Source organism: Lampetra fluviatilis, chromosome 1 (genome assembly GCF_964198595.1).
Source record: "Lampetra fluviatilis chromosome 1, kcLamFluv1.1, whole genome shotgun sequence".
NCBI classification, from domain to species: Eukaryota; Metazoa; Chordata; class Hyperoartia; order Petromyzontiformes; family Petromyzontidae; genus Lampetra; species Lampetra fluviatilis.
Genome location: NC_136275.1, coordinates 7,970,352 through 8,216,045, shown reverse-complemented (window position 1 = coordinate 8,216,045; position 245,694 = coordinate 7,970,352). Strand labels below are relative to the sequence as shown.

The 245,694-nt window shown below is 45.4% G+C and overlaps 2 protein-coding genes across 3 annotated transcripts; one reads left to right on the top strand and one right to left on the bottom strand.

Annotated features, from left to right (window-relative positions):
- The first annotated feature begins 10,449 nt into the window (after window positions 1-10,449).
- MRC2 (mannose receptor C-type 2) lies at window positions 10,450-79,296 on the top strand. 2 transcript variants are annotated; one of them, XM_078855099.1, is made up of 32 exons: window positions 10,450-10,477; window positions 13,488-13,586; window positions 19,633-19,892; window positions 20,223-20,439; window positions 20,560-20,733; window positions 22,215-22,379; window positions 24,446-24,559; window positions 25,000-25,143; window positions 27,059-27,247; window positions 28,305-28,453; window positions 30,348-30,470; window positions 33,237-33,352; window positions 34,656-34,804; window positions 36,314-36,534; window positions 37,812-37,954; window positions 45,588-45,684; window positions 46,077-46,218; window positions 47,329-47,358; window positions 55,921-56,087; window positions 57,319-57,386; window positions 63,723-63,823; window positions 64,760-64,908; window positions 65,113-65,224; window positions 65,813-65,994; window positions 67,249-67,357; window positions 68,378-68,616; window positions 69,643-69,814; window positions 70,930-71,079; window positions 71,570-71,692; window positions 72,370-72,546; window positions 73,626-73,658; window positions 75,119-79,296. In XM_078855099.1, exons 2-32 carry the CDS (start codon window positions 13,517-13,519, stop codon window positions 75,418-75,420), a joined length of 4,587 nt encoding a protein of 1,528 aa, XP_078711225.1. In that variant the 5' UTR covers window positions 10,450-10,477; window positions 13,488-13,516; the 3' UTR covers window positions 75,421-79,296. The 2 variants fall into 2 exon arrangements, with proteins under 2 accessions (XP_078711225.1, XP_078711233.1); XM_078855107.1 differs by lacking the exon at window positions 10,450-10,477 and having other exon boundaries at window positions 13,339-13,586; window positions 20,226-20,439.
- Window positions 79,297-82,197: 2,901 nt separating this feature from the next.
- On the bottom strand, window positions 82,198-237,408 carry LOC144936435 (supervillin-like). Its single transcript, XM_078863489.1, has 42 exons — window positions 237,399-237,408; window positions 234,818-235,167; window positions 196,060-196,148; window positions 178,484-178,548; window positions 176,940-176,991; window positions 176,272-176,426; window positions 174,329-175,145; window positions 170,040-170,159; window positions 168,654-168,688; window positions 167,632-167,696; window positions 164,212-164,351; window positions 157,925-158,129; window positions 155,284-155,479; window positions 151,718-151,907; window positions 133,455-133,674; window positions 131,027-131,795; window positions 129,214-129,466; window positions 125,863-125,962; window positions 123,978-124,034; window positions 112,146-112,223; window positions 111,027-111,098; window positions 108,741-108,888; window positions 107,418-107,495; window positions 106,789-106,875; window positions 105,916-106,084; window positions 103,007-103,179; window positions 101,835-101,990; window positions 97,917-98,053; window positions 95,807-95,954; window positions 95,095-95,240; window positions 94,163-94,323; window positions 93,171-93,306; window positions 91,860-92,202; window positions 90,404-90,558; window positions 89,629-89,731; window positions 88,602-88,809; window positions 88,227-88,360; window positions 87,565-87,720; window positions 86,144-86,287; window positions 85,599-85,726; window positions 84,284-84,439; window positions 82,198-83,937 (listed from the first exon to the last, which is right to left on the bottom strand). The coding sequence occupies exons 1-42, from the start codon at window positions 237,406-237,408 to the stop codon at window positions 83,851-83,853; spliced, it is 7,191 nt and encodes a 2,396-aa protein (XP_078719615.1). The 3' UTR covers window positions 82,198-83,850.
- Between the last annotated feature and the right edge of the window lie 8,286 nt (window positions 237,409-245,694).

Sequence of the window (245,694 nt, the reverse complement as noted above, 5' to 3'; positions counted from 1 at the left end):
GCAGACGCATTGTCCCGAATGGCGCCCCAGGGCCCTTGTGCATGCACCACAGGCGAGGCACGCTGCAAGGAGGCGAGGCCGGAAGGGACGGTCATCGCTCCCGTACGCACGGCGGAGGGCGCACAGGGTGAGGTCCAGCTGACCGACCACGACCTGGGGCTGACCTTGGACGATTGGAGACGGCTACAGCTGGAGGAAGCCCCACTGCAAACGCTACGCGCCTCAGCAGAGGCAGGGGGGGAGGAGTACATCGTATGGGAGGACCTCCTCATGCGATGGGACCCGACAGGGCGCCGGCGATGCCTGGTAGTTCCGGAGTCGCTGCGTCAACAATTGGTTATGGACGTACACGGCCGCCAGCTGCTGCACCTGGCGGGGCGGAAGACACTGTACACATTACAGGGTCGGTATTTTGGCCAGGTATGACCGCTGACGTGCATCGATGGGTCGCTACCTGCGTCGAATGTGCGCGGCGAAAGCCGCCACCCCGGGTAAGCCGGGCGCCCCTACAGCCCATCACGGTGACCAGGGTCAACGAATTGGTTGCGTTGGACATCCTGGGACCACTGCCTGTCACGCCACGGGGAAATAAATACCTGTTGGTCGGAGTCGAGTACTGCACGAGGTGGCCGATGGCGTGGGCCCTCCCGGACCAAACGGCACAGACCATCGCCGATGCCTTCGTGGGAGGCTATGTCCTTGATAAGGGGGCACCGGAGCGGTTGCTCACGGATCAGGGCAGGAATTTCTCCTCACAGCTATTGAAGGACGTCTGCTCTATCCTGGGCACTAAAAAGGTCCGAACATCTCCGTATCATCCCCAGACCGATGGGATGGTAGAGCGGCTTAACCGCACATAGCGGCCATGCTGTCCCAAGTGGTGGACGAAAACCATTCCGACTGGGACCTCCACATTCCATCAGTCTTAGCGACGTACAGGGTGGCCCCGCACGCGGCGACGGGGTTCTCGCCGTTTTTCCTGATGTACGGACGGGATCCCGTTCCGCCTATTGAGGTGCAGCTGACGGACATTCCCGCAAGAGCTAACGCATGGCCGAAGGCACTAAAGACCTCCCTCATTTATTTGAGAGAGGCCCGCCAAGCAGCCGAGGCCGCATCGGCCACGAGCCAAGAGAGTAATGTACGGATACGGGAAAGGACAGTGACAGCAAAGCCCTTTAAAGTCAGGGACCAGGCATGGCTACACTGTCCTCAGGTGCCGGTCGGCCTCTCACCAAAGCTGCACCGACCCTGGAAAGGGCCGGTCGAGGTCATTAAAGCACTCCGACCGCAGTGCGTCCAGGTCCAACTGGGTAAGCGACGATGGTTTGTACACCCCACCCGCCTTAAGCCATACATCTCTCCACCGTCATCTTCACCAACATCACCACCAACATCACTGCCAACATCATCATCATCCCTACCCAGGCCAAGGTCGCCGACCACCACGCGCCGACCGGCAGGGGGTTCGGTGCCCTGTGTTCCCTTGTCACCTACAGCACCCCATGTGAGGCCTGACGGAGCGGCGGCACGAGCGGGGCCCGGAGAGACAGCGGCGCCAGGCAAGGTGAAGTACCGTTGATGACTCTTGGACACCGTTGGTGAGGCACACGTATTTATTCCGTACAAGTAGTCACAACTGTGGACATACAATACTAGAGGGGGTATCGGCCCCCTCACCCGGATAGCTGGGGATACTCTGCTAGCTACCCCTGACCTACCTCCTAGTCCTCCACTAACGGGCTAGGGGAGGCTTCCTGGCCCGACACTGGTCAGTCGGGCTACGGTACCCGGAGTCCCAGAGTACTATCTCTGGTTCACGGGACCACGCCGCTGGCTCCTGCGCGGCCCTGACAAGGGCGGCGTCCCAGGGGAGTCCAGGGCTCTAGCTAGACGATCTTCGGTCTTCCCTCCTTAGCTAATACTGAGCCCCGAGCTCTCCGGCTCATCCCCATTTATACCCCCCGGAGGATCACAACTCCAGGCAACCCCCCAGGCTGCCCGGTGCGGACGTCGTTGCGGGCACCTCCCCGTGCACTCACGGAGCCCCGCCCACTGTGCTTGTTTCCCGTGTGATCCTATGCATACAGCCCTACACATACAGCCCCTCCGTAACAGCCCTACATCACCCACCCCTGCACAGCTCGCAGCCGTCCCGGCTGCAACAATTGCAATAAAGGTTTATTTACCCCTTGAGCCCCGCGTGTGCCTCAATTTTTTCAACCATAACGCGAAGAGAACAACAACAAGAACCAGAAAACCCCGAAGGGAAAATAACCCGACGCACCCCCCCCGAATAAATACGAATTCCGTAAAAGCAACGTATATACAAATCGCAAGGAACCCCCAACACACACACAACACAACACAATGTGCCAGGAGCACACCACCGACGCAGCGCACAGTAAACATACACGTGAAAATAAAAAAAAAATTCTTCTTTTTGTGCATCACAAGAGTCTGCGCATTCTTGCGCGCATCCTTGCCGCAGGCCCGTCACACGGGGCAACTCCGGATGGCGGACCATCCGGTGGCAGCTGTCCATTTCGAAGTGAGTCTGCGCTTGATGTCGCGAGACCCTCGGCATCCCCCGTAGGGGTTGTTGGGCGGGAGCCCGTCATTCCTGGTGCACCTGGGGGCGGGACAGCCGGCAACACATCAGGCGAGAGCAGCAGAGACGGACCCTTTGAGTCGGCCGACCCCCCACATGTTTGGCCACGCGTGTGTGGAGTGGGGCCTCGCACCGCAACGAAGGGTTTCAGTCTAGAGGGGTGCACAAACCACCGGCGCTTCCCCCATTTGATGCGAACGCACTGAGGCCGCAAAACCTCGACCACCTCGACGGGGCCCCGCCACGGCCGCACCAGTTTTGAGGAGGTCGCGAGTGGTACCTGGGGGACAGTGCAGCCATGCCCTGTCCCCCGGCTTCCACTGTAGCACGTGCGCGCGACCCAGTCTGAGGCGCTCATTCGCTTTCTGACGCCTGTCGGAATTTAGCATGGCAGCATCCCGTGCCTCAGTCAATTTCGCAAGGTTAAATTTAACATGGTCGGCCAATTTAGTTTTTCCCAGCGGCGCGGGGATCTGCAGCTGTGCCCGAACAGGTGGGTCAGGTTCGCGGCCATACATGAGGAAGAAGGGTGAAAATCCAGTCGCAGCATGGGGGGCCAATCTGTATGCTGCCAGGACCCCTTGAATTTGCAAGTCCCAATCGGTCTGTGAGTCCGAAACCTGCTGCGACAACATAGACGTGATGGTTCGATGCAGACGCTCGACCATCCCGTCAGTTTGCGGGTGATAGGGAGAGGTACGAATTTTTTTCGTTCCCAGGAGCTCACAGACCTGTTGGAGGAGTTTGCCGGAAAAAATTTTTCCCTGGTCGGTCAGCAGCCGCTCCGGAGCACCTTTGTCCATGACGTAACCTTGGACAAAGGCCTCCACGATGGCTGCTGCCGACTGGTTGGCCAGGGGCCAGGCCATAGGCCAGCGCGTAAAGTATTCCACCCCGGTCAACATATCTATTGCCCCTAGGGGTGGCGGGAAATGGGCCCAGAATATCCAGCGCGACAAGTTCATTCACTCTGGAGACTCTGATAGACTGCAAAGGCGGGTTTGACTCCCGTGCTGGTGGTTTTCGCAGCGCACACCGAGGGCATGATGCCAACAGATCTGCGACATCCCTCGTCATGCCTGGCCAAAAAAAATCAAGCTGGAGCAAGGTGAGGGTCTTTTGGGTACCCAGGTGGAGGAGGCGCTCATGAGCAGCCCACACCACCCTACCCCGTAACCCAGAAGGGACCACCAGCCGGTGTCGATGGGATTTCCCGTCCCAATGCATCAGCAACCCCGCGTGCATTTCCCATGCGTCGGCATCACCCGTCCCCCGCCCCGCCTCCCCGGCGCGACGACGCGACGCGAGGAGGGAGGTATCCTCCATCTGGAGGCGCCCCCATTCATTAACGGGCAAACCCAGCAGGGAATCTTTTCCCTGTTGTGCGATAGAATTTGGAAGCAATGTTTCGTCGTCGGCGGCAGCCGCCAGGACCGGAACCGGCATGTCCCCTGCTGGCTTGCAACGTCCCGACCCCAGGAGGCATGCACATTCGGAGGTGGTTGGCATGCGCGACAGAGCGTCCGCGTTGGTGTGGCGAACGCCCTTACAGTAGGTGGTTTCGAAATCAAAATCCTGGAGGATCTCCAACCATCGGGACAATTGTCCCGATGGCTGTTGAACTCGCAGGGCGTACTGCAGTGCCGCATGATCTGTGCGGACGGTGAAATGCCGACCGTACAGATATGGGCGATACTGTTGGATGAAATAGACAATTGCCAACAGTTCCCTACGGGTGACACAATATCTTTGCTCCGCTGGAGACAACACCCGACTGCCGTACGCAACCACCCGTTCCACGCCGTCAACCACCTGGGAAAGCACGCCCCCAATACCCGTGTTGCTCGCATCGGTGTCGAGCAAAAATGGTTCCGAAAAATCGGGGTAAATCAAGGGAGGAGCTTTTACCAGGGCGTCCCGAAGGGAGCAGAAAGCAGCCTCCTCCTCCTGACCCCAGAGGAACCGAACCCCTTTTGATGTTAAAGCGTGTAGGGGTTTGGCAATCGTCGCAAAATCAGCGACGAACCGTCGGTAATACGACGCGAAGCCAATGAAACTCCTGACCTCTCCCACCGAGGTGGGAGTCGGCCAGGAGCTGACACACTGCGTTTTGGCGGGATCGGTAGCAATACCTGAGCGCCCCACGATGTGCCCCAAATAACGCACCGAATCGCGTAACAAATGACATTTTTGGGGTTTGAATTTCAAATTAGCAGCCCGCATCTTTAGGAAAACCGCCCGCAACCTCTGGAGATGTTCGTCAAAAGTTTTACTAAAGACGATAACGTCATCCAAATAAATCAGGCACGACTCCCATTGCAATCCAGCCAAAACCAATTCCATCAAACGCTGGAAAGTTGCCGGCGCTGAGTGTAAGCCCATCGGCAACCGGTTGAATTGGAACAGGCCGTGCGGTGTACGGAAAGCAGTTTTAGGCTTTGAATCATCGTCCAGAGGAAGCTGCCAGAATCCTGAAAGTAAATCCAGTGTGGAGAAGAATCGCGCTACCGCCAAGGCGTCCAGCGATTCGTCCATCCGTGGAAGCGGGTATGCGTCGGCAACCGAAATTTTGTTAAGGCGCCGAAAATCAACGCAAAACCGCAACGAGCCGTCCTGCTTTTTAACCAGGACGATCGGCGCTCCCCAAGGGCTGGTGGAAGGAGAAATGATGTCGGCGGCTAACATGTCATCAATAGCCGATTTGACATGGTCCTTTTCGGCGGGACTTAACCGAAACGGATTCTGGCGTATTGGCGCGCTGTCACCCGTGTCAATATGGTGACGCAGCAGATGAGTGCAACCCAAATCGTATTTGTCCCGACTGAAAACGTCGGAAAATTCCCGCAGTAGCGTTCTAAGCTGTTGGCGCTCTGAATTTGACAGGTCTGTCGATCCCGCACAAAGCGCATCGAGCCACCCTCCATCGCTGTCCGAATGTGGGTGCGGCCGGGGAGCAGTGCCGACGTGATTTGCAACAGGTTCCTCGCAAGGCACCGGCGTCGTGTGAGCAAGCACCGTCCCTTGAGGAACTACCACTGTCTGCGACCCCACATTGAGGACCGCGATGAAAGGGTCCCCGTCCCCTCTTACGACGGTCTGGGCCGGAATCAAATGAGGTCCACTAACCCCACTTGCGTCCGGCCCCGGCTGCACGATGTCTTGTTGAGCCGTCTCGGGCTCGACAACTTCAGCGGTGTCCTCCACCTGCGGTACTCCGGCTCGAGCTGTCCGGCGCGTGTCCATGTTCGTAGTTGTTCTGACACCAGATGAAGTACCGTTGATGACTCTTGGACACCGTTGGTGAGGCACACGTATTTATTCCGTACAAGTAGTCACAACTGTGGACATACAATACTAGAGGGGGTATCGGCCCCCTCACCCGGATAGCTGGGGATACTCTGCTAGCTACCCCTGACCTACCTCCTAGTCCTCCACTAACGGGCTAGGGGAGGCTTCCTGGCCCGACACTGGTCAGTCGGGCTACGGTACCCGGAGTCCCAGAGTACTATCTCTGGTTCACGGGACCACGCCGCTGGCTCGGTCCTGCGCGGCCCTGACAAGGGCGGCGTCCCAGGGGAGTCCAGGGCTCTAGCTAGACGATCTTCGGTCTTCCCTCCTTAGCTAATACTGAGTCCCGAGCTCTCCGGCTCATCCCCATTTATACCCCCCGGAGGATCACAACTCCGGGCAACCCCTCAGGCTGCTCGGTGCGGACGTCGTTGCGGGCACCTCCCCGTGCACTCACGGAGCCCCGCCCACTGTGCTTGTTTCCCGTGTGATCCTATGCATACAGCCCTACACATACAGCCCCTCCGTAATAGCCCTACAAAGGCGACACCGGCACCACCGAACCAGGGACCGCGACGAGAGGGCCTTCGAAGGAGGGGGCCGCCACGGTCATCTGCTGCCTGTGGATGTCCGGGCTGTTACGGGACGCTGGCTGGAAACCTGGGCAGGCCGCGCCATTGATTTTGTTGTGTTATATTGCATTGTATGGTTGTGGGGGGGTAAAGGGCTGTCGTCACTGTCAGTGGTGGGAGGCATGGGGAGACTTAAATGGTCCATGGGGGAGGCAGAACCGAGGACGGTTATTTTTTCTCCGGGGGGGGGGGGGGGGGTGATGTAGCGGTGTCAGGGGAAGGATTCCCACCAATAGGAGGGTTAGTGGGAGGGGTGATCGAGGAGATATAAGGGGAGAACGGGCGGGAAGAGGGGGCCTTTGGCGGGAACGAGATTGGGACGGCTGGGGACAGGTGTGGATGGGAGACAAGGATTAAAAGACAAAACCCCTGCAATCTTGTGTCGGCTCTCCTTTACACTTCAAATCGCTTTAAACTATTGTCATTGTAGTGTGTATTTAATGTGCCGCTGCACTCCGATGTTGTAGGAGAAAACATTTATTAAAAAGTCTATTTAATTAAGTGGAACGTGTTGCTTATATTTATTTAAAGTTGCGCATTTTGATGTGACGTCACATTTCTCCCCCCCCCCCTCGTCACACATGTCTGACCCCCTCCCCCCTATGTGCGTGACGTCATTTATGGACGGCCCCCTAGGTTCATAGGTTGTTCATAAGTCATTTTCAAAACCACAGGTGTCTGTATTCATTCCAGTCAGACAGCATGGCGAAACTTACTAAAACTCTTTGACTGACTATACGACGGCCGTCGTTCACTCTCTACCCATCATGTTCCTCTCCCTGAACACGTTGGTCTCCCCGTGCCGTTCCCACCCCTCCCTGCTATGTGATGCCCACGTGCGATCTCACTCCTGCACATGCACTGCTCTCTCTCGCATCCTTCCGTCTCCACGGTGGTCGTCTTGTGCGAGTTGTATCTGCCAGGCTCGTTCACCCACAGCGCGAATAACTGTGCCAGTCCGGAGGCTGCACGACGGTATAAGCTATTGAGCATAATCACTTCATCATTCACAAAACCATCATCATTTATTCACCCATCGTCAATCCACGACGGGGGGTCACCGTCGCACTCGTCGGACACCGCCCAGGAACAGCAGCATCAACGAAGATAATCATCGGCAGCGACATCATCAAAACCATGATCAAAAACATCATCACCTCCATCATCATCATCGCTCCATGGTGAAGATAGCGGGAGATGGGGGTGAACGCAGATCGCTCGAGTTTTGTGGATCGATTCTTGCCGCGGACAACAGAATATGCGCGGAGAGAAGGAAACGTAAACAATGCACACAAATACAGAGATGCCCGTGTAGCCTTCACCAGTGTCGGGGCAAGTGCTGTTAGCGAGCACCTATGAATGGCCAAAAGCACCATGCCCAGGACTGATTCAGTTTTGTTACCATCGATGTTGGCTGTGAGTGGGAATCCAACTGGAATCCGCCGGTTTCGTGGCGCAGTACGCTGACCACTACACTACAGCTCCCCACAACGTATACACAGGCACACACGCACAGGTATATGTATACACACACACAACACATACATCACGAATTGCGCTTTCAGAAGCCCTCGCCATCCCTCGCACAGTCTCCCGATTCAACGACCCATTTGAAAACTGCACGTGAACGAATTCCATCGCTCGATACTAGCAATGCGATGGATCGCTTCCTTTGGCTGCCATTCAGCCGGTCGTCTTGATCGCTGGCCATAATACCTCTTCTAAGCGACGTGTCCTGCCATAGTTCAAGTTTCTTTCGTAAATGGTATGTACTTATAAATTTCACTTTGTTTCCCCATTGTTTCCCACGATTTGTTGCCTGTATCTCGGCCTCGCTGTGCGCTGCGTTGCACCGCTAGTCGAGTAGATAACCTTGCGTTCAATAAACCCTCGGAGCCAGGATGAACGTCCGACTCCAATCATCATTTATTGATTTTAACAAGGTAAAACTGGTGAGAAAACACAGATACAGCATCTGTTATAACCCGGAAACACCAACACAATGAACACCACAGCATCAGAACATTGTCTTAGATAACAATAGATCCTGGACGGACCAGGCCCCTACATTACCACTGAACAACTACACAAGAGCACAAGCCGGTGCGTTGCATAAAGGCACATCGTGTATTCATCCCACTGCACCCCAAATGTACAGCATTACACATAACACTAAACTGTGGATGAGATACTTCGTCATCTTTGCTCTCAGGATCGCAACATAGCCACCTGGGCACAAGTCTGACTCGACCTACTAAATCACAAGTAACATCCACAATAAGGAAAGTTGCAGGCTTCGTTGCTAACTAGGCCTCGTATTTACCACAACAACTTAACGGTACCATAAAGGCATTTACATCACTATAACGGTCATTCCAACATTACAACAGCATTGCCAATATTATAGGAATATAAACAAACTTACAGACAATGCTTCTCAAAGTCCCACGATGGACAACTGCGTCTGGCCTCACTGAGACGCGATGGGTGCCGCCATCTTGACTTATCTGTGTAATGGCCGACGCCCGCGTGGTTCAGTGGAAATCTAAAATCGCAACTTCCTGGTCACGTGACTAAAATTAGCATCAAAAACAGGAAATTCCTGTGTACATACGCTCCACATCTGCCGTGAGACAAGACAGCCTGCATTGGTCCTTCTCTCCACCCCTTCCCTTCCCCCACCTCTACAGCCTATATAAGTCCCTGTGCGTTATTCCTCCGAGCGTCTTTCTGTGTGTGCCTCTCCATGTGTGTATGTCCCTTGGTGTAGTGTTGTTCTGGTTGTCCCTATGTGCTGCCCAAAACACCATTCCCTGTGTTCTTCTCTGTGTATGTATCTCTGCTACCTTGTACCTCGTGTCTATTCACGAGTCCTTTTCCTCTGTTTACGTTGGTATGTTCAGCCCAGAAGATGAACACAACATTTAGCAGTCTTTTGAAATACGTGGTCAACCAGGTTATTGTCTAACTGTGTTGTTGGCCGACGGGTTTGCATTACGTTTCTAAGGTTTGTTGAGTTCGCGTCTCCCATCTTCTTGCTGTATTTGCCTCCGTGCAGTTTGCCGTTCTCTGTGTGCTCTGTGTGATGTCCCTCTGTGTGTTCCCTCGCTACGTGGTTTGCCCCATTTTCAGCTGATGATGAGCGCTTGTGTTGCGTTCGAAACGTCGTGATTTAATTTTATTTGTGATTTATTTAAATTGTATTTTATTTGTACATACGCGACTTTACCGAAATAACCAATGAGGACGGTTTAGAATTGCTCTTCTTTACGCACATATGTGTGAAATTCACGCTGATGATATGGCTTTTCATTAAGTTAATCTTTTCAAAAGCTTGTGTCCGACTCTTTATTCCACCATTTTGGGCCTTAAATGTATGCCCGAGTAAAGCATACTCTGCGATGCCTTTCCAAATGTTACTATAGTTCATGACATTAAAATGAAAACACATTAAGGCTGAACAGTGGGGCTCAATATAAATTCGCCAAAGAAAGTCGCGTATGGCTCGCTCGCTCAACCATTGCAGATATCTTTGGGACGCCATCATGAAATAGAGCCCTTCCTCTTGAAATCTAAAGGACACCACTGAAAAACACATCGTAAACACGTGCGCAAAAAAACACAGTCACAGCCATTAAATCGCAGCACGCGGAGAAAAATAAACAAGGAGCAGCCTCCTCCAGCACCCCCCCCCCCCCCGGTGCCCCACGCGACTCCACAAACCCTGCCAGACCCAATTCCTCCCTCCCACGCGGCTCACATCAACTCATCGACGACAACAGCCCTGGGGTTTCCCGCTTTCTCACTCCACTGCGCACAATCACATCGATCTCCGTGTATTGAACAACCCACGGAGTTCTTGAACGAACGTTGTTCCTGCCCGCAGTGGAGCGACGCAGTTGGAACGCTCTGGCAATAGCAGTGCGCGTTTTGGAGTAAAGTTGCAGTGAGTGGCTGCGAGGCGCGTGTGTGTGATGCTGGGCAGGAGGGGGATGAGTGTGTGTGTGTGATGCTGGGCAGGAGGGGGTGAGAGTGTGTGTGTGATGCTGTGCAGGAGGGGGTGAGAGTGTGTGTGTGATGCTGTGCAGGAGGGGGTGAGAGTGTGTGTGTGATGCTGTGCAGGAGGGGGTGAGAGTGTGTGTGTGATGCTGTGCAGGAGGGGGTGAGAGTGTGTGTGTGTGATGCTGATGAGGAGGGGGTGTGAGTGTGTGTGTGTGATGCTGGTGAGGAGGGGGTGAGTGTGTGTGTGATGCTGGTGAGGAGGGGGTGGGAGTGTGTGTGTGTGTGATGCTGTGCAGGAGGGGGTGAGAGTGTGTGTGTGTGATGCTGGTGAGGAGGGGGTGAGTGTGTGTGTGTGTGATGCTGGGCAGGAGGGGGTGAGAGTGTGTGTGTGATGCTGGGCAGGAGGGGGTGAGAGTGTGTGTGTGTGTGATGCTGGTGAGGAGGGGGTGAGTGTGTGTGTGATGCTGGTGAGGAGGGGGTGAGTGTGTATGTGATGCTGGTGAGGAGGGGGTGAGAGTGTGTGTGTGTGATGCTGGTGAGGAGGGGGTGAGTGTGTGTGTGATGCTGGTGAGGAGGGGGTGAGAGTGTGTGTGTGTGATGCTGGGGAGGAGGGAGTGAGAGTGTGTGTGTGTGATGCTGGTGAGGAGGGGGTGAGTGTGTGTGTGATGCTGGTGAGGAGGGGGTGAGAGTGTGTGTGTGTGATGCTGGGGAGGAGGGGGTGAGAGTGTGTGTGTGATGCTGGGCAGGAGGGGGTGAGAGTGTGTGTGTGTGATGCTGTGCAGGAGGGGGTGAGAGTGTGTGTGTGTGATGCTGGGCAGGAGGGGGTGAGTCTGTGTGTGTGTGATGCTGGTGAGGAGGGGGTGAGAGTGTGTGTGTATGATGCTGGGCAGGAGGGGGTGAGAGTGTGTGTGTGTGATGCTGGTGAGGAGGGGGTGAGTGTGTGTGTGTGATGCTGGGCAGGAGGGGGTGAGTGTGTGTGTGTGTGATGCTGGTGAGGAGGGGGTGAGAGTGTGTGTGTGTGATGCTGGGGAGGAGGGGGTGAGAGTGTGTGTGTGTGATGCTGGGGAGGAGGGGGTGAGAGTGTGTGTGTGTGTGATGCTGGGGAGGAGGGGGTGAGAGTGTGTGTGTGTGATGCTGGAGAGGAGGGGGTGAGAGTGTGTGTGTGTGATGCTGGGGAGGAGGGGATGAGAGTGTGTGTGTGTGATGCTGGGGAGGAGGGGGTGAGAGTGTGTGTGTGTGTGATGCTGGGCAGGAGGGGATGAGTGTGTGTGTGTGATGCTGGGCAGGAGGGGGTGAGAGTGTGTGTGTGATGCTGGGCAGGAGGGGGTGAGAGTGTGTGTGTGTGATGCTGGTGAGGAGGGGGTGAGTGTGTGTGTGTGTGATGCTGGGCAGGAGGGGGTGAGAGTGTGTGTGTGATGCTGGGCAGGAGGGGGTGAGAGTGTGTGTGTGTGTGATGCTGGGCAGGAGGGGGTGAGTGTGTGTGTGTGATGCTGGTGAGGAGGGGGTGAGAGTGTGTGTGTGTGATGCTGGTGAGGAGGGGGTGAGTGTGTGTGTGTGTGATGCTGGGCAGGAGGGGGTGAGAGTGTGTGTGTGATGCTGGACAGGAGGGGGTGAGTGTGTGTGTGACGCTGGGCAGGAGGGGGTGAGTGTGTGTGTGTGTGATGCTGGGCAGGAGGGGGTGAGTGTGTGTGTGTGTGATGCTGGGCAGGAGGGGGTGAGTGTGTGTGTGTGATGCTGGGCAGGAGGGGGTGAGAGTGTGTGTGTGATGCTGGTGAGGAGGGGGTGTGAGTGTGTGTGTGTGTGATGCTGGGCAGGAGGGGGTTCGATCACACGTGTGGGTCTCACACCGAGCTGCGAGACAGACATCGCGATGTTGGTTCGGCTCCAAGAGGCGTTGCAGCGCGCCAGCTGCGTATACGGTCCAATTCTTAGCACCCGATTTTAGATCATTCACTCTCTGTATACTTCTCAGCAAGTGAATGAGCACGATTGTATTGTTCAAAAGGGGCCTGGTTTTTTTTTAAACATGCTCATTAACACGCGTCATTGTTGTTGTTTATAGGAGGGGGAAACACGCAAATCAAGTTGTCACCGAGCCCCCCCTTCCCACCGATGGGGCTTTGGCATAACAACAGCTGCGTCCAACAAACTTGTTCCAGTCTCGACAGGATGATGAGCAAATGACTGCCGAGCGGGTCTTGGCCTCTCCGCCTTGTCGCCTGCCCCTCTCTCTCTCTCCTCTGGCGGACAGCCACTGGCCCCGTGCAGCCGCTGGCTCTGCGTTGTTGCGAGCGAGAGAGAGAGCGAGAGCCAGAGGGGGCAGGGGGGTGGGTGGCAGTGACTGAGCTGCAACTCTCCGACCGAGAGTTGAGCAGCAGCAGCAGGAGCGGCAACAGGGGCAGCAGCAGCAGGAGCAGCAGCAGCAGGAGCAACAGCAGGGGCAGCAGCAGGAGCAGCAGGGGCAACAGCAACAGGGGCAGCAGCAGCAGGAGCAGCAGCAGCAGGGGCAACAGCAACAGGGGCAGCAGCAGCAGCAGGAGCAGCAGGAGCAGCAGCAGCAGGGGCAACAGGGGCAGCAGCAGGGGCAGCAGCAGGAGCAGCAGCAGGGGCAGCAGCAGCAGGGGCAGCAGTAGCAGCAGCAGGAGCAGGGGCAGCAGCAGCAGTAGCAGCAGCAGCGGCTGCTGATGCCGGGAGTCGTGACGCGCCACGTAGCCCGTGCGCATCCAATGGTCAGCGACTGAGCAAATAACTAAAAAAACCAACCTCCCACGGGAACGCAAAGCACTCGCAGTCACACTCACGACCACCACCGCCAGGCAGGCAGGCAGACGGTAACGCGTGATGAGAAGTGCATGTAGGAGTGAACAATCAAGGAGGGCCCAGTGCTAAGTGCGCAGACGAACGAGGCGGCGTTGGAGTGAAAGAGTTTTGTGTTGTGTGTGGGGGGGGGTTAGAGGAGAGCTCTGGCTTCTGGGCTGGGGAGATGGACGCTGCCTGTGCCCTGCTTCTCGTCTTGCTACTCACGCCGCTCGCCTGCTGCTCCACGGCTCCAGGTGAGTGGCAGCAGCAGCAGCAGGTCACGACCGGAGACGCGACAGACAATGAACTCGGTGGGTGTTGGGGGGGGGCCCTGGGGGGGCCCTCCGGTCAGCACCGGGGGTCCCATGTGGGGAAGGGATCCGGGACCCCCCCCCCCCAGCCCAGCCCCCCAATTCGTTTCCTCCCGAGTGTGAGCTTCACGTGTAACCTCACCAATAAACTCACAAACACTTACTCTCACACTCACTCTCTCTCTAGCTAACGTCCTCACCAATAAACTCACTCACTCTCTAGCTAACGTCCTCACCAATAAACTCACTCACTCACACTCTCACTCTTTCTAGCTAACGTCATCAATAAACTCACTCTCACTCACTCTCTTTAGCTAACATCCTCACCAATAAACTCACTCACACTGTCTCTAGCTAACGTCCTCATCAATAAACTCACTCACACTCTCTAGCTAACGTCCTCACTAATAAACTCACTCTCTCACTCTCTCTCTAGCTAACGTCCTCACCAATACACTCACTCACTCTATCTCTAGCTAACATGCTCACCAATAAACTCACTCACTCACACTCTCTCTAGCTAACGTCCTCACCAATAAACTCACTCACACTCACTCTCTCCAGCTAACGTCCTCACCAATAAACTCACTCACACTCACTCTCTCCAGCTAACGTCCTCACCAATAAACTCACTCTTTCTCTAGCTAACGTCCTCACCAATAAACTCACTCACACTCTCTCTAGCTAACGTCCTCACCAATAAACTCACTCACTCACACTCTCACTCATTCTCTCTAGCTAACGTCCTCATCAATAAACTCACTCACTCACACTCTCACTCACACTCTCTAGCTAACGCCCTCACCAATAAACTCACTCACTTACACTCTCACTCACACTCTCTAGCTAACGTCCTCACCAATAAACTCACTCACTCACACTCTCACTCACACTCTCTAGCTAACGTCCTCATCAATAAACTCACTCACTCACACTCTCACTCACACTCTCTAGCTAACGTCCTCATCAATAAACTCACTCACTCACACTCTCTAGCTAACGCCCTCACCAATAAACTCACTCACTCACGCTCTCACTCACACTCTCTAGCTAACGTCCTCATCAATAAACTCACTCACTCACACTCTCACTCACACTCTCTAGCTAACGTCCTCATCAATAAACTCACTCACTCACACTCACACTCTCTAGCTAACGCCCTCACCAATAAACTCACTCACTCACACTCTCACACTCTCTAGCTAACGTCCTCATCAATAAACTCACTCACACTCTCTAGCTAACGCCCTCACCAATAAACTCACTCACACTCTCACTCACACTCTCTAGCTAACGCCCTCACCAATAAACTCACTCACTCACACTCTCACTCTCTAGCTAACATCCTCACCAATAAACTCACACTCACTCTCACTCTAGCTAACGTCCTCATCAATACACTCACTCACTCTCTAGCTAACGTCCTCATCAATAAACTCACTCACACTCTCTCTAGCTAACGTCCTCACCAATAAACTCACTCACACTCTCACACTCTCTAGCTAACGTCCTCATCAATAAACTCACTCACTCACACTCTCACTCACACTCTCTAGCTAACGTCCTCATCAATAAACTCACTCACTCACACTCTCTAGCTAACGCCCTCACCAATAAACTCACTCACTCACGCTCTCACTCACACTCTCTAGCTAACGTCCTCATCAATAAACTCACTCACTCACACTCTCACTCACACTCTCTAGCTAACGTCCTCATCAATAAACTCACTCACTCACACTCACACTCTCTAGCTAACGCCCTCACCAATAAACTCACTCACTCACACTCTCACACTCTCTAGCTAACGTCCTCATCAATAAACTCACTCACACTCACACTCTCTAGCTAACGCCCTCACCAATAAACTCACTCACACTCTCACTCACACTCTCTAGCTAACGCCCTCACCAATAAACTCACTCACTCACACTCTCACTCTCTAGCTAACATCCTCACCAATAAACTCACACTCACTCTCACTCTAGCTAACGTCCTCATCAATACACTCACTCACTCTCTAGCTAACGTCCTCATCAATAAACTCACTCACACTCTCTCTAGCTAACGTCCTCACCAATAAACTCACTCACACTCTCACTCTCTCTAGCTAACGTCCTCATCAATAAACTCACTCACACTCTCACTCACACTCTCTAGCTAACATCCTCACCAATAAACTCACACTCACTCACTCTCTAGCTAACATTCTCACCAATAAACTCACACTCACTCTCTCTCTAGCTAACGTCCTCACCAATAAACTCACTCACATTATCACTCTCTCTAGCTAACGTCCTCATCAATAAACTCACTCACACTCACACTCTCTAGCTAACATCCTCACCAATAAACTCACTCACACTCTCTAGCTAACGTCCTCACCAATAAACTCACTCACACTCTCACTCACTCTCTCTAGCTAACGTCCTCATCAATAAACTCACTCACACTCTCACTCACACTCTCTAGCTAACATCCTCACCAATAAACTCACACTCACTCTCTAGCTAACGTCACTCACTAACACTCTCACTCACTCTCACTCACACTCTCTCTAGCTAACGTCCTCACCAATAAACTCACTCACACTCACTAGCTAACGTCCTCATCAATAAACTCACTCACACTCTCTCTAGCTAACGTCCTCATCAATAAACTCACTCACTAACACTCTCACTCACTCACACTCTCTCTAGCTAACGTCCTCACCAATAAACACTCTCACTCTCTCTCTCTCTAACTAACGTCCTCATCAATTAGCGTTGCTGTCATTGTTAGCACCGCCGTTTTTGATACGAAACATAACGCGTCGTGCAGATGGGCCACCCTAGGTAAAGTCACGTAAATAGAACAATATTACAAAATAATAATACTCTAGCCTGGTTCTTAAGACTGTAGCCTGGTTATTAAGTTTGGTGAGTGTACTGGCAGTCTGTAATGTAGACTGTAGCCTGGTTATTAAGTTGGGTGAGTGTACTGGCAGTCTATAATGTAGACTGTAGCATGGTTATTAAGCTGGGTGAGTGTACTGGCAGTCTATAATGTAGACTGTATCCTGGTTATTAAGTTTGGTGAGTGTACTGGCAGTCTGTAATGTAGACTGTAGCCTGGATATTAAGCTGGGTGAGTGTACTGGCAGTCTATAATGTAGACTGTAGCCTGGTTATTAAGCTGGGTGAGTGTACTGGCAGTCTATAATGTAGACTGTAGCCTGGTTATTAAGCTGGGTGAGTGTACTGGCAGTCTATAATGTAGACTGTAGCCTGGTTATTAAGCTGAGTGAGTGTACTGGCAGTCTATAATGTAGACTGTAGCCTGGTTATTAAGCTGAGTGAGTGTACTGGCAGTCTATAATGTAGACTGTAGCCTGGTTATTAAGCTGGGTGAGTGTACTGGCAGTCTATAATGTAGACTGTAGCCTGGTTATTAAGCTGGGTGAGTGTAATGGCAGTCTATAATGTAGACTGTAGCCTGGTTATTAAGCTGGGTGAGTGTACTGGCAGTCTATAATGTAGACTGTAGCCTGGTTATTAAGCTGAGTGAGTGTACTGGCAGTCTATAATGTAGACTGTAGCCTGGTTATTAAGCTGGGTGAGTGTACTGGCAGTCTATAATGTAGACTGTAGCCTGGTTATTAAGCTAGGTGAGTGTGCTGGCAGTCTATAATGTAGACTGTAGCCTAAAAAATACGACGATTGTTGATGGCCAATGTGGAGGAATCTCTTTTGAAGTGCATCGCCCGAACCGCCGCTACCACCACCACCACAAAGACAAAGATCCCCGTGTAGCCTTCACAGCCTGTTGGGGCAAGTGCTATTAGCGAGCCCCTATGAAGGCCGGCACGGCGGGTGGGGTGGCCAGCACCACGCCCGGCCGCCTTTGTCTCCCCAGTGGCGATGTTTACACACCGCACCAGGTACTCATTTGAGGCTGAGTCGACCTAGGGGAGGCCCAGGACCGGTTCAAATAATCGTCACTGGTGTTGGCCGTGAGCAGGAATCGAACCCGGGTCGCCGGGTTCATAGCGCAGCGCGCTAACCGCTGCACCACCGCTCCCTACCACCACCACACCACCACACACACCACCACCGCTCCCCACCACCACCACCACACATACTGACCCGGCTTCACGAAAGTGGGGGGCTGCACCCCCCCCCCACTCCTAACCCTCCACACACGGCTTCACACACACGCACTTCAACAAGGGCGGCCAGGTTAACACAGGTCTCGGCAGATAACTTTCATCTGAGCGTGAGAATAAAACGCGTTGCGAGGAAGAATTCGGACATTTACATTTCATGCATGGGGATCGTGAAATAAGCCCCCTCCCTCCCCCATTTATTATAACATTGGAGAAGATACCCCCCCCCCGCCCCTAATACTTGGAACTCGGGTACTCCCTCCCCATCACACACTAAAGGGAAGATATAATGAATGGCAGCCGAGAGAAATGTGGGTTACACATGGGGGCAGTGTGGCTGAGTATCCGTGGGGGGAGGTGCTCTGATGTGCACATGGCCGGGCTGCTGCTGCAGCACCTTCTCAAGTGTCCGCTCCATAGGCGGAACGCGGGGCCCTATCGCCCCCATCCTCCTCCTCCCCATGCGTCTCTCTTCTCCAACAAATAACGTGAGCGTGGGGCAGAGCGCATCGCCAATAGGGGCGATGGTGAACACGGTCGATGCGCTGCAAGAGCGTGGCCCCCGGAGTTTTGAACGTAAATGCAGTCCACATGCGTAGACGTTTTGGCTGTCCAGTATTAATGACGAAAGATGCCAGTGGTCGGGCTGCCATGGGTATGGCTGTGCAAGGATGATGAGGACAATGAGGTGGTTGCAAGGCCGTAGCCATGGAGTCAACATTGGGGGGGGGGGGGGGGCAAATCTTCCAGGGGGTCTGGGGGTCCCCCCCCCCCCAGAAAAAAAAATTCTAAATTTGAAAACGAATTTCCTGTCTAAAATATGAAAAAATTAACTAACACATGGGATTGACTTTTTCTTCATTTTTAACAATGTCTAATAGTGTATTGTATTACATTGCTCTGTTTTTTCTGTTTTACCTTTTCTTGTTGCATTGTATGTAATGGCAGAGATTAGGAATTAATAAAGTACAACCATAACCACAATCATATAAACAGAAATCTATTTTATAGCAATATATTGGGGGGGGACATTTTGCGCATATTTGAATATTGGGGGGGGGGGGGTGTGGCCCCAATATATATTAGAATTACGGCCTTGGGTGGTTGCACAGTCGCGTTGCAAGAGAAATGCAAATCCGCTGACTGCAGAGACTTAACCAAGCACAGATGGTGGCCGCTAATGGCTCGCTGCGATACAGCAGCAGCGTCATCCAGCAAGACACGCTGCAGGCAGAAGGGCCTTTACCAGTGTGAGCTTCAGAGAAGCCCCTCTTAAGGGAATTTGGCCTACTCTTCCATGCTGGACAGACGTCTTGGAAGTCGTGCGAGTACCCATGCTTTACCCCACCACACGCGATCTGCCGATCGACAAACTGGTGTACCCATTTACTTCTGCTTTGTGAACAGATGGCAGGAAATTTAAGAAACTTGCGCCCATTGTTTCAGTTACGACGTCCCTCGGGAGATCGAACTGGCTGGCGACTTCTGGATTACCAGTCCGGGTTGCGAACCATTACACCACGGCACCATTAATCGACTCACATAAACTACTTTCATCGCGGTCTTTTGAAGACGGTGATGTCACCAAGCCCCATCGCCTCCCATTCAGTGGCGCACGTGGGAATACATGTGACTGATTTCCCCCAAATATTTTGAACCGATATTAGATAGATATTAATGAAATATCGGTAGTGGTGATTATACTATAGGAATACTGGATGTAAAAAATGGTATTGCCAGACTGGTTTTACAAAAAAATATACATTAATGTACAAAACAGCAAGTATGTACCGTAATTGTCTTAAGTGCTTTATTTTTTAAATATATATAATTTTTCATCCACAGGAGAGGAATATTCAGATATATTTGCTATCCAAGTTCCGGACGTGGGTGGATGCCTCGTGGGAGAGTCCTCAGGGCTGGGCTTGGTAGGGAGCTGTAACTCATCAGAGCCTGCTCAGCAGTGGAAATGGGTGTCTCGCCAGCGACTTTTCAACTTGGGGATGTCTCGCTGTCTCGGGGTGGCTCCGGTGCAACCGAGTAGCAGTATTGCAAGTAAATCACCCAGCTTGAACGCATCAGAAACGGACGCTGAAGATGATCAGGTGACAAGAATATTTAGGACACATAATTGCTTCTTTGGGTTTAACGGGGCCCGTCTTTAAAGATGGAGCGCTGTCACCAACAATATTTGACAATGCCATGGCATTTGCTTAATACACTAAAGAAGGCCCCATAATGAGACTCGTTTTTTGTCACTAATGAATAAGAGGGGGCCTCATGTGTAATTTTACTCCAGGCCTCCAACCCTATGCCTTCAGGAATATGGGCAGCTTTGCTTATGAGAGATAGACATGTTCATGTGTACATGTATGTGTCGACTCTTATATTATGTATAATATAGTTTGTTTTGGGTTGTATGTGACGTGTGCTAGAAGATTGAGCAGCCTGCCTTATATGAATGCGATGTGGAGGAGATGCAGCTGCGTTGGGCATGTGGAGATGATGAACAGCTGATCATTCCACACAGAGGGAAGCTCAGTCTGCGTGGAGCCATTGGTGCCCAGGCTCCATTTGAGCTGCACCCTAAGAATGGAACGCGACTGCTGATCTATGGCACTCAGGATCACCTGTGCTTACGATCGTACCATGGTGAGAACGGCTGAGAATACACATCTCAGTCTTCATACTGTATCCCTTCCTTTCATCTCTTCTTTGGCAATTGTACACACTGTTATTTTGATTTCTGATCCCACGCTTCCTCCCATGCAGAAATATATACTATCCAAGGGAATTCCCATGGTCGGCCATGCGCTATCCCGTACAAGTATGACCACCGGTGGTATCACTCCTGCACAGGGGATGGGCGTGATGATTGGCATCTGTGGTGCGCCACATCAGCCGACTATGGCACCGATGAACTTTGGGGCTTCTGTCCTGTCAAGCGTGAGTAAACACCCTTTCTGTCCACTAATTACACTCAAATTACAAATACAGGGCCATCAGGCAACTTATTTACCATTGGGCACTACAATGTGTTTTATGTTGACATTCCATCCATTTTGGCTGTTCACTTCTCAGATAGTATAGGTGACAACAAGTCACTTACAGGCAAAATAGTTTTGACTCCCTTGTGACCTCATCATGGCCATTATGAGCTCTTTGCTAATGTTATTTTATGTTTAAAAACCGTGATATAAAAATGGTGTCATTCACATTGAAGTGTTTTAATAAAAGTGATGTGTTCTAACTTGACATTTAAACATATATTGCATTTAAATCCCCCAAAATGCCAATTTATGTGCTACAAACATTTGTTTTAAGTCATGACTGGTATTCCACATCTTCTGCGCCATACACAGGTTTTCTTTCAGATAGTTTTTACACAAATATTCAACTGAACTATGTGGTTGGTTGGCTTATTAAAATGGCTCGTTCCAAATAACAACAACAAGGTGATATTGCCAGTCGTAGAAAATAGAAAGAGCGGATTTTTGCGTGTGAAAAGTTCGATTTAAAAAAAATCAACATTCGTCAAGATGAGTTTCTGAACCTAATTGCAGAAAATAATATTTGAAATCACAGAAACCTGACCGATAGGCACATTTTCGAAATTCTATATGTAAACAAGAACTTGGTTACACATGATTGGGATTTACATTTAAACACACAGAGTAATCACCTGAACGTGTTTGTGCTTAATACAGAGGAACAAAATAAATGAAAATGTACTAATATTTAAATTATTTAAACATAAATTTAGCCTGTGATGAACTCTTGGGTAGCTATGATTGCAGTGATGCCACTGCGTCAGAGGTCGCAAACGGGTTTTGATTCCTTACCCGTACCCGTACCCGGCCACACCAGGGTCGCAAACGGGTATCCGTACCCAGCCGGGTACGGGTAGGGTACGGGTATCGGGTACCCGGTTGCGACCTCTGCACTGCGTTGTTTTTCTACTGCATTGTGGACATTTGAACGTGTGGGAGTATTCCCGAAATTTAGTTTGTGGCGGTTGTCGTCGTTTTAATCTAATAACCATACAGCAAGGTGTCTCACAACTTGCGGTTACTTCCTCTCTGTTGCCTCAGGATTTTATGCAGCAGTGTCTCACCAGCACGGTTACTGTAATATTCTGAATATTATCCCCTTTCATATGATGGGGTACAAATAGCTGCTGTGTTCATTGTTTTGTGTGGCTCTCCAGTATTTTCTAATCAAAGCAATGTGCCGCTTTTATTTCATTTCTGTATAAAAAAATTTATAAATCAAGTTCCCGATTGTTTTTACACTGCATCTTGCCATTTTCAATTATTGGTAGATGATTTTATGATATTCTATCGTTAACAGATTCGGGATTTTCAAATTTGGCTGTTAATTAGATGCATATAGTCATGCCTGTCACTGTAATTCAATGGCTTTTGCAGTTCCGGACTGCAGTGTGTTCTGGGACACAGATCCTGTGACTCGAAACTGCTACCAGTTTAATGTACATGCTGTGCTTTCATGGCACGAGGCGCGCACCAGCTGCCTCCAGCAAGGCTCCGACCTCCTTAGCATCACGGAGATGCACGAGCAGACCTACATTGCTGGTAAGGGGCATTCACACCAGCAAGCATTCAACTTCTGGTGCTCTGCTTTGTTTACACGTTCGTTATTAATGTTGTGGTGAGTTCAACTGAGTCGCAGACATACTCTTGGAGGCAACACATTTATTTAACACCAACACACGGGGTAGCTGCCCCTCAACAGAATAACAACCTATGGTGGTGACCACCAGGCTAACTACACTAATTACAACATAACTAGCTACAATGGACCGGAACACAGATCAGGTCCAGGTTAACGTGTTGGAGACTCGGTAGAACGTAGGACGTAGACGAAGGCTTCTTCAAGATGAACAACAGCAGACGGTCCCTCTGGGGGACCCGGTGGCTTATATCCTCTGTGGTGTGGCTGGCTCCGCCCTTGGCCACGCCCACCTTCGAGAATCCTCGAGCAGGATCTCGACCCGGACCACGTGACCACCCCTAGCCCCCACTTGGGGTTGCTTTGTAGACTTAACCGGTCACGTGTCACTCTGGGGTCAACCAGAGTGCCATGGCCTTTAGTAACCCCGGCACACCCACACCCTGTCCTGTAGGGCTGGCACTGCACGCCAAGCGTGGTGCCACCTAGCGCTATCAACCAGCGCTCACCGAGCCCCTCTAGGGCTGGTACTACACCCACACCATCGTGGTGTCCGCGATGTCGTTACATCGCACGCCGTGCCTCTCTAGGGCCGGCACAGCACAGTGACATCCCGAGATCTCACTACAATGCCACTGCTGTTCATTAATACATTTTGAACGTTTGTTGTCGCGCACTCTTTGGGAGTCCAGTCAATCACGATTGCTCGCTGAACACGCATGGTAAACTCTTTCGAATAACACTGTTGTAAGTCTGTTGGAAAACTGGCTCACACTGAAGGATGGATATCCGTAAATACACTTTGTATACACACCTTTCCATAAAGGGTTCACTTTAAACAGAACTAAAACAACATCTCATTTGCTTTTTTGCTGTTGTCAGTGCCAATACATTCCATTGCAACGTCACTTAAAATTCACATCGTCATAATTTTTCATGCACATTTCATAACCCAGGTCTCAAAGCGCAACCTTCAAACACACGTTTCCAGAACGTAATGAACCAGCTTATTATCTACAAGAGAAAACACACGTATTTAATGTCTAACTTTTGACCATAATCCTTAATAAATCAATGAATAAATGCCTTAATATTTATTTAAATGGCTGGAATGGAATGAGCTCTTCGTAGGGCCCAAGGTAAGGGCATTCCACGTATGTGCAGCTACAAAATAGAAGCATTATCTCCTGATATGATAAGTATGCCTCTACAATGATTATAAATTACTGCCATTATCAGTAACCTTAATTCGCTATTATTTCTAGCGTGGTACCCACACTCTGTAGAACATGGGAATGCATTTCATGTAGTCATTCAGTCTATTTTATGAATTACAAAATGCAAATACTAACACCCTATAGAAAGCCACACACCATAACGCTGAACTGTACTCAGCCAATGTTCTAGTGCATCTGATAGGGGGGCGTCCATAAATTATGTCACGCGATTTTGGACGATTTTTGACCCCCACCCCCCTTCGTCACACGGCGTCACAAAAAGTCAGACCCCCCCTCAAATATGACGTCACAAAGCTCTGCCCCGCCCCCAAATAAAACATGCTTCAAATCTCTTTAAACTATTGTCATTGTAGTGCGTATTTCATGTGACACTACACTCTGATGTTGTAGGAGAAAACATTTATTAAAAGTATATTTAATTAAGTAGAACGCGTTGTCTATATTTATTTAAAGTTGCGCATTTTGATGTGATGTCACATTTCTCAAACCCCCCCCCCCCTCATCATACATCGTCACAAATGTCTGACCCCCCTCCCCCCCCCAGGTGCGTGACGTCATTTATGGACGGCCCCTAGTAACTGCTAATTTGCATCGTGCAAATGTACTGCTTGGTGTATCGTGTCAGTAGATAATTTTGCCACGCATTACGACATTTTCAGGTGCAAATGTGTCTTACTTATTTTCTTCCATCAACTGTCATTTTCCCTCAATCACTTCACTGTTGTGTGCAGGCTTTCTGAGTGGTTTTGGAGCCATTATGTGGATTGGACTCAATGACTTGGACTCGGATGGTGGCTGGCAGTGGTCTGATGGCTCACCGTTAAAGCTCCTTAACTGGGACCAAGGTGCAAGCAGTTGTATTTGTTTCAGATTTCCGCTTCCTCACCACGTCAGTTCCCTTTGACAGTATACTCGCACGATAAATTTGAAATTCCGTAGCATAGTGTTTGAATGTGTGTATGTGGGGAGCGGTGGCGTAATGGTTGGCATGCTGCGCTGTGAACCCTGCATCTGTTCACGGTTGACACCAGTGACGATTATCTGGACTGGTCCTGGACCTCCACCAGATCTACTCAGCCTCAAATGAGTATCTGGTGTGGTATGTAAACATCGCCACTGGGGAGACAAAGGTGGTTGGCCATGGTATTGAGCACCCACCCCCTCGTGTGCCGTGCCAACCTTCATAGGTGCTCGCTAACATCACTTGCTCCTACAGTCTGTTAAAGGCTATATGGGAGATCTTTGTCGGTGTCTCATTGTGTGTATAAATGTTGTGCTCCTGCAGGACACCCTTCAGAAACGGATGGACAGAACTGTGCCCTTCTCCGTGCCGAGTTTTTCAGCAAGTGGCAAACCAAGGAGTGTGCGGCTGCACTGCCCTATGTTTGCAAGAAACGCCTCAATATCACCTCCGTACAGATACCCAACGGTGTGTGCCTTTTATCACAATTATCTCAATGTTCTATCATTTAATTGAGGCATTTCACTCTGTGGACATTTACGCAGCCATTTAATCTGTCATAAACCGAGGCTGAATTTTTAACAAATTAAATAATTGTTTACAAATCGCAACACAAGCGGTCTTTATCCGCCTGATGAAGACCGCCACTGCGGGGGGGGGGGGGGGGGGGTGGCATGTGCCCCCCCAATGATCCGATCAAAATCCCTAATTTCGATCGGATCATTGGGGTTTATTAGTAATAAATCGGCATTTTGCGACCCCCACTACCACTCTGGAACACATTATTACGTGCCAGGGACTCTATGAGATGATAGGACAATAGTCTGAGTCCATACTTGCCAATAAGTAACGGCAAAGCGGTTATAAGTGACTCACAGAGTTGTGCGCAGTTGCGTATACAGTACACGACTTCCCTGAAGGCATTCACCTTCAGCGAGCGCAATGCTGATCACACACGGTTCGAATTCGACCCTCGATCGATGGCTGCTCCATCGCCGCACACGCGTCGAATAAAAAGCAAGGGACAAGTCCTTACTTACTAACAACTCTTATGATTTTTCATTGCTGGAGGGGTTGCCCCCCCTACCTGAAAATCCTGGCTCCGCCATTGAAGATCGCTTGTGTTGCGATCGAACCGTCGTGGTTTTTTGCTTTTATTTTTGTTATTTATTTTTAATTTTTATTTAATTTTCTTTTTTCTTTTCTATCTATGTGACTTTACCAAAATAACCAAGAATATAACTTTATAATGTGCCTAAATAAGATATGTAATTTGTGAATATTACCTTTGTGATATATCAATCAGAAGCATGGAAGTGAATGTCCTGACTACTTGGGTTTTGACCTGAAGATGGTTGGTGCATTCTTATTGTTGAAGTTAGTTGTGAGAATGAATGTGTAACTGACCGGTTGAAATTAAACAATCATTGGCTTTTTAAATGGTTGTACAGCACACGACATATTTTTTGTTTGGCCATATCAGGTGTTGGAGGGCTTCACTACATACATTTTTCCCAAATTATTACGTGGCCTAACCCAAAAATCGAATATGAAGCTTGGACAGTATCAAACAAATTCTAGTAGAACAAAAACTGAGCAGTACACAAAGAGCGATGGAGAATGTGCATACTTGGAATTACATTGAGGACCACACATTAATGGGATAGTAAATGCAAGGTGGAGACATCAAATTGACTGTGAAGTGGACTTGGGCAGCACACCACGTCCTCAGAGGGGGTGATGGCCGGGGGTTATAGATACAAAACTCGTAGAGGATGTTTACCATTATTGGGTGCTACATATTTCTTAATTCAATTGACTAACCATCACGTATTTACGCGATCTAGCCTAAAAAAACTGTATTATGGATGATATTGGTCGCGAAAGCCTACGTGCTTCACAAAAATTCTCATGAAGATATATTGCATTAAATTCCTTAACAGATTTTTGGAAAATTGTGCATGTTAAATCACTTGACATTGGCCAATGCTTATTTATATTTGCAAAATAACCTGTAGCTTGATTCACACTCATTGCATTGCATAAGATGGACAGATGTGTTATTTCGATTTAAAGCTTTCGTGACTGCAGGGATTCATCTTCTTGGTTCTTTCGGTAAAGCAGGACGGCTGCTTGCGTTGTAGCCGAAACGTCGTGAGAATTATTTTATTATGTTTTATTTTTATTATTTTATTATTTCCCTTCTACGTGACTTTACCGAAAGAACCAAGAAGATGTGTTATTGTTAAGTAGTTAGGCAATTCGATCTACATTTTACGTCATAGTGATTGAAGTCAGAATTTCTAAAAATATCAGAGGAAACAGCTTTTACACTTCTGATGGGAGTGAATTCGAAAGGTAACTGATTGTGGTGTCGTTACAGAGAGCTGGGAGAATCGACCGACCGTGTGCCCTCGCGGCTGGGTACCATTCAACGGGAGCTGCTTTTGGCGCGATGCAGAGAAACGAACGTGGCAGGATGCATTGGCACGATGCCGGTTAGGAGGTGGCGACCTTCTGAGCCTACACGGCTTGGCAGATGTCGACTTCCTAGTTCAGCATGTGCTTAGTGGTTGGTAAAACGCATTAACATGCCCTTACTTGCAAACTGAACAGTCCCCATTACAAAAACCAGCTCATCATCATTGGAAAGGTGTTCCACCTTCCAAGCAGTGCTAACATATTTCCCGCTAATGTTGTTCGCCTTTTGAGGTGCTTAACATCTTACCGGTCAAATATGTTAAGGTCCATAAGATGGATAATGAGTATACAGGATAATTAACTTGGCAGCAGAGGAATGGGAAGTTACAAGGGAGCAGCAAGTGGTCTTGTTTGCTGTGGGTCCATGTGGGTCTATTGCTCGGTGGCAATAAAATATCAATTTGGTTAGGCATATTGGGATCTATGGATGTAATGCGCCTTACAAATGCAAATTATTATTGCACCGTACTTCTCTTTTGAGAAAAATTCAATGATAAATCATCCACGTCTATTCAATGCACGAATGTTTTCTCATGCCTACTTGTGTATATTATGAGAAAATGGTTGGTGAAGTGGTGACACTTGTGCCTCACAACAAGAATTGCCTGGTTAGACTCGCGACTCGGATGCATTTCTGCGTGGGGTTTGTATGATCTCCCCACTGTTCTGCATTGGTTTAATTCGAGTTCTCCAGTTTCCTCCCATAGCTAAAACATACACTGTCACTAGCATTGGCCAAATATTCCAATGCTGACAAATGACCTGTAAAAAACTCCATTGCGGGTACACGTAGCATCATCGCCTACGACAACAAGATATTGGGAGGACCTTCCTGAAACAGAGTTCAAAATCAGGCTTTTCTGGCTAAACTTGCATCATAATATTATTATCGTCATTTGTACTCTTACCACCGACATGGATGAAACCCATAATTACAGTACACTTAAAATGTTCCTCCAATATATTAGCATTTGCAACTTTTGAATAAAAAAAAGAAATCCTCTCTTCTCAGAATTCAATGCAAATAATTGACGCAATCTAGAATCACGTAGAGCATGTGCATACATTGTTACCGCAACTTTATGAAAGATTAAATGTGCAATTGATGGGCGAGTGAGTAACCTTTTCTGTTGCTGCTGCTGCTGCAGATGGTGAAGAAGTGTGGTTGGGTCTTAATGACCTCAAGACGAAGATGGTGTTTGAATGGTCTGACTTCACGCCGGTCACCTTCACGTTCTGGCATCCTCGCCATCCACACAGCCGCCCAGGAGAGGGCTGCGTCTCTCTCTGGGGCAAGGTAACTCAAATGTTTGTAAACGTCCTTGTGTAATATACTTACTCGACATTTACCTCTTGGTTATCTGTGTGCGGAGCATAGTGTGGTAAAGTATTAGTAAAACAACCCCTCATCAGCATGGCTTGAGGAGGTTTTCATCCAGCAGTGGATTGACATATTGATGTAGATAGTTTTTATTATCAAAAGTAAAGGAGCCTCAGGCTCCTTTTACAGTAAAACCTTGGATTGCGAGTAACTTGGTCTGCGAGTGTTTTGCAAGACGAGCAAAAATTGTAAATAAATATTAATTTGATAAACGAGCGAGGTCTTGCAATACGAGTAGTACGTATACGCTTTGTCTGCCGAGCGTCACGTGATTACAACTGATATTATGAGTGCTTTGGATTACAAACACGTTTCCGGAACGAATTATGGTCGCAATCCAAGGTTTTACTGTACTCGGCATTGCTGTTAGGCAAGTTTGCTGTCTTTACAGCCTTTATCACTGTCTTTACAGCCTTTATCACTGTCTTTGATCTTTGACAACACACGTTGTGTGTAAGTTGCAGTCGAAACGTCGTGAGAATTGTATCTCATTTGTCTTCACGGTCATCATCTTCATCATTATAACCACTGTATTTGTAGTCATCATCCTTATCAACCATATCTTCACATACATCATTGTCATCTCCCTTATATTCATCATCATTGTCATAATGTTTTAAATGTTTTAAAGTTGCCATCTTTGGCTTTATGCTAGGTGGAGAGCAGTGCAAGCCTCGGCACACATTTCGTTTGTGTGTACATGTGTGAGTCAGACAGTGCCTGATTGGTTGGCTCGATGCATGAGGAGGGAGAGCCTGTTGATAATACACACACAGCTCCAATCCCCTAAGCCGAAGACCTTCCCCACAGCTGCTGCTTGTTTTGCAGGATGTTTTTGCAGAATGGGGCCAAAAAATTCTGCATGAATCAGGCAGAAACGCTTTTGCGGAATTTCCAAAAGAGTGTGTAAAACGTTACATGAATTTGGCCTCTTGTATTTGGTACGATGTCTCAGCAAAGGTGTGCTGTAGCATTGTTAGTGATTATTCAACAGCCAAGTAAGAACCTGTGGAATTATACATCGCTTCTGCACAGGGACCTGTTTGAAAATAAATAAATAAATATTTCTGCTGCAAAGCATCAGAAATAGAATTGAAAACAACTGTTACATATATTTACAATATCTTACAGTACATAATAGAAACTCCCAAAGTGAACATTCATCTTTATCATTGTTCCATTCAACAAAAATATAAAGTCATGACTGAAATATTTTGAGCCCTATTTTAGTGTTGAAAGAGATGTCCATATATCGTGGATATTTTCAAACAAAACAGCTTTATTCTAACCCCCACTCTACCTAAAATTAAACTTGCAGGAGACAGAGGGGCTTCTTTATTGACAGATGAATTTGGTTATCACATCATTTGATCAGCTGCATTGTTAGACATCAGAAAGTAAATAATGTATTCTCACTAGGACTTCATATTAATTTGACCATATATTATATGGTTTGATTCAGCATTTATTTTAGAATCATGACTGAACATACAAATGTATAGGAATACTACAATGGGATGAGGCATACGATTTTAAAGACTCAATCTCCCGTATGAAAGCATAAAGGAACCTGTAAAAATGACAATTTAACACTTTAAAGTAATGATATCTTCTCCATCGGTATCAATTCCATAACCATCAGGCAAACACACAGGTGCTTGCTGTGATGAAAGTTTGAATTGCACAATCTGCATGATTATACCACAACATGTTATGATTTTTTCTCTGCATTTCAGCCACTCAGCCAGTGAAGTATTTTGTGTCTGGTGAGCGAGCATTTGCTTTTATTTCTCAAAAATGTGCTTGGCAGGAAGGTCGTTGGAAAGATGGACCATGCGATGCCAAGAAGGCGGCTGTGTGCCGGGCACCGGGAAGTTTGTCAGACGCCCAGCCGGACTCGCAGGAGGGCGGTGCCACAACGGAATGCCCCAAGGTGAGAGATAACGAGAGGGATAACGAGAGAGATGACAAAAGGGATAACGAGAGGGTTTTTTCCTGTAATGGTCGGCTTTTCTCGTCATTTACAGATTTGAAAATGAGAGCAACCTTCACAAGGCAGGCTCTTTTAACCTACAAATGAAAAGTTCTGTATACACAAGTGGTAACTTTTCATCGCGTTGCTCCTATATGCATTTCAATACCTTTCTTAGCGTTAGTCTAAAATTGACTCACCTATATTTTTTTATTTTAATTATCTTGATTTGAAGCTTTCGTGACTGCAGGAATCCATACTCTTTGGTTCTTTCGGTAAAGTCACGTAGGTAGAAAAAATAATAGATCATGGCGTTTCGATCGCAACACAAGCGTCCGTCATCAGGTGAGACAACTACAGCAAGAAAACTGCTGAAACTTCAGCATTATTTTTTCTGCCTACGTGACTTTACCGAAAGAACCAAAGAGTATGCTAATTATCTTGTGTTTTTGCCTGTAATAAGTTTTGGCCTCTCTTTGGCTGTGCCGAAGTGAAACTTCCATCGCACCAGTTTGTGATCGCTTGCTGTGATGAATTTGTCGCGGGCAGAGACATCTCTGATGACCTGGGGTTTGACCAATCGAATTTAGTCAATGTTCAAGTGTAAGTTATTTGTCTTGGAGCTGTAAGGCAGTTTGATGTGATTCCCAGGATACCTGTTATGAGTCGACTGGACTTGCCCTTATGCTGAGCTGTGGCAGTAGACAAAATTATTTGCTGCAAGCCATGAGACCTTGAGTAGTTGACACAAAGGGATTCCTTGACCTACTCAATGTTGACATTAAGGGCACTGCAGTTCACTCAGGGGTCCTTGCTGAATTTTGTATTGGCACAGCTGGTCTGAGCGCCCCTGTAGTGCGCAGAACAGCATTCTCATCTGCCAGTGCTCGCCAGGCTGCTTTTACAATCAAGAGAGGGACACAAAGCAAATAGCAAGAGTCTGCCAAGGAGATACACACTTTGCCAAGGCTATTTACATCGGCAGTAGAACATATTTGCTTAGAATTTGAGAAATAAACGATTTACGAGGCAGTTTGGACTTGTGTTTGCTTTTAATTGAATCAAGTCAACCGTATCTCAAGAGGCTGTACAGAATAATAGGATTACGGTAAGTCAGGGGGAAAGGAGGCATTCTCTTTGGTTCTTTCGGTGAAGTCACGTAGCTATAAAATAAAATAGATCACGACGTTTCGGGCGCATCAAAAGCGTCCGTCATCAGGTGGGAAAGCCATGAAGTTATGAATTGTGAATTGTTTAAAAGTTGGGTTATGATTGGTCGTTTCCTAACATAAGTGGCAATGTTCATGACAAGTTGTGAAAGTTTTACACATCTCACACATTCGTAGACTATTTAAGATATATTCAACAATGGTGAACTGTTGAACCTCAGCTTTTGAGCCAAATGATTAGTCGTGCTGAATCATTGCAATTTGTACAGAATCCCTACGTATTTCCTTTTTATGGCTATAAAACTAACATTGTTGGATTCCCTCAATGAAATTTGCACTCTGGACAACAGAGTATATCTCTTACACCACACATATAATGTCCTTTACATAAAAAATTACAATGATAGTGGGAAATGCTCTTTTTTCTGATTATGATACAAAAACAACTTGATACTAATAGGGTTTTCCCCCTTTTTCTGGAAACAAAACTGACACCTTTTGCAAGGAATCATGTTTACATTAACCACAATACTTTCAGTTTTTTGGCGTCATCTGGTCGAACATCATGTGAGACTAGGCTATAAGAAAAGCTGTCTCTGGTGTGGACCAATCAGTTTAAAGGACAATGCATAAATTATCAGAGTATTGTTTTTTGTTTGCATTTGACTGCAAATATTGTGGTTAATGTGTTAAAGGTGTCAGTTTTGTTGCCAGAATAAAGGGGAAAACCCCTATTAGTATATTTTTGTACTGGCAAAGGAGGCCTCATGATACAAAAACAACATTTTTAAATGTCACTCACTGCAGAAACCTCATTTATGGTGCAGTGATTTAACAGTGAGTTTGTGCTTGTTCTCAGGGAATATGCACGTAAATACGCGCAAATTATTAACAAAGTATTCATAAGCTGTAGGTAACATGCATATCACAGCAATTGCTTTGAATAATACTTGGTGCAGATGAAAACTCTAGAGATGGGAAAGGACACGTAACCTCGACCTACAAGCAGGATGGTTACGAATATAAAAACATAACAGCGCATTCACATGGGTCGTAGAAGAGAAAATGTGCTCATAAACACACGTGTGTGTTCATCCTCACGGTTGCTCTGAACTTAACACAATCCAGATGTGGAAGCATGCCTACAAGTGCCCCCACTCCGAGAGTTGGTCAGAATAGCTTTCCTAGCTCTAAATCCACTCAGGTTGTTCATGGGTTCGGTCTGATGCCATGTTGCGCGTAAATGTGCGTGGTGATGCATCTTTACGCCCCCCACCCCCACCGCATGCACGACCTGAGTGGATTTAGAGCTGGGAAAATTCAATTTCCGTTTTGGATAATGTGCACAGAATATAGGAATGTGGAATTTCCACCACTGGCTCAAGGCTGTAAGTGGAGATAAGCACTGGCCAATGCTCATTTGAGCGATGAAACACTGATGTTTTTAGATGTCAGGTTTCCACATGTTTGTTTTTGATGTTTATTGACTCATGATGGGTTCTTATGTGGCTTTTATGTTTCGATGCGCTTGTAACATAGTTGTGTTTATCACATGTAGGGCTGGGATTTCCACAACGGATTCTGCTACCTCATTGGCGAAGAGCTGACCGACTTCCAGAATGCGTGGACACGCTGTTCCCAGCAGCAGGCCACCTTGGTGTCCGTCATGAGCAGGTTACTTACACCCTCCTGCAGCCTCACTTGGTGTGTGTGCTCACGCATGTGTGTGTTCTCGTCTGCTCATGGCCAGCACCAATGACAATTACATGAACTGGTCCTGGGCCTACCCTAGGTCGACTCAGCCTCAGATGAGAACCTGGTATGTTGTGTAAACATTGCCACTAGGGAGACATAGGCGGCCGGACATGGTCCCGCCACCCAACCCCTCATGTGATGTGCTGACCTTCATAGGTGCTCAAGAACAGCACTTGCCCAATAGTCTGTTTATGCTATACGAGGGATATTTGTCTTTGTCTTTGACCCCTGATCCACACAGCCACCCTATGGTTTGTCTTGTCTGTGCCACCCTATGGTTTATGTAATTTCGGCCCACCTCTATTGAAAGCGAACCCTCTTAAATACCCTGCATTAATGTACGTGTTATTGATGTGTTATTTTAAATAGTAAATAAGTTTGTCTCCTATTATTTCATTAAAGATAACCTGGCACTAATCCACAGAATTACGATTTAATGATTACTAGCCCACTTGGCAGTGGTGATGCTGATGTGGCCTGTGTGCTCGCCATGCAGACTCTGCGCACACAGGAGCAGAAGAATGTGTCTTTTTCCCTCCAGATACAAATTTAATACGTTGGAATGTTGAGGCCTGATAGCGAGTTAATGTTCACCAACGTGGTAATCATTTGTATGAGGATGTTTTGTTTTCCACGGATTAACGTAGTGTGATTGATATGTTTCTAAGCACAATATCAATGTGTTTTGGTGCTGTTCACAAAAGTACAAACTAGTGTTTACTTCAATGTCTTTGGGTTTCGGTGAGGGTACTAATCTCTGGGCTGTCATCTGTGGAGCATTAAGCAGCTCGGTTACCAATGTCTGTCCCTCTGCTCCTGTCTCTCCTGTCTCTGTAACATCCATGTGACTCGCCGTATCACTTTACTGGAAACATGCATTAATTTATTTTATTTAGCGTCTGCGTTTTGAGACTGGAATTCGTAGAGTTCTAGCTCGCAGAAATATACCCGCTAGATGGATCATTAGCTTCCCCAGGGAGGGGTGGGGGAGACGGGGTACTGGTTAGAGCCCAGACATGAACATGAACTCTGATCCCCCCCCCCCCCTCAAATTATTTACTTAATCGGAGGGCACAGGTCTCCCTCCGAGCAGAACAAAAATGGGAGAAGCTCTGGTTTGTCGTGGCAAACCAATCTAAAACAATCAAACAAAGCAAGATGAATCAATAACTGCAGGCCTGACAGTGAAGTTTATGATCTTTGTTTTGTTTTGTTTTTCCAGGTTTGAGCAGGCGTTTGTGAGCAGTCTGGTTGGGCCACGCGTAGGTGACTCATTTTGGACGTCTCTGCGAAACACGGGTGGCTTGGACAGTTTCCGCTGGCTGGGTGGGGAGCACGTGACCTTCACCAACTGGAACCGAAATGAGCCAGGTGTGTGCACACACCTGCTCTGCTGCCACTGCGCGGTCACGATTTATACCATCACCGTCCTCCACATGGGCCTGTGAAGAGCATTTATTAGGGATTCACTTGTGAGTGATTGTAGCCATTATATTGCTTTGCCTGAGAGTTGGTGAATTGCAGATGCACTGCCTTCATTTGGAAAATTGGGGCAGCGTGAAGCTATACAGGCCATGGTTTTGAATTCGTAGCCAACGTCGCGCACAGGAGAGCCTTGATTTTCCACTTGGTTCCGTCGTTTGTGCGAAGACAGTTAAGTGCTGCCCATTGTTTCCGTGGAAGGTGGAAGCCAGGCAGTCTGGTGGTGGGGTCGCTCATCAGGTGTTTGTCGGGCACGTTGCTCGAAGCCCATAATTTTGTTCCATGCCGTTTTGATGCTGATGTTTGCATCACGCAGTAAACGACCTTGAAATGATAACAAATGTCAAGTCCTCGCTATCACTTTGCAGTTCCAGTGCAAAGAATTGTCGTTTCCGTTGTGAATAGAATAGTTTGGTGCACACAATTAATTCGTGCAATGTAGTGGACAAGAAAAAACTGCGTCATGAATTGTGATGTAAATTTTTTTATTCAAATTTTTATTGGACTTTGACCGTTCTTTTTAATTGTTTTTCAGTATATAAACACATCTTCATTATCTGTAAAGCCCGTGGATATTAATATGCAAGTCTATTCAAAAAAAGTTTTTAAATATACACATATTCTTGTGTAGATATCTAAATACTCACAAATAATCCATAGTTTCCCTTTCAATGCAAAATAAAGGCCTTGCCTTGCTATTGCCAAATTTCTATTCAAATGCACTTTTAACATTAACCATTGTCTGATTATGCCACCTCTTATTTGGTTACATGTTCCTGCTTTCGGTTTTATTGTCTTATATCACCGATATCTTATGCACACGTTTCTTTTTCATTCCACATTTTTGAACGGCAATAGGCGTGGACATTGATTTATGGGCATTTCTATATTCATTTAGTTATGTCCAGCCGATTTACAGCTCACATTGACTAGTGTGGTGAAGTCACGAAACCCCGACAGCCGACACAAAGGGAAGGCATTATTGTATGTATTGACAAAGGGAAGGCATTAAAAAAGAATCATGACAAGATAACTGAAATATTCTTGCAAAATGCTGATGGACATTATCATTATTATTTAAAACTCGTTGAAAAAACTCTCTTTTTCATGGCTCCTATCTTGGATCCTTCAACTTATTTTAAGCAAGAAGCTTTAATTTTCAAGTTGCTCATTGTGTGTTGACATTTTGTTCTCAATGACAATGTTCCATTCCCTATGTTGTTGCTAACAGTACCCATTGATCCAGTAATTCAGATTCCTTAGCATATTCCTCATGAAAATACTATTTTCCAAAAGTAGCCCATCCTACTTAACTTCTTCCTTTCGTATTAGCCACGATGATTATGATGATGTCTTTGTGATGCCAAAGAGTGCATGTGCACGCATGCTTGTGTGCAGCTCACAGGGGAGAGTGCGTGGTCATGGTGACTGGGGTAGCAGCTGGCCTGTGGGAAGTGCACGACTGCGTCTCGTTCCGTGCCAAGCGCGTGTGCAAGAAAGCGAGCAAGATATCTGGGACAGAGCAAGGGGGCTCCCTCGCGCCGGACCCCACTCCCAGCCTCACTGGGCAGTGCCCCCTTCGATGGGATTCCATAGCCACCCTTCCGTACTGCTACAGGGTCGGTAGGCCACTGCACTCACCTACTACCGTTTAACCACACCCGTGTTTAATCTATAATATGATCCAACTAACGTGATGGCTGTGGTTATTTTTAGGGAGGAAACTGCTATTATTATAAATTTCTATGGAAAATCATCGATATCCACTTGCAATTTTTTTTTTCTCCCGTCAAATGTGAGTAAAAACCGTCCTTCGGTCAACGTGATTCGGCCCGATATCTTTGATTTGCATGCTTACTGATACATTAACATTAAATTAAATTCCACCATAATATATGTGATATCCATTGCAATAGGAGGTAATATACACTGTTTAAAGTGTTCTTTTTTCAGCACATTGCCAAATATTTTTTCTTTTCTGAAATTGATGTAAAGAGCACAGAAAGGGGAATGTCTGGATCAGAGAACATGTGCAAGTTCAGGGGCCTTTTTTGGCTGGAAGGGATGATGGCTGTGGTCGAGAAAAATACACAATGGGCAATGTTTCAAGCTATGGCCCTTCTTCATCGATTGAAACATATGTTTTGCTTTAAAAACAGTGTTAGTGATGAACATATTGAGTTATTTGTGCTTATGTAGCACTGCCACTGCAGTATCACAAGTACATTTTGCTTAAGTCATCCAGTTACCTTATTGTAGTTGAAACACTGTTAACCAGGGTGAATCTCAATACTCTTCAGAAATATATCCTTTGATGCTTCGATGCAGTGCTTGCATTCTAAAATGGATGGGTGGCTGCTTGCCCAGGAGTGTGATGGAGGTCGCAAGTCTGAGGCGCGCTGTTTGCCTTGGTGCGGTTTTGCGCGATGCTGCTCTCAGGGCACGTCTGAGCATGGATCAGAAAAGGGCTTCCAGAGTTGGATACGCATACTGCCACACACCGGCTGGATTAAAGCCCTGCTTAAGATCTTAATTTGAGGGTTCTCCTAAAATAGGTGCTCGCTCACAGCACGTGAAGCTCCAGCAGTCTTATTCTTGGTTCTTTTGGTAAAGTCGCGTAGAAGGGAAATAATAAAATAATACAAATTAAAAGAATAAAATAATCACGACGTTTCAGCCACAACACAAGCAGCCGTCCTCAGGTGAAGGACGGCTGCTTACGTCGTGAGAATTTAATTATGTTTTATATTCATTATTTTATTATTTCCCTTCTACGTGACTTTACCGAAAGAACCAAGAATATGAATCACTGCAGTCACGAAAGCTTTAAATCGAAAGATCTCCAGCAGTCTGTTAAGGTTATACGTGGGTCCTTTGTCTTCATTTTTGTCTGCAGTTGCTGCACTTTGCAGATGCGGGGAACATGAAGTCATGGGAGGAAGCGGAGGGGTATTGCCGAGAGCTGGGGGCCACACTGCTGAGCCTGAGGGACCCAGCTGAGGGTCGTGCCGTCTCCACACTCATCCGTGGCCTCCTGGGGTACGCGGTGCACCGCAGGGTGACATTGTCGGAAGCACGGCAGCGCACGGACATTCACTAACACGTAGGAGTTCTACGACTGAAGATACCAGTGCATTGAAATACGAGATAAATTACGTGTGAAATGTAAAGAATACGCAGCTCTGTATGTATGTTGAACTTCTTTTGCACCATATGTAGCCAACCATGCTAATTTTAGTGCAGGTGTAGGGGTTATTACGGGAGAAATGGCGGACGAGAAACACAGGGGTGTGTGCACTCACACACATGGGTGGTCGCACCGACGTCCGCATCCGTGATCCCCCACGCCCCCAGCCCTCTGAGGGGATCCCTATAAAAGGCGGGGAGCCAGAGAGCTCGAGGCAGTACGACACGAAGCTGACCAGTGAAGATTGAAGACTCGGAGATTAGGCCCTGGGACTCCCCTGTCTCGCTGCCCTTGTCAGGGCCGAGCTGGGTAAGCCAGCGGCGCGGCCCAAGAGCTCCCGGACCTCTGCCCTTGTCAGGGCAAGGCCGGCTTAGCTGGTGCCGAGATCTGTGCTTGCCAGGGCCAGATCAGTCAGCCTCCCGTAGCCCAGTAGAGGAGGACTGGGGAACAGGACAGAGGGCATAGTACTAGGGTGGGTTTCCCATAGTACGGGTGAAGGGGCCGTTACCCCTTCAACTATTGTGCCTGTCACTGAGTTAATAAACAGAGTGTGCCTCAACTCCGACCTCGTCTCCTCGAACTTACTACATCTGGCGTCAGAAGTGGTCCAAGCATGGATACGAGACGGACGACTCGTGCCCAAGACCCAGGAGAGGATGACGACGAGGGAGAGGCGGTGCAAGACGTCGCCGCCGGCGTACCTGCACAACCGCTGCCGGCTCCAACACCTGCGGGGTCGTCGGAGAGGCTCGGGACGTCGGCTGACGAGTTGGCGTTGGCCCACTCGCAACTGGCGGAGCTCATGTATGCAGCGGCCGCCATGCTGGAGCGGATAACTCGCCTGGGGCCGGGAGGAGCGACGCGGCGGGAAGATGGACAACGCCCGCCAGAAACCCCCGCCTCTGCGATGGGCGGGAGGCTTGAAATTCCCGCCACGGGGACAGTAGGGGCCGAGGGAGGGGCCCCAGCTCGTCACGCGGGTGGCGGGGCCCAACCAGCGGGCGCCACGTCATCGGCGGGGGCGGGTCGCAGTGGCTGCCTATCAGGGGTTGCCACGTCACCACCAGCGGACGCCGGCACCGACCAAGCTGGAACCAGCGCGTCACGGACGGCGCGACCTCCAGTAGGGGCCGCCATTGCTCATACTGTCCATGGGGACGGTACGAGTGCTGCGAGAGGATCGGGGACGGAGCCGACATTTCAACAACGCCTGCCCGCCCTGCAGGTGTTCGTAGCAAGCGGCGGCGATTGGGGTGGGTTCCAGCGCCGGTTCCTCGCCCACCAAGAAATGGCTGCGTGGACAGACAACGAGGCGCTGTGTGCTCTCCCGGCGATGCTGGATGGCGACGCCCTGGGCATCCTCACTGCTGCACCCAGGTCGGCACGCTCCACGCTTCAGTCGGCGCTGCAGCTGCTGGCCACGGTGTATGGGCTGCCTTCTGATTGTCGCCAGCTCTTCTACGAGCGACAGAAGGGCGACAAGGAATCACCACTTGCTTATCGCACGGCCCTGCTGTCATTGGCGAAGGAGGCCTTCCCGCATATGGACGAAGAAGGGATCGATGCGATGGTGGCCGAGAAAATTTTGCTGCTGGCCGACGACTTGGACTTCGTCATCCTAGCACAAGATGATGCGGACATGTCGTCATTGCGGGCTGCAAGGCACATTCATGCCAATCTCATTTCCCAGCGGAGGAAGGCTAACAAAGCAGCTGCAAGACACACCGTGGCGGCGACCACTTCCGACTCTGAGGGAGCCTTCGCCGCGGACCGTTCTGCGGGATGGCGATCTGCCGAGTGACCGGCTCGGGACGTACCGAGCCACCGAGAGCAGCCCAAGTCTTCGGGAGCGCTCGTCACGTGCTACAATTGTGGCCTCCGGGGCCACGTGGCGTCGGGATGCCGGGCTCCTCGACAGCGTGGCGCGAGACCTGGGGCTGCGGACGGTCCTCTTCACAAGCTTTCGCAACATCCTCGGGCAAGTCATGGCACCCCACACGTTCGGCCTGCATGCACACCCACTTCCCTCTCACATGGTCCGACACACGAGTCTCGGGGTTTGGGTGCTGGTGCGTCGGGTCGCGGCTTGTCGGGGAGGGCGCTCCAACCGGGCCAATGGTCCGAGTTGGCTCACCGGGTTGTAGCTGTATCGGTGGGGTCGTCCGTTGTCACGGGGCATATTGACGGGGTGGAGGTACGGGTACTGGTCGATACGGGAGCTTCGGCGACTATCATTTCGGATTTGATTTATAATATCCTGCCCGTTCAGAGTCGCCCATTGCTCCCTGTCGACATACCGTTTTACGCTGCGAACGGGGGCTCGTTAGGTATTATCGGCCAAATTCGAGCGCAAATTTCTATCGGGGACATTAAACTATCTGGCCCGGTATTCGTCTCCTCCTCGCTGGCAATTCCGTGCCTATTGGGGACAGACTTTTTGGCCAAATTGCCCATCAAAATTTTGATTGACCAGCAATGCATCGAGCTTCCATCGGGCCGACGTATAACGTTCCTGCCTTCCACCCCTGCCTTGCATACTGCCTGTGCAACGGTACAGGCGCTCGTGGCTCAAACGGTGCGCGTACCCCCGGGGGCACAGATGCTGGTGCCCCTGCGGTTGCGTCGACCATTCGCTAAAGGGGTCTCAGACCAGGGCATTATGCTGGGCCCGTCTAGGGCCGGGGTGAATGGCCCAGATTTGGTGACGGCCCAGACTATTGTTAAAGGGGATGCGGACCCGTTTATCGCGGTTCTAAATGTCGGAACACGGACGGCGGTGGTTTAGCAGGGAACCGTGTTCGCACATGCAGTCCCGGTACCTGCGGAGATGCCGATCATTGGCCAGGTGGCCACCGATTCTCAGTCGCGGCTGCCCTCAGACATTGACGAGGGTTGGCTCGAGGCGCTGTGTGCTCAGTCACCTGACCTGTCCGACTCACAACGTGCTAAATTGCGCACCCTTTTGCGGGAATTTTCCGACGTCTTTAGGAAACATAAATACGATATCGGATGTACCAATTTGCTGCGCCACCATATTGACACCGGTGACAACGCTCCTATCCGACAAAATCCTTTTCGGTTAAGTCCCGCCGAAAAGGATCATGTCAAATCGGCTGTAGATGACATGTTGACTTCTGACATCATTTCTCCCTCGACCAGCCCTTGGGGTGCACCCATAGTGTTGGTTAAAAAGCACGATGGATCCCTAAGGTTCTGCGTTGATTTCCGGCGGTTAAATAAGATCTCGGTAGCCGATGCTTACCCGCTTCCTCGAATGGACGAATCGCTGGATGCCCTCGCGGGATCGCGATTCTTCTCCACTTTGGATTTACTCTCAGGATTTTGGCAACTTCCCTTGGACGACGAGTCTAAGCCCAAAACAGCTTTCAGAACGCCGCACGGCCTCTTCCAATTCAATCGGTTACCCATGGGGCTCCACTCTGCTCCCGCGACGTTCCAGCGCCTGATGGAATTGGTTCTCGCTGGCTTGCAATGGGAGGTGTGTTTGATTCACCTAGACGACGTTATCGTATTCAGTAAGACGTTCGAGGAACATCGTGATAGGCTTCGGGCCGTCTTTCTCAAAATGCGCGCAGCTAATTTGAAATTCAAGCCACAAAAGTGCCATTTGCTGCGCGAATCTGTAAAATATTTGGGTCACATCGTCGGCCGGTCAGGCATCTCAACCGATCCCGCCAAAACGCGTTGTGTCAGCTCCTGGCCAACTCCCACCTCGGTGGGGGAGGTTAGAAGCTTCATCGGATTTGCTTCATATTACCGCCGGTTTGTCGCGGAGTTCGCTTCCATCGCTAAGCCATTACATGCCTTAACGTCCAAAGGGGTCAAATTTTATTGGGGGCCGGAGGAGGAGGCCGCTTTTAACTCTCTTCGGGACGCCCTGGTGGGAGCCCCGCCGTTAAGCTACCCCGATTTTTCTATGCCCTTCGTGCTCGACACGGACGCAAGCAATACCGGGATTGGAGGCGTGCTGTCACAAATTGTGGGTGGCGTGGAGCGCGTTGTGGCTTATGGTAGTAGAGTATTGTCTCCGGCCGAGCAGCGATACTGCGTCACCCGCCGCGAACTGTTGGCTATTGTTTTCTTTATCCAACAGTACCGGCCATATCTGTACGGCCGGCATTTCACCGTCCGTACAGATCATGCGGCGTTGCAGTATGCCCTGCGTATTCACCAGCCATCGGGGCAGTTGTCCCGATGGCTGGAGATCATTCAGGATTTCGATTTCGAAACAACTTACGGTAAGGGGATTCGCCACACCAATGCCGATGCCCTGTCATGCCTGCCGGTCGCTTCTGATTGCACCTGTTTCTTGGGCTCGGGGCGTTGCAAATCGGCAAACGACGGCCACAATCCGGTCCTAGCGGCCGCCGTTGAGGCCCCTTCGGACGTTGACCCTATTGCGGTGGGAGGGAAGGATTCCCTGTTGGGCTTGTCATGTGCGGAGTGGGGGCGCCTCCAAATGGAGGATGCTTCCCTCCTGGCGCTACGGCGTCGCGCGGAAGGATCCGCTCAGGGAAAGTCGGGCGTTGACTCATGGGGGTTGTGCCAGGGCCTCCTCATGCATTGGGACGGTACGATCCGCCGCCACAGGCTGGTGGTGCCTTCCGCGTTGAGGGGTAGGGCTGTATGGGCCGCTCACGAGCGGCTCCTGCACCTGGGCACCCTCAAAACCCTTGCCATGCTCCAGCTTAATTTCTTTTGGCCGGGCATGGCAAGGGATGTGGACGATCTCTTGCAATCTTGTACCCAGTGTGCTCAACGCAAACCGCCGGCGAGGGGAGCCTGCCCACCGCTCCAGTCTATTTCGGTCACCCGGGTTAATGAGCTTGTCGCCCTCGATATTTTGGGGCCATTTCCCTCCACGCCAAGGGGTAATAAGTACCTGCTGGTTGGCGTCGAGTATTTCACGCGATGGCCTATGGCTTGGCCCCTCGCCAACCAGTCAGCAGCGGCCGTTGTGGAGGCTTTTGTTCACGGATATGTCCTTGACAAGGGCGCTCCGGAACGGTTGTTAACCGATCAGGGAAAGAATTTCACTAGTGCCCTTTTACACGAGGTGTGTGAGCTTCTGGGTACGAAGAAAATTCGTACTTCGCCTTACCACCCACAAATGGATGGGATGGTAGAACGCCTGCATAGGACTCTTACGTCCATGCTATCCCACCAGGTATCTGAGTCCCAAACCGACTGGGACCTTCAGATCCCTGGAGTCCTAGCAGCATACAGAATGGCTCCTCACGCGGCGACCGGATTCTCGCCGTTTTTTTTAATGGATGGCCGCGAAGTTGACCCGCCTGTCGCGACTCAGCTGACATGTACCGCGCCGCACGCTAAATCTAAGTTGGCGGACCATGTTAAGTTTAACGTCCTCCGGTTGGCTGAGGCACGGGAGGCGGCCATGCAAAACTCTGCCTCGCGCCAGAAGCAAAACGAAAAGTTGCGATCGCGCCGGTCACACACGCACGAATGGCACCCGGGTGACAGAGCGTGGCTGCACTGCCCCCAGGTGCCATTCGCCACCTCGTCGAAGTTGTTGAGGCCGTGGAGGGGCCCCGTGGAAATTGTGCAGGTTATGCGGCCGCAATGTGTTCGCATTAAATGGGGGAAACGTCGGTGGTTTGTCCACCCTTCACGGTTGAAGCCGTTCTTTGCTCCACATGCTTCCTCTCATGACTATGGCCGAACATGTGGGGGGTCCACTGACTCCGGGAGGGCGGGGTCGCCGTCTGCCTCTGATCCGCTGCTAACTGTTCCGTCTTCAGGGGTCCGAGGACTGATGCCCTCTCTGCCGCCAGCCTCCTCAAAGGAGGTCGACGCTGGCTCGTCCAGGATGCCGGTGCGCCGCGCACCTGTACATTCACCACCTGCCGCCGACCCTACCAGGTCGGGCCCTTGTGACGGGCCCGCTGCACGGACACGCGCCAAGACGCGCCGGTTATTGTAAAGTGCTTTCCGCGCGCGTTCCGCCGCTGGTGGGCTCACTCACCTGGGTTTTTTTTTTCCTGTTGTGTGCATGGGGATGGGGAACCACGTTCGGTATATATGTTGCATTTTGGGGAAGTGGGTACGTATAGGGGACCGTCGGTTGTTGTTGTTGTTGTTGTTACACTTGTTCTTGTTATTGTTACGGTTACGAGGCACACGTGTGTTGACGGGGGTTAATCCTTATTCTTGGGAGTTGAGGAATTGTTGCAGCCGGGACGGCTGCGAGCTGTACAGGGGGGGGTGATGTAGGGGTTATTACGGGAGAAACGGCGGACGAGAAACACAGGGGTGTGTGCACTCACACACACGGGTGGTCGCACCGACGTCCGCATCCGTGATCCCCCACGCCCCCAGCCCTCTGAGGGGATCCCTATAAAAGGCGGGGAGCCAGAGAGCTCGAGGCAGTACGACACGAAGCTGACCAGTGAAGATCGAAGACTCGGAGATTAGGCCCTGGGACTCCCCTGTCTCGCTGCCCTTGTCAGGGCCGAGCTGGGTAAGCCAGCAGCGCGGCCCAAGAGCTCCCGGACCTCTGCCCTTGTCAGGGCAAGGCCGGCTTAGCTGGTGCCGAGATCTGTGCTTGCCAGGGCCAGATCAGTCAGCCTCCCGTAGCCCAGTAGAGGAGGACTGGGGAACAGGACAGATAGTACTAGGGTGGGTTTCCCATAGTACGGGTGAAGGGGCCGTTACCCCTTCAACTATTGTGCCTGTCACTGAGTTAATAAACAGAGTGTGCCTCAACTCCGACCTCGTCTCCTCGAACTTACTACACAGGGGAAGGACAACAAACTAAACACGAAAAGCAGTTCTAAAGAAACGAGCTTTCAATCTCGACTTAAAAGTGCATAGCTCCAGTGGCTTCCTATTATCCGATGGAAAGCGTTCCAGACGGCCGCAGAAGTGCATCTAAAAGAATGCAATTTGTGAAGACAGTCATCATCATCTTCATAGTCATCATGACCTTCAGGTGGGGCGAGGACAAGTGGAGGACAAGGTGGTTGGGCATGTCCGTGGCTGCTGTGAAATTCCATGGTTTGTGAAATTCTGTGACTGTCGGCCCCATGGAGGACACACAGATATGCTCCCACTCCAGTAAGAAGTTGGAGTTGCTCGCATTGAAATCCGAACCTTGCCTCTTCAGTCTTGCCTTTCTTGTCTCGCAAGATTTGTGGGATTTGCCCGCACTTGCTTTTCCAATGGCTGTCGAGCCCACGCTGGCCCGTGACCTATTTGCTTGATCCACTGTGGCAACAGGCACACTCTGCTTGGAATGTGTGGGAGCATTTATAAACTGTGCTGCTGACATAGACTAGCTTTCATCACCATTTACGCATATCTTCACGATGTCAATAGAGCTGAACAAACACACCCTACCATGCCAAGCTAAGTTGTGCAGACTTTTTTTTTAAGTTGTCGTTTATCTCCATATGGCATCTCCCCTTCTCCATTATCAACCTATTCCCACACTGTATTCCTCAGAGAATCTGGAGAACAAGACGAGCGGTGGCTCTGGATTGGACTGAATAGCCGCAATCCGGGACTTATCAAATCGTGGAAATGGAGTGATGGCACTGCAGTAAGTGGCAGTCACGTCACCCTACCTCGCACACGTAGAGACATATATTTTATCTCAGGATGGTATACAACAGCGGTAGGAGAAGGAAAATGGCAAGTGTGCATCGGTGTAATTACATGTTCACATGAATTATATTACTATTTTGGTTTTTGATGAAACACCAAACACGTATATATCTATTTTAAACTTCTTTCGCACCATATTCTTGGTTCTTTATTTTTTCCCTTCTACGTTACTTTACCGAAAGAACCAAGAATATGAATCCGTGCAGTCACGAAAGCTTTAAATCATAATTTATTTCGCACCGTACGTAGCCAACCACCACTAATCGGAGGTGCAGAAAGGACAACAAACTAAACACAAAAAAAAGCAGTTGCTCTCTCTGGCTTTAGCTGTCGTTCTCGGATTTTGAAGAGGGCCATGCGGAGGACGACGAGGCTGTGCGGGATTGCGCCGCGTTGGGCTCGCGGGGAAAGCAGTGGCGCAAGCTGCGGTGCGACACGCGCCTCGAGTGGATTTGCAAGATTCCCAGAGGTCGGGTCTCTTGAAGCGCCGACAACGCGACACTGGCATGCACACCGCACCCTTCCACATATCCACGCTCCGCCACTTACCTGAAACCCTTTGGTTTTTAAAGAGAAAAAAAATCGGGTAAAAAAAACATTAAAAATGTTAAGTATAAAAAAAGTAATACCAGTAGCGAGGTTTTTGGGTTAGATCGCGTAAATATAAATGTGTCGTTAAACCCGCCACCACCCGACATAGTCAATTAGTAAGGTGTGTCAGGTAAACAAAATATGTCAATTCGTTACGAGTTGAGCACACCAGTGTGTTGGAGATTAAACCCACAACATTTACCATTCGAGTACGACGTTTCGCCGGTAAATACAAATAAAAGTGTGGGTACAGGATATACTGCAACGTATAAATGGCTATATATGACATGCCCCAATGCAATAATGTTGCTGCAAATTTACCTTGATCTAGACGACAACAAACATGCTTTATCTAGACGACAACAAACATGCTTAAACACTTTGTCAGACAAAGAATTACACATTGAGGCAGGAAATGTATTATGCTAAAATGAAGTGAATATCCACGTTATGGATCTGCACTTTTAATGGAGAATGTAATGTTTAGAATATAGGAAATTACCGTAATCGCCATACGGTAATATACATTAGCATTAAAAGTACAGGTTGCACTAAGCATTGTTCAGAATTATATTTTATGAGTCCATTGTCAATGGACAAGAGTTACAGAAAAACAGTCCTATGTGTGTTTAAATTATAGCATAATAGGTGGAGTATCAATCAGGAATAGTGACGTAAGTTAATGTTTTTTAGATTCCATCTATCGACAGTCCCAGACCTCATTAGAGTTTGAAAAAACATAAAACACACCATCCTCTATGCAGTTAAGGTAATTGATTACTTAACCTTCTTTGAAAACTCCTATATCCCTACTACTTTTGCAGGCAGGTTATACAAAACGAAATATATAAAACTACACAAATTCAACGCTGGGCACCGATTCCCAAGCACGACAAGTTTGGAATTGCATGAGCTAATAATCGGTTTAGGTAACACGTTTTATCACTCACACATAATTGATATGTATTTTGAAATCTCTGCTTTGCAGGTTCCAAAGGAGACAAGGATGAAATCTCACGTGAGTGCATATTTGTCTTTTTGTGACCAACATCCTCAACTGATTATCACAATAACATATTCACGGACATTACTTAACTGAATCCGGCTCTGTTACTCCAAGCCAACCCCAACTGTCCCTGCCCATGTAACCGCATTCTGGCTGCTTATCCTTTTCCCACTATTCACTCTCCTCCCACTGTGAGCCAATGTTTTACTTATGCAGTTGTACAAATATAACATGTGTGGAATTCTTACATTTTGGCTGGCTCTATGCAAGTGGAGACTTAGTAGTCATCCAGGTTTTGACCGGACTGTTTTTTGATCTAGCTGTACAGTGTCTATTCGATGTCTTCAACCAGACATCAATGTCCAGTATTTTGGCACACTGGCATTGTGAAAAGCGTGTCCTACAACCTGTCATGCAGCGTGCTTGACGGAATGTGGAGCGGAGCATTGTACCCCATGCAAAGCGAGACCACACTGTGGCATAAATGGTTTATACTGACCCAGAGTTTTCCTGCTTAAATATAACTATGCTGATAAACATTGGTCCAGAGAGCTGATAGACTGTAAACAATATTTATTTTCTGGTGGGCAACAGGAATGTTCTCTGTGTGTATGTTACCCATGATCCACCGCGATGTACCATCATGAGTATATACAAATCCTATCACAGTGTTCCATCAGGGGTCCAGCCCCTCCTCTCGCTCCCCTGCTCTGCTTTGCTTACAATGCACTTTTTTAATGTTTCAGCCATGACCAATTATGTGGCCCTTAGTTTCCTGTTTTCCTGATTATATTAAAACGTTCAAAATATAATACATTAGTGCAACCTAAAACTGGCTGCAGTTCCATAGATACTCGGTAGGTAAAATAAGATATGTCCATTCAATCTGTGCCTATCACTCGCCAGAGTATGAACACAAATATTTGTTCTTTTTCAAACACCATACTTATGGATTCCAGTTAAATTGGGTGTAAATATAATGCATGTGATGAGATGTAAGAACATCCCCATCCAAAAAACAAGATGCAAGCACGCGGTGCCAACCATGCGCAAGGCAGGTGTGCCTCTTGGCCAAGGTAGATATTCTTGAAGGAGAGGTGAGGGTTAACTGAGACAACACAGCTGATTCGTGAAGGAAGTGTGGTTTGATTTTACTTGAGGTCCTGCTGATGGTAACTTTATACAACACCCCCCTCATGAACAATTTTAGGTGCCACTTTGCCAGGAAAATGGGTAGTGTTCCTGTCCACTCTGAAGGCAGCGTCCAATTCAGATTTAGGAGCGAGGACCCCGGCTCATAGAAAAATCTGGTCAAGCATGCTCTGATCCATCCAATATCCACACACGTGTGTGTATGTGTGTGTGTTTGGTGAGTGGTAGAGTAGCGGTGAGCGCTACGCTGCGCTGTGAACCCGGCGACCCGAGTTCGATTCTTGCTCACAGCCAACACCAGTGACGATTATCTGAACCGGCTCTGGGCCTCATATAAGTCGACTCAGCCTTAAATGAGTACCTGGTGCGGTGTGTAAACATCGCCACTAGCGAGTGGTGCTGGCCACCCACTCCGTCGTGTGCCGTGCCGGCTTTCATAGGTGTTCGCTAACAGCACTTGCCCCAACAGTCTATTATCTTTATAAGGGGCATCTTTGTATTTGTGTGTACAATAGCAGAGCTGTTGTGCAAAGCCCTAGATAGTGAGGAACATTGGTGGGGGTTGAGAAAGCAGCAGTACACACGCTGGGACCTGTGTGTATACATTTTCATGTTTAAAGGCCAACAGGCCAACGCAAGCAATGCCCCCTCACCTTGCCACTGCCTTCTTCCCTCTGCCTGTTTCTGCAACTGCAGCAGTTACCACACAACCTCCAATGACAACTTTTACAGTCATCATTAGACCTCCTTTGCCAGTACTGGCCTCCCATAAGTCGACTCAGCAAAGGAGGTCTAATTATGTAGATGCTCACCCGAGCCCTCATTACTTTGATAGTGCATTGTCTTTGAGCTGTACGCCTTTTGGTGTCCTCTGCTCGAGCGCCAATTGGGTCGAGGCTCAAAAGAAAGCCGTCTCTGGTGTGGACCAATCTTTTTCAAGGACAATGCATATATTATCATAGTGTGTTTTTTTTTGTATTTTGACTGCAAGTATTGTGGTTAATGCAGACACGAATCCTTGTATAAAGGTTTCAGTTTTGTTGCCAGAAATAAGGGGGGGAAACACTATTATTAACTTTAACAGTGTCGTTCCCATCTCAATTGCTGACCTCTGTGTGCCCATTTTCTCTCACCAACCCTGCATGTGCTCTCCACCCATCTCAGCCCCCTCTGCTCTCGAGCAACCTCTGTTCACTTTCCCCGTAGTGGCTACCTTTGTCTTCGACTGTGGCGTGACGATGGTTCAACAATAACGACAATAGGATTGAGGCGAACCCCGACGAGAATTTTAAACTAAAACCTTCCTACTCTTTGGTTCTTTCGGTAAAGTCACGGAGGTTATAATATAAAATAAATCACGACGTTTCGGGCGCTTGTGTTGCGCCCGAAACGTCGTGATTTATTTTATTTTCTACCTACGTGACTTTACCGAAAGAACCAAAAAGTATGGATTCCTGCAGTCACGAAAGCTTCAAATCAAGATAAAAAAACTTCCTGTTTAGTTGAAGCTACACTGCTCTAGTATACAATGTCTTTCTCTGGTGAATCCCGAACATTGGCGACGAACATTCCACCAGTGGTGGATAGTCCATGTTCCCATGGCAGGGCCTGCTTATCCCTGAAACAACCACTGCAGAATGTCTACAAAGTAGTACCTTCTAGATTTGAAGTTTTCGTGACTGCAAATATCCATACTCTTTGGTTCTTTCGGTAAAGTCACGTAGGTGAAAATAAAAAAAAATAAAAGAAAAGAGAATTTTTTTATTTTTATCTTTTATTTTTTTAATTTTCACCTACGTGACTTTACCGAAAGAACAAAAGAGTAAAGTAGTACCTGTTGTATTGACTCCAGTTGACCCTCGTCCAGACTATGAACTGATATCCCTTTGATAGGAAATTAACTCGTTAAATCCTTTGAAATGTATGCAGTCATCCAACCTCCGCATCAAAACATTTATAACTTAATAAAGCCCATTCATAAAACTGGAACAGCTACTTTGAGGTTGCAGAAAGAAAGTAATAATGCACGTATTAGAAGGGGATTCACACAAATGAAATAAATCAGCAGCGTTACAAGACTGCTTTTTTCTGAACTTTGGATATGGAGGAAAAATGCATACACATAAATGGGGAAAATATTAACCATCTCTGATTTACTGATGACAGTCATTATACTAACCAGTGGGAATTAACTACAGGAAATTATTGAAGAACTTGATCAAGAAGGCTGCAAATGTTGCCAAAACAAAAGTCATGTACACTAAATGGTGTGGGTTTTATTGACGACGAAAACTATCTTTTTACTGACCCTTGATTGAATTAGGAGGCAGTTAGACATACAGGAGTGACGTTCTCATCCTTTAATTTGTAGCTGAGATGTCTGGTGGTGGCATTCTCTCTCTCTGATGGAGTTTTGAAGCAAGGATTTCAGGGAGGCCGTAGAGAAGAGAGTTGGAATAATCCAAACAAGATGTGATGAAGGCATGACAACGAACGGGGTAAGAAAATGGCTGATGCCGGATATATTAAGACAGATGGAGGCGGGAGGCCTGCCTGAAAGCAGATATGCGCAGAGTGCCATAAACATAACGATAGTTAAGATGTTAGGAATTAATCAATTGTATTATTTCAAATGGTGCTGTGAGTGTTGTACCCATTCACTCATATGTACCAGTATAACCACTGTGAGCTGGGAAGGAGGAAAGGATTGGCCTGTCATTTTTTATATGAACGTATACGACCCAAGTATATGTGGTTGATGCAGACATGATTCCTTGCAAAAGTAGATTCGAAGCTTTCGTGACTGCAGGAATTACTCTTTGGTTCTCTCTGGAAAGTCACGTAGAAAGAAATTAAATTAAATAATAGAATAGAATACAACGTACGTTTCAATTGCAACACAAGCAACCATCATCAGACTCGATGTTGCATTGCATTACACTTCCTAATTTTACTAAATTTGCTTTCTACTGTGCTTGTTTATGGGTCCATTCTCTCCTCCGGGCGGTATGGGCAGTAATTCCACACAATGCTCCATGCTTGTTTGTTTAGAAGTCCAGTGTCCAGCTCCTCCGTCCCCCTATGGGCAGGAATTTCACACAACTCCCCCTCTGCCCCCCCCCCCCCTCTTTCTCTATTTTAGGCCTCGACACAGAGACGTTGTCTTTCTGTGTGCCTATGTGTGTGTCTATCTCTGTTTGTCTCTGTGTGAGTCACTCTCTCTGCTTGTGTGTCTGTCTGTGTGTCTCCGTGTCTATGTTTTGTCTCTCTCTCAAATTTAGCAATCTTTGGAAGAATGTAATCAACCAGCTGTGGTGTTGACTGTTGTGTTGGCCGACTCTCTGTGTTGAATTGCATTGTATTTCCAAGTTTACTAGGTTTGTTTTCTCATTCATGTGTACCTGATGACGATTGCTTGTGTTGCAATTGAAACGTCGTATTCTATTATTATTTAATGTCTTTCTACGTGACTTTACCGAAAGAACCAAAGAGTAATCGTTGCAAAAGGTTTCAGTTTGGTGTTTTAATATCCTAACACCTGTTTTATTGCCAGAAAGGGTAAAACCTAATTCTTATTATTTGATACTGATGTAAAGGAGAGCCGACACAAGATTGCAGGGGTTTCGTCTTTTAATCCTTTTCTCCCATCCACACCTGTCCCCAGCCGTCCCAATCTCGTTCCCGCCAAAAGGCCCCCTCTTCCCGCCCGTTCTCCCCTTATATCTACTCGATCACCCCTCCCACTAACCCTCCTATTGGTGGGAATCCTTCCCCTGACACCCCTACATTGGCAAGAGAGGTCCCATGATACGACCCATAGTGTGCGTTGCCTCATTCTTTGATCCTGTCATTTATCAGTAAATGAATGCACGTCTATTTCAGTGTGTACCATATCACTTGAGTTCACTACTCTTACACACTGCTTGGTGTCACTTTTTTGTAACTTATTTTACACGTTCTTCCTAGACTAAGATTTTTGGATCCGACTTTTGTTGCCCTTTTGACCATAATTTTGCTACATTTTGACGAAATGACGGCCGTGCTGGTGAAACATCGTTCACTCTCCAAAATTTTGAATTCACGGGGGACCGATTGTACACTCACAAGAACTGATTCCACTGCTACTAATCTTTGCACCCGTGGAGTGAGGGTGGTGCCAAACAATGGCTGGAAGTTTTCACCATTGGTGGGAGGCTGTGTAGGCGTGACGCTCCAGTTCGCCTTGTCATGGTGCGTCTTCGGCTCGTCCATTCTGCAGTTTTTTTCATGGCATTTCCAAAAATAAATTCAAGTAGGTTTTAGCTGTTAAAACAGCGTGAAAAGGAACAGAATTGTGCCAGTCACGCACACGAAGAAGTTTAAGGTAATGATGTTATTTTGCCCGTGCGGATGCTGTTGAACTGATGATGATGCGTAGGGCCTTTGTGAAACCAGTGACCTGAACTCGATTTTTGTCCATGGCTTACATCAATGGCATCTGTTCAATGGCATCTCTATGTCAACTCAGCTTTAAATGGCTATTTGGTATTCACGTTGGCACGACTGCACACCTGCAGTCCAGAATTTTGGAGACAAATGATAGGTGGATTGCCAAGAGAAAGGGGCCGATCGTAGTTGGTGGATCATGAACAAATGGGGGGAGGTGGAATATCATAAGCTGGAGCAGCTGCACCGTCATGATGTTCATCACTATCATCGTGATCATCTTCATCATTACCAAAGTTATCATCATACAGCATCATCATTTCCATGATACTCATAATCGTCATCCACTTATCATTATCAACATCGTTTTATAGCATAATCAATGTCATCATATTGAATCTTTGCAAAGACACCTTTGGCTTGTGCTACAATTCTGGGCAGAACAACAACAACCGCCATTCGCCACTAAGTGGTGGTGACATAACCACGGCGCTTGTGCCAGGCTATGTGCACTTTAATGCCACGTGAAGTGTCTAACGTCCGCTGGCAGGAGGACACGGGACAGACCCAGGTGCCATGGGTCGACTGACTTGAGATGATTGCCCCCTATTATGCCTTACTGTCCCAAACTATGTGGGCAGAGACAAAGACAAAGACCCCCCATATAGCCTTAACAGACTGTTGGGGCAAGTGCTGTTAGCGAGCACCTATGAAGGCCAGAACAGCATAGGGGGGGCATGGGTGGCCAGCAACCACGCCCGGCCGCCTTTGTCTCCCTAGTGTTAATGTTTACACATGGCACTAGGGTACTCATTTTCTGGCTAACAGCACTTGCCTCCTACAGTCTGTTGGGGCTATACAGGATAATCTTTGGCTATGTTAAAGAACTCAGTTGGTTGGCTTCGGTGGGGTTTGCTGGGTGAACGTGCTGATTGTCAGCACACGTGGCCCTAATTTGTTTCGGCACAATTGGGCCCCACCCATTCCGCAGAGCAAATTGGGGGCAGAAATATGTGCATTCCATTCGGCAGAATCTTTTTTTGTGCATAATTTGCACCTATCGGCGGAATTTCGCAAAAGCACGCAGCCAAACAAGAGCACATGAATCGGGATACTTTGTCCCAATGGGCTCTCTTCCTGGTACTGTGGTGTAGGAATAACTTTTTAAAAAGAACTTTAAAAATGTAACACGGATGGCACTGATTTTATTTTATGTAACGTTCGCAAATTATGTTGTATGACTTTACAGCGCAGTGTTGCAAATGTCAAAACACCTCAAAGTAGTAAGATCTCTGTTAGCCGAACTAATATGAGGAAGTCCTGGTCCGGTCAGCTGCTATTGTATAGCTAGCTACAAACGTAGTGAAAATCTTGTCACAAATAACAGTCACCCCGTGTATATGAGTGCCTGTATGGAATCTATCATCGTTAGCAGTGTGCGTATGTTTTACTGTCTCTGTCGGGTTGTTTTCCGCCTAGTTTTAATGTGGTAAAGCGCTGTGAGGCATTGTGTGAATGGTGCTTGATAAAACGGAGTTTTACTTATCCCAGTAAACAAATTACTACTGCAATGTGGTGTAGTTATATTACTCGGTTGGTTCGACGGTTGGTCCCAAGGGTCTATTGCTACATTACTTATTTTATTGCAAATGTAGTAAATCAATCTTTATTAATTGGCTAACCCGGTTCCATTAAGCACATGTCATGCTTTACGCAGGGAAAGTGCTAGGCTCCACATTCCGTCAAGCACGCCACTCCGTACCGGGTTGTTCGTACACGTTTTTCACGATGCCGTTATATTTCAAACAGTGGAAATTTGATGTCCAGATGAAGGTGTCAACCAGACATGTTGGTTGCATACGGTGCTAAAGAAGTTCACCATATATAGATACAGACATTGTGGAGCTCGATCAAAAGCCTGACTGTCCAGGCAAAAACTGGATGGTTAGTGAACCAACTATCATGGATTAGCTTATTCATACACTTGCTGTTGTTTTTACTGGTAGGAACCTCCTGGTTACACCAGCCCACAGGGGATTATTGTGTCCGTCCATCGTGCATCCAAAAATGGGAGAGGTGGGGCTGGGTGGAGAGGGGAGGGTGGGGAGGGGAGGGTGGGGTGGGGCTGGGTGGGGCTGGGTGGGGAGTGGGAGGGGTGGGGCTGGGTGGGGAGGGGCTGGTCACCCCGTGGTGCCCTTATAAAACTCAACTTTTAACCTACTCACGCCGGCTTGTGCCCGCCCTCACAGTCGGGCATATTTGCGGAATACACCACGCCGCCATTGACCCTGGCCATTGACCGAGCAACCCAACGTTCCTACCAGCTCCCTACGCAGGAATGTTTTTGTGATTGGCTGCAATCACTGTGTTCCCATCTACATGTTAATCAGCTTCGCACTGCTTGTAAGCCGAGTATCGAATTGGCAGCTGCATTTCTAATCAGTTAAGAATTATGCATTGGTTGTTGGGGGGCAGTGGCTCAATGGTTCTCGCACTGCAATGTGAGGCCGGAGAGCTGAGTTTGATATCTGGCCATGGCTGACATCAGTGGCCAGTTTTAACTGACCCGGTGTGAGTCCAACCCCTTAAACCAACCCATACTGAGCAGTGAGGTGAAGTATGGTCAAATAACCTTCATGACTGACAGCATGGGTAGACATCCAGCAGTCGATTTAAAAAGGGCTGTAAATTGTTATTAATTCTTAACAATAAATGACACATTATCATGCAGTTATTGCTTGTTATTTCACGTGTGGAGTGTACGTGGTTAGCGGAAGCCACATCTATTTTTTGCGTTGTGTGCGGACAAGCTGAGTATTACGCATGCAGTGCTGCCCGATTTACGTTGAGTAACGCATCTGTTGCAGGCATAGTGCTTCTCGACCGTCGCTGAACACGTGACTGTGTTCCACTGACCCCCGTCGTCCACGAGGTTCGTCCGCACGTACGGCGTGCTGGGTACTGAGAGCTCTGCTGTGCTTCCCGCTTGCGTTGCAGTGAGCGGCGACACACAGTGGCTGCATCACCAGGGCGCTGAGTACCTGTTTGTGCAGCAACCCTTGAGCTGGATCCATGCCCGCCTGTCCTGCACGCTGATGGGCGGCGAGCTGGCCTCCGTGCGTGACAGGGCCGAGTTTCTATACCTGTTGCACACCATGCAGAAGGTAACCAAGAAGAATTTACAGAAATGTTATCTCTACGCCGAACTTAACTTTTCACATCTGTTAGTTTCGAAACACATATATACACAGCAGACTTGTTACTTTCAATTTCACATTGAATGTTTGTACTTGGTGTGCCCATCCGAGAGCTGTAAAAGTCAATCTTGTTAAATCCATGAATGAGACGCAACTTGGCACTGCTGAAACTTCCACCAGCAGACACTTGACAGAAACGTATGTATATAGAAGTTTTTTCGCACCATACATAGCCAACCGTGCTAATCAGAGGTTTGGGGAACGACAACAAACTAAAGACAAAAGCAAGTGGTAAAGAAATTAGTTTTCATTCTCGATTTAAAAGTCCATAGCTCCAGTGGTTTCCTAATATCGAAAGGAAGAGCATTCCAGATGTCCAAAGAAGTGCATTTGAAAGCACGCGATGTGATGACCGTTTTTGTCTGATGGCCAACCAAAAGCCACTGTTATGAGGATGACCGGAGTTTGCATGATGGTTTCTACTCCTTGACGAGAAAATGGTGTTTTGAAGACGATGGTTTGTTAAATGTATGGTGCCTTTGGACGCCTAGGCCATCCCCGTGCTGCAGCGCTCGCATTTTTTCACAATTCATTTACATATAAACAAAAAATTTTTTACAAGCCCTTAAGAAAATTTCTCAAGTCTTCCACATCCACCGAACCTCAGCCTTCCACCTCTGCTTCATGGCGATGGTAAGGGACTCGGATGAAACTGTAAAGTGTTATTAAAATGTAAAATATCAAATTGTAACTATTTTTGAATTTGTTCATATGTTTTAAATTATTGAATAAATATCGTACGTGGTATAAACATGTACAAAATTAAATGGTGGTACGCGGACAGTTGATCGGTCTGGTAGGGGGTACACGACAATCTTTCGGTTGGGAACCAATGCTTATAAAGCCACACAGAGATCACTGTGCTACGGTGCGAAAGAAGTTCAACATACATACTGCCTGTGTATGTGGGAATGTCTTTGTGTATGTAGCTGTGCATGTGTGTGCATTAAATACATTTGAGTAAAAAATATAGGAGTTTGTGACATGTCAGTGTCATTTAACATTTGGAATTATATGTTATTTAGTTATTTGCAGCATGCCAGACGACTCCCATACTCAGAAGAGCTCTGCCTCCATTATGATTCTGACTTGGAGAGCTGTTGCTGCTGTACATGTGCACGTGTGTATACATCTACAGCTGTCAAAGGCCTCGCTGCAGCAGTGGTGGATTGGACTCAGCATGCTGGATGGTGACAGTGAACTTCAGTGAGTCCCACATCCACCCACAATCAGGTTGGCTTTTGGCAGGTTAGGCTAAAATGTATTTTAATTTGGTTTTGTGTGTTTTTACATCTTTATCCCAGCCCCTGCAGTGAGATCAAGATATTTCTATTGTCTTAGCTGCCTACGCAGTGTTGCCACAAAGCATGCCACTTAAAATAATGTAAAGGTCGCCTGGTGAAATCCTGACCGGAGGTCAAATAAACCCATCATCCCTCTGGGTTAATAAGGTTAGTATCAATTTTCTTGGTTTTTTTTCGGTAAAGTCACGTAGAAGGGAAGTAATAAAATAATAAAAATAAAACATAATAAAATGAAACAAATCTCACGACGTTTCGGCCACAACGCAAGCAGCCGTCCTCAGGTGAAGAATGAGACACTTCAAGCTAGGAACTTACATATAAGCTGGGTTGGGGGTGGTAGAAGAGCGCCTTAACAAAAAGAATGTGCATATCAAGATGAGTTTAGCATATACATGGGAAATGCGCAGGGGGCGGGGGGGCTTCAAAGTCATACCATGCCCACGCACTATGCAGGATCAAGAGCACCAAGGGGGGTGCAGGGATTAGCATTAACAAAGGAAAGGAATGCCAATGATATGTAGCTGCAGTAACTAAACAACACCGTAGAAAACTAAGGTATAAACTACATACAAAGACTAAAATATAAACTGCATAGCACCATCAGTATACTTACTATACTCTACAATAAGCTGAGTTACTAACAGCAAGTAATACATTACAATACTACGTCGTAAAAGTTATATAATATGCTTCCATCTAAACTTTATTCTCTTACATCAACCGAGCATATACCGTACTATATACTGCCATAGATAAACCCAACATTAAATTATATACTGTATTGCAATAAACCACATTTCAACATAACACTATGTATTATTCTACCTACCCTAATGTGTATCAAAATGGTTTATTACGTCCTTCCAATGATTGCTAAGCCAGAATCCATCTTCTCGATTAAAATTGTCTCTGTGTTTGTATATGTGGATCGCCTCATGAACGAATCTCTCATGATAGCCAGGTGGCTTGCAGAGAACCTCTGTCTTGGAGAAGTCAATGTCATGTGAGCCCACTGAGTTGTAGCAGTGATCTGCCACGGCTGAGGTGTTTGTCCTACCGTGTTTCAGGTCAGCTTTATGTTCACGGATGTGGTCCGAGACATGTCGTTTGGTTTGTCCAATGTAACTGCTACCACAGAGGCAACTTAGTTTGTAGACACCAGGGTGCTGTATGTCTGGAACCACATCTTTTACAGACGGTACCAGATCACGGATTTTATGTACTGTGTTGAATCGGACCTGGATCTTGTGTTTAATCAGGATTTTGGAGATCTTTTTTGTGACCCCAGCAATGTAAGGTAAGGTGATGGTCTTGAAAGGCTCCTCAACAGGATCCTTCTTGATGGTTGGAGAGATGGCTTTGCGGATTGTGTAGTCGGAGTAACCATTAGCCTTAAGAGCTTGGCGTATGTGTTTGAGTTCACTGGAAATGTGTTCATGGTCGGATATGCATTGGGCTCTATGATATAGAGTCTTGATGAGGGAATTCTTCTGGGATGGATGGTGGTGGGAATCCGGTTTTAGATAAGCGTCCGTATGGGTGGATTTCCTGTAGACAGAGTGGCTCATTGAACCATCAGGTCTCCTTTTGATTAGGACATCCAAAAAGGGTAGCTTGCCATTTTTTTCGACTTCCATGGTGAATCTGATGGCTAGGTGTATGGAATTGATGTGGTCAAGAAATTGGTCTAGAGCAGGCCGGCCATGTGGCCAGATGACAAAAGTGTCGTCTACGTATCTCTTCCATAAGGTCGGGCGTAGAGTGGCAGTCTGGATGGCGTCCATGTCAAATTTCTCCATGAAGATGTTAGCTACAACCGGAGATAGGGGGGAGCCCATTGGGGTGCCTTCAATTTGCTTGTAGAAAGTTTTATTCCAGGTGAAGTATGTATTGGTTAAGCAGTGTCTCACCAGGGGGGGTACCCCAGCATTCAGTCCCTGATGAACCAAGTCTTCAATGATTGCGATGGTGTCAGGTACAGGAACCTTGGTGAATAAGGAAACCACATCAAAACTGACAAGCAGGTCGTCTGGGGACAGGGCAATCCCCTTGATTGTCGATACCAGGTCAGTAGAGTTTAGTACCGCAGAGGTGGTTTTTCCAGTGAAAGGCCGTAGGATTTCAGACAAAAAACGAGCCAATTTATAGGTGGGGGAGTTGATAGTAGAGACAATGGGACGAAGAGGTGTATCTTCTTTATGTATCTTTGGTAAGCCGTATAATCTTGGTGGCCTGGTTGCAGAAGGTTTCAACGAGAACTGTTTGGTCTGATCAAATAAAGCGGTTGAATCAGAAATGATATTGTTGGTTTTAGTGACAAGGCTGTTGGTGGGGTCTCTTTTTATTTTTGTATAGCTACCATCGTTGAGTAGTTCTTGAATTTTGTTGTTGTATTCTATTTTGTCCATGATGACAGTGGCATTGCCTTTGTCGGCTGAGAGGATGACAATGTCATCCCTCTTTTTTAATTGAGCTAATTCAAAACGCTCATCTTTGCTGATGTTGCTAGCTGGCATCTTGGCGTTTTTGAGGGTTGCAGAGATTTCGGATCTAGCTACGTCTGCAGCGATGTGACTCAAGCCCTTGAGAGCTACATCTACTCGAGCAAGTTGCCTCTGTGGTAGCAGTTACATTGGACAAACCAAACGACATGTCTCGGACCGCATCCGTGAACATAAAGCTGACCTGAAACACGGTAGGACAAACACCTCAGCCGTGGCAGATCACTGCTACAACTCAGTGGGCTCACATGACATTGACTTCTCCAAGACAGAGGTTCTCTGCAAGCCACCTGGCTATCATGAGAGATTCGTTCATGAGGCGATCCACATATACAAACACAGAGACAATTTTAATCGAGAAGATGGATTCTGGCTTAGCAATCATTGGAAGGACGTAATAAACCATTTTGATACACATTAGGGTAGGTAGAATAATACATAGTGTTATGTTGAAATGTGGTTTATTGCAATACAGTATATAATTTAATGTTGGGTTTATCTATGGCAGTATATAGTACGGTATATGCTCGGTTGATGTAAGAGAATAAAGTTTAGATGGAAGCATATTATATAACTTTTACGACGTAGTATTGTAATGTATTACTTGCTGTTAGTAACTCAGCTTATTGTAGAGTATAGTAAGTATACTGATGGTGCTATGCAGTTTATATTTTAGTCTTTGTATGTAGTTTATACCTTAGTTTTCTACGGTGTTGTTTAGTTACTGCAGCTACATATCATTGGCATTCCTTTCCTTTGTTAATGCTAATCCCTGCACCCCCTTTGGTGCTCTTGATCCTGCATAGTGCGTGGGCATGGTATGACTTTGAAGCCCCCCCGCCCCCTGCGCATTTCCCATGTATATGCTAAACTCATCTTGATATGCACATTCTTTTTGTTAAGGCGCTCTTCTACCACCCCCAACCCAGCTTATATGTAAGTTCCTAGCTTGAAGTGTCTCATTCTTCACCTGAGGACGGCTGCTTGCGTTGTGGCCGAAACGTCGTGAGAATTGTTTCATTTTATTATGTTTTATTTTTATTATTTTATTACTTCCCTTCTACGTGACTTTACCGAAAAAAACCAAGAAGATGAATCCCTGCAGTCACGAAAGCTTTAAATCGAAAAATATTATCAATTTGTAGACAATAAATAGAGACTATGGGAACCTCATTTGCCAGTAAAAATATGATAATTGGTTCTTTACCCTTCTATCTGGCAAACTGACACCTTTTTACAAGGAGTCATGTTTGCATAGACCGCAATACCTGCAGTCATAATACAAACAAAAGAACATAACTCTGATAATGTGCACTGTCCTTGAAGTTGATTGGTCCACACCCGAGACAGCTTTCCACACCCGAGACAGCTTTCCTTAAGGAAAGCTGTCTCGGGTGTGGATCAATCAACTTTAAGGACAGTGCACATTATCAGAGTTATGTTCTTTTGTTTGTATTATGACTGCAGGTATTGCGGTCTATGCAAACATGACTCCTTGTAAAAAGGTGTCAGTTTTGTTGCCAGATAGAAGGGTAAAGAACCAATTGTCATATTTTTACTGGCAAATGAGGTTCCCATAGTGTAGATGCTTGCCCCGAGCTCTCATACTCTGATGGTGCATTGTCTTTGAGTTGTGCGCCTTTTGGCGTCATCTGGTCCAACCCATATGAGACTAGGCTCTAAGGAAAGCTGTCTCGGGTGTGGATCAATCAACTTTAAGGACAGTGCACATTATCAGAGTTATGTTCTTTTGTTTGTATTATGACTGCAGGTATTGCGGTCTATGCAAACATGACTCCTTGTAAAAAGGTGTCAGTTTTGTTGCCAGATAGAAGGGTAAAGAACCAATTATCATATTTTTACTGGCAAATGAGGTTCCCATAGTGTAGATGCTTGCCCCGAGCTCTCATACTCTGATGGTGCATTGTCTTTGAGTTGTGCGCCTTTTGGCGTCATCTGGTCCAACCCATATGAGACTAGGCTCAAGGAAAGCTGTCTCGGGTGTGGATCAATCAACTTTAAGGACAGTGCACATTATCAGAGTTATGTTCTTTTGTTTGTATTATGACTGCAGGTATTGCGGTCTATGCAAACATGACTCCTTGTAAAAAGGTGTCAGTTTTGTTGCCAGATAGAAGGGTAAAGAACCAATTATAATAAATAGAGAGTATCTTTTGGAAATAATTACTTCTGCAAAACATTGTCAGAGTGTGCCAAGATAGTATGGAATTGTATTACTAAGTGCAGAACCATTCCTGTCAATATGTGTAAAAGTTTTATCCCCTAACCACCGCTAATTAAAACTCACCTTAAAGCCATAGTGTGCAGCTTTCAGTACAGATTTTCTGAACAATTTTGCAATTGTGCAGCCCTATCCTGGCTCCGACCCTAGCCCTGCACAATTTGGTTATTTTCACTGTACATAATGTAGGCTTGGAGTGAAGCATTGTAGACGTGGCAGAACACATTGGGATGCATAATGGGGAATAATTTCACAATTTTTGTCCAGAAAAGGGGCCATAATTCAAATAAAACGGGTGGAAATACAGACTTTTACACTTCAGGAACTGGGCCTTTTATTTTACTTGTTTTGTATAATATGCCCATCAATGTAAGAAGCACATTGAAGGATTTCTATCATTAAAAATATAATTTAAAAACATGTAAACTGCAGAGAGTTCATACTGCACATGGTATAAGAGTGTGAGCAATGCACATTCAAATCCTTATACTGTATTCCAAACACTGATCATGATACTTTACAGCAAACATTTCCACTGTTTAGGCATTAAGTATACATTGTTTCACAACCAATGCTCATATGATCATGAATCCATAATAAAAATGTTTTTGAGTTAGTTCGCATAAATATAAATGTGTCATTAAACCTGCCACCACCCGACACAGCCAATTAATAAGGTTTGTCAGTAAACAAAACGTGCCAATTAGTTACTACTTCAGCACACCGGTGTGTTGGAGAGTAAACCCACAACATTTACATTTCGAGTACGACATTTCACTGTAAACTACAACCAGCTTCATCAGGCGATTAGCCAGAATTGTGATATGGAAAAGTACATAAACACCAATTTGCACGTTCTTGCAAAGTGCAAATGATGAGCACGGTTTTATCTACGTACTTGGTTTTACACGAAGCTGCTGAAGGGTGTGAGTTTAGCTTTGGAGTGCTGTGCTCGTCCCGTAGCCTTCACGCGACGTTCAGGTTCCACCACTGGCTGGGTGAGCATTGCCCCACGCTTGTCCGACCAGGGATACAGAGGGGCACCCCCACATTCACAAGCTGCGTCTGTCACCAGAAAGTCAACAGCATACGTGAACGTTACAGCTTAATTTATGGTACTGCTTCATAGTTAGATTCCGTTCATGAATGAGCGTGCGAGAATTTGAGCGGTCACTCTCTGTGCGATATTGACACAATAGTAATGTAATGTTCGTTCGTCATGGGCCCTCCTTTGCCAGTACCAAAGGCACTTTTAAGACTTCGGGTGAAATGTGAATCCCTGAAAATCATAAAGCCAGTATCAAGAGTGACATAGCCAAGGGGAGTCACCCACTTATCATGAATATCATTTATCATCATGAAACAACATGACAATCTAACATGGAGTGAGTGCATATATAGGTTTGGTTCCTCTACAAATCTCTGAAATTATTTCCATAAGTCACTGTGCATACAAGGCAGTAGACAGTAATGTCCCTTTTTTATGTGTGGGTAGGTGGTCGGATGGTTCATTGTTGACGTTCATGGCATGGGCAGACAGCAGACCGAATGCAGCCCGCAAATTCCAGACCTGCGTCTACATGTCTGCCAACAAGGGTGAGGCCGGTTCTTTTAATATGATGATGTGTATTCAGTCAATAACGGCTTTTGCACATAGAACTGTTTACAAAACAAAATTAGGCATCACGTTTGATAGTGCTGCCATTAGGTTGTCGATTTACACCATTGGAACCTCCTTTGCCAGTAGCAAAATATGATAATTGGTTTTTTACCCTTTTATCTGGCAACAAAACTGACACCTTTTTTTTACACCACGTGCGCCTTTTGGCGTCATCTGGTCCAACACCATGTGAGACTAGGCTCTAAGAAAAGCTGTCTCGGGTGTGGATCAATCAATTTCAAGGACAGTGCATACATTATCAGAGTTGTGTTTTTTGTTTGCATTCCGACCGCAGGTATTGTGGTCAATGCAAACATGACTCCTTGTAAAAAAGGTGTCAGTTTTGTTACCAGATAAAGGGTAAAAAAACAATTATCATGATGTCCAATGTTTGGTAAAAATTATTCCCACTTTATGCTCATAATTGTCTTACAGAGAGTCTAGGTTCCACCTCATGAACGTGGAATTTACATCACTGGATAGGGGCTGCCAATGGAAATAACCACGGGCCGAGATGTTGAATAGATAACGCTGCATCTTTAAACACAGTGATACCATTGTTAAGGACATAGTTAGATAGGAAATATAAAAAAAACTCAACACATTTGTCAACAACAGTGGCTAAAAATGAAAATAAATATACAATAGGCAATGTTTCAGGGAACGACTTCTTCATAGGACATTGCCTGATTATATCCATATTGTTTTTGAAATCGTATTTAGGCAATGTCAATAACAAATGTGTTAACTTTTTGTGTTGTTATTAGTGGCCTGTGCACCACTGCAAATGCAACATTACCAAATCCTAACTGTGTTTTAATTAGATAGCAAGAGTGTTGTCGTTGACGGGGATGTGTTCTGATGGTTCTCAGGTACTTGGGGGGACATGCGCTGTGGGATGAAGCTCCCAGCAGTGTGCAAGCGCTGGAATGTCACAATGTCATTTCCAATGACTCCTCTACACCCTGCCACGTCGGCCTGGGGGAACTGTCCTGATGGCTGGCATGTGTTTGGAGATAAGGTGGCCAAGTAGTGCTGCATGCAGCTGCGCACTCTTCACTGCAACTTGATCCATTGTTGGAAATGGTTTTAAGTATTTCTAAAAATGCGTTTATTTAGGCATTGGTTTGTAACAGATTAAAATATTTTAATAAAAAAATGTCCATTAGGTTGACTGGAGAGACGACAATGTGTGTGTGTGCTTGGCGTGTGCTGTGTGGTGCAGTGCTTGGGATTTGTGGATGGGCCTGGGCAGGCCAGGACGTGGATGGGTGCTAAGGAGTACTGCGAGAGCCAGGATGCAACCCTGGCCACCATTGCAAACCATCTCGAGCAAGGTGCCTGTCTGTCCTAGTGAACCAACCTCTGCACACTTGCTGACTCTATTGCAGGTCTTGCATAATGCACACAATAACATGCATATGAGAAAATAAAGTGGAATTTTATCGTTAGGACTATGTAAAATGGTAGTCAAATACAATCGGTGTTTATATTCTTTTTTTTACTCTATATGTTGTGATGGGCTTGAGTGACAGATTTGCATACAAACATGTGGGCTTTGCAGACATGTTTGTGAATTTGTTATTTTTATACACTATTTTCTCCAGAAAAGCCTTGCTGAATTCCGACTCTTTTTCAGGAGGGTCCTGCCAAGCTTTAGCATTATGGGGCGATATTTATATGTGTAATCCCAATTGAGTAATGTCTAGGTAATTCTTCAGATATTTGTCCAAAACCGGTTACATTGTATATTTTTTAGCTATGGGAAAAACTCATATAATATGGAGGAAACCCATTCCGAACTGGGGGAGAACATACAAATTCCAACGATAAAGGTGCCAAAGTCTGGAATCGAACCGAGGCCCTTCTTGCTGCAAAGGCGCAAGTGTTCCTACTGTGCCACATCTGTGAATGTGTGTTTACAGCATTTATCATCTTGAAATTGGCACCGGGACAAGACAGCTACTGGGTGGGACTGCATGTGCGTGCGAGCGTGGGAGCATTCACATGGCTGGAAGAACGCAATGTCACATTCACCAACTGGATGCACCCTGCTTGGGTCAAGACAGACAAAGCAGACCAAGGGAGCAATGACAAGATTGACTTTGTACGTATCATTCGTGCATTTTGTGTTTGACATAAAGGTTTAAGTATATGCAGTGTTGCAACAAGTTTTGGAAATTGTGAGAATCGAAATCCTGTAACATTTGCAAGCTTCTTTGTAAAACATATAATTTTTGGAGGGACAGCTTTGACGATACAGATTGAATTTGAGATGGGAACAATTGGACAATTATGTATGTGAAAGGAAGGCTGTCATTCCACTGAAAACGGATGGATTAATCACTACTTCGGCTACATAAATCAGTCTCCACGTAAATCATACATACATGTGTGACAGGGAGCAAGATGGGTAATTATTTTGGATTGGCACCCAGAGGTCAGAGACCAAGGTGAAGACAAAAAGCCAGATGGTAGGTAGCTGGAAAAGCAGGCCTTTGAGGCCTGGTGTTGACTCTGCTACAGGATATAGCGGAAGGAAGTGGTGACGAGGGTGTTATCCCATCACCGACATTGGCCATAATGACCTCTTGACCTGAAATTGAGAATTTTAAGATGACAACATTGAAAGTGCATTTCTAATATGATGGAAACCATCAGGCCTGCTTGAGATTTTTTGCAATTTCTAATTGTAATGTCAGCGATAAGTGTTACTGTTTATAGTTTCCTTAAAGTTGGGCTACATCTACATTGAGTCATCGTTGTGTCCTGTTACGTTTAATGAGTCGAGGTGAATGATCGTTAATTATTGAACTTTTAATATTTTCGTTTTGCCACTTAACTGGAGAGCATTGAGCAGTTGGTATACAGTGGTGGAGCATTAGTATAATGGTGTTTTTGACAATGGTGCAAATTATGTTTACACACATCCTAAGATTATCTAACCCACCGGCAGCAGTTGACAATTCCCAACTCAGAATTGTAACTGTGATGACCTATGCTATTACATTGCTCTTCTTGGTTCTTTCGGTAAAGTCACGTAGAAGGGAAGTAATAAAATAATAAAAATAAAACATAATAAAATAATTATCACGACGTTTCGGCCACAACGCAAGCAGCGTCCATTCAGACGCTGTCTCCCCGACAGACCTGGTCTTCACCTGAGGACGGCTGCTTGCGTTGTGGCCGAAACGTCGTGAGAATTATTTTATTATGTTTTATTTTTATTATTTTATTACTTCCCTTCTACGTGACTTTACCGAAAGAACGAAGAAGATGAATCCCTGCAGTCACGAAAGCTTTAAATCGAAAAATATTACATTGCTGTTGTTCTCTATTTTGGTTGTGGCTGGTGATGCAGGTGAGTTGCGTGCTGGTGTGGAATGGCCCTCCACTCCATTTTACCGGCAAGTGGGACAGCCGGAACTGCGTGCAGGAGGAGCACAACTTTATCTGCCAAAAATACAAAGGTAGAATCAATGTTTTTTGTTTTATTCACGTACGATTATTTATTTTTTCAGTGTGATTTTTTTAAATAACCTTTCTCACCAAGGGTGTGCGAGAGGGGTGCCTATTTGCATTCTGGGTGGGAATTGGGCTGTATGTCGTCTCCATGCTACAGCACGGCGTGGAATTTTAGTTATGGCCTGATGGCCTGCCAGGCACACCCTGATCACATCTAGGACCCATTGTGCATGTTACTTTAATTTGGGTCCCAAGCCACTTGCACCCATGGCTGCCACAGCAGGCTCTTGACATCTGCTGCATACTTGCAGGCGGCCCTGTCAAATAAATTCCTCAATAACTCCAATGTGTAAGAGCTGTTGATCGAAAACTATTCTACCATTCTTGATTTGAAGCTTTCGTGACTGCAGGAATCCATACTCTTTGGTTCTTTCGGTAAAATCACGTAGGTATAAAATCAAATCAAATACATCACGACGTTTCAGGCGCAACACTGATGATGGACGCTTGTGTTGCGCCCGAAACGTCGTGATTTATTCTATTCTGCCATGTCTGAATGCCTGTCAACAGAGACGGCAGAGTATGCACTTGAGCTCAGGTAGCTACCCTCCATACTTTTGTTTAGAATCATGACACTGTTCCCCACTCAAATAACTGCCTGCTTTAAAAGGGTTTCCAGTCAATGAATCGCTGTAGATTTTACAGCCTATTAGCAATCAACAAATATTGATGGAGTCCTGCAGTCTGGAGTGTAATACTAGTCCTTAGCCACATGCCATTTAAGCACCTCATATGCCGGTCTTCCTCCTCAGTATTTCGCCTTATGCTGTTGCCTACCATTGTGCATATTAGTGCTGGAACATTTATCTGAGTAAATAATTTTTTACCCTTATTTTCACATATCGGTTCCCCTGACGAGTCAAACATAACTCTTATCCTGACTATTATAGACTCTGTTGTCAATCCCCCCTCCCTCCGTTCCACGATGACCGAGGGTTTTCTGCGCGGGTGTGTGCACATCTTAGACCCGGCACTTCCATCACCGTCGCCGATCCCAGACCCGCTCGCTGTGGACACACTGCGGATGGATAATGTAACGTACACGATGGTGCTGTACAGCCTGTCGTGGCCTGAGGCGGCGTGGCTGTGCGAGCGCCGTGACACGGTGCTGGCCAGCATCATGGACCCACGACACCAGGCGTTCCTCACACTCGTGCTCGACCGCGTGGCATCGCCGCTGTGGATCGGCCTCTCCAGCTTTGATGTACGGAGTTTTTTGACTTGCACCTCCGTTATAAAAAATACATCCCGTATTGTGCACATGCAGGGTGTCTCTCCCCAAACGTTATCGTCCATCAACGAAGAGTTATTGACGGCAGTTTGAACCAGGTTGATAAAACTTTACACACACGTCTTCTTACTCTTTTAGCGTATGAAAAGAATGTGTAAATTTACACGTCCACGTTTTTGTTTGTGAGCCATGTGAAAGCACACACTTGGTAGTATGAAGATGTTATCGCATGCGTTTTGTCTCTATAAATCTCCGTTGGTCAGTCATGGGGTTGGCTGAAGTATATAAATATTTGAAAAAAATAATGAAAAATCAAGATTCATGTTGTTACACTTTTTTATCTTACGGCTTGATTTTTATTCAATGCTTTCATATGTGCATCTAATTTCACTTGATTCAGAATGTTAATTTTGTTCTACATTCCATGGCTTCTGTAGCCGTAATTTTATGTAGTAAGCAGGAATGAATTATACACAACTCTTTCTTCCCACTGCAGAACACGCCTTGAGACCATGTGGTTGATGTAAAAAAACAAATCTCATAGAATGGGGATTGTTCCATAAACTCTTGACTTGACCTCGTATAAAAAATATATATTCGGCAATACTTTCCAATGTCGTGTGCCATACTCTGGCTCACCAGGAGAAGGAAGTACAGCAAGTGTGGAATAATATAATTCGTCCCATCTGTATGGAATAGAATGTTGCCCTCTCGCACCCGTAGCTTTTCTGCTGGTGCTCCATTTTCCTCCTACATGCCTAGATGTGTATTGGCTGTAAACATCTTAATATAACACATAGAATGCAGACCCCTTATAAATTTTGTTTTATTGGATTCAGCGTGCATTTCTAGATAAATAAGTAATTGTATATGTTACAATGATTCCAGTCCCGAAATTTTACTTCCATGACCATTAAGACTTTTGTTTGTTGATAAACGTGTGCGTGCTTCTACTGGCATGTGCGCGACCATGCACGTGCTTTTTGTATGTATGCGCAGTCAGGTGGCGTAGGCTACGAATGGATTTCTGATGATCACGTTCCCTACACACACTGGATGCGAGGCGAGCCCCAGACGATCGAGGGCTGCGTCTATATCGATCGTGACAGCTATTGGAAGGTGACAGGCTGCAAGACGCTCCTCAAGGGTGCCATCTGCATGAGTCGACAAGGTAAGGCCTCTGGTTACCTTGCCACTGTGTGATTCACATACGGGTGTGATTCATACTTCTGCCACTGACTTTGAAGTGCAGATTATATGGGGAATGTGCCATACAATGTAGTGTATTTAAAGTAATGATTTTAAGCTTTCATGACTGCAGCAATCCATACTATATGGTTCTTTCGGTAAAGTCACGTAGGTAGAAATAAAGTAAAACAAATCACGACGTTTCGATCGCAACACAAGCAATCTTCATCAGATGGAACAACCGCAGCGAGTACACAAAATCCGTGATCTAATCACATCTGTGAAGGAGGTTATTCCTGACATGCAATACCCTGGAGTCTACAAACTGAGTTGTGTCTGCGGTAGCAGTTACATTGGGGAATCGAAACGTCAGATCTCGGACCGTGTCCGCGAACACAAGGCAGATCTGAAACAGGGCAGAACCAATACCTCTGCCGTAGCTGACCATTGCTATTACGCTGTGGGCTCGCATGATATTGTTTTTTCCGAGACCAAGGTACTCTGAAAACCTTCGGACAACTATCAAAGGTTTGTTCATGAAACCATCCAGATATATAAACACAGACATAACTTCAACCGAGAAGATGGATACAAATTGAACAATCATTGGAAGGATGTTATTAACCAGGTAATGCCTTAACTGGTTGTGGTTGTTTCCATCCTACATGCCGTTTACCAGTAGATTTTTTATTCCCCCCCCCCAGCTTCTAGCCCCGCCCACTTCCCCCCCCAGCCTCACGTCCTCTTCCCCTAGCGCTCACGCAGCGCCCCCCTTCCCCTACTTCACACCCCCACCCCTCTCTCTCTCCCCCCTTGCCTCCCCCCTTTCTTACCTATATAACCTCTTGCCACGGCAGCTCTCTCGCCTACTTCAGCATTTTTTTGCTGTGGTTGTTCCACCTGATGAACATTGCTTGTGTTGCGATCGAAACGTCGTGATTTGTTTTATTTTATTTGATTTCTACCTACTTGACTTTACCGAAATCACCAAAGAGTATGTATTTTATGTAGTTGTAACGTTGCAATACAATGTATCAGTGATTATTATGTTTTGGATGTTGACAGTTATGGCTGTATTCCGTTGTGTCACGTACCTAGAAGCGGTTCCCGTTAAGAGTGCCATCCAGGGGCAGTGCCCGCACTCCATCAACAGCTCGTCCTGGTTGCCTTTTCGTGGAAACTGCTACGCCTTCTATCCGGAGCGCACCACATACCAGGATGGTGCATCACAAGCCTGTGCCTCCATCCGTAAGCACACCTCTAGGAAACGTATACATTTATGGATATATTCGAATTATTTTCAAGTTAAAACACAAATATTTTTTTTACCAGTATCATGAAACAGATTTTATTTCTGGTGGATATTAGGGTGAATATAAAGTCAAAGAGAAAACAGCAATATTTATTTTGGGCACATTGTGGATTAGCTGAAATAATGATAATTGGAGCGCTAAATGCTTGTACACTACGTGGCAATTATATTTGTTTGGCTTTGTCAGGTGTGGAGGATATTAACGACACAAATTTGGCCATATTATTACATGGCCCAACCAAAAATTTAAACATAAATTCTAAGATAAAAACTTTTTGGCAGAGAAATATTGTGTCTGCCAACACTTTTTAGCTCATTATTATTAGTTGAATTTTGTGTGGGTTATTTTTACCACTTTATGTTTGTACCTTTCCCGTGTTCATTCAAAGACATGTATTCTGACACAAGCACACACATGTCTTTCAGATTCCCAGGCCAAACCACTGTCCATTCAGGATGAGCAGGAGAATACCTTCGTGTGGGAAAACCTGCAGCCCTACCAACAGCACATATCAAGCATCTGGCTCAGCCTCAGCTATGACACTGATGGTACATGTACACTTGATGGTCTAAATATAAATGATTCAAGGTATTCATGTAAGCAGATTTACGTGTAAGAGGATGCAATACCAATCAGGAGAAACAAATGCATTGCCCGCTTCAGTGAAGTGTGATACAAATTCAATTGGATTGAATTATTGTTCGTGGTAAAGTTGTGATTATCAACAGCCATTTAGCCATCTCTTTCACTTATACTCAAGAAAAAAAAAATCATTTACAGCGCATTGTCAATTCAAATCTTCATGAATGTCATATGATGTAAGTCATGGGAGGTTTTAATCATACTCTTTGGTTTCTTCGGTAAAGTCACGTAGGTAAAAAATAAAATAAATTAAATCACAACGTTTTGGGTGCAACACAAGCACCCGCTTGTGTTGCACCCAAAACGTCGTGATTTAATTTAGTTGTTTTCATTTATTTTTATTTTTTACCTACGTGACTTTACCGAAAAAACCAAAGAATATGAATCCTTGCAATCACGAAAGCTTCAAATCTAGGTTTTAATCATACTTCACTATGTTGGTCAGTGTGGTTTAGTGAAGCGGAGACCTAGGAGAAGTATAATTTGCTGCTGTGTGGGAACCACAGATTGAGACTACAGGTTTGTGTGCCTGTTGGCATAGATAGGTGATCATATAATGAATGTTATCCTCCCTTCAATGAAGTTGGTGACCTGCGCTGGGAGGATGGCTCACAGCTCCGCTACACCAACTGGGCGCACGGCGATCCACAGGGCCTCATGGATGCCGATCTGTGTGCGTGGATGGTGACAAATACTGGGAAGTGGGAGCTGGTTACATGCACCACCCCCGGCCTTGGCCTCATATGCAAGATGCCTCGAGGTACCGTTTGTGTGTCTACATTTTTCGGTGACCCCTTGTATAAATGTATGTTGAACGTCTTTCACACCGTACATAGTCAACCGTGCTAATCAGATGTCCTGGGGAAGGACAACAAACTAAACTTTATTCAGGTTCCGATTGGAACCTTCTGAAAAGGGGCCATTATCTTCACTTTCCTCACAGTGATGCTGTTTTAAAATGATACAATAGTAGAAGGTGCATTATTTATGTCGTGCTCACCTATTTTTAGTCACCCAAGTATAGGGTTGTTTCTCCTAGACTGTCCCCTGTCATATACTATTTATAGGGGTGTGATCGGCTTCACCTTGGGAAAGAGCAAACAAATAATAACCTTGAGGAGGGAGCAATCGCTAAATATCGGCAGTAAATTGAAGTGTGATGGGGAGAGGTGGACCAGTATGTGAACGATGCGTGTCCATTTGCATGTTTGCTGAAGTTGGGGTGGGTGTGGTCACACAGATGTCACCTACCAGAAATGTGTGACATATGTTCGTACATGCGCACCTCCGATTAGCACTGTTGGCTATGTATGGTGGGAAATAAGTTGGACATACATACAATGTGTTTCTACAGCTATTTTCAAAATGGCATGCACTTTGTTCAAATTCAATATTTCTATGACAGCCATGACCTCTGTAACAAAATCATACATAGCCTTAGACATAACAGGTCACAGGCATCAGCATATATAGTTTTGTTAACTCCGTTAAACTCTGTAAATGTAAATGCCTGTAGCATTCACAGAATTAAATTACATCTAATGCTCACATGGGAGGTTTTGAATTTGGAGAGTATAGCATCTTGGTTGCTGCCCTGTACACGTAGTGTTTAAATGTCAAACATATGCAATTGTGTTTGGTGCACGATTGTATAATATACAATAAAAAATTACTCATCATTTGAAATATTGCAGAAATGATATTTTAGCCAACTTGCAGCAATGGAGGTCTCGCATAAAATATATCAGAAGTGGACAAGGGTTAAAGTATGCTGGCTATACATGCAAAAAAGAACATTTCACTGCGGCGATGCTTAATGAATTGATTTTATTTTGGCAGTGAAAGATTCAGATCACAGCACCCATATGAAAAGTAAGTTATTTTCACTCGTTGCAAGTTATCGTTAGTCTAGATATATCCACTGCTGGATGCAGGCTCCTCTACATTGTTGCAATCCGTCATGTCACAATCCGTGATCTGATATCATTGTGCCATCACGTGGGTGGTCTTCCTCTCCAAGTGTGTTCCCTCCTCTGGCTGTCATTCCATCACAAGCCTTGTCCAACGACCATTCCTTCGCGTGATGTGTTCTGTCCAAGGAAACTTACTCTTTTCAACAGTTAATATGATATCTGTCACTCAGTATTATTTCAAGCATGAACCTCTACACACTCTCTACACACTTTTTAATGCTAATTAACGGTATTTTATGGTTAAGAGCGCAGACTGGAGCGCTTTTGGAAAGGTAAATGTCTGGAGAGGAAAAGATTTAACTATTGTGTATTGCCTGCCCTGACATATGGTTCGGAAACATAGTCCCTGACCAACAAAAGCTTAAAAGTGTATGTATGTTGAACTTCTTTCGCACTGTACATAGCCAGCCGTGCTAATCGGAGGTGCAAGAGTGCACAACGAAGTATGGAGAGATTCATGCTTGGAATACACCGAGACACAGAAAGAGCAACAATGGATTGTGAACATATGCAGATTCAATACATCTGCAGATTTGACCGTTAAGAAAAATACGTGGGCTTGGGCAGGACATGTCACAAAGTGATGGCTAATGGGCAAGAATAATTACTGAGCAGGAGGCAAAGGAGGGAAGACACCCAAGAACACGTCCACGACGGAGATGGGGCGATGACATTCTGGGTGCATTGTTGCATTGTGGGACTGTGAGGGTAAGCAGCTACTTGGGTAGCCTTTCATCCAGCAGTAGATTGATAAGTCATCAAAAAAAACCTAATTTTAATCATGTATGTAAATGTGTCACACTTTAGAAAGCATGACTTCTGTACCGTGAAAGCACTTGTCCAGCAGCTGTATACAACAACAATATTGGATCATTGCTTTGAAAATATTATTTTTTCGTTGTCTACTACAATACAAATTCACTGTTGTGCATGAATTAGAGTTATGCTATTGTCTTGAAAGGATTCTGTTTCATACCTTTTTGGATGAATTCATGTTTTGTGGTTGTATGCATGTAATGCCTCAAATAAAAAAAATGTCTATATACATCTTAATTTCCAGAATGCAATCTGGTGGTCCTGAGCATTACCAAATGGGCATGTAGTAAGCCTTTGGTACAGTTGATGGAAAGTGCACAAACTGTGGCGTATGCCCTTTATTCTCTCAGGCATCATGCTCATTGCCAGGCTATTTTATTTTGGATATTAGAGCAGCATTAATATACTATATACTGTAGTATTAGTTCAAACATGCGAATGTATACACATATATGAAGGTACATGGGAAGATATGTACGTACATTGAAACGGAAATGCAAAGCAAACCATGTGCGTTTGTGTGTGCGTGTTTCTCCAAAACAGTCAAGACGTACGGCTTTCTTCTGGATGTCTTGGGCCTTGTCCTCATGTTGCTGGGCGTGGTTGGGGCTTTCTTGCTCATCTGCTGGATATACCGCAGTCGGCGGCACCGCCGCAACGAAGCCCGCAGGCTCCGTGGAGACTGTGCCAGTGACAGTCCTGGCACGAGGGGACCACAGGGCTGTTCCACTTTCCAGAATGCACTATATACACGTGGAGGTGGCGGTAGCCGGGCTCTAGAGGGAAGCGGTAGTGATAGAAATCTCCTGGTGAGTGAAATCGAAGTCAACGAAGCTATGGATTAGCTCAGTGAATGATTGTCTTTGTTGTCGTTTCCTTTATTACTTGTGCTCTGCTTGTTAACAGCGACAGCTGTAATAGGACTGGAAGTATATATTTTTTATCACCGAATAGGACAGCGTACATTTTAAAAGGCAGAATCATGTCTTATGCTATCGAAAAGAATTGTTAAAGATCAAGTAAATGGTACATTTTTACATTTCACCATCGTAAAGTTACGATGTGTTATCTTCTAGACTCTAGAGGTATGAAAATATACAGGTTAAAGAAGTGCATTTTAGCGTCCATAATTTATACTCTTAGGTTTTTTCAGTAAAGTCACGTAGGCACAAATAAATAATAAAAATAAAAAGAATAGAAATAATAATAGAAATAAAATTACTATAATAGAAATAAAATTATTATTTGTATTATTTATTTTTACCTACGTGACTTTTCCGAAAAAACCTAAGAGTATGAATCCTTGCAGTCACGAAAGCTTCAAATCTAGAATGTCCATAATTTAACACAACTAATTAATTTCCCATTGTTTACTCATCCACTTTTCACCTATAATGTGCCCTGCCTATTGTGATTACATTTGGTAAGAGCCAAGCTTTTCATAGGTTTTTAACTTCGTAGTTTTTTTATGCGATTGATTAAAAGAAATGGAACATGAGATAAACCTTAAATACTAGGTGATCATTAATTACGTTAAATGATCAATTAAACAGTGTTTAAACAATTCTGTCTGTAGAAATGCAATGTCATAATTTCAGTTACATTTTATTGCGTGTTCTAGCTTGATCATTACTTTACTAGGGAAGATTATTTTTATTCTATTTTGTAGTATAGGGTTATTCTCAAATGTAACCTTTCAATCACGACAAAGGGCCTTCGTGGTTTCTTTTTAGAAATTTGTCCCATGCTGTCCCAATTCCTGTACGATTTGGATATTGCACCAAATTCATGTGTAAGGTTTTGGCTCAATTCACCGGGCAGAATGGATGGAACTCCATTCCCCCATAAAATCCACCGCCAATCGGTAGCTGGAGGGAGTGCTGAAGGAGAATCAAGGCCGTGCTTGCTGCCATCTGCACACTATCCAGCCGGTGGCCCGAGTCAACCAATCAAGGCTTCATCTCTCCTCCACCAAGGAGCAGAATAGCAGCGCAAATCCAATGGCAGCCTAACGTTAGTTAAAAAAAACTGAAGGCAATGTTGAATATGATGATAATAATGATGAACAAAAATAATTTGATAGCAATAATTGTGATGATCAACATGATAACAGACAATTATAATTTATATGACTTTTATAACTTCCGTTTCTGAATGTCCATGGCATTTCCCGTACAATTCGAGAGGAACGAAAAGGTGCTCAAATTATCCCGGTACTTCTGAAAATATTTTTGCAGAATCCACAGCATGCTGTCATGTTTATGCTCAGTCTTCAAGCCACACAGACCAGCATTTAAGTATGGCAAAAATAACCTCCTGATCCGTATGACCTCGGGAGGCCCTTATCCAGCAGTGGATTGACAAGTACACAAGTTTTCACGTCCACGAGCTTAATCCCCCCCAGGGTGCAATTGTCGGGATTCTGTGCGATGGAAAAACGTTTCCGCCAACGTTGGCTCATTCTGCCATTGTGGTTTGTGCAGTAGCGTAATGGCCTCTTTAAAATGGGGAATTTGCCCCGAATGAATTGCAAAATTTGGAATGTGGCTACTTTCCACAAAAACAACTATTCTGCCAATAATAGCTCCATGAACTGGCTCCATCGTGTTTTAATCAATACAGCATTAGGAAGGCATCCTTAGGTGAGGTTATAGAAATAGAAATTAACCGTTGACTCCCTGCACTGATCCAGTGATTGTCACAATAATCTCAAGGCTAAACAGCGTTCCTACATCACTTAAATAATAAGATACTTACAGGGTATATCGTAAAAAAAATGGGACCAAATCCTGTTTTATCATTAAAACAGGAAAACCTTGTTGAAAACTCACCATCATAATATGAAGCTTTTTTGCAATGCCACCGTTAACAAAAAGGTTCAAGATGCAGTTTTTATCCGGTGTCTGAATGCAAGGGATATATTTTCTAATTGCAATTGTTTTAATTTACAAGCACATCGTGTCAAAAATGAGGAGAAAGCCAATTAGAAAATGTATAGGTCTGTTTCTTTTTGTAACATTTTCTATATTTTTACAATTTCCAAAGACATCTAAGAATGTGCGAGCGATCACTATATGATATTTCTAGGAATACGATTGATCTTTTTCAGTAAATGTTTTGTAACAGCTGCTTCATATGCATGTGATATATTTGATATTTGACTTTAAAGATACAATTTTACATACAGCATTCAAGGGATGTTGATCCATCTCTGACTTTGTAAACTGGGTTAATTTTTTTAAATGACCAAAGGTAAATTTTAAACATGAAATATGAACATTTTGGCTCATTACCCACTTCATAAATGTTCTGACAATCTGGCTGGCTTCAAAGCAAGAAAGAAAACATGTTTTACAATTAAACATGAATAAGTTGCACTTTACAACTATCGGTCTGCCAGTACTGTATATATTAGGAGGAAAGACAAGTTTGCAAAAATTAGCCGATTTCAAGTTAAGCAAGTCATGGAACCATACTTCTCACACGCTGATGAAGTAAATGCGCAGTTTAATGTTCTTTTTACATTGTACAAGAATAAAGTGTGGTCGAATGACAGTCATGTGACTGTTGTTGTGAGGGAGCATGCACAACTATCGTGGAAGTTGTTGAACACTAGTGGGGAAAAATACGTTTTCTGTTATCATTGCATAGATTTACTTACAGAATTTGAAGACAAACTTGATCAATTTAATTTTGCATCAGAGATGATTGTAAAATACCAGAAGTAAAGCTAAACTGGATTGGTTTTGCTACACGGTCAGTTCCACATGCATCCCATGTTTTTTTTTTAAGAAATGAAGCATACATTTCAATGTGTTTACCCGTCTGTGCTGGTTTCTGGGTTGCGTAAAGTGAGTTTTGAATGGACAGCGACTTGGTCGTAACACGTGCCAACAAGGACACTCAATTGATTTTGATGTTGAAGTTCTGTGCAAAACTAGCTACTACTGGCCAAGACTTGGGAATCTATCGAAATTGAAAGAAATAAAAATAATTTTAACCGCTCCGATAGCCACCGACTTATTGCTGCGTGAACGCGAATCATCAAATAATACATTGTTTAAATGCATGCTTATACAGGGCACCAACCATACTTCAATAGGGATTACCGTTGGTACGGCTATTTTAATACACACAATGGACAGGAAGGACAAGATCAAAGGGCTCGCATAATGTACGTTGGCTCATTAATCCCCCCCCCCACTTTGCGCACGAGCGCAGAAGCGTGGTCACCACATCTACGCCTCTATATAAGGAACGAAACAGGTGGACATCTCCACAAATCTGGCTGTCGCCTGATGAAGCTAGTTGTAATTACTGGCGAAACGTCGTACTCGGATTGTAGATGTTGTGGCTTGGCTCTCCAACACACCGGTGTGCTGTACTAGTGACGAATTTGCACGTTCTGTTTACGTGACAACCCTTACTAGTTGGCTGTGTCGGGTGGTGGCAGGTTGTAACGACACATTTATATCTTTACGCGATCTAACCCAAACAAACCTCTATTATGAACGTTAGTATTAGTGCCTTTGTCCCCACACACAATGTACAATGCAATGTCTGTATGCCACACTACTGTGCTCATAGCTCACCGTCAGGGCTCATAGGTCTCAACTGCATTGTTCTGTAAAGCCCCTGGTATCTGCCATCATTATAATTCTGTGACTTGTCTATGCAATGTATTGTGCTATAATGATACAAGTTGTAACATAACTTAAACATTAATGTTAAATTTGTATGCCGATTCAATAAAAGTGATTTTCAAGCATATTTAGTCCGAGAACAAATAATTACATGGTTACTCTACATGAGATAGTTTGATGGTTGTGGTTATTGTGTGGAAGTTTCCAATGTTTTTCTTCAAATACTGTGTTAAAATATAAAATGTTTACAAAGTGTGAATTTATATTGTTTAGATAATGGGTGAAAATATTTGGAATATACCATTTTAAAACGGTTTTCCAATATAATATTTTTTTCAATTACAGAAATGTGATCACTCCAACACAGAACATTTGGGTCTGACAAGAGCAGTATAAGGTATAAATTATTTGATTGTTTGAAATATGCCAGAAAAGCCTCGTCACCAGAAAGCCTCTACCCCCCCAATTAGTCCAGTCAGGTGGCCTGTCTGCAACGATTCTCTAAGGATACCTGGTGTAGATGTGCAATGTTAACTCTGATTGGTCATCAGATTCAAAGTTGGACCCCACATTTTCTATGCCCAGGGGCGGTTGGAGGTGTGGTGCGCGAGGCAACTGGAAACACCTCCCAATGTGCGTTCCTAGGCCAGTTATTGAAGCTGGACTGAGGTCAACTGTGATGAAATAAGGTGGACAACAGTGGGTTCGGGTGCTTTTGGAAAGCAGAACTTGACAGGTGAAAGGCAACGTTTTTAATCAATATAGATTACCCATTGTTACGTAGATTAAAAAAAAACATGGACACTCATGAAGATGGAACAAACTGAAGAGTGTACAAAGAAGCATGGGATAGATGCATGTTTGGAATTACACCCAGAGGCAAAAAGAGGAACAGATGGATTGAAGAATACACAAAAGTTAATACTGGTAGGAACCACCTGGTTCCACCAGCCCACAGGGGATTATTGTGTCCGTCCGTCGTGAATCCAAAAATGGGAGGGGTGGGGCTGGGTGGAGAGGGGCTGGGTGGGGAGGGGCTGGTCACCCCGTTATCTTTTTCTTTCTTCTTTTTTTTTATATATAAAAGTCTCCGTGCGCTCGCGCTTGCGAAGGATTTGGCTCTCGGACGGTGGGGTTTAAGACCGAAATAATTTGCCAGGCGGCACGCCCTAAACCTCGTGGTAGGAATAGGCTATTCCGTTTTCGCATCCGTAAACTTTAAAGTAGTTTAATTAACACATTTGTGCGGTTTCTATTATTACGTATTGCTCGCCGTCGACGCCAATTACGTGGGGGGGCGGACCCTACCAACTGATGCGCCTTCGCTCGAGCTCACGGGACATTTTATTTTACGCGTTTTACAGCCAACACATACACACATCACGCTGCGGATATTTTTTTCACAGTGTCATGTACTCTTCGCCCTCCCCCCCCAACACGATGCGTCCAATTTATAATACAGACTCCGTAGATAATATTTTACTGCTTACATAGCATTATTCTTGCACGGCCAGGGGATGCTGGGGAGGGGGGGTAGCGGCCCAGCCCCTAGCCTGGCAATGTGCCAACTCCGCCGCCTCGCCAATGTAGGCCAGGACGGGGACTACACATGGCACAAGGCCTCAACATGGCTATGGTAACTACAACAACTCAAGTCCATTGTTTACTATTGTTAAACACATAAGTTGACAAACATTACAATAATAATGTTTGTGTGCAGATAAAAACTCAGCTTCATTGTTCAACATTATGAAACAAGTTCACAGATGTTATTATTTGTTTCTTTCGGTTAAGTCACGTCTAAAGATAAAATATTCAATTAAATAATAGAATACGACGTTTCGATTGCAACACAAGCAATCATCATCAGGTATAATGAAATAGCGACATAAAATCTAACCAGAAAACTATAGACAGACATATTAGCAGACAGATATCACCAAGATACATAGAGAGAGCAACACAGGTAACAGAGATAGGTGGTCGTCTCTGTGGGGTGGCCTTAAATAGACAGAGGAGGGCGGACGCAGAGAGAGGGAGGGGGGTTAGAGAAAAAAATAGCATATCAATGAGTGGACAACAAAACGTGGTGTATAGCAGAGGTGGGACAAAGTCATTGTTATGCAAGTCCAAGTCGAGTCGCAAGTCATCAAATTCATGACTCGAGTCTGACTCGAGTCCAAGTCACATGACTCGAGTCCACACCTCTGGTGTATAGTAATACAGTATATAATTTAATGTTGGGTTTGTCTATGGCAGCACATAGTACGAGGTAGACCCGTGTGATGTAAGGGAAAAAAAGTTTAGCTGGAAGCATATTATACTTTTTGCGACATAGAATTGTAATGTATTACTTACTGTTAGTAGCTCAGCTTATTGGAGAGTATATTTAGTATACTGATGATACTATGTAGTTTATACTGTGGTTGTTTAGTTACTGCAGCTACATACTATTAATATTCCTTCCCTTTATTAATGCTACTCCTATCCCCTCCCTTTGATGCTGCTAATCCTGCATAATGCACGGGCATAGTATGACTTTGAAACCCCCCACCCACCTCCTACGCATTTCACAAGTAGTACTAATCACATACCTGCATTTCCCATAAATATGCTAAATTCCTCTTGATATGCAAATTATTTCGTCAAGGCGCCCTTCCCCCCTTTCAACCCAGCTTAAATACACGCTCCAAGCATGGTGGTGTTTCATTCAGACGCTGTCTCCCCGACAGACCTGGTCTTCACCTGAGGACAGCTGCTTGTGTTGTGGCCGAAACGTCGTGAGAATTATTTTATTATGTTTTATTTTTATTATTTTATTACTTCCCTTCTACGTGACTTTACCGAAAGAACCCAGAAGTTGTTTAATCCTGTAAATATGGTTATAGTTATTCTATACCTTTTGAGGATCCATTATTTGCATTGGTAATGTTCAGTCATGCCAAAATCATGATTAAAAAGAGAAATGAATTACACCACGAAAGACGAGAACAATTTATTAAACTTTGTTGTATCGATGAAACAAAAACCAATGTTGCAATTCCACTTGTGATATTCACACTGGAAGTAATTAAACAAAAAGACATCGTTACTCAGTCGTGCCAAAAGCTTTAGCCTTAATTCTAAAATACATACCTAAAGAGTAAAACACATTACATTTATATGGACAGATTAAAATCATTACAGATTTGTATATAACAATAAAACAGTAAATATAACATTAGTCGAAAGGATGTGAAGTCTACTAAATTTGCGCCAATTGAAGAAAGGCACTACATAATAGTAAAGTCAGAAGCCTTAGTTCAGTCCAATAAAAACAGCATTGCATAGGTTCTACTTGGTAGGCTTTCGTTTAAGATCTTCTGAAGGCATCTTAAAGTGCCACGTATTGTTATGTTAATACTTTATTATAAAAACAAAAGCTTAATAAAAATCCAAAATTATTCCAATTTGAAATATTTTCCAGTACACTTGAACATTTTACCATGACTGTAATTAGTAATGTAAAACACTGCCGTTATTTTTTTTAGAAAATTCTAAAGACCATTTCATTTGGCTGTAAAAACTGTGTACAACAGACAACACAAATGACTGGTATTTAAAGATTTTAGAGATGGGCACACTTTACTCAGCCTCTTTTATCCATAGATGTCTCAAATTTCAGGCAAACATTTATTATATGGTTTATAATAGGTTAACTGATTATAAACCTAAAATAATGACATGAAAAGAATAAAATGGTTACACGGATACATCTTAAAGCAGTAACCAGTGGCCAAACATCATTAGTTAAACTGAATGAGTCCTTTATACACCATTTAAAGTGGACATTTCCTCTGATTTTAAACATTGAGTCAGTAAACAAGGACATATGAGGATTAACAAAAGTGCTTATAATAGACAAGTCAGTGGCAGTGGCTGTTATTCCAAGTAGCATTTAGTGTTGAAAAATGTAATTATGTAAAACAATGCATTTTCAAAATGTTGACAAATAACATGTACAATTGCTTGTAATATCAAAACAGCGGTAGGCCCTTTCCAGGTCATGGTTTTCCCAACAGTAATGGGCACGATAAAACGAGCTGTGCATTCTATGTGCTCTAGGAAAAATAACATCTCAAATTGTCACATTGTGATAAAAAAATAATAATTGCACAGAAAATGGACTGCCTCAGGAAAATGGTCTCGTGTCCAAACTCAGCATATAGCATGCCCAGAGGAGTATCGCTCTGCAAAGTAATTGGCATTTTCTAAATCCAAAAAGTCAATTCTCACCTGTTAAGTTCAACACTGAACCTCAGTATGACATGATCTGAACATTTTCACTTTAAGTGAACTACAATTTAGAAAAAAATATATGAAAAATTATTTTCAACAGTCTATAGTACTTAATAATAAAAACTGGGTTTTAGTAATCCCTTTTACATTGCCCATTTTGTGTTCTTTGAGCAGCATAATAAAAACTTCTAGCCAAATTACATCTTGTAAATGGGCCAATTTCCCAAGTCAAAGCAGAGCTGGGATGTCCATTACACGGATGCTTCTATCTCTGAGCTCTTAATGCAAGAACATTTAAATATGATTATCATATCAGACAATATCACAGTTGTACCGCTCATCCCTGACATTAGTTTAAAACAACCCAACCTCCTTCTTCAGAGTGGCTTGCTTCCACAGTGGTATTGAGCGATACTCTTCCCTTGACATGTTGAGCACCGACTGAAAATACATTATCAGCAAACAACATATTCACACCATGTATATAAATGTAACAATAAAATATAAAATTGACATTTTAATTTTATTCCAGTATGACTGTACGTGTAAATTCATCACTAGTAGTTGCATAATTCGCCCACTTTCCACCTGGTGTCTATTGTGTGCCTTTGAGATCTACAGATTTACCGGTAGAACGAGGACGACTTAAGAAATTACTGGCGATGAAGTCACAAGCGTCATCATCATAACCGATTAAAGGGTGAAATATTAACTTTATTCAACGCTGCGGAAACCTCAAATCTAAAACATCACGTAGAAGTGTAATGTAAATTGTGCAGACACGGACCTGGAAATCTACATCAGTCAGATATCTCTCCAGCTTGAGGGGGTCGACGCCCGGCGGCAGCGGACGCGTTGTGAGCTGTGCCAACGAGTAGGTGGTTTGGCTCAGCTGGGCCAAAGCATCCTCCAGCAAGGTGCACTTCTCTCTAACCTCTGTGTTCTGCAAATCGAATAATAACAATTTATTAAACGTTTTAAAAGAATGCACTCTTGCATCCAAACAACTCCAATATGCTACATAGCTACCAGGTAACACGTGAGTTATTGAGGCACGTTTGCTTCTGCAGCAAGTTAGTTCAATGGGTCCAGCAACTGAGAAGGCACGTGGCCCTGTATGAGGTCAAATCCATCCACAAAACTTAACTGTAACATCGGACACGGTTTGGAACTCTGTCATTAATCGCCCAACTGGTTACCTTGAGGTAAAATATTTTAATTCACTGTATTACATTAAGAGACCTGGACAATTTCAATCATAAAATAGCACACAAAATGTCATAAATTCTAAGTTATGTATAATAAAAATATGCAGAACTGAATGCATAGGGCGATTAATAACATGTTGCACTCAGCATAACAAATAAATGGAACACTTGAGAGCAGAGACTGCAGCAGAAAAACAAGAAGTAGACATTACAGATCTCAGGTACAATATATGCCTTAGGAGGAATATACGTTTGATTTGCACGGTTTGCTAAGTACGGTGCGAATGAAGTTTAACATACATTTTACAGTGGGAATTGACAGCAGAAATGTTCCACAAAACATATATAGGTCTCATTAAGTTGGATGAAGTGGGCCGAACCCGTGGTCATTTCACCAGAACATCCTGATACCCAGGCATAATGGCAGCACAGGGCCAACCATTAGGTCTTGAGATCCATCTGACACTCGCACGCGTATTTGTGAATCCGACACAATTCCACACTTTGTGGAGTCATTCCACATATGGCGGAGACTAGTTTTAGAGAGCGTGGAGCGGCTCCACATGCATTATGTAAGGGTGGCCCCCACACTCGCTCATGTGGTTATTAAGTAACATTTTAAATGTATTTTTAAAAATATAATTAAGTGCCATATTGTCGGAAGCCAAAATCATCCTATGGAGAGACCGTCACCCACACTGGGAATATTAAATTGTACCATTGGCTCAGGACAAAACGATAGGAAGGAGTGCAGCAGCTCCATTGTTTGATCAAATCCTGGATTCGGTTTGACTAGCGATTAATTCTTAACTCCTGTCAATTCGAACTGTCTAGGAGATTTGTTTTCAGTGCCCCAACTACACCAACTCGAGATGTTGGTGTGTGTGTGTGCACCTCCTGGCTGGATGCAGCTACGTCAGGGTGTGACTCCCAGCATGGGAAGAGGTTGGTGAAAGATGGTGGCTCCAGTCCAGCATAAACCAGGTAGGCCGCCGTCCCTTTCACCTTTCCGCTGGATTCTGCTGCCCACCATCATCAACAGGAAAATGATCAATGAATTGTAATTTAGTATCACAAGGAATTATTAATCGTTGTAGAATACAGTCATTTATTAATACATTTAGCCATGTAAAATAACAATTACAGAAACTCTCCTGCTACCTAATGCACTGCAAAAAGATGTTATAAAAAGACACATTTCTAGATACGATCGGTAGCAGGATGGCGCTGAGGTAACACATGTGCCTCAGCATGAAATCCCCGAGTTCAATTCCCGACTCGGGTGCCTTTCTGTGTGGAGTTGGTATGTTCTCCCCCTGTTCTGCATGGGTTTCTTCTGGATTATCCCGTTTTCTTCCATTGCTAAAAAAAATGAATTGGTCATTGGCAACCAGTCTGTACTGGTCTTCAACTGTGGTGCACTGGCAAGGTGCTGAGACCTTTGTGGAGGAGGAGGGCTGCCTCCATTGCAGCCCGCCGGTCGGTGTCCCAGCGCATCTTGCTCGAGCCCGTGCTCTCTCGGTCAACTGGCCACCAGCCCTGCCACACGTAAGCCTCGCGAGAGGTCTGCAGCACAAACAATGCTTCTCACGCGCACACACACAGACGGACGCAAATGGCAGTATGGTTACACAGGCGCTGGGGTCCACGTGTCAAATCTAATCTGTGTAATGTGTGACGGCTGGTGAACGTACAATTTTATATGTTACTGCTACATGTAAGTTGTGTCTTAGATCTGTGGATGTTAAAAGTGTTATCTGTTTATAATCACCATGACTAATAAACACAGCTTGCAGTACATGGAGTACAGTACATGCTCTTGATTTTTTTTGTAACAGGGCATGCATTAGTTAATGTGTATTTATCACAACCACATTATATATGACTATTAAAATAAAGAAAATAAAACAAATCCTTTCAAATTCCTTTGAAAGTAATGATTCTCACTGTTTAACAATGTTCAACAGTTATTTAAAAAATGTACGACTATATGTATCTATGAGAATAGGTTTTCCCCTTTTGTCTGGCAACAAAACAGGTGTTAAGATGTTAAAACACCAAATTGAAACCTTTTACAAGGAATCATGTCTGCATTAACCACAATACTTGTGGTCAGAATGCAAGCAAATAACCTATTCTGAAAATATATGCATTGTCTTTGAAACTGATTGGTCCACACCAGAGAGCCTTTTGGCATCCTCTGGTCTAACAGAAGACGCCAAAAAAAGGCCTTTTGGCGTCCTCTGGTTTAACACCGTTTTGAGACGAGGCTCAAAAGAAAGATGTCTCTGGTGTGGACCAATAAGTTTCAAAGACAATGCATATATTATCAGACTACGTTTTTTGTTTGCATTCTGACCACAAGTATTGTGGTTAATGCAGACATGATTCCTTGTAAAAGGTTTCAGTTTGGTGTTTTAACATCTTACCACCTGTTTTGTTGCCAGAAAAAAGGGGAACACTTATTCTTATATTTTGGTACTGGCAAAGGAGATCCCATGATAAAGTTATCTAATTTAAAAAGTCAGGCAAATCAATGCAGGATTATATATTTCACATAAATGTAAATGATTCTTATTTTATAAAGGACAGGATTTACAATTCTCATTATACTTTTACCATTCCTTATGAATGAGCACTACAAGGTGACAGTAACTGCAGGGTGGAATTCATGGACACTTGAACAATGTCTACCAAGCTTAAAAATTATTAAATATGTGCAAGTAGAAAGGTATATAGCACAATCTGCTTACATTTGGAATCGACTAACCACAGATCCTGCAAGTGCAACGGACGTTGTCAAAACAGAGCCATGGAATGACCCACCTCTTATTTCATCGTGCTATGTCCTGAGCCTCACCTGGTTGCTCCACTCCATAGAGGTCGTCCTGCAGGAAGGGCATGGCTGATAGTGCCCCAGGCACGCTCACATTGGAGGTGCACTCCACAAGCACCAGCTCGCCCGACGCGCTTGATGTGCGGTAGAGTTTCAGCGAGTCTCCCTCCCGCCCCTTGTCTGCACCAACCGTGAATACATTGTCAAAGAAAATTGTCGTGGATATTACACACTGCCAGTAACAACTGACCACCAACTACATGTTACCAATAGTATTTATGCTTAAAATATTTCCAATTTTTAAACCTCTACATTCCATGATGGTAGTGCCCTGACTGTGACCCAGGGGGAATGGGCCTTGTTGCCCCTGAGACTGCCCCCTCCCAGCCCCGATCTTGACCGTATCCAACTGAGCGTGAGCGCACACGAGCACTGACTATTAAGTTTAAAAAATCTCTGTTTTAGCACATTCATTTAAATAACACCTTTTCTTCCCATGTACTGTTTGGAATATGTGAACAGTGTGAAGGACAGATACTTACGAATTACATATAAATATCGACTCCCTGCCACTACACGTGCCCCCGGTTCCTTCCGGAATGTTGTCGGATTGAAATTTTAACTCCCACCACAGCATTCTGGGTCATTCTGGCCCACAATCCACCCTGTTTGTAATGCATGTGCACCTTGTAGCAGGCTTTGGTAAGCCATCCGGTCATGACCACCGAGGGCATTCCAGAAGGCGGAAGGCTCAGCACCTTCCTCGCACTCCTCTAGGCTCAAGGTTGTGGTTCCAGGAATGTTCATCTCTGGGGGGCACCTGCAGCCACCACACAGTAGAAGTGTGGCACACTGAGCTGACAGCATCTCAACATGCGGGGAAGCACACACCAAATGCAACAGCATCTGTGGTCTACTTTGTAAAAAAAAACTCATCAGCATTAAAATACATTGAATTTGTCCATCTTTAAAGTTAGTCTGGCAGTCACAACACATACTTGGTTAAATTCATGAAGTAGTGAAAAACAATATATATATGTAGGCGTGGGTGTGCAGCTCACACATCGCGTAGACGCTTGGCAGTGTGTCGTGCAACACGGCGACTGGAGGGCGGACAGCAGCACCCATGCCACACGGTGAGAACATGGCGGCGAGGTTCCAACAGGAGCAAGGAGGCCCGGGAGCGGAGGGCGGCTGGCCCACACACCACCTCGAGAAGCAAAGCCTCCTCCACCAACTCGCCCCTCACACAGAACAGCCGCGTCATGCCTGCAGAGACAGCAGCAAACTTACGCTGTTGACATCAAATGTAATTTTATATACAAGCACCTTCATTTGTCCATTTGTCTGTCAGCTAGACTGTGCATACATTGTTTCACATGGCCTAGTAATGCTTCTGAGTACAGGAATCCCAGAACCTATGAGATTTACTTTTATCCATGAATGACATTTGATCCCAGTTAAACACAGTGACTGTCTTCTGATCACAATTAGTGGTACGCTTAATCTCGACTAATGGGCACCATCCATACCTTCACGTGACGATTTCTCCCGAAGCCAACTTACTTTTTCTTACATGCGGAAGCATCTCTCCTTGCCTCTTTTATGCATACTCTTTGGTTCTTTCGGTAAAGTCACGTAGATAGAAAAAAAATACTAATAAATGAACTTTTATGGTTTTGTTCCATTTTCTTTGTTAATGTCCATATTTTTGATTCATATATCGTATCAGTTTATTAACACGTTCAGATTTCCAAAAGCACTCCAACCCTGCTCTCATCTACTTCTTTAATGTATCACTTTGATCCCAGTCCACCTTTAATAGCACCCCAGGTAGACATATTGTAATTATTTATTGGATATGTTGCACATTACCTTTGTTTTGCTCATATTTATCCTGTATATACAATATTTCTCATTTATCCTCATTTATCCTGTATTAATATGAATATATGGGTTGCTTAAACTTCAACCCTTTCGGGCAGGTGACCCAATACATTTGGAATCACATCGCACTGGCCATGTGGCAAAAGGGTTTTGGTAATGGATCGTGAGTGCGCTTGGTGCATGCCAGTTGGTAAAGTATACCTTGGCTGTTGTCGAGTTCCTCCCGCCGTCCTCGGTGGACAATCATTCCGCCTTGAAAGAGCTGCACGAAGCAGGGTGGCTCCTTTCCCTGTTGAACTGGCACCTGGCAATGACGGCGCACATGGCCACGCACAAAAAACAAACATACGGGCAAATGTGTGTGTACGTCTACATGTGCGCTCACAAATGTTTGGGGAAAAAAAACGAATGTTTCATTCACCGAGGAGGCCGTGATGGCGTGGAGGAGGCCGTGATGGCGGGGAGGAGGCCGTGATACACTCACTCATCTTACACTGATTCACTCACACATCATACACTGGGAGTGTGATGCTGCAAGCTATGGCTGCAAGTTTGGTCGTACATGTTATGTATATCGTTAATTGTTAAATTTGAATCACAGTTCCTACGATTACTGTTGTTACATTGTTTCTTGCGGAAGTGTGGAGTTGGCCTGATAACTTTAATCTAAATTGTCTTATGGTTGTTATTGTTTGACTTGCATCACACTGGGATTTTTGCACACAGCATTGTAATACGGTGGGTTTTTTTCTGGAAGATTTGCTGGTTTATCCAGGATGTTTCTGTTGCGCGTCGTCGCTTTAAGATGATCTTTGTTCATATTTTGTTTGTTGCGGTTGCACCTGGCTCAAGAGCCGCATGGCTCACAGAGCTATACCTAGTAAATGAAACTTGAACTCTCTTTTTCCTTACAATACATTTGTGTCATTTGCACGTACCACACCCCTCCCGACAAAGTCCTCCCTGCATGGCTCACCTGTGGCCCCTTCTCTGTGTCCAGCTCGATGGTCATGAGTGCCGAAGCCCCCTTGTCACTCACGCCCGCGTTGCAACCCTGCCAGAAGAAGTACGCGCAGCGCTCGCGGCCCGCCGTTACACTCCGCACCGCCTCGCTCTTCTTCCTTTTGCTCACTGCATCACCGCACGGGGCAAGGCATCAGGTCACACACGGACTTACATAATAATTAAATTACATTACTGGAATAGAACTACCAGCTTTTGAGAAGCACAATGCTGTGATTTGCAGATACAAATAGAAATGTCACTTCTCATCCTTGTCATCATTAACCGCTTGCAGTAATTCCAGTGAGCAAAAAAAGACCATGGGTCCCCAATTCATAATATAGGCAGAAGCTTCCATGGTTGGAATTTATACTTTGGTGGAAATGTTGTATGAAATAAACTGTCATTAAATTCATGACCAACCTCAGTAACCATTGGACTCATTGGGCAGAACCCATGGCAGTGTGGCTGCCGATTCTGAGATGATAGACAGAGCACGAGGATTCTGCCGAGGTGACCATAAGACCGGCTTGTAATTATTGTATTGTACGTTAATTGTGATTAACATGCAAGGGAATGTGGTTGTAAAATAAGAGAACAAGAAATGTGTGGCAGCATTATGATGATGCCAATTGTTGGGTGGTGGAGACAACAAGGGATTTTTTCAATGTATCATTAATGTTTTTTAAACCATCTCAATAATGCCTCATATCTATCAAGACAAGTTGCAAAACAGACAATTTTCTGTTGTTATTTAACAACTGTAAATTAATCACAATTGACATTGTGGTTGCAAATGTATGTCGAGTGCATTGCTCCAGGCATAGGAGTGATATTAACAAATGCATGGTGGAGGGGGGAGGGGAACTTAATTAAAAATTATACAGAATAAATGTCAATCAATGGAATGAAATTGCACTGTGGCAGCTGAACCATAATACATAGCAGATTAATAATGCACCAAATATCACCACACTTCCACACTTACATGATCTCCATTTTTAGTCTAGAGTCAGTGGTGAATATTACACATTGCTAGAGAGGAAATCAGTTGATCCATGAGACAGCCACTGCCGATTCCCCACAAAGCTGATGGACCCCAATGCGATTGACTCCATCTCTGAACAGAATCTGATCTCATAAGCTAGACTATGAACTTGCAAAACTTTGGCATAATGCTGCCTGGCCAGGTGAAGTTAATTAACATACGACTCTATATATGGCTGTTACTATGATGGCCATAGTTGAACTGCTGAATATTTATTTAGTTTACCGTCAATGAGGACCATCTCTGATGATCATGGTCAACAACCATGCAGGAGAATCGATCTCATTAGAACAAGTGAACACCTCGAACACCCCGTCAAGAGTTCACAGCAAGCTACAATGGCTCATGGCACAAGGATGCATATGGCGTGCACATCCCTTACCCGCGGGGCACAGCATGTACTTCCACTTGACGATGTAGGCATCTCCCATGTGAAGCTGCCCTCGGCTGGTGGCCGCCACAGAGCTGTACCCATGCTCAGCCACGTGCCAGGCCTCCACGGCCACGGTGCTCAGCTCGAAGGCTCGCGCGTCCTCCCCTTTCACCGTGCCGTGGCCACGCCCTACGTCAACCCCCTCAAGCACCGTGCCCCCCGCCTGCGGCTGCACCACAGCCACGCCGCCACCTTCAGGCGAGGTATGAACCATATTTTCTATCGTTGCCATCGGGGAGGTAGGGCTGGTCGTCGTGATGCTGCTAATGTGCGGGCTCTGGGAATCACCCTCCTGTGTGGTGGGGGTGGGGGGTAAAAGCATGGGGGAAGGGTGGCAGGGTCACACGAGGCCAAACACGCGTGGCGTGGCACAAGCAAATTCACTCCTTGCAGTGAAATGCATTTATATTTACGTGATCTAACCCAAAAAACATATTCTGGATAATATTGGTTGCGAAAGCCTATGTTTTAAAATGCAATGCAATTCTATGTAGAGGCATGATTTGTTCTCATGGTTAAAATCATTGAAGAAAAGAGACAAATTATAAGAGCATAATTTCCACAGTCTGATAGCAGGCAAGCTGATAAAATAGAGGTATGGAAAGGTAAGGAGGTAAAGAAAGGGAGTAAAGCAAGAGACTCTGAGAAGAACAGAGTGCATTTTCAAACACAAAAGCTTCTTTTTCATGACTTTCCCCTCACACTTCTAAGCTAAAAAAAACTTCACATGTCGCAATATTTTACATAAACTTGAAAACTACAGCTATTCAACATATACAACCAATAATTTGACAACGAGCGTATTTCTGGGAGGCTTTAAATGAGAACGACAGCACAATAACTATTTATTTATTTCACCTTTATTTAACCAGGTAAAAAAAAACATTGAGGTTAAAAAGCATTAAAATGAAGGGGGGCAAAACAAGAAAAGGGTTATACAAGGGAAGTAAGAGATATAGGAAGAAGTGAAAGCAAGGGCATCCGGTTGAGAGATGGACTGTTAGAGGGGTTGGATAAAATGGTGGCAGAGAAAAATAAAACTGTCAGGTCAGAGAGGACTGAAGCCGTAACCAGGAGAGGTATGTGGGAACAGAAGAGAAGGTGAAGGGGAGTTGAGGAGATATAGAAGGGAAGATAGAAGTTGAGGAGAGAGGGGCAAGCGAAGAGAGAGAGAAATATGCGAGGCAATGACAAAAACAAAGAGAGACACGGAGAGGAGGGATTAATACACTTAGCAAATACGCAGGCAGCATATTCCACCTTCAGTTCATCGCCATTTTTCTTGGGTGGCTTCATTGCATCTGCCCAGTCCAAGAACTTCTCCTTGAAAAGAACCGTCTCATTGTGCTGTGTCAGGCGTCCAAAAATGGACCACTCAGGGCGCCCCTCCCCCATCCTGCCCGAAAAAACACAAAGCATGCGCATCATTGCTCACAGGTGAAAGCTACATTTTGGGCATTCCAAAATAGGTGCTAAGAAAACTGTAAAATCCATAGGAAAGATGTTTCTATACTCTTTGGTTCTTTCTGTAAAGTCACGGAGGCAGAAAAATAAAATAAAATACATCACAACGTTTCGACCGCAACACAAGCGGTCGTCCTCTGGCAGAAAAAAATTATCCAGCAGTGGAACTACTGAACCAGCGAGAGAGCTGTTACAACAAGAGGTTATTTATGTGGCGATGGGCAAGCAAGTGGGGTCTGAGCTGGAAAGGAATTCCATCCCCGGACGCAAGCACGTCAGTTGTGTTAATGGGGGACTTTACCGAAAGAACTAAGAGTATTAATGGGGGACATTAGGGAGAGAGAGATTAGGGAGAGAGATGAGCATGAAATGAGCTTCCGTCACTGCATACGAATATCGTCCCCGCATATGCGCACAACAGCAGTGTTAATGGGAGATTAGCACTATGTTGATGGGAGAGATTAGGCAGAGAGATTAGGGGGATTAGCAGGTTAATGTCATGTCTATGTGTAACACAAGCTGCGGCGCTACCTACGTGCCTTTACCGAAAGAACCAAAGAGTATGGATTCCTGCCGTCACGAAAGCTTCAAATCAAGAAAAGATGTTTCTGTTACAGTAGTCTGCTTAGCTGCTAGGCAGTGTTTAATTTACCACATAATCCTAATGCCTAGCCGTGATGAAATACATTGACATCTAAAAACACTATACAGAACAGATGGACGTAGGCCCCCGTAAATCCTTTGCTCCTCCCACGGCCCCCAGGGACCGTAAAAAGTGCATGACGTACCGTGGAATGTCACTGCCAAGTGGATTGATACGGCAGGTGTTGTAATCATAGGGGCCAAGCCAAAGCTGCTTTGCGAGTTGGAAGGCCACCTTGCGCTGAGCCAGCGTCACCTCCTTGCCGTGCCATACGTACACCTCACTCCCAAAGTCAAACACCACCACCTGGCGGTACAAGCCCAGGGGGTGAGATAAGATGCTCATGTTACACGAGGGTGGCTGAGGCATTGGTAAATATATGTGTATACTGAAGAATGCCCAGACACCATCAAAGGCTGTAGAGAAGGGTTAGTCACATGTAACGTCTCTTCAAGTTGCGCCTTTTAGTGTACGTTCACATTCTTGATTCATTTCAATTCCTCTGTCATAATGGATAAATGTCATGAATTGTAAGGATTCAGAATATTTAGAAATTATAGCATTCAGTAGCATATACAAAGAGGTATATGGTAGGGCAATTTTTTTTGGAAAATCAGTGGTATTAATTTTAAATGGTCTAGAAGTATGATGGGCTGAGATGACACCAGGCCAGAATTTGAACTTGTATCAGTCCATATTGTAAAAAAATACATACATTTCCTAGAATGCTATAAAGCTCTTCATTATATTTAGTTTTTTCCACATTACCTTTCCTCTGTTACCTGTTTCTCAGAAATTCTGCTTCTCCCTGTTCAAAAGCTGCCCATACCATAATCCAACAAAACTTTCACAACGTATTTTTTTTGTAAAGTTATGCACAACTGCTGTCCTTAAGTGGTTATACAGATATATATCCTGAGAACTCCTCTTCCCACTAAGTTTATTAACTACATACAACCAACTTGTCCTCAATTTTTCACTGTGACATAGCACCGATGCCAACCGCACGCAGTTGATATATGGTACTTCCAGTAGGAGCTACACATAGACGAAGCGGCAAAGTTTGGGGGTACTCACGTCGCAGGGATTGAGCATGGTGCAGCGCGGCACCTTGCCCCAGCACTCGTCATCCGGCACCAGCCGCTCCCCCTGCAGCCGGAATGCACAGTTGGTGGCCACCACGTCATTCTCGTACTGCTCGTCCTCCTCAGGGGGGCCCGTACCTGCATGCCGCACACGCACAAGATGCTCTACCAAAGGCCATGCGACATCTGCTCTACCACTCATTGTCTGCACTTAACATCATTATTATTAAGAAGCGTGTTTACCCAAGAAAGGCCCATCGAGTCCCAAGACTGTTTTGCAGGAAGGTCCTGCAAAGCTTTTTTTGCAAAAAGGGGGCAATGTTGAAATGTGCAATCCCAATTGAGTAATTTGCATCTCATTTTTTGGCGGAGATATTTGACCAAAACTAGATACGTAATTTTGTTTTTCTTTGGGAAGAAACTGGGAGAACCTGGAGGAAACCAATGAGAAACAGGGGGAGAACATTGAAACTCGGCACAGAAAGGTGCTCGAGTCTGAAATCGAACCCAGATGCTTCTGGCTGTGAGGCCCAAGTGGTGCCACTTCGCCACCCTGCCACCCACAACATGCAGTATGTTTGGTGTGTAGTGTACATGCAGTGCGCTTGTGTTTGCTGTGCAGTGTCGAGTGCCTGCTGGAAGTGTACTGTTTGCACACGCCGTGCGGTGTGTGCGCCCAGTTTTGTCTATGCCAGGCCAGGTACCTTTATAAGAAACGCGGCCGCCGAGCAGGTCCCAGAAGCTGCGGGCACGGTTGCTGCCACAGTTAATACCCTCCTCGATGATGGTGATGCTGCTTGCTCGGCAGCCCAAGTCTCGCTTGGTTTGGATGTACGTCGCCAAGTCACTCGCCTGCACCAGCAGAGGAATATGCAAAACATGTTCTGTCGGCAAAACTATTTTGAAAATATATGCCATTTTCACCTGTTAATTTTCTACTTTCAATAAAGATCTAACCAGGGCTAAATATTTCTCACTTGATACTCTTTGGTTCTTTCGGTGAAGTCGCGCAGGTAGAAAAAATAATAGATCACGACGTTTCGATCGCAACACAAGTGACCGTCTTCAGGTGATGGGCATATTGGCTTAGCTATCTCTTTTCTTTAGGTATCGATTATATCATTATGGTCACGCTGAATTTTATGGTAGATTTCATATTATACATCACCAACTTTGCAACTTAAAAAATTGTTCAAATCTAGTTTGGATCATCATTATTATCATTATGCGCTGTTTACCCAGTAAAGCCTCAACGAGTCTCAGGAGGGGGCAATGTTGCTGTGTGTAATCCCAATTGAGTACTTTGATAGTAAATTTTCAACATGGCAATATTATTCCAGTACTAGTCACATTGTGTTTTTAAAGCTATGAAAGGAATACAAGGAACCTGGAGGAAACCCATGCAGAACAAGGGTAGAACATATTTTTTGGTTCTTTCGGTAAAGTCACGTATATGGAATTTTTTTTTTTTATAAAAAACAAAAAACTCACGACGTTTCGATCGCAACACAAGTGGTCGTGTTTGTGTATACCACTTATGGCTCACAGCAAGAAGGGCCTTTGTTTGATTCATGCCTCGAGCGTTTTGCTGTTTGGAGTTTGTATGTTCTACCCTTAAATTTTGACTTCAAACTTTCATGACAAGATTCCTGACATGCAATATCCCGGTGTCTACAAAATGAGCTGCATCTGCGGCAGCAGTTACATTGGGGAAACTAAGCGACATGTCTCGGACCGTGTTCGTGAACATAAGGCAGATTTGAAACATGGTAGGACCAGTACTTCTGCCGTAGCTGATCATTATTTTAATGCGGCTGGCTCACACGAAATTGATTTCTCTAAAACGATGGTACTTTGCAAGCCTACTGGCTATCAACAAAGATTCGTTCATGAAGCCATCCACATATAGAGACACGGACACAATTTCAACCGAGAAGTCGGTTATAAACTTAGCAATCATTATAAAGATGTCATCAACCACTTTTGATCATGACTTGATTTGTAATTTCTTGTCAACCTCCACCGTCAGCGGTGTGGATATGTGGAGCGAGGTGCAATGCCCCCCATGTCTACCCTCTTTCTCTCCCCCCTCTCTCCCCCCATTTCTCCCCCCTCTCTCCCCCCTCTCTCCCGATCTCTACCCCTTCTCTCTCCCATCTCTACCCCCCCTCTCTCTCCCCCTGTCTCTGCCCCCTCTCTCTCCCTGTCTCTGCCCCCTCTCTCTTCTACTATCTCTGCCCCCTCTCTCTTCTACAATCTCTGCCCCCTCTCTCTTCCCCTAGCTCTTCCCCCTCTCTATCCCCCTTTGTCTTTTCCTGCATTAGCATTGGCTGCCCCGCCCATGCTTCTGACACACTTGGACTGCGCCCTCTCGCCAGTGCCCCGTCCACTCACAGCTTTGGCTCGTCTGCGCCCATTTCAAACCTTTATAAACAGTTGCAGTTGGAGGCTTGCCCCCCCCCCCCTTTTCTCTCCGCCTGATGACGACCGCTTGTGTTGCGATAGAAACATCGTGAGTTTTTGGTTTTGATGAATTTTTTATTTATTACTTTTATTGTATTATTTTCCATCTACGTGACTTTACCGAAAGAACCAAAGAATATGAATTCCTGCAGTCACAAAAGTTTTAAGTCAAGATTTAAGGGTAGAACATACAAACTCCAAACAGAAAGACGCTGGAGTCATGAATCAAACAAAGGCCCTCCTTGCTGTGAGCCATATAAGTGGCATACATAATAACTGTTAGTCTAAATCTGAATAAGTGACAGCACACTGCCAAACACTGACAGCGAGCCATGACAACATACCACATACCTTCGCTTTTTCAATGACATTGGCAAACTCCCCGATCCAGAGGTAGCAATGCTGGTGCGTGAGCAGGAGGAAGCAGTCTCCACTGTTGAGGGAAATAGCTCGAGGCTCCACAAGCCTGGTCTGGACATGTCTCCGGCCTTCACATGCAGTAGCAATAACAACAGCAGCAAAGTGATTCACCGGTAAGTGATGGGACGACACCACGGCTTACTTGCCGGTCTGTGTGCAAAGTGAGGCAATGTGGAGTAGTGAAGATACACTAGCACTAAGTCGAGAGACGTACCCTGATGTTACAGATACATACATTACAGGATAACAGATCAGTCTACCACACTCCGCACTATACTACTACCTTGCTTTGTTTTAGTTGTCCAAAAAAGGACTTCACCTCTTGGTCATTATTAGGAGTTGTTCCCACTTTTGACAACAGCCTCCTTCAAAGGGACCTCGACACTGACTCCCACAGGTACAAAATCACCCTGAATGTGCACCACCTCATTGGGTCTCAGGAATTAAGCTGGGTTGAGTCTGTGTGGTACTTGGTTGGTAAAATGCCTTCGAATTGGCTAGGGTTGCAAGATAACCAGGAGATGGCAGTTTAACAAAATAATGAATCTATCTGTATGGACCTTTGAGTGTTATGCCCCATCACGTGCTATTTTTTTTCTCAGTTACTCGAGTTTCCTCCCACAAGCCAAACATCCCAATGCACGACTCTCTTGATAGGCAGTTCAAGACTCAAGTGAGGCTTTCCTGGACACATAAAAGGAATTACCAGTGTCAATGCCAAGCCCAGACCTGATATACCCAAGAATCATCAGCAGATCTTTACATTATCATAACACACTTTGATGAATATGCATCTATAACATGACCAATAAAGTGCAATGTCTAGATTACACACTGTCATTGATCTGTATCAGATGCATCTGTACTTGATAGGAGTCCCAATGGTACAGCAATGGAAACAGTGATCTACATTTTTTTTTAATGTTGGAACCAAAGGATATCCATCACACACCATTAGCTTCTGGGGGAATATCTCTGACTCGTGATCAAAGATTTGCCTTGGCTTATCCGCAAATATAAAAGTCAAGGATTTCAAGTGGAGTCCCTTAAACTTTAACATTTCCAAATACAGTTTAAACAGAAGACAATTAAGATAAAAATCTAGTTCAGCAGGTTGGAAACTTAGACTGGTTTTAAACGACATTTAAATGTGTTTAGAGAAACTAAATGATGCAGAGGTTGTCAGAACTATAAATAATGAAATAACTAACATTGCAATGGTTGGTGCATTGGAAGTTGTGGTAATGTAATTGTTATTAGTGATTGATAGTAATTGTTATTCAACTGTGCATGAAGTCAATTGGAAAAACATCTGCAGTGTTTTAGTTTAATCTGCCGTAGCAATGCATGCACATTGAGGGTGACTGCATACTCATTTCCTTGAGTAATGCATCATCATTTATATGGTTATGGGACAGATTAACGACTTACACTGTTAAGTGCCATGAGTAATGAGTGAACTAGAATTATATGTATACAGTATATAAACACACTATTCACAAAAAAGTACACACAACAGTGCTTATACATATATATAAACCATTATGTAGGTTTGTTGGGTTAGATCACAAAAATATGTGTCATTAAACTCGTCACCACCCGACACAGCCAATTAGTAAAGTGTTACTAGTACAGCACACTGGTGTGTTGGAGAAAAAAATCCACAATATTTACAATCTGAGTACGACGTTTCGTTTGTAATTACAACTAGAATCATCAGGACAGCCAGATGTATGGAGAAATCCTCGTGATGACGTCACTTGTGAGCCCTTCACGTGTGAAGGGGTGGGATTAATGAATGCATATAAATGACAATGGGCATCCATTACCGGTTGGGTTATTCATATGGTAATCGACGTACATTATGCATGGACATTATGTATGCACATTGTTATTGTACCTCCTCTCATTTGTGTGCACTAAAATAGCAGTACCTATTGTATGGTTCTTTCAGTATAGTCACGTAGATAGAAAAAATTATTACAATAAAATAATACAAATAAAGTGAATAAAAATATCACAACGTTTCGATCGCATCGGTCGTCATCAGGAACAGGGAGGTTAGCCTCTGAGGGCAAGCTGTTTATAAAGGTTTAGAGATGGGCGGGGCAGCTAATGTTAATGTAGGAGAGGGCTCCGACACCGGCGGTAGGTCTACACCAATCAAAGAGCTGTTTATAAAGGTTTAGAGATGGGTGGGGGAGCTAATGTTAAAGTAGGAGAAAGCTCTGACACTACCAGTAGGTCTACACCAATCAAAGCATTGCACCTCGCTCCACACACCCACACTGCTGATGGTGGAGGCTGACAAGAAAACACAAATCAAGTCATGACCCAAAGTGGTTGATGACATCTTTCCAATGATTTCTCAGTCTATAACCTTCCTCTCGGTTGAAATTGTCTCTGTGTCTGTATATATGGATTTATTCATGAACGAATCTTTGTTGATAGCCAGTAGGCTTACAAAGTACCATTGTCTTAGAGAAATCAATTTCGTGTAAGCCAGCCGCATTAAAGTAAATCTGCCTTATATTCACAGACACGGTCCGAGACATGTCGCTTAGTTTCCCCAATGTAACTGCTGCTGCAGGTACAGCTTAGTTTGTAGACACCGGGATACTGCATGTCAGGAATCTTGTCCCTCACATATGGGATCAGACCACGAATGTTATGCACTGTGTTAAATCGGACCTGGATCTTGTGTGTGTTCATGATTTTGGAAATATTTTTGGTTACCCCGGCTATGTATGGCAGGGTGATGTTTTGATTGGATCCTCAGTTGGCTCCTTCCTCACGGTTGGGATGATATCTTTGCGGATTGTGTAGTCAGACTATCCATTCGTGTGCAATTTGTAAGGCCGCAGTGACACAGACCTATTTCTTTTTAAGATTATAATCCCTTGTTCATCATGACGTCCTTTTTACTTCTATGTCTCAACAGCATTATGGAGATCACATGACGTGAGGGTTCTGCCTTTGTAGTGAGGGTTATAAGTTTAAGCTGAGGAGGGGGGAGGAGGCGCCTCGCCCCCTCATATGGAGCGACATCACCCGCTATAATGGGTGTCCATTTGGAGGACGTCACCTGTTCATGATTATTAATGAGGGGGGCTGGTCGACGTGGATTGACGTCACACGCGGGACACACAGACATTCTTGGCTCATTATAGTAGTACATTTCAGCCACGCCCGAGCAGAATATCCATAAATGGGAGAGATCTGTCAACTTCCACTTCCATGGTGAACTGGATGTACACGTGTTTATACATATAAACATATGTGCAAATATATATTTTTAGTGTCAATGAGCACTGTAATTATCAACTTAATCACATTAATGTTGTATATGTTTAGCAGTTAAGGGACTGAATGTTATTTAAAGTAAAAAATGTACGGTTAAATTTAGTTGGCTGTGGTATCATGCCCATACAGTCAAAGATGAAATATCTCTGCTGTGTGTGTTTTAGTTTTGTATTTTTAACTTTTTCCCAACGTATGTAGCCAAACCATGCTAATTGGAGGTGCGGGGGAAGGACAACAAACTGAACACAAAAAGCAGTTCTAAAGAAAGTAGTTTTCAATCTAGATTTAAAAGTGAATAGCTCCAGTGGCCTCCTAATATCGGAAGACCGTTCCAGACGGCCGCAGAAGCGCATCTGAAAGCGTGCGATGCAGTGACCGTCTTTGTTTGATGGTTAGCCAAAAGCTGCTGCGAGGATGACCGGAGTTTGCGTGATGGTTTATGTATCGTCAGTTCATGAAAACACCTATTAACCAAATCCCCACGTTAAATCACCGTTCTTCTTGCTACCAGGCATTCACGCTGCTGGCGTGAGCTCGTGCTCTTACCCTTGACTTGCAGTAGCATGACTGGCTTGTAGGGCAGGGCACTGTTGTTGGAAGAGGGAGAGGCGGTGGCCACACTGCGCAGGTTCACGCTGCTGAAGTCTTCCTTGCTGGCCAGGCCGGCCAGCGCGGCGTCCGCTAGCCTCGAGTGCTTTGCCACTGAGCACACGCCGAGAGCAGGGGGGGTATTCAGCAGTGTTAATCACATGCAGATTAGAGACCTCTTCACCGCGCGGCCAAGGAACAAACACTGACCACCAAAACTCGGTGTGTTTTTCTGAAGCATATGTTAAGTATGCATTATTAGTCTTAAGAAACAGAGCAGAGACCATTTATATTCAGGAATGTACGAGTAAATCAGAACCCTCTTAAAAGCATTTAGAAGACAGGGTAGTCATTCCCATATGACACTTCTATTTAACATTAAAGTTTGTACATTAAATATCGAATGAATGTTTTACAGCAAAGGGAAATTGTATTATCATTAGATCCAGTGGCGGTGACACAGGAAATAGCTATGTGTGCTGTGCTGGTGTCACGGCCAACATTTTATAGATTACATTCAAATTACCTAAATGTTCCATACAGACCAGTGCCAGGTTCACCTTGTTCTGCACAGGGGCTCCCCTTAGCTCAACAATAGCTGTGCAATGGAATGGCTGAGATGAGATATGGTGCAAGGTGCATTGAGATGCTGGGGAATTTTAAGTGCTCTAGAAATTCCAAATCCTTTTCCCACTGGGCTGAAAATGGAAATCCATTCAGTTGGTGTGAAAACATCCCCTCCCCACCAAGACAGCTCATTCACATTCCCTCCCTGAGCTGAAGGTTCCTAGCTCCCTTACCACCCTCCCCCCCTTCGAAACACATGCAAAACTCAACACTGAGTAAAATCAGACTCATCTTTGCTGCATTCCTTCAGTCTTTATGGCATCCTTCCTTTCTTGTATTGATACAATATCTATGCCATGTCACCATGTAAAATCAGGACAGTTTAAACCCGCTCAACAAATAATTTGATGAACAACCACTCAGTAGACAATGAAGCTAAGTGGAATGACTATGAGTTACTCAAAAGCTGTGAAATAGAAAAATGTGTGCAACCAAAATATTTTCTAAATTGCCTATTGCTCACAAGGTGCTAATTAAACTTGTAAAAAGTTCCGCATCCGTACGTTTCTGTGCGCGGAGGCGGTTGGCCTCGATCGTGGCCACATTGAGCCGCTGCTCTGTGTACTCGGTCTTGATGTCGTTTCTCTGGGCCAGAGCCTTGATGGGATTACGCGAGGCGGTCGTCCTGCGTGCAGGCCGCACCGATCGCCGGTGCTCTGACATGGCTGACAGCAGCCTGAGGCACACGCACATATGCACGCCACAAATCAGTTTCATCGTTCCATGACAATTCCCCACAAGTTACTCTCTGCTGTTATTTTTGTCTTGTGTCTGATTTGTGAACTTATCAATGCAATTCAGGTCAAAATCAATACGGTGGAACTCTGCTCTTCCAATTTGGTGTGGGGGGCATTGGACATGGGTCCTACTATCCGTGTTTATCTGAAAACTCGACTCCTCTAATCTGACGGCAAAGCGTGAATACACACGGATGATGGGATAAATGTCTCGCCACATCCACGTCACTCCTAATATCCGAGTAACGGCTCGTATAAAAGATGGACATCCAGGAGGTAACTTAAAAGGTAATCGGGTCAGGTGAAGCACACAAAACCCTAGACGAATAGGATGTATATTCCACCAACTTCTACATCACTCCTTTTATCTTCGTGACTACGAGGCACTATACCTGCCATGGCAACGACTTTCAAGAGACTCCTATCTACCGTGCAACAACACATCATCATGATTACCATTATTATCATCATGAGCATGATCATCCTGACAAAGTAAAACAGTGGAAATCATCCCAACATGAGAGTAGCCTCCATATAGAAGTTGCTGTTGGGTGTGTATAATGGGGTCTTAGCTAACAGAAGTGTCAATGTTTTAAGGACACCTACCTAAAAGCTAGATAATCTAAGGCATCACACATCCCATTCAAAGGGTGAACAATCCAATAAGTAAATAAGAAAATAGTTTGCATTCAGAGTTTCCCTTAAATAGCTGTTGGATCAAGATAAAGGTACCACCTTGAAAGTGCAATATCGGTTCTTGTATAAACATTTTATTTACACTGGAAAACTCAATGTGTTAATGAGCTCCTTTTCACAGGTGTCAAGACTAAGCTGGGTAAGCAATGTTGGAAAATTAGAGGAAGTTACATAGGTAGATACATTTTTTAAAAATAACAAAAAATAAAAAAAGAAATTGAAAAAAAGAAGTGTAGTTTAAAAAGAATACAAAGAAGACATAAATTACACTTGCAAATTAACAGTTGTCAAATCACAGTTGAAAGTCACGGTTGCAAATGTCAGAAATGCAAATTGCCCCAAGGGAAAATGCACCAGGATTTTACTGAAATGCCAGAGCATATAAACAGTTTTAATTTTTGGTCACTTCCCTATTTTCATGCATAAGAAGGTGAGAGTGAAAGATGAAGCATAGCATAGATTCATGTGCACACTAACACAACAAAACATTCCCTTTATCCATCACACTCTTATTCTGAAACTACATCGCGTAGGGGAAAAAGCATTAGCAATTTTTTTTTTACGTTATGCACGGATTACCACAGTAGCATAAGACACAAATAATATATCTAGGCTGCGAATAAAGTCTCCATGCAGTGCCAGGGCTCCCTATACTGTAAAGGTTTCTAACACTGATATTGCTGCATATATATTTTATATAACATGATATCGACCTCTGATTTTCACAAGGACACAGCTCATTGTCCCTAAAGAAAAATATGAGGTGGAATGGTAACGGTTTCATGGCATCGTGGAGCAGAGAAATTTACTGCGATGCCTTGAGTGTCATGTTCACCAAGCTTGCCATGTGAGAAACATAAAACAGGACATGGGCTGAGGATTCAAAGGGGAGAGGGGCCAGGATAATGTAAAAACAGCAGCTGAATGGTGATCAATGCACAACACGTGATGGAAATGCAAAAGATCATTCTTATCCTCAAAGCTAATGAATTACCAAAACATTTGATTGACTTACAAAGTAAATGCCTTCGTTTCCTTTCATTGTTATGAAGCACAATAAGCTACACGCGTGTTCAATGCCTATAATCGTAACTGCTGTCCAGCTTGAGCATGCTGTGTTGGCTGTGTTTTCGAGCAAGACACAGAAGACATTGTATATAGGCTGGAATAACCCAATGAGCTATGGAGCTCTTTTTCACAGGTGTGTAAGTCCAAGCTGGTCAGAAATGGTGGAAAATTTCCAGAGGAAGTCAACAAGAGAAGGGTAGTGGGTCACATAATGAAAACACACGGACAAAGAGAGCCGACAGAGCGGGTGCACAGACATTTTGAAATGTTTAATTTACTGATCCTGCCAAACAAAAGCAAAGATCCCCCGACTAGCTTTAACAGACTGTTGGGGCAAGGGCTGTGAGCAAGCACCTATGAAGGCCGGGACGGCACACGAAGGGGGTAGGTGGCCAGCAGAGGTGGGACAAAGTCATTGTTATGCAAGTCCAAGTCGAGTCGCAAGTCATCAAATTCATGACTCGAGTCTGACTCGAGTCCAAGTCACATGACTCGAGTCCACATCTCATAGGTGGGACAAAGTCATTGTTATGCAAGTCCAAGTCGAGTCGCAAGTCATCAAATTCATGACTCGAGTCTGACTCGAGTCCAAGTCACATGACTCGAGTCCACACCTCTGGTGGCCAGCACCACACCCGGCCGCCTTTGTCTCCCGAGTGAAGATGTTTGCACACCGTACCAGGCACTCATTGCGGCTGAGTCGACCTAGGGGAGGCCCAGGATCGTTTGAATATTCGCCACTGTTATTGCTTGCGAGTGGGAATCGGAACTCGGGTCACCGAGTCGCACAGAACTAACCGCGACACAACCCCTCCCCACTCCTGCCAACCAAACACACAAAACACATATGCTACGCATGGTATAAAAATGGCATGACTTGAGCCTAAATGCTCAATCAAGGGCCTGATTACCTGGGAGCTTCCGAGTCGTACAGAACATCCAAGTCCTCCTCGCGAATCTCCACGGCCACAGAGGATGTGGAGCTGCTGTAAAAGCGGCGAAAAGTCTCATCGTCGTCGGGCTGCAGCACCTCCTTCACAACCTCCTCGGTGACGCTCACCACTGCAGTCCGTGACTCCACTGAGCAAACATTGGCAGCAGCAAGGAACCTCGTGTCAATTCACGAATCGACGTAGGTTGTTCACATTCATTTAAACTTGGCACTGTCGTAAATATAGACGTAAATGCCACAGCGTTTCTTGGCAATTCGCAAAGTCCCAGGCAAATAAAATTGGTGGCTAAATCACTTATAACTGAATCTGTAATAGTTGCATTTCATGACATATCAAAGAAGAGGGATAATTAAAAAGAGAAAATCTTCCATTATAATATGTTAAAGCCCTAATATTGTGACATAATTTGTGTAATCATACTAAATAATAACTGTATCCTCATTGTCAATAACACCCAATTAATATAGTTTGATAATGGTATATCACGATCTACAGGGCTAATCAGTCCCTACTACAGTAATGCAGGCCTGAGACACTGGCACATCATCACAGGAAATTTGGTATTTATTCAGTTACATTATTTCAGGTTTACAGAGATCCTTGGAGGTGTTTTGTGAGTTTATTTGAATCACTACATACAACATGACAATGCTAAGCACATGACTTCTGCCAGCCATGGGAAGTTTGCATCCGTACACTGTTAGCTCAAATTCTTTACATGTAATGCACAACAGCAGCATTCAATGCCCAGATCACACATCACAACATAATTGCATATAACATGCTGTATAGAAAGTCGTGGATAACAGGTTAGTCATATAATTCACCCACATGTACACTTGGTATTGATTCTATCCAGGAATGACTCCAGCTTGTCCAGTTTCTTATCGGATTCCATTGAATCCGAAGGAATAATTTCTAGAAAAACACACACGGACGAATATCAATGCCAGGCAAATATCAGCACAGTGAATTAAAAGTAAAGAGTTAACTAAAAATACATTTTCTAGTTCAAGATAAAATAGCGTTACCTACAAGGTGGTCTAGTGGGCAGAGCTGTGAACCAAAAGAGTATACTCTTTGGTTCTTTCGGTTAAGTCACGTAGGTATAAAATAAAATAAATCACGACATTTCGGGCGCAACAGAAGCGTGTGTCACCAGGTGGGACAACCACAGCAAGAAACAACTGAATCTGCATGTCATTGTTTCTTGCTGTGGTTGTCCCACCTGGTGACGGACGCTTGTGTTGCGCCCGGAACGTCGTGATTTAATCTATTTTATTTTGTACGTGACTTTACCGAAAGAACCAACAAGTATGGATACCTGCAGTCACGAAAACTTAAAATCTAGATTGAACCAGAAGAGTATTTTGCCAGCGGTGGGGATGTATCACATTATTTATTATCCCAAAACAACCTTCTGACTTGGTACACGTGAATGTGGAGGTGTGGTGTCTCACCCGTCTCGGGCTTGCTGATGGCTGACTCGGCCGCCTTAGATCGTGGGGTCAAGGGGTCAGGCAAGGATGACACCAGACCTGCATGGACCGCCACCAACAGGATGCATGAAGCACTTGGTTGGAAAAAGTCACATTTTTGTTTGAATACTTTGAGAACATAAAGATAAAATGTTGCGGCTTGTGCCACAACATGTGTACATGGGGAGAGACAAAACCATGCCCATCTTTGTCACAAACCGAGTTTGTTTTATGTAATTCTCAGTGGGTGTGGTGTCCTTCAAGCATATAAAATATCCTTGTTAATAGGAATTATTTATAAGAAGACAACGTAAATTTATATATTTCTTCAGCCAGGAATGAACAAGTACTGGCAAGTTGCTTGAAACATAGTCTGTTGGTCTCCTGGAAGCAAGTTAAGGCATTGATACTAAAACATTGATTTATTTTCTTAGAGAAACATAAGGCACACTTTATAATATTTGTACATTTGTTTTGTATCCCAACGGAAACTTTATTATTACTTGCATGTGTATAAATTTGCACTGGGTATTTCAGTTAACAATGTCGGGGGAAAGAGTCAAAAGCCACGCAGTTAAGACAATGATCTCCTTGGTATGCTGGCTTCAGCATAATTCTGTCAGCACGAAAAAAAAATCTGAAAGCAAAGGTCAAGAGGTCATCAAGACAACTGCCAGTGACGCCACCACACCTAGCCATTACTTCCTTCTTTACGATATATCCTGCAGTTGCATTGCCAATATAAATCCTCCTGATTTTGCTATTACAGTATTATTGCCTTGGTATATATGTGGTTGTAAGGGGTTAAAAAAAATAGTGTGTGCACAGCCATGTGGAGACAGGGTTCTTCAATAAAGCATTCCTACAGGGAAGTCCCCGTTAAAAGTATTTCACGGGATCTGCATTTTGAGGCAGGGTTTATGAATCATGAAATTGAAAAGTCTTGAGATTTATGCCCTCCTTTATAAATTACAAAATATATACTGAAGACTATGGGCGATGACACTGGTATGCAATGCCCTCATGCACCAAATTGTATTAGTAGCAACAGGGTATTATGATTACATTGAGGCACGGTTCTGCAGTGGCAGTGTCCGATGCACAATTTGAAAGTCATATGTTGGTCAACTACAATGTCAGCCCACCACGCCTCTGGGTGAGAAGTTACCAATGACTGTCCTATGAATAGACTGCACTTTCCATGAGAATGTAGACTTGCTACCCCTGGCTCGAAACTTTAAACACGTGTGAACCGTTGGTCCTGGGTACGGCATGGCATCCTCACTTAAACGAATTGGCACTTGCCTTTCTTAACCATGCGGCCAGCAACCGTGAACTGCACGGAGTCGTTGGCAGCACCTGCACCCCGCACTTGCCACGCCATTTCACTTTCGCTTATCAGGGCTTTCCGCTCCGAGATGGACATCTTTGAATCAGCCTCCAGCCCCAGTTTCTGAACAAGCAGAAAAAAATAGAAACGATTCGTTACAAATGTAATGTATGTATGCATGTTGATCTTCTTTCACAATGTACATAGCCAACTGTGCTAATCAGAGTTGTGGATCACAACAGTTCTGCTCAAAATTGTGACCATGGTGGGCCTCAATGGGTTTTAATCTAGAATACACATCACATGCATGGTAAGTGAAATTAACGAATGGAAGGGCCTACTTAGAAGCTAATTAGAGGCAGGCTGGACCTTGACTGGTCATTGCATAGAAGAGGCTGGTCACTGGATAGGAGAATGACTGTACCACCACCGGCATAACAGCTCTTACATGTGGAGCCAATATATCTTGTTTTAATATTTATCGTTACATATTTCTAATCATTTCTAAGTTTATTTTTTGAACAAAAACATTCTTCCCAGCCAAATTCAAGAATCTAGCCAAACCATGAAGATCAGTGTATTTGTCCATGACAAAAGAGCCCAGACTTACTCTTATTAAAACATGAGCTCTAAAATGTCTGGAAAAAACTGTGCACCAAATAGATCATCTTCGGCCATGATCTACCCACTGCTGGATGAGGGCCTCCCCAAGCCATTGCCATGTCTCACAGTCTCGTGATTCAAAAATCGATCTGCTCCCTGCATACAAGCCGATTTCATCACTCTATCTGCACGGCAAATACTCTCTCAGGCGTATTCCCTCTTTTTTCTGCCTCTGCATCATTAGTCTGAACCACAGGCAATCATTGCTTCCAGCAAAGTGTTCTTCCTTATCAAATTTACATTTCTTTGCAGTTAATGTGGCATCTAAGTGAGATAATTTTAGTTTTTCACATGTTCTTCTCGTCTCAAGCAATTCCAAAGCACGAACCTATCCATGCTTCTTTGTACACTTTTCAGTTTTATTCCCTTTGTCTGTCAATGTCCATGTTGGACGTTGGAACAGCTGATCTCAAGGAGGTGAGAAAAGGGAACTCCATACTTCTGAAAGGTGGCAACCTTTTCTATCACAGAGGGCAAGTATGTAATAGTGGGATTCGTATTGTCTCTGGTAATCAAGCAGAAATTTTGGCTTCTAGAGTACCATGACGAAAGATGCTCGGCTAACATGGCGGGTCTCGAACTATTACAAGTTGAAGATAATTGAAATGTATATTCTACTAAAAAAACATATGAATAGAAAAATGCGACCAAATATATGAGGAAATAAAACAAACTACTAAATAAAGGTAAAGTGCCAGAGATGAACATCACAAAACATGTTTGAATAAAATAAGAATACATATACAGGGCATAACTGGACCTCTAGAAGTAAAGCACTTTCAAAAAGTGTGCTAAAGCAGAACCTTCCACAATTAACCCTCATAATCAACAAAACCACAGCTATTCACGTAATGATAAAAAAAATAACAGAATGTACATATCCAGCTCTTTGTCAATCCACTGCTCGATGATGGCTTCCCTATGCCGACCGAGTCAGTCATGGGGCCCTGCTGGTCAGTGTGCATTAGTGAAGAATAAACCAGCTGGGGTTCTGGGACCACTTTCCACTGATGTTAGTTATGGCTGAGAATCAAACACGGGTCGCCGGGTTCACAGCACATTGCACAAAGCTTCGAGCAAGAGCTCCGCCTGATTCAGACTGCATTTTTATCATTACTCCGATGTGCGTCAGGCAAGCTCAACAATAGGGGAGAACACTCTATCCGTGCCCCTACGTCGTTTATAGTTTTCGTATTTAACATTGTGCACTCTGACATGTTTTCGATTCACCTTCTAACAGGATTCACTAGCCGAACAACCGTGGAGAAAACCACGCAGTACTCAACATGCAAAGAAAGGCTCCCTTTATCATGCACCCTATGGAAACCTGTGGCTTAGAATATAAATTAACAATGTTAGCCATGAAACTGCCAATTAAGTGATGTCATTGTTGCATCCCTATGTTACAGTATTCAAACTGTAATGCTATCGTTAACGTTTGACAAATAAAAAGTTTGACAGAGGTTCACTCAAGCGCCTGGATGCTCTCATGCAGGATGAGAAAACTGCTACAAATGTGAGCATGGGGAGGAAAAATCTGAGCATCACACCGTGAGGAGGGAAACGCGGGAGACTGCAGCCAGTGGTGTGCAAGTCACCTGCCGCCGCCAGGGCCGATGAGCCTTGTGAGCTTGAGGTTCAACTTCCAACACGACATAGGAGGCACGTGCCTGGGAGCCGCCACAAGACGCAGCGACGCAGCCAAAGGAGGCAGAGGAAGTCACGAGCAGGAAAGCAGCAAAGAGAGAAACAAGCCATTATCGTAGCACTACTAAAGCAAGATGCAACAAGGGCAGTTAGGATTGTGATCACGAGCGGTGCTCGTAGCTGATGCCTCTGAAGGGATACATTTGATTTTGATGGGTCCTAAATTGTCGGTGCAATTTTTATTTTATGAATGGAGTAATAAAGGAACCTTCTTGATCTGGAAGATATGTTAGTGTGGCTCAGAGATATATAACTCAACACCAAACCAAAATCTATTATACATTAAGGTTGATCATGTATGTATATTAACATTTGGATTGGTGGCACTGTGATAGGAATTCATTGCTCACAAATTGATGGCTGGGAGTTCAAATCCTGGGCAGGGATTTACTTAGCCCTTTATCCTTCTGGGGAAAAAAAAATTGGTGCCACTTTGTGGAAAGTTTAAAGTGGTTGTCCTATTAGAAAAACAACCTCCCCTCCCCCACCCCATTACATTTTTTTGTAAGAATGGTTGGTGAGGGTCGGAAGGAAATTTATTTGACTTAGAATGTTTTATTCATATTATCAGTTCAATGGATAGCACTTCAAAGCAATTATCCTTAAAATATGTTTATGCAAGTTCAATTATTTGTCATGAAATTGTCTTTTCAATTTACAATCTGCAGTGTCCGTACAGTATAATATACACACTGGAAGGGGAGAGAGGCATCCTGGTAGAGAAGATTTTTTGATTTCGAACATATTCATGGAATTTCCCAGAAGCATGCACGACCTCTTCAGTGAATCAAATTTCCTGTTAGTTTCAAGTTTCAATGTTAATCGCTTTTGCTCTGATGAAGACTATGGTCTTGAAAATCAGGGCATCAAGTATTCATCCCAAAAGAAATAATGATGCTCTGTCAAATCAAAACCGTTGCCAGTTAAGTGTACTGGCCAATATATCACACAAGAACAAGAGATTAAGTGGAAAAGGCTGCTGATATAAAATGGCCTAAACTAGACCTCACCTTGTCGTAGTGGATAGCGTACTTGTTTTGATGGATCGCAAAGAGAGCAGGGTTAAAAACGGAAGCAAATACAGGTCCCTTGGAGAGGTCAACATAGTGCAGAGAAGGGAGAATAGCAAAGACAGCATGGAAACGAATATCAGAAGCAATAATTTAAGAGATAAAGAGCAAAGCTTAGGTTTGAAAGATAAAACCAGGGAGCTACCTGAATGTAATTTACAAGCACAATATAGCATCCATTAAAGAAACCTGTGAATATATCTGTAATTGTGAATCATCAGTTGGATATTCCAACGATAAGGCATTAATATAATGCATACACTGGAAATACAACTCGGGCCAGTAATATTCTATATAAATGCTGCACAAGGAATACATTAAGAATACATTAAAATATATATGAATGTTAAGAGGAACTGACATGAAACACGATTATTAACACAAAATATGCTAATATATGATAACTGCTCAGTTTATTAAAGAATGATACATTTTTAGACACCTTCGCATGGTGGATCTAAACAACTTGATTTATAAACATGTATAAGTAGATTTTTTTTTCATTCATTTACAAAAAGGGTTGTAAACAGAATTGAAAAGCATTCATTTTATTGGCATATCTTCATGGCGAGCGTCATTGGCGGCAGTGGCACAATCAGCTGGTTAAGAGTTTGAATCCTTGTTGGAAATCGACTCAGCCCATCATCTCTCTCGGGTCAATAAAACTGATACCCCCTTTGAGTTCGTTAAGAGGGTTTTTTTCTATGGAGAGAACAAGCCTCTAGAGGAACATGGAATTTTCCACCACCATGCTCACAAGGAGTATCGTGGCAATACGAAAGTGATGTAAGCACCCGGAGATTGTTTTCAGTACAATTAGATATGATTTATATAAACAACAATACATTACTTGAACATTGTTGTATATGCCATATAGTGCTTTGTAATATGTCATGATACTAAAAACCATGAGCTTTCTTGATGCCAAATTTATTATAATTGCTACCAGAACCAAAATATACGTTAATGCTTTCCTTTATAGCAGGATAAATATTTTTCATTCATAATGGAATACTCAACAACGGCATAAACTCAACAACATATTACTTTGAACTAACTATGAATACTTTTACAGAAAAGAAAATGCAGCTATAATTTCCATGTACCATAATAATCCACATTGATCCTTTCAGGTAAAAACCAGTGATTTAAAATTTTCGATTTAAAGCTTTCGTGACTGCAGGGATTCATCTTCTTGGTTCTTTCGGTAAAGTCACGTAGAAGGGAAATAAAATATATATATAAATTAATGCCTGTGATTGTCTACAACGTAAATAGTGACCGAACTACACCGTGGCATTGGCTGTAGCACAAAACACCATGCTAACAATCCAGGGAACGCACGAAAGACGATATCACCTGCATCTGTGTGCAACGATAGCAGTGCGTGCACTGGTATACCAGCATGAGAACACTGGAGGCTTGGTGTGCTTTCGCCTGGACGTAAACAGAGTGAGGTACACCATGAAGCATTAATCATTAGCAGCAGGATGCTGCTCCAGGTTCTGGCCCTCAAGGGCCCTTGGAGAGCATCTTGGGTGCCTGTGGCCTCCCTGTGTCAGTTTGAGCCTCACCATCAACTTCCCATGAATTGTGTTCACATTGCGCTCATGACTTGAGATAGAAAATATACTTTTAGGGCAATTAAAAAAGTTAATTCGACCTGTCCATACCTGAATAGTCACAGCTCACCAAAAAAAAAACAGCCCCTATTCTGTAAGTTCTTTGGGTTGTTCGTTTTTTGTATGTTATCTAGATTGGTAAAGTTTGTAACATGAAGGATAAAGCAGGATAAATAGATGATAATGATCATGTGGTTTTCTTCAAAGTCTAACTTCCCATAAAAGTTTTAGTTTATGCTGCTTGAACATCCACAAACATTGCATATCTCATTAGACAGTGTCCCATGATCGATGGATCAACATAGTTAGCAGTGGCCAATGAAGGTGTATTATTCTATTTTAATATCAGAATGTATAAGAGATAAATGCGGTAAAATAACATTTACCCAATCATGTGGTACCCGTTTTTCCAAATAGCTTTGATTAATGTATAAGTGGTTCTTCCACCACCCTAGCAGTCTTACCAGGTTTCAGTTTCGATTTAAAGATTTCGTGACTGCAGGGATTCATATTATTGGTTCTTTCGGTAAAGTCACGTGGAAGGGAAATAATAAAATAATAAAAAATAAACCAATTAAATTCTCACGTTTCAATTGCAATACAAGAAATCGTCATCAGGTGTGAAAACCACAGCAAGAAAATTTGAAAAAAGTGGCGGTGTATTGTTTAATTATTATTATTTTATTATTATTTCCCTTCTACGTGACTTTACCAGGTTTCAGCTGTTTTGAAATATATATGGTTACTTATTTCCATCAACTCTTCAATATGTTTTGACTTGTTCAAGTTAAGTTTATCTCTCCGTAATGCCACTGAGTTCTCTGTGGTTCCTCTCTGTTCAGAAGCTACCTAAAGGAGCTCCACCAAACCACCAGGATGCAATCCTTCTCTCAACGCTGTTCCTCACATATTCATAGCTGGGTTTAAACCTTCAGTATACGCCTAAAGCGTCTTGCCAATAAGCATGGTAATTCTAGAGAACAATATCGTACTGTGCATATTTTTGTTTTGAGGGGATTTTTTTAATATATGTAGTGTAGTAACTCGGCGGGAGACGACTTCACGGGTAACACACTCTTTATTTTATCAAACTTGGTTACAGGTGACTAACACCTACTTTGTATCTCGGGTGACAAACACCCACTTAGCTACTTGGCGACTAACGCCCACTGAGCTACTCGGATGACCCACATCCACTTAGTACCCGGGTGACAAACACCCACTTAGCTACTTGGCGACTAACGCCCACTGAGCTACTCGGATGACCCACATCCACTTAGTACCCGGGTGACAAACACCCACTTAGCTACTCGGCGACTAACGCCACTGGGCTACTCGGATGACCAACATCCACTTAGTACTCGGGTGACAAACACCCACTTAGCTACTTGGCGACTAACGCCACTGAGCTACTCGGATGACCAACATCCACTTAGCTACTCGGCGACTAACGCCACTGGCTAAGTCTTCAGCTCCGTCTTCGGGTCTTCAACTGGGTAACTCTCCCCGAGTGCTCTCGCGCGTCCCCCTTTATACCCCACCTGCGGACGTCGCTGCGAGCACCCACTTATTCGACCAATCGCCGGGCGCTGGCTACGATCCTCTTTTCCCACATCTCATCGTGCCTCACCACTCACGCCGCGCCGCCCCGTCATCTGTCACTCCCGGCGCGCGCGTCCACACCACGCCCACAACGCGTGCCCAACCCCGCACCCCGCGCCGCCCCGTGATCCATCACTGTCACAGTCGGCGCACGTCAATACCACCACTACATCACCCCCTACCACATAGCTCGCAGCCGCCCCGGCTGCTACACAAATATACAAACCCTCCCTGTGTGCCCCGTAACACAACACAACAACAAGAACAACAACTAAGCTAACAACACAACACGACGCGAACACCACCATCCGCAACCCTCAACCAATGCCCCCGCGACAATAGCACAATATATACAAACCGGCGAGTGACAATAGCAATGTGTATACAAAAAAAATAAATGGAAAATTTTTTTTTTTTCTTTCGACTCGTGCAGTGTCCCCTTTACTTCCGAGCGTCCCTACAACGGGACATTACCCCGGCAGAGGGGAACACCGGGCGAGCTCGGTGTAGAGCACAAAAAAAACCGTCCTCATGAAAATTGTTGAGACCTAGCCCGAGTCCGCCTTGCCGGTCCGTCGTACGGCACCAGACGCGGTCGAACGTCCGGTGGTGCCGGCGGTTCAGGAAGACATCGGCCAGGCATCGAGGACTCGTGCGTGCCCCGGGGTTCAGGCTCTCGACGGTCAGCAGCCGTCAAGCCCGAGGCACCTGGGGGTGGGTCAGGTGGAGACACGTGAGGATCAGCCTGCGACACCTCCCTCCCCGAGTCGACGGTCACATCACACGCCCGGTCGTCACGGCACAGAACGGGGTCACACGGTGCCGCATAGGGCTTCAGTCGGGAGGGGTGCACATACCAACGGCGTTTCCCCCATTTAATCTGTATACTCTGGGGCCGTGCAACCCGCACAATTTCCACCGGTCCCCTCCAAGGTCTCAACAACTTGGGGGACGTAGCCAACGGTGCATGTGGACAATGCAGCCAGGCCTTATCGCCTGGTTTCCAATCATGCGTATGCACCCTCCGCTCATGCAATTTCTCGTTTGCCATTTGCCGCGACCGCGAATTCAACCTTGCCCCCTCCCGCGCTTCAGTCAATTTGGCGATATTAAATTTGATGTGGTCTGCCAATTTAGATTTTGCACGTGGCTGGGAAATCCCCAGTTGGACGTCCATGGCCGGATCGGCCTCCCGCCCATACATAAGAAAAAATGGAGAAAACCCTGTCGCCGCATGAGGGGCCATTCGATAGGCCGCGAGTACCCCCGGCACCTGTAAGTCCCAATCAACCTGATCGTCGCAGACCTGTTGGCACAACATAGACGTAATCGTTCTGTTCAGACGCTCAACCATCCCGTCAGTCTGCGGGTGGTAGGGGGAAGTACGCACTTTCTTTGTACCCAACAGGTCGCACACCTCGCGCAACAAAACGCTCGAAAAATTCTTCCCTTGATCCGTCAGCAAGCGTTCGGGGGCGCCCTTGTCCAACACATAACCCTGGACAAAGGCGTCCGCCACCGCCGCAGCCGACTGGTTGGCGAGCGGCCATGCCATAGGCCATCGGGTGAAGTATTCCACGCCAACCAGCAGGAACCTATTTCCCCTTGGTGTAACCGGAAAGGGCCCCAAGATGTCCAACGCTACCAATTCGTTTATACGCGAAACCTGAATGGATTGCAGCGGTGGATTAGCTGCCAATGGTGGCGGTTTCCTTTTGGCGCACCCTACGCATCCCTTAAGAATATTCGCCACGTCGTTACCCATCCCCGGCCAATAATAGTCTCGCTGGATTAGGGCGAGCGTTTTGTGAAAACCCAGATGCATGAGCCGTTCATGAGCTGCCAGAACAACCCTACCCCGCATAGCAACAGGCACAACGAGCACGTGACGCCGGGACATGTTGTCCCACCTCATCAACAGGCCCTGTCTGCACACCCAGGAACCGACCCGCGCCTCCCCTTGTTCGGGAGCGCCAACTTTCCGACGCAGCGTAAGTAGGGAGCTGTCGGACATCTGGAGGCGGCCCCACTCAATGAGGGGCAACGACAACAGCGAATCCCTCCCCGTGGGGGCGTCCTCTCCCGGGGTGTCAGTGGCGGCGAGCGCAACTCCCGGGGTGCCGGCGACCGGGGGTTTGCACCGCGCTGATCCCAACAAACATGTGCAGTCCGTGCACGGCGGCAACCGCGACAAGGCGTCCGCGTTTGAGTGCCGCAACCCCTTGCGGTAAATCGTCGTGAATTGGTAGTCTTGAAGGACCTCCAACCATCGGGACAATTGGCCCGATGGCTGCGCCACGCGCATAGCGTATTGTAGAGCCGCATGGTCCGTCCGGACCGTAAAATGACGGCCGTAAAGATACGGCCTGAATTGCTGTGTAAAAAACACAATGGCTAACAATTCACGACGAGTTACGCAATAGCGTTGTTCTGCGGGGGAAAGAACCCTACTACCGTAGGCGACCACCCGTTCAACCCCCCCAACCAACTGTGAGAGCACCCCCCCGATACCCGTATTGCTGGCGTCCGTGTCAAGCAAAAACGGTTGTGTAAAATCGGGGTAACACAAGGGGGGAGCCTGCACCAAAGCGTCACGGAGGGAGCAGAACGCATCCTCCTCCTCTGCCCCCCAGTGAAACCTCACACCCTTAGCCGTCAAAGCGTGCAGGGGCTTGGCTATGGTGGCAAATTGCTTGACAAAACGACGGTAATAGGAGGCAAAACCAATGAAACTACGAACCTCCGTGACCGAGGTTGGCGTTGGCCATGAGCTGACGCAATGCGTCTTAGCAGGGTCCGTCGAGATCCCTGAACGACTCACGATATGGCCCAAATACCTGACCGATTCCCGAAGCAGAAAACATTTAGCCGGTTTAAATTTAAGCTTAGCGGAACGCATCCTGAGGAACACCGCTCTCAGTCGCTGGAGGTGCTCCTCGAAAGTCCGACTAAAGACGATAATATCGTCAAGATAAATCAAACAGGTATCCCATTGGAGGCCCGACAAAACCAATTCCATGAGTCTCTGGAACGTGGCGGGAGCGGAATGTAAGCCCATGGGCAAACGGTTGAATTCAAAAAGGCCCCCAGGTGTCCGGAAAGCAGTTTTAGGTTTAGACTCGTTATCGAGTGGCAATTGCCAAAATCCAGAAAGCAGATCGAGTGTGGAAAAAAACTGCGCTCCCGCCAAGGCATCCAGCGACTCATCCATCCTGGGGAGCGGATACGCATCCGCCATCGAGATTTTGTTTAAGCGGCGGAAATCGACACAAAACCGCAAGGACCCGTCCTGTTTCTTTACTAGGACAATAGGAGCACCCCACGGACTAGAAGAGGGCGAAATGATATCGGCCGCCAACATATCATTAACCGCCGATTGCACATGTTCCTTCTCGGCCGGGCTGAGCCGGAAGGGATTCTGACGAATAGGGGCCGCGTCCCCTGTAGCTATGTGGTGGCGCAACAGGTCAGTGCAGCCGATATCGTACTTATGTTTGCTGAACACGTCAGCAAACTCGATGAGCAAACCCCTCAATGCTCCCAATTGCACCCCGGACAAGTTAGCAGAACCCGCACACAGCGAGTCCAACCACTCAGTCCCCTCATCACTTTGAGGATGCGACTCGACAGTAAAATCTGCTTGAGCCACGAGCCGTTCCTCAACGGGCAGCGGCGCGGCGTGAGCCAGCACCGTTCCCTGCGCAATTACGGCCGGCCGCGACCCCGTATTCAGGACCATTACGAACGGCTCACTGTCCCCTCTCACCACGGTTTGAGCAACCGCTAAGTCGAGGCCCTTACTGGCTCTGTTTGACGGCCCCAACAGCACCCCCTGTGCCTCCGCACCCACCTCGAGTGGCTTCCTGAACCGAAGGGGTACTAACATTTGCGATCCCGGGGGTACCCGTACAGTGTGAGTCGCCAGCGCCTGCACCGTCGCACAAACCGTGCGCACTTTGATAGGGCTCGACAAGAAGGCAACCCGCCGACCTGACGGAAGCTCTATGCAGGCCTGATCAATAAGAATTTTAATGGGCATTTTTGACAAAAAGTCCGTACCTAGCAAACAGGGAACGGCCAGCGATGATGATACAAAAATAGGGCCCGCTAATTTAATGTCCCCAATGCAAATAGTCGCCCGAATCTGGCCGATGATCCCCAGGGATCCCCCATTCGCCGCATAAAATGGCACGTCTACTGGCAGAAGGGGTCTACTTTGGACGGGAAGAATGTTATAAATAAGGTCCGAGATGATGGTGGCCGACGCACCCGTGTCAACAAGCACCCGGACCTCAACCCCGTCAATGAACCCCGTTACCACGGACGACCCGGCTGACGCAGCCACGATCCTGTGGGCCAATTCGGACCACTCGACTGCTTGCGGGCCGCGTACGGACCCCCCTCGCCGAATTGAACCCCCGGCACCCAGCCGCGAACCCCCCACCGCGAAGCGGCGACCCGAATGTGCCGTGTTTGTGGACCGAACGTGTGAGGTGCCGCGACTTGCCGGGTTTTGTTGGGATGACTTGTGGCCCTGGTCGTCGTCCCGACGTGGTCCTGCGGCGCGCGGACGCGGGGCCCGGCACCCGGCTGCGACGTGACCCCGAAGGCCGCAGTTGTAGCAGACGACGGACGTCGTAGGTTTCGGTTGCTCCAGCTTGCGGGGCGAACGTGTGGGCGAACGACCTCCCGTTCTCCACTCCCCCGGACACGATGCAGCGAAGCCCCGCTCCTGCACCGCAGCTGGCTGAGGTTCGGCGATCGTGGCGGCCAGTGCCGCATTCCCCGGCCATTTGCAGACGACCCCCGGCTTGCGTTTGAGGACCTCGTACGCGTGAATGCTCGTGGCGATCGCCAGGGAGCAGATCTCCATCTCGTCTGCCACGTTGATGGGGACCCCCAACTCGTGGGCCAACACCAGCAGCTGCTCCGTCACCATGGCGTCCTTCCCCTCCTTATCCATGCGGGGAAAAGCCGCGTCCGCCAAGGCGAGCAGTGCCGTGCGGTAGGCTAGCGTCGTTTCCCCAGCCACCTTCCGCCGATCGTAGAACTGGTGGCGGCACGTGGAGGGCGGCCCGAACACCTTCGCCATCAGGTGTAGTGCGGCCTGGAGCGTAGAGCGGGACGACCTTGCAGCAGATGTGAAGGCTGCAAGCGCGTCGTCGTCCAGCATCGCTGGCAACGCACGCAGGGCAGTGGTGTCGGACCACCCCGACATCTCCTGATGAGCGAGGAACCTTCGTTGGAAGGCTCCCCAGTCGCCCCCATCCGCCTTGAACGCCGACAGCGCGGGCAATCTTTGCTGGAGGACCCGATCGTCGTCGACGTCGGAGAGATTTTCCCGCGCTCCGCTGGAGTTGTGTAAAATGTCGGCTCGGTTGTCAGGCGCAAAATGGAGGGCTCCGGCGCGCGCCGATGACGTGGGCTGCGCTGCGCGGAGGTGTCCGGCCACGTGGCGTCCGTCTTTCCCGCCAATCGGTGGCGGCCCCCCAAAAACGGCGGCAACTTCCAGACTTTTGGCGCGAAGCGCCCTTTGGCGGGAATCCTCCACCGTCGCTTCCTCCACGACCCCCGCAGCCGTTTTCCCGCTCGCCGGAACGGAGATGTCGGCCAAGACAGCGGCGGCGGCGAGTAGCAACTCCGCCAACCGGGCGTGCGCGTCCTGGAGGCCGGTGTCGGAGGCAAGCGGAGCGTCGGCCATCACCGCGAAGTGCTGCATCGGCGGCAACTCCTCGTCCTCTACTCCCGAGGTCGGTGTCCCCGGTACGCCGTCGTCATCCCGACCTCGCTCGTGGGTACGGGTAGTCTTCCTTGTGTCCATACTTCTTGAAGACAGGTTTACTTCTGACGCCAGTTGTAGTGTAGTAACTCGGCGGGAGACGACTTCACGGGTAACACACTCTTTATTTTATCAAACTTGGTTACAGGTGACTAACACCTACTTTGTATCTCAGGTGACAAACACCCACTTAGCTACTTGGCGACTAACGCCCACTGAGCTACTCGGATGACCCACATCCACTTAGTACCCGGGTGACAAACACCCACTTAGCTACTTGGCGACTAACGCCCACTGAGCTACTCGGATGACCCACATCCACTTAGTACCCGGGTGACAAACACCCACTTAGCTACTCGGCGACTAACGCCACTGGGCTACTCGGATGACCAACATCCACTTAGTACTCGGGTGACAAACACCCACTTAGCTACTTGGCGACTAACGCCACTGAGCTACTCGGATGACCAACATCCACTTAGCTACTCGGCGACTAACGCCACTGGCTAAGTCTTCAGCTCCGTCTTCGGGTCTTCAACTGGGTAACTCTCCCCGAGTGCTCTCGCGCGTCCCCCTTTATACCCCACCTGCGGACGTCGCTGCGAGCACCCACTTATTCGACCAATCGCCGGGCGCTGGCTACGATCCTCTTTTCCCACATCTCATCGTGCCTCACCACTCACGCCGCGCCGCCCCGTCATCTGTCACTCCCGGCGCGCGCGTCCACACCACGCCCACAACGCGTGCCCAACCCCGCACCCCGCGCCGCCCCGTGATCCATCACTGTCACAGTCGGCGCACGTCAATACCACCACTACATATATATCAGGTAGAGGACTGACTGCCCTATATACTGTCTAATGTTAGCTACTGTGTCCAGTGTTGTGCATTATTTTGTGTACACTGACGCCATGTAATATGGCAGAGATAGGAGACAATCCAGGAATCTCAAGGATTTTTATGAACCTCTGGAAATTACTTGGATTAAGTTTTAGGTTGCACTGACACCTCAATGTGCAGTTGTTCACTGCATTAAGAATACACATCAACAAGCTTGTGAACGCTTCAGGGGTTTGGTGATTTTCCTAAGACGCACATGCTCACAACGTCCCCATATACAAATAACAATGTAACAATGTAACACTGTCATAAAAGTGACGTTAATAGGAAGTACTAAGGTGGTATACTAGAACATCACCATTGCATCCAAGATGTTATTTTCTTGTCAATGAAAGAGCATAAACTGTATTGGTCAGTACACTTTGGTTCTTTCGGTAAAGTCACGTAGAAAGAAAATATATTAAATAATAATAGAATACGACGTTTCGATTGCAACACAAGCAACCATCATCAGGTAAGAATGAATGAGAAAACAAACATAGTAAACTTAGAAATATAATGCAATACAACACAGAGAGTCGGCTAACACAACAGTCAACACCCTACCTGGTTGATTACGTTCTTCCAAAGATTACTCAATTTAAAAGATAGACAAAGCACAGACATGGAGACACATAGACAGACACACAAGCAGATAGAGACACACACAGAGACACAAAGAGAGATCACATCCTTCACAGATGGGATCAAATCACGAATTTTATGTAGTGTTGAGTCGAACCTGGATCTTGTCTTTACTCATGATTTTGAAAATCTTTTTGGTAACCCCTGCTATGTATGTAAAGGTGATGGTTTTGATTGGGTCCTCAGATGGTTCTCTCCCAACGGTTGGGTGATAGCTTTACGGATTGTGTAGTCTGAATATCCATTCATGTTGAGGGCTTGGTGTACATGCTCCAGTTCACTGGCTAGGTGGTGATGGTCAGAAATGCAACGAGCTCTATGGTGTAGAGTTTTGATGAGGAAATTCTTCTGGGCTGGATGGTGGTGGGAGTCAGGTTTTAGATAGGCATGCGTGTGGGTGGCTTTCCTGTAGACAGAGTGTCCCAATGAGCCATCTGGTCTCTTTTCGATTAAAACATCCAAGAATGGTAACTTGCCATCCTTTTCCACCTCCATGGTGAATTTGATGCCTGGGTGTATGGAATTGATGTGGTTGAAGAATTGGCTTAGAGCTGGCAGGCCATGTGGCCAGATGACAAACGTGTCATCTACGTACCTCTTCCACAAGGAAGGACGTAGAATGGATGCCTGAATGGCATCTGTCTCAATTTTTTCCATGAAAACATTGGCTATCACTGGAGATAAGGGAGAACTCATTGGGGTTCCTTCAACTTGTTTGTAGAATGTACCATTCCAGGTGAAGTGTCGGTGAGGCAGTTTGTCACCAGGGCCGGTACATCAGCATTCAGTCCTTGTTGAACCAAATCTTCAATGATTGCAATGATGTCAGGCACAAGAATTATGGTAAACAAAGAACTACATCGAAGCTGACAAGCAAATCACCTGGAGACAGTGAGATGTCTTTAATTAGAGATACCAAGTGAGCTGAATTAAGTACAGCTGAGGTGGTCTTGCCAGTGAATGGAAGCAAGGTCTCAGATAGAAATCCACGTGACTTTACCGAAAGACCAAAAGGTATGAATTCCTGCAGTCACGAAAGCTTTAAGTCAAGTCTTACTTGCTTGGGATCCATTGACACACGATCCTGTAAATTATGTCAATCAGCTGGCAAGGCATCCCAAGTTTCCATGCTTCAGTAAACAAGTAAACACGTTTACTAAAGCGGTTGTTTTTGAACAGTTGTCGTATAGAGCACACGGAACAGCCGCAGAAAGTGGTGGGTGGATGAAAAGTTCATCATCTTACCAAGAGCTGAGAGGTGCCAGCTCCTGCATCTGACTCAGGAGCACTGGGATACCCTGCCTGCATGCCCAGAGGGTTATAGACATTGAGAAGATGCAGATTATGGGAAAGGAAAAACTGCAAAGATTTGAGCCTAAAGCAATACAGCAAGCTTGTTTTGAAACAATTGTTTTTTGCGGTTGTCCCACCTGATGACGGACGCTTGTGTTGTGCCTGAAACGTCGTGATTTTATTCATTTTATTTTATACCTACGTGACTTTACCGAAATAACCAAAGAGTATGGATCATCATACCATGAAGGGATGGGATGGGTGGTGGAGCTTGTAAGTATTAATTTTCAAAAGAAACTCAACCAAGTGTACCATTCCCAATGTACTTAATGACGAAGGATAGTCTACAGTCTGGTAACCAGAATACTCTATGCCGAGCAACTGTTGTCAAAGATAATGCAGTAGAATGAATGACACTTTTGTTTAGCTCTCAGTAATTATCCTGTGCACACACTTGTTTAATGACTGTTGAATATAAATATAATGTATTATTTATCCCTCAATTAGGCTCACTTATCCAGCAAAAGATGGGGCTTGTGCTCTAGGCAATTAACATTTCATCTCAAATATCATAGCTGACAGCACCACAGCCCTGCCCCCCCCTCTTTGTGGTATCAAATGACCCAAGCAAAAATCACTTTCCACATGGAAAACATCAATTGCGTAAAAGGCATGTTCCCTTTGCCAACTCTATCTGATTTGGTCATTTTCAGTCAAATGTTTTGGATAACAAACAAATGCTGTCCATCTTCTACACAGGCTGAGCTCCACTCCAGTGCTGGTTGAATATTACACCGTAAATATTTCCCTAATTTAAAACGTGCTCAAGGTGAAATGTTTCTGACCTATTGGAATGCCTAAAGGGAACTAAAAAAATTATTAAGTGTCTGCCTTATGAAAGGAAAGGCATCCATTGGTTGCCATGGAATTACATCGGCTACATCATCTATTATTGAACTCCAAAAAAGCCTCAGAATTTCTTTTTTAAATATAAAAAACAACCTTGATATTAAATAAATTCTAAATTGGCAATTGCAATGGTTAACTTATTAAATAATAAACAATAATACAAATAAAGCAACATCACTGAATAAAATAACAGTACAAAGCAGTAATAAACATTTTTGCATTAAATTACAATCACGAGAAATTTTTCTCATAGTACAGTTACACTAAGTTGTAAACTGTAATTCCAGTATGACTGTCACAGTTAACCACTAGAGAAACTATTATTGTGAATGATGCGTCATTATTACTCCAGTAGGTAAATGCATCTGTTGTTGTAGTTCTCTCTGCAGTCAACTAACTGCAACTCTGCGCTGCTGCCTCGCAGTGTGCTCCTCTGGCAAGCAGCTATCTTAACCAACGTGCACTGACCAGGATGGTACATCTCCCCTCATGGACAAAGCCGAAACTATGGCCCTCACTCCCTGGAAGCTTTGGTTTTGCAAACCATGGCATCAGCTAGACAGGGGCTATAAGACAGAATGCCTTTTGGATCTGACTATTCAAATGTTGTGGGAATGGGAAAAAAAATGGGATAAATGAATTGGAATCTAATTTGCTCAGATAGGAGAGGAAAACATGAGAACAATGATTTACTTAAATAGTTTCAGCTTTTTCTATCACGGAAGAACGGTTGACAGTAATCACAGAAGAGTGGGCAGTCTGGGAATTAAATATCAAGTTTAGGACTCAATAGTATGTCAGTTTCCCAGCTGACATGAAAGCTCTGGAAACACTACAAGTTAAACAGACTTAGACTTTAAATATATGCTCCAGCAACAATCTAAGATGATACAGATGTAGGCACTACAACACCCTTATGGTGAAATACCTTTTTGAAGAGCTCAGTCCTTGTGATCTTCATGTCACCCGAACGCTTGTTCGAGCGGTTTTTCCAGTCTTCGTTACCACTCTTCTGCAATGAGCTCAGCCTGCAGAGAGGCCCCAAAGCAATTACATTATTGCCATACACGGCATGGCTCAAGAAACACATAATCTGTTTAAAAACACCACGTATGTCCACACAGTGAAATCTTGCTCTTGTTGAAGTATAAATAAGCTCAAGCCTTAACAGTACTAAAACACCAGAGTCCATGACACAAAGGATGTACTTGGAGCAATACGTATACAAATTGCTAAAGTAGACTCTCAGAGACACGACGGGAGAAACATGGGACACACAGGGAGACCTCCACGCACTTATGGGGGGGGGGGGACAAAAGGAAAGTTGAAATATAGAGGGTATTGCTCTAGATGTAAATTATGGAAATCCATGGGGAGACATACAGAAAAGCCTGAGAGACATAAGAGCATGAATGGACTTGCAGTTTGTCCAACACAAGGAGGTAAACGCCACTGACATTTAACAGTATGCACTGAGGATAGAAAAATAATTTGTACACTAAACACACCTATTAATGAGAAGTATAAAAAGCCAAGATGACTCATTTAATGTACTTAAGACACATTGTTTGCAGCTCAATAATACCGACGCAGAAAATTTGCTAACATTTAAAAACAGTGTTTCATCCAGAGCAGAAAACAGAAAAAACTGAAGATTTATGTATAGTTTATTTGTATTCATTTGTGGGGGTCAAAAAGCATAAATTTGAAAAACTATGCACGTTAATAATTGTATATTTGTACTACAGGTAAATCAATGACATAAATAAAATGTACCAATTGTGGGTGTGATGGCAGTTCAGCAATAAAAAGTTAAGGAGTGTTTTAAAAAAGAACATAAAAACACTGTTTACAAATGTAAAAAATCGATAGTTGTAGCAAAATACTTGTGGTTATTTTGTCTGGTAAGCTGAAGTGAGTGATCCTGTAAACAAATGGGACCTCACTCTACCAGTCTAACCAGATTAGTTACATTGACAAAGTCAGGAAAGCACTTGTTTAAAGTCGAGCAAGAATTGTGCAGTAAAAAAAACCAGGTGCTATTTTTTTGTTTGAATGTAACTTTTCGAATAATGTAATCCCAAGATTAAAATAACGCATTTAAAATGTAAACGTAAATTATACTCAGTTGTCCAATTTTTTATTGTACAGGTTGGTCGAGCTAAAGTAAGGTTTATTTAAAAACAGAAATGAACATGCAAATGGCAAAAAACACATGTTAGGGGTCAAACAATTGGGGGGGTCACAAGACATTTGGATCACCCTATACAGTAGCTATAAAATAAACTGAAAAACATACGGTACTTGGTTTTTACTACGAAACTCTGTAAAATGTGGTTCATCTCTCTTTACAAAAAGGCCGCTTACTCGCTGCGGCTGAAACCCACAGATGAGCCCGTGAATACTTTGGTGAAGCTTTTAAAACCAAGGTTCCCAGCATCCCTGCAGTATTTGACACAGGCCCTACGCAAATGATCAAAAAAAAACTTCTAATCTTTGGTGGGCTTTTGTGGCATGTTCAAGGCCACACCCTAGGTTGCATAGGGCATGTGGAGGCATGACATGCTCCAGTCTAAGAAAAGATAGAATGTTAGTTCAAAAAATGTATAATCCCATTGGTAACCAAACATTCCCAATTCCTTCCAGAAACTGATTCTAGGTTGTAGGATCTTTGCACTCAGTAGCTTAATTGTAAACAATGACGACTCAAAGATGTGCACCACAAGTCACAGAAGTTGTCGATGAACTTCACAAAGACTGCTGTTTTTAAAATGGTTTGTTGTTGCATAGATAGTGTAGATTGTATGTCGATACAAATGTAGCCCCGTCCTTTCCCACAATTAGCCGGTTGCACTGTTGTTAAACGTGCTAAAAAGGTACGCAGTACACGATCAATTCAGTCTCATCGGATTGACAGTGCAAGCACCAAAATGGCAACCGTTTAAGATCGCAGTCAGAATGTCAGTGCTCATCACTGTGTTCCATCGAAATGGAATTGTTTGCACTTTTTGTACGCAGCATGGACGGTTTGTGCTTTTTCTGTAGAATTTTATTGTTTACGTGATGTGATGTTTAGATTTGTGTACAATGAATTTTAGGTGTATCTTGTAATTTTATTGTTTGTTGCGGTTGAACCCAAATGAAGAGCAGAATGGCTCACAGGGTAAATCCTAATAAATGAAACTGAAATAAAACTTAATTAACCTTTTTTTACCTACGGGACTTTACCGAAAAAACCAAAGAGTATGGACCCTTGTAGTCACGAAAACTTCAAATATAGAATGAATTAACCTATCAGTCAGGGTCAATTAACTGTGTTTAAAAATAGGTGTACATTGTTAATTTCAAAATACAAAAATGTATAGTACTTGAAAACGTTTAATGCACTGTGGCAATGAATAACGTTTTATTATTGCATTGTTTAAGCATGTAAAAAAAACAGCGTTTCTTAAGTGAGTGATGCCATCAGTGAAAAGGAGTCAATATTGCTTTTTTAACAGTTAAAATAAAGCTTCATAGGGTATTTGCGTGTGGAAACACTAACATCACTGGCACCAAGTTCAACATTGACTGTGACGTAACTCTGTACTTTCGAATACAATGTCACTGACATTGACATATGGCAATGTGCCTGAAAGTCAGTTTAAAGTATTATTTTCTCCTGAACGATTCTTAAAATTGTTGCCAGACAGCCTGGAACAAGGGCCAGATATGCATCTCCAAGACATGAACTATTTATATATTTGTATTCTTACTCTTACTTTAACAATGTCTTTAGTTAGTTAGTGCCTCATGGTCAATCGCTTACACAAGCTCTACGTTTATGCACAGCCTCTGTTCAATCCTTCATCCACCCTCCGAACTCCGCCTTTGCTCCACCACTGGTGCAGATTAATGCGGTCAACACAAATTGGCTGCATGAAGGAATCCAGTATGGTTTGTTTTAGATACACTCGGTACCATCCGGTGGTTCCAGAAATAAACCCTTTGGACAAAAAACCCACTGCTTCCTCTCTGTAAATAGACTACAATCAGCATAGAGAACAAAATGTTACATCATCATATTTCATCGGCAATCAATGCATGCAATGAGCATCAAATATAACGGAACAGAGCAATGGCAGAAACACACACTTAGGTGATGCTTAAAGACGTAAAAATGGCATGCATTGACTGAAAAGTTATATGGCTTCCTCATCCATTTATTTCAAATTAAGTTTTAAAAAAGCGAATAATTTCAGTGGCCAATGTTTGCAGATGTGCATCCCAGTAGTAGTACCTGTCTTTGATGGACATTGTGGTGGTAATCAGGCTCGGTGTTGTCGGTAGCTCACTCTTTTTCCCGATGGCATTGCTGCCTCCAGATGGTGTATTTGTTTTGCTCCCTGAAATCAATTCCGATTGGCTGGAAAGTTGTTGCTTGTCATTGGTAACTTGCTGTAGACGGGTCTGTCGCCATGGTGCAGTAGCCATGCCACTGGGAGAGGTGTCTCCAACAGTCTCCCTCGTCGGAGAAGTTTGATCAGAAAAATCTGTGTACATTATTGAAGCAACAATTCAGTTTATATAATTTATCAACATGAAAAAACACGCGAAATATTTGTTCCTGTGCAGCCATTAATGCACGTAAATTACAGCGAAATATGATTTTGGGTTGTTGCGTTGGCAGTGGTACACAAGTGAAATTTACAATGAATATACTCCTGCATAGAATACACCAGAATGTGCGAGTAAAAAAAATTGAAACCTCCACTGACTAAAAGTAAACAGCCTCTTGGAAAATTAGTCGAGATGTGACACCAGACCATGAGCATTCATTGCACCCTGGCACAGACAAGTGCCTCATGGAAGCCAGGTAACATTACCAGATGGGTTACAGTAATTCTCTGAGACCGCACATTAACAAATACACGTATTTTTGTTCAAGTGTCATCTTTGTACAACGTCACAGTAGGTCTGCCTCTCTTGCAATCGACTCTCTTTAATGTTTACAATCAGGGAACATTCGCTTGCTGCTGAAGATAGTCAAGATGCTCGTGAGAGGCGAACGGTACAAAGCTAAAACTGTAAGCCACCGAGCTGGGCACGAGAGTGGTCAGAATGTGCCGCGCCCAGCTGTGGTTGGGAGAAATGGCTCATGGACCTGCCCACTGTGGTTCGACTCAAGCACCATTTGTTGAGGGGCCTTGAACACCACCTTATAAACAGGAAGTGTAATGATTTAATCTAGAAAAAGGGGTCCCTTTTCAAACAACTCGCATCTGCCCACTTCAGTGTTATAGATTTGTATGCTTTTCAAAAGGATTTATAATTTACATTCATAGTTTATTAATTGTGTAAAAAAATAACAATCAATCTGCCCTTTGTCAATCCAATCTACAATGTGAGTCTTGGGGGTTGTTTGAGCATAATTCACCTCGCCGGTCAGTACGAATGTGTATGTCTCGCCACTGAACTTGGCCAAGACTGGGAATCATACTTATGTCGCCGGGTTCACGGTATAGCGTGAAAATCAGTGCGCCACCGCTTCACTCCCTCTATCAATTACACCAAAAACATCCTCTTCATGTGCGACGAGTAGCAACCTATGGGCAGATCAACTGTAACCATACTCTCAGGAAGAGTGGTTTTAATCTTACAGACTAAAAACAAAACAGTGTAATTATGAAGTGGAAATTAACACTCATTCCTCTGCAGTAAACTTGTAGCACACGTGCGTTGGCAAGTTATTCACCAAGCAGAGGCACTGTTTATACAAAGTGGAAGGATACATTGCACGCACTTATGAAGCAGGCTGCAGAAGGCCCAGCGCGTGAATAATAACTCATTTATAAACCCTCTTATTACACGTGTTCTTTACAGAGGGTTAAACATTTGAGTAATGTATAAACACATCACACTTATTGAATGTCAAATAAAAAAAGAGAGAAGTTCTATAAAAAAAGAAGACCAAAAAGCTTGTACCAGTATATTGAAAGCACAGTTTAACTTCAAGTATGCCTTTCTAACAAATGAAACTGTTCAGCGATAAGTAATGTATTTGCTTTGTTGCTGCACATTAACAAACATCACAATCAATGAACGGCACTCACCATGTCCTGGAAGAGCTCTGCCCTGTGTTGGGCTGTCCGCGTCCGTGGCCCGATTCCCCAGCCTCCTCCCATCCTCACTCCTTCCATCCCCACCCCTCCACTCTCCACCCCCTTGGCTCCTGTCCCGATGCTCCAGCCCATCTCTCCTGTCGTCTCTGCTCACACCCAGTTGGTTGTCAGGGGCTAGAGATTCTTCAGTTGCCTCGACACAATATTCACTCTGCTTCACTTGCCCAGCCTCATCCTCCTTGTGCCGAGCAGCAACTTCAGACTTCATTTTCCTCTCAGAATGATCTGTTTGTGTAACCGTGGACTGTTTTGTAGTCGCTTTCTCCGATTGGTCTCTGGTCAAATGCTGGCTTGAAAAGCTCTTGGGGTTATCGATTGTCACTGTCTCCAACTGCTTTGTATCTCCCAATCTCCCGTGATCATGACGCAGCTTTCCAGATAGCAATGTTTTCATTGTTTCCTGTTCCATTTGAGTTTTCTCCTTAAATGTGCTCTGGAACACTGACAGAGTAGTTCCAGGCATGTCATCTCCATGCAGCTCTCTTTCTCCAGCAGTCCTGGTTAGATTCGAACTAGAATTGTTGTTGGATGAAGCCTCGGTAACTTCCTGTCCAGCAGAAAAACTTCTAGGCCGGCCAAGCTTGGAGGATGCTTGTGTGACCAGCTGCACTGAACCCTGGGAGAAGTTCTGTTTAACCGCTTCAGTCCATTGACCAGGGCCACCTTCACTCACTGATCCTGAGGCTGCACCATCCTGGATCTGAAAACATGAAGTCATATTTTATGTTTCTCAAATGGTCACACAAAAGCATACGATACATACGAAGCATTATTTACTTTTGAAGAGTTACGCCACATTTCTACGATCCTATTTCTTTCATTTTCCCTCATGTATTGTTTTTGTGGTCCCAAAAATCTCGAATGAAACAATGTAAAAATGTTCTACCACAAGCATCCTCCTACCACTTACCGCATAATCAGGTATTGTGTACCCCTAGCAGACAATGCGGAAGAGGGAGGTTACTGGAGTGAAAGACAAGGGATTGTGTGGAGTCAGGAGAAAGATGCGTCGAGCGAGATGTGGATGGGCATAGTGCGAGAGACGTGGCAAAGCGGAGACACGGCATGGAGTTGTGTGTGGTGTGAGGATGCGAACGGCTTGGGAGACTTGTGAAGCAGGTGAAGAGGACACAGCGTAATAAAGGGATGGAGTGAGAGAGGATATGAGTAGAGACGGAAATAGGCAGCATGACCTACGTGTGCTTATATGGTAGAAAATAGCATTTCTTGAATCCAACGTGTTTGAATGAGATTTTTCTCATCACCTTAAAAACATTAGAATGAGGTTTCACTGTGTTACATATAGATTAATAAACTTATATAAAAAGGTTACAACTTTTAGAAAGTTAATAGCAAAAAAAGGAATAATATGAAATACAAAGCAAAATGACAATGCGCCGCTAGAATATCATTCTGCTGTATTTTAAATAGGTTTTCAAAAACGTCCAAATAAATTAATGTTGAAAATCATTAAAATAAACCATTAACTTTCAAGGTTAAGAGGTAATCTTGGGCAATTTCCGTTGATGCCGCCACACCTTGCATCCTTTCATCGCTTGTGCCAGTTCCCTCCAATGTTGCACAGATGACAACCTCCAGCTACATTTGCTTAACAGTCCACTCCCTGCTGTTACAACTCAAAGAGGTCAACATCAGTCCAGGGCTGACCTTACTTAAAGAAATGCCGTTGCAAAATATTAGTCCAGATGGAAAATTTGTATTTATTCTGATGTTGAAACAGATTACTTATTTAAATTACATTGTTACCCAAAATTGATCAGGTAAGAGCATAATGGTTTATAGAGTTTATCTGTTATGCACCTGAGATGTAACAATCCATCCAGCATTTGCACACAGACCGATTTCATCATTCCATATCCTCAGTAGATGCCCTCTCGGATGTGTTCCATTCACTGGCGAAAACTCAGTACTGATTCTTGACTAGCAGGTATCATCCCTAATCGTGACATGTCCTGCCAAAGCCCAATGCGTATATGTATATCTTGAGTTGAAGCTTTCGTGACTGCAGGAATCCATAATCTTTGGTTCTTTCGGTAAAGTCACGTAGGTATAAAACAAAATAAATCACGTTTCGTGCGCAACACAAGCGTCCGTCATCAGGTGGGAAAGCTTGTGTTGCGCCCAAAACGTCGTGATTTATTGTATTTTATACCTACGTGACTTTACGGAAAGAACCAAAGAGTACGTATATGTACATGTTTTTTCTCTCTCTCGATGTGCGACTACCCAATAGAATATTTTGACTGAAAGCTAAAAAAGACTGCAGGCAAAAAAAATCCTGAAATAAACAGCCTTAGTTGTGATAGATGCTGTGCACTTGAACCATCCCTGCACTCACCTGCTGCACTTCACTTGCTGTGATTGGCTGAGTCTGGTATCGGGAGCCAGTACGACGGCTGCGTGTGTCCGAGGCCTGGCATGGGGAGGAGGCCTGCTGCGCTGGCAGTGGTCGAGATAGCCGGTCAAACAAGGCCATCTTCTCCACCAGGCTCAGCTGAGATATGTCTCCCTCCTCGTCCTCTCCAACCCCTCCATCCCCACCGCTCAACTCTTGATTGCTTAAAAAACACAAAGACAAGTCATTTATCCTAACAAAAACTTGTATTTTATAATATTGCATGGAATATATTTCAGTGTCCAATTTAACAAACAAAAAAATATTTTGTATATAAATACATAAACAGACAAAAGCCCATCTCCCCACATTAAAATAAAATATTTTCGGTTAAATGACCTTTTGGCCCTTCGGAAAAATGTTTACCTTACTGCAACATTTATTTAAGCAAACAAAAGCCCATCTCCCCACAATAAAAAATTAATATTTTCGGTTAAATGACCTTTTGGCCCTCCAGAAAAATGTTTACTGCAACATTTATTTAAGCAAGCAAAGTATACACCAGTTTTGACCTTTTGAGTCACATCACCAGTCAGGCCTGTTAAACAAACACTGTAATGTCGTTGGCAAGGGCCATCCACGTAAGTTCTGTGGCCTGTTAGGTCAAAACCAAGGGACCAACTGTGCCGATGACAGCCCGATGCTTGGATCTGTTCAAAAATTTGCTTGCTTAAACTGATTATACTTATGAAAAATAATGTTTTATGTCAGACCAATAGGCTAATGGACTATATATGTTTACTTACAATTATGTCATTATATGACAATGCACATAACAGCTCACATTAGTAATGATGATTGAATAAAAAAATTACATTATGCATTTATACAAGGAAGAATAACTCATCTTATCCAAAATAATCTTATCCATGAATCCTACGTATAAGAGAAGATAACATCAGTGTTTTCAATGTGCATAATTTGTCTTTCCAAGAGTATTGCCAGAGGCAGCATAATGTAAATAATAAAATCTTTGAGCCACAACATTGCAGGCTGAATTGAAGCTCCTTTTTCACCTGCATATCACACATGGATGTGCGATTCAGCGCGAAGGTCAAACATTTAATGTGGGTGATACTGATTGTACAGACAATGCACTCGAACACAGCAGGCTAACTCGTCTCATCTACCCTGTAAACCTCTATTGGAGATGATGTCAACAACCTAAAATCTCCATTTGATTTAAACAATTTATAGAATCACTGTCTGGGGGCAGCCATGGGGTGTCCTGGTACGACACATGCCACGTCACGTACGACCTGGCACGGACGTCCCTCAGTTTCTGGGACTCCTGACATCCTGCGATATCAAAATTTGACCCGAGTTATTCTCAGCATTTACTGTGTTGTCTCCGGTGGTGATATGCAAGGTAAGCCAGACCCCCATGCCAAAATAAAATGGGCAGCTTTAACCACAAGATGCCTAAATAGCTGCGACAGTGTTTCAAGGACATCAGAGTGGTTGATGTCAAATGTAGCAATAAGATCTAGAACTAACATTGGAAGCCAAGCCATGGACAGCAATCCATACCTCACCACATTGCACGGATTAATTTAATAATAATTTTCAGCCCTATATCAATTTACTGCTGGACGAAGGACTTCCCCACGCTGTCAGTCATTGGGGTTGTTTGACAAAACATCACCACGCTGGTCAGTGCAGATTGGTGTCGTGTGTGGGTTCAGGACCAGTTCAGAAATCACTCGCCACTGATGTTAATCACGGCTGGAAATACAAACTTAGGTCAACGTGTCCACGTACAATGCGCTATCCATTGTGACACCACTTCCCTGAACATGCAACATATGAGTATTTGTATCACAATTTTTATCAGACAAAGCGTCTCAAGGCCACAACATGAACAAAATAGTCATTGTGCATATGTAGCCAAGCTGGTTGACACACGAGTTTTAAACTTTGTTGAGGACAAAAAATACTTTGAAGTGATTTTCAGGCACACCAAGATAGATGTTACTCTAGTAACACCACTGCAGGAACTTTGCATTAATAGCACAGCAGGCACACAACTATATTCCAAATTATGCCAAGTTGCTGTTTTAGCCACCTGATGAACTGCTTATAGTTGTGAGCATTGCTCCTCCTCCACTTGTTGTTACTGGAGGGCAGATGTTTCACAGCTACTCCGTAGCATAACAAGACATCACCGACACTGTCCATTAACAAGTCGACTAAGCTCGAGATCCTCCTTAATCACATATGCCCATCTCTCCTCTAGCCCTGACTGTGCAGTCCATTTAACTCCTCTGGTATCCAGCCAAATAAGATATGCACGGGCACAATGTGGCTGGGTATGCAGGCTACATGAACTATCTAACGCACTTGTGCCTGCTATAGAAGCCCAACGATAAGTCTTTTTCCAGATCTTCCCAGTATTGCCAATCTAGATGAAAAACCAAGGATAAACAGGCAAACGATCATGTATTGTGAATTGGTAAAAAAATAAATGTGTAATTTAAATTAAAAAGTTAAATGTTCCCAATACTGTCTGCTCTTGATTTGAAGCCCTTTCTACAGCAGTCTCAGACTGGTTCTACAAGTGTGGCTTGCAACGAGGTGCAGTCACTCCTTGGTGATTGAGCGACACAAAACCTTTTCAATACTGGTTATTAAGTGAGCAGTTGGGTGTGGTGGCACACATAGGACTGGGACTGAAACCGGTCGGATTTTAAATGTGTTATACGCGTGCTGGCACTTCTGTTTCCAGAGCGCTCGCAAAGAGTAATGATTGTGAATTATCCAACCAGTGCAGGCATCCTCGAAGGAGATCCCATTTTTTGTAATGTATAGGAATGACAAAATAACTGTGGCTGAGAATATCCACAGCTTCACATTTCGTGACAGATATGGCAGCTTTCAAAAATTTTTACACAGCCGATGAATTGACGTTGCCACTCTTCCGATGCAGTGGGACATTTGGCACTAACCCAGGGCTCATTATGATTGCACTGCTCAGGTGTTCAGAACAATTCCACCCTCAGCCACCATCCTATTACTCAGGGAAAGGAGTGAAGGTATACTTGTTTCAATTAAATAAAGGACCAGAGCTGGTGTTTTGTTTTTGGTGGGACTGATGTAAACACCCCACACCCCTTTGTGGAAATCTCCAGTTTCAGGAGCAGTATTTCTAACTCACAACTACTATTCCATTTATCAGGTAACGCCCACTGCTCACCGAGGATGGAGAAACATTGATTCCACTTGATTTGTTTTGATGTTAGCCGTAACCAAGAATTCAACACAGATCGCTGAGCTGAAAGTGCAGTGGGTATTTTACTTGGTTTTAAATAAACGACAAATATATGTGAACTTATGACTGTGATTATTTTAAGCTCAATAATAGGGGTCCTTATTATGGATTCCCAGAATTATGGTACAGTGCACCATGTGCTCTCATGGTGCCCATGAAACGATAATTTACAAAAATATCACCATGTAGTTTGTAAAGCACTATCTCATACACAAAGCACACATCCAAAAATGTAAAAAAACACTGTAATCATACCGTTTTCAAGCTATGCCTTTGTTACAAAAAAAAACTCTCCACACGATGGAATTAAAGGCCTCAGGCTGCAGGAAGAGGGGTACAGTATAGCAAGCAGATGGTTGTTGAGACCCTTTGCACTGCCTCGTTAATACAGTCAATGGATCAATGCCTGCAAATCTGCCATCTCCCTACTGTCAGTTCTGCCAATGGCAATCAAGGGTAGCCTTCCACTGATGTGACAGACACAGATGTGTGGCACAATAGCAATGGATTTTCATGGATGCATTTGTACTCCTACAGTTTTGTCTCAAACGGTGCAGACATGATTCCTTGTAAAATGTTTCAGTTTGGTGTTTTTACATATTAACACCTGTTTTGTCGCCAGAAAAAAGGGGAAAACCCTATTATCATATATTTCTACTGGCAAAGGAGGTCCAATGATTGCTTACCTAATGTAATAATGTGTTTTAATACATTTCCATCTTCAAAGAAATAACATCTGGTTAACCTTAACTGTTCATTCTTGATTGAAACTGATATATCAGTGACAATTTGCCACAACTCTCTGTATTAGTGTAGTGAGTCCAACTGAGTCGCAGACTTTGTCTTAGGGAGCAACACGTTTTATTAAACTATTAGCACAACATCCTCCAGGATATTAACACAACACACTCTCGGGTGGTGACCACCCAACTAACCACGCTACGGCGGAACTAGACACGGTTCCACTATACCGGTCCGGACCACAAGCTGGGTCCCGGACCGCGTGACTGGAGGCTTCTTCAAGCTTGATGTGGATCTCCTGCCTCTACAACAGTAAAAACCCAGAGCCCCTCTCAGGGCCGCCCTTATATCGGGCCGGGCTGGGGCTGGCTCCGCCTCTCGCCCCGCCCACCTTCTCGATCTCTCTCGCCCTTGCCCGAAGGTTCTCGACAGTTCCCCCCGGACCATGTGACCACCCATTGGCCCCCTCCACAGGTGGCCCCCCTCCAGTATCATCCAGTCACATGTCCCCAGGTCAGTCAGAGTATCATGCCCCCAACGTAACCCCAGCTGGCTGACACTCTCTCGCTCTCTCAACGGGAACCCACACCGCATGCTGTGCGTAGTGCCATCACGCTTCGCCAGCACTCACCCAAGCCCCCACTAGGGCTGGTACTACACCCCGTGTCCGGGGTGTACACACAACAGTATACATCCCGCCGTGGCCTCACAGGCCCGGCACCACACATTCACATTCCCAGTCACTACATCAGTAATAACTTTTTCAGGTGGGGGACTACTTGTGATGTTTGGCCAATACAATTTTTGGATTCGTGGCAGTGAGGCATTTCAACAGCGCACTGCCTTTTTGGGATCAAGAGGCTTGAGTGCTGTGAAGACCTCAGTCGTGCTAGTACGGGATATGGGCAGCACCCTTTTGTTCCAAACACCAACCCGCACTGACCAGTGTAGTGAGGTAGGGTCAACACCTCCACCTCATTACCGATGCACCTTAACCATGGCCCCCAGTAGCTCTGAATCCACCAGCCATGGCATTGGTGGAGTAGGTGTAGGAGCAGAGGTTGTTAAAATCACTTGGCATGAACAGGGCACCTTCCAGCTATGACCATCACTACTTACAACGCACTGACTCTGTCTGGAGAATCGAACATTGCTAAACTTGCAGAAAAATTGGCAGCTGGGATATATATATGATTCAGGAAGGTCAGAAACGGAGAGAAGTAAATACATGGAAATAGCGGCAACCTTTTCTATCAGTGATGGAAAGATGACAGCAATTATGGAGTGGGCTTCTTATTCTTTGCAGAAATCAAACACATTCGTTTTAGGATTCAAAACTACTTCAGCTGGTGTTTCCCAAATGTTGCTAAGACTCAAACCAGAATGCTTTGATTCATCATGTGACCTTTGGGGGTTCCAAAAGGTGATTAGATGATGTCTAAAAAATAAGCAAAGCAGAAATGGGTTCTCACCATAGGTCAAACATTTTGAATAACATTAATAGTTAAATAAAAGGTCACTGTGGAAAATTGTTTTTAAAAAATACCCCAAACGTAGCTAGAATATTTGAATTACATTCTATACCAATTTAAAATTAAAATACTAACCCAAAGCTTTCGATCTTCAACCAATATCTACACTTAAACAAGTTTACTTTGGTTTTATGCTACACATACACATATAAATGTATTTCACATAAAAATCTGAATATTTATTTACACTGGAGGAATCTGATGAGCTAGAAAGCTCTATTCGACATATGTCCAGGAGGGGCGGGTCATAACACCATAACAAATATGAAAACAAGATAGGAGCACAAAGTATAGGAAAGGTAAGAAAATCACGAAAAATACAAATATAACTGAACTGTATTTTTTATTTTACCAGGTAATGCCCATTGGACTATTACCTTCAAATACACAATCGAAGTAAGCGTTCACTTACAAATCACGTGTACCAAAACGCATGCGCACAAGCCAAATCCGCACATCCCCAGAAAAGAAGGGCATTGTTTGAGATGAATTGCTTGGGGGGGGGGTGAATCAGCCCTCGAGGAGGAGTGGGGGGTTGAGAGGGAGTGGCTAAAGGCACAGACGACTGACTGGGCAGAAATTCACGAACAGGGAGGCAAAGCAATAGATCCACAAAGGGAACCCCTGTAATGCAGTGAAGAGAGACATCACTAACATCCTTAATAAGGCGAAAGGATACCAGTAGCACGGTGAACAATAAAAAAAAACGCGTAAACCTATTGCGTATGGAAAACCCACCTAAATTTAACTTTCAGGAACATTACTTAAATATCCAAGCGGCCAGTGCACAAAGACAAAGATGTTTAAGAATGAGCCATTTCTTTCATATCTCCACACTAAATTAGACCGGAGATCTTTTGTTAGGGCAACATAACGCACACAGCCTGTATACACACACGGCCACTCCATAGCCACTGTGTTCTACGCTACACAAAGAGCCCGCAATATATGTTAATGCATAACCGAATACTACACACAGACACCACCCTCACAATTCAACATATTGACAATGGGCTTTGTTTAAAGCAATAGCTGCACGTAAAAAACAACCCACACACCATCAGCCAAACGCATTATTTACAAACACAGCATTTAAAAAAAAACACACACAGCTTAACTTTAAAATAATCACGAGACTGAGAAGCGAGCACTTACAAAATAACCACGTGCAGGACTCACAACGAGACCCCGGGTCCACGGGTATCTGTGCGGAGTGCGAGACGAGAGGGGAGTGGCCGGTCCAGGCTGCCGTGCACGCTCACGCCTGCCTCTCTCTCTCTGCCTTCTCTCTCTCTCTGCCTTCTCTCTCTCCTTTCTCTTCTCTCTCTCGGCACAATGCTCACACAGCCCTGCCCCTGGCCCTGCTGCTGCCCCCCTGCTCACTGAATGGACGCACCCACAGTGGGGGGAGGGGCAGCCTGTGCGATCAGCCGGGGCTGGGCAGCCGAGCCGAGCCGCACCCCCCTGCTGCTGCTACCGCCACCGCCTGCACAAAGGGGCCCGTTTCCTTCCTCATTCCCATCTCATAACAATGTCATTACAAAAGCCATCATCTGCAGCCACCAATGCGCCGCTCACCTTCCTCCGAAACCACAGCCTCAGTGTTTATAGAGAATGAAAGAGTTTATCACAACAATTACACTGGGAGCACGAGAATTACCAACATCTTCTGATGCCCCCCCCCCTTCCTTCATATCTACAAGTATGCATTCGCCTTAGTTATTTTCATTTATTATTATTTTATTTTTTTACCTACATGATGTTACCGAAAAAACCTAAGAGTATGCATTCGCCTGTCACCGTACGGAACATCTCACAAAGGCACAATAGAACCTTTGCTAATTGCATGTGAGGCTCACGCCAATAGTTGAGTGAAGCAACAAAAATTGAAGCAACAATTATCAAGAACACAGTGACACCACTGTACTTGTGACCCACAGCTTACAGAACATTCCATTTTATTTCCAGTTTAATTGCCTTTTTGCTAAATAAAAAATTGCGGATGTCACGACAGCAGTACAGATGCACAATAATCGGTTGTTATTTTTTTACTCAATTTGCATGTCTTCAGGAAATCAATGTTTCTGCGAGGGTTAGTCCAACCACAGCATGTCCCACTTCACCTCAACAGTTTCTTGGTTATCTACGGGCAGTTAGCGTACGTGATTTCAGTGGTGATACTGCTGAAGTTAAAGGCAAGATCAGATATACAGTTGCTTTCCCAGAAGCAGTGTGACTGGTAAAAAAAAAACATTACAATATACCACAGCTTCCTATGTCACGGTTTTGACATTTCTCGGCCTCTGCCACCACCTCAGCCAAAATGCTGAGGACATAAACATTGACATTTCATGTCTAAACAGAGGCTGTCACCCACTGCAATTTTACACAACACCTAAGGCATCTCATACTGGTAGGAACCTGCTGGTTACACCAGCCCACAGGGGATTATTGTGTCCGTCCGTCGTGTAGGGGGGGGCTGGGTGAGGAGGGAGGGGCTGGGTAGGGAGGGGCTGGGAGGGGAGGGAGGGGCTGGGTGGGGAGGGAGGGGCTGGGTAGGGTGGGGCTGGGTGGGGGGTGGGAGGGGTGGGCTGGGTGTTGAGTGGCTGGTCACCCCGTGGTGCCCTTATAAAACTCAACGTTTAACCTACTCACGCCAGCTTGTGCCCGCCCTCAGTCGGGCATATTTGCGGAATACACCACGCTGCCGTTGACCCTGGCCATTGACCGAGCAACCCAACGTTCCTACCAGCTCCCTCCGCAGGAATGTGTTTATTGCGCACTACATTTTTGTCTTATTCTCCAGTGAATGCCAAATTTGTTATCAGTGTCATGCAACAAAGTATCCATTGTAAACCAATTGTAACCGTTTATGTTAAACAATGGCCCATGGAAGCAGATACTATCTCTTAAATCCCTTCAAGTGATCTCTGGTCCGAACGGAGGACACTTGGGTGCAGCAGATTACCATTAACACTATCATTGAAATTAATGTGCATCGCATGACAAACCAACATTTTCATATTAAATCTTAGCATCAATATTAACAAACCCGGTCTCCGACACATGATCGTAACTCATACCATCAAACAATATCATGATTTTAAGCACATAATGAGGTTATTATGCTAAGATTCCAACGTTCAAGCCTGACCACATGAACAATGACACCATTGAAGTCAGATTGAAAGAGGGATATAGGTCCCTAGTGACTTGCAGGGGGGAGGAGGGGCCCAAATAATACTGGTAGGAACCTCCTGGTTACACCAGCCCACAGGGGATTATTGTGTCCGTCGTGCAGGGAGGAGCTGGGTGGGGAGGGAGGGGCTGGGTGGGGAGGGGCTGGGTGGGGAGGGTGGGGAGGGGCTGGGTGGGGAGGGGCTGGGTGGGGTGGGGCTGGGTGGGGAGGGGCTGGTCACCCCGTGGTGCCCTTATAAAACTCAACGTTTAACCTACTCACGCCGGCTTGTGCCCGCCCTCACAGTCGGACATATTTGCGGAAAACACCACGCCGCCGTTGACCCTGGCCATTGACCGAGCAACCCAACGTTCCTACCAGCTCCCTCCGCAGGAATGTGTTTTGCAGAAGGAAAACAAGGTGGTGTAACCTACGTGATAGACAAGAGACAGCGTTGAGGCCTGCATTATTTAAAAGCGTTTCTGGGGGTCGTGAGGACATGTGAATGGACGTTGCTATTGTTGTCCGCAAAATATTCATGGTATAAGTTGTCATCTGGTAACATACACAACACTACATTTCTGCCTAGTACTTAATTAAACAACGATGTACCCCGTCATGTGAACATGAGTTGAGTCTTGATACAACATGGTGTATTTTTCCATTGCCAATGCAATTGAAGAAAATTATGCAAAGACATACCTCAAGTTGGAAGAAAAAAAACGAGAACATTCGTGGAATAAGCTCTGCAAACATGCACACGTTACGAATTAGCCCCCCCCCCCCCATCGGTGCGGAGTTGGGATTCAGCTCCATCTGAGATGCACGAACACAACCAAGGCCGTGCCCGTGGCAGTTGCAAGGGTCTCCAGCAGCTGCACGCTAATCCGCCCACACGGCCCCCACGGAGCCCATCGCCTCCTCATCATGTGCGCGTGACTCACTGCAGCTCAATGCTCGGTCGCAACGAAGTTGCTTCTCCCAGAAAAAGCAGATACAAGCAAAAGAACGCATCGAAAACTGTGCAGAAGGAATTGCGTGCAGTTGATGATGAACAAATGGCACCGCTCGCTCCTCCGACGATATTTCCGATGCAAAAAATGTAATTAAAGCCCTGTCACAAACATTTTTCAACAATCATAGAGAGAAAACAAGAAAGGTAATAACCGCATTATGTAAAATATGTACACAAAAATAAACAGTTCGCTTTTTCAGTACACAAAGACAGAAACATAGTACACAATAAAAACCCTTTTTCAGTCGTATGCATTGGTTAATGGCTATGCCAAAAAGTCCCTGCAAACAGCACAAAGTGCTCCCACATGCAGAAATGGCTTGACTTTGCTGCAGCTGCATCGCATTATGCGAGGGTCTGGGCTAACATTACAACAACACGTGCTTCCCTCGCACTCTCCCTTTCCCCAATGGCCCACCGACCCACTGCCCAACTCCCCTCAGCCAACTATCCATCTCGCTTGCTCACTCCCTTCTACTCTCTCTCTCCTCAAACACCTAATCCTGCTCAAATGCATGCCAGCTCTCTCACAACGATGTGCAGCCTCACCTGGTTCCTCTCTCGTGTGCTCTCACCTCCTCCACATGCCCATGCCCACGCGCCTCTTACTCTCAGAATTCCTCTGCTATTTGATTTTCTATATACTTTCCCTTTTCACCCATTCTCGTCTCCCACTCTCTTCTCTCATTTGTAACTTTTTGACCCTAGTGCCCCTACTGGACACCTGTGAAAAAAGGGCTTCATAGCTCATCGGATTCCTCTAGTCTAAATAGTAAATTCTACCTGCTCTCTCCTCCATCTGCTCTCCCTTTCGACGGCGGACTCTCTTTTCGCTCACATTGTATTAATACTGTACTATATTACTGGCCTGCCTATCCCTCTCATTAATTTACCAAAATCTTCCAACTTCTCCAATTCTTTTAACTTTTCGACATCTCTTACCACATTCACCTGCTCCCTTTTCCACGAGTTTCCTCTGCATCCAACACCCACTCACACTGCCCATCTAAATGAAACCACTCAAGCATTTGTCTCTGTGGAAATTACCCCTTCTACGAGACTTATGAAAACCAGTTTCTCTATCTCTTTCAGATCAATAGCATACAATTTGGATTTATTCAGCTGCATATCCAGATGTTCTACAGAAGCTAGGACATGCACAACACAGGATACCACCAAACAGGAAGCTATGTACAACGAATATACATTTTAACTAGGATGATCAGTCAAAGGCTTCAGAAAAATAATCTGAAGGCCGAATTTAAAAAGGGGGAGGGAATGAGCAGCATGGGTGGCCGAGGAAGGGGATGGCAGACCATAGCATAGGAGTTTGACAGCCCTTGTTACGACACGTAAGAGGAAAAGTATGAGAGCTAGGAGTAGGAGCAGGACCAGGAGGTCAAGAGGCCACCATGGCTAATGTAGTTGATGCTGCCAACTTTACAATCACTTCCTTCCATCTGCCAGATCGTGGAACTTTTACAGAGATGATACTGGATCTCAAAAGTCTGCTTTTAACACCACACTCCACCTTATGCTTTTGCATATGTCTCCACCTCTGGGTGCCCAATGATATGCCTGTTACTATAATCTGTCCTCTTTCATTATACACAACAGGCATTGGATCTATTTTCTCCCCGAATATATCCAAAATGCCTTGTCCCAAGTTATACAACAAACTTCCACATTGCGTTTTGATCTTGTCATGCAATTACTATGAACTTAAGAACACTCAAAGTTGGAATAACATCAAAACCAAAAGTACAGATTCTTTTCTAGCTGCTTCTTATGTTTAGATCTAAAACGCATGTGGGGACATTTATGTGACAATTACCTCAAATGCTCGTCTCTGTACTTCTAAAGTGGTTTTAATAGTCCATGAATTAACTAACATATATCTATTGACTATCTTCTGAGAGCTCCCTGCATTACACACATCACTACCTAAACATATTATGGCCTCTACTACTTCCAAATTTTCACTGTCGGTGATAAAGGTAGCAATTAATGTGAATTGATTCCATGTCCAAATGTGATGGCATTTCAAGATCCTCTACAATTGGTGGAACATTTTAAAGAGATAATTCTACATGTGATATTGTATTTATTTGTAAGTGACTGGGGTAGGCAATGAAATCGTTGCAGCACGTTACATCTATGACCTTTCTGCTTTATAATATACACATTTTCTACATACAAAGTGAAAACTCAGATTTTAGAATTGGTGGCTAAACTAGGATGGTGTGCATATTACGTGAATCATGTATTCTCATTTGTGATAACTGTCAGAAATGTACCGTGGAGATATGTTTACATTGACATATATTGTTACAGCAAGGCACACACGTGTACATTACACTCGCGTTCATGCATGTGTCACCTGGTAATAACAGTGAAACCTCATCTATTCACACAGCAGGTGTTCACAAGGCATCAACATGACATACTCAATCACTTCCGTCTTCTGCATCCTGCAGCTTTGACGAAGTCAACACTGCACCTCAAAAGTCCACTTTGACACTATCCCACCATCTGGCTTTGGGTATTCCCTTTGCTCGCTGACCTCAAGGTGCCCATGACATTCCTAACATCCCCCGCACGTGTACATATTCAAAGGCCAGACGATTCTCTGTGAAAGTCCTTCTCTCTGACCCATAAGGTAACACAGACATTACTCCTTCCCGAAAGCACCCGTCTTTAAACAATACAGCTGACCTCTCAACTCTCACTACTACGACTTACAATAAACGTTAAGTTACTGAAATTGTTTTGAAATGATTTCTTTGTGTGGATTAATTATACACTCTTCAAGAGTATAAATTGCAGACTGCATAAAATGCTCCGCGTTAGTCTTGTCATTAAATTCGCTACTGTCAGAATTGTCACTACAGTGCGCATTCGTGCTTGCCTCTATCAGTTAACATATGTGATGTGGTGTATGCAAGCATGCACGTAAAGGAGTTACATAATTATTACACAACTATGTCAAAAATAAAACATGGCCCTTTGTCAAACCACTATTGGAGGAAGGACTCCCTGTGCAATGTCACGCATGGGCTTTGTTATCTATACTCCTAAAACAGAAGAGTCTGCATTCTGTCTACAAAAAGGTATTCGAATATACATAGAAATGAATGTTTCCATCGCAAATGGACATACTCCAACATACTAAGAAGGGATTGGAATTTAACGTATTCTTCATAATTTTACGATCAAAACTTGTCAGCCGGGTGGACGATAGGGACAAAACAATCAAGGATCATTTTACACTTATGAGACCTCCTTTACCAGTGGCAAAATATAGTAATAGGTTTTAACCCTTTCAACTGGTACAAAAACCGACACCTTTATACAAGGGATCATGTTTGAAATAACCACAACACAAGCAGTCAAAATGACGCCAAAAGGCATCATCTGGTCCAACACCAATAGCTGTCTCGGGTCTGGACCAATCAACTTCAAGGACAGTGCATATCATTATCATCATCAGAGTTGTTTCTTTTTGTTTGCATTTTTGACTGCTTGTGTTGTGGTTATTGTAAACATGATCCCTTGTATAAAGGTGTCAATTTTTGTACCAGTTGAAAGGGTAAAAACCTATTCCTAAGAATCATCTTGTCTACAATGTCATCATTGCATTGAAACTGCCTTGCTGTGAGGTTAGTCTTCATTATCACCAATTTTGCCTCGCTATGGGGATTGTTATGAATGCCTATGCAGCGTTTTGCTTCCTTAATCACAAGGACCGTTCACAAAATTGTTTCATTTCCAGGGCCAAATAGAAATCTCACCCGAGATGTACCAGACTGTTCCAGGAATAACATGGCACAGCAGTTTAGTTTCACACATTTAACGTAACTGGTATTGGCCAAACATCCCAATGCTGAAAAATAACCTGAATACTACTCAATTGGGGATTACACAAAGCAACATCGCCCACTACTGCAAACATTTGACAGTTCCCTGCTGGAAAAGTGTCTTGAGACTCAGTGTGGCATTCTTGGATGAATCATTCTGATAATAAAAAGATATGTTCAGCTCCCTGGGCTCAGTTTCTCTGTCTCCAATTTCTTCTCCACCCTTCCCTTCAGACCAGAGAAAATCAATAATCTTTTTCGTTCCATAAAAAAATCAGCATATGCTTGTATTGGCTGATGCTATCCCACCTGCTCACGCAACTTCAGCATAACCACGGTGCCCTCAGCGCGTCAGAACGGGCGTTACAAAGCAAATGACAGCGCTATTTATTACGATTGTAAGTATGTAATTATGTTAATAATATTAATAGTAGTAATTATTATTAATATTGCACTGGTTGGTCTCGCGCTCTGGAAGAAGGTAGCACAGCGCCCGCTCCGGCGCCATGACGCCATGATGAGGCGCCTTTCATTGGTCATAGAATGCGAAGCAACAGCGGCTGTGATTGGACGAGACGTTTGCCCTCTTCGCTGGGCACGACCATTTGTGATTTCCAAAAAAAAGGGGGGAGGGGGTAAAATGCAGAAGTATTCTAAATAAACTGTAGAAGCATTTTTTACTTAAAACGTTCGTGACTGCAGGAATTCATATTCTTTGGTTCTTTCGGTAAAGTCACGTAGATAGAAAAACCAATAATAAAGTGATGCAATGCTGCCCCGCCCATGCTGTTGGTGCTGCTGATATACTTGGGCTACGCCCATCTCCAAACCTTTATAAACAGTTTGCCTTTAGATGCTAACCCCTTTTCCTGATGACGACTGCTTGTGTTGCGATCGAAACGTCGTGATATTTCTATTAAATTTACTTTTATTATATATTTTTCTATCTACGTGACTTTACCGAAAGAACAAAAGAATATGTAGAATTATTAATGATCAAAAATTTGTAAAAAAAACACGAAGAGGTTCACGATCGGCGGGACCTGTAGCCGTTTTTTTTTCATTAAATCTGGAATTGTCAACTGAGACGAGTCTGTGTAAAAGATTTCAGCTCGTTAGGCTTCGTAGATCCGAAGATATTTAGCGTCAAAGCTTTTAAATAATATATGCAGACAACACAAGTTCAATAAAAGTGTGTAAAAAACACGGTTCTAAAGTTGACCCAAACGAGAGGCATTATCGGCCGCTTGGCTCTGTTCTCTATTGACCCCATTTTTGTTTCCAAGAGCGACCCGGATTCATGTGTGTAGCTTCTTTAGCAAACAGCGCCACGTGGCCCACTAAAAGTGATCTCCGTGGCACCATTGGAGCTGCGTTGGACTGGCAAGGCTGAGCCAATTTCCCAGTTTAACATGTAAGAGTTAGGCTGGCTCAATTTTCAGTGGTTGTGGGAACTCAGCAACTTTCAGGACGTAAACAGAAATTATGCCTGCTGCAATATATACCTGCTGGTTACAAGTACGCATTTGTCTCCCATTTCCAAGTCATCACACATTGGGTCAGGAAGAGGTTAATTGGGCAGTATCAACCATGTTTGCACATTTGAATAGGCCAGTGATGATTTTTTTAGCAAATATGAACATTTAAAATGTGCATTTTGTTGTTGTTGACAAAACCATTGTTAATATGGCTCTTTGTTCGAAGCAAATAATTTTTAACGTATACTCAGTTTTATTATGTTCAGCTAGAGTAATGCCCCTTTATTCATTTTTTTAAAATATAAATTCATGGGAATGTCATGAATGTTATTCGTATTTGTCAGATAGCAAAAGCCCTCCTTCAAGTGGCAATGAACAGCACTGGCCTGAGAAGGTCAGAGGCCACCGCACAGTTATGTTGGACTGTGTTGCCCCCCCCAATCCAGCGTAGAACCCAAATCTGGTCCCCTCATATCTTCATCAGTTTGGTCCTTTGAAGGATGGCTTGTGTAGAAACAATTTTGAAATTTATATTGCTTTGTAAGACGCTATTTGCGAATGGTTGCGAAAGGCTAATGCATTCGTTATTGCTTTGGAATGCCATCCATGGTTCCACATTGAGGTAAGTGAAGAAAAACTATACATTTTTTAAGGTAAAATGGATTCCCCAAGGATGCATGTCTAAAGTTTCGTATAAGTTCAACAGAAAGTAATTGAGAACAACGTGGGATGCATTAACCTTGGGGTATCCCTTATAAGTGCGTTTTTACGTCTCTCATAAGTGTATTGGTGTGGCACCCCATTTCATCTGTTGTTTATTGTATTCAGAAGAATGGTTTAGGAACAAAAACTCTGGAGAAATACATTTTGTTGACATATTGCCTCTAAATCTCTGGCTAATTCATGCCTCATTTCAACAGCACGTGAAATGGGTTGAGGAACTGGATTGTTTCCAAGACAAAGCCATGCTGGTGTGTACCTATTTTTTGAAAGCAGAACCATGACCGCTTGCGTGAATCCAGAAGCGTGCACTGGGGGCACCCTTGCAGTGGAGTTACAACATGTTCACACACATCAACTGCAGAACCAGCCGTGATGTTACAAGGTCACCACGGCAACACGATGCCTACACCGTGATATCGCTCACCCTACTGAGACCACATGGTAGAATGTACTAACAAGTCTAACTTATAGCAATGTATCCTCACCCCTGGATTACACAAAACCCTGTCTAAACGAAGTTGTGTAAAGCATCCCTTCCTGACCACCAGCCGTGACCTCCCTTAGGCTCCTATCCATAGGGGGTGTGCTCTCCCAGGGTCACAGATTAGGCTGCTGGGGAGGAGGGGGAGACAAGGGTGGGCATTTGGAGAAAGGGGCGAGGGGCATGCAACCAGAGGGAACGAGCCCACGCACTTCATGGGAACACAACTCGGCCTGGCTCACCTCGGTATTGGAAGCATGCATCCCGAATATTAAGAATTTGTCATTTTTCATGTGTAGCTCAACAGGACCAACAATTCATGCTGTTCCCCAACATCTTCAACATAAGTAAACACAAAATGGCACGAGTACTTTTCTCACCATCTCACAGGAGCACATCTGTCCTGGCTATACCACGGTTCCAGCCCAAGAGTCACAATGAAAAGGCTGCGAGTTCAAATCTCAGTTGGGAATCAACTTAGCCATCACCCTCAAGGATTGAAATTCTATGTTGTGGGAAGTTGTCATCTGGAGAGACTTGGCCCCTGCTGAAGAAATCCAGAATTCCCATAACTGAATTGTGACCACAAATAAATATGAGTCACCTCATTGCTGTGACGCATATAAAACCACAGCTCTTAGACTACAGCTGACTCGGTACATTATTCAATCCCTATGCACTTAGCGTGCCCTACCCAGTAGTAAAAGTGCACTGGTGCAATGTTTTCACTGTGCTTTGCACGCACACACACAGACAGTGACTATAACAGTGTGATGTACAGTAGTGGTGGTAGTGCAGTGCCCTATACACTGTGTGCAGTGTTCATATATTCACACTTCTACAGTATTCCTATTCCTACAAACCATTTCGCGCCTGCTATGTATTCACACACTGTGGTGGTGGTGGTAAGGAAGAACCATGCATTAGGAATGCATGGCACACACCTCTCCAAATGTGTTGTGTATATATCACAGTGCAGGAGCAAAATCACGATTACAACATTGTATTCATGAAAAGTGTAACACTTTACCGTGCCTCTGCACAGCGCTGTAATGTAAATAGGATTCAAAATAAAGCACAGAACTGGGTAGAGCAACAGTTTCTAATTATACCTTAAAATATGCAATATGATTTCAGCTACACAAGCTACTTGTAGTTGCTACACTATCCGATGTATAAGAAGAATGCATGGGTGTAGAAACATGCCATCCATGTTGAGGGTGATTCAAAATTGAACATGAAATAGCATGGGCTTAATTCATAATACATTCACATACTCGCATTGAATTATGGTGTTTTACATTTATTTGCTCTTGAGCATGTTAATTGTATTGAAATGAATGTGTTACTTGGGCGCCTTGTACATATTTATCCAAAATACAAAGATTTTACCGAGCACAGGAAACCAACATCACTTGACAATGCTGGTGATACAATGTCCATATGCTGTGCACAATTGCTTTTGTTTTACGCGAGTTATCTTCTAATAATGCCCATAATAAGTGATACATCTTCTTTTATGCCTATAACCAAATATTTCCTTCCATTCAATCCCATTAGGAAATTGCATTCAATCATAAGAATGCAATCGCAATTCTAATCTAAGAACCACGAGAATCGCCCATCTGAAGTGAACAGGCAACCGTGAGTCGTATCACCTAACTGTTATTTGAACAGTGGCACACAGCCAGACTCACTAGTTTCATGTTATACAGAAAACCAATAGCATGAAGTGGCCAGTCCATAATTAGCCAGTCTCATTTGTGCCCTGTTACGTAGACATGCTGTATTTATCCATCTGTGTTATTGCCTTATGATAAAAGATGGTTGCAATTAGTTAACCGTGTAACAATGGTGCCAAATAAACTCGAAGTTGTCAGCCAGGCCAGTGGATGCTGTTGTGTGAACTTGTGTGGAGTGGCGGTGGCTGTACCTGGCTCGGTTGGCACGCACGCCCTCACGTGACGGTGGGCTCTCGCCCTTCGCGCACCTCAGCTCCCCGCTCCTCTCCTTGCCAGGTGTCCATTCGCTGCTGCCTAATGATGGAGATCGTCGCCATGGCGATGTCGATGTGTTCCGTGTTACCATGGAGATAGCAGGAGTACCCTCTGACTCACCACCACCTGTACGAAAAATATCAGCCATTTGTAAAGCATCCATTTTGTTACAGTTATTTGGTTTAAAAATATTTTCCAATCAGAAACTTGTTCCACAATGCGGAATTCCTTTCAAATAAAACGCTCTTGAACCACATATTGGTCACAATCTTAATTCAATTTCTTCCATTTTGCAACTTAAAAAAGCAGCATGAGAGGAATGATATGCACAGGCCAAGCCCATTCCCAGAGGTTGCCTGCTATAAACATTATTCTAAATACGACGAATGTACCAAAAGTACTGATCAAAGGCTCTTCATTCTCAACATGCTGAGACCATATACGTACTTATTAAAGCATCACTAGGCCATTAAATAATAGGTATTTTTTTCTTTTTTCTCAACTATATTATAACTAGCCTCTTGCCCGTCCAAGGACGGGTGTATATTGCAGTACTGTAAATCTAAAATAGAAAAACTGTTCAGCTCATGATTATTAATGAGGGGGGTTCCCCCATGTGGAGTGACGTCACCCGCTAATGGTTATTGTGGAGGTGTGCGGCATGTGGAGTGACGTCACTCGCTCATGATTATTAATGAGGCAGAGGGATGCGGCATGTTGAGTGCGCGACCTTCTTGTGCGTTAGTGTAAATTGAATATTAATTAAGGGGGGGGGGGGGCTCTTTTGCAGTGACGTTACTTACGGATGTAGCACTGTGCTGTGTATATTTATTTTTTACCGTCACTTTCTGTAAAGAAACGTCATATTTGAAGCGACTTTGCGTAATACATTATTTAATTCAGCTCGACCTTCCTCTGCATAAGTGTAATAATCTACCCACTCATGAATATTAATGAGGGGGTGGCCCTCATGTGGAGTGACGTCACACGCGGGACACACATATTCTTGGCTAATTATATTAGTAATTGTCCTTTTGGTGGTCCCAGGTCAAGAGGTGACAGAATTTCCTTTCGGAACCGTTGTAAAAAGGTAGTGGCACTGCCATGTGTCAGAGAAGAGTTCTGTGAAATTACATCACAAACCTACTTCAGGCTGCTTCAGTAAGCCTAATTATCCACATTAGAAGCGTATTTTATAAGTGTCCTGCCAAAGAGTGTGTCACATGTCACTCGTGCCAAAATATGAAATTTGCAGAGCTGATAGAAATCAAATGACATGCTGCGTGAGCGAGCGTGAGCTCTACGCACACGTTAGCATTAAGGACTTTCATAAATACTTTGATATCGGTCTCATGTGACACATATCTCGTGATTCACTATGAAAAATCAGAATAATAACATAGCTTCAAAACAATTATTAAGATTGAGACTAGTGTTTCACGTGCTATGAATGGAAGCATGCACGTATTTATACAGGTATATATTCAAGCAAATATATATGCCCTCGTACACGTTCACTATAACTTACTCATTCTGAAATTCTGGTGTTAATGCAATAACAGTCGTATCGAGTTACGGCTCGTGGCCTATTTTAAAATGGCATCCGAAAGAGTTAACGCCTAAAGATGATGCAGAAGTAAGAGCCTCAGGGATCTTGACGGTGACTGACGTTGCCAATGATTGCCAACATGGAACCTAATATCTCTCGCAAGCCATCCGCTTGCCAAGAGCTGGCAGTGTGCACACAAGCACAGCCTTCTCTCTCAAGTGGTAAAATCTTTTTTTCCCCTGCTTTTCCGCACACATGTAGTTGCCTCACAAAAGGGTCTCCATAACAACTGCACAAATAAAGGGCTGATGGAAAAAAACTCTGCATCCATCTTTGAGCTGAATGTGTAACCCAGCCAGTAATCACAGCGGCCACCCAGCCCAGCACATTTACAATAGGAATTTTGATTATTACTACATATAAAAATATTATTATTACTTAATTGGAACAGTTATGGTATTTCCTTACAGATATTTATTATGAAACACAAGACCTGCTACATGTATTTACTACAAAACACATTACACTCATGCTCTTTCGTAGGAGATTGTGGGTAATATATACAATAAATAAAAATATTGTATTCTTATGTGCAGTGACTGACTGTTAGATATATTAATTTATTTATTTACCCATAATCCTCCACAACAGCACACACGTTTCTGTTCAACGCGAGCTTCAGTGGCACTTTTGGCACAGTCTTGGCAGCGGCACGTACGTGACTATGGCATCACGGCCATGCACACAGCACGGCTGCCATCCTAGGCTGGCCCGGGTGAACAAGCATAACAACAACAATAATCTAGATTGGGTTCTTCCTTATGGTTCTAGAGTTAAAAGGAAAATGACCATTCCGCTCAATTCTGGATATGATTTGTGTGTTAGTTTGCCTGATTAAATAGCCAGAGCCTGTGTTAGCACCTCACAATACAGCACATTCCAAGTCTAAAGTGCAGCAAGAAGATTACACATGAACTACACAACAGCATGAGACAGGGCTGACCAATCAGGGCCTAATCCCATATTTGGAAAATGTGGCTGTGGTATAACAACCACCGTTCACCATGAAGTGGAGGGGATGTCACCACGGCACTTGTGCCATGCTCGGTGCACTTTGAGGCCATGTGAAGTGTTCAAGGCCCGCTGGCAGGAGGTCACAGAACAGACCCAGGTGCCATGGGTTGACTGACTGATATGACTGGTAGATGTACCAACTGTGCTCCCCATTGCCAAATCTCTGCATTTTTGCCACTTGGTGGTCCGCTCGTTGTTATGTTAGTCGCTCCTCTGCCCTCCATTGTTTCTGGAGAGTAACTGCCAACTCCCCAGCAGTGTTCTTTAGGAAACTCCTCCACAGAGGCCAGTCATTGGCAAGTCCAATCAACTCCAGATCCTTCTGTACCACATCAGTTCATCTCTTCTCTAGCCTCTTCCACGTACGTTGAGCCCCATCTATCTGGCCAGACAGAAGCAGCATGGGCATGTGGTGGCTGGGCATGCGAGCTAAATAACCAGCACAGCCTCGCTTGTTAGAGGAGCTCACTCATGGGACTGTGTCCAGATCTTTCACGGATCTGTGAACTTCTCACACAATCCAGTCTGGCTAAACCGAGGATGAAGACAGATTTGAAAAAATACTATTCTGCTTTCAATTTGGATTTGCTAAATATGTACACGTATTCAGTATTCGTAGAAATAGCCAAGTGCATTTCCATGCACCCCGGATATTAAAGCTGGTTATTACTTCATATTTGGTAAATAAATATATTTATTGAGTAATCCCATTCTAAAACAAGATAAACACAACATGGCTCATGGATCATCCGAGGGCAACTTTAGATAATCTGCATAAAACTTGGCTTAAGCCTCGAATTTGCCTCCCCCTGGTTACGACGATAAGGAATTAATCGTACCCATGGTGTGTGGGTCATGACAAGGTGGGCAGTAACTCACTGGCGAGGGGCACTGGTCGACCGAGTGGGGGCCGGGTCCTGGCGGCACCAACACTGTCCACAGGAGGCTTCCCCAGGCTGAGTGAGCCGTCGTGCTCGCCGAGACGACGGCTCCCATGGTGATCGGTGGCGGCGGCCACGCCAGACCTCCTCGCGTCATGGCCACCAGCTTCTTCCAGCTTCTGTTGCGATAAGCCCTGAGACGTACGGCGATCGATGCTCGATTAAAACAGCGGCTTTCCGTCACGCAACTTTGCGCTATGATGGAACACTCACAGCTACGCGGGAAACCGCTGCGACAGCACGCACAGTAGAAGCGCCGCACCTCAAAACGGCATGCACAAGCAGCGGCTGTTCACTGCACCACGGTAAAAACAGTATCTGTAACTGCACACAAAATATGCACAGGTTTCTATTTATTATAATCATTGTTGCTGAGCACAGGCCCAAAGTCTCAAAATATGCCAAGAAGCCAACAACAACAGCACTATTAAAGTTGTAATAAATACGAGTTAATACATTTCTTAAATTGAGCAACCAAGAATGTGGGAAAAAGAGATGATTCGAGGGAATTCAAATAGGAAGGCTCCCACCTGCAGTTTGGCTGGGACATATAGGCAGAATCTAATCCGGCATATACTCTATAAAGTAAATCTACTCTTATCCACAGTAACTAAAATATTTAAAAAATCTGGTGATAAGTTTTATATAGCGTCATTCATGTAAATTGCATCTCAAAATTGCTAAGAAAGCACAGATAAGCTGCAAGGCTGCCAGCCGGTGAGCTGGCACCATCAATTGCTCTGCAGTTCTCTACATATTAAGATGTTTTCAGCCAATTAGTGAGTGTGTATACATGTGGGAGAAAAGCAGCCAGAGAAAACCAACAAGTGTGACGGAGCAACAATCTATCCCATACAGAAGGGGCAGATGATATTTGTCCACACTCTGCTGTCCTGCATTCTGCTGGCAAGCCATGGTGGGGCACATCGATGCCCACGGGAAGAGAGTTTCACAAAAAATGTAATTTCAAGTAAAAAAGGAAGATAGAAAAACAGCCAGTGACATGTGTTTAAATTATCATAATATGTGTATGATAAAATTTATGGTAATCAGTATTATTGATGACCATGACAATGATGATTTGAAGCTTTCGTGACTGCAGGAATCCATACTCTTTGGTTCTTTCGGTAAAGTCACGTAGGTAGAAAATGAATAGATCACGACGTTTCGATCGCAACACAAGCAACCGTCATCCGGTGAAACAAACACAACAGGAGGACTACTGACGTAGGAGAAAGCGCTGCTGCAACAAGAGTTTATATAGGATTTTGGTGGGTTCAACCCAAGGGTAAGTGGGCAGAGCTAGAGAAGGAATTTGTACGTAAATGTGAGAGATTAGCATGTCAATGTGAGACGGCCCAGCCACCGGAGGTGTGCCAATGAGAAGATGAGCATGTCAATGTTAGAGAGCAGGGCAACAGGAACAAAAAAACCCGAAGAGCAAGAGATACACAGCAGTCCTCCTGCTGTGTTTGTTGCACCTGATGACGGTGGCTTGTGTTGCGATTGAAATGTCGTGATCTGTAAATTTTCTATCTACGTGACTTCACCGAAAGAACCAAAGAGCATGACAATTATATTTATTATGATTATGAATGCAGATTAATGATAAATTATGTTGATATTACGTACAGCAAACAGGTTGAGTGATGATTGAGCACTCACTAATTGAATCCAGTCACTCGCTCACTTGTGGACAGTCGCCTCCTTATTACTATTCTTTTGCTACTACCATGGTTCCTATGAATTTCACAACTTGATTCCTCTACACATTAATATAGAATTAAAGCTTTCGTGACTGCAGAAATTACTATACTCATTGGGTTTTTTTTCGGTAAAGTCACATATGTATAAATAAAATAAAACTAAATTAAATTAAAATAAATATTTTGAAATAATTGTTTTAAAATACGTGGTCAACCAGGTTAGTGTCTAACTGTGTTGTTGGCCGACTGGTTTTGCATCACATTATCTTTCTAAGGTTTGTTGAGTTCTCGTCTCCCATCTTATTGTTGTATTTGCCTCCGTGCAGTTTACCATTCTCTATGTGCTATGTGTGTGATGTCCCCCTATGTGTTCCCTCGCTATGTGTTTTACCCTATTTCCACCTGATAATGATCGCTTGTGTTGCGTTCGAAACGTCGTGATTTATTTTAATTTAATTTAGTTCCTCTACACATGTTGATAATTTGGTCTACCACTCGGACTGTTTTGTCTTATCCATACTGTATTCAGCCACCACTATGCAAGTCACAACACTTTCTGCTTCTTCCCTCGCACTGCACTGCGTTATAATCCCCCTCCCATTGTCTCTTTTTCCAAGCTCTTATATAATAACCTTGCTCAATTCAACAAACGTGTTTACTCGTGTCGATTACAACTTTTATAGTGCCGTTGTTATTGGCTGCTTGGCATTCTTTGGGACTTTGAGCCTGCGCTCATGAATTATGATAAAAGATTATCTCACTGGTGACATGACAATGAATGGTTGTGACAATGATAGACGGTGATGATGGCTGTCCCCTCCTTCTCATCGTTTCCCCATTTTGCTTACGAACAAAATTGCTGTCCGATCTCACCTGTTGCACCTCTCTGGCTGTGATTGGCTGTGTCTGGTAACGGAGGTTGGTGCGACGGTTGCACACTTCGGGTTCCTGCCGCAAGGAGAGTTGTGGCTGCAACGGCTTGGACGGTTGGTTAAAGAGAGCCATCTTCTGCACCAAACTCAGCCGGGATGTGTCGTCCTCTCCATCTACTCCTTCCATCATGGTGGAAACATCATTTCTGCGGTCACCAAAACAGAGGGAAACGAGATTGGCTGTCAAACTGTTGCTTGAAAATACCAAGTGTGGCATAATTAGTACACAACAGCCAAGTGATCATGCTACTGAAGAACGAGTCAATGTTTCAGAGGATAATGTATTCGCATGGATTTTGTGGATGAAGAGTGAACACCTTCTAGTGGCTGCTCTTGGTGCAGGGCCTTGAGAGAGAAGGGACATGTGGGGTAAGTGGCCTTAGGTTGACTATTGCTGAGGGGTCAGACTGTAGGATTCACAAGCGCCCTCTTGTGGTCAGTATTGGGAGGGGAGGGACACTCAGTTAATTATTAAATATATTATTTTATATTCTTGGTTCTTTCGGTAAAGTCACGTAGAAGGGAAATAACAAAATAATAAAAATATAAAACAATACAATTCTCACGACGTTTCGACTGCAACACAAGCAATCATCATCAGATGATTTAAAGCTTTCGTGACTGCAGGGATTCATATTCTTGGTTCTTTCGGTAACGTTACATAGAAACGTCGTGAGAATTTTATTGTTTTATATTTTATTATTTCCTTTCTACGTGACTTTACCGAAAGAACCAAGAATCTGAATCCCTGCAGTCACGAAAGCTTTAAATAAAAATGTTATTATTTTACTTTCATTATTAAATGAGATGCACATCTGCTTCAACATGGAACGACCTCTCAGACACTTGAAAACATGCCGCCAGTCTCGACTTATTCAAATATTTATTTACAACACATTTACACAACATCTGTCACTGTTACAGGCAGAGTACGGATGGCGTGCACCGCCTAATTATTTATATATGTACTTACATGTTTGTCTGGGTGTTATCTTCTTTGTATAAATACAGCCGATGTAAGTTATAGACTTTAGATGTTTGTCTACCGTGTCATCAAATGTTTGCTATGTTAATTCAACAGATGTCATGGACACCCCTGAAAACGAGTAATGTTCGACGTGAAATATTAATTAAAATAACTTTAAATTTACGATAAATTTTAGTTCAAACCGAGGCCGAGCTGCCGTGGGTATACAATCTGCTCATGTTGACAGAGGGGGCTCTTAAGATAAGAGCAGCTGTTGTGAAAGCAGGCAACTGATAGACATGTTGACAAAAGGTTCTGATGAAGGAAACTGCTGAAGTTGATGCGAGCTGTTGGTGTTTGATCAATCTGCTACGAATGGAAGCTGTTGCTCATGAAGCCATCTGATGTCATGAAATATATGTTTTGCAAATGCCTCAACGTGTTGAAGAAAAAAAACAAGACAACAGACAGTGCGCGGGAGTCAGAAGTTATCCAACGAACCAATTAAAAGGCTTGTGACACTTTTATTCGTCAAGTGATATGGAAAAGCCATACAAACCGCATTTGGGGACTTCATCATTTAACATTATTGGAACTGTAATAAAACCTAAAAAGATTGCCAAAAGGCAGAGGTGGGACAAAGTCATTGTTATGCAAGTCCAAGTCGAGTCGCAAGTCATCAAATTCATGACTCGAGTCTGACTCGAGTCCAAGTCACATGACTCGAGTCCACATCTCATAGGTGGGACAAAGTCATTGTTATGCAAGTCCAAGTCGAGTCGCAAGTCATCAAATTCATGACTCGAGTCTGACTCGAGTCCAAGTCACATGACTCGAGTCCACACCTCTGCCAAAAGGTGAATAAGGAACACAGCACAGCTGTGATTAAAACTCAAGTCACAGACAACAGGTTTGCACAACGATTGACGATGTCTGTTAGAAGAACACAAACTGTTATTTAGAAGGCTTTCAATCAACTTTCCTGCAATTACCACATTTTAGGTGCCACTATTTCACATAGTAAGAATAAAGAGATAGATATTTTAAGATAACTGGCTCAATGTGCAATGCAGGATAAGAAATGTTATTGATTCCGCTACTCAAATGTTTTAAATCTGATCCTTTTTGCTTTATCTTCGTGAGAACATGACAGGCCACTATAAATCCAAAGTCTATGTTAAAAATAACTTGGCTAAAAAATTACAGTGGGATCAGCTGTACATGTTAAAACAAATTGACAGCCAAGAGAAAAGCACTCAACACGAGATAGGGGACAATTCAAATTAAGCAGTGAATGTGGGAGGGAGGATCGCTGTTACCCAGGGTTGTTGGATTTGACATAAAAAAAGGAGACAATTAAGTAGTGTTGGATAAAAAAAAAACTTGCGATAATTAACATTAACATGATCGCTAAGAAAGTTTAGTGAAGAGGTATTAGCACAATTGCTGCTGTTATGAGTGGTGGTTATTTCGTTTCGCCGGTTAATGAAAGGTAAAACAATTATCTATGGAAATCCTGATTTGAAGCTTTCATGACTGCAGGAATCGATACTCTTTGGTTATTTCGGTAAAGTCACGTAGGTATAAAATAAAATATTCAATACAGTACACAAAATCCGTGATATATAAACGTAGACATAACTTCAACCGAGAAGATGGATACAAATTCAGCAATCATTGGAAGGATGTTATTAACCAGGTAAGACCCTAACTGCTTTCTATCATATCTGCCAGGTCTGGGTACTAGCCTATTGGTCCGGGTACTAGTCTATTTTTCCGAGTTAACTTGCCCCCCCCCGCATCCCCAGCTCTCTCGGCCTCCCAGTTCCAGCCCCTGCCCAATTCCCCCCGTCTAGCTTCACTTCCCTCTCCTAGCGTCCACACAGTGCTCCCCTCCCCCTACCCCCCTCTCTCTCCCCCCTTGCCCCTCCCACCTTTCTTACCTATATAACCTCTTACCATGGCATCTCTCTCCCACTTCAGCAAAAAAAATCTTGCTGTGATTTTCCCACCTGATGACGATTGCTTGTGTTGCAATCGAAACGTCGTGATTTATTTTCTTTTATACCTACGTGACTTTACCGAAAAAACCAAAGAGTATCTATGGAAAGTTACCCAAAATAAATATCATATTTGTTAATGTGCTTGTGCACCACTAACAACACAGCATCACCAAAATAATTTGTATAATTTATGGAATTTAGGTCAGTGTTTTGGTGGCAAGTTTCATGTTCAACTATATCCTTTGCATGACCATGTACAGTGATACCTCGGTTCACGAACTTAATTCGTGAACTGACTCTGGTCGCGAACCGAATTGGTCGTGAACCGAGGCACATTTTCCCATAGGGTTCAATGGAAATCTGGTTAATCCGTTCTGACCTTTTTTTTGGTTTTTGAAGCACAAAAATATTAAACAAATTACAATACACATTAGTACTGTACAGTATAGTAATGTATAAAGAGAGAACACTAACCTTGCTTGAGATGACTTCAGTAAGCACTCAAACGGGTGAACTGTACAATACAGTAAGTACAGTATTGTACAGTACAGTAGTACAGTACAGTACTGTATGTGCTAAAAAGCACACCAAAAAGCAAAAAGTCACTGAAAGTGTCTTCACAGTACTCACAGTACTTATTTCTGTGTCTCTTCTTCTCTCCACGATCTTCCTACAGGAAGTCACGACCATGTGACAGCCTGGAAATAGCATTAAAATGGCCGCGGCTCCTGTTCGTGAACCGAAGCGGAGTTCGTGAACCAGAGCATATTTTTATGAACTTTTCTGTTCGTGAACCGAGTTGTTCGTGAACAGAAGCGTTCGTGAACCGAGGTATCACTGTATTCGCATTTAAAAAGGCCAAATGTTTAACCTCTTATATTTTTCTCAGAGAAACAAAACCCCAAATGTTGAGAGAAGGTCGCATAACTTCAGCCCAGCAGATGAATCCATTTCCAGTCGTGATTTTCCCTGACCTAATTTTAGCATCGGTGTGTGCTGCCAAGGGCAGGCAATAGCACAAGTGTGGAAGGGAAGGTGGATGAGAAGACGTCAGAGTGTGTAATTTGTGCTCTTGAGGAATACGCAATGCACATATGCAGATTTAATGTCCCCATTTTGTTAAAAGTAGATAGTGGACATTTCAACACCTGATGGCCAGAATGCAAAAGTAAAAATATACATATGCTGCAAAAGGGAGAGCAATGGCTGATGCCAGGCCTTGGTGCCTGGCGCCAGGCCTTGGTGCCTGGCATCAAATGTGAGCTATGTTTGGCTTTGCAATCAGCTGCTATCACAGAGAGAATGGGGGAGTGCAAGAGGGCACAGCATCAAGGTAAATTGACACCAAGAGTCAATCCTTTATTAGGATATCCTGACCCTGGTTGTCTCCATTCCACAGCACTAAGCTTGTTTAAAAGCAGACCTTGTTTATCTGTTAAATAATTGCATAAATTTGATCGCTAAATTGCCACTGTAATGTTGTTAATTTTAATTGCACTTGCCGCTGCCATTTAAGCTGACGTAATTATTGACAAGATCTCATCGTGGCCAAAGCCGTTGATACCACGACCTCACCTCGCCGACGCTTTCTACCCACTGGCAGATTCTGTACCTGCTGAACAGTCAACACGCAGTGACCTCTAAGATCCGCCCTCACAGTCTCCCACCTTTTGATCTTAAGGTCTTCCCCTTGGTCGCCGAACTCGTGGAGACCACTCCAATGGCTGTATCGCCAATCAGCCCCCCTCTGTCCTTCACACACGTCCTACCCAACTGTTTTTTTGCCAGATCATATCTACAAAACTTACCTGTCACGTTTTCTCCTGGAATTCTGCATTGCTTATTCTATCTTGCCATGAAATTTCTAGCATCCGTTGCAAGACACCTGTCCTCAATTGTATTGGAGCTTATGCAATCCACTGTAATGATATTCCCTATAAATGTAGTTTATCAACCATAGGTCCTCTGCCATATGCCAAACTGCAGCAATATATGCCAGTATTTAGAATGATATCCGTCTTATAATAGGATAGCAATGCATGGTTTTCTTGTTACACAATTTCAACCCAGAAATACTTGCGTGGGCCCTCGATAGCATAGCCTCAAGCAAAGGTAAAGCCTGGACATGATGCCATTCCAGACCGGCTGCATCAATACAGGCAACTGCTCCAGACTAACAGACTCTATCCACGGCGGTAACTGATAACCCTGCGAGCCTGAAACAATGCAAGAGCGGCAACTCACTCAGTAAGCAGGCATGTACAAAGGGTCGCTTGCTAATAAAGTACGGTTTTAAAGATAGCCATTATTATTCACCGTGCAAATGGAGACTAAATTGCACATCTCGTTCCATATTGTACAGGTTTACCACAGAAAATCGCTTTACACGTATAAACTCCAGATGTTAATGCCACAATCCATAATAATAACTAGCCTTTGTGGCTATAAACAACAGTTTTAAACTGAAACAATTTTTTTTCAAATTAAATTACAAGAAGTTTCAGTAAAAAAAGTTGATTTTACAACGCAATCATCAATAGTATTAAGCAAGGATTATGTGTATGTTAGGCATAGTGTGTGTATGTTTCATCAACCAATATATTATTGACCTTTGTAACCAGGTGATAGGCCACTCAAAAGAGTATATTTTGCAAGGGAGACATGGGGTACAAACACAAAAACAACACGCACAGTGTGAAAGATGTCGAACAGAATACAATGACAAAAACTTTAAATGTATTAAAAAAACACTAAGTAAACAGCATACATTGGAAAATAGAACAAGCCGTGTTCGTCGTTTGGGAAATTTGTGTACAACACGTGTGGCAAGCGCATGTTATTTTCGTTGTAGTGTGTGTGGCATGTGTCCAGGCTTCACTCAGTGGGTATAGAATTTGGTGCACACAGGTTGTACAGACTGGATGTGGCGTGAATGTGTATAGGGTGTTTACGATGGACGCATTGGGGAGGATGGATTGTATGTCTAATGAGGGGTATAATGTGAGGAGTTTGTTTTGGAAGGTTAGGTGAAGTATGTGTGTATGTATTATATGTAAGCTAGGTGTATCGCGTTTAGAGTGTTTGCATGCACAGTAGAGTGTACGTGAGAATGCTGTTTGGATGTAGAGTGTTAAGATGCTGCTTTAAGTGTGTACAGCGTGTGCGTACTGTGTGTGGGCTGGATATAGAGTCTGATATGTGCAGGCTGTGCTAAGCGTGTGGAGTGTGCTGAGCGTGTGGAGTGTGCCGTGCCTGCACCTGCTGACAGGGTTGTAGTCGACGGGCTGGGTGCGAGAACGCTCCTGATTTCTTCGCAGCCGTCTCTCCACGGCTGCGTTGCGGCTACGTGGCTTGCCGCTGGGTGAAGCACACAGCTCCACAGATGTCCTCTCCAGCTCCTGTGCATGACAAAGGGAGAAACGAAGGTGAACATTTTGACATTGAGTCAGAAACACATCCCAATAATTTTGCTCAAAGTACTACCACACTTTAAGATAATCGAGAATGATAACACACCAATGAAATAAAGTGTTTTTTAGCCATAATCTTCCTGAATAAGAATATAAATTTACAAAAAATCTGCGCAAGTATAGGAGGATGCTCATCATCATGTCATTCACTACCATCGTGGTTTTTTTTTCAGTTACACAAGACTCTGACGAAGCTTGCCGTAAAGCTGTAATGGTAGTGAAAGGCGAGCGAGTGTGCTTGTGGTGTGCAGCGCTCTCTCAAACGTTGGTGGCGGCAGAAAATAAAACCGCTGCCCTAAGGCAAATGTGGCGGACGCATTTCTATGCAGCCCACTAAAAATAATGGCAATGGTAACACAAGCTGCAGGGATCTCCAACAACTCACGTGGCAATCTTTCGTCCACTAGCTTCTCAAAATCACAAGATGACTACTTAGCATCAGACTTTTCGTGTTATCACGTTCGTACATTTTGTGAACAGCCGAAGAACTACGAAGAGCTTCAGGCAGACTTCTAAATTTAGGCAAAGGAGATTACATGTGTAGGATTACCCTGCACGGCCGTGTAAGCTGGCATCCTGCAACAAGATCTCAGATTTCTGCTGTAACCCAAACTCTGCCATCTGCTCCTGTCCAGCACGCAAGAGCAAGCACACGCAGTGAACTGTCCAATACCGATATTCTATCATTGTGCTACATTGCGGCAAGGTTGTCACGATTGGCGTCTAAAATATCGGTTTCAGGAGACTGGCCATTTCTGTGGATCACAATTAGTTTGATCTTTTCTGATGTCAACGTGACTCGTGTGTTCTCTTATGATTTCTCCACAGAGGAAATTCTGGAATTAAAATACCTTTCCGCTTTAGCAAATTAAATAACTGCAGCAGAACACGAAAAGAGATTTTCAACGTGAGAAACAACATGTTTCCGTTCACATTTTGCTGAGATCAACGTTTACCATTCGCAAATGTATAGAACAGAAGTCTTGAAACATGCATACAGTAAATCATAGCCCATTACTCAACTTCAAAAGCGTGGACATTGTAGCAAAAAACCAACACAAATGCTGTGGGAAATCTTTAAGAAACTAACTGATGTCAGCATAAATATATCTACAAAATGGGGCCTTTTTGCCAGTATCAAAGTATGAAAAAATAAGAATAGGTTTTACCCTTTCTGGAAATAAAACTGGTGTTAAGATGTTCAAACACAAAATGGAAACCTTTTCCACGAACCTATTCTTATTTTTTCATATTTTGATACTGGCATAAAGGTCCCATTTTGTAGCTGCTCACCCCGAGTGATAAATGCTCTGATAGTGGCATTGTCTTTGTATTGTTCGCCTTTTGGCATTCTCTGGTCTGACACTGGTGGGGCTAGGCCCTAAAGAAGGCTGTCTCTGGTGTAGGCCAATCAGTTTCAAAGACAAAGCATATATTATCAGAGCATGTTTGTTTGCATATTCACCACAAGTACGTGTGGTTAATGCAGATTTGAATCCTCGCAAAAGATTTCTATTTGGTGTTTGAACATCTTAACACCTGTTTTATTGCCAGAAAGGGTATAACTTATTCTTATTTTTCATACATAAATATACCTCTCAAAATCAATAAATCTTCACGTAAAATTCCAATGTATATAGCAGCCACATCCTTCTTCTGCCAGCTCTAAAAAAATATTATATAAGTTTGAAAGCTCACCCCAAGGTGGGCCCTTACACAGTGTGTGACCCATAGGTGACCATTGCTATACTTGTGTAAGAAGCCTGCCCTCCATCACCATGCATACACACACGCACACCCACCATGGAAAACATCTTCCCTGAATGTGTGAAATGCACTATGCTATTTGTGAAATGCCCTATTTCAAACCTCCAAGTTGCCTATGCTATTCTACCATGAAATACTTAGCATCCTCTCCATACAAGCCTCAGTACTGCCAAAAACTACAAGAGTGCTTCAATAAGCAACGAGGTTTGAGTTATCCTGTGACCTATGTCACTGTGAATCGGTAAGCATTACACACTTAATGGTGCATGACCATGGAAAGCGCATGTAAGATTTTAATTTTCTGCAAATTACGCTGTGACATGGAAAATGTATCACGTGGTCAACAATGGCAGCACCCTTGAAAACCTGCACATTAGAAGAGCAGCGAGCTATTATTTACAGGGTTTTTTTCCCCTCTGAGGGTTTAAACACAACTTAAATTTACCAAACAATGGTGGTAACAATAGCTATTTTGGTAACATCAACTACAGCCAGCATCCATTATGAATCACAGTTCCTATGATCACTGTTACATTGTTTTTATAGCTTTCTTTTGGTGATTTCGAAAACGTATGGTTAAACCATGTTTGTTGAAGTATGGAGTTAGCCTGATAACTTTAACTAAATTGTCTTATGGTTGTTATTGTTAGACTTGCATCCCATTGGGATTTTTGCACACAGCGTTGTAATACGGTGCTTTTTTCTGGTTTTTCCTGGATGTTTCTGTTGCGCGTCGTCATTTTAAGATGTTCTTTGTTCATGTTTTTGTTTGTTGCGGTTGCAAGAGCCTCATGGCTCACAGGGCTATACCGAAAAATGAAACTGAAACTAAACAGGTGGAATAGCTGCCATCAGGGCACACACATGTGTGTGATGATGGCAGAAGTGATTGGTAATAATCGTAATAATAGACCAGTTGATACTTCAACTACAGCCAGCATCCATTATATTGGGTGGCAGGTGAGTAGGAATTAAGCACCACCATTACGTGATTTGTCTCGCATCTCTCGAGAGATATCACCCATATAATACGTTCAAAACCGGTGACCTTTAACTTTTGATGTGACAAGAGAAGAGTTATATTTAATTACAGTAATACCCCCGGTTTACATCGGGGATGCGTTCCTGAAAGGTGCGCCGAATATCGAAACAACATAAATCAAAGCAATTCACAGGGCAGGTGGAGGCAAATGCTGTTGTGGCGACGGATACGAGAAAGGAAGGATGATGCTGTAAACGACATAAGTTTGGGTTGAGGTGATGCAAATAAGGTAGTAGTAGTATTTATAATAAGGTAACGACATATTTTCAAAACGACGTAAAAAGGGGAGACGTAAATCGGGGTATTGATGTACCAGACTGGAAACTGTCGTGAATAAAATTAAAGCATCGCCACTCCTTCCTCTAAACCAGCCGCTGCAATCTATTCCCTCACACTCACCCTGAAGAGTGACCTTTTTTCAGCGACACTCATCTTTGCCTTATCATCCACCTTCTCTTCTTCTCCTGCAAGACATCATGAGCTGCCATCAGTGCAATGCACATTTTATTTTAGTTTAGCATTTTTACTAACTGTAATGCACTTTTTCACTAACTGTAATAGACGCAACAGAGCATTTGCCCTTCCGTCTCATTTTACATCAGCAGTAATGATATTGCCAAAAATGATAAAAAAAACTTTTCCAATATACCTATAATTCCCTATTATTGACAACCTCTGACCTGTTTCGTCAACAGTGTGGATGAGTTGTTTACACTGAGCCTTCAGCCAAGCAAACTCTCATACCAAAGCTGAAATAAATAAAAGTTGCATGAGTCTGAAAAAGATACATTACGGTCCCAGCATCGATAATTAAATGGCCTCATTGACATTTTGTCTCTGTTAATAAAAGTGTTGCGAAACTTCCTTGCCATGGGTGTCGAGGTGCTGTACCCTGGCTTGCCATGAGATGGCAGCACAGCAAAATGTGGGATAATCTCATCATTCATCTTTTCTGTATGGGGGTTTCTCCAGGTGCTCCTGCTTCCTCGCGCATGTATAAACAGTCATTCATTGTCTTTAAAAAAAAATCTTAATGTATAGAAGGACTGCAGGGTCTCACTGCCGTCTGCTTGTCTGTGCTTCCTCGTGCCTCTGAATCGTTCTCTCTCTCTTCTCGAGTGAGCGAATCATTTACACTTCTAAAGCACCTTTCAACCGAAGGTCACAAGGTCCTGTATAGAGCAAAACGAACCATGCAGGTTTACACCAATCAATCCCTGAAAAAACTGCGTCTTATGGCGGGATTTGAATAAACCGAGGGAGTCAGCTGACCGAATGTCCAGTGGAAGTGAATTTCACAGCCTGGAGGCCACACGAGAAAAAGCCCGGTCACCCATCGGCACAAACAACAGGCCATAAAAAGTCCACATATGGGTGGATATTAAAGCTCCACTTGCATGGCTAAACTCCTGGGAACTCACCTTCTGACCCATCCAGGCCGATGAAAGGTCTGCTGCTGAAAAACAAACAAGCCCTTATTTTATACTCTGCTGCTTCTCAGATCCGACTCACACCGAAATGCATTTATCTTTAATTTCACCACAAAACAACCACAATAACCTCATAAAAACGTACAAATATTTTCCAATGTTACTATTAACAATTGTGATATGAATCATGTTTAATGTCACGTGACATGTACCATGCCTTCAAAGTCCAAGGTGGCTTAATAATTATTTTGCAATGAACAATAACATTTGGTGATGACATGGCCAAGCAGGAGCGCGTTTTCCCACTTGGTTGTAGAGGTTCAAGGTTCGAATCCAGCAGCGGTCCTGGTTTTTACTGCGGGTGTATTTAACATATCAAATGCGTGCCGTCTACTTCACAGTGGGCATTAAAGATCTCGTGACATTATTCGCAAGACTGTCGGCCATTGTGTGATAGCTTCATGGTCCAAATTTTAAGAATTTTACCTGCATATTACTCACGTGTAATTTAATCTACATTGCAATAATCGCCCCCTACTGTGAAACCTTGCCAGGACCCTCCTAACTCAGGGAGGCTTTCCTGGGTAAACAAGCATGAGAAGAAGAATACACCTGTTTTTTTACAGGGTATTATGTGAACATATGTATGTTCCGATTCATGTACCTATTTTGGACCGTCATTCTGCCACTTTTTTTGCACAACGATGGCCGATTCCATAAATAAACAAAAACATGCCACACGTGGCAATTCATGTACAACCCATTACGTACAAAACAATATGTATTCTGCCACGATTCATCGCACAATTGCAGAATGGCCAAAAGTGTGCAGTGTTAAGGGTTGAGTTGACATGACAGAATTGTGATAATTGGTGCTGATGATAACGTAAAACGAATGCTGTTGCTGCATATGATGATTATGATGATGAAAACGATGTTGCCGTTGCCATTGTAATTGCTGAGTTGATATTGCTTCTAATGAGGACAATGACAACGATGAAGGAATGTTTATCAGGGTGCTGGTGGGGAGGCCTACATCCAGCAGTGGATTGACAAAGGGCTATACATTATTATTACACATTTTAATGTTTACCGAAATGCTTGGCGGTTTTCTTGTTGTTATATTTGCTTGAGCATGCATGCCACTGATGTTTTCCAGGCATGCTGATTTAGCAGACTTTGACTATTTTTTTTATCATATCTTAATCTTTGATCTTGAGTAATGCTAATTATTTATTGCCCTTTGTCAATCCACAGGTTTTGACCTTCGAGTATGTGTCTGGCTATGAATGCAGCAATAGGTTCTTCAATCTATCTGTGTTGACATTTGAGTGTTATCCCCTCCAGGCAAGGGTTTCCTCTGTGTGTCCTGGGTACCGTGCACTGTCCTCCCGCTCGGCAGATGTGATGGGCTGCGTGCGGAAGCGTTCCGAGCTCCTCCTCTCAGCACCGCGGGGCGAGCGGGGTGAGCGTGCCACGTTGCTACCGCCACTACTACTGCAGGCATGCAGTGGGGTGAGGTACAGCAACAAGACAGGACATTAGCAGAGCAGCACAGTGACATGCGGCAAAAGCCTATGACAACACGCAAAGCACCACGTATGCATGCACACACATCAACACAAGCGCACGATGTGAACGCATGCAAACGACAACAGTGAAGACGGTGGACGGCCAGTGGGGTCAAATGCAATGCATGGAGCCATCGCAGTCCACATCACAGCAAAAACGCGGCCAACAGCTGGATTGCACAGTATGTAGGTTCACGGAATTGTGATATCAAAATAGCAGTATTTTGCAAGAAATGTGGACTTCATTCATGTCAACCATGAAACACGACCCCGACCGGTGAGAGTTGCGCAGTGAGATAACAGAGCCCACGTCAACTGCTGACACAGCACAAGATCTCACGAAGCAATTGCCCTGAATATGTCATCAGTCTTAATCTGTACAAACAAAACTTTATTGTAAGTACAAACCACTTATAAGTGCATTGACTGGGACTTTAAAGAAAGAGTGCATAACAACACAAATTCACGGTCTAAAACGAAAGAGGGAGCATTCTCAGTGGACATGCATCACAGCAGCACACTGCAGGCCACTTGAGCCAGACAAAACCAGCAGTTAAAAAAACTTCAGTAACAAAGCACACATGCTACTGCTTGTAATTAACTAGGTGGGGGGGGTCCCATAACAGCGGTGCCAGTGTGCGCACACAATATAACACACACACACATAATGTGTGCTGCAGTGGGCTCACGTGCATAAACAAACATGTTATCAATAGTGAGGTGACAGTGAGACAATCTTAACATCTACTGTGTTGAACAACCGAAATAATTCTAGATTTGAAGTTTTCGTGACTGCAAGGGTCCATACTCTTTGGTTTTTCGGTAAAGTCACGTAGGTAAAAAAGAGAAAATAAATTAAATCACGTAGTGACGCCTCATTCATTTTGCTCGAGCAGTCAACACCTAGTGTCGGTTGCTTGTGTTGCTTCCGAAACGTCGTGATTTAATTTATTTTCTTTTTTTTTACCTACGTGACTTTACCGAAAAAATCTAACCGAAATAATGTGAGAGATATATATATATTTGGCACTGGCATGAGTTCATGTAGATCACTCTGAAAATGAAATTTCAATATTCCTCCAATTGTTTTGGTTACGACTGGAAGTATTGTTCATGTTCACAGTAATGTTTTTATGTTAAGTATGTCCCACTGTGCATGCAGTAAATTAGCGACACTCACACAACAGTCAAACAACGAAAGGAACTCCACACGGCGGCTTTCTTTTTGTGTCCACACAGGGCACGCTAGGGTCTGCGATGCTGCCTTTGCAGCAGACAGATTATGCACCAACTCAATTGAACAAAGCGCAGCTGACACTAAATATCACGTGCCTGAGGACCGTGCGGACAGAAGAAGAGAGCCGCTAGCTCACAGGTGGTGAAAACCTACGGGCTGTCTGTCACGCGGGCGTTCGCGGCCGCAAACAGCCTGCGCAACTTGGACACGGAGATGCGTGTATCAAGAGGAGAACTTTCCCCCCATTCCCCCTTCGTGCCTCCCTCCCCCTCCTGTTCAACACCAACTTTCACAAACGCTGGCGACCCTTCAGCGCTTGCTGGCCGACATCTGGGCCATTCCACCTCACTGGCCCACAATCCAGACGTGTTGTCGGAGCAAGAGGGGAGATCGTTTGAGAGGGATGTGGTTCTTCTCAGCCACTGGTCTCTCCTGGGTGTGATCCTTGTAGAGTGAGAACTCATGTAGTTTGAGGCAGGATCTGCAATCGGCTGAGAGTGTTGACGCATGACTCTCAGCCTGGAGTGTGCTTGGGTGTCAAACTTCCTACTTGTCGCACACCTTTCAAAGGGTTCGCAACAAATTTGGTTGATTTGGTCTCCACTTGTTCTATTTTGAAGAGAATCACTCTCCGTCATTCTTCTGCCAGACCAGGAACTGTTCTCAAAGTTTCTTATCCTCAAGTTTGTTTTTGAAGGAGTCTCTCCAGAGATCACTTTTCCATGAAACAATTTGTGTGCCTCTTCCTTTGGAGTGAAGTCACTGCCATGCAGCCGCACACGTTCCTGCCTCCATGGACTCTCCGGCTCCCGATGGCTCTGCTCCTGGATGCCATCACAGAGGCTGTGATGGCTTCTCAAGAGTCGTCTTAGAGCAAGATGGAGAAACAGGAGAGGGCCTTGAGTTGCGTCGATCGCCCCCATTTACCATTACAGCACAGCACTCACACATTCAGCACCACGACACAAGAACAAGGCATGCGCAGCCTCCACAAACAAATAACGAGTCGTCGGGCCATATGGAACATGGCATCACAGCTGACACAACCGAGGCTCCCGAGTGCCCGTGTGCCAGCACATAAACCATCACGCGAACTCCGGTCATCCTCACAGCGGCTTTTGGAAAGCCATCGAACAAAGTTAGTCACTGAATCGTGTGCTTTCAGATGTGCTTCTGCGGCCATCTGGAACGCTCTTCCTTCCGATATTAGAAAGCCACTGGAGCTATGCACTTTATAATCTGGATTGAAAATTCCTTTCTTCAGAACTGCGTTTTGGGTTTAGTTTGTTGTCCTTCCCCCGCACCTTCGATTAGCGTGGCTGGCTATGTATGGTGCGAAAAAAGTTCAACATACATACGTACATACATACTTCAACCCATGCGCACTGCCTTGCGAGGCTCACTCTCAGCAGCTTTATTAATTACAATGGAACAGAGTGTTCCCTAGCAGTGAAAAACATGAAATTATTAAACAAAACTTAATATGTTCTACGCTGGAGGGGGTCTCCTCAATAAATAAAGAAAACCATTTCACGCACAGGATGAGTTGAGCAGCACATACCTCCAATTAACTGCAATTATCCACAAATTTTTACCATGGATAAGTGGAACAAAATGCACGGATAACTCCGCAGATGATAGGATCTGCAATATTGGTCCCCTCCATTACTGAGGCTACTCTCCTGAATTCATTCAAGCAGAATGAATTCAGGAGAGAAAAAACGAGATGGATATCTAATAGCAAGTCAGTGTTACACACATGAAAGTGGAATGTAAACACACCATTAACACAACCCAGAATATCCTCTCTAGTTAAAAACTATTAAAACTATTTTATATTGTACCAAGTAAGACCCACTGAGCTATACAGCTCTTTTTCAGAAGTGACCTGTCCAAAACATAGTTGGCTTACCACGTGGAAATGTATCGCAGCCAAATGCCCTAAACACGTGATGTTGATTTTAAATGTGGAGGGAAAAACCGGAGGCCTTGTAGGAAAATCCACGCGACCATTGGGAGAACATGCAAACTCCAAATATACAGCAGGCGTCAAGGTCGGGATTGAACCCACGTCCTCCTGCATACCAGGGGAGGGGATTTAACATCTCGCCACCACGGCGTTCTGTTTAGCATAACTATAGATTGGCATACCTCCTGCTGGACATATATACCCTGCCATTTACATTCACATTAAACACTAAAGAAACCACAGCAAGTGCCTTTATAAGCAGCACTGCATCCACAATGCTGCAGATACTCGGCCAGACCCTCCCAAGCCACTGATAGGCAGCGTGAAAGGCAAACACACCAAACTCATCAATTGTAGACGCACGCGTCCACGTACACAAATACAACAGTGATCCTGCATACATCTGCACACACACACACTCCTATGTCCTACACACACATGCAAACGTGTGAGCACTCGCACAACTACTACCAGCACTCTCATACATGAATACACTAGGTGATTCTGTCTTTGACCAAAGGTGATGGTATATTTTACTTCATGCTGCTTTTTCCAATTATGTATTGGATTTTGTTCATTGCTGTTGTGCTTTTTTTTCTCCAGAATCTTCAATGTTCGAGTGATGTTGAACAAATTAATTATAAAACAAACAACATGACACATTGTGCATGGAAAACACTTGAACCACACATTAACAGACACACATTTTCCAAACCTTAACATTCCATTTCTAATACATGCTAATCCATAAAGAAAACGTCACTCTACGTCACAGAAGCGGTCCCATACACACAGCTAGACTCCACACAGCTCAACACACGGCACACCGCACAACCGATTATATTATTTTCACAAAGAGAACAATCTCATCACAACCTTGCACGCTCACCTTTCTGCGCTGAGCAAGTCAGGGCAAGGAGAGGCCGAGAGCTCAGAATGAGACCTGCTTGGTGAATCCAGTATGGAGGCGTTCAACGAGGGGCTTGTGTTGACCTTGGGGTCAGTGTCTCCGACAGGCTGAGCAGAACGACGACGCAGGCTGCTCCGGCTCGGCTCCAGGCTGTGGCTCCTTGCTACAGGTTGGCGCGCATCACTTGGCTTCTGCTCAAAACTCAAATTTGGTTCCATCTCATTTTGATTACTTGGGATAAGAGAAGGTGGCACCCTGCTTTCTCCTCCACCTGGGCTCCGTCGATAGTAATAGGTTGCCGTTGAAGTGTAGTTCTCCAGCAAACTCTCCCCTCCCGCAGGATCAGCATCGTGGGGAATCACCCGTCCGTGTCTATTTGTGTGAACTGCATCTTCCTGAAGAGCTATTTCTCCAGCTGCACTATCATTAACTTTGTTATCAATATCAAGAGATGGAAGATGCTGTCCCCTTCTCGAGGATAGTCCTGTGGTGGATGTTGCCAAAGTTGCTTCATTGTCATCTGAGCTTCTGCTTACAGGAGATTCCCGTGCACGTGAGCGTGCTCTGCGGGGTTGTTCGCTCCCCGTTTCAACGGCGTCGGGGCCACGAGTTCTCGAGCTTTCACTTCCTCCGTACTTCTCGGCGAGCTGCCGGCGCCGCTCTGCCTTGTAACGCGCGATCCGCTCCGCTCGTGACTCAGCATCGCCGGGGGTAGATGCCGCTTGCTGGCTCCGATCATCCGGCTCACGCACCGCCTCCCTCGTATCTGGCCCCTTCTCCGTCTCCCTCTTTTGACCTGCACAAGCCAGCAGCGACAACCAGCACAATTGTTATTCACAGTTTACATTTTCTTTGCAGTTTTAGTCGCAGTTGAGTTTATCATTTGGATGGCTTGGGCCCCTTTAGATCGTGACACCAGCACAATATTTGTTGTTGTTGTTGTTTAAAACGCAATTGCTGAGCACAGGGCCCAAAGGCCACAAACGTCAAGTGGCCAGAAACAACCAGCACTATCAACGTTGTCTTTTGATAGGAGTTTAACACGTAGGCTCTTGAAACTAATTTCATCCATAATATCTAACCCAAAAAACCTGAATTGTGCAAGGTTATGAATGAGTTGAGTAAAAGTGACGATGGGAGGGAATTTCAAAGTGGAGCAGTGCAATGGAAGAAGCAGAAAGCAAGTGTTGTGACCTGCAGTGTGGCGAGAGAGTGAGTGTGCTGTTGTGACCTGCAGTATTTTTACCAAAAGGGCTGTAAGAAGTCATAATTCTCGTTGTACACTGTGTCATTTTCTTTTTACAGTTTGATATTTTTTTTATATTTTACACAGTATGCTAGTTTGTATAGGTTACATTTTAAATATTTATTTTGAATTCACATTTCAAAAAACACATCCTTGGACGCTTCGCGCCTGCTTTCCAAAGTTTGTTTTTTATATCACACTGACTTTACACCACATTTTCTCCTCTGTATACCATACAACAAGAGTCTCAATGGACTCTCGCTTGGTAACACAGACGGTGCCCACTGACCAACTCCAAATGGCTGGGTAAGCCAGTGGTGATTTGTCATTTTGGTGACCCGGGTTACATTTACAAATGAGACTATCCTGGTCTTTTAAATTCTCACCTGGTTAAAAAATATAAACTGGAAATTTGACGTGGCATTAATGAAGTTTGCAGTTAAGATACCAGGATTAATTTTGTAAATTATACTGGAAATTACCAAGGATGACCTGCTTTATAATTACAGAACACTCATTAACACTCTCAAGCCAGAATTACAAGTCGTCAAATAAACACCCAAAATATGTCGAAAAATATTGAATAACATTGCAAAGCAGTATGTATATCATAGCGGTCCAATCACGGTGGACGTCACACACGGAAGGGTTGAGCATGCACGCATGCGTGCAATACCGAATCCATTGGTGTGGTCCACACAGGCGGATGTGGGGGAAGCTGCCACGCGTCGAGTTGAGCTGTCCCCTTCCAGCACCGGCCTGGTGAACACCCTGGTCCTCACGTTCTCCTCGTCAGTCATGGCATCCACGCGACGCGACAGGCGTTCTCTCCTGCAGCGCACGCACACACACACGTGTAACCCCGCACACAAATCCTCCAGCATGCAACATTATGAATGAGCATAAACGTCTGTAGTGATTGATTATGCAATCACTCTACACGCATATGGCCAGAGTATACCATATGTAAACACATGCACGTATGAGCAGTGGCAAAGGCTATCACCACTGAGTGAGATTGAGTGAGAGAAGCAGTGGAGAAGCTGCCGCTCAACTCACAAGCGAGATGTTCCATCCCGTCGCCGAACATATCGTGCTTTTTAAAAATATCCCAAAACAAGAGGAAGTAGAAACTACATGGCAAATGTAATTTAGGGATCGAGTTTTGTTTTTTATTAATGTATGACGATAACACAAATCAGTGGGACACTTGTATCAGGAACACTTAGCAGTGTCAATGGATAAGGGTGAGACGAGAGATGCAGAACGTCTGAGACAAACACGTAACGAAGTTTCAACGAATAAATGAAGTTACAAGATACATATAAAAAAAAAAACCTTTACCTATTCATGTTGTAAATCTGTCCACTTTCAAACAATTTTCTCAGCTCTGAAACTGGAAACAAAACCCGCAACATAAACATTTGAAACGCATGTTTTAACAAAACGCTCATGTAACAAAAATTGTGTGTGTGAAATAAACCTAGAATTTTCCGAACAGATCAGCGTAGCGATGCAAAAAGACCTGCATGAAAAATCTTGAACTGAGAATTAAACTTGGCAAAGTGCACCACATCACGAGCACATGGCCCGGATATGCAATATCAGCGCAAAGTCAGAATCTGTCAAGTTAGGACCCAGAATTCTGCGCACAGGAGCGTGGAGGCGGTTACAAGGGCTTCCGGCCGGTTGTGGATTTACCTTGATCCCATCACGCAAACCTCAACCACAACGTGCATCTCCTCAAGCTCACGACATCACTGTGCAAACATCACGAGGGACAACGGCACACGCCAAGTCCCTTGGGCGACGTTCCGTCAGCCGCTCGCTATGGAAACGATTTGACAGCGAGGGAAGGCACTTGTGCATGCATCGCCTCTCTTCAACTGCTTGCCACGGAGAGGCTGACTCACACAGTAACCGCAGGGCCTGTCCCAAAACAATCAAATTAAATGGGACACTGAGCTGTGCAGTTTTAATTTGATGTCATTGATTAAAAAAAAATCAAGAAAAAAATTCAGCTATATATACATCGGTCATTGATTGATCACAGTACTAGGAAAGGGAGTGTGCCTTTTTTCAGGAGTCCTTACTCAAAGGGCTCCTGTGCCCAATGTAAAAACTCACTCCTGTGCCCATTGAAAGAGTGTCACTATGATTGCGCATGCAGCATATAACTTCATTTAAGCTAAAAACCACATTATCAATTATCAACCATGAACAATTTCACTGCTAGATGAAGGCCTCCACCAAACAGATGCCAACTATACTCTTTGGTTATTTCGGTAAAGTCACGTAGATGAAAAAAAAAAATAAAAATAACAAATTAAGACTAAAAAAAATAGAAATAACTAAATTAAATCACGACGTTTCGGAAGCGACACAAGCTTCCGTTATCAGGTGGGACAACCACAGTAAGAAACAAAAATTACTGTAAACGTCGTGATTTAATTTATTTTTTTCTATTTTTTATTTTTATCCTTAATTTTTCATTTTTATTTAATTTTTTCACCTACGTCACTTTACCAAAAGAACCAAAGAGTATGGATCCTTGCAGTCACGAAAACTTAAAATCTAGAAATATGCCAACTCTCACGATCTTGCGATGTAACAATCCACTCAGCACCCTGCCAGTGCGTCATCATTAATCCCTTGCAGCGACATGTCCTGCCCATGCCCACTTACTTTTCTTAACAGTTTGGATGATGTCATTACCTTCCTGGCAGTCCCTGTTGCAGTGTTCTTAGACTGCTTATGAATTGTGAAATACAGAGTGGCCCGCATCCTGAAGATTACGGGCCACTCACTCTACATGCAATAGCTGTCACTTGCGATTAATCAGCGTGTCCTAAGATTTCAGCATACAGCGACACACAAACATTGCGTACCACTGGGCAGTAGCGACACGAGACGCTCCTTGCTCGCTGGACAGCTGGCCGAGCGCTTACTCCTGCTGCCACGCAGAAACGCACAGCACACACGTACACACACAAGCGCGCACGTGTATGGAGTCACACAAACGTGCAGACACTCATTTTACATATATGCACTGACATAGAAGCCCACAAAGCCTCCACTCAAAGTTTCGGCGTTGAGCAAAATGGATAACTGTATATGTGTGTCTTAAACTTGACACATACAGGGATAACTAACCCCTATATTAATCACACAATTTTACAACATTTTTATGTTAATAGCGTTTAGATTGACAACGATCTACAACGGCCACAACACAGGGTATACAATGGTCCTTCACGAACCATAAAAGATAGATTGTTGCACGTATGTATGTTGAACTTCATTCGCACCGTACGTAGCCAACCGTGCTAATCGGAGGTGCGGGGGAAGGACAACAAACTAAATGCAACAATAGTAGCTCTAAATAAATGAATTTTCTAATTATTTGAACATCTGCTCAAAGTGCATAGCTCCAGTGGCTTCTCGGTTTAGGATGGTAACGCAGATGTAGCGTACCTATGGGAGCTGTCTGTGTGCAAGGGGCGACTGCAGCGGGGAGTCTTCCACCGTCTCTCTAACTCCAGGTACTCGTCAACAGCTGGGAGGAGGAGGATGAGGTCCGTGGAGGAGCCAGACGCGGGAGGACAGCAGAGAGATCGGGTAACAGAAGCCAGGGAGAAAAAAAAAGCATCAGATATTTAAGCTTCTTTATTTTTTTATATTTTTAGTTCTGTTTCCCATATTGTTCAGATGAATTTGTCTTTACAGTAATTTCACATGTTAAAATATGTAAAGTTTAGCTAATTTAATATAAAATTGCTTGTTAATGTATAGTTATTATTTATGTGTTTTTATTTACCCACATTTGTGTCATGTGCTGTAAACATCTACTCGTGTCACTTAGCAGTTCACATTCAGAACTTGACCATGTACAGTTGTTTCTGTATTGCTTTGTTCACGTGTTTTTGTTGCATCCAGGAACCCGATCGAAAATGAGCATTTTATTGCCGAAAGGGTTTTACCTGTGCCAAAATAAAACATAAAACATAACTGTATTGACCCATCTCAGATCGCTCCTGTGACAAAACAGATTAAGGCAGGGTGCTTGGGATTGTGATTGCACAAATGAGACATCTGTGCGGGAAAAACACATGTTTGTTGAACTTCTTTCACACCGCACATAGCCCAACCATTATAATCGGAGGTGTGTTTAGCGATGCGTCTCTTACAACCTTCCCATCTCCACACGTGGATAACCTCCATCCAACTCTACATTCCAGCAGCCTCTCCTTTCTCTATCCCCTGGCTCATTGTTTGCTCAGCAGGTGGCAACTACGTATGCTGTGTTGCTCCCATGGTTTTTGACTCCTTACCCCTCAACTATCCACACCAAAAGTGTCCTTCGGTAAAAAAAATCGAAACGGATAACCATCTCCTGCAGTTCATTCCTTACCCTTCTTTAGCAACGTTCCACTGTACTGTGGACATCTAAACCCACACACAATTTATTTACATATGTATTTATTGGTTACAAATCAAATGTTTATCAAAATATCAAAAGAAACACATTTGTTTAGATATATTATTGTTGTTGTTGTAATATTATCAATTTAGCACATTATTCGTTCGGTGAATGAGGCATACATTCCATTTAAGTCCGATTTGGATCAAACCACTTTACCAGAGTGGATTGGGTCACCAGATTGATCGTAGGAGTTATATAAATATTTATTTCAGTCACCTGTAATAAACACAGACCACACATCCTTAGTCAAACAATCATCCAGACGATAGACACATTCAAAGCACCCTCTTTGGTTATTCGGTAAAGTCACGTAGAAATTATATAAATGAAATAATACAATACGACGTTTCAATTGCAACACAAGCAACCGTCATCAGGTAGAACTACATTTGAGAGAGAGACAAAACACAGACACGGAGACACACACAGACAGACACACAAGTAGAGAGAGACAAAACAGAGACACACAGAGAGAGACACACAACATAGACACACAGAGACCCAATGCCTCTGTGTCGAGGCCTTAAATAGAGATCTGATAAAGATAAATCATCTTGTGTTGCAATCGAAACGTCGTATTCTATTATTTTATTTATTTTTATTTCTACTTGACTTTACCGAAAGAACCAAAGAGTAATTCCTGCAGTCATGAAAGCTTCAAATCAAGTTTTATAGAACCCTATTATCAGCATTAAAAACTGTCAGGGTAACAGCTAGGACTGACCTATCAAGAGCAGCAAGACATCAAAGGGCAAGATGCCAATGCTTGCAGCTACGATTACATCTTTGGTGTTGATATTGGAAAAATACACCATCATAATGTTTTATCTCATAACGTGTTCCATAAGAACACGTGAATTCAGGGCGTGCTTCAGTTTCATGAATATAAAGATGGTAGGCAAACATGGGAAGCAGAACAAAAACATTTTGATACCTGAAATTGCATCCATATATAAACTTCGTACACATGTATTCAGATATAGGATTACAAAATTAAATTACTATTTAAAAGAAAGGATCAGATGGAATGGGAATGTCACCCCACTGTGATCGGGTCACATCCTAATTGGCTGATAGGCTTACAGGCCCGCACGGCCATTAACAGCCGCCCCCAATGGCCAGAGCCACAGTAGTGTACGGGGTTACACACCGACCTCCCTCCTGTTTAATCACAAGGTGCTGCTGAGCTTAATTCCCAAGTGTAGTTTACGTGCTTATAAACAGTGTAAAGGGGGGTAAAAAACGCTTCTTTACAATATTTTATTCGTAAAATTCATCTTATTAGAAGATGCAAAATACAGTTTTTACTATATTTAAAAAAATGAACCCGTAAAAACAAAGTTTTTCACTATAAATCCTTTATATGCGTGGCATCGGTTTCATTTTATTATTCATTTCTGTTTTTCTTGAGTAAGCAAGCAAGCAAGTGAAGTTAATATAAAGGATTTAAAAATGAAAGATCACCTCTTGACATGCCCCGTATATTCCCGAAGGCACTAGCGTTGACCCGTTTTACCACTTTCAAGAACCTGGCGGCTTCAATTTAACTGCTCTATAAATAGTCTCCATTGTACAGCGTGGGGACAGGGATTTCATGCCATGTGGTTAGTCAACATTTGCGTCATCATGAAACGGGCGGCTACAGTCCTCTCGTCCTCTGATTGTCTGCCACAATTAAGCAATTGGTAATTAAATATTTGTAAAAAATTCCCTAAACAGTGTAAAATTTAGGAAAAATTTTTTCATGAAAATTAATTGTCAAGCACAACGAGTCTGTGTGCAAAATGTCAGCTCGATTGGATCACGGGAAGTGGGTTAAAAAACGACCGAAAGATTTGCACGGTCCTAAGCAAGCAAGCAAGCATGCAAGCACGCAAGCAAGCAAGCAAGCGAACTTAATATAAAGGATTTAAAAATGCATACACTTCACTAACTTGGAAACTAAACCTGGGAACTTCGATTCCAATAGGGCGTGTATTTGAGCCAGCTACACTCACAACAGCACACATGCTGCGGTGGGGGGGGGAATTACACTTGTGATGAAAATACCCGTTTGCGATCAAAATGTGCTGCTGATCAATCAGATCCAGAAAAGAACCTGCATGGCATGGGATTGGATTGAATTGGGTTCCATTATATCACGAGATAAAATGAGGCTCTAAACCGTGCAGATTTAATAGCCTTTGTGGATTGTTGCTTAATTCCGCTTATTCCAGCTCTCAAGGATTATCATTTGCCTGGCAATGCACACTCTTATGCAGGTGATATAAAAAGTTGAACTTATTTCGCACCGTACGTCGCCAACCGTGCTAAACAGAGGTACGGGGGGAAGGACAACAAACTAAACACAAAAAGCCAACAACAACAACCGCCATTCGCCACTAAGTGGCGGTGACGTCACCACAACGCTTGTGCCAGGCTGTGTGCAAGTTGAGGCCACGTAAAGAGGGGGACCACCAGGACATCCTTTTAATCCAGCAGAACCCATCCAGTGGTCCAGACTGTTGTTATGATATTATATAGGGCAGTCTGTGCACAAACGCCACCCTCCCTCAGCATTTCGCTTGGGAGATCATCTCTGCCCGGTGCCTTTCCTGGTCTCAGGCTCTGGATTGCCCTCAGTACTTCCTCAACAGATGGCACCTCAGCCAGCCACTCACAGGGGGTGACTTCTTCCAATATTTGAGGCACCGCAGCCTCAGCAGGGTCATCCCCACTTTGTCCCACGATGTTTTCCAGGCCGCGGGATTTCCCCTCCCCCAGTACCTCATAAATGCTCAGCAAATCTGCAAACCTGTTCCTGGGGGTCGGAGATTGGATCACCATTCTTTCCCCTAATGATGGAAATAGGTGTGGCGCTGCAGGTTACTTTTTTGATGGAATTAAAGATCAATTTTTTATTGCAGGCCATTGAGGCAGACTCCATTTCCTCAGCAACCTGCGACCACCAACCATCCTTGTAGCACCTCACGGCTCTCTGAACTTCTGTGCAAAGCCTGCGGTAAGCCTCCTCATTCTCTGACGTGGGGTGCAGTAGACGATGAGAATGGGCCTGTCGTTTTTTCTCAGCCATTCTGAACACCTCCTCTATCAGCCAGAGTCTCTGAGGAGGTCTGGACCGTGTACCCAAAGCAGCCATTGCAGCTGCATGAGCTCATTTCCCCTCGACATCAGGAGGAGTGGGGGACGATGCCAACCCCAGCCGCAAGCGATGATGAAATTTTCGCTTACAACTTTCATCAGCTAGCTGAGACCATGCCACTATGGGTTTGAATAGGGTCCTGGGTGTACACCCACCACCGGAGTGGAAGAATGGCATGCACATCTTACAGATGACAAGTCGATGGTCAGTTGGCAGATCAGCTACACGGTAGGTCCTGGTGTCAAGGACATGGGCCGCATCCGCTGTTCCGTCAAACTGTAGTCCAGCTTGGATCCGGCTTGCATCCATGATGTTGTGTGGATAAGCCGATGCCAGAAGAGCGTGTTGGTAATTACAAGCCCATGGGCTGCACCAAAATTATTCAGCCTCCTACCGTTGTTATTGAGCTGATCTGGCCCATGTCTTCCAATCACTCCAGACCAGGTGCTAGCATCACGAGCAACTCGGGCATTGAAGTCACCCAACAAGATGACTCTATCCCGAGGGGCCACTTTAGCCAGCACCTGTGACAGGAGGTCATAGAAGGCATCTGACTCATCGACCTTGCCTGCATCCCTCCATGGATGTTCGTCTTCGGTGGGGGCACAAGTAACCACGACCACCACTCCTCGCCTCTGGTTGATGGGAAAGCGAGCCCAAAGTAGCCTGGGGCTTACAGCTTCCCACACCTCACCGCCACGCTCCCACGCCCCTTTCATTCTTTTGTTCAAAAGAGTAGAGGATTGTCCACCCCTCATGGTGGCAGGAGCCAGAGCCGGTCCACCGGACCTCCTGAATACCACAGAGATACAGGCGGTACCGGTCCAGCTCCTGACAGAGGACTGAAAGAAAAAAAAAATCCCAACCTCCTCGTGGTGCTGGATGGCAACGTTATGGTGGGTAGTGCCGTGGGGGGAGGGCCACAACAGCAGCCAAATGGGGGCTCTGGACATACAACACATACATACACAAGTGTGTATGTTATTAACGGGGAGCGGTGGTGTCGCGTTTCGTGCGCTGCGCTACGAACCCAACCACCTGAATTAAATTCCCGCTGACGGCCTCAAACGAGTGTACCGAGTGCGGCATTTAGTAAACATCGCCACTCGGGAAACAAAAGAGGCCGGGCGTGGTGCTGGCCACCCACCCATCTCGTGTGCTGTGCCGGCCTTCATAATAAGTGCTACTCGCTAACAGCACTTGCCCCCAAAAGTCTGTTGTGCCTACATAGGGGGACCTTGTTGTGGAGAAGTGGATAATAATTTAATCAAGGGACTCCGGTACAGGTTATAGACTGTACTGCCACCTAGAGGCGGCCAGCTTCTGACAGAGGGCATTTACTACTCTGCCACAGTTCTACGTGATATGATGTGGAAGGATTCATTGGGAAAGTGGAACACGTGTTATTACACATGTTTTACTCGAATATCATTGCAATTGTTTAGTGTCGAAAATCGAATGTTGCTTCAACAGGTTTAAGTTATTTATTTTATTGCATGTATCGGATTATATTTTTGCTGATCTCAAGGAGCATAAACCATCACGTGAACTCTTGTCTTCCTCGCAGCGTCTTTTGGCTGCTAGCCATTAAACAATGACGGTCACTGCATCGCACGCTTTCTGATGCGCTTCTGGGGCCGTCTGGAACGCTCTTCCTTCCGATATTAGGAAGCTACTGAAGCTGTGCACTTTTAAATGTAGATTGAAAACTAATTTCTTTAAAACTACTTTTGTGTTTAGTTTGTTGTCCCCCCCGCCCGCACCTCCGATGAGTATGGTTGGCTATGTACGGTGCAAAATAAGTTCAACATACATACGTATGCAGGGCCAGGAGCAGGAGTCAACTGGAACATTGAGTAGTGCTCTATTGTTACACGTGCAGATGCACACACGTCAGGACATTTACACACTCGGTCGTTTTTTCTTCTATACACGTATAGAGTACTTGCCTCAAAGGCAAACACATAACATTAGTGTTGCACATTTAATGCTCATCAATAATTCACCACAGGCGTACTCCCTCTTTTATGCAAGGTTTAAGCACAGCATCATAGGTGTAATTTGTATGAACAGCAACAATGCGAACGGACAGTTAAACGATACAATACTACAGTAGTGCTTTAGGTGATACAAAAAAACTGTCCACGGATGGTTTCCTGTGAGCATTCGGCAGCAAACTCAAAGGGAATGGCAGAATTGCACAGCCACAAAATGAGACCCACCCCATCGTTAATTTTCCGTGCTAAAACAGAAAGATTCATACAATACAAACTACCTTGTTTTAAAATAAGGTACAGATTACTGAACAGTTGTACTTTTAGAAGAGCACAGTGCTTCAATTGCAGTTGTGTATCTCACAGCATCCATGTAACATCCTTGAAAGGAAGGTTGGAAATTACACACGCACATGTACGCACACATGAACGCTTACTCATCACACTCGTACCACCAGACTATATCACATTTAAACCAAGCGAAAAACACACGTGTGTTTACGGCTCAGGCAACCGCATATGCATAAAGACGCAAATTTATTAATACACGTAAACTTATACACATGATTAGATATCTAAATACACAAAAACACAAAATAGAAGCACTCCACGTGTAAATTCACACGCGTTAAACCTCTGTAAAAAGACACGTGCAAACCAAACGTGTTGGATCTCATTGACGTGTTGGCAGAAACAGCAATACATATTTAAAAACTGTATTTAAAAAAAAATATTCCGGTCAAACATTGCCAGAAACTGCTTTTCTACCAACGCATGAATGAGGACATTGGTTTCTTGCAGGCATACGGATGCTTTTGCTGGGGTAATGCCACGATTGGCCACTCACCAAGGCTGGCGTCATGCTGAGAGTCCATCCTAACTGGCACTGCCACTAACGGTTGCTCCTGGTGTTGGTAAATGCTGCACAAGGAGGGCACTTTGAGCTTACGCTGCTCAATACCACTTCTTATGACCCAATGAGTGCAGAATCTTTCACGCTGCTTTAGCCAGTGCCTCCCAGACCACAACACGCCACTCAAGCAGCCCTCCAGCCAATACGCGGTGCAAACCCTTTGGCAAGTGGGCGGGCTCCAGGCAGCCGTGTTGTTGGCACGTCATACAGAACTGGCTCTGCTACCACCTGTGGGAATGCCAGGCACCTGAGAACATCACAAACAGATACACCTGGACTCTGTTGGCTAAGGACAAGTAACCTTTGCTTGCGTACCCTTTGTAATATGCGATCTCTACAAATGAAACCAAACTCCACTGTGGATGCCAAACGGTATTGTTGTACTTTGATCGGCAGCTGATCGTGTTCACCCCACAAATGAGCTTCAGTAGGGACACCCTGTTGAGGGAAGTAGAATCAGTCATCAGCTTGTGATTAGAGTGGAGAAGTATTAGCTACAGATTACTGGTGATGTCAGTTATCCCACACAGCTTGCACAATAAATGGATACACGTTATCCACTCATTATACATTTGCTTTATTATAATCAAACTCAACACTCACGCTAATGATAACCGATACGAGTAATGTTAAAATACATGAACAGGAAATTCTAAAAAATATATTTAAGCTTAATTCTACTTGAGGAGAGGAGTACCGTCACTACTTGTCCATTCTGCCACTTTTTGTGAAATGACAGCTGTTTTTAGGAGAAAAAATTACCACATTATGAAATGTGCAAATCATGGACCATTCAACACTTCAACGAAATAATTGCACCATTATTCATTAGGCAATTATGCAATGGCCCAAAATGAGTGGGGTCAGAACAGAGTTAGGGGCTGTCCATAAATGACGTCACGCGATTTTGGACGATGTTTGACCACCCACCCCCCCTAGTCAGACCCCCCCCCCCAAATATGACGTCACAAAGCTCTCCCCCCCCCCCCCCAAAAAAATAAAACATGCTTCAAATCGCTATAAACTATTGTCATTGTAGTGCGAATTTAATGTGGCGCTGCACTCTGATGTTGTAGGAGAAAACGTTTATTTAAAAAATTATATTTTATTAAGTAGAACGTGTTGTCTATATTCATTTAAAGTTGCGAATTTTGATATAACGTCACATTTCTCAACCCCCCCCCCCCCCTTCGTCACACATCGTCAAAAATGTCTGACCCCCCCCCCCCCAGGTGCATGACGTCATTTATTGACGGCCCCTTATGGTGGGGTCTCGTAAGAGCAAACCCCTTCGCCAATGGTTGAGCCTTTCGTCTGTCACACGGAATGCCTTGGGAGTGTTGCTGATGCGAGGAACACAGAGGGGCCATCCAGCCCATTCCATCACAATTCATGTGGAAGTTTGGCGCCCATCATCACCATAATCATCATCATCCTCAGCATCGCTATCATCATCTTCTTCAACATCATTGTTTTAAGTAGCACCAAGCATCTTTGGCTTTACACCATTAAACTCCCCCCTTGGTGGTAGGGAGGGGCCAACACAGACGCGCATGAGCGTGCGTGTGTGCCTGTGCGTGCGTGAGAATCGGTTTGTCAGCAGGATGAGCATTCAAGGGTATGCGACAGCGCGAAACTACATATTTTACACGAATTGGGCCAAATGCATCCAAGGGGACATGGTGATTATGTTTGCTTTGTGTACTGGACCATAATGAGTTGTGCTCAGCTGCGGTGGGATACTGAACAGCGATGACGGCTGGGTGGGAAGGGTTTGCAGGAACGCACTGACTCATGTCCAGCAGTCCCTCACTTCCGACCCTCAACCCAAGGGGTGGTTGCAGAACACATGGCAGACACGCCTCCAATGCTATTATATTTTAACCTTATGGCGGTACCCCGGGGTGCCATAGGACCCCGGCTCTCGCATAATGTCCATGATACAGTCATTTTTAGTCTGTCGATGGTCGGCGATGCGGCAGTCGACTCATCTCGACGAGCTGTACACGATGCATCACTACGGTGTGTACTGCGAGCGTTCAGAGTTTCAGCGCAATCGTCCTCGCTGCGTTTCGACATCGCGGAGTAGCACTGATTTCGGATTGATTGGTACCCCAGTTGCAGAGTTAAGTACACCCCTGGAATAAAATAGTGTCCCAAAAATAAAGTATTTAATTGCCGCGGCCATTCTGTGTTATTTGGTACCCCGGGGTACCGCCATAAGGATAATTTGTTTATTTCACTGTCATCCATTTCAAGGTTTACGTTTATTCTGTTTAACCAGGCAGTGAGAACCCAACACGCAAGGATAGTCGCATTTGCAAGAGTGACCTGGGGCATGTCTGCCAGTAAGGGGGTGATGATTGCCAAGTATAATCCCAATTTAGTTATTTGGCAGGTAATTTTTTTTTTGGCAAAAAATTGGACCCTGACGTCAGCTCACAATGACCCTACCTCTTGTAAATGACGTGAGGGAATATTTAATACCCACTGTGCAGCAGATGGTGCGTAGAATTATTACAGTTATTACGTTGATGGTAATAATCAGGGGCAGCTGCTGGATTTAAACCGTGAACCCCTGCAACAAGCGGTGAACACGCTGCCGCTGGGCCATGCCACTGCTTCAGCATTAACATCAATGAGGATGAGATAAAGATCTAACGTTGTTCATATCTTCATAGCCCATCGCATCACTCCTGACAAAGCACAGACACACATGGATTGAGCTGGATTCTGAACAAATTGACGATGACATTAATTCGATGTACACTAATAGAAGTTTGACTTAGAACATCCCATTATGTGAATAGTGTAAATAGTCCCTTGATAGGTACACATCTTGAAAATATGCACTCTTTCCTGTCATGGTTGCTAACACAGAAAACCTAACCAAACACTGGGGTTGTGTGTGAAAGTTGTTGAAGCATGGTGGGTGACCATAGCGAGATTCGTCGCACATGTCACCACGTTTGTGAGTGCCGGCTTAATATCGCAACAGTTGATGGACTCTGTGATGTTAACTCACACGGGCATCCTTGCATCCGAAGCCAGTGGGTATATGCTAATACACAGTACTGAGATGGGAGGTGTCAGAGTAGGGCTGTTGTGAAAGGCCAGTTAAACGAATCATAAACCAGGGGCCTGGGCCAAAGGGCCTATAGTAGAACATTCAAGCTCAATGATTCAATGTTACCAATTTAGGCTGAGGTGGCATCATCAACAACCGTGACACAATTATATCTCTGTCTCAATGTATCTGTGTATCTGCCTCAGTATCTGTTTCTGTGTCTGGCTGTGTCCGTCTCTGAGTCGCCGTGTCTCTGTGTGCGTTTGTCTTTATAATACAGCACAGAGTGCCACTGCATTGCTCCATCAGCAGCATTGTCACCATAACTGTTACCGCCAACAGCGATTGCATCTTTGTCATCACCATCAGTGGTAGTATCATCAAAATCGGCATCATAATCAGCAGCAGTATCGTTATCAAAATCATCATCACATCAACAGCAGCAGCATCATCACTATCATCAGCACCAACATCATAATTATCCGAAATGACTTATAGGGAAATTAGCAGATGATGGAGGATATTTGGAAGATCATATATGCGGTAAATTGGATAATAGGAGTCGAAGGCCATCGGGTCACAGATGAGAGATCTCTAAATTTAACCAAAATCGGCAGCATCATTAATATTGACATCAAAATCATCGTTGGTGTCACAGTCATGGGTCATCGCGCCCTCTCTGGGCGTGCGCAGGTGTCTGGCCGCTATTGAGGAATAGTACCTGGGCAGCAGTAGTTGCCTGACATCTGCCATTTATTTTTACTTTGATTAATCAGTTACCAAAAAAAAACATTGGAATTGCTTTTTCACATATTAAAATCATTAATTGCGGACTCACGTGTGTATTGACATAGCGGTGTTATTCATGCAAACCCACAATTTAGATTTGAAGTTTTCGTGACCGCAGGGATCCATACTCTTTGGATCTTTCGGTAAAGTCATTACTTTATACCTACGTGACTTTACTGAAAGAACCAAAGTGTATAAACCCACAATTGCCGAGGAACCACAGATAAGCTGGACGGCAACCAGGCGTCTAGCCGGCTCCAATAATTGGCCAAGCTCTGCAGTCCTCTATATATATTACGATGTTTTCAGTCAATGAGTCTTTCTACATGTGGAAGGAAACCGGAGCACCCACAGGAAACCCACGTTTGTGAAGGGGCAATACTATCCCGTAGAGAAGGGACAGATGATATTTGTCCAGACTTTGCTGTAGTACCCCCTTCTCCTAGCAAGCAAGGGTATGGGCACCTCGACGCTTACAAAAAAAGGAGTTTTGCAACATTTGTGCAATCCACCAACCCTAGTCTCCACAGTGCTAAATTACAGGCATGGGCAACTACTGCCGGACCTAATATAGTTACATTACATTGAAACAAATATGTTTCTTCATACTTTATGTATTGCATAATATTTACTTATGCATTTATTAAGTAAAGGTAATTATTTATCAATCATAGCTCAATAAAACATAGACTATTGCTACATTCCTCTTTCTCCCTGCAATAGCTACAACCCCATCTGCACAACAGCTGTACGCCTCCTTCCCATACTTCAATACTACCCCTCTTCCCTTCCCACCTCTCAAGTAATTCCGGAACTCTTCGACAATCCCTCCGTATTTCTCTTGAGCCCTCATTATACCCCCGCCCCAGCATGAGAACTGCTCTCAATACCAGCACCCCGAAAGTCTCCTCTCTTACTCGACTCGTTTTCGGGCGCGACCCGCAGAGTTACCAACGCTAACGTCGTGTTTTAACGCACCTTGAGGGAGCAGCGCCCCGGCGGCTTGCAGGTATCGCGTTAGGAAGGGGTTTTGCGCCATCGTCGCTTCATTCATTGTGCCGAAGAGAATTTCAGGTGGCGTCGAGGGGGGGGGTGAGTGGAGATCATCCACTGACGGCTCGTTATAGACTCAAGAAGACGCGGGGAGCGAGTGCACTTATTACAGTTTTAACAGCTCACTTAATGCCTGTAATGAGATTAAGCAGCACATGGGGTGGGCGCGAGGGCGGAGCTGTGGCTTTGACGCTGGGCTCAAAGGAGGATGTTAGAACTGGCGGTGCGCACAGCCCAGACTCCTATGCGCGGAACGAAAGAACACTTGGCGAGAGCCACGAGATTCACGCCACCCCCCCCCCGTTCCATCCCTGAACATCACTTCCATTACCGGTGAATCTGAGAAGACTATGCGTGAGGTGCTCTAAGAGGTAATCATAATTTGCAGTTGAATCTCGGTGATTTGTGAATACATGTCAGCCTTTTAACACAAAACAAGTTCACGGTTAAATTTATACAAATATGGCCATTACAACCCCGGGGAGATTCCACACCACTTCCTCGTCAAGTTCAATCAATGTAATTCTAAGTCAAATTACAGAACAGTCTCCAAACAAGCAACGTAGAGAGCAGAGTCCAGAAGTGCATGCTATTAAAGGCAGCAAGCTTTAATCCAAACGGCTTGGTAGGCTAAAGAAAGCTGTTCTTACGCAAATAAGTTTAAACCATGTTGGCAATCTCTTAAGCGGTGAATAAAACGGCTGTGGCCTCATTCACTGTAATTAAAACACAGATATCTATGTTGAATTTCTTTCGCACTGTGCATAGCCAACCATGCTAATCGGAGGTGTGGGGGGAAGGACAACAACCTCAACACACACAAAAAAACAGATCTAAAGAAATGCGTTTTCGATATAAATGTAAAAGTGCATAGCTCCAGAGGCATCCTATTATCAGAAGGAAGAGCGTTCCAGACGACCGCAGAAGCGCATCTGAAAAAGCGTGCAATGCAGTGACCGTCCTTATTCAACGGCTAGCCAAATCCGCTGCTGCGAGGATGACTGGAGGTCACTCACTACACCGCGATGATTCGACCACCCTCTTGCAATGCAATTAAATGTCACGATTCGGATATACTGTCATGAATTTGAGAATCAATGACATTTATGTGACTTGTAACACCTATTTACTGACTGCAGGGGTCACGTGGGCTCGTTGCATATAACATTAACACAAATATAAAATGAGCTATTCTGTCATGCACAACTTCACACATCTATCGGGAGTCAAATCATCGATTTGAATTCATGATGTATCTCTACGTCCCTACCATACACCCGTGTCGAACACTTGCAACAGCACAGCACTTGAAAAAGATAAACACAAACGGTACCTGTTTGACATTGTACTATCCAGCAAAGCTGAGCCACACAAACCTGACCATTTTAAAGTACTGTAATACGATGATTTTAAAATTGCAGAAACTCAATTACACATAACAAAGGAGCTGCTTTTAATCCACGAGAAGCAGTCTGAAATATATTCCGAATACATCTTCCAATTCCCAATTTTAAATTGACAAAAGGTGAAATGCAACCAACAGTTATAGATACTCAAAACTACAACATTCCTGTTTAGCGTGCATCTACTGTAACGCAGCTTGCATAATGGAGCAGTAAATTACAAAAGCCCTGCAGAACAAGTCCTGGCGAAAACATCCTAGCCAGACCACTAAATTACCCAGGACATGCGCGCACACATAGACACTCATATACGCCCTCCAAAATTACCCGATGTAATATTCATGTTTGCTCCTGGCAGCATCAATAGTGAGACAAGGAAACCAGCTGCATAGCTGACGTCATAAGTCTCAGTGCCATTACCTCTTCAGAGAAAACACATCCCTCCGGCTCAACGCAAGTGATCCCCTGTATGTCACCTTTCCAGTTCAGATGGAATCTAAACCTTCACACAATAAGCAGAAGAGATGAGCACTCTACCTCTCTGCCCTCTCTATGTGGCCATTGCCCAAAACGTCACCTATGAAATATATTACTGGTTAAACGTTTTCCTTTTAAGGGTAGGGTTGTTGGTGAATGCGTTGGGTTTTTTCGTTATTTGTGCAAGTGCACCACTGCCAACGCAGTACCACCAAATAATTTGTTTAATGTTGAAGATGACCACGGGGTACATGTGATTGAGCATTAGGTAGACGGAAATATAAGCAGCTATAGCCACGTGTGCAACAGGAAGGGTTTACTGCGCCTGTCAAAGAGCCTTACATGTTTTACATGCGATTGCTAAAAATACCAGTCCTCCGCAGTCGATCATCTCTGCATGCTACTCCCTCCCCATCGTTACTATCTTGTGCATGTACAGCCCCTTTTTCAATCCATTTCTGGATGAGGAGCTCCCCACACACCGTGAAGGTTGTGGGAGTTATTTGACCATACTTTACCACACTGCTAGGTATGGGTTGATGAACAAAGAGAGCATAATGTGGGGGGCATAATACAGTACAACAATGTCCATGATATAGGCCCAAGGACACTATCTTCAGAAAATACAAATAAACTGCTGTATATTTTGTGTGCCGGTTGTTCTATGAAACGTGCTGTTACCTGAATACAGTATTAACTCGAACAAAATGCAAGCGCAGGCATACACCACAGCGGTTGTGACCCGGCACAGCAGTGGCTCATTTGCCGCTTGTTGCACAGGTTCGCGGTTCAAACCCGACAGACCGCCCTGATTAATACTTGCGGGCGCTTTAACTGTGAGATACACGCCGTCTGCTTCACAGTGGACATTAAATATCCCATTACGTAATTAGAAAGACATAGGTCGTTGTGTGCTGGCACCATGTTACAATTTTGCCGGATTCGTAAAATTACCCCCAAATTATTAAATTGGGATTACATACTGCAATCATTGCCCCCTACCGTAAAAGTAGCACAGACTATGCCTGTGAAATATAGCGCCTTCATCATAGACATGTGATAGAAGAATAGCGTGAATACCAAATGTCCTAAATTATTATTACATACATCTACACACAACACACACACGTGCCATGGATTACAGGATCTGCGAAATATCCGCCACCCCCCGCTCCCCCCCTGTCAACGTGGATTATTGGATTTCTGCTGTACTTAAAATAACAACTAAAAGCAACATCGTCCCCTACTGGCAGACTAATGGCCACTTGCAGGCGTGTGCTGAGGCAAATTTGTACCGCACGGGGACAGGCTGCACAGTGCACACTACATACCCCACGACTGCTCCCCACAAAGCCTGATGTCCTTATTACCTTACCAAGCGGCCTGAAGCTTTTCCTCCCATCCCCGTGCATTTGTTACGGACAGCGCTATTCTTGGTCTGCTGCTCCTAGGATAATAATCAGCAATGTCTGTTTCACTAGTATTGCATTTCCTTAATCCTTCCCAGAAATTTCACACATCCTATCTGCTATGAATCTTAGCAACCTTAGCACCTCTTTCACTTGACAGTGATGCACCAATTTCTACTTGAACCACAGGTCCACTGAAGCCACTATGTTTACGACTCCTGCCGTGCAAAGCCGTTCAGTTATGAGCGACCCTACGCACCACTGAGGTTTCACTACCAATTCAGTAACATGCCAATTAAAGTAGGGTTTAGTCTGATCCCACACTTAGTGACTTAATGGATCAAGACAAATACTTTTTTGTAGGTACCTTGTAAAATAAACATTTACTCATATTGACATACCACAAACAGATCCTTCATTCCACAGTGGATTGATATGTTAGAAAAACTAATTATTTTAAAATACATCCTATTGTACGGCGCTCTTTGAAGCCCGTTTTGTTGGGTCTGCTGCACCTTATAAAAACGTGAATAATAAATAAAGGTCTGTAAATTTATTATAATATTTATTGTTGTTATACTGGTAGGAACCTCCTGGTTACACCAGCCCACAGGGGATTATTGTGTCCTTCCGTCCGTCGTGCATCCAAAAATGGGAGAGGTGGGGCTGGGTGGGGAGGGGCTGGGTGGGGAGGGGCTGGGTGTGGAGGGGAGGGTGGGGAGGGGCTGCGTGGAGAGGGTGGGGCTGGGTCGGGCTGGGTGGGGAGGGGCTGGGTGGGGAGGGTGGGGAGGGGCTGGGTGGGGAGGGTGGGGCTGGGTGGGGGGTGGGAGGGGTGGGGCTGGGTGGGGAGGGGCTGGTCACCCCGTGGTGCCCTTATAAAACTCAACGTTTAACCTACTCACGCAGGCTTGTGCCCGCCCTCACAGTCGGACATATTTGCGGAATACACCACGCCGCCGTTTACCCTGGCCATTGACCGGGCAACCCAACGTTCCTACCAGCTCCCTCCGCAGCAGGAATGTGTTAAATGGCACTGCACATGCCTGCAGTACAGGTCCATGGTGATGGGGAGCCCTGATAGGGGAGGTCCCGTCCCACTGCGCGGACGCCTCTCAGCCGGAGACTGCTTGTGCACAAGTGGACCCACCGCCAGTGGGCATTGCGGGCAGTGTGCGCCACGTGGGGCACAATGGCCCCTTTGGAACGCACTGATGCGAGCTAAGCTCAGCAAGCTCAAAAATTACCCTACATTTCTTCTACGCAACATTCAATTAGAACGACTTCTATAGCTTTTTACCTCCGATTAGCACAGTTGGCTACGTACGGTGCGAAAGAAGTTAAACATACATACATTTACAGAGCTGCGTAAAATTATATTAGATTTGATTTATTTCGGCAGGAAGGGCCCAATAAGCTGGTCGGCTCTATTTTGTGGGCGTCCTGCAATGGTACACATGTTCCTACTCGATACAAGATCTTAGTTGCAATCATGGTTACATCGATCGTGATACAAACAGCAAGTATCGGAACATGCCTCACACATTACAGGAATAGGGAACCGGTCGAAAACATAACAAAAACATGACTGCATTATTTCACGGAAAAAAACTAAGGAAAAATATAGATCTAAATATTCCACCAATACAAGACCTCTCATGTACAAGTATGTACGAGTGGGGTTTAGAGATAGAAAGCAGTTCTCCGGAGATCTGAAAAGATTAAGGTCAGGGTTACCTTAAAGGTCGTAAGTTGCAGCGGTTGTGAGCGATGCCGTCTGCGTCGTGTTGCACGCGCCAGGCGAATGATGCGGCACCAGGCACGCTCTGTTGACAATAACAAACACAAAAGTTGACTCACTTTAGATTTGAAGTTTTCGTGACTGCAAGGATCCATACTCTTTGGTTCTTTCGGTAAAGTCACGTAGTTCGGTGGGTCAACCACAGTAAGAAACACAAATAACTGTTACAGTAATTTAATAATTGTTACAGTAATTTTTTTTCTTACTGTGGTTGTTCCACCTGATGACGGAAGCTTGTGTTGCTTTCGAAACGTCGTGATTTAATTTAGTTATTTCTATTTTTGATTTTATTCTTAATTTTATTTTTATTTATTTTTTCACCTACGTGACTTTACCGAAAGAACCAAAGAGTATGTTTGACTCACGTTATTGAGTTTTTACATTACATTTCAGTTCCCCTCTGTCCTACATCTACTGAGAGAGAAAAGAAACGCATGAGATGAGGTGACCACGTTTGCACGGGGCTACGTTCATAGTTCTGCTTGTTTGTCCAGGAAAGCCTCACAGTCTGCAACGTTTTTTGCCGTAGGGGGTGGTGTTGCTTTTTTGGAATCCTAATTGAGTAATTTGCAGATAATTGTTGAGCACTTGAATGTTTGGCAAGCACCAGTTACATTTTTTTTCTATGGGAGGAAACTGGCGAACCGCGAAGAATTCCACGCAGGATAGGGGGAGGAAATACAAACTCCACATAGAAAAAGCACCTGAATCAGGAATTGAGCTCAGGCAGTTCTTGCTCTGAAGCACAAGTGTTACCACTGCACCATCCTGGCACCCAGTCGTATACTGTACGCTAATTGGGCTATATAAAGTACACTAATTGCAACAAAAAGATCCCATACTTCCAGAGGAAGCGTTAGAGGTAAGCGGCACAGGTGGCTTCCTGGGGTAGAAAATACAGGAGGGCGGAGGGGCGCAAAAAGTGCAATTCAAGGGTGGACCCCCCCTCAACAGCTGTCGGGCGGCAGGGGAGGAAAACGTTGGGGGGGGGGAACTTCTGTGAATTCTTCCTTGGGCACGAGTAAAGGTAGCTAGCGCCAGCACTGTGTGCATCTAGCACACGACGTAGGACGGACGTCACTGGTGATGCTTCAATGGTTTGCTTCAGCCGTGTGGAAACTTCTCGCCGTCACCATGGGACTTGTTGCCCTTGCCATCGAGTTAACATGGTGTGAATACAGTGACCCTCTAAGACAGTGGTTCTTCACCTTTACTGCAGCCTGCACCTCTTTGGTTCTCAGAAACGGCATGTCGCACCCCCAGGTTAAGAACCACTGCTCTAAGATAAGGACGTTTCGACATTCTGGTGTGCGTTGCCTCATTCAACATCGTGTGCACATCGGGCTCCTGTCAATCCACTGCTTAGACGAGGCCTCCCCACGCCATGCAGGTCATGGGGGTTATTTGACCATACTCCACCATGCTGGTGAGTGCAGGTTGTTCAAGGTGGGGAGTGTAGATGTGGGAGCATGGGAATTGTACAACAGTGAATTTTGTTGCACCGCCCTCTGCTTCCCGTCACGGAGCGACACGGTGGCTCCAGTTTGTCCACCACAGTGGAGGGTGAGGACTGCTCAACACAAGTCTCTCCGGCACAAACGACAACATCAGGCCAACTATGGCTATACCATACTGATGAACCTTAACATGCATACAACTGCTTTCCAGTAGCTTTGTTGTCTTGCTGCCTAAATAGTTGTCAAAATCTCAGGGCTCTTAAATGTGATATTCTAGACTTGCAACACACGCGGTTTTTATTTTACTTTGAAGAGAGAGGACGACCCAGAGGCGCGAGGAACCACAGATAAGTGGGAAGGCAGCAGCCAGGCAGTGAGCCAGTGCCAAAAACTGCCCAAGCTTCGTGGTCCTCCGTATATGTTGATGTTTATACGTTCAGCCAATAGGCATCACAATTCCGGTTTCATAACATGTGTAATAATAGTGATGCTATCTTGACAAGCAAACATGCTGAGATTCCTGCTGCAATGTTTTGCTGATGAAGACACCGTTTTGCATATACAGTACAGTGCATGATTAAGTTGACAAACTGTTTAATGCGCTGTTACAACAAAGGGTTTTAAAATAAAAAAGTATTTCCACTTTTTGTTATATATTACAGTTTTTCGAGTTATGACCAAAGTACATATGAACAGAAAATAATTTTGGAAGAGATTTTGGAATGTATAAAGAGTCCAAATACCAGAGGTGTGGACTCGAGTCATGTGACTTGGACTCGAGTCAGACTCGAGTCATGAATTTGATGACTTGCGACTCGACTTGGACTTGTATAACAATGACTTTGTCCCACCTATGAGATGTGGACTCGAGTCATGTGACTTGGACTCGAGTCAGACTCGAGTCATGAATTTGATGACTTGCGACTCGACTTGGACTTGCATAACAATGACTTTGTCCCACCTCTGCCAAATACTAACTGACAAAACATCAAGCGTTGCAATTTAAATAATAATTTGGAAAAATATATAGTTCGTCACTGACTGTCAGCACATCAAAACCAAGGCAACTGCTTGATATACACAACAGATCAATTATACTGAATGAAAACCAGTTCCAGCAAATATAATTTATCAGGATATTCAAATATTAAAATGAGCTTGCAGGCCTTCCAAGTGCATGTGAAAAAACACATTTCTGTGGAGGGAGCTGGTAGGAACGTTGGGTTGCTCAGTCAATGGCCAGGGTCAAGGGCGGCGTGGTGTATTCCGCAAATATGGCCGACTGTGAGGGCGGGCACAATCCAGCGTGAGTAGGTTAAACGTTGAGTTTTATAAGGGCACCACGGGGTGACCAGCCCCTCCCCACCCAGCCCCGCCCTTCCCACCCCCCACCCAGCCCGACCCTCCCCACCCAGCCCCTCCCCACCCTCCCCTCCCCACCCTCCCCACCCAGCTCCTCAAGACCCTCCCCACCCAGCTCCTCCCCACCCTCCCCTCCCAGCTCCTCCCCACCTTCCCCTCTCCACCCAGTCCCACCCCTCCCATTTTTGGATGCACGACGGACGGACGGACACAATAATCCCCTGTGGGCTGGTATAACCAGGAGGTTCCTACCAGTAAAAATCCTATCTATAAATTGTTTGATGAATAGACATTTAGCACCCATTCCTTTGCTTTGTTATCATATTATACATATTTAAAGTGAGGTGGCCAGGTGGATGTTGGGTCAAGTACTATATTACAGATTAAAGCCAGGTAGAATCCGGGCAGGCAACCATCTATATATATATAAAATCGCAAATCTGTCTGTCTGTGTGTGTGTCTGTGTGTCGCCGGACCATACGCAGTTTCATTGGACGGCGGTTGCCCCTGGCAACGGGTAGCGACGCATTCGCTGCCGGGTGGACGCCATTTTTAATTCCCGTTAAAAATATGCGCACGCATTTGTGGTATAAACTCGATATACCCAGCGTTGCCCGGGGGGAAAATACATTTAAAATCTTATGAAAACTTTCAAACATTACATACCAATAAAAAAACAACTGTGTAATTACTTTTAAAGCCGACGCGCCAAGAATCGATTCTCTGAATCGCGCAAAGAAATCGAAGGTTGTAGATTCCTTTAGATTCGGACGATTCCCGTTTACTATAAGTTGCTTAAAGTCGATATAAACTGCTACGAACGGGAAATATCCGGCGTTGACCGGGGCAAAAATGTAATTAAAAACTCCTGAAAAAATAAAAAAATAAAATAACAATGAAAATGAAACTCTATCATTCAAAATGTAAACCCCCAACATGCCAGGAATCGATTCTTTGAATCGCACAAAGGACTAATCGAAGGTTGTAAATTACTTTAGGATCGCGCTTCCTGTTTAATATAAGTTGCTTATAGAGTTGATATAAACTGCTACGAATGGGAAATATCCGGCGTTGACTGGGGCAAAAATATAATGGTGAGGGCGGTTGTGAGTGGCGATTGTGAGTGGTGATTAGTGAGTGGTGAGGGGAGGTTGAGTGGTGAGGGTGAGTGGTGAGGGTATGATTGGTGAGGATGAGTCGTGAGGGAGAGTGGTGAGGGTGAATGGTGAGGGTGAGTGGTGAGGGTGAGTGGTGAGTGGTGAGGGTGAGTGTTGAGGGTGAGTGGTGAGTGGTGATTGGTGAGGGTGTGATTGGTGAGGATGAGTGGTGAGGGAGAGTGGTGAGGGAGAGTGGTGAGGGAGAGTGGTGAGGGAGAGTGGTGAGGGAGAGTGGTGAGGGAGAGTGGTGAGGGTGTGATTGGTGAGGATGAGTGGTGAGGGAGAGTGGTGAGGGTGAATGGTGAGGGTGAGTGGTGAGTGGTGAGGGTGAGTGTTGAGGGTGAGTGGTGAGGGTGTGATTGTTGAGGATGAGTGGTGAGGGAGAGTGGTGAGGGAGAGTGGTGAGGGAGAGTGGTGAGGGAGAGTGGTGAGGGAGAGTGGTGAGGGTGAATGGTGAGGGTGAGTGGTGAGGGTGTGTATATATGTAAGGTTATTAAGAAATATATTTTTCACCCGGGCAACGCCGGGTACTTATGCTAGTTATAATTTAAATGGGTTCTGAAGTTTAGTTAGTTACAGTATTGTCTCGGCCTGAGCACCAATGACTGCACACCAAAAAGAGTTACTTTTAAATATTTGCTTTTACCTAATTTGATTTATTCTAGCTCTGAAAAAAATACATTGCCAAACCATGAATACTCTTTGTGGCTCATATGAAATAGTAGGCCACCTTATGTACATAAGAAGCGATTTTAGAGGTAGTTTTGTGCCATCAACCTCTGGCATGGGGTGATACCCTGCTCACTGTTTGAGTTCCAAACGGAAATCTCTTTGTCTTTTGACGTAAAACTTATGCCACAGTTGTACAGTGAAAGAGGAAAAGTAATGACGAAAGTACAAAAAACAGGTAATCCGGTTTATCGGCAAAGCCTTAGTAACAGGCTGGCAGTATGCACTTATACAAAATATGCTATTATCCGTAGCTCATGCCACCACTCACATATGTGTTACCAACATTGTCGCATAGAGTCTTAGCGGAGTCTCTGCACAGTAAACCGAGCGTAACAATTGATGAATTTTAAATTATGTATCTGGAGTCCCATTATATTCAAAAAAAAATAAGCAATCAACTATATAGTCTACAAATATGCTGGTGTTTAACTGCAAAGTACAAGGCTGATCGAGGATGACACATTTAGAAGCTGCCATATTTTCTGCAAGAATTCTTTCCACATAGTCTCCTACTATTCATCATCCGTCCTTGAAAAAAACTACGCAGCACATTTCAAAGTTTTATATTTCCATAGCAGTGAAAAACACAGGGCTAAAAACATCTGCTAACAAACACCTCTACAGTAGGAAAATCCCGTGTGCTCTTCCAGCTGACAATGGAACATAATGTTACAAGGAGGAAATCATTCCCTTCCCAGGAATTGGCAGCAAGTAGGTCAATTCCGACTCACTAACATAACAGGGCTTCCATTTTTGTTGAAAAATATGGAAAGTTTTTGAACTACCATCGGCCCGAGATGTTCCAACATGTTACCTTTAAGTACTGTACATGTTTAAAACCCTGATGGAAGCAGAGTATTTGTTCTGCACTCGAAAACATTGAGGAAACTACGGCCAACGCAGCGTGTGTTGGAATGGTGGGTAAAGAGTTTAGGGACACAAGCAATAAAGAATGACAGGGGTCACTCTTATAGAAGGTTTTAGGTATGGGTGCTTAATAAATACCGGCCTGTCAGTCCTGTCATGTCCGTTGTTTCCATCACGTGAACTCTGGTCATCCTCGCAGCAGCGGATTTTGGCTATCCATCAAAGACAGTCACCACTTCATGCGCTTTCAAATGCGCTTCTTGACCGTCTGGAACGCTCTTCCTTCCGATATTAGGAAGCCACTGGAGATAGACTCTTTTAATCTAGAATTTAAAACTAATTTCTTTAGAACTGATTTTTGTGTTTATCGTGTTGTCTCCGATTAGCGTAAATATCTCGACAATTAATATCATACGACAAAACGAAAATGCGGCCCGTGAATTTGTATTTTTTTAACTGTACAGTGTATTGAATGAATCATGAATGGCATATACACACACAACAGAGAACATCAGCAGGCCGACAAGTTGTTCTCCCTTGGATGAAGGGCCCCACAGGACAAACAGGTGCAGAATCAGGATAGGTGAACGACACTCGAGTTGCCCTTAGGAGAACGAGAGCTGCTTGCTCTGATGAAAGGCAAATGAGTGTGGATCCAGCGCAGCGTGGCGACGAGATCGTGTGGGCACTACTGCAGTGCCATTATCTCTGGTACTGTCGTCGTTTGACTTTAGACAGAATCTGGTGAAGCGGAAGGCTGGTGTTTAGGTAGAACCCTACACCTGACAAGAGTAAACCCGTGCCTAGACTGCCATTGAGCCGGTAATTGTTGTGGAGACAACTTTTGGTACAAAATGAAAATCCAATCTTCTCTGTGGCATCTGTCGAAAAACATAGAACATGAGGCTCCCAAAAGGGTGTAAACGTTATAATACCAAAGACACAGGCAAACTCTGCTGCTATAGATTAGTTGGATATGCCAGTATAATTGGAGTCGTGTTTTTATTGCTTGCAATTAACTGTGCCTAATCATTGTGTATGCTGGTGAAATTTAACTACTGTACTGTATACTGACAAATACAGGGGAGACAGGTGATTGAAGGGTTCGGGAGTTGAATTTGTTGGGTGCTGTGACAATTCAACAGTGGTTGCCCTGTGGAGAAACTGGCCCTCGCTTAAGGAATACGGAATTTGCACCAATGCTAGAATGGAGAAACTGGCTCTGGCTGTCGGTTGAAGCCGGTTGCAATCACCAGTGAAACGTCGGACTCGAATTGTGGGTTTACTCTCCAACACACCGGTGTGCTGAAGTAGTAACGAATTGGCACATTTTGTTTACCTGACAAACCTTACTAATTGGCTATGTCGGATGGTGGCGGGTTTAATGACACATTTATATTCATGCGATCTAACCCAAAAAAAACCTTTAATTATGGAGAAATATTGTCATCACAAGACATGTGGTGCTTCAAGTGGCAGCTTCTTCTCTGCGTCTGGGTGCGACACTGCCTCCCTCTGGCTGGGCACGCGAGTCGTTTCCTCCTTCACTGCCGGCCTCTATGAAACGTCTGTCCTTACCTTCACCACAATGTGAGCTCTACAAAAAGCTTATCTTTTTTCAAAGGCTACAAATATGTACATGCCCACCTTTTTGCACAGCAGCTGGCATTAAGATGCGTTATAAATCAACATTTTATTATATTTTCCATAAGCAGTTGCTGTAAAATAGCAGGCAAAAGAGTAGAAAACATGCCAATGCATACCAATCTGACAGGAATACTGTTTTGTTAGCAGCAGTTAAAGTAGCTGGATAAAACATTGCACTAATAGTGTTCTTGACAGAACTTCAGAATGTGCCCAAAATGATATTATCCAAAAACAAAGAGTCTTCACATTAATTACGGTCCTGCTTTGAAACCGAGCTCAAAGAATAAACCTGAGGCTTTATGCCGTGTTTGTTTTTCAAACATCCATGTGAGAGAAGAATAACGGTGCACGGCCCAGTAGCCAGGTGGTTCATGTGGCGGGGTGAAACGTTTAAAACTCGGGTCGCGTGGCAGGGAATGAAGCAAGGCTTGGCCCTGTAAATCTCACTGCTCACATGATCATTCGCACCACGAGTGAGCAGAAACCCAAACCGTGCCTTCTCCCATTTCCAGGCGATGTGAGGGAGAAATCTGTACAAGATTAACATCGGGGGCAACTGTGAGGAGGAGGCCTTGGCCGACACAGCTATGAGGACACTGTGGTCTTATAAATAACGAAAAGTGTCTTCACATCACCTGGCCCTACATAGTCAAGCAATTAGGGTTTAAAATAAATTTGTTCAGTTGTTAAACGTTTTATTTGTAGATATTGCATTGGCAGTGTTGCACAAGCACGAATATCAATACCACTGCCATTTATGTGCTTGGAAAGACTATTGCCAGGAATGTCAGCTATTATTAGTGACCCCTATTTTAGTCACCCTGTTTACTTAACAATTATACATAAATGAAATGCCAAAAAAGAGAAAAAAACTACGAAGAAATCCATTCATTCTAGAATAATCTACATACATTCACCTCATAATTATAATACATAATTGCATAAACACTTCACTTTTAATTGCACACCGCTACCTTCCATTATACGCAGAGCTCGCACAATAATACAGTATTCTATCTTATCAGCCGGTGCAGCTGCCTTTGCAGTCTGGCAGCGGCATCTCCTTTGCCAGGCTGCAGGACGCTCCTGGCCAACGCAGCCACTCATCGGCTAAACTGCGACATAGAGAATAATCAAAACAACCGGAAACATTAAGATAAGCCGAGGTGCCTGGGGTATGGGTGTACCTTAACACAGCCTGAACAAGTCTTGACACAGTTACGTCTGCCGTGGTGAAAAGTTAGCTTTGGTTCATTTGTCCTGGTTGACATTTTTAAGTTTTTCACGGTTAATTTGAGTGTAACTGTAATTTCAAACCAAAACAGCATTATTTGAACGTGAAAAATTCCATAACATGTATTGTTATACTTGCATATTTAGATTGGTTAAAGACCTCACGAGAAGAACCAGTTTTTTTGTACAACCATATAGATAGGGAAACACGACAACCAAACTCCTGCTGAAAAGAGAGGAAATACTGTATGCATAACTTCAGAATGGCTTAACAACCTATGACAAACAGGGCACAATATGAACATAGGAAGTAAGATCCTTTAACTTCAGCGACGAAAACAACAGTTCTGGAACGTTACAATTATTTCTGATCTCGAAGCAAAATCGCGTACTTTAACCAAAATTTACACATTTACCACTACTCCTGTGACCAGAACGACTCTCTTCGCCTCAGTGTGTGGACGTATATCGTGTGCGTGCGTGTTGTGCCCGTGTGTACCGAACGAGCAAGACTTCGTGTCCGTATGTGCTTACCCAGTATCGCCGCTCACGCTGAGAGGCGTGCAGCCAGCAGCATAGAGCCAGCCAGAGTGGAAGTGAGTTGTGCATTCCTGACTTGCGCGGAGCTGAGAGCAGCGTGCCAGGCCAGCCTATCAGCTGCACACATATTTCTCTTACCCAACCCGAGTCTAATTCAAAAGCCACCCCCCACCCCCACTGCATCACAGCATAAAGCTTAATCAAATTTCAAACATGCACAACACACTCTATATTAAAAAAAGGTCTTTGACATCCCGTTAAAGAAGTTCAGTTTTTCAAGTACTTTTGTTCTTTTATTATTTTAAGGAATGTTTTTGCTATGGTGTAATCGCAGCCTATACAAGGCACCCTTGAAACAGCACACACAGTGTTAATGGCAAGATAACACAGGGAATGTATGTGCTGTTTTACTTTGCACATATCTAACCTATTGACTTCAGCAGACATTGAAATTCAAATGCCAGGAGTTACAAAACTTAATGAGCAATGCTGAGGCATACAATAAATAATTCAACATATGATGCTCTGGTGAGCTATGTTCTGTTTGAAGCGGATTCATTCCAGGATTTAAGTAAATTTTTAAAAGTGTAGTTGCAATCATTGAGAACTAATGAACCAGTCTTCCTTCGTGGAAAAAAAAACTGTTTCATGTCTTTTTTTTTCAGACGAATAATCAAAAAAGGGAAAACAGAGCAATTAGTCAAAAAACTGTGACAGTTAAACTGTTTTAGGGGTGCAAAACTGTTTTATTCCATAAATGTCTCATTGCCTCGGTATGCATAAATACCAAGAACAATTTTCAAGAACATTTTGTGCTAAGCGTATGTTCAAGGAAAACAAAAAACAATCATGGGTTTTTGTTGCTGTTGCCTTTTCTGGATGTGCTTGTGTGGCTTTGCCTCTCAGCCATTGATGGCCAGGATCAGGAACCAACAATGGAGACATTTGTGTGGGGAGCCTGGGGCCCATGGGGGTAGTAGAGTCCGTGGCACTGGCGCGCTGTCGTCGTCACCCCTCAACAGCTGCCCCCCAGAGATGCCCCACGACTGCTCCCCTAGCTTCACAACACTCTCACACAATCCAGAATCTTCTGGCACCTTCAATTATAGCACTTTTCTTACAGAGTTGTTGTTTACAACGCCTTTCATGGCACTAGCTTGGCACTTTACGTAACATGGCAATTGCAGTATTTTACTAAAACACCCACGATTCCAGCTGCCCTGCTGCGGGGTTGAATAAACAGCACTCCATGCTCGTGTTGAATTTCAAAAAATGGCGTCTAAAGGGTGCTGATGAACACGTTTCAAACACCTGCCTTCTGCTGTATTTTGCTTAAAACGTTGAAAAGCACACATTGAATGCAGAAGGCCTTTTTACATTCCATCATGCACTGATTAGCAAATAATACTGTAAATATGTCCAGAAAGGGATAATTTATTATTCATCATTTAAAAAAATAGTCTACGAAAGATGAATCCCTCCAATAAAATTTTTGGAGACCAAATGTGTCATTCTACATGCAATGTTTGAACAAGTTATCAGTCAAAAATGATCATTACAAATATTGTTTGGTGAAACACTACCAGGATTGCAGGAAATTTTGTTCGAGCATTGTAGGTTGTGAATTACGCGGTATATTGGTAAACAAGCATACGTTGGCAGGTCCTCCACGTGAATAGAAATTGGGCAGTGGCATCGTCGCTTGTTGCAGAGATTCAAGGTTAGAATCCAGTGGCCACCAATTATTACCGTGGGTGCAGTAACAATTGTAACACGCGTTGATGATAATGGATGAGGGAGATGATAAGGAATGACGAAGATGGATGACAAAGTCAAGAGATGATGACGATAGATAGATAAATATAATGATGAAGACGAACAATGATGATGATGATAGACATCTCTCATCACCAATGTCATCAATGCGTGATTCCCTAGTGTTCTGTACACTGTCCAACTGGAATGATTTCCTTCTGCATCCATTTTACCAGCAATATTGCTGGTAAATTGTCAAAGATTACATTTTATGACAGTCAACAGGACGAACATGGTACCGATTCACAAATTATCTCATTAGCGATGGGATCATCCGCTTCATCATGGATAAGAGTACTGTCATCCCAATATTTAAAGCTATTTGGTATGAAATAGTAGTATTTTCGTTAAAAAATGGTAGAGCAGTGGTAGTGCTGTGAACACTGTGCTATGAAGCTGCAGACCCGAGTTAAATTCTTGGCTATGGCTAACATCAGTGGAGAGTGATATCTAAACCGGTCCCGTTTGCAACCCGCACTGACCAGCGTTATGAAGTATGGTCAAACGAGCCAATAACCAATGCGGCGTATGGAGGCTTTTATCTCAAGGTAAATTGAGAAAGGGCTTTAGAGTATTTCAAGAGTAATTCACGTTTAATGACTTTCCTCTCATTGCCACTGGTACCGACATACTCCATCACTGGGATGCTGCTGGAAGGGCAACGATTTGGTAGCATCTCTTGGTATGTTATCACCTCCACAAGATGGTCGCTCTTTATATGGATATATTTGCCAGCCTCCACTACATGATCAGATTGACCAGGCCAGAATTAGTCCGGCTTGCTATTTCCAATTAATCAGCACAACCAAGTGGCACGTGCCAAGCCTCTCAATAAACAGTGGACCAAGGGTCCTCCACACCACACAAGATACAGTCGAGCCCCTTGGCAATGCCCCCCACCCTCGACTCCGACATTCTCCAAATGTCTGCTTCATGAGGTTGTACGCTACGTTGGCCCTGCCACTTATGTATATAAGCTCTGGCAGGCAGCTGCAGAGCACTGCATTGCATTCTTGGAATTTATTTTTACTTTCAGGAACATCACAAAGCACAATTGGTTCAATGCTGCACCAAAGTTTGCAGGGCACACCTCCGATTAAGCACGGTTGGCTACATATGTTAGGAAAGAACTTCAACAAACATCCATACAAGTTACAGTGTATTGTGTCTATAAAAAGAGACATTTGGACACTAAAACTAAACTAATGGATGACAAGTGTCTCTTGAAGGATACAATTACTTTAACTTTCTTTTTTACAAAGTAAAATTTCGCGTCATGATGGGAGTACAGTATATATAACAAAGATAATCATTATTTTGTGATATAAATATTACGTAATTTTACATCGAACCAGAAGGTTCTTGCCTATAAACATCTGGCAGTTCACCATCATTAGTTTAAGCAGACCTGACTGTTGATGAGGCACTGAATGTCAAAACCAGTCTAAAGTTGAACCAATTCTGCTGAGATTATGCACTCCCAGAAGGCCATGTGGCTGAAGGGATGTTTAAATTAGTATTATTTACTTTTTTATGAGGCGCAGCAGACCCAACAAAGCACTTTTAAGTGGAAGGGCAGATATTTGAAAGAGACCTATTGCATGCATTCCTTATTTTTAACTTTTAGTCGAAATAAACCAATACACTGTTAAACGGACATAACAGTCTCCAGCGATGCTGTGGTATCCAGTAGTACTGTTGTTTTGACAGCTCATACAGGAATGTTTTATTTAGCTTCGTATTTTGTGGGTCCATTTTTATCAATTGTGTAGATTATGTGACCCAACCTTTTAGAGCACTCATAACACAGAAGTAACATCGTGTTTAAAGTTGGTGTTCAAGGTGAGCACTCGATCCTTTTCACATGAACGTTCATATGGCGCGTGCCAAACTGACAGAGGAGTGATTCCCTCTCGTACACACTGCAGACCACTAAAAGCGGACAGACCACAAAAAGAGTTCTGTGTTTCAACTAACCTTGATCTAGAACGATAAAAAAAAACTTTACAACCCCCATTATGCTGTCCGTCATGTGGCAGCCTGACCATACGATACCATGCCGGTCAGTGTAGGATGGAAAAGGGGGAGGTCCAGGCCCGGTTCAGATATCACTCGCAAATGACGTTAGGTGTGGTCAGAAGGCTGAATAAAAAACCCTCGGAGGTGATACGATGCGTACCAGACTTTGGAAAGCCAGCAGTGGTTGTCCTGTACACTCACCACCACAAAAATGAGCGGGGGCATTTTCACCACTGGTCCAGTCCTAATAACTGGATATTAACACCACTGAACAATAGTTTGAGTGAAAACTATATATTTTAAAAAGTGTTACTATTATGGGATGAAGAGAATGTAAGTTACAAACTAGAATAAGACTGCAGATGTATCAACAAAGCCATGGATATATCTTTTCAGATTGTTTGGCTGCTGTTTTATAAATGGTCCATCAAAGTTGAATTTGTCATACATTACTCTTTGAATTATAATGTACTGTGTGCTCAGTCGGTGTGAGCCGCTGAGGTCGTGATGGGTTTTTTTATTCTTGTTGTCCCATACTCCTGAACCGTTCCCATTTTGTTGTCATGTACACGGATGCCTACCTTATTGAGGGCGATACTGGCACGTAAAATAAAAAAAAAGATTGATTGTATATAAATGACATCGTAGTTGACATATTTTAAAAATCCACGCACTCCCTAGGAGCTGTGTAATACATTCTATATTCTACACTATTCTAGGCTAAAACCTGCCACGCATACAAGGGGAGACACTTAAATATCTGCAAAGACTGATTCAATAATTATTTGCTGTTCATATAGCTGCTGGGCACCTCAACCCTACACATACATACCTCATATTACCAAGCAGTCTCCTATTCAAGTAATAACCAGGTTTAACCCTGGTATTGAAAATTCTAAATCTTCTATCCGAGGAGAGAGAATACAATTATACTCCGTCGGGGATGACAACTGAAAGTGCAGACTTGGAGATGAAAAACAAGCACAGCCAGATACATTCGTCCCCGCCACCACCCCTATCAAATCACAACCTGCTAATCTTCGATTTAAAGCTTTCGTGACTGCAGGGATTCACATTCTTGGTTCTTTCGGTAAAGTCAAGTAGAAGGGAAATAATAAAATAATAAAAATAAAACAATAAAATTCTCACGACGTTTCGATTGCAACACAAGCAATCATCATCAGGTGTAATGACTGCTTGTGTTGCAATCAAAACGTCGTAAGTACTGTGTCATCATAAGTTGTGATGATGATTGCTTGTGTTTTATTATTTCCCTTCTACGTGACTTTACTGAAAGAACCAAGAATATGCACCTGCTAATTTTTACTTTTAAACTGTTGAATCGAATGTTCCACTCTCTATTATGTTCTTTCTGATCAAAACGTGCCGAGCTATCTTCGTTATCCTCATGTAATAATCCTTCAGGAGACGGCTTCGGAATCGGTCCTTTTTATTTTCACTTGACGATACACCTTGCTCACTCACTCTCCGTTGCTGGCAGACAACGGAGAGAGGACAGACCACCCACTAAGTCCCCGCCGCGCAAGTGGCAACCCCCGGCCCCGTCCGCGCGTGACCCTGCTCTCCTCCTGCTCCAGTCTGCTCACGATCGTTCTCCTCCCCTCGCTCTTAACACCTTCGTCACGTGGTTCCCCCAGCCAATCATCCATGGACAGCTCCGACCATTCTCGATGGTTCCCTGTCAATCCCGGGACCACGCCCCTCATCCGGCTCCCCATTAGCTGGGGCCCCGAATGGCTAAGCCCATCCCCCTGATGGCCTGTCATGATGACGCATGGGCCATGGTCCCTATCTCAACCCTTATTGGCTACAAGCAGGACCGGCAAGCCAATCCCCACGTGAACCCTCTGTGGCTGTTATTACACTCATATTAAATCGTGTTTTCTCTGGCAAGGCAGTTCAATGAGAGAGCCTCCAGTTTTCATGGTATTCCGAGGTTAGGCCCTCATGGCGAACTAGCGTGCACGTGATTTTTATTCATGCTCACATCTTTAATAACAAAATGCCAAAATTCTATACTGTTCTGGGAACTAAGATTGTTATGCTGTGTGGTAAATTTGTACAGATCAACTGAGCGATTTATTTTTAGTTGTAATGTAAATATTACAAGTGGTAACTGATGAAAGGACGAATGGACAGACAGATGGGTGGGCATCACATTCCCAGTGCTCACAATAGGCAGCCTAATGGCTTCCTTCAAAATGACATTGGTCCATGTTTGTTAATAAAGAGAATCCGTTTTCCAATTAACACGGATTCTCAACACCGAGAAGCAATTACAGCCCAAACTATGACGTGCTTTTGAACTCACCTCAATGTTGTATTACCATTCGATAGTTTAATTGTATTACTTAAACAGAACCTTCAGGGAAAATCGACATCAAATATTAAATTGTAGAAAGAAAGGCATTTGTAAGCAAATCCATTTTAGGCCACTCTTTCCATTCTAATCAAACTTCCGCTGCTGGACCAACTGCCCATGTCTTACTATTCACATTCACACCACCCTGTACTCCTGGCACTTAGCCCGAAGAACAGTGGTCAAATTCTGGGGATGTTTGTCATAACCTGGCCAATGTTGTTGTAAACCAGCCTCTCTTTCCCAGTCCATCTCATACGTGGTTGGTTTTAAGCCTGTGCAACTACATAGACATTGTTATATCAAAGGTGTTTGGGTGTGTGCATGCCTTGCAATTATGTGTGCAGGCATATGTACATATTTACCTTTCTGCGAGCGTATTTTTAGTATTGAAATATGAACATGTGGTTACACAGTTGTGCATATAATCGTGCAAATAATGTACACCTCTGTGCATGTATTTGTTCCTATACACATAGCAACACCCATGAGCAAATATGTAAGTACCGTGTTGTCTGTGTGTACTTTTGAGCGTACATATTTATATGCTGGAAAAGTACACATATATAATTTGTGAATGCATGAGCTTGTACAACTCTGAAATATGTGCCTGATATAAATCTCACCACAAACTTTGATTTATATACTTCATAAAAAAAAACTTACCCAGCTAGAATTCGCCAAGTGGATCAGAGGTCAGAGTGCCAAACCAGTCCTGTCGAAAATCGGGGTTAAATTCCAAGCTGCTGTGTGTTATTATCCACGTTCTCTCGTGCAGTAAAATGATGGTCTCAGTCCGGTCAACAATGACTGCGCACACACACCAAAAACATAATAAAACATCCGGTTTATAATCTTCTATTTCATTAAATTCTATATGTAATTTATTTTTGAAATATTTTATTTATTCATATTTTTGACATATGGTACATTGCAACAATACACATACTGTCCGGCGTGGGCAGGTTATGCACATCCTTATTTACAGAGCTTGTTGTTGGAATTTTACAGGGATGGCTGATCTTTCCAAAAATGAAAATGCGGGGGGTGGGAAAAGCAGAAGAGAGGGGAGTAAGGGGGCAGGTATGAAAATTCAAAATATTGTCTTGACTGGCATGCGATAATCTCCAGGCAGAGTGTATGGGAAAGTTTGTCCTATACAGTGGAAAACATTACAATTGCAATGTATTTTTTTCTGTGGAATAATCCCCTTCTACGGTGCAGGTCTCTCACTCACAGGGTGCACTACTCCGGGAGGTTTCCGTATGGATTCCTCATCTCACAACACGATACTCATAGCACCACAGAAATAAATTGCCAACAACCAATAAATAAAAACAACTAACAGAAGCAAAACCTACCCTGCTAAAATCGAATGTGTTTTTGACGTCGTTCTGGCACTCCTCCATATTATGAACATTCTTGATTTGAAGCTTTCGTGACTGCAGGAATCCATAATCTATGGTTCTTTCGATAAAGTCACGTAGAAAGAAAAAATAATAAAAGAACACGACGTTTCGGTCGATTTCCAAAATCTTGAACAAACACAAGATCCAAGTTCGGTTCAATGCAGTACACAAAATCCGTGATTTGATCCCATCGGTGAAGGATGCGATTCCGGACATGCAATGTCCTGGTGTCTATAAGCTGAGTTGTGTCTGCGGCAGCAGTTACATTGGTGAAACGAAGCAACGTGTCTCAGACCGGGATCGCGAACACAAAGCGGATCTGAAACATGGTAGAGCGGTGGCGGATCATCGGTTCAACGCTGTGGGCACACATGACACTGTTTCTCCGAGACCAAGGTCCTCTGCAAACCCTCGGGCTACCATCAGAGATTTGTTCATGAAGCCATCCAAGATATACAAACACAGACAAAACTTTAATCGAGAAGATGGATTCAGATTGAGCAGTCATTGGATGGACGTGATAAACCACGTCAAGTTTTAACTGCTGTGATTCTCACTCTTACACCCGTGCTGTTTTCGTTGACTAATTCAAGCTCATTGACACGCTAATTTCAACAGCCCCCACCCGTCCCTGCACGCCACAAACCCTCCCCCCTCTCCCCCCGGTTGAACTCCTGCAGTCACGACTCTACCCCCCCCCCCTCCCGTGTCTATATAAAGCCACAGCACAATATCATTCTTTCTCACCTAATGACGGACGCTTGTGTTGCGCCCGACATGTCGTGTTCTTTCATAATTTTACATGACTTTACCTAAAGAACCAGACAGTATGAACATTATTGCCTAAATATTCCAACTCCTCTCCTATTGTACCCCCATGTTCTGACTTCCTACTTACATTTGTGACAAAAGTTCAAAGTCCATCCCGAACCACAGCCATCAACCTTCTTTGTACGTAAGTACACAGTTTCAGTTTTTAAGTAATAAATTAGAATCATTTAATTTTTTGGAAGGCTCTCACCACATATGTACAGGTCACACTTGGGGTTGCACGCGGACCCCTATTAAGAGGATGCACATTTTCATTGAATGGAAGCTCTTCGGAGGTCAAGGAGAAGCTACATCACGGTGGGCTGAAAATTCTCCCGTGGTTTGCCCAAACTTTATCTCAATGGTGTGCACTCAGTCTGTTGCCTGTGCTGCATCACGCTTGTGTTGGTTCAGCTGCTGGAACTGTTCTGTGGGGGGTGGTGGTGGGAGTGCTGATACTGTGAAGTATTGGATGGGTTGGGGTGTGGACTGATGAAGGAAGAAATAGCATGGTCTTTTATCCCATCTTTTTTATTGGGCTTTTCCTCGATGTTTCCGGCACCAAATGTCGGTGGTTGTTGCCTCTCACTGCACGAGCTCGTTGTTGTTTTGTTATCCGAAGCCGAACAGTATTTTGTAGATATGTTTGTCTCTTTCATGCGTTTTCTGCTTTTGTTCTGCACCGAGAAGCTGCTATGACATTTATGTGCCAATTCAATGCAAATCCTCATCCTTAAATGTGTTGATTATGGTTTAGTAACGTGTTATTCTAGACACCATGGTTCAACCAGTGATGGCATCAAATGTATGCCTACGTTTGTCTATAAGCAAATTCACATAAGGATGTTGGCAAAATTGTGCCACAAGACATTCCCCACAGATCACTGTGACCTAACTCAAAAAAACTTCTATCAATAATATTGGCTGCGACAAGCTGCATGTTAGGTTTGTCTATTAACTTTCATGACATGAACAATCCTACATGTGTAACAATAAGGACAATGCAACAGCTATATTTACTTATTTTCATTGTTTACACCAACCCATAAGTACAGTAATCATAAAGTCTTTGATTGTTTCAGAGTGCAAAGATTGCACTACTAAAGTTCAGAAGGCCTCTTGAAATGTTTTTTTTACTGGTTTTGTACCTTGTGGTTTATTTTTTATGTTATATTGGTAAAGTGAGGTATTACACCACATCTGAAGAAAGACAGGGGAGTGTAAAAAGTAAGCCAGCAGCGTGCGGGTGGTGTATGGTGATGCGGTCCAGTTATAACGACTGCAATATTGGTGGGAAGAGTTAGTGGAGTCGTAATTAAGGTCGCGTGATGGCACTCGTCACCGAACCTGTACCTGGGGATGCACCGGCCAGTTTTTATGCTCTCTAAAAAGCGGACTTCTTTTGCCAGTGGCCCAAACAGAGCTTGCATTATGAGAGAATGTTTTCAATTAGTGACCAGGCCTGGCTTCACGTGGTGCAAAGATCCACAAATGCCAGAAGCCACAAAAGCAAGGCCACATTCACCGGACCCAGTCAGTGGAGACTACAATCCAAGTCCACTCACCTGCCGCACACGTGTTCCTTTGCTAAACCGGAAAACTGTGCCGTGAATGTGATTTTGTGACTAGCAGGCTTTGCGTATTCAAAACCTATACTCTATTGTAATGAGTAACCGCAAATTTATACATTAATAAATCGATAATATTTATCGATTCTTCATACAGAAAATGTGACAGTTGCCGGGATTCTGGACGAAGAGACAATATATAAACGATGCTCTGTGCACATACGCAAAACGACACAGATGGAGATGATCGTCAACCGCTCGTTAAAATACACTGTCCCCAATCTCAAGTCGCAACTTAAAATCGTACTGTTCACCATCATGTGCCCATGCACTGTTAAACCAAGTACAAATAGCTTTCTATTAATAATGTAAATTTTCACATAACAGAGATTGCATGAGACACACACATTGTTATAAATAGATGAGTGTCATAGGTCTCCAGACTGGGAATCACTCTCAACAGAAATCAGCTCCGATGCAAGGTTAGTAACCTTAATACTTTACATCCTCAATGCACCAGTTTTGTTTTGATCCTGCCTTTATTTACATATTATTTTGAAATGTGATTCCTCATCTGCAGCAGCAAATCCTCTTGCACACCAACATAATAGCAACTCTGAATAATTGAGACGTTTCTCCAAGCGAATTATGTAATTCACATGTGTTCATTGCAGTCACTCAAACTCTAACCAGCCCATAGGCAGGCTTACCTCGAATTAACGCAGAATTTGGCGATGACATAACCCTGTAGGACATCTGCGTCACTCCTCAGACGCGCCATTTAATCACATTCCTGCGGAGGGAGCTGGTAGGAACGTTGGGTTGCTCGGTCAATGGCCAGGGTCAACGGCGGCGTGGTGTATTCCGCAAATATGCCCGACTGTGAGGGCGGGCACAAGCCGGCGTGAGTAGGTTAAACGTTGAGTTTTATAAGGGCACCACGGGGTGACCAGCACCTCCCCACCCAGCCCCTCCCCTCTCCACCCAGCCCCACCCCTCCCATTTTTTGATGCACGACGGACGGACACAATAATCCCCTGTGGGCTGGTGTAACCAGGAGGTTTCTACCAGTATGAAAGCCATGCAGTAACTACCACACATGCACTTCAGCAGCGGCTAAGCACATACAATAACTATTGCCTCTCAATACCTACGATTGTGATGCTCCGTTACAGGAGGGCCCTTGGCTCAGTTTTACTGGATCAGTAGATGCTTGGTAAAGGGCATTAATCATGGATCAATACGATTGCCAGAATGAAACACCAAAACTCAACCTATCCACGACATTATTATCCACAACTCCCAACTGTGGGAGCTTTATGGTCCGTTAGAACACATATTACCCGAGGCCCTAATTTGCATTAGTCGGCTGATATCTGCGAATTTTCCCAAAGGCCATAGTTGGAATGGCATCCAATTACCCGTTTTTTTGCGGTCAAGAGGGATCGCACGGCAAATTCTTCGAATTACTGTACTCGCGAGTTACCGTGCGTAATTGGAATAAAATGTTTATGAGTTAGCTAAAATGTTGTTCTCGCTTAAAAAAAAATCCGCTTTGAGACACCGAATGCGCAAAGATCAAAGCACGCGCCGTGGCACGTGGGCATTGTCGCTGTTGACCACGTATTCAGCTATGACAGTAACTTCACGTGCAATTCAATCACCTGTGTAAGCTGGTGGGCCACCATCCTCCAGCACACCAGCACAATATCCCTGGCTGCTTTGGACCACACAAGTCGTTACATGTGCACGACCACGCACTCGTCACCTGAAAGCTGCAGGCCATATATCTAACATTCCGCCTGCTCTATGATGTTATCGGGTGGGGGTAGGGTAAAGAGAGACAGAGGTCTTATCGTCCGCCACTTATCTCTGGTGAGGGGGCTGAGGAGGAACAGGTTTGTCAGGTGAGGTTAAAGATCAGGAATGCCAACAAGAGGTTTGTTTTTGTTTCATTCGTCACTTGTATTATTACCTTCTAAAAGTTACCGAAAGACAATCAGAATCATTACATTACCTAGAGTCTACGTGAGAAATATATTGATTGTGTCACATGGTGAAGACCTGTTGGTGCCAAATAAAATTAGCTGTGAGCAAGTGTGTGCATGCGTTACTCAAGAGTCACGGCTTTGGGTTGTGACTTCATCATCACCCACACAGCTGATTTCCCTTTATGGGCTAATTGCACACACATTAGGTCACGTGGTCATTGCTTTAAATATCCTGGCAAAAGGCCTGGACAGCTGGATACCCAATACATATACACCAATGGGTTAAAGACAAAGATCCCCCATATAGCCTGTAAGAAACTGATTGGGCAAGTGCTGTTAGCAAGCACCTATGAAGGCCGGTTGGTCGGTGGCCAGCACCACACACAGCCACGCTTGTCTCCTTAGTGGCAATGTTTACACACCGCACCAGTTACGAATCTGAGGCCGAGGCGACCTAGGAGAGGCAAGGGACCGGTCCAAATAATCCTCACTGGTGTTGGTCGTGAGGGAGATTAGAACTGGGGTCGCCGGGTTTCGTAGCGCAGCACGCTAACCGCTGTGGGAAAATAAGAGCACTTTAAATTAATATTTGTCGCACAGATATTTTTTATATGTGCAATACTCGAGGGTTTGCAAACCCCGTATGTGTCCACCAGGGCTTCCTGTGTGGCCTCCAGTCACATCGCAACGTCGATGAAGTCTGATGGCTCGCAGACCTTTGTGCAACTGCGGCAGGTACAGATAAAGGGTTGTAAACTCCATTATTCTTTCATTACCGGTAACCACATTGTAAAAACCGCAACAACAAAAACCCAGTTGCCAGTTCACCGCACATACAGTAAATGGGCCGTCCATAAATGACGTCACGCGATTTTGGACGATTTTTGACCCCCCCCCCCCTTCGTCACACGGCGTCACAAAAAGTCAGACACCCCTCAAATATGACATCAGAAAGCTCTGCCCCCCCCCCCCCCCAAAATAAAACATGCTTCAAATCGCTTTAAACTATTGTCATTGTGGTGCGTATTTAATGTGGCGCTGCACTTTGATGTTGTAGGAGAAAACATTTATTAAAAAGTCTATTTAATTAAGTAGAACGTGTTGTCTATATTTATTTAAAGTTGCGCATTTTGATATGACGTCACATTTCCCAACCCCCCCCCCCCCATCGTCACACTTCGTCACAAATGTCTGACCCCCCCCCTAGCCATAGGTGCGTGACGTCATTTATGGACGGCCCCAAAGTAGAACAACGAACATAAATGTACAACCCTGTGTATTTGTGTGTCGGTGTGTCATTGTACACGCGGTTTAATGTTAAGCACATTTGACTTGCAATCCAGAGTGGTATCCTATTCAGTCTGCCAGGCAACGAAGTTGAAACAACTTTATTGCCTCTGCCCACCAAACAGTACAATTAGCATCCACAGCTGAGTCGATTGGCAGGTGTTGTGTGGTGGGGTAACGTATGGGGGGATGCAAAACCTCTTTCAACAACATCTGGTCAGCATTGGATGACCCGAATCGGATAACCCTCTCGATTTCCCTCGAGTGGATGCCATTCCACCCCAGCAAACAGGCCCTTGCAGGGCTGTACCTTTATCTGTTCGTTTACCTTCACCGAGAAAGGAAAGTACCCCCACGGGGGACTTGAATTGGCTGAATCGCTGTCTGAGTGGCACGTGCCAGTGTCGTTTGATAAATCCACGCGTGCCAATTCATTCCTAACATTCCACAAGAAACGGCTCAGGTGGCTGACTTTCAGCGCTGGTTATAATCGGTCGGGCAGATGTGTGCTCGTGAGGTTTGCAGACCCAGAACGGTACAGGTACATATTCATGTCGCCATCGACTAGGGGCAGGCTACAGTTCGGCGGCGCCAATGTCCACAAGAAAACCTTCCGAAGGCGACGTGTCAACAACGTTCACAGTTTACCCACGTGGTCAAGGGCGGCATGCTCAAAGAACATATTTATAAGAGACATTTTACTTAGGGCCAATGTTGTGCAATTCTCTTTCAATCACCCATTTCCTAATGTTTTTTTTTATGTATAAAGTAAATATACGTGAATAATTTAACTGGGAGCATGTTGGAACTAAAAGTTAACATGTATACACGTGCAAACACCACATGACTGTGACCACTAAATTCCAGTGGGGTCATCGCTGCACGCATCTCGGGATCTGCAGCAGCCGTACTATGTAAGGACTCGCACACAACCACACGCATGTGAACTACCACCATATGCCCACACAATGACAAAAGCCTTTGCATGTATGCGTGTTGAACTTCTTTCGCACCGTACGTAGCCAACCGCGTGAATCGGACGTGTGGATACTTTTGAGACCGCAGGGGCTGCAGTGTTCGTGAGGACATACCGAGGGAGGTGTGGGCCTGCCATGCACCACGCCTGGCTTCCTTTGCCCTGTGCTGTTTACACACCAAATGAGGTCCTCACGAAATGCTCAGGCAACAAAGAAGAGGTCCAGGACAAGTTCAACACTGCTGTGTCACTGACGTGGGATAATCCACAGCTCCTCCAACACGTGCACGCCTGCACGTGCACCTGAATTAAAATGCCCGAAGCTTATTTTCTAGTTGCCATATTAAGGGTCCAGCTCGCTAACATAAAAGTAAACACAGAAAGTCCCTATTGCTGCATGGGAACGGCCGCTCGGATTTTTGTTTCTCCATGCACAGTAGTTAACATCTTCTCTCGTCAAATTCACTGTCCTCGTGTCTCGTTCCACATCCTCGGTTACTCTCCTTCTGCCCTGCACTGGCAACATCTCCACGCCCCTTCTAATTTCATCTCCTTTGCCTCTGATAAAAAAAAACTTGTCCAAGCCAACTAAGCCTCACCTTCCTCGCCTTCTCAAGAATAAGTAACCCCCAATAAGGCTCAAACTTATTCATGGCACCTCCTTTCCCCTTAGAGATATTCCCAGCATCGATATCAACATCCGTCATTTCAAGCACTTTTTCTTCTGCCTTCCTTAGTGCCCACGTCTCTGCATCAATGCTTGACAGATTGCCTTTCAGGATTACTGCCATCTTTCTAACGCGTAAAATTCCTGAAACCGTTATTATTTGGTTCTTTCGGTTAAGTCACGTCTAAAGATAAAATAATAAATTAAATTAAATAATAGAATACGACGTTTCGATTGCAACACAAGCAATCATCATCAGGTATAATGAAATAGCGACATAAAATCTAACCAGAAAACTATAGACAGACATATTAGCAGAGAAATATCACCAAGATACATAGCGGGAGCAACACAGGTAACAGAGAGGGGTGATCGTCTCTGTGGGGTGGCCTTAAATAGACAGAGGGGGGGGCGGAGGCAGAGAGAGGGAGGGGGGTTAGAGAAAAATTAGCATATCAATGAGTGGTCAACAGACGTGGTGCTGCACGGCAAGTAAGCCTGAAAATCAGGAGGACACACTAAAATTAAATAACCTAGTAAAATATCGAAATGTAATGTAATACAACACAGAGGGTCGGTCAACACACAATTAACGCATAGCCTGGTTGATTACGTATTTCAAAGATTGCTTTGACTTTTTTTCATCTCTCCAATTCGCACCCATCCCCCTCACTTATTATTGTGCCTAAATACTAAAACTAGGGACTTGCTTGAAGTCCATCTTTCTCCTACCTACAATATGATGGTCTTAATTCTAGATTTGAAGTTTTCGTGACTGCAAGGATTCATACTCTTTGTTTTTTTCGGTAAAGTCACGTAGGTAAAAAATGTAACTAAATTCAATCTTGATACAGTAATTTTGCTGTGACGGTTCGACCTGAAGACGGAAGCTTGTGTTGCCTCCGAAACGTCGTGATTTAATTTATTAAAATGTTTTACCTACGTGACTTTACCGAAAAAAACAAAGAGTATGAATCTGATAGTCCTCCCTTTCCCCTTTCCAAAATGACCAATGCCAGTCTTGTAGGCATTTCCTTTAAACCTCTCCAACCCTCTTCGTACTGTTCTGCCATCTCACCCACGTGGTTGGAAAAGGGTCGTTTAAATAACATTACATCAGATGGTGGACAGAAAGGAATGTGGTATGTTATAAGTACTATGTAATTAAAGTATTCTCGAATAAGTTTCCCAGAGTTTGGCTGAATAGGATTAACAAACAGATTTAAGTGAAACGAATGGGAATCAACGTGGGTTGAGAGCAGGGAGAGTTGTAGTGGCCGGGTTATTGGCTAGGGTTGTATTTTTGGAAATTGGACAGCTCTGGCAGCCCTTTTGAATGTACGGTCACGATGACCATAATAAGGCGTGCAGTGACCACACCAGGCATGGATGAGCCCATCCATTGCATTTAAGCCATCATGACATAATCCTAACATGATAAGCACTCTTACCTGCTCTGCCTTACATCTACATCAATGGGTATGGATGATGTCATCCATTCACGGGTAATGCGCTATCTTTACATTGGTTATTCTTTTTTAAGCATGAATGAGTGGATAAGCGAGTTAGTATGCGAGTAGCTGAGTGCGTAGGTAGGTGAGTAAATGGGCCGAACACCGCAAAACTGCGTGAACCGAATCTGGATGTCTCAGTGCGTGACGCGATCAGGTCACCACGTGCTGCTGCCTACCGAAATATATGGCGAGTTGCATATGTGGAAACTGGTGCGATGTTTGTAGCAGCCAAATAGGATGGCGCAGGTTAATTTTAAACATAAGCAGAAGAGCATGCACAGCTCCTCTGCTGGACTGGTAGTTGCCGGAGATGATGAGAGCGTTTGCGAGTGAGCCGTCTGATGTGTACAGCAATTGGTATTCCGCTGTCGAGGGGCTTCTAGGCATGTGACATTTTGACATCATTTTGACATCATATTTATGTTTACAGTACATTACATAGATGTACATGATGTATTGTATTTAAGAAATTTAAGAAATACAATACAACATTTATCCTCACCTTGAAAAAAACAGACATTTGTGACCCTATGATTGATTTGCCCTTGGAAAATACTTTTGGTAGCAGCCAGATTCCATAAAGAATCCTTTTGCCAAAATGTTGTATGGCTTGTAGTCTTGTCTGCGGATACACTGATGTCTATTCAGTGTGTTATATGTTGTATAATATGCCAGATGTGGGTAATTGAGTCCATGTGAATACAATGGCTTATGTTGTATGTACACACTTACAGGTGAAAATAAAAAAAATTGAGCAGACAGAAGTGTTGATAAAGAGGAAACGGGCATATATTACTGCTTTGTATTTGCCAACTCACCATAGGCATAACCAAGGACTATGAGTGACAGAAACAGCAGAATTTGTGATTCTTCACAGTAATGGCATTGATTTTGGCTGGTGACCCTGCACAGATGGAGCCACTGGCAGCGTAGAACGCCCTGGCTTTTTGTGAATGCTTGATATACGAACATCTGTTTCCATTTTTTTTCACATAAAACCATTGGTATTTGACTGACAATAAAGTAGCCTGGCTACCGACTCAAATATTTAAAACATGGCTGCCCCAACAGGCTTAAACAATAATACAGCCACATAACATGCATGCATGGTATTATGGGAGATGTGTCTTTGGTGATGTTTGAGAGCATGTCCATTGTGTTTCTCTGTGTACCTATGTGTGTTTCTCTCTCTGTGTCTCTGTGTTATCTCTCTCTCTCTGCTTATGTGTCTGTCTATGTGTCTCCGTGTCTGCGTTTTGTCATCTGGTCCAACCCATGTGAGACCAGGCTCTAAGGAAAGCTGTCTCGGGTGTGGACCAATCAACTTCAAGGACAGTGCACATTATCAGAGTTATGTTTTTTGTTTGCATTATGACTGCAGGTATTGTGGTCTATGTAAACATGACTCCTTGTAAAAAAGGTGTCAGTTTTGTTGCCAGATAGAAGGGTAAAAAAACAATGATCATATTTTTTACTGGCAAATGAGGTTCCAATGGTGAAATATCCTTTCCAAGGTTTCCCATCGGACAAAGATTATCAGGAAGAGTAAGTATGCCTTACCAACCATCCTTACTCAGTGTATAGTTCACTACAACATCTGCTGTATAATACATTGTCGCAAATTCGTACATTAAACAATTCCGTTAACAAATTCCATTAAACATTTGATACTATATATTCATTAAACTTCCACTAAGACTATGCCAGCTGATTATTCAATCATAGTACCATGGTTATTTAGTATTTATCCACCTGTCAAAACAGAGTAAATGTAAACAAATAATATTCTTCTCAACATAAATAGAAGTTAAGACCGAAACAGCAGACCTGAGTGCGCGAGTGCAGGGGCAATGGGTGCACTTTTACGACTTGGTGGTCTGGACATGAGAGACGTTTTGAAACTTTGAGACAAACAAGACGCTAAGCTGCCCACTGTTTACAGTGCAAATGTCACTTGATTAAGTAGAGCAACGATAGGCTGTTCTTTAAACACAAGTTATAATGATGTAATTTTGCAGTTATTTTTTGAAATGTCAAAATAGTATTTTACAAGGGGACAGCTACTGGCGGAACAGCGGTGGTTGGCGATGCATGTCGCCGATAATCCAGCACTGTAGAGGCGGCCAGCGTTGGTGGATCGCACAGGCGTTGTGCAACTCCCTTTCCCATGGGTCTCGAGATGCCATACTCTGGCTCGCTGGGAAAAGGCAGTACAGCAAGTGGACTAATTGTGCCCCCTCGCGTATGTTGTTTTCTCCAGGTGCTCCAGTTTCCTCCCACTTGTATAAACACTTATTCATTATCTTGGAAAACATCTGAAGATTATAAAAAAACAATGCAGGACCCTCTTCAAAGAGAGTAATACGACTCAGTGTGGCTTACCTGGATGCATAAGATTATTATTGTTATACTTACGAAGAGAGAGAGAGAGAACGATTTAGAGGTGCGAAGAACCACAGAATAGCAGGAAAAGCAATCACGTGGTGAGCCGGTGCCAAAATTCCCCTTCAAGCTCTGCCATCCTCTATATATTTAAGCGTCATCAGCCAATTCATGTTTGCATGTGGGAGGAAACCGTAACACCCAGAAAAACCCATGCGTGTGAGGGGGCAACAGGTGGGGTCCAACATTTTCTGTACTGCCTTTTCCTGGCAAGCCAGGGTATGGCACCTTAGTGCCCACAGGAAGGGAGTTTGCAACATTTGTGTTATCCACCTACCCAAGCCTCCAGAGTGCTATATTACAGGTGAGCATAGCCACCACTGAATTTCTTACGTAATCATTGATATCAATAACTGCACAGTAATAGATTGCCACTTAATCATAACGGATACTAAGAATAAACATTGCTGAATATACAGCTATGAATATGAACGCATAGCTCATAAATCTATTGATAAATATATTTGGTATTGGCTCTAACCCCAAAAGAAGTCACACAAACTGTCACCATTATGTGCTGTGTGTCATAACTGGGTAGAAACTATGATAAATGTCATGCATTCTTGATTACAGTAACTTATCATTATACACGATGTGCTGGGGAGGTTACGATGTCATAAGTCTGCTAGTGTTGTAGGTGGTGGGCTGGGGCGTCTAGGGTTCATTGACTGAGATCACAGCCACCTGGAAATACAAAAAATTACATTGCCCTCAAGATTGCATGCGAGGGCTGCAAATCTTGCAGCAGCTTTGCGAGATTGCAACCATTCATTATGTCCGCCTCTGACTTACTACAGCGTTCAACATTGCATCAACAACGCAGACTTTGGTAGACAATACTATGATGCATATTTGTGTTTGGGTTAAGTCCATGTCGTAGTTTTATGATCAGCATTTTTGAATGTCACATTTTTTCGGCAAAATATTACAAGAATTTTGACATATAGCTGCTACGTGGCCTAACCTCAAAATAAATATGGATTGACTGAACACAATGTAGGGGAGGGGTATTTCCAGACAGACTGCACTAAAAAATGTACTACACTTTGTAAAAAAAAAAAGGTGCCTGTACGTGCGTACTAAGCACTCGCAATGGTGTTTCCATCAAGCCTGCTTAATCTGACAGCACGCCTACTCAACCAAACTCACCTTCGACCCAGCAAGACAAGGCAAAACTGTGAAGCCCACTTACTCGCGCCTGCAGTGAGGGAGCTAAGCACTTGATCCACTGGTTTATGGTATGCACATTTAAATAAGAAAAAGCAGTATTGTTTAGTATCTGCATGAGAAATGTATGGGATTACGTAAATTTATGTTTTTTACCGGCTCCTGTACCGAAGCGCTGCAGAATTTTTTTCTGAACTTGCGAGACGTTTCTCTACCATTCCTTGCTAAGCGAGCATGCTGCCAATGCCTCGTACAGTGAGGGAAAAAAGTATTTGATCCCCTGCTGATTTTGTACGTTTGCCCACTGACAAAGAAATGATCAGTCTATAATTTTAATGGTAGGTTTATTTGAACAGTGAGAGACAGAACAACAAAAAAAATCCAGAAAAACGCATGTCAAAAATGTTATAAATTGATTTGCATGAAAGATTCTACCAAATACTCGCTGGGTAAATGAAATAAGTTTTGTAGGTTAGCCACAAATTTCTGAACGTAAAATAATAGTTCCCTATACACAGATAGAGATAGAGACTGAAACTATAACTTTTTTTTATGGATAAGAAGAAAAAATGTGTGAATAAAAGAAACTTAAACTAGCGTATAACCCCGCAAATAAAAGGATCCGTGACATCGATCCCCCCACACTGCTGTGTATATGAGTTCTGCATTTCATGCGATATATATAATTTTTTGTCTATTCGTCTTTTATTATTTTATTCTTTAGCATACTGTAATGACATTCACCTCTGTCCTAACTTAACAGTGTCTACAGAAACACATTTTATTGGATGCAAATAAACTCAACTGCTGAGTGTTCATTGGGGTACACACTGAGTGATTGATGCACATCAGGAAGAATCACAGAATCCACCCAAAACAAACTAAACAGTTTTCATTTGACCAGTTAAGGCCCATTGAGCTATATACAGTCACTCTTTTTCAGAAGTGATTAAGAACATTTCATATTGCCAACTCGTATGAGTCCAGTCCATCACACGTTGAAGTAGGCTCTCTGAAACAACACTGTTTTGAGTCTGTTGCGGAACTGGCTCAGACTCACAAACAATAGCTCAACAAAGTGGCTTATCAAGTGGAAATTTATCGCAGCCAAATACTCTAAAAGCATGTTTCTAAAAGTGGAGAGAAAAACTGGAGGACGCGAAGAAAAATCCACACGACCACGGGGAGAGAAACACGCAAACTTCAAATATACAGGCGTTAACGGTCGGGATCGAACCGACGACCTCCTGCATACTAGCTGAGGATAGTTAACATCTCGCCACACATAAGACACTCGATTTTATGTGGGTGGATTGTCCACTGCATGAAGGTGTTTTGGTAATTTCTGCATTATATGAGTCGTATTCATTGTTATTACCTGTGTAGTGGTGGTGTTGACGCGCGCCGACTGTGACAGTGATGGATCACGGGGCGGCACGGGGTGCGGGGTTGGGCACGCGTTGTGGGCGTGGTATGGACGCGCGCGCCGGGAGTGACGGATGACGGGGCGGCGCCGCGTGGGTGGTGAGGCACGCTGAGATGTGGGAAAACAGGATCGTAGCCAGCGCCCAGTGATTGGTCAAATAGGATGGGTGCTCTCAGCGACGTCCGCAGGTGGGGTATAAAGGGGGACGCGCGAGAGCACTCGGGGTTGTTAACCAGTTGAAGATCGAAGACGGAGTTGAAGACATAGTGCCCCGAGACCCCTAGTCCCGCTGTCCTTGTAGGGACCGGGGCCCTGTGTGGCTCGGAGGCGAGACTGTGGGACCCGTGGTTCGACACCCACGTGGGTCGGGACTGGGGGACCCACAGTCGAGACGGACACCCCGGCAGGGTGTGTCCAGAGTAGCTCAGTGGGCGTTAGTCGCCAGAGTAGCTCAGTGGGCGTTAGTCGCCAGAGTAGCTCAGTGGGCGTTAGTCGCCAGAGTAGCTAAGTGGGTGTTGGTCACCCGAGTAGCTCAGTGGGTGTTAGTCACCCGAGTAGCTAAGTGGGTGTTAGTCACCCGAGTAACCAAGTGGGTGTTAGTCACCCGAGTAGCTAAGTGGGTGTTAGTCACCCGAGTAACTAAGTGGGTGTTAGTCACCCGAGTAACCAAGTGGGTGTTAGTCACCCGAGTAGCTAAGTGGGTGTTAGTCACCCGGGTAACCAAGTGGGTGTTAGTCACCCGAGTAACCAAGTGGGTGTTAGTCACCCGAGATACTACAGTGGGTGTTAGTCGCCTGTGAACCGAAGTTGGTGAAATAAAGAGTGTGCTACCCGTGAAGTCGTCTCCCGCCGAGTTACTACATTACAACTGGCGTCAGAAGTAAACCTGTCTTCAAGAAGAATGGATACTAGGAAGACTACCCGTACCCACGAGCGAGATCGGGAAGACGACGGCGTACCGGAGACACCAACCTCAGGAGGAGAGGACGAGGAGTTGCCGCCGATGCAGCACTTTGCGGCGATGGCCGACGCTCAGCTCGCCTCCGACACCAGCCTACAGGACGCGCACTCCCGCCTGGCGGAGTTGCTGCTCGCCGCCGCTGCAGTTTTGGCGGAGATCTCCGTTCCAGCGGGCGGAGGGACGGCTGCGGGGTTGGAGGAGGCGGCGCGGCTGGAGGGTTCCCGCCAGAAGGCGCTTCGCGCCAAAAGTTTTGAGGTTGGCGCCGTTTTTGAGGGACCGCCATTGTTTGGCGGGAAGCGGGGACACCACGTGGCCGGAGATCTCCACTCAGCGCGGCCCGCGTCATCGGCGCGCGCCGGAGCTTTCCAGGGTGCGACTGCTGACAGAGCCGACATTTTGTACAACCACAGTGGCGCGGGGGGAAATCGTTCCGACGACGACGACGACCGAGTCCTCCAGCAACGATTGCCCGCGCTGTCGGCGTTCAAGGCAGACGGAGGCGACTAGGGAGCCTTCCACCGAAGGTTCCTCGCACATCAAGAAATGTCGGGGTGGTCCGACACCACTGCCTTGCGCGCTCTGCCAGCGATGCTCGACGACGACGCGCTTGCAGCCTTCACATCGGCCCCAAGGTCGTCTCGCTCAACGCTCCAGGCCGCGCTACACCTCATGGCTAGGGTGTTCGGCCCGCCCTCGACCTGCCGCCACCAATTCTACGATCGGCGGAAGGTGGCTGGGGAAACAACGCTCGCCTATCGCACGGCGCTGCTCGCCTTGGCGGACGCAGCTTTTCCCCGCATGGACAAGGAGGGGAAGGACGCCATGGTGACGGAGCAGCTGCTGGCGTTGGCCCACGAGTTGGGAGTCCCCATCAATGTGGCAGACGAAATGGATATCTGCTCCCTGGCGATCGCCACGAGTATTCACGCGTACGAGGTCCTCAAGCGCAAGCCGACGGTCGTCTGCAAATTGGCGGAGAACGCGGCACTGGCCGCCACGATCGCCGAGCCTCAGCCAGCTGCGGATCGGGAGCAGGCCTTCGCTGTATCGCGTCCGGGGGAGTGGAGAACGGGAGGTCGTTCACCCACACGTTCATCCCGCAAGCTGGAGCAACCGAAACCTACGACATCCCTCGTCGTCTGCTACAACTGCGGCCTTCGGGGTCACGTCGCAGCCGGGTGCCGGGCCCCGCGTCAGCGCGCCACGGGACCACGTCGGGACGACGACCAGGCCCACAAGTCATCCCAACTAAACCCGGTGTCTCGGGCCTGACGGCTGCTGACCGTCGGGAACCGGAATCCCGCGGCACGCGCGGGTCCCCGATGCCTGGCCCGTGCCTTCCTGAACTGCCGGCACCGCCGGACGGTCAACCGCGTTTGGTGCCGTACGACGGACCGGCAAGGCGGACTCGGGCTAGGGCACAACACTTTTCATGAAGACATTTTTCAACACCGAGCTCGCCCGGTGTTCCCCCCTCTGCCGGGGTAATGTCCCGTTCTAGGGACGCTCGGAAAGAATGGGACGCTGCACGAGTCGGAAGAGAAGAAAAAAAATAATAAAATGGAAAAAAAATGTTTTTTATTTTTCTTTTCTGCATACACATTTGGTATTGTCACTCGCCGGATTGTATATATTGTTCTGTTGTTGTGTAGTGGCATTGGTTGATGGTTGCGGATGGCAGTGTTCGCGTTGTGTTGTGTTGTTACGTTGGTTGTTGTTCTTGTTGTTGTGTTACGGGGCACACTGGGGGGAGGGGGTGTTGTATATTTTTATAGCAGCCGGGTCGGCTGCGAGCTATGTGGTAGGGGGTGATGTAGTGGTGGTGTTGACGCGCGCCGACTGTGACAGTGATGGATCACGGGGCGGCACGGGGTGCGGGGTTGGGCACGCGTTGTGGGCGTGGTATGGACGCGCGCGCCGGGAGTGACGGATGACGGGGCGGCGCCGCGTGGGTGGTGAGGCACGCTGAGATGTGGGAAAACAGGATCGTAGCCAGCGCCCAGTGATTGGTCAAATAGGATGGGTGCTCTCAGCGACGTCCGCAGGTGGGGTATAAAGGGGGACGCGCGAGAGCACTCGGGGTTGTTAACCAGTTGAAGATCGAAGACGGAGTTGAAGACATAGTGCCCCGAGACCCCTAGTCCCGCTGTCCTTGTAGGGACCGGGGCCCTGTGTGGCTCGGAGGCGAGACTGTGGGACCCGTGGTTCGACGCCCACGTGGGTCGGGACTGGGGGACCCACAGTCGAGACGGACACCCCGGCAGGGTGTGTCCAGAGTAGCTCAGTGGGCGTTAGTCGCCAGAGTAGCTCAGTGGGCGTTAGTCGCCAGAGTAGCTCAGTGGGCGTTAGTCGCCAGAGTAGCTAAGTGGGTGTTGGTCACCCGAGTAGCTCAGTGGGTGTTAGTCACCCGAGTAGCTAAGTGGGTGTTAGTCACCCGAGTAACCAAGTGGGTGTTAGTCACCCGAGTAGCTAAGTGGGTGTTAGTCACCCGAGTAACTAAGTGGGTGTTAGTCACCCGAGTAACCAAGTGGGTGTTAGTCACCCGAGTAGCTAAGTGGGTGTTAGTCACCCGGGTAACCAAGTGGGTGTTAGTCACCCGAGTAACCAAGTGGGTGTTAGTCACCCGAGATACTACAGTGGGTGTTAGTCGCCTGTGAACCGAAGTTGGTGAAATAAAGAGTGTGCTACCCGTGAAGTCGTCTCCCGCCGAGTTACTACATTACACCTGTATACATTGATGTGAAGAGAAACTGTTCCATCTCTCTATCATCGTGAAGAACTACCGCATGCTACAGCTTTGTAACTAACAAGTGTGGGGGTGCTGAATTAAATCTATTTTTGCAAATGAGACTAACTTGGTCTCTTGAGTTTCAGTTTCATTTATTAGGTATAACCCTGTGAGCCATGTAGCTCTTGACTCGGGTGCAACCGCAACAAACAAAAACATGAACAATAAACATCTTAAAGTGACTACACGCAGCAGAAAAAGCCAGGAAAAAACAGCAAAGTCTTCCAGAAAAAACACCGTATTTCAACGCTGTGTGCAAAAATCCCAGTGGGATGCAAGTCAAACAATAGCAACCATAAGACAATTAAAAAGTTATCAGGCTAACTCTGTACTACAACAAACAAACATGGCTAAACCAAAACTTTTCAAAATCACCAAAACAAAGTTATAAAAGCAATGTAACAGTGATCATAGGAACTCTGATTCAAATTTAACAATAAACGATATACATAACATATACGACCAAACTTTGCAGTCATAGCTGGCTGCATGAGTCACTCCATTACAGCAGGAGTATCAGTAGCAGTATCAACAATTTTCAATACACCTTTAAAGATCAGCACACTATAATCAAACATCAAGATCATACATTGCAGCGGTCATCCGGAACGATACATTTGATTTCAGGCAATTCTGATTAGCAGTGGCAGCTGGGAGTGTACAACTCCTCTAGAGCAGTTTTGAGTGAAGATCTCACAGGTAGTGATCCAAGTTGCAGTTTATTGGCGATAGCATTCCAGACCCTGGGGGCATCAATAGAAAAGGCCCTTCCTCCAGAATTTGTACGGCAATAAGGAATGTGAAGCTGGTAAATGAGCAAAGACCTTAGGTCACATTTGTTCTTCGAAACAGTGAGGAGATCCAGCAGGTAGTCTGCTGATTTTATTGTAAGTACATCGTGAATAAATAAGATTTGATGCACAAGCCGTCGATCATTAAGAGAAGTTAAGTTTGACCCAATGTCGAGATCGCAGTGGTGGGTCCTATATGGGCAGTTTAATGTAAATCTTAAGGCCGAGTGATACATTGAGTCAAGCTTCTTCAGTATAGTACTGGGGCTGCTTTATATACGATGTCACAGTAATGAAATAGAGGCAGTATGGTAGCTTTTATCAATTCCAAGCGGAACATAGGGGGGAAGCAGTGCTTGTGTCGATACAGAAAACCAATTTTTTATTTTGTCTTTTTACCAATAAAATAAATGTGATCTTGAAAATTCAAAGATGACCCCAAGATACTTCTAGATCTTGACTTGCTCTATTTGATTATTATGTAAGGAATATAATTGGGGAAAAATAACTTCCTGCTTTAGTCCTGATGAGAAGCATAGCACCTTGGTTTTGGAGATATTCAGGACTAGTTTACGAGCAACTAGCTGATGTAATTTGTTGAAATCACCCTGGAGCTTAGCAATCACGTCATCCGGACAGTGGCCAGCAGTAATCAGTATCGTGTCATCTGCAAACAGATTTACCCTGCAATGATCTAGCTCAGTGCCCAAGTCATTGACATAAAGAGACAACAAGATGGGGCTGAGGATGGAACCCTGTGGAACCCCTTTTGTTATTTTGTTATGAGTTCCCACCTGGTTAAACAAAATCAACTTGAAACTCACATGCTCAACCCTGCTGCCTCTTCACAAGAGAAGTGGGGCAGCATTCAATGAAATGCTCCTCTCATTTGCTTTCCGAAGAATTATTCTGCCGTGACGCTACTGACTTTATTTAGGTTATCAATCCATTTCTGTCTTTAGCGCCCTCTTCATTACCTTATTTCTATCGTCACTCTGAGATATTTCTGCAGACGTACATGCCGACCAACATGGCCAAAATGTTAACATTGTCTTTTCTTATTAACCAAAACCCCTGCTCCATCTTTGCCATTCTTAGAACCTATTTGTCTCTCTCCATCCAGCCAACAACATTATTCTCAACCTCGACATTTCAAGCTCTCAAGTTTATTTAGATGCTTGCTGTGTACTGACATGTGAAATAGTTTCAGGCCCAGCAGTTACATACCAGTGTTATATAACAGCGTGTACCCTTTACACTCTTGTTCCGTATATGCGAGTGTTTATCCTACATACGTGTGAGTGTCATGTGTACCTGTGTATAGCCACGCATTGCTGTACTTGTGCCAACCGGTAGAGGGCTTTTCCTGCTTTCGATCAACTTTAGTATCACCCTTACAACAAAAAAGCACTAAACAAATTGAGTTAATAAAAATATATTTAAGTTTTAGAGCTCTTCAAAATATCCGGGAAACCCCTCTCGGACCCAGGTTCAAAATGCTTCGTTCAAAATGTAAACAAAGCAGAGGAGACATCATATTGACCGCTAAAATAAAGGCAGCTTGATTCGGTAATGCCACCTAAAGGGATGCTGACTGGTGGCTGAGCCTGGTGATGGCATTTCAGCCAAGAGAGTTAACAAAACACGTGAGAGGATGACCAGTGCAGAGCACTGAGGTCAGTTCATGTGGAGTGGATTTGGCATCGCAAGACCCTGAGGAATGGAGGCGGTGTTAAAAGGCTTTCACCAAGCAGTGGACAGATAAGGGCTAATGGCAGAACACAAATAAACTCGAGCACACATAACACCCTTTGGGAAGTGTAACTTGAGCATTGCGTATGTGCATGGGTACTGTATATGCCCACACTTGATATGTGCTTCGTGCAGCCTTTGTACCCAAAAACACTAATGTGCGTCCCGTGTTATTGATTGAGCACCCATAGTCAACTCACGTCCACATTAAGCCACAGCACTGAAGCCCCACGGCAGAGAGACGCAAGGGAGCAGGGCCTGTGACCATAGACACCCAACACCAATAGACATCCACAACAGACACCCATCGACAAACAGCACCCATAGACACATACAACACAAACACCACAAACACCCAGCACCAATAGACAACCATCACAACAACACAGGCACCCAAGCACCCATAGACAAAGATCCCCCGCATAGCCTTCAGACTGTTGGGGCAAGTGCTGTTAGCGAGCACCTATGAAGGCCAGAACGGCACACGAGGGGGAGGGTGGCCAGCACCATGCCCAGCCGCCTTTGTCTCCCTAGTGTCGATTTTTTTTTTACGCAGGCGAGGGCCAGGACCGGTTCAGATAATCGTCACTGGGTGTTGGCCGTGAGCGGGAATCTAACTCGGGTCGCCGGGTTTGTAGCGGAGCGCGCTAACCGCTACACCACCGCTCCTCCCACAGACACCGAGAAACACACACACTCAGCACCCACAGACACCCACAACACAGACACCCAGCACCCATACATCAATCACCCATAGAACCAGCACACCCATAGACACCCAGCACCTATAGATACCAAACACCCGACCAGTAAACATGGAACGTTGGTCCAACGGTTCCAACCACATGCCAACGTCGGCGCAACGTTCCATTCCTACTGGGTAGACGCCTAAAGATAAAGATCCCCCATATAGCCTTAACAGACTGTAGGGGCAAGTGCTGTTAGCGGGCACCTATGAAGGCCCAGGTAGACGCCGAACACCCAGACACACACACACGGCACCCATAGCCACCCAGCAGTGACACGCAGTGCTCATGAGCCCAGATCGTGCGCCTGTCCGCTTGACACTGTGTGTGAGTGCATGGGGTCGGCGTCGCACGCACGCACGCACACAGTATCGGCACACGTTGTCTAGACGCGCGTTCGCATCGTCAGAGTCCGTGAATCCACTGCGAACACCAACGCAGGAGAGGGCGTTCAGCAGGGCGATGCCTTACGCGCGCTGTTAACACTGTGAGCGCGTGTGATGTTAGCATAGTGAGTGGTGGTGGTGATCAGCTTCTCTGTGTGAGAGTTCAAGTTTTAAGTTCATTTATTAGGTATAGCTCTTGAATCGGGTGCAACCGCAACAAACAAAAAACAAAAACATGAACAAGAAAACATCTTAAAGTGAATATGTGACTAAGTCCAAACAGAAAATCCAAGAAAAGACAGCAAAATCTTGCAGAAAAAACACCGTACACCAACGCTGTGTGAGAGTGCTGGCAATGGTGCACTCTCTATGGGTGCATATTGCTGTAGTCATTTAGTGATGTCGCGTGCTGTGCCTGCACGTGCGCTGCACTGTCAAGTTGCTGTTGCCCGACTCAGTCATCACATGCTGCTGTACACACATGCATTGATGCACTGCACAGCACATCAGGACCTTCACAGAACCACACTTTACTCCCTTGCTGCACAAGGATATACTTAAAAGAGTGATCCATTCCTAATGTGCCACATTGCGACTGCTGTTAACGTACTTGGCGTGATGTTCGCACACTTTGTGCTGGTGATGCGCTTCAATGCGAGCACGCTTAGGATGGGAGTGCTGTAGGCGTACCGAGTGATGTGAAAGGGTAGTAAGTACATATGATTGATGTGCTGTAAAGTGGCAAAAGTAATTTTTGGTTTACACTTTGCAAGTAAACTTACTTAATGCCCGGCGCACACTCACCTGAGCACGTGGTCGCACTGAAGCTCCCGTACACTGAGACAGCGGCGGAGACGTGTGGACGGTGGGCGGTGGCTGGGGCACACACAGAGCCACGGAGAGACGACACACAGAGTTGGGTGGTGGTGGTGGGTGGCGGCACGAAGAGACCGAGCTGGTGGGTGGGTGGTGGCACGCAGAGTCGAGGGCACGCGTTGGCTGGCAGCACCACGCGGAGTGTCTCTCGCACCACGCGCGCCTCTTCCGCTCACGGCTGCTGCTGCTGCCCGCGCTGACGTCAGCACGGGCAGCAGCAGCAGCTGCGGCTCGAGATAGCAGCCGGGGAGGGGCGCGCCGGGGACAGAGTGGGGGGGCTGATGGAGTGGGGGGGGGATCAGAGGGTGGGATGGAGTGGGGGGGGGACTGATGGAGTGGGGGGGCTGATACTTGATAGAGTGGGGGGGGGGCTGATGGAGTGAGGGGGGAGTTGGCAGGTCGGATGGAGTGGGGGGATGGAGTGGGGGAGTTAGGAGGTCGGATAGAGTGGGGGGGGGGGGTGATGGAGTGGGTGGGATGGAGTGGGGGGGGGTGATGGAGTGGGGGGGGGATCGGAGGGTGGGATGGAGTGGGGGGGGGCTGATGGAGTGAGGGGGGAGTTGGCAGGTCGGATGGAGTGGGGGGATGGAGTGGGGGAGTTAGGAGGTCGGATAGAGTGGGGGGGGGGGGTGATGGAGTGGGTGGGATGGAGTGGGGGGGGGGTGATGGAGTGGGGGGGGGGATCGGAGGGTGGGATGGAGTGGGGGGGGGCTGATGGAGTGGGGGGGATCGGCGGGTGGGATGGAGTGGGGGGGGGGGCTGATGGAGTGGGGGGGGGGGATCGGAGGGTGGGATGGAGTGGGGGGGGTGATGGAGTGGGGGGGATCGGCGGGTGGGATGGAGTGGGGGGGGGCTGATGGAGTGGGGGGGGGATCGGAGGGTGGGATGGAGTGGGGGGGGTGATGGAGTGGGGGGGGGGATCAGAGGGTGGGATGGAGTGGGGGGGGGACTGATGGAGTGGGGGGGCTGATACTTGATAGAGTGGGGGGGGGGCTGATGAAGTGGGGGGGGGGAGTTGGCAGGTCGGATGGAGTGGGGGGATGGAGTGGGGGAGTTAGGAGGTCGGATAGAGTGGGGGGGGGGGTGGGTGGGATGGAGTGGGGGGGGGGGATCGCAGGGTGGGATGGAGTGGGGGGGGGGCTGATGGAGTGGGGGGGGGATCGGCAGGTGGGATGGAGTGGGGGGGGGGCTGATGGAGTGGGGGGGGGGGATCGGAGGGTGGGATGGAGTGGGGGGGGTGATGGAGTGGGGGGGGGGGATCGGAGGGTGGAATGGAGTGGGGGGGGGGCTGATGGAGTGGGGGGGGGGATCGGCGTGTGGGATGGAGTGGGGGGGGCTGATGGAGTGGGGGGGGGGGTCGGAGGGTGGGATGGAGTGGGGGGGGACTGATGGAGTGGGGGGGGGGGAGTTGGCAGGTCGGAGCTCAAAAGGACGCAACGCAATTTTGTGTTAAATTTGTTCAAAAGCGGTTAACAATTCTGAGCGGATTCTCATTCAAAGTCAAGGTTTGTCTTTTTTTCGCCAGTGAGCCAGGTTTGTATCCTGTGCTCGGGCAGTAGTCTACTTTTGCAATGATTAACAAGGGTGATTTAGAAGAAACGACTGCGCGTTATTCCAAAGTTTAAACAATAACGTGTTTGCATTAGAGGGCTGAGTCATCTCGTAACTTGCCAAACCATTACTGTAGCGACTCAAAAGCAAGCCCTTCCTACAGTTGTTGTGATGTATGCTTCGTAGTAGTCTACACCAATGCCGCGTGACTTACAGCTAAACCAAGGTTTAATACTGGTAGGAAGCGCCTGGTTACACCAGCCCACAGGGGATTATTGTGTCCGTCCGTCCGTGGTGCATCCAAAAATGGGAGAGGTGGGGCTGGGTGGGGAGGGGCTGGGTGGGGAGGGGCTGGGTGTGGAGGGGAGGGTGGGGAGGGGCTGCGTGGAGAGGGTGGGGCTGGGGTCGGGCTGGGTGGGGAGGGGCTGGGTGGGGAGGGGCTGGGTGGGGAGGGTGGGGCTGGGTGGGGGGTGGGAGGGGTGGGGCTGGGTGGGGTGGGGCTGGTCACCCCGTGGTGCTGGGTGGAGAGCGGTGGGGCTGGGTGGGGGGTGGGAGGGAGGGGTGGGGGTGGTTGGGGAGAGGTGGGGGGTGGGAGGTGTGGGGCTGGGTGGGGGGTGGGAGGGGTGGGGAGCGGCCAGGTGGGGAGGGTGTGGCTGGGTGGGGGGTGGGAGCGTGGGGAGGGGCTGGGTGGGGAGGATGGGGTTGGGTGGGGAGGGGAGGGTGGGGAAGGGCTGGGTGGGGAGGGTGGGGAGGGGCTGGGTGGGGAGGGTGCGGAGGGGCTGGGTGGGGAGGGTGGGGAGGGGCTGAGTGGGGAGGGGAGGGAGGGGCTGGGTGGGGAGGGTGGGGCTGGGTGGGGGGTGGGAGGGGTGGGGCTGGGTGGGGAGGGGCTGGTCACCCCGTGGTGCCCTTATAAAACTCAACGTTTAACCTACTCACGCCGGCTTGTGCCCGCCCTCACAGTCGGCCATATTTGCTGAATATGAAGGGGTGTTAGAGAGAGAGCCGTTATGCATGGCAGCTTATGGGAAACAAACACAGTGGGCGGGGCTACGTGAGTGCACGGGGGGGGTGCTCTCAACGACGTCCGCACCAGGCAGCCCGGGGCCCCACCCCTCAGCGGGGGTGGAGTATAAAGGGGGATGTGTCAGAGGGCTCGGGGCAGAATGTTAAAGCTAAACCAGTGAAGACCGAAGATCGTCTAGCTAGAGCCCTGGACTCCCCTGGGACGCCGCCCTTGTCAGGACCGCGCAGGACCGAGCCAGCGGCGTGGTCCCGAGAACCAGAGCTAGTGCTCTGGGACTCCGGGTACCGTAGCCCGACTTACCAGTGTCGGGCCAGACAGCCTCCCCTGGCCCGTTAGTGGAGGACTAGGAGGTAGGTCAGAGATAGCTAGCAGTGTATTCCCAGCTAGCCGGGTGAGGGGGCCGATACCCCCTCTAGTATTGTATGTCCACAGTTGTGACTACTTGTACGGAATAAATACGTGTGCCTCACCAACGGTGTCCAAGAGTCATCAACGGTACTTCATCTGATGTCAGAACAACTACGAACATGGACACGCGCCGGACAGCTCGAGCCGGAGTACCGCAGGTGGAGGACACCGCTGAAATTGTCGAGCCCGAGACGGCTCAACAAGACATCGTGCAGCCGGGGCCGGACGCATTCTTACCGGGGCATCAGAAGGGCTGAGGCTGGCTCATGCGAGGCTGGCGGAGCTGCTTTACGCCGCTGCCGCCACACTCGAACACATCACGCGGCTGGGGGCTGGTGGACCACCACGGGGCGAGGAGAACCGACGTCCGATGCGCCTTCCCGCCATCTCAACGGATTCAAACTTTGAATCTCCCGCCATCGCCGCAGCAGCTGCTGAGGACGTGGCCGGCCTGAACCTCGGGTCCAACATCGCTCTCGCTGGGGCTGCCGCGTCACCGCCAGCGGAGGGAGCGTCATCACGGCTGCGACAGGCGATACCATCTGCCGTTCGCGCCGAAGCGCAGCCGAGTTACGGGGACAGCAGCCTGCGAGCTTCCATGGCGACCGCTGTGCTGCACCAACGGCTGCCTCCGCTCAAAGAGTTTGTTGGCGCGGAGGGCGACTGGGGCGGCTTCCAGCGACGCTTCCTCGCCCACCAAGAAATGGCACGGTGGTCGGATGCTGAGGCTCTCTGCGCGCTGCCGGCGCTCCTCGACAGCGACGCACTCGCCGCCCTTACATCGGCACTGAGGGAGAAGCGCACCACGCTACAGATGGCGCTGCAGTTGCTGGCCGGGGTCTACGGACCTTCAGCGGAATGCAGGCAGCAGTTTTACGATCGCCAGCGGGGTGCAAAGGAGTCGCCCCTGGCGTACAGGACCAGTCTCCTGGCACTGGCGAAGACGGCCTTCCCTCGAATGGACGACGACGGCGTGGACGCCATGGTCACAGAAAAAATCCTCCTGCTGGCAGACGACCTGGACATCGCCGTCGTTGCACAGGAGGACACGGAGATGAGTTCCCTCCAGGCTGCGCGGCTCCTCCACGCCAACCTGCTGTCACAGCGTCGGAAAGCCAGCAGGGCAGCGGCCGGGCGTGCGGTGGCTGCAGCCACCCTCCCGGCGGAGGAGGTTTACGCCGTCGACCGTCGATGGCAGCAGGGGACGGGAGCACGGTCGGGCCGGGATGGGTCGAGCCGCTTCGACCGTCCGTCATCGCCGCCGGCGCTCCCACGTTGCTTCAACTGCGGCGTCCGGGGCCATGTCGCCTCGGGGTGCCGCTCTCCTCGGCAGCGTGGGACGACGCCTCGACAGGTCGCCGGCCCTCCTCCTCCCAAGCTCCATCAACATAATCCGGAGAGTCGTGGCACCCCTCATGTTTGGCCCAAGCACACACTCGTCACACACTCGCACACCGCAACGAACGGGGGGCCGACATTGCGCTGCGACGGGCCAACACGCACCACTATGGGGACTCAAATCGAACCCAGGCAGTGGTCCATGTTGGCCCATCGCGTTGTGGCGGCGTCGTCGGGGTCGTCGGCCGTGGTGGGACACATTGACGGGGTGGAGGTACGCATCCTGGTCGATACGGGGGCATCGGCGACCATCATTTCCGAACTCATTTACAATATTCTACCTGTCCAGAGCCGTCCTTTACTGCCGGTTAACGTCCCATTCTATGCTGCTAACGGGGGCTCTCTTGGCATCATTGGACAGATTCGAGCGCAAATTTGTATCGGGTATATCAAATTGTCGGGCCCGATTTTTGTTTCCTCCTCGCTGGCGGTTCCGTGACTGCTGGGGACGGACTTCTTGGGCAAAATGCCGATTCGTATTTTAATAGACCAGGGATGCATTGAGCTCCCGTCGGGACGACGCATGGCATTCCTGCCTTCCCCTACTGCGGCTCGGACGGCGTTCGTAACAGTACCAGCGTTCGTCGCTAAAACAGTTCGTGTGCCGCCGGGAGCTCAAATGTTGGTGCCTCTAAAACTTCGTCGGCCCTTCGTTGAGGGCATTGGGGACCAGGGAATTCTGCTGGGACCATTTAGGGCCGGGGTTAGTGGACCTCATTTGATTCCGGCCCAGACCGTCGTAAGAGGGGACGGGGACCCTTTCATCGCGGTCCTCAATGTGGGGTCGCAGACAGTGGTAGTTCCTCAAGGGACGGTGCTTGCTCACGCGACGCCGGTGCCCTGCGAGGAACCTGTTGCGAATCACGTCGGCACTGCTCCCCGGCCGCACCCACATTCGGACAGTGATGGAGGGTGGCTCGATGCGCTTTGTGCAGGATCGACGGACCTGTCAAATTCAGAGTGCCAACAGCTTAGAACGCTACTGCGGGAATTTTCCGACGTTTTCAGTCGGGACAAATACGATTTCGGTTGCACTCATCTGCTGCGTCACCATATTGACACGGGTGACAGCGCGCCAATACGCCAGAATCCGTTTCGGTTAAGTCCCGCCGAAAAGGACCATGTCAAATCGGCTATTGATGACATGTTAGCCGCCGACATCATTTCTCCTTCCACCAGCCCTTGGGGAGCGCCGATCGTCCTGGTTAAAAAGCAGGACGGCTCGTTGCGGTTTTGCGTTGATTTTCGGCGCCTTAACAAAATTTCTGTTGCCGACGCATACCCGCTCCCACGGATGGACGAATCGCTGGACGCCTTGGCGGGAGCGCGATTCGTCTCCACACTGGATTTACTTTCGGGATTCTGGCAGCTTCCTCTGGACGATGATTCAAAGCCTAAAACTGCTTTCCGTACACCGCACGGCCTGTTCCAATTCAACCAGTTGCCGATGGGCTTACACTCAGCGCCGGAAACTTTCCAGCGTTTGATGGAATTGGTTTTGGCTGGATTGCAATGGGAGTCGTGCCTGATTTATTTGGATGACTTTATCGTCTTTAGTAAAACTTTTGACGAACATCTCCAGAGGTTGCGGGCGGTTTTCCTAAAGATGCGGGCTGCTAATTTGAAATTCAAACCCCAAAAATGTCATTTGTTACGCGATTCGGTGCGTTATTTGGGGCACATCGTGGGGCGCTCAGGTATTGCTACCGATCCCGCCAAAACGCAGTGTGTCAGCTCCTGGCCGACTCCCACCTCGGTGGGAGAGGTCAGGAGTTTCATTGGCTTCGCGTCGTATTACCGACGGTTCGTCGCTGATTTTGCGACGATTGCCAAACCCCTACACGCTTTAACATCAAAAGGGGTTCGGTTCCACTGGGGTCAGGAGGAGGAGGCTGCTTTCTGCTCCCTTCGGGACGCCCTGGTAAAAGCTCCTCCCTTGATTTACCCCGATTTTTCGGAACCATTTTTGCTCGACACCGATGCGAGCAACACGGGTATTGGGGGCGTGCTTTCCCAGGTGGTTGACGGCGTGGAACGGGTGGTTGCGTACGGCAGTCGGGTGTTGTCTCCAGCGGAGCAAAGATATTGTGTCACCCGTAGGGAACTGTTGGCAATTGTCTATTTCATCCAACAGTATCGCCCATATCTGTACGGTCGGCATTTCACCGTCCGCACAGATCATGCGGCACTGCAGTACGCCCTGCGAGTTCAACAGCCATCGGGACAATTGTCCCGATGGTTGGAGATCCTCCAGGATTTTGATTTCGAAACCACCTACCGTAAGGGCGTTCGCCACACCAACGCGGACGCTCTGTCGCGCATGCCAACCACCTCCGAATGTGCATGCCTCCTGGGGTCGGGACGTTGCAAGCCAGCAGGGGACATGCCGGTTCCGGTCCTGGCGGCCGCCGCCGACGACGAAACATTGCTTCCAAATTCTATCGCACAACAGGGAAAATATTCCTTGCTGGGTTTGCCTGTTAATGAATGGGGGCGCCTCCAGATGGAGGATACCTCCCTCCTCGCGTCGCGTCGTCGCGCCGGGGAGGCGGGGCGGGGGACGGGTGATGCCGACGCATGGGAAATGCACGCGGGGTTGCTGATGCATTGGGACGGGAAATCCCATCGACACCGGCTGGTGGTCCCTTCTGGGTTACGGGGTAGGGTGGTGTGGGCTGCTCATGAGCGCCTCCTCCACCTGGGTACCCAAAAGACCCTCGCCTTGCTCCAGCTTGATTTTTTTTGGCCAGGCATGACGAGGGATGTCGCAGATCTGTTGGCATCATGCCCTCTGTGTGCGCAGCGAAAACCACCAGCACGGGAGTCAAACCCGCCTTTGCAGTCTATCAGAGTCTCCAGAGTGAACGAACTTGTCGCGCTGGATATTCTGGGGCCATTTCCCGCCACCCCTAGGGGCAATAGATATTTGTTGACTGGGGTGGAATACTTTACGCGCTGGCCTATGGCCTGGCCCCTGGCCAACCAGTCGGCAGCAGCCATCGTGGAGGCCTTTGTCCAAGGTTACGTCATGGACAAAGGTGCTCCGGAGCGGCTGCTGACCGACCAGGGAAAAACATTTTCCGGCAAACTCCTCCAACAGGTCTGTGAGCTCCTGGGAATGAAAAAAATTCGTACCTCTCCCTATCACCCGCAAACTGACGGGATGGTCGTGCGTCTGCATCGAACCATTACGTCTATGTTGTCGCAGCAGGTTTCGGACTCACAGACCGATTGGGACTTGCAAATTCAAGGGGTCCTGGCAGCATACAGATTGGCCCCCCATGCTGCGACGGGATTTTCACCCTACTTCCTCATGTATGGCCGCGAACCTGACCCACCTGTTCGGGCACAGCTGCAGATCCCCGCGCCGCTGGGAAAAACTAAATTGGCCGACCATGTTAAATTTAACCTTGCGAAATTGACTGAGGCACGGGATGCTGCCATGCTAAATTCCGACAGGCGTCAGAAAGCGAATGAGCGCCTCAGACTGGGTCGCGCGCACGTGCTACAGTGGAAGCCGGGGGACAGGGCATGGCTGCACTGTCCCCAAGTACCACTCGCGACCTCCTCTAAACTGGTGCGGCCGTGGCGGGGCCCCGTCGAGGTGGTCGAGGTTTTGCGGCCTCAGTGCGTTCGCATCAAATGGGGGAAGCGCCGGTGGTTTGTGCACCCCTCTAGGCTGAAACCCTTCGTTGCGGTGCGAGGCCCCACTCCACACACGCGTGGCCAAACATGTGGGGGGTCGGCCGACTCAAAGGGTCCGTCTCTGCTGCTCTCGCCTGACGTGTTGCCGGCTGTCCCGCCCCCAGGTGCACCAGGAATGACAGGCTCCCGCCCAACAACCCCTACGGGGGATGCCGAGGGTCTCGCGACATCAAGCGCAGACTCACTTCGAAATGGACAGCTGCCACCGGATGGTCCGCCATCCGGGGTTGCCCCGTGTGACGGGCCTGCGGCAAGGACGCGCGCAAGAATGCGCAGACTCTTGTGATGCACAAAAAGAAGAATTTTTTTTTTTTCACGTGTATGGTTACTGTGCGCTGCGTCGGTGGTGTGCTCCTGGCACATTGTGTTGTGTTGTGTGTGTGTTGGGGGTTCCTTGCGATTTGTATATACGTTGCTTTTACGGAATTCGTATTTATTCGGGGGGGGTGCGTCGGGTTGTTTTCCCTTCGGGGTTTTCTGGTTCTTGTTGTTGTTCTCTTCGCGTTATGTTGAAAAATAGTGAGGCACACGCGCGCTCAGGGGGTAAATGCGCTTTTATTGTCGTTTTTTTTGTATGTTGGCAGCCGGGACGGCTGCAAGCTATGCGGGGGGGGGGGTGATATAGGGGTGTTAGAGAGAGAGCCATTATGCATGGCAGCTTATGGGAAACAAACACAGTGGGCGGGGCTACGTGAGTGCACGGGGGGGGTGCTCTCAACGACGTCCGCACCAGGCAGCCCGGGGCCCCACCCCTCAGCGGGGGTTGAGTATAAAGGGGGATGTGTCAGAGGGCTCGGGGCAGAATGTTAAAGCTAAACCAGTGAAGACCGAAGATCGTCTAGCTAGAGCCCTGGACTCCCCTGGGACGCCGCCCTTGTCAGGGCCGCGCAGGACCAAGCCAGCGGCGTGGTCCCGAGAACCAGAGCTAGTGCTCTGGGACTCCGGGTACCGTAGCCCGACTTACCAGTGTCGGGCCAGACAGCCTCCCCTAGCCCGTTAGTGGAGGACTAGGAGGTTGGTCAGAGATAGCTAGCAGTGTATTCCCAGCTAGCCGGGTGAGGGGGCCGATACCCCCTCTAGTATTGTATGTCCACAGTTGTGACTACTTGTACGGAATAAATACGTGTGCCTCACCAACGGTGTCCAAGAGTCATCAACGGTACTTCAAATACACCACGCCGCCGTTGACCCTGTCCATTGATCGAGCAATCCAACGTTCCTACCAGCTCCCTCCGCAGGAATGTGTTAATAGCTGTGTAGTGAGCAACTTCCGACACACGTCTAGTAGAAGGCTTCTTATGTATTAAGAGCACACAGGGTGATACACTTCGTAACGCGGCTACACCCGAGGCTGTCCACACACGCAGCCCATCTCTGTCCTGCTACGCTGGCTGGTTGACGAGCATAGATAGAAATAAGTAATATTTTAAAAAACTTATTTTTTTAAACACGCTTTTATGAAATGTACTAGTAATGGAAGAACTCCACGACTCCAGGAAGTGGCCCCGAAGCTTGCCATAACGTAAGGGACCGTAGCCAATTACAGCCAACGTCAGTTGACCGTAGACAATTATGATCGAATATAGTGTTGTCATCAGTATGACATAAGTATACCAAGTTTGCAGTCGATACCACATTGGGAAGTGGGTTAAAATTGAGTGACAAGATTTGAGGATACAACAGACAGAGTGAGTTAATAAAAAGCGTGTAAAAATAATAGATCACGACGTTTCGATCGCAACACAAGCAACTGTCTTCAGGTGAAAAAGAGGGGGAATCTGCCAAGGCTGTCTTTTTATAAAGGTTTAGAGGTGGGCGGAGCAGCTAATGTTAATGTAGGAGCGAGCAGGAAGGAGAGTGCGAGTAGGAAAGATACATTTGCTTGATTAATTGAGGTATTTTTAAACTTCTAGATTTGAAGTTTTCGTAACTGCAAGGATTCATACTCTTAGTTCTTTCGGTAAAGTCACGTGACTTTACCGAAGGAACTAAGAGTATTTTTAAACGCTGATTCATGTATTAAATATTAATTTCTTAATAATAATTAATCAATATTATTCTCACGATAGGCGAATCTCAAATTCTATGCGCAAGGATCGATTATTTCTAATCGTGCAAACATGATTTTTTTGTTTTATTCATTGTAAGAACTAAACAGAACAAGACAGACGAACGAGATCACGGCTAGTACGCAGGAGGCAGTACAAACGAGACACAGTAGACAAATAGAAAGTAGACGAGGCAGTACAAATTAGACAGTAGACCAAAGAGTCATCTATAGCAAGATACAAAAGACAAAGAACTGCTTCTTGCATAATGGCCCTCGATTGTCACAATTCATTGAATTGTGGCCTGGCACGGGAGTGAATCATTACAAACTAAGGGTTAGATTACCAAAAATGTTTTTATCCCCGGTAAGATTAAGAGAGAGAGAGGTGGTCATGGAAGGATTGTGAGAGAATGATTAGTACTTCATTCTTTACCTGCCTTCCAGCTGCAGCTAAACCAGCTTTCACATGACTTATTTTCAAGGCTTAGATATGTTATTTATTTTGTCCAGTGGTTAATAATTTACCCATTTATCAGGAATAGAAACTCAAACAATCTTCATGTATGTTCAATGGATTTGCTAGGAGAAAGAATTGACACTAAACAAGACCTAAAATACAGCATATAGATGCAGAAAGCAGCCCCATGCACTGTACCGTAAGCATACCAT

Excerpts from the sequence above, each read along its gene's own strand:
- MRC2 (XM_078855099.1), top strand. The coding sequence starts at position 13,517 with ATGGACGCTGCCTGTGCCCTGCTTCTCGTCTTGCTACTCACGCCGCTC. Across the intron at positions 20,734-22,214 it reads GGGCTTCTGTCCTGTCAAGC|TTCCGGACTGCAGTGTGTTC; the intron begins GTGAGTAAACAC and ends TGGCTTTTGCAG. Across the intron at positions 30,471-33,236 it reads CCACAACGGAATGCCCCAAG|GGCTGGGATTTCCACAACGG; the intron begins GTGAGAGATAAC and ends TATCACATGTAG.
- LOC144936435 (XM_078863489.1), bottom strand. Across the intron at positions 111,099-112,145 it reads ACGCTATCCACTACGACAAG|GCACGTGCCTCCTATGTCGT; the intron begins GTGAGGTCTAGT and ends GGCGGCTCCCAG. Across the intron at positions 83,938-84,283 it reads TGACTGATGTAGATTTCCAG|TCGGTGCTCAACATGTCAAG; the intron begins GTCCGTGTCTGC and ends ATGTATTTTCAG.